Source organism: Lygodium microphyllum, chromosome 29 (genome assembly GCF_053477565.2).
Source record: "Lygodium microphyllum isolate KBCC chromosome 29, Lygodium_microphyllum_v1.1.10, whole genome shotgun sequence".
Lineage (NCBI taxonomy): Eukaryota > Viridiplantae > Streptophyta > Polypodiopsida > Schizaeales > Lygodiaceae > Lygodium > Lygodium microphyllum.
The window spans coordinates 10,711,853-11,000,210 of NC_141163.1; the positions used below are offsets into that span (position 1 = coordinate 10,711,853).

General features: G+C 42.8%; 1 protein-coding gene across 11 annotated transcripts; it reads left to right on the forward strand.

Annotated features, from left to right (window-relative positions):
• The first annotated feature begins 252,190 nt into the window (after window positions 1-252,190).
• LOC148010376 (pentatricopeptide repeat-containing protein At3g20730-like) lies at window positions 252,191-256,679 on the forward strand. 11 transcript variants are annotated; one of them, XM_087671816.1, is made up of 3 exons: window positions 252,191-254,053; window positions 254,156-254,232; window positions 254,334-254,499. In XM_087671816.1, exons 1-3 carry the CDS (start codon window positions 252,325-252,327, stop codon window positions 254,349-254,351), a joined length of 1,824 nt encoding a protein of 607 aa, XP_087527942.1. In that variant the 5' UTR covers window positions 252,191-252,324; the 3' UTR covers window positions 254,352-254,499. The 11 variants fall into 11 exon arrangements, 10 of the variants coding, with proteins under 10 accessions (XP_087527942.1, XP_087527937.1, XP_087527943.1 ...); XM_087671817.1 differs by having other exon boundaries at window positions 252,192-253,981; XM_087671815.1 differs by having other exon boundaries at window positions 252,195-253,977; window positions 254,334-256,678.
• Window positions 256,680-288,358: the final 31,679 nt, after the last annotated feature.

A 288,358-nucleotide genomic window follows, 5' to 3' on the forward strand; every position in this document is an offset into this window, starting at 1 on the left:
GTCATGTAATCTACCCCCATGATAATATACTCTTTTCCTGATGGAGTGCGTGGTAGAGGCCCTATGGCATCAATTCCCCACTTCTCAAAGGGTCCATAGACCTTGATTGGGGTTTGGGGTTCTGCTATGAGCCGTCGTGGTCTTGATTTCTGACATTCTTCACATGTTTGACATCAATATTTGACATCTCGGTGTAGACTGGGCCAAGTAAAGCTGGCTTGTAGAACCTTTCTACTTGTGATGTCGTGTGCAAAGTGGCCTCCACACACATCATCATGGCAAGCTTTTAAGATTTCTTCAATTTCCCATTTTGAAGGCACTTTCCTAAGAAAACCATCCTTACCAAGACAATACAAACTGTCATTTACCATGCGATATCTTGTAGCCTTCTGAGCTAGCCACTGTCTTTCTCCCTTAGTCAAGTGTTTGGGAGCTTCTCCTTGTTCTAAGAGATATAGAATATCTTCTAAGTCTTCCTTGCCTTGTCGAAGTGGGGGTTTGATAGCCACTGCTCCCACCATTGACTCATTCAGCTTTGATGATGCTAGATGGTCGGCATCTTTGTTCTGGTCTCTTGGCACATGATGCACTTGTGCCTCCCTAAAACTTCTCATAAGAGATTTGGCCTCTCTCATTTTACTAGAGAGGTTTGTATTTTTTCATGCCCATGTACCTTGCATCTACCTTACCAATAGCATGGAGTCTCCAAAAGTATTCAATCTCTTGATTGAATTACTAAGACACCAACAAAGACCATGAATTAAAGCTTGATATTCTGCCTCATTATTAGAGTGGACATCTTCCAAGATGATTCCTTCACAATAGATTTTCTCTCCTAAAGGAGAGAAAACAACAATGCCTGCGGCTGCCTTTTCCTTAGTTCTCTTGTATGCACCATCAAAGTAGAGGCTATAAGCATCTACAAGAGTTTTTATGGATGGGGGTGGTGGAAGGTTCTTTCTTTTCACCATGAGATTTTTCTCATAGCACCTATTTGTCAAAATATCAGCCAAGCATGCCCGAGTTGTTTTTTCAACCTGCACTGCATAGTCAAACTCTTGAAGTCGGACCACCCACTTTGGTATTTTGTCAGATATTTCCATATGTTGTAGTGCATAGGGAAACATATCCTCCACAGTGATGATCACAAACCTCTTTGGAAGTAAATATGGCCGAAATTTGGTTACTGCAAACATGAGGGCCAACACTAGTTGTTCCATGGAGGTGTAAGCCTTCTCTGAGGCTTTCATGAGGCGGCTGGCAAAATACACAGGCCTCATGAAGGATGTTTTTGGATCTTTTTGTAGGAGAGTAGCACCAATGGCCTCTTCTCCCACACTAGGGTTTACAAAGAATGTTTCTTCCCAACAAGGCTGGAGGATTATAGGAAGTGACCCCAACATTTTCTTTATCTCCTTAAAATGTCCTTCACTTTGTTCACTCCATACAAGTGTTTCTTGGCGTGTCAGTAGGGGATATATGGCCTGAGAGAGTAAGTGTATAAATCTACCCAAATATCTTAGCTTTTGTAAGAAGGAGACCAATTGTTTGATGGAGGTTGGGGAAGGTAGAGCTAGCAATGTTTCTACCTTATTTGGATCTACCTCAATTCCTTCAATTGACACTACATGCCCTAGTAGTGTAACCTTGCTTTCCCCAATGTGACATTTATCCTTATTTAGTTGTCCACCCAACCTAGCTAAGCGAGTAAATCCTTCATCAACCTTGCGTAGATGTATGTTCCTTGAGCTGTAAATACAAAAGTCATCTATGAAAACCCTTATGGACTTACCAAAGTAAGGTTGGAAAACCATATTCATGAATCGTTGAAAGGTTGCTGGGGCATTTGTGAGACCAAAGGGCATGACCCGAAAGGCAAAACAGCCCCATGGTGTGATGAAAGTGGTCTTCTTTTGATCCTCCTCTGCAATGTGAATTTGGAAGTAGCCAGAGTAGCCATCACACACCGTATACCGCTCATGTCCCGCTACTTCATTCAAGATTTCATACTGAAATGGGAGAGGGAAGTGGTCCCTCTTTGTTGCAGCATTTAGTGGCTTGTAATCTATGCATACTCGCCACTTACCATTTTTCTTTGGCCTCACTACTACTGGGGAAACCCATTCTGAATCTTCCACTAGGTATATGAATCCTACATTCAAGAGTCTCTTCACCTCCATCAACAGTGCATCCTGTTGCACAATTCCTAGTCTTCTCAGGTTTGCTTCCTTCTTTGAGTTGGATGTGATGCTTCACTGCAGCGACACCTATAATGTGAGTATAATCAGAAATAAACAATGATGCATGCTTCTTGAGAACATTCACATAACCCTCCCTTTCTTCATCCTCTATATCCTTGGATATCATCTTCTCTAGGCTAGCCTCCCACACATCTTCTCCTTGGATTCTTGGGTTGTCTTCTGATGAGGTAGGTTCCTTTAAGGTGACGCCCATAACTTCAAGAGTGCTATCACTCTCTCCACTTGAGCTCTCTTCCTCTTCTACCGATGAGGAACATCCACTTGAGCTCCACTCATCGACAGATGTTTCTAGTTCAAGGTTCTCTTGACGCCCACTCTTCAAGTTGTAAACCACCTTTTGATCGTGGCCTCAACTCCAGATCTCCTGTTGCCCAATCTTGCCTAGCTCCAATGCCCATAAGCCAAGGTCTCCCTAGGATGAGGGGATATCCTTCCCCCTTTACTGGCATCACATAAACATCCACTGCTGCAGTGATTCCAAAAACAGAAACTCTCAAAGCTTTCACTACACCCACACATGTGACCACATCATTGTTGGCCATCTTTGCCCTGAAGGTTGAGGATTCCATTACTTCTAAACCTAATTGATGCATAAGTTTTTCTATCATGACACAAACCTCTGCTCCACTATCGATGTATGTTTTTCGAATCCGTTGACCTTTAATTTGAGCCTCCACTATAGGCACTATATCTTTGAGTCCATATGCCTTGATTGCACTAACCATTTTACATTGCCTTGCCCTTGTTTTTACCATTTTTGACCATTGTCACCGTAGCTTTGGAGAGACATGAAGTAGTTGTGGCCAAGTAATTTTTGGCCCTTGAGAGCTCACATATGCTACTAGATCATAAGGTTGTGTCCGAGAACCCAAAGGGGAGTCAGAGATATCAATTTTAGACCTAGCTCGAGTCTTTCTCTTCTTCCCTTCATCTCTAGGTGCCCGTGATATACTTGCCTCATTGGTTACTTCCTTACTTGCCTCAGTTTGGACACGTATCCGCTTGATAGGCATGGTCTCTACTACATCCACCTTCATCTTACCTTTCTCTATTTCTTCTTGGAGCCTTCTATCCCTAACCACCTCCTCTATTTTTATGACATTAACATTTGGTTGAACAGCAGGGGTTTCAGCTTGAATATAGGGTGGCTGTAAAATTGCAGGTCGACTGCTCTTGCTCTTGAGTCCTAGCATGAGGAGGGCTTACTTGTTGTCGAGGACCTCTGGCAGGGTGATCATATCTTCTAGGGTGAGGACAATTGTACATGCAATGTCCATTTTCTCAACAGTTGTAACACAACATCTCCCTTGCTTGTCGCCGCATTTGTGGTCGATTCCCACCATTCCCTTCGATAGGTCTTCTTGCACCTTGCACAAGATTCACTCTCAAACCCTCTAGTTGATTAGTAAGATCGTTTATTTGTTGGATCATGTCTTCTTGACCTCTAACAAGGCCTGGTGCATTAGATACATTTGGGGGAACTTGAGAGGCCTCCATAGTTGTGATGTTGTTTTCCCAAACTTCTTGGCTAGCTTGGGCTTGGTACAAAATCTTTCGATTCTTTTTCCTAGTGATTCTCAAAGAATCTTCAAAAGTGTTTGAAAATTTCACCTTTACCTTCTCCCTGAGCAAGGGATACAAACGTGAAATAAATCGATCCTTTTGAAGGCAGTTTGGAGCTCTCTCTCCAGGGTTCAGTGAGTCTGACCACTGCCCCCAAAGCTTAAAAAACCCTTCCTCATAAGTTGCATAACCATAAGGATCACTTTGATGGAGGGCCAAAAGCCGTTGCCATAACTCTTCAGCTGAGTTAGTTTGTTGAAATCTCTGCAAGAAAGCTGCCTTCAATCCTTCCCATTCAGCTCTTTGGGCCGGATTTAGAGTTTGGAACCACATTCTAGCTTCTTCCTTGAGCACCAAAGGAAAAGCCCTCAACTTTAATGCTTCATCATCCCTCCCAGAGACAAGGAAGGCCATCTCAAGGTTGTCCAAAAAATCCACTGTATTTTCTCCATTGCGCCCAAAGAAGCTTGGAAATGCCATGTTGCCTTAGTAGAGTACAAAGATGAATACGTCTAGACTTAAGTTGTATTTTATGAGGGGAAGGATGAATGGGTTTACATATGCATTGATTTCAGCAAGACATCTAGGCCCCAGTATGCTTCTAATAATGCCTTGGAATCTAAGCTTTGTGCTGGCTACAATATGCACAGTTTGCATAGCAAGTGGACGGATAGATCCATACAACTCGTTGTGATTCATGAGAAACTATTATAATAGGATAAAGACATGTACAATGAAGGATGCATTGTAGTCTAGCATTGGGAAGATTATAGGTTCTGGTGATACAAGAATCTCCCTTAATCTTTCAGCCCCAAAGTACATGACAAGACGTTGTTGGAAGAAAATCTTCCTACTGATGCATACATTAACTTGGATGTTTTGTACAGAGTGGAAGGTGTAGAAATTCGGGCCATTATTATTATTCATGAGTAGAACTACTTAAGGGAGTAGAGGGAATGCACTTTCTTGAATTATGAAGGATTTTCCCTAGAGTGTTTCTTTCTGGAACCCACCAACTTTGCTATACAGAGAACTTGCTCACCAGTGATTGTTCTTGCCTTAGTGTGTCCATCCTCGGTGACATATATTTCATAAGGTGTGATGGCCACCTTTTCAACCACACCCAACCTTCAAGCTAACAACAGTTGAAGGTAGTCTTCATACTTTGCACTTCTACAAAACTCCACACCGTTCATGCATAGTTGTCCTCCTTTGATGTGGATTAGGCCAGAGAGAGAGAGGGATTTGATGATTTGGAGACGAGGACCTCTCGAAAGAGCCTTTACTTTGTTTGCAAAACACTCACCACAATTATGAGAATCTAGCAATTGATGGCAAAATGATTTTTTCCGTTGTGAGAGAATGGAATTTCTAAGGTGAACACCTTTTACCCGCATATGTGCCGTCATTCAATAGGCATACTTCCTTTCTTGGGCTTCCTTGGGAGACCATTGTGGGAGTTGTGGACTTCGACCAGCTTCAAAAAGAGTTGGTGAAGGCGTTGGAGAAGAGCCACTTGGAGTACTTGTTGTAGAGGATGCACCACCATGTGTTGTATCGTCCCGCATGGATGAGAATGTCCTTTGTGGAGGCACCAATTTATGACAAAGGAAATTCGGTATGGCAGCCTCTATACTATGCCAAACTCCCTTCTGCCACAAAATGAATGAGGTAAGGGCACCACCTAGTCATGGAAGAGCGGACTAAGACGCTATGCAAGAGGGAGAAGAGATTGTGAGGGAGAAGAGAGGAAAACTAAGGGTGGGAGAGAGAGAGAAAGTGTGTGAGAGAGAGAACTACGAAAAAAATAGATGAATCAATAAACTTAAGAGATGGAGAACCCTCGGAACATAACCAATATACACAATATGGACACCAATATCATGGGCTTATTACATTGTAGAGCATACATAAGCTATAGTAAGGGAAGGAACTGCATAAACTCATGAGGGAGAATGGGGAAGGCTCAATAGGGCTGAAGAAGGCCTCTTGGCTCTCTCTCTTCTTGCAAATTACAAAGGAGAAGGCCTCTTTATATAGGCCTTGAGGGTGTTTAGGGAGGAGGTTAGGAATTAATAGGAATTAACACCACCAAAGCTGCATTAAGTTGGTTCCATAGCTTGAGTCCAAGATCTCTCCTATAAAAAAATATAGAGAATCTTCATAAAATAAGATCATATCTAGCAATAATAGAGAGAGAGTAATGAGAATTCATACATTACTACTACAATTAAGGATGATTTGAGGGTGATTTAGGAGAGGAATTCTAATGGTTTATTAGCTTGAGAGAGAGGGGAAGAGAGGGGAAAGGGTTGGGAGTCTAATGAATGATGTTTTATGAAAGTGTTAAGTGTGGGGATGAAAGTATGGATGTGTATAAAATTGGGAGGTGGTCTCCACTGCAGTTGGAAAAAGTTGGCATCCACCATTTTGGCCATATCTCCCGACTCGTAGCTCCAAAAAATTATAAAAAAATACCAGCCAAAACTTCAGCTCACAGCTACAACTTTCATGTTGAAAAGTTATTTTGGATCGGAGTGGAAGTATTTTTAAAAAATCTTACAAAATCATGTGCCTGATCTTTCTTCCACTAATGCTTCCAAGAAGAGTCCCATTTGGTTGAATTGTCATAAGGCACCAAAGTCATGAGATTATGAGTCTCACATGCCCTTTGGATGGCTCCAAATCCATTTCATATCTTTTCTTTTCACATTATACATTTTCCCTTCACCTTCCTCCATTGATCTTTACTCTTCACCCCCCCCTTGGTAAACCGGTCCATGAAATATTTTCATCCAATGATTTCTTGGATTTCTCAAGAGGTTGTTCCCACCCTCTTTTTTATTTCAAAGCTCCAAATGTACAAAAAATCAACAAAGTGTTAGACAAATATTTTTTTGTGATTTTCTCGGATCACCACCTACCTACCACACACAAAAGATAAATGAATTCTATGGCTTGAAGTAGCTAGGATTATCCTTGGAAGCATATTATTCGAAGTTCGTTTCACTCCTAAAGCATGCATCTCCAATGGATATGACACAAGTGGTGTCAAAATTCTGTGTTGGGTTGAATCCACGCATAAACACTCGATTGGAACAATGCACCCAACGGACCTACAAGATGCACTCATTCGAGTTGCTCCAATAATACAGGAGGTGCAGACCAAACCAAAGAACAACATGATTTGGCCTTACAAAGATCAGAATAAGGGTATGTTTAAGGCTCAGACTAAGAGAGCACAAGGTCAAAATCAGGGCCAAAGAAAGAAAGCTAGGACCAATGCTGTCAACAACTTTATTCTAACACAAAGTAATGATCACAACCCACGTTGCTTCCATTGCAAGGAGCCCGGACACTTCAAGAGGGAGTGTCCCAAGCTTGGCAGAGGGCATCGCCAAGGGCAATTCCAAGGTCAAAATAGAGCCGCTCATGGCCAAGGAACTAGTGTTATGGCCAGAGGGAGAACTTCCAGTGTTTCCAACAGGGAGCTGGACAATGAAGAAGATCCATCCATAGATGTTGACATTGAGAGGGTAACGGTTCACACCACTCTTCACAAGAAGGGTCCAAATTGCCAATTCTTGGTGATCCAAACTCCATCAGAATATCAAGGTAAAAGCTTCAAAACCCTAACTGACTGTGGCAGTACACATTCCTTCATCTCATCAATTTGTGCAAAGAGATTAGGGATAGCCACAATAGATGCACCTACCTTACTTGTAGAATTAGCAAATGGTCGTGAAGTGACTTGTACTAGGCAAACTGCTAAGGTGAAATTCCTAATGGGTGGGAAGCCAACTTCTATGAGATTCAAGGTAATGAACCTAGGCGTCCACAAATGTTTACTCGGAATGGATTGGCTAATACCCAATGATTTTCACATCCACTGTGGGAAGGGCCAAGTCTCCTTCCGAAATTCTGAAGGGGAACTAGTTACGAATCAAGGTGAGGCTGATAAGCCAAAAATACAGTTGGCACAAGAAACACGGATAATAAAAGGTGCTCAAAAGGGTCTACATGTCTATCTGATTAAACTAAATAAGCTAGATCAGAATCAGGAATCTAGAGAAGAACCTTCATGGTTAAAGGAATACGCAGACATATTCCCTGAAGATTTGACGGAACTTCCTCCCCAAAGGGAAGGCGGCCACGAAATCAAACTTGTGCCAGGAGCTGCACAGTCGCAAAGAGGCCATATAAGATGTCCATTCCGGAAGCTATCAAACTGAAAGAGCAACTCAAGCAACTATTAGATCAAGGCTACATCCATCCTAGCAATTCACCATGGGGAGCTCCAGTGTTGTTCCAAAAGAAGAAAGATGGAATGCTTCGCTTATGCATTGACTACAGAGGGTTGAATCAAGAAACCATAAAAAATAAATACCCCATTCCAAGAATAGATGAACTACTTGACCGTCCTCAAGGGGCAAAGATCTTCTCAAAGATAGATCTCGATATTACTAGATAAGGATCAAAGAAGAAGATATTCCGAAGACTGCATTCAGTACAAGGTACGGACACTTCGAATTCCTAGTAATGTCATTCGGGCTGACGAATGCTCCTGCTACCTTCAACAGGTTAATGCGGGATATCTTTAGGCCCTATCTTGATGACTTCGTACTCGTCTTTTTTGACGATTCCCTAGTCTACTCAAAACAAGGAAAGTATCATGAACCCCAGCTTCGCATTGTTCTTGAAACAATGAGAGCACACAAGATTTATGCTAAGAAGAAGAAGTGTGCATTTTTCAAGCGACAGATTGAATATTTGGGATTCATTGTATCAGCAGAAGGAATTTCTGTAGATCCAGCTAAGGTCAGAGATGTTCTGGAATGGCCAACACAACTTCTGTCAAATAAATACGAAGTTTTCTTAGGTTGGCAGGGTGGTACAAAATTTTCATAAAATATTATGCTTTGATTGCAGCACCTCTAACAGATCTACTAAAGAGGCAAGTAGCAATTGTATGGTCACCTACTGAACAAACTAGCTTTGACAAACTAAAGCAAAGCTTAGTATCAACACCCATCCTGAAACTTCCTGATCTTAGTAAGGAGTTTGAAGTGGTAACTTATGCTAGCGCACTTGCTTTAGGATGTGTACTTATGCAAGAAGGTAATCCTGTAGCATATTCTTCAAGAAAATTGAAGAGCCATGAAAGGAATTATGCTACCCACGACCTGGAGCTATTGGCTGTCATCCATGCTCTCAAACTTTGGAGACATTACTTTCTAGGTAACAAATTTTCCTTAGTAACGGACCATAAGAGTCTTAAATGGATCTTCACCCAAAATGAGCTCAATATGAGGCAACGTCGATGGATTGAAGTGCTGGAAGAATATGATTTTGAATTCAAATATAGGCCTGGAAAAGAATAATGTAGTTGCCGATGCACTCAGTCCAAGGCATTTCTAAATTCTCTCATTTTACAAGATCCATCAACAACAAGGTCACTAGCCACAAAGGTATCAATGCACACTACAAGATATAGACCTTATAGCGACGTTTAAAGCGACGAAAATACAAACAACAAAATTTGCCCCCGTCGTCGCAAAAAGCGTCGTTATTGACGACGCCATGGAATCGTCGCTATTTGCGTCGCTATATGCGTCGCATATAGCGACGCAAATAGCGACGCATATAGCGACGGTTACAGAGAATTTGCGACGCTGATAGCGACGACAATAGCGACGCCTGCAGTAAATTTGCGACGCAAATAGCGACGGTAACAGAGGAAAAAAAATTTTTGTGGCAGGGCAGCAAGCTGCCCTGCCACATATAGCACTGTGTGCTGTATGAGAGCCATACAAAATAGTTTCTGCACTGCTGCATACAAAGCGTTTGCAAACAAAAAGAATCTATACTGAAATCATAAAACTGATAGATGAAATAAATACATGATATCGCATAAAATGCGATTGGTACAATCATAAAACAATATCACTAATACATAGAAAATGTCTACATAGATCGGGTGACTAAAAACTAAAGGTATGTGAGCGCTAAGGATCCGAGGGCGAGCTACAAATCGTCGTCCCCCGAAAGCTCGTCCCTCTGCAAAGGAGCATCAAACGGATTCTGCAGAAAAAGAAACAACATATCAATCCACCATACAATAATGCATTCAAATATCTCATGGTAACTACGGACATGAAAGATGAGAGACTTACTGGGCCGCCGCGTCTGTACAATCGGTCGATCAATGATCTGAGACCGTGCCTCTCTGCATATTGAGTCTCAAGGCCTTGCGGATCACGATTTGTAATGGAGTGCTGCAAAGAAAACAAAATGCTAACTGTTAGAAATATGATTGTCAGTACAAATAATATCTCAAAAAAACAAATAAGCAAAACAAAAGAGAAACTTACAAAGTCCTCCAAATATGTCCTGTGGCCGCTACTCCCAAGATGATGTACCGATCCGGCCTCGATTCGTGCCCTCGCCGCCTCCCGCTGCTGACTCCAACGTCCTGGCGAATTTGTAGCCTCCTCCCTCAATCGGCGCCAGTCCTCTGCATCTAACCACTCGGGCTTTGGAGCCCCACTCTTGATTGCCTTGCGTTCGTCGGATCGTCTATGTGACATGTATGCACGCATGCAATCCATCATCCAGCCCGTAGAGAATCTATCCACTGCGGCTGGCACCGGGAACTCCTCATGCAAGGATGCTACTATGTACTCCTTGCTCCCCTCCGGTATGTTCCTCCAATGATCCAGGACGTTGTGCCGAAAAACTTGTTGGCACAACTCCCTCATACGAGCTATCACCCTCCTCCCCTCATCATTCATGATGATAGCTCCTGACCTGCCATCCACTAGGTATCCATAATCCCTAGGAGTGTGCCTCGTATGGGCCCTCTCCCATCTCCGTCCACGCTCCTGGGCATATCCAGGAGACCCCTGAACATCCGGTGTACCGACGGGGGTACCCTCTCCCGGAGTGCCACTGAAAGGGGTGCCACCAGAGGGGGTGCCACCAAAAGGAGTGCCACCAGAGGGGGTGCCACCAAAAGGAGTGCCACCAAAGGGGGTGCCACCAAAAGGAGTGCCACCAAAAGGCGTGACATCTGCCGACGGCTGCGCAAAAGCCGGAGTAACTGGAGTGGACGTCCCCACAGGTGTGACAAATCTTGGAGGTGACCGAGCTCTAGCTGAACGACGAGACGGAGACACCGCGTTCGTGTCTCCACAGCAGCACCCCCCTGATCCTCCTGCAGTCGCAGTCCCTCCCTCTGGCCCAAGTCGCGAGCGTCGAGATCGTCTGCTCGAAGCTGAAGCATCTGATCGCACTGAAGCTGATCTAGCAGAGCGCCCTGACGAAGAACGAGACAGCTCCTGATCTGCTATCTCTCTGAATCTCGCGAGCTGATCTGGAGACATACGTGCCATCATCTCCTGAAACTCCTCATCGCTCATCCCTCGACTCATCCTGAAAATAAAGATACCTGCAGAGATAAAAAATAATGTTAGAATAATCAATTGAAACTATACAAAGCGCATTAATATAAATCATTTTTGAAAAATCCATCTTAAAATGCATATCTTATCTACCTTTATGGAAGATCTAAACAACGAATTGAGTAATACAATTCTCCAAGAATGAAGTATTCTATGGTCCCATGTTAATCTCCTGACATAACTCTGCATACACTGGAAGGTCGATAGACATGTCACCACAAAAGAACGAGTCTGCCTCGTTCTCAAAAAATTCTACGACTTCTGTATTTCCATCATTGTTAGCCGATGCGGGCTCCAAGCTTGCGGTGGCCTCCACCCCTTGTAATTTCGATTCCTCTATTTGCATATATTCTTCATCTATGCCTGGAACATCGCTTTGATCGTATACTCTCGCACCTCTAGGAGTTGAAGGTATAACATACCACCATCGAGGTTGTCGGGGATTTGGATAGAAGATTACCTGTTCACAAACACTTACAAACCGTCTTCAAACCATTGTGACATAAAGCATGTCGTATTACAATTAGCAAGCAAATGACTAGAAGATTACCTGTTCACAATGTGCCGGCAACACAAAGGTGTCGCGCAAATCCATCCATTTTTTTTCGGAATCTATTTCGAGAAATCCAGATGGACCTCGTCGAACCGTTGCGCCAGCTCCTCCAAGTACCACTTTGAACCACTGCACATCGAATATTATCATGGAGAAGCTACGGTAATCCACCGTAATAATACTTTGCAAATTCCCAAAATACTCCATCTCATCCACAACCGTGTTCGGATCCGTTGCTCGTCGCCGGCTCTCTTGCTCAAACCTTGCCATGACACCACAGTCCATTGTGGAGCGCATTTTGTCAATACGCTCCACCCGAAAATGCCGTCCGCGCGACCACGCTGCACTATATATTTTGTACTGCACATTGAAACACTCAAATTAGATGTAGCAAACAAATTCAGATACGACACATTCTAAACCCCTCATTACCTTTGGACTACATCCCCTCGAGAACTCCCACTCCTCCATTGAGACCTCTGCCCCTTCGCTGGATGCTGCGATCAAGGCTCCATGCAACCATCGTGTTGACATAAACCGCGGCATCTCCTCCATGCCTTCGGGATATCGAATCGGTCGGTGACGCGTACTGCGTCGGAATTCAGCTCGCGCTTCCTCTCGATCTTGCCTTGCAATCTGGTACTTGGCGAGCCACGTCTCCATGGAGGCATGGTGCAACATACAAAAGCGATTCACTTTCTCTTCCATTGAGGCATCCATTCTTTTTTCTACCCCATTTCCAACCACCACATCTCCAGTCAGTCTGTCATCGTCCTTGAGCGTCCATAGCATTTCATTGTCTGGTTCCACCGTTGGTAGCCATTGTGAGATATGCACTAATGCCTCTGACACCAACCAACCCTCCGACATGCTACCTTCCGGACGAGCTCGTTGTCGCACAAAGCCTTTCAGGGTTTTCATGAAGCGCTCCAGGAAGAACATCCATCGCGTATGGACAGGTCCGACAATCTCCACTTCGTCCACAAGATGCACAAGAAGGTGAACTTGTATCGTGAGCATGCTAGTGGGCAGGTATTTCTCAAAGAGACAGACCGTCTCAACTGCTCCCCGCCTTGCGGATTCAATAGAGGACGTCTTAATCTCTTTCTATGAGATCCATTGCACCAAAGTCGACAGCTTGTAAATGGCCCCGCGAATTTCTGGAGTTAGGCATCCCGCGATCGCGATCGGTAGGACAAACTGCCACAAATGAGAAAGCATTAAGAATAATGGTCACTTTTCAAATTTCAAAATGTCCACGCTTATTAAAATCCATTCTGTTCACAAACCTGACATATCTTATGCCAATCATGGGATTTTAGCCCAGACATTTGGTCATCTTTAGAAAATGCGGACCTGAGAGAACGCATCATACCGGTCGGAGTGCGGATAGACTTGATTACTTGCTTCACAATGCGCTCTTCTTTGGTAGACAAAACCCAGGGAGCGCGAGGAAGCTGCACTCCCCCTTCAGCACTCGACTGCGGCCAAAGCGCCTCCATCTTACCTACCTCCTTTAAATCCATTCGTGACCCTATAGTGTCTCTCTTTCCTGTGATGTGGTCCCATAGCAAGCTGCCCACATTTTTGAAAATATGCATGGGATCCAACAAGTGGTTGACCTGTAAGTGGGTCCAATATGGCAACTCGTAGAAAACTGAGAACCGTCGCATTCCATTTGGATGTGATTCCGGGTTTACCATTTTCAGCTCGTACCAGCTTGCAGCGTTCATACGTGCTGGAGGTCGTCCAAGAAAACCTTCCCTGAGTTCATGATCCTCCGGCAAGAAAGTGGCGTGTCCTTGATATACCATCTTCTTCATGGTTCGTGACCTTCGGGAGTCTAACTGTGGCCCACACAATGGACATGCATGATAACCTGAGGTAACGAGACCTGCAAGGCGATCCACGACCTAGTGAATACTTGATTGAATGAAATAAAATATAGATATTACCGGCGTGAACAAAGGTCTGCTCACCTGAGCACTCTCCCAATCCCGAAAAGTCATGCATCGTCCACATGAGAATGGCTCGAATGTTGGCTGACCGCCGACCATCGCGCCTGCTCATATCTTGCACCGTGACCCCCTCCTCCCACAAAATCTTAAGCTCATCGACTAATGGACGAAGATACACATCCATATTTTTTACTTTGTAGCGGCCCGGGACGAGCAAGCTAAGGATGAGATGTCCTTTCTTCGTAGAAAGCCATGGAGGAATGTTGTAGTTGACAAGCACTATAGGCCACACACTGTAAGAAGTCGAGCGCAGACCGAATGGGTTCACACCATCCATGGCGAGACCGAGCCGAAGATTCCTTGGCTCTCGCGCAAAGCCTGGGAAGGTAGAGTCAATGTGGCTCCATGCGCGCGAATCTGCTGATATTCGTTGCACTCCATCCGTAGACCTATTCTGCACATGCCACGTTGTCAAGCTTGCCATGGCAGACGTGCGAAACATGTGGTTTATGCGGGGGATGAGCGGAAAGTGTCTGAGGACTTTTTGAGGGATGGTCTGCCCTTGCAAGTCCTGTCGATACCTGTGAGCACCACACTTTGGACATGTCTCCATAGTCTCGTATTCATCTCGAAACAATATGCAGTCGTTGATACATGCATGGATGTTATTGTAGTCCATGCCAAGCTTCCGTAAAACATGTCGTGCATCATCACGAGACTCAGGCATGGTGTTTGCAGGTGGCAATATATGATATTTCAATAACCTGAAAACATCATAAAACACCTTGAAAAATCCATCCATATTTACAATAATACTGTTTAAAAAAAAAACAATGAAGTCTGTATGCAAGGTACCTGAATAACTCAGTCACACTCGTATCGCTCCAACCGTATTTCGCTTGCACACTTAAGAGTGCAAGCAATGTCTTCAACCGAGATACTCGGCACCCATCATATAATGGTATGGATGCTTCCTCTCTAAGCGGGTCAGATGTCTCAACATCCATGGGAATCAATGCATCGATCATTGCCTCCATCTCAGGCTCCAAGATTGTAGGCAAGTCGGGAAGGTTGTCTGTCTCCTCTGGCATTGACGATATAGATGGGCCTTGCGAGTGGTCTATTGGCTCCTGCCATCCATCCATCTCACGTCCACGAACTCTTCTAATTGGCCGCAAAGGGTGCACTCCCCCTTGGGTCGAGACATCACCCCCCTGGACACAAAATTTGCCAACAAGACCCAATCTTATTGTGTATGGTTTTCAATTAGCTTGAGAGTACAATGCATGAAAAATGCTAACTTGAAAATACCGTTTGCTGAAAATCTGCAATCGCCTGATCAATAATCTCAGGTTGAAACTCGCCAAATCGTCGTACGTGTTCTATAGACAATCGGCGTTTTCGTCTAATTGCCAACTTGCATTGAGAGCAAGGACATGGGACACGCTGATTAAGATACGACTCGCGGTCTTGAACAATAGGACCTTCTTCGTTTGCCATCTTATCTACATTACAGCAAACGAGGCTTAAATGGATAGCTTTTTGGAGATGTACGTCAACTTGCAAGTTGACCATAAACCTTGCATTGTATATAGTAGTCGAGAGATTTTCCGATGTTATATCTCGGCCTTGTATCATGCTCAACGATTTGTTTGTCCCGGTAGATAATTTTTTGTTATATCTCGGCTTTGAGTATAAGTAATCCATTTTAAAATTAATGCGCGCCATCTATGAAATTTTACAACTATAGTAATAAAATTTATTTCAATCAATTCTACTCATAGTCATAAGACCTGAGAGAAATTATCCTATACTCAATTTAAGGGATCTCCACTTCTATAACAATAATTTTGGGTTAATTTTGATGAAGTACATGGCCGTATGCAAAGCACATTGCATACCATTATCGATACGTATATTATCTTAAATTTCATTCCCTTCCCTCTCCCTCTCCCTCTCCCTCACCCTCTCCCTCTCTTTCTCTCACCCTCTCCCTCACCCTCTCGTTCTCTTTCTCTCCCTCTCTCATTTCCTCCCTCCTCCTCCCTCTCCCTCTTTCTCCCTCTTTCTCCCTCTCCCTCTCCCTCGCTCCCTCGCTCCCTCTCCCTCCCCCTCCCTCTTTCTCTCCCTCTCTCATTTCCTTCCCCTCCCCCTCCCTCTCCCTCTCCCTCTCCCTCTCTTTTTCTCCCTCTCCCTCTCTATCTCTCTTTCTCTCTCATTTCCTAAACAAGCAAAAAATAAAGTGATTTAAACATCCTCCAAGCAAAAGGGAGAGGGAGAGATACAATGCACTCTCCCTCTCTTTCTCTTTCTATCCCTCTCTCATTTCCTTCCCCTTCCTATCCCTCTCACTCTCTTTCTCTCTCATTTCCTCTCCTAAACAAGAAAAAAATAAAGTGATTCAAACATTAAACAAGCAAAAGGGAGAGGGAGGGAGAGAGAGAATGCACTCTCCCTCCTTCTCCCTCTCTTTTTCTTTCTCTCCCTCTCCTATTTCCTCCCCCTCCCTCTCCCTCTCCCTCTATTTCTCTTTCTCTTTCTTTCCCTTTCCCTCTCCCTCTCCCTCTCTTTCTCTCTTACTCTCTCGTTTCCTCTCCTAAACAAGCAAAGAAGAAAGTAATTTAAACATTAAACAAGCAAAAGGGAGAGAGAGAGAGAGAGAATGCACTCTCACTCTCTTTCTCTCCCTCTCCCTCTCTTTCTCTCCCTCTCTCTCCCTCTCCCTCTCCTTCTCTTTCTTTTCCTATCCTAAATAAACAAAAGAGAACGATTTAAACCTTCAACAAGTAAAAGAAAGAGAGAGGGAGACTCACCAATGAGATATGGCGAGCGTGGGCGGCTTCTCTTTGCAACGAGGGCTCCTCCTCTCCTTCGCGAACAACGACGGTGGCGGTGGCGGTGGCGGCGGCGGCGGCAACAAGTCTCTTCCTCCTCTTCTTTCACAAAGCCTTGGCTCTCTCCCTCGCTCTCGCTCTCAAAAGGCGAAGAAAACAAAATGAAAACGGCGCTCTGGTTTTGGCCGCGCTTTTTTTCCCTGCGGCGTCGCTATATGCGTCGCTATTTGCGTCGCAAATGCGACGCATATAGCGACGCCAATAGCGACGCCGATAAACGCCGTCGCTAATCGGCGTCGCTATTGCCCCAGTCCCTTGTAGTGGCAAAACAACCTAATTCTTGAGCTAGCAAAAGAAGGGGCATATCATGACCAGGTCTATCAAAATATGCTAAGGGAGATCCCCATCAAGGATCAAGACCCGAAGCTAAAGACAAAGTATCAAGAATTCTCCATCAGTAGTGGACTTGTCTACTTTAGGACAAGATTATGTATCCCTGCAAGCCAAACTCTCAAGCAGAAGATACTTTGGGAAGCCCATGACTCCCCTTTCTTAGGACATCCTGGTTATGCTAAGACCCTTAATGCGATCAGAGAGAGCTACTATTGGGAAAGGCTCAAGGGAGACGTACTCAAATATGTCACGGAATGTTTGTCTTGTCAACGCATTAAGGTACAACATGTTAAAATGCCTGGGAAATTGCAACCACTTGACATTCCCCAAATGAAATGGGAGTTCATTTGTATGGACTTTATTGTTGGCTTAACCCAAGTTCAGGGATGATATAACTCTATCATGGTTGTAGTAGATATGCTCACCAAGGTCGCACATCTCATCCTTGTCAAGACAAACTATAAAGCTTTAGACATCGCAAGATTATTCATCAAGGAAATATTCAAACTTCATGGCTTACCCAGAAGAATCATTAGCGATTGTGACTCTCTTTTCACATCACACTTCTTGAGGGCTATCTTTGAGGCTATTGGAACTCAACTCTGTTTCAGTACAGCTCACCATCCCGAAACTGATGGTCAAACAGAACGAGTCAATCAAGTCATTGAAGATATGCTTAGGGCATACTGCTGTCGCGAACCCAAAAAGTGGATTCAATACTTACCACTGGTTGAGTTTGCCTACAATGCTTCTTACCAACAGAGTATTCAGATGACCCCTTTCCAAGCATTGTATGGGCATGATTGTCGTACCCCTTTGAACTTCTTGGATCCAACTTTGAGGGTAGAAGCTTCAAGACAAATACTGGAAGACATGGATGATCAAATCAAATCAATAAGACAAGGCATTCAAGCTGCCAAGGATAGACAGAAGGCTTACAAGATAGATCCTTTGTCGAAGGTGATATGGTCTTCATCCGTGTACGCCCTAAAAAGAGTTCACTGTCCTTGGGAGAGTACAAGAAGCTAAGTCTGAGGTATTGTGGACCCTATAAGATCACCAAGTTCCTAGGGCCTAATTCTTACAAACTACAGCTACCCGCAACTCTAAAGATTCATAATGTATTCCACGTTAGCCTATTGAAAAAGTATCTACCTAATCCGAATCATGTACTTGATGATCAAAAAATTGTAATGCCTAGCCAAGGAGTCCTTGAGCTATGTCTTGATAGAATCCTAGATGTTAGGGAGAGGTATTTGAGATCAAGGACCTTGAGAGAATACCTCATCCAGTGGAAAGATTATCCAGAAGAGAATGCCACCTGGATGGACGAAAATACTCTCAACCAACAATATCCTTAGGTCTTCTCGAGATGAGGACATCTCGATTCCTCTAAGGGGGAGTGGATGTAATAGCCCCCCCTTAATTTTTTTTTAAAAAATTAAGATAAATTTTTTTACTCCCTCTCTCTCTCCCCGCCGACAACATGTCGGGGAGAGAGAGAGAGAGGGAGTGAAGAGAGTGAAAGGGGGCATGCAGCCCCCAGGTGGAGGGTGGCAGCCGTTAATGGTCGTCTTCCTCCCCTCGTAAAGACCTCCTCCCCCCTCTTTAAAAGGCCAGTCCCCCCTCCCTCGTGGCATGTATCATCATGCCCCCCTCTGTCTTCGACAGCAGCCCCCCCCTCGTTGTCAGGCAGCTCAGACGCCCCCCCCTCCCCCCCGGTGTTCATCGCAAGGAGGAGAAGAAGAAGAAGAAGAAGAAGAAGAAGAAGAAGAGGGAGAGAGAGAAGGAGAAGAAGAGAAGAAGAAGAAGAAGAGAGAGAGAGGAGAAGAAGAGAAGAAGAAAAAGAAGAAGAAGAGGGAGAGAGAGAAGTAGAAGAAGAGAAGAAGAACAAGAACAAGAGAGAGAGAAAGGAGAAGAAGAGAAGAAGAAGAAGAAGAAGAAGAAGAGAGAGAGAGGAGAAGAAGAACAACAACAATTTCTAAAAAATCCCTCCCCCTTCATTTTTTTTTTCCCACTCAAGGAGAGGTGGCAAGAATTTTGCATAGGAGAGTGCGGAGATTCTATCTCTCGTACACGCGTCTTCGAGTATGGCCTCGGAGCGTAGTTTCACAAAGATGGCCGGAAACCATGCAAGTGTGGATGGAGGTTCGAAACAAGGTGGCACCGCAACTGCGAACGATTCATTAGGCATCAATACCACTGGAATCAAGACATCACTCCAAACCCAGGTTACTCTATTGTTAAAAAATAGGTTATAATTATCATGGTGAAAATCATATTCACATGCATCACATTAATTGAGTGTTTGATAATTCCCTAGGTATGAACTTAGTTGTGATGTATGTAACAAGCAAGATAATTTCCATTGTAAGATGACATCATAATAGGTGAAATTGATTAGATAATTGCATCGTAAATTACCAAAAATGTCTTGCAAGAATTCCTGCATAAAGTGCATTGTTCCCTGCACAAGTTCTTACTTAAAATGCATTTCAGAGGACATTGAAAGAAACAAAAGTACATCTCCGTGTCGCAAGAAGGATTCTAAGGTACATGTAATAATCTGCAGAAAAGATTAAAGTGCAGCTAGACTCATACAATGATCACATAAAGTTAGATCATTCAAGAAGGTTATAGATCATGTAAATAATTACATAGAGGATAATGTTAAGATTAGAAAGTACCTTCGCATGTGTGGCACTAAATAACATATGGATTAGATCAAAATTGTAAGCATTGAAATGAAGGCATGGCAATACATTGCATGCATTAAAGTTGTTGGGAAAATTCAACGTTATTTGTAATTTACCAAATGGGACTGAGATCCATGAATCCCATGACAAAGTCCTTGGTGACTTCAAGAGGGATAGGTAAAAGCTTAGTGCTTGTGAGCATTATTAAGAAGGCTTAAGAAGATTATACTTAAGTCGGAGTAGGAACTGTTTTAAACAAAACCATCTTAACCAGCCATGGTCAAAGGGATAGACAATCTTGATCAATTAAGATCAAAGATAAAGGTACATAGGTACTTCAAGGGACCTAGGAGATAACCAGCAAATTGACCAACCAAGGACAACGGGGTTGTCCATGATCTATTTTATAAGGAGACCTAAGGTAAGGATAATTAGGGTTGGCAGGGTACAGCAACCTAGCTTCCCAAGCCCTTGGAATCTCGCCAAGTCGCGAACGATCCATGATCGAATGCTGGGAGCATTCGAGAAGAAGGAATCACACCTTAGCAGTTGGTCGTACAAACAACCTCTGAAATGATCGTGATTGTACACTTAGATACATTGTTTGAACTTCTTTGCTCAAGAAACTAATTCAAGACAAAACACTTAATACTTCACGTTAAAGGCCTGGAGGGAGTGGCAGGTTCAGTTACCTTCGACTGCCTGCTTGGCCCTATCTAAGGGGATTGTTAGCCATGCCGGGTATATAGACCGAACCCACCGCGAGAGGTCTCTCCGTGGGTGTTGCTTAGAGCAGGAGGACGCTTGGGGGCCAGGGGAGGCTCTGGCTGTAAATTCCTTGCCTCCGGATCCCGCACAAGAGGCGGCCGTGATTCGAGATGGGATCTTGAGGCCCGTGTACTAGTCTACGGGTAGAATCTTGGAGCAACAATCTTGTTGATTGCTGGGATAGCTTTCGGGGCATGATACTTGATGTATTCCAGGACTATGATAAAATAAAGATCATATATTTGAAAAAGGAACTTGCTTGACATTGTTTTTGTGTCAGTGCCTAAGTTATGTGAAGGAACCTGTGATTAAATTGATTAATTAAGGAAGCTGCTTTTGCATGTCAAACATAATGTGGTAGGTAATTAGATAACTAAGCAAACCGAGGAAAGTGCGGTGGATATGACTTGGGTCCGTCCTACGGAAGGGTGGTCCCAGTTAGCTGGGAACTTTTCTCAAAAGACGTGATAATGAGACTGTGAAGACTTAGCGTCAGTAGAGTTAGAATCCCGATTTATGTTGTTTTAGGGGAACGGAATGGGACTATGCCTTATGGGCAGGGAGGTTGAGCTTCGCATCCCTCTCGTTTTCCATTCTCCATGAACCAAGTGCAGCATAAATCCGCTTCGACTCTGTTGTTCCTATGCAAAGTGGTTCATCTAGAGTTTGACGCTAGCTACTTCCTAGAGACTTTTCTGTTAGGAAAGAAACCCTGACTTCAGGTCGGTCCTAAGTGGGAATGGCCGAATACTTTCGCTCGGGGCAGACTCGGGAAGACCTAGATTGCAAACCCTGTGCCATTCCTTGCGAGTGCCAGACGGCACTTTCTAGACTTTCTTCCCGATGGGCTGCTAAGACGTGTCCCACAAGTGGACGAGCAGACACGTTATAACCATTGACACATTCAAGCCTTCCAGGTTGCTTTGAGTCTTTATTGTTAATTGTTGCATTGCTTTAGAACCGGAGGTGCATTGGATGTTAATTATCAAGTCAATAAAGTGAATATCTATGCCATTCAATGTGTTTCTATGCGTCGCTTGGATGGCAACCACAAGCCTTCGATGGTCCTTACCCGGGTCCTTACTCGACTCGAACATCCGAGCCACTTAAGACCACTCGAACATTCGACTCAGACGAGACTGACCACTTGGACTCATACCAAATTTGGGTCTCGAAAGGCCAAATCTTTTGCCTTGGACAGCCACTTGGATGCTCAGACAGGCACCCCTCTTCCGAGTATGAGTAGTCTGACCACTCAAACAACCACTTCCCTTTAGGAGCCCACAACTTTGGGACTTGGACAAGTTGTCAAGAACCCTATTTTTAACTATTTAATGCCACTTTGAGACTTATTAGGGCCTACTATCCCAGCTGTTGTCCACCAAGCAGATTGGAATTCAAACTGATAGGTGAGACCATAGAGTTTTTTGCACTCAAAAGCCTTGATCTAGTAGTCTAAGAGTGACTGGAATAACTTACCACCATCAGCCGCTACCTTAGATAGAGACCTAAGTTTACCCGCTCATCGACGTCGGTTGAGTAGACCACTTGTAATAACTCGTGAAGGACCCAAAGCTAACTATTAGGAGTAATCAAAACCCACTCGAAATGTAACAATGGCATGAAACGGATTGGATGCAGTTGACTTCATCAAAAGTTACACTCTACATTGTAGACATTTAGGCACATGTGAAAGTTGAAAGACTGATTTTACACAACTCACATCGAGTTGCATTGCTAGTGTATAATTGTTGTACATTTGCAACTGTTGGATTAAAAAGGAACATAATAAGAGGGATTAAGCTAAAAAATAACCCACCAATAGGATTGCAACCTTGAGAATTAGACGAGTGACCCAAGACACTAGAAACAAAAACCTAGAAAAGACGAAACCATCAGACCCCGAGCACTAAGGCAAGGAAAGACAAGCCAAGATTAGGGCCTACTTGACCTCATAGAAGTCCCAGTGGGTCAGGAGACAACCATCATGGTAGGCACTAGCTTAAATGAGAACAACCTTGACCTTGACCTTAACCTTAACATGGCAGAGTACTTGGAAGACATCTGATGACTTGTCACACAGTACGACTAGCAGGCAAGGTTAGCGCATTGCGAGTTATAGCCAGGAGCAAAGAGCTAAGAGGTTGTGCCAGGAGAGAGAGTGAGAGCGGAGTTTTGAGCCCGGGATGTGCCTAAAATTTGCCCAAAAATCTGGAATTTAGGGGAAAATTTTTTAACATCAAAGGCGGCGGCTGCAGCAGGACGATTCTAAGCACAAGTGAAAGACGGCTTTTAAAAGGCACTCGAGCGACACTTGTGGATTTTTGATAATTTTCTCGACTGCCATGCGGGATGTCAAGAGCTACTAGCTAGTGCGGGATGCCAAGCCGGACGCGCAGCATTTTTCAGAGCGCTCGAAACAGAGCCCGGATGAGGAAGGGGCCACAAATTGGCCAAGATACGAAAGGGTGGACACAACTTGGACCAAAGGGGGGTGCCCTTTGGGAATTTAAAACACCCCCCCTCCCCCCCCCCCCCCCCCCCCCAAATTTTATGAAAAAAGTGTGGATGAAGAAGCATGAAGCATGGCGGTAGCAACATGCGCATTTTTCGCCATCATCCCCCCTATGTAAAGAAGCCATAGAATCGATGATACCTAGCAACTTCTCCCTCTTGGCTGATCATATTTGCACAAGGAGTGGCTATCCGGATGAAGAGATCAGAATCTAATCTTTCTCTCTCCTCCCTCTCTCTCTTCTCTATGGGATGTTCATGTGCAACATCTTGAAGGAGGAACCGAGAGGGAGAATGAAGGAAATGGTGATGGAGATTGATGGAGATGCTGAAGATTGATGTATAGCATTGGACTAAGAGCAATGGAGGATCCGTTTGCTGTTTATGTAGTCATTCAAGGCGACTCGGGTTACGTAAAAACATGATATGACCATTTTTATGAGGAAAATGAAGGATTTTTGATAGTTTATGATGATAACTATGTTCTTATTGGATGAAAATTTGTTTGTGTGCTGTTTGCATTATGAGTAATTGTTGTTTATAAGAAAATTCTGATTTTGCAATGATCTACATGCTCTATTTAATTCCCGTAAACCCGAAATGCGGTATTTAAGTGGTAAAATGGTAGTTTTTTCGTTTCGGGTGGGTAAAATATGTTCCCATGGGGAGAATATGGAAGATAAATTGAATGTTAGTATGCTGAAGTGATTGGAACAAGAAAAATAAAAAAATAGCACATTGTATTGCCCAATAAATTAAGAAAATGGAGAAAATAAGGGGAAAAATAGAAATACGTCTTGGAAAAATAAGGAAAAATATAATGATTGTTTGTGGATGTATGATAGTGGCGAAGAATAAGGTTTAGCCTCAGTTTGCCCTATCTCTTTGTCAAAGTTTGTGATTTACCGCTTTTTATACATCAAACCATGACAAAATGAACCTCTATACCTATGCAATGAAAGCAATACCTAAACGTAGGAGGTTGGGATGTTTGAATGGTGTGATTTGCGTGCTGATTGTTACTGATTTTCTGATGCACATCATGACATAGAGTTTGTGGTATGTTAATTAAGAGGATAGTAGCACGAGTGTTATCTCTGTGCTATCCTTAAATCGCCGTAGCGGGTTAGTGAGTAAGCATTGGAAAGCCTAATTGTGCACCACATATTTCTGATTTAAAATTATGTTTGAGCACTTTAGAATCATTCACTTTGCATGTGCATGCTAACCATGGTGTCAGAATAAAATGATTGGATGCATAGCACATGTTTTCAATGACAATGACCCACGTTTGAGTGTGAAAAGGCATCCTAAGCCGTAGGATAGACGTTCGGTTCTTGGGGATTATTTGGTAAGGAAACATGGTATCTCCTAGAGTACATTCCAAATGGAAGAGTGGAGTTTTTTCGTTTGTTTTATATGTTGAGCAGCGCATCAAGGGGCTAATCCCTGCGATGTAGGAGAGCTGCAGTGGGGCTGCGATGATTCCATCGAGAGGTTGCCTCCTATGTATGTGATTATCGTGGTATTTATTGCCAGTGTGTATGGGTTCTCCCTCTATGGATGTTAACCCCAACACGAAGAAAGCAAAAGGAAATAAAAAAGACGCAGGGCAAAGGCGGAAAAAAGGTAGCCCGACTGAAGAAAGAATACGAGAAAAGGCCAAAAGCACAAGGGCAACCTTAAAAGTCCAAGGCAAATGCAAAAGGGGAAAGGTGCATTTTAAAATAAAAAAGTGCACCCTGAAATCTTGTAAAAGAGCGCCGGGCTCTCACCCGTGCAATTTGTAAATGTACATGGGCGGTGGAAAGGAATCTAGGAAGATAAAAGGACAATGGGAAAAAGGGCCTAGGCTACAGCCGGCCATGTAAAAAAGAGGAAAAGGGAATGATCACCCAAAAGGGATTTAGGGTTTTGTATATAAAGTTGAAAAGTGAATGAGAAGCTCATTCTTGTGTGTGGCCAAAGCTTCTTCTTCTTCTTCTCTTGTTTCTTGCCTCCTTGCTTGTGCTTGAGAGAGGGATTGAGAGAGTGTGAGGGAGTGAGGGAGTGATTGTGTGAGAGTGAGGGATCTTGGAGAAGAAGCTCTCCATCTTCTCTCTTCATCTTCCCCTCCTCTCTTCTCTTCTCTTGTCTCGCGCGTGGCTATGGAGGATGAAGCTCATGGGAGAGGGATTGAGGTTGCTTGAGCTTGCCTCAAGGATCGTGGAGCTACCGGTGTCCAAGAAAGAGGAGGGTACTCAATCGAGCATCAAGGTAAGCTCACTACACCCGTAAGGTAGGCATTACGCATCGGCTATGTGAGAGGTAGCCATGGCCGCTCCATTCGAAACACTTGAGCAATAAGTGGTCCATAGGTCTCGGGGTAGAGCTTGTAGCTCCCCTTCATTTTGGTTCCATTGCAAGGACCGACGAAATCGAGCCTTGAGTGCCGCGCACATCAAATCGAGCATAGAAGTAAGATTTGCAGCCCGAACCGGTGCTCGAGATAGCTAGGAGATTTAGGAGGTTTTAATCCGTGAAACAAGTAAGTGTTTTGGTTTATTGGAAGCATTAGTGTAGGACTACCATTCTGCATCTCTGTTTTGCATTTTGGTTGCACTAGATTAAGGTTAGATTAGGTTAAGAAAAGAGAAAACAGAGGTTTTGGCTACTACTGGAAACAAAGAAACAGGGGACCAGATTCAAATTTCCCGGTAAAACAGGGAAAAGGGAACTGGCTTTAAGGTTTTGCAGTGCTAGGAAAGGACCTTAAGAGGCTTGGGAGGTCAGGACAAACCTCATTTCACTGGTTAGCTTTGTGTGTGTGAGAGAGAGAGAGAGCTTCTGGTTACCAGGAAGAGGGAGCGCTATTACGATTTTGGGTGCCATCGATTTGTGCTACTCCAGGTGAGTCTGGTGCTTCTTAGTAGTGCCCTAATCAGATCTGGAAAGTCTCTTGTGATTGTGTGTAGCAAGCGTCAAGTGGGATCGAAACGCGTCAGAATTGTGCCTGCCGCCAGACGCAATTGGACCAGGTCTCAGTGGTCTGATTCCCAGAATCGGACCACCCAAGTCCTGGAGTCAGACCATCTGACTGAGGGAGTCGGACCAGCCCTGTCCGATTCCCAGAATCGGATAGTCTGATCGGACGTGCCACGTGGCACTCGGACCGCCCATATAGTCGGACCATCCAACATTCGGATCGGACTAAACAATTTTAGGAATTGGACCCGACGTGTGTTGAGATGGCAAGCTCAACACATGTGGACATGGATGATGGACCGCCTGGTTAGATGGGTCCACACGTCTATACTTAGCACATCGGTGGTCATTATGCACCTCACATGGCCACTGACTCATTACTTATTATATTTAGGTTGTTACACCTATTTACAGCTGGCATAGTTATAGCGCTAGTCGACTAGTGTAGTCGGTTATGCATTGTTTGACTTAGTAGGCCACTTTCCTTTTATGTTGTATCTTATCTATACTTTGTGTACATTGAAAAGAGTGTGGAAGAAGAAGAAGAAATCAGCAAGAAAACGTTTTGGCCTCCATCTCTCTTCTTGTCTCTTGAGTGAGCTTCTCCTTGTGCATTCTGTGTGTGTTCGGCGCAGCATCTTGAGTAACCCCCTACACCACGCGATTCTTGACATGGTATCAGAGCCACGCCATTGAGAGAGACTGATTTCGAAGGTTGGAGCAAAGGAGAAGAAGCAAGGTTCGAGCAAGCAAGCCACGGGTAAGAAGCTCTCCCATCCTTCAACTCTTTCTCTTCGATAGTGCCTGTGGAGGCACTGGAAGCAGGGTAGAGCAAAAATCTCAGATTGCAGTGAGATTTGGTGTGCGCGAAGAGCGCTGTGTATTCTGCAGGGCTTAGCAGGTAAGCCCTTTAGGGCTTACCCGCAGTTATTCTGGGCATCTGAGGCCGTTTCAGGGCCCGTTTTAGAGCCGCAAGGTTGCAGACAGCAGTTTCAGGGTACGCTGTGACTTCGACTGTATTGACCGAACGTGGGTGCGCAGGTTACAGATTTCAGATCTGTAAGTTCAAAGGTGTTTAACAGTGAGTAAACACAAGGTCTATCTGCAAATTGGTTGCAGATTGCATGTATTGTTGAGCAGACAATGAAAAAGACTGTCTGGTATATTGCTGTGCACTACAGGTCAAGGGTTGCAGAAGATTTGCTTGCTGTTTGGTATTAATTTTGTGATAATGGCAGAGAATAGTGGAAGCCCCATCATTGAGAAGCTCGACAAGAACAACTACCCTTCATGGAAGTTCCGTGTCACAAACTTCCTTATTGGAAAAGGCCTCTATGAGTTTGTTTCAGGTGAAGAAAAGGAACCGGAGATGAGTGATCCTCCAACTGCAGAAGAGACAAAGACACGAAAAGAATGGAATGCAAAGGATAAAAAGGTCATGTATTGGTTGTCTGCAGTAATTGACAATAATATGCTGGGACACATTAGAAATGCAGAGAATTCATATGCAGCTTGGACCATACTTGAAAGTATGTTTACTGTAAATACAAAGGCACGAAAGATTCAACTCAAGCAAGAGTTGAATGCATTAAAGAAAGGGAAGATGTCTATCAATGAGTATGCACTGAAGGTAAGAAGCATTGCAGATGCATTGGCAGCGATTGATGCAATGCCCGATGATGATGATTTGGTGTCGTCTACCTTGGGTGGACTTAACAATGAAAAGGTTTGGAAGTCTTTTGTAACTTCTGTATATGTCAGAAAGCCATTTCCAGATTTCGATGAGTTGGTCTCCCTTATGATCATTGAAGAGATCAACATGCAGAGTGAGACATCTGAAAGAAGTAGTGAGTGAACAGGTCCAAGCTTTCTACTCCAGTTCAGGAAGGGGACGTGGCAGGTTCTCTTCAAGAGGCTGTGGTACAGGACGTGGTAGTGACAACCAGCAAAACAGATTGAATCAACAATTTGGCGATATGCAGGTTTCAGGAGGTCGTGGTAACTTTAGAGGCAGGGGGAGCTTTAGAGGAAGAGGTGGATGGCAGAACAGAGGTTCTAACAACTCTAGTATTGTGTGCCACTACTGTGGCAAAACAGGTCATATTGCAGGCCAATGTTATGCTAAGAGAGATGATATCCGCAGTGGTAAGTTGCAGCAAGGAAACTATGCATTGTCTTCACGACAGAATGAAGACAAAAATGAACGGTTGTTCGTTATGCAGCATATGCTGAATGCTGTTACAGGAAAAGGAACACATGAAGATGTTTGGTATGTTGATTCAGGTGCATCCAATCATATGACCAGCCATGCAGAATGGTTTGGAGAGATGCAAGATTTGCAGAATGCAGGTTATGTGCAGACGGGTGATGACTCATGCCACCCAATTTCACACATTGGAAAAGTTCCCTTGTCCTTGCATGATGGTAAGACAAAGAGTCTTTCAGATGTATTACATGTGCCATCTATTACAAAGAACTTGGTGTCAGTCGGTCAAATGGTAGAGCAAGGGCTGCAAGTCAGATTTAATGCAAAGGGCTGCTTTGTAGAAGACTTCAATGACAAGTGCAGGTTGGTAGCAAAGGGAAGTAGAGTTGGACGTATGTTCACTCTAGATGCTGGAATTCCTACTATGAATGCGGCTATGTATGCCAAAGAAAAAGGTGTTGTTGCAGACATTGAAATTTGGCACAAACGCATTGGACATGCAAATGTACAAAGGCTGAAATTAATGCAGTCCAAAGGGTTGGTTACAGGTTTGCCTAAATTTAAAGTTGCAGAATTTCAAAAGGTATGTGAAGCATGTCAGTTTGGTAAGCAGGCAAGACAACCCTTTTCACATGACAGAGATGTAAGCAGAAATATCCTTGATGTTGTACATACAGACATTTGGGGGCCTACACAAAATGTATCTCTTGGAGGTAGTTCATACTTCGTCACATTCATTGATGATTGTTCTAGAAAGCTGTAGGTATATTTTATGAAGGAAAAGAGTGAAGCATTTGAGCGCTTTAGAACTTTCAAGGCTGCAGTTGAAAGAGAAACAGGCTTGAAAGTAAAGTGCCTGAGGTCAGATGGAGGGGGAGAGTACCTCTCAAATGAGTTCAGTGATTTTCTGAGGTCTCATGGGATAAAGAGACAGTTCACATGCAGGTATACCCCACAGCAAAATGGGTTTGCAGAAAGGAAAAACAGGCATATTGCAGAAGTTGCACGTGCCTTGATGGCTGAAAAGAATATGCCTAAGTATTTTTGGTCTGAGGCTGTTCATACTGCTATTTATATTATGAACAGAACTCCCACAGCTGCAGTTCATGGTATGACCCCCGAAGAATGTTTTACAGGTAAGAAGCCTGATGTTTCACACTTGAAAGTATTTGGCTGCATTGCGTATGTTCATGTGCCAGATGAGTTGCGGAAGAAACTGGATCCAAAGGCTGAAAAGTGTGTCTTTATTGGATACTCTCTAGAGCAGAAAGGGTATCGCTGTTACAACCCTGTCACATGTAAGTTCAGAGTGAGCAGGGATGTCATCTTTGATGAAATGAGCAGTTGGTATGCATCTAATGGTGATGCATTGGATGTTGATGATGATCATGACACTCATGTGCAGGCTGAAAGGCAAGAATCACGGACTCTTAGTGGACCAGAGACATCATCTGGTAGTCCTTGGTCTGGGAGACTAAGGAGTACCTCTACATCTTCGAGTGCATCTAGTAGCACTACAGATAAAGACAAAGGAAAGAATAAAGTGTCAGAAGGCATTGATGCAGTTCTTGATGGAGACTCCAGTGGCTCAGAGAGCTTGGATGATGAGCTTGGCATTCCTTCAGTGAGGACTCCAGGTGTGCAGAGAGCACGTGTTAATGCAAAGACTCCACTGAGTGATCCAGTGGTACGCAGGTCTAGCAGGGTGAGATACCCTGTTAAAAGATTTGGTTTTGAGGGTTATGCAGCTCACCATTATGCTTATATGGTGAAACTAGTTGAGGATGTTGAGCCCACATGTTTTGAGGAGGCTGTTGGTCATGCTCATTGGGATGCAGCAATGGATGAGGAGATGGCTGCATTAGAGGCCAATAAGACTTGGGATCTAGTATCATTGCCGAAGGGAAAGAAAGCTATTGGATGTAAGTGGGTTTATAAGATTAAGCACAATGCAGATGGTTCTATTAGCAGGTACAAAGCTAGGCTGGTTGCAAAAGGCTATGCCCAAACATATGGCATAGATTATGATGAAACCTTCAGTCCAGTTGCTAGGATGGCAACTGTCAGATGTGTGATTGCTTTGGCAGCAGCCAAAGGTTGGAGGTTGCAGCAAATGGATGTAAAGAATGCCTTCTTGCATGGTGATTTGCAGGAAGAAGTGTATATGGATCAGCCAGCAGGTTATGAAGATTTAGAGCATCCCACGTATGTGTGCAGGTTGAAGAAGGCACTCTATGGGCTCAAGCAAGCACCTAGAGCATGGTCTGACAAGATTAGAGAGTATCTTGTCAATATTGGCTTTTATGTTTCTGATGCTGATCACTCACTTTATGTGAGAAAGGGAGATGCAGGTTTGGTCATCATAGTCATCTATGTGGATGACTTGATTATTACAGGTGATAGTGATAGTGGGATTGCTGAAGTCAAGGGCTGTTTGAAGATGAAGTTTGAGATGAAGGATTTAGGTGAACTAAGGTACTTCCTTGGCATTGAGGTGATCAGATGTGATGATTGTATATGGCTGTTCCAAAGACAGTATGGCTTGGATATGTTGTCCAAGTATGGTATGACTGCATGCAAACCACTTTCAGTCCCGTTGGAGCAGAATGTAAAGCTAAGTGCTGATGTTGGGGATGAGATAGAAGACCCTACTATGTTCAGGAGGATAGTGGGGAGTTTGATCTACATGACCATTACAAGGCCAGACTTGAGCTACGCTGTTGGTCTTATGAGTCAGTTTATGCAAGTACCTAGAAAGCCACATTTGGATACAGTCAGACGCATATTGAGATATGTGAAGTCCACATTACATTATGGACTTTTCTATGAGGCAGGTACAAATGTACAGGTGTTTGGATACACAGATGCAGATTGGGCTGGTAGTATGTCTGATAGAAGATCTACCAGCGGATACATGTTCTCTCTTGGTAGTGCAGCAGTTGCATGGAGCAGCAAAAAGCAATCTACAGTTGCTTTGTTGAGTACAGAGGCTGAGTATAGAGGTGCTGCTGTTGCAGCATGTGAGGTAGTATGGCTGCAAAAGCTATTGGCTGATTTGGATGTGCAGGTGGAAGGTCCAGTTGTCATTTATTGTGACAACATGAGCAGTATACAGTTGGCTAGGAACCCTGTGTTCCATTCCAGGACAAAACATATTGAGGTACACTACCACTTTGTGAGAGAGAAGGTACTAGCAGGTGAGATTGACTTGGTGTATGTCAGCACACAGGATCAGATAGCTGACATCTTCACGAAGGCATTGGGTACAGAGAAGCTTCAAAAGTTTCGAAGCTTACTTGGAGTTGCAGAGATGCAGTTGAGCTTGAGGGGGAGTGTTGAGATGGCAAGCTCAACACATGTGGACATGGATGATGGACCGCCTGGTTAGATGGGTCCACACGTCTATACTTAGCACTCGGTGGTCATTATGCACCTCACATGGCCACTGACTCATTACTTATTATATTTAGGTTGTTACACCTATTTACAGCTGGCATAGTTATAGCCCCAGTCGACTAGTGTAGTCGGTTATGCATTGTTTGACTTAGTAGGCCGCTTTCCTTGTATGTGTTCATCTCTCTTCTTGTCTCTTGAGTGAGCTTCTCCTTGTGCATTCTGTGTGTGTTCGGCGCAGCATCTTGAGCAACCCCCTCCACCACGCGATTCTTGACAACGTGTCCTACTGCAAGAATCGGACCCGACTTGTCCTACTGCAAGAATCGGACCCGACCTGTCCTACTGCAAGACTCGGACCACGCTGTCCGACTGCAAGAATCGGACCATCCGACTACTAGAGTCGGACCAGCCCTATCCGATTCTCAAAATCGAACAGTCTGATTCTGGAAATCGGACCATCCTACCAGAAGGAAAAATAAGGATCTTTAGTTAACCGTGCCACAGACTTGACCCCCAGGACACAACCTTGAACACCCCCACGACCCAGTTTGACCATTAGAACCTCAGAGACCTATCGAACTTAGAGCAGAATAGAAAATGCAGCACAGACCTTCAGAAAGACCATAGAATAGCTGGGAAGAGCTTAGAACTCAAATCAAGCTAAGAATGTGGAGAGAAACAGAGTGGAGTTCGCATTAAACGCTTTCTGCATCAGCACTTCAATCTTGTGTTCCACTAAGTTTGCACTGTAAGAAAAGAGAAAGCTTGTTTTCACACCAAGCACCACGAAAGCACTAAGCATAACGTGTGAATAAGGATTGCAGCTACTTTCAAATAACAAGGAACACATCAGGATATCTAATAACATTAAGGAACCCACTAGTAGGAGAAGACCCCAAGACTTAGACAGGTGCCTGAGTGCCCTACTAGTAGGACCTGGAGAAGACACAAAGACATGGAAAACAACAATATAGAGGATTGGACGCTGCTGGAGCTACTCAGATTTATTGACAGCCTCGTGGAGCTGGAAGTAGAAACAATGTCGAGATCAAGAGGCGAACGAGGAGAGCACCAATTAGACTTAGGAGAATTTTCAACCTTAGTCCAGGAGCTGGTTCACAACTACGATCTACTCACTAGGACCGTGATCCAAGGCAGACCTGTAGAGGAAGTGGTAGCAAACCTGGAAGAAGAGAGAAGAGCAATCAAGAGAGCGCTAGAAGGCATAATTGCATACAACCATGAGCAAAGGGCTAGAAGGCTACAGCAAGACGTAGATATATACGAGGCTAGATGAGTGCTAGACCTAGCTGGAGCGGCCAAATCTGGACCGAATGTAGAGAGGGAATGGGCAACAGAGGCTGATATGACATTGAGTGAACTGGTAGCAAAGCGACTCTTGGACAATACGTCCGTTGAACAGAGCACCACTGCCCTAGCCACTGCGCTACTATCGGGATTGGGAGTCACGCAAGGGGCTAAAGGGTAGGCTAGAATCCCCCATCGTAGCAAAACAACTAGCTAGATACGAACCTAGTAGTGACCTGTACAACTTCATGGAGTGTCAAGATTGTGGGAGAGAAGGAAGGAGTCTCACTTGTAGCTTTCTTGCTTGCACAATGGGGGAATACACACAAAGGTGGAGGCTGAAAACAGTTTTCCTTTTCTTAGTTGTGTAAGCCAAAAAGAACTCTAGTACATAGAAATAGAAGAACCCTATATATGGGTCTCAAACCAAACTCAACTAACTAAGGTGGCATACTAACTAAGCCACAAAGTAGAGTAGATAAGGATAGCTGTCATCTAGCTATTATTCATGGGCGGTGTACCAACCGCATATGCAACTGACAAGTCGGTGACATAAATGCACAACGGTCACCCTGGCATATCACGAGTGGAGCTCGATATCTCAACACTCCCCCTTGAGCTCAATCCCAATTCCTGCACACCAAGCAGGTCTCTAAACTTGCGCAGCTTCTCTGCACCCAATGCCTTCGTAAATATGTCAGCTACCTGATCCTCTGTGCTAACATAAACTAGATCAATAAGACCTAGTATAACCCTCTCCTGCACATAGTGATAATGCACCTCAATGTGCTTTGTTCTAGCATGATAGACTGGGTTATTTGCCAAGTGTATACTGCTCATGTTGTCACAATAAATGACAACTGGCCCATCTATAGGCTGATGCATATCATAAAGTAGCTTATGCAACCAAGCTACCTCACATACAGCCATTGCTGCACCCCTGTACTCAGCCTCTGTGCTCGACAAGGCAACTGTAGGCTGTTTCTTGCTACTCCAAGTGACTGCAACACTCCCAAAAGAGAACACATATCCACTTGTAGATCATCTATCAGAAATACTACCAGCCCAATCAGCATCAGTGTATCCATGTAACTGTATCTGAACCCCAGTCTCATAAAGTAGTCCATACTGCAATGTGGACTTCACATACCTGAGTATGTGTCTAGCCACATCCAAATGCGGTTTCCTTGGAGCCTGCATAAACTGACTTACCAATCCAATAGAAAATCTGGCCTGGTAATAGTCATATAAATCAAACTTTTTACTATGCATCTGTACATAGTAGGGTCTTCCAGAAGCTCACCTGCATCTGCGCTCAGCTTCACATTCTGCTCCAAAGGAACTGAAATAGGCTTACAGCCTGTCAACCCATATTTGGACAGCATGTCAAATCCATACTGCCTCTGCAAGAGCCGTATCCCACTTGGTGATCTAATCACCTCAATGCCCAAGAAATAACGCAGCTCTCCCAAATCCTTCATCTCAAACTTCTGCTTCAATAGCATTTTCACATGAAGGATATCTTCATCACTATCACCTGTCATAATCAAATCATCAATATAAATGACAAGTAGCATAATGCATTTATCTGTTTTTCTCACATAAAGTGAGAAATCTGCCTTGGAAATCTGAAAGCCAATAGTGACAAGATACTGTCCTATCTTGTCAGACCATGCTTTAGGTGCTTGCTTCAAGCCATACAAGGCTTTCTTCAACCTGCAAACAAACTCAGGATGAACAGCATGCACATAACCTAGTGGCTGCTCTATATAGACCTCTTCTTGCAAATCACCATGCAAGAAGGCATTCTTTACATCCATCTGATGTAAAGACCATCCCTTTGATGCAGCCATAGTAATGACTGCTCTTACGATTGCCATCCTTGCAACCGGACTGAATGTTTCTTCATAATCAATGCCATATGTTTATGCATACCCCTTGACTACTAATCTTGCCTTGTATCTGTTCACAGAACCATCTGCATTGTGCTTCACCTTATAAACCCACTTACAACCAATTGCATTCTTACCTTTAGGCAAAGGTACCAATTCCCATGTAGCATTTGCTTCCAAGGCATCCATTTCTTCATCCATGGCTTTCTCCCATTTTTCTTTTCCCATGGCTTGCTCAAAAGAAGTGGGTTTTGGTTCCTGTATCACTTTGACCATATATGCATAGTGAATACTGTAAATCCATCATATTTCAACCTATCCACAGGATACCTAGCTCTAGTAGACCTTCGCAAAGTAGGTTTACTCCCAGTTGCTCTCAAAACATCCCTGGTCTTCCTTACTCCAGGTGTAACAATAGAAGGAATACCCAACTCATCATCAATGCTCTATTCTGAGCCACTGGATTCACCATCCACATAAGAGTGACCTGCATTCACATCAAATATGGGCTGATCTACCTTCTCTTTTCCTTTTTGTGATACCTGCATACCACTATCTGCATTGCTTTGAGAAGATTCTCCTGATCTCAGTCTGCCTGTCCATGGCGAAGAATGTGAACCACTGCTAGAGGACACTCCAGGTCCACTAATATCTTATGACTGCTACTGTGAATTCTGTGCAACATTACCATTTTGTGCATCTACATTATCAATCACATTTACTGGTTTATACCAGCTACTCATCTCATAAAAAACAACATCTCTGCTGACTGTAAACTTACGAGTAGAAGGGTTATAGCATCTATACCCTTTCTGCTGCAAAGAGTAACCAATAAAAATGCACTTCTCAGCTTTTGGATCCAACTTGGATCTCAACTCATCTGGCACATGAACATAGGCAATGCAACCAAAAATTTTCAAATGAGAAATATCTGGTTTCCTACCAGTATACCTCTCCTCTGGAGTCATCCCATGTATTGCTGCAGTGGGAATCATGTTCATTATGTAGACTGCTGTAGCAACTGCCTCAGCCCAATAAAAATCTGGCATGTCTTTTTCATTGAGCATGGCACGAGATACCTCTCCAATATGCCTGTTTTTCCTTTCTGCAATTCCATTTTGTTGTGGGGTATGACTACATGAATATTGTTGCTTTATGCCATGCTCCTGCAGGAACCTTGCAAACTGAGTCAACATTCTTACTCTCTTGAACATGTCTAGGAAATGGTTTCCTTGCCTGTTTTCCAAATTGACAGGCTTCACATACCTTATGCATTTCTGAAACCTTGAATTTAGGCAATCCTGCAACAATATTTTGGGCCTGCATTGATTTAAGTCGCTGTACATTAACATGACCAATGCGTTTATGCCAGATATCAATATCTGCAACTACATCAGTCCCATGTGCAAACATTGCTGCACTCAATTCAGGCATGTCTGCATCTAACGTAAACATTCTGCCCTTCTTCTTTCCTTTTGCTATCAAGCGACCTTTATTTTTCATATCCTCAACAAAGCATCCATGAGGATTAAATCTGACCTACAAGCCCTGCTCAACCATTTGACCAACGGAAACCAGATTCTTGGTGATATTTGGGACATGAAATACATCGGACATGTATTTCTTTTTCCCATCCTGCATAGACAAAGGAATTTTTCCAATCTGCACAATAGGATGTGCAGTATCATCACCAGTTTCCACAAATCCTGGTTTTTCCATTTTCCTTGCATCCTCCATCCATTCTGCATGACCTATCATGTGGTTTGATGCACCTGAGTCAACATACCATACATCGTTGCTTTCTTCTGCACTTGTCACAGAATTGTTCATGTGCTGCACCATAAACAAATGCTCATTTCTGTCATCACCCTGTCTACTAGAAGATGCATAATTCCCTTGTTGCAATTTTCCATTCATGATGTCATTCTGATTTTTATAGCAGTCTTTAGCCATATGATCCATTTTACCACAGTAGTAGTATTCAACATTACTGTTTGCATTTTGGCCTCTTTGCCATCCACCACGACCTCTTTGGCTCCCCCTGCCTCTAGAGTTACCACGTCCTCCTCCATAGGATTGGTTTTCTTGAGTTTGTTGCATATTCTGATTTCTACCACGGCCTCCAGATCGGCCTCCTCTACCTCTGCCTCTACCTCTTCCAACATTTGAGTAGAAGATAGCTTCTTTTGAAGTTCCTTCTGAAGAAGATGCACCACCATTTCTCTGCTCCTCAGAAATTAGAAGAGAAATCAACTCCTCAAAATCAAGAAATCTTTCACGGACAGAAATGGATGTTTGGAACTGTGCATAATCCTTTCCTAGACCATTCAAGGTCATAGAAACTAAATCATCATCTTCCACTGGTGACCCAATGGAAGCAAGTGCATCTGCAATCTTCTTCACCTTCATGTGGTAGTCATTGAAGCTCATATTTTCTCTTTGCACATTGTGCAACTCTTGCTTGAGCTGCATTTTCCTGGCTTGCGTATTTGTGCTGTACATTTTTGACAAAGTATCCCATGCCTCCTTTGGCGTACTTGCATCTTGAATATGCATAATCATAGAGTCTGAAATGCTGATAGACAGCCAATACATAACTTTCCTGGCTCTCTCATGCCATGCTTTAAATGCCTGCATTTGCTGTTGATTGGGAACATCATGAAGAATTGGTTCTTCTTCATTTCCTGCAACGAATTCCCAATATCCTTTTCCCATAAGGAAATTCGTCATTCTGAACTTCCATGCTTGGAAGTTGTTCTTGTCAAGCTTTTCAGTGACAATCTGTGAAAGAGAATCAGACGCCATTACAGAACACTGCAAAAAATTCTGTCACTGCAAAGAACACAGCTTCAGCCTCACAAGGGAAAATCTGCAAAACTGACGAAGGTGGTATTTGACCACACAATCACTTCCTAGTGACGATTTTGCATCAACAGGCAACAAGGATGATTCTGTAACTCCCAATGTCTCTGTGCACAGGCATACGATGCAATTTCTACAGTAACTTTTCACCGACCTGTAGAACAGTGGTCACACAGCATAAAACTGGGCCTTTTCCTGAGTGCGTGCAGAAAACTTCCGCCTCCAAAACAGGCCTCGAAATGGCCTCAAATCAAAAAAACAGGGATACCATGGGCTAAAGCCCTTTCCCGCAGCATATACTGCCCTCTTGCCACACCGCGAAGGGCGTCTCAATCTGAGACAATGCACTCATGCACTTTCCAGCTGTGCTACCTGCAAAGACTTACTCCCAAACCAGAAAAATGAAAGCAACACTAGTCCTCTTACCAGAACACTGCGAACTTGGCTTGCTTTCTTGAGCTCCTTACCACGAACAAGGCTCTGATACCATGTCAAGATTGTGGGAGACAAGGAAGGAGTCTCACTTGTAGCTTTCTTGCTTGCACAATGGGGGAATACACACAAAGGTGGAGGCTGAAAACAGTTTTCCTCTTCTTAGTTGTGTAAGCCAAAAAGAACTCTAGTACATAGAAATAGAAGAACCCTATATATGGGTCTCAAACCAAACTCAACTAACGAAGGTGGCATACTAATTGAGCCATGAACTAGAGTAGATAAGGATAGCTGTCATCTAGCTATTATTCATAGGCGGTGTACCAACCGCATCTGCAACTGACAAGTCGGTGACATAAATGCACAATGATCACCCTGGCATATCACGAGTGGAGCTCGATATCTCAACATGGAGCAGTTTGAGCAAGTATGTGAGGTAAACGGTCTTACTGACCCTGCACAGCGAGCTCAAGCTTTCCGCCTGTGCTTAGGCGATAAGGGGAGGACTTGGTATTCTAGTCTAGATGACGTAGAACGTACGAACTTTTTTCGCCTTAAGGGCCTCTTCATCAAGAGGTTTTCGGAGGCAGGGTATTCGGATAACCTCATTGTTAGGTTGATGAATATCAGTCAAAGGGAGAAGGAAGATGTTAGGGATTACGTCACTCAGGTGTGTAGCCTCTACAAGAGAATCCCTGCCAATGAGCGACCTACCGAGAGGGTAGTGTCTACAGCATTCATGAACGGGATTCGGAGTGAGGAGCTCTACAAGGCTTTGGCCAATAACTCCACCTTGCAACGAGACGTGCTAGCTAGAGTTTTCGAGGAGACAATACACGTAGATGATCAACTCAGGGAACGCAGTATGAGGACTATCAACCGAGAGAGTGCAAGTCAGAGGGACCCTGAGAGATTGACTACTTCGGGGGAAAAAGCAACTGCTAGTGTGCAGGATAAGGGAAAGAGTGTAGACCACGACCAGGGGATGGCAGAAATGAGAATGGAGATTGCACGATTGCAAGAGCTGGTAAGGAAGCCTGTGAGATCGCATGTACAATGTATATACTGCGGCGGTAATCACCTCCCAGTTGAGTGCCAAGATCCTAGATCTTGGCCGTGCTCAAATTGCAGTAGATTCGGGCATGATCCAGTGCACTGCAGAATGTCGAGGAGATTCCCATACGCGCAGCAGTACAACCCTCCATACTTAGGTAATAGGCCACCCAATTCCTTTGGGAGGGGAGCCCAGTTAGCTCTCCCAGCACCGACTGACTCAAGACCTGCCGTACCTAGGCTGGAGATGAATCCAACTGGTATACCCAGACCACCAGGGCCTTTTGTAACCCACCCATCTAGCGATGCTCCTGTTCACTTTGTGGAGGAGCCTAATGAGGAAGAAGCATATGTCAACCCATACATATCCTATGACGAGGAGGGCAACCTATCCTGATGGACTATCGGCCACCCGGTGTCGGTGATGGCTTTAGGAAGAGGAAGAGGCAGAGGCTTTGGAGGGCCAAGCCAAGATCCAGTCACATGCTGGACTTGCGGCCACCCAGGCCACATTTCATCACACTGCCCAGAATGAGAACAAGCTAATAAGGACAAAGCGGATCTTCGATGCACAGAGTGTGGAATCACACATCTGTTTCCTAACTGTCCTAGGCGGAAGCCATCAACCAGCTCTGCCAACATGCCATCGGTGCCTTTGGGGATTTTTGGAGTGGAAATCTTTGACAGTGAGAATACACCCATCCCACTATATGTCATGATGCGAGCTCAAACAAAACAGGCAGGCATCTCTTTGCCAAGGCCAAGTAACCTTGACGCAACCTCAATAGGAAAGAAAAGCCGGAGGAGACGGAAAAAGAGAACCAATGCAAAGATGACTCTTAAAACCAAGGAAGCGACTACGTTAGTAATGGGAAAGAGGGTCACAGACGCAGAGGCGGAGACCTCAACTCCTAAGACAGCCGAGCTAGGGAGTGCCAAGGTAGGGGAATATCCCCATCCCAAGCGGCAGCTCGAGGCTATAGCTAAGGTCCAAGAGTGGGTCAAGGACGCCCAAAAGCACCTCAAGGATGCTGAACCCATATTAGAAGATCCTATTGACGATTTATCCAGTGTGAGCACACCAGTCTCACCTTCAAAACCACAAGCTGCGAGCATACCTGCACCACTGGGGGCAACTCAGCAGCAAGGCCAAGGGGAAACTTGCCAGGGTAGACAGAACGCATGGCCTAGAAATGCTAGCCTCAGGGGAAGACAAGAGCCCAATAGCCTCCTCACAACCTTGTTGTCTACTCCAGTAACTCTAAGCTTGGAAGACCTGCTTAGGCAGAATCATTCCTTATGGTAGGAGTTAAAAGACTTGATGGAGGGACACACAGGACTTGCACGTGCTGATCCACAAGATCTTGATGTGGTTACACATATCCCAAGTCTAACTCTACACTCAACTCCTAAGTCTTTGCACCTCAATGCTTTTTGGGAAGGCACTCAAATGCATGCAGTTTTACCCATCCTAGCCTTAGGAGATATGATGCGAAAAGGAATTGTAGACACAGGCGCAGGTGTTAGTGTACTAAGCCATGCAGTCTTAGAGGCATGGGGAAACCCTCCTGTAGAGACTGCCAGGTTTAACGTCATGTTAGCAAATGGAATGAAGGTAAGACCATTTGGGGTCTTAAAGAATTGGCCAATAATGATTGCCGATCTGCAGTTTTCCGTAAACTTCATTGTCATGAAGGGAGTGGATTACGACATACTATTAGGCCGACCTTGGATGAGGAATGCGTGCGTTATTGAGGACTAGGGCAATGGTTTGATTTTCCTAGGGAACAGAACTAGTGCAGTAAGGGTAGAGATGGACACTTGGAAGACGACCCCTGTTGACCTAGATGCCATCCCAGCTGTGCTGAAAGGCGATACTCAAACGACAAAACCCTATGGATCACTCACTAAATATATTCCTTGCCCTAAGGATGAGAGGGATTGGATGCATATTTTGGAAACCATTGACCTACCATTCTCGGATGAGGAAGAACCATATCGGTAGGCTGCTAAAGCCGCAAGCATGCCAATTGAGGAGACAATTGTGCCACTCTGCATGATGGCAGGAAGCTCACTCAACCCAGGCAAACCAGCCTCGTTCCGTATCCCCAACAACAAACTAGAGCTTCAGGAAATCGTAGAGTATCTGACCAATAAACTGGAAGGCAACTTGGCTGCTAACTTAAAACCTCTATGTGATCTATTAGCTAAGCCAGAATGGAAATGGACCAAGGTCCACGACCTGAATTTGTTATATAACTGGGCTTTAGTTACTGATGACAAGGAGACTAGAGAGGAAAGCTTAGGTGATGATGAGCAGTCAGAAGGATAGGACTCTGATGACAAGGAGTATGAGGACTGTCGCTCTACGGGAGAGGAAAGTGAAGAAGAGATAGATACAATAGAGTACGACACGTAAGGAAAAGCGATAGAACAAATCAGGGCAGACTCGAGGCCTAGGAGAGGAAGGACCAGTCAGAATGAAAAAGGAGTCATGCGAATGGAGTGTGACAGATCCTCGCTAGAACACATAGGAGTCGTGGATTATGAGCAAGCCGGAGTGGCACAACCATGGGTAATCCCAGTGCTCAAGACAGATGCACCTACTGAACTACGACCTCCTGGGAAAACACCTTCCTCAAGTGAGGGATGTGAGTTTATCTCAGAGTCGAAAGTGAGCACTGAGAGTGATCCCGAGATACCACAACCTTCTAAAGTCAAACGCACCAAGGGAGACTTGCCAGTCCACCTAAGGCGCAGGAGGCTAAAGGAGGAGGCCAGGAAGCAAGCAAAGGACTCAGAAGCAGAAGGGCAAAAGAAACTGCAGGATTTACCCAAATGGTTTACAAAATTTAAAAAGGGTGACAGAATGGTGATTCTGCTAGCTGCGAAAAGACAAGGCCAAACTAGTGAACCGATCGAGGGACCCGCCAAAGTCAAGGAAGTTAACTTGGCTGGGGAAGGTGAAAAGCCAAGGCCTGTATTCATTGCAGATGACTTGACGGAGGATGAGGAGACCAAACTTGTTGCACTCTTGCAAGAGTACATTGACGTATTTGCCTGGACATTGGATGAACTTAAGGGAGTCAACCCTAGGGTTGTGACTCATAATATCCCAATGGTCCATGATGCAGTGCCAACAAAACAACGACCTTACCCCATGAATCCCAAACACGCCCATGTAGTAAAAGAGAAGATTGATAAACTCATGAGGGTAGGATTCATATATGAGATCGAGCACACAGACTGGGTATCACCTATCGTGATTGTCATGAAGAAAAATGGAAAAATCCAAGTGTGCATGAACTACAAGAAAGTGAATTCTGCTACAAAGAGGGATAACTATCCTTTACCTTACACCGAGCACATGCTTGAGAGGGTAGCAGGTAAAGAAGCCTACAGTTTTTTGGACGGTTTATCGGGCTATAATCAAGTGCAAGTGCACCTCGACGACAAGCACAAGACTGCCTTTGCCACGGAATGGGATGTGTTCACCTACATTGTCATGCCTTTTGGGCTGATGAACGCACTTGCGACTTTTCAACGCCTAATGTGCACTACCTTTAAGGACATGCTTAGGTGCGAACTGGAAGTGTTTGTAGATGACTTATGCATACACTCTAGTTGGGCCGAACACTTAGAGAAATTGAGAGCTGTCTTTGAAAGATGTAGGTTGTACCACCTCTCGTTGAACCCCTTAAAGTACCAGTTCTGGGTGAAACACGGATGCATCTTAGGGCACGTAGTGTCAAGGAACGGCATTGCCACTGACTTTTCTAAAGTTAGAGTCATTGTTGACTTACCGCCACTCGATAACTACAAGGGAGTTCAGTGCTTCTTAAGACACACTGGATATTATCGATGCTTTGTACTAAATTATGCACTAATTGCTAGACCATTGTACAAGCTGTTGATAGTGTTTGAGTGGACTGAGGAATGCCAGCGTGCATATGAGGAGTTGAAAAAGGCTCTTACTACTACACCAATCTTACGAGCCCCAGACTGGAACATAATGTTTCATGTACACATAGACGCCTCTAAGTTTGCTATTGGAGCCGTGCTATGCCAACCTGGTGAACATAACTTAGATTACCCGGTGAGTTTTGCTAGCAGGAAGCTCACAGAGACCGAGATGAACTATTCCACAACAGAAAGGGAGGGGTTGGCCATGGTATTTGCGGTAAAGAAATTTAGGCATTACCTATTGGCCACTCCCTTTTTCTTCTTTGTTGACCATCAAGCCTTGCTATATCTTGTGAAAAAGCCTTGCGCTACGGGACACATAGCTAGATGGTTACTCCTTCTACTGGAGTTTGACTTCTCTATGGTTGTACACAAAGGAAAGCAGCATTACATGGCTGACCACATGTCCTGCATACCCACAAGAGAAGCCGCTAGACAAGGCATACCTAACGATTTACCGGATGCTCATCTCTTTAACCTGTCTAGTGAGAGAGAATTGTTTAAAGCTGATCTGACGCCGTATTGGGCCGATGACATAGTGCAAGTACTAGAGAGCGGACTACCTGAGAGACCCATTGAGAAGGCCAGGTTGAGAAGACTTATCCTGAAAATTCAGCCATACCAACTGATAGCCGTCCAACTCTACAGGTTGGAACAAGACGGTTTATTGCACAGATGCGTATGTGAGCACGAGATGCACGATGCATTGAAAGAAGCACATGGCAAAATCGCTGGAGAACACTTTAATGGGGACACAACAGCCCGAAAGGTGCTACAATCCCAACTATGGTGGCCCACCCTTTTCCGCGATGTAGCTAAATTCGTAAAGTACTGCGATGAGTGCCAAAGGACCAAAGTGCCTGTGCAGAAAGACAAGATGGAGTTGACCCCTGTCATAGCCTGACAATCCTTTGAAAAATGGGGTATCGATTTTATTGGACCTATCAGTCTTGCGGCACAATATTCCCAAGCTCGCTACATCATAGTGGCAACTGATTATCTAACAAAGTGGGCAAAGGCATGAGCCACGAGGAAGAATGATGCTAGAACCACTGCAAAGTTCTTGTGGGAGCAGGTCATTTCACGGTTTGGCTGTCCAATCGAACTTGTAAGCGACCAAGGCATGCACTTCATTAATGAGGTGATTTCCCACCTGCTCTCTACCTTCCTAATAATTCATCGGAATTCCTCTCCCTATTACCCTCAGGCTAATGGCCAAGCCAAATCCACGAATAAAATCTTAGTCAATGTGCTTACAAAGGTAGTGTCTACTTCAAGAAGTGACTGGGACAACAAGCTAATGGCAGCCTTGTGGGCCTATCGCATAGCTTATAAAACGGCTGTAGGACAAACACCTTTTAGGCTGACGTACGGAATTGAAGCCATTTTACCCTTAGAATTCTTCATCCCTAGTTTAAGGATAGCAGTCCAGGAGCGTTGGGAGGGAAGAGAGGCTTGGACCAATCGCTTAATGGAGTTAGAGCGCCAAACGGAGACCCGACTCCTCGCCACTCACTCTCTGATTTGTGAGAAGGCTCGACGAAAGATGTGGTTTAACAAGCATGTCAAACAGCGAGACTTTGAACAAGGGGACCTTGTTCTGCTATACTCTGTAAAAGGACATAAACAGAAGATGAAGTTTCGGGGGCTAGGGCCTTTCAGAGTATGCATGATTGGTAGAATAGGGAATGTTGAGTTAGAGACACTTGAAGGCGAAGGAATAGGTTTTTTTAATGGCAGCCGCATAAAGAAGTACTATCCTCCTTCCCATCCATTACATGAGCCACCCATGCTAGAACCCCCACTGAACGTCTGCATGGCTACTATAACCGACCTTACAGATCAGGACGAAGAAGCAGTGGCACCAGCGTATCTACAAAACACAGTCATAGCAGGAGCGACGTATTCTTTCGATGCCTTGATTGATGAAGGTGCCGACTACAACATCTTGATGCATGACCATTGGACACGCATTGGTCAACCGAAATTACAGCCCACTAATGCCAAACTCACCCTGTTTGGGGGTAATGCTTATTCACTCCTAGGGAAGTGCAAGGTAGTCGTTTCTATCGAGTCTGAAAGTTTACCAGCTTTCTTCCATGTGTTGCCTGACACTAAAGGAGCCCGTAATATGTCACTATTAGGTCGTACTTTCAAGAAGCAAACGAACTATAATGTGGATTACAACCTAAACCGCATTCACCTTGCTATAGGCAATGTGCGTATAGTGACGACTTTCAGCAAGGGCTGTCCTGACTCCACCATTACGAAGCCACTAGTAGAAACTCCTACGACCACGCTTTAGCCCAAGTCTAAACAAGAGAAAACTAAGGCCTCATGCCAGGCTCTCGACCCTAGGCCCAAACCCACCAAGAGTGCTCACAAGGCCAAGGAGTCCAAGCTTATATGGGTTCCAAAACGGCAAAGACCACATCCGGGTAGACCACCCAAACGTGATTCTAAACACCAAAATAATCAGCCCATCACGGCCCTAAGAGGCAATCTAGACACTATCGACATAGACACACAACCACGCCGCGATGGATCCCCAAAGATCTCTTGTGAGCACAAGGATACTACGAGGGCAACCCGTGGATTTGGGTGTCTAAAAATGGCAAGTTTAAAAGCTCATCTACAAGCAATCTCACCCTAGTGAGGGAGACTTGCACACATAATGCCCAGGGCATAGTCAGCAAACCATTGCCCGCTATGGCTAGTAAGCCCCAACTCATCTATTAGCCAAAGCAAACGCCATAAGCCTTAGACTTACCTAATCCAGAGAACTTAAATACCCCCATGACTGCTCACTCAGAACCCAGCACAACTCCCATGCCCCCAAAGCTTCCTACAGCACCTCAAAGTGCTTCGGAGTGCAAAACCACACCAATGATCGAGTCACCACTATCCAGTCCATTTGCACCATTCCCACCAGCAGGTCTTAAACCTTCCTACGTGGTACGACCTTTCCTTTCCTTGGCTAAAGACCTCGCCGCGACTTCTGGGGATGACTTAGTAACCTGCATCAAGATGTTGGACAAAAATTTCACTACATTTGCTAGAAGTTATGAGAGGCTAGACCTAGGTCTTCTTGAAAAAACACTTGCTTCGGATGTTCGTGCATTACCATGCACTTGGGAAGAATACGAACTTATGACCACTAAATTCCCCAAAATTGTTGCTGAACTAATAGTAAATGACGAAATCTCAAAGGAGCAAGCTACCCTGAGAAGACTAATCACTTCATATCGTAAGCCCCCTCGTTCTGTTCCTGAGCACGAGTTGCAAGAGGTCACGCAGATGGCAAGCTCACCTTCCACGTTCTTGCAACAGTGGTTTGTTCTGAGAATCCAATGGGAGAAAAAAGGTTGTCGGATAATGACCAATGCTGAGCAACGCAGGGCAGTTAAAACTATCGAATATGACCCTACTTATGTGGCACCTATCTCGTTTAGGGTTTTGGTCATCACCTGCAACCAACATATAGATGACCATGTGCTCTCTCACCCTTACATTGACCAATTCCTTACGGAAGAGGAATTACATGTTGCAAGCCACCTTAATATTGGAGATCTCTTTCACGATGTCTTGACCTACATCTCCCAAGTCTCCATCCAACCATCTGCTCTTGATTGTCATGCCCAACTTGAAGACAATCCAAGCTTCTATGATTGGTTATTAGCTAAGTAAGTCAATCCACAAAAAACAGCATTTGCCTCGTACTTCCTGTGCTAATCCTAGGAAGGATTCCTTGAAAGATCCAAGATGGGGGGGAGCAATGTGAGCAAGAGCAGAGAAAAATGAGAGTCAGAAAAATGAGAGTCATGCTATCTAGCAGAATGTTATGATTAATTGAGTTTCAATGGAAGATACTGCAAAGGGAAAACAATAGCAATTGCTGCTGTAAGCCTGTCTCTAAAATTCAAGCCTCTAAGCAAGTATACCAATTTTTGACACATACATTTTTCTCTCAAAATTGAGTTTTGTTAGAAATAAGCCGATTTTGAAGCATTAATGTTGGCATGGTGTGTTGACAGGTAACCACCATGGTAGGACAAGACAAAGGGGGCAAACTCCCATTTTCTAAAGAAGAGATGACCAAGTTCAGCATCAGCATCGAGACACGAGGATTCAGTCAATTCACCTTCAAGCACACGCTGAACCTGGATGAGGCCATCTTGGAGGAACCTGCAGTCAAAGAATTGGTGGACAGATGCCACCTCCACAAGTATGTGGAAAAGGTGGGGTAGGCCATGGATTACGGCATGTGTGCTAAATTTCTGAGGAACTTTGACAAGGGCAGGAACTGTGGCACTGTCACAGTGAGGACAGGGGAGCAGGAAAGAAGAGTTGAAGTGCCCCTCAATGTGGCAATCGTAGAGAAGGCCTTGGGGCTCGTACCCAAGAAAGAGAGGAGGCTGAGAAGGGATGTTTACGCCATGTTGGGGGTAAAGAAAGAAGGCACACAGTGGATGGAATCAGCTTGGCTGACATCTTGGATCCACCAGTGAAGGTGCAAGCGAAGATGATCCACACACTCTTCTCGGGCCAAAGGTACAATGCATTGATGAACAGGATCCGGATCCCGTTGTTAGAAAGCATCGCAGCAGGAGTCCCTGAGGAGGTAGACTGGAATGGGTTCGTGCAGAAAACCATTCAAATCTCAACTGCCCTTCTCACTCCAGCGGAAGCACCAGCAGGAGGAGAATCTCCTGCCTCAACAGCACGCTCCACAAGGAAGAAACCTACCTCAAAGGCGGCCACAATTAGATATGGTGGTGTTTTGACAGCCATCATAGATGAAGCAATGAAGGATGCTGGAGTCAGGGAAGAGCAAGCTGCACATCAAAGCCCACCTCACCACGAAGGAGAAGAATCAAGTGAAAGAACGATAAGTGACAAGGGAGAACAGGAGGTGCCGCCTACACAAGCAAGCAAACCAGAAGGACAAAAGAAAGGGGACAGGAGACAGAGGGAAAGGAAAGAGGAATTAAGCAAAGAAGAACGAGCTAAAATCAAGAGGGCTCAAAGAGAGTCTAGGAGGGCTGAGGAAGAAAGAAGGAGGAAAGAGGAGGAAGAGCTTGCAAGATAAGAGAAGAATCAAAGAAGGAAGAAGAGGACAGGAAAAGAAGGGCGGAAGAAGAAGTTGAAGAGTAGAGACTGAAGGAGCTGGCTGAGTTGGCAGAGGCTACACGAAGATCTGTGGAAGAGACCCACGGGGGTGGAGAGCTTGAACCTGTGAGCCCCCATCATAAAGCCGAAGCTAGTTCAAGTGTGGAAGCAGCTCCAGTGGCTGTAGGCAAGGGCAAGTCCCTACTACATCCACTTCCTTCCTCTTTTGTGCCTGCAATGACTGAAACCACGACTGCAACCACCACACAACCCACACCTCCCCTCGACATGGCACAGCTAATGAACATGGTGCAAATGCTAGTGAGCAAAGTGGCTGAGATCGTGCCAGAAACCTGATTGAAAAGGCCCGCTGTTGCAGATGTAGAGTCATGGCAAGACCCTAAAAGACAAAGGCTGGAGGCATCAACCACCACACCCCATACTCCCATGCCTGTTGACACTGACTATGACGCATATGTGGCTGAGCTACTGGTATAACTAGACAAGGTAAAGGAAGAGAAGAAAGTGACCTTGATGGAGCTAGAAAAAGAAAAAGAAATGTCAGCTGCTCTTAGGCTAGAAGTCTCAAGGCAGGGAGCCGACCGACGAAGAGAAATGAAGGCCCTGCAGGACTAGTTAGTAGCAAAAACAAAGGAAGCCCAGGACAACGAAAGCCACCTTAGACAAAGGCTAGAAGACGAAGAGCAAAACCTGGTGGCAGAGCAAAGGATTCTAAAGCTACTAGTGCAGCAATACAATGATCTACAGCAAAAGGTCACTCGAGTGGAAACACTAAGATAGGAGGTTCAGGAAGGCGAAGCCAGTACACCACAAGAACATACCATGGAGCTCCGTTTGTGGTAGGAGCTAGAAGAACAAAACAGATTAATAAGTGAAATCGAGTTTCTAAAGAGTGAAGGGCCGGAGTCTCAGCAGCAAAAGCAAAACGGCTACAAGATGAAGCGCAAAGATTACAAGATGCGTTGGAGACCTCCCAGGAAGATGTAGAGGCCCTCATGGCCATGGCTTTCAATCAAAAAAGGCTATTCCTTGCTGAGATCCAAAGCCAAGAGCAACTGGTGCAGAAAAAATCAGAAGTACTGGCCAAGGTGCACCAAAGGCTCAGCATTGTAGATCAAGCCAAAGGGATTGCTGAAGAGCAGCTGGCTTAGAAGTTAAGAGAAAGGAACCAGTTGTGGTTTTTAGCAAATGAGCAGCAATAGGTAGTGACCACCCTGGCAAATCAACTGGAGGAAGAGAGAAAAAGGATGGAAGAAAGAGCTATGGATTGGGAAAGGAATAATTTTGACAGGGTGAGAGACTTGACCGAATGCTTGGCAGTGGCAGAATGCGAAAGGGTGCTTGCAGAAGCCAGGGTTCAAGCTGCTGAAATAACTACTAAAACACAGCGGCAAGCCTTCCTCAACACGGTACTCCATGTCACACAAGCTGAGGGCGATGATCCAATGGAAAAGGTGAAAAGAAAGTTGGAGCTGACCACCCGAGCTCTAAGATATGGTCTTCAAGAGCGGGAGCTCCCAACGAGTACAGGGATCACTAAGGAGCAACAATTCCACTACTTACGCTGTACGGGCCATTCCACTGCTGAGCTCAAGGAGCTAGGTTTTGAGGAGCATGAACAGCCACCACCGCCAGTCATCCCATTTGTGGTTGAGCAACATGTCGAAGAGGGTTCGGATTTCAAGCAAGGTGATGAAGAAGAGCAACAAAGAATACCGAGTCCGTCTCAACCCGATCTCCCACAGGAAGAACCTGCAGATGCCCATCTGCCTGAGCGTATAGTTGCAGCAAGGAGAAGAAGATAAGAATTAGCTGAGGAGGCCCAACGCCGAGCACGCACAATTCCAAGACAACTTCCTGAAGAGCCCATGCCACTGAGAGGTGATGCACATCCTGTAGAGTGGCCCCAGGAGTTGGTCATTTGGCGTCAGCGAGAGTTCCATAAAAGGCCGTTTGAGCTCTCATTTGCTTTCCCACGCTCTTTGGACTGGGCCATGCCTCTAGGAGTCTTAGCCAAGATCAAGGATCCGGCTAATGAACTTGCAAACAAGTGGATTGAAGAGAGGAGCCTGATAATGACTAGGTGGCGATAAGAACCACAAGATTACTGGGAAGATAAGGTCAATATGGTTCCCAAAACCGTCCAAGGCTACGAGGCATAGCCGAAATGGCGGAGGAGGATTTGGGACACCAATTTTGATGCATGGATCGCCTTTTGCAGTTCACTCCCCGAAGAGCGCAATGATCCTATCTACATGCCCTTCCCGTAGGCATGGAGTGGACTATGATAGAGACTTGCATGGGGATTACGACTTCCCAAAAATATATAATGTAAATGCTAGGAGCCCTGAGGAATGCTTAGTGTTTAGGTTAGAAGATATACTTCCTTCTATTAATCGTTTCCTTGCAGACTTCTCTTCCTACCCAGATCTAGCGTTTTTGACCACTTGTAATTACCTCCGACTTATCAAATTCCTGCTACTCCAAAATCCCACAGTAGAGGAAGCCCATCTTCCCCCACTCTTCTTTGATATCAACCTCGGAATAGATAGTAGAGCTATGACTAGGTTAATGATGCGGGCTACTCTCCTTCCTTCCTTCTATCTAGAACTCTTAGAAAATATGAGTGACACCCGCTTCACAAGGTGTAATCACCCTTTCTTGTCAACCACTCCTCTGAGAGCTAAGGCCGATTTTAAAGAATACCTACAAAGTCGCGCATTCTTATCTCAATGCCTGCAATTGCCCCGTGATTAAATGGGTGTGATATGCCTTGACAATTGTACTCCCTCTCTCATTCTCAAAAAAAAAAAAAGCAAAGAGAGAAAAAGCCACAAGGAAACAAAGACAAGGTGACTGGAGAGAAAGACAAGAGCAAAAAATAGCAAAGCTGAAAGATGAATCTACTACTAAGCAAGTTAACAAGGAGAACACTTCACATGTGCTTGCAGTCTCCCTTCATTGTTATTGTGCACCACACTCACTGCATCTAGGGTTCTCCCTAGCCCCTTCCCCACTTCACACTTAGGGCACATCAAGGGCAGGACTTTCAGACCTGTCACCCTAAGTTTTGCACCGCACCTCCAAGGACACACAAACTGGGTCCTCAAGTGTGGGACATTACCAAGGGCTTGCCCAAGGTTGACCCATCTCCCAGTTCCACTGGCATGGGCACCATGCACTACACAGTGAGATAGACACACCCCCTAGGAAGTGCACAACTTTTCTTGCAGGTTATGTTTGAGTTTCAAGAACTGGCTGCTTGGCTGAAGAAGATCATCCACTACATCTTCCAATGACAAGGAATTTTTTCATGAGTCGGACATGACTCCATTACTACAACTTCAGGAGCTTTGCTGCTAAGGTTTAAATGGCTCAACAGATTTCATGTTGCTAGCCATCTGCCTGCTGATGGCTACCATGATTGAACCAAGTCAAGGTAGAACTGCCATTGGCATAGATCTTGGAACCTCATTGTCCAATGATCCATGCCCAATGCCTCAAGATCTATGGATCGCTTATTGATTCCACAAGCCTGAAGACCTTCAACTCAAAACTGAAGACTTTCAACTCAAAGACAAGGATCTTCAATCAAAGCAACGGATTTTCAAGGCAAATAGCGTTCGGGGGGTTTCTCCAGAATAAATCCCTCCAATACCACCCTCCTAAGGGATTTCTTATTGCTTCAAGCGTTTCTGATACTCAAAAGACGATCGGCTACATAAGGGGCACCACAATAGTATGAAAGATGCCAAGTATCTTCATGAAGCCTAAAGCACGCCGGAATCTTTCCTGGTCATCGTCCTTAAACCTCATCACCTATTCACCCAATCACATTGGAAGCAGTGTCATCCACCTACCTGTTCCACCTAGCAACCGACCTAACTAGCCACTACATCCTTGTCACCCACGTCTTCGGTGCACGCTACAGCCTGCTACCTACGACGGTGAGTGCCATGGGACTGGCACTCGTCTAGGAGGGGGTAATGTTAACCCCAACACGAAGAAAGCAAAATGAAATAAAAAAGACGCAGGGCAAAGGCGGAAAAAGGTAGCCCGGCTGAAGAAAGAATAGAAGAAAAGGCCAAAAGCGCAAGGGCAACCTTAAAAGTCCAAGGCAAATGCAAAAGGGGAAAGGCACATTTTAAAATAAAAAAGCGCACCCTGAAATCTTGTAAAAGAGCATCGGGCTCTTACCCTGTGCAATTTGTAAATGTAGACAGGCGGTGGAAAGAAATCTAGGAAGATAGAAGGACAATGGAAAAAAGGGCCTAGGCTATGACCGGCCATGTAAAAAAAAGGAAAAGGGGATGACCGCCCAAAAGGGATTTAGGGTTTTGTATATAAAGTTGCAAAGTGAATGAGAAGCTCATTCTTGTGTGTGGCCAAAGCTTCTTCTTCTTCTTCTCTTGTTTTTTGCCTCCTTGCTTGTGCTTGAGAGAGGGATTGAGAGAGTGTAAGGGAGTGAGGAAGTGATTGTGTGAGAGTGAGGGATCTTGGAGAAGAAGCTCTCCATCTTCTCTCTTCATCTTCCCCTCCTCTCTTCTCTTCTCTTGTCTCGCGCGTGTCTATGGAGGATGAAGCTCATGGGAGAGGGATTGAGGTTGCTTGAGCTTGCCTCAAGGATCGTGGAGCTACCGGTGTGCAAGAAAGAGGAGGGTACTCGATCGAGCATCAAGGTAAGCTCACTACACCCGTAAGGTAGGCATTGCGCATCGGCTATGTTAGAGGTAGCCATGGCCGCTCGGTTCGAAACACTTGAGCAATAAGTGGCCCGTAGGTCTCGGGGTAGAGCTTGTAGCTCCCCTTCAATGGAGTTTATAGAAAGGGAAACGTTGGACTACAAAACCATAAAACTACAAAGCTATAAATGCATAGATTAGGCTTTAGGACAGTTCATCCTTTAGCAGCAGATAGACGCTCCTGGTCCGCGAGGCCGTGAGGGTGTGTTTGTCTGTCATGAGCATGAGGTCTGGCTAGTGCCATAACCAGTGCCGGCCCATTTGAGGTCCCATCAATGGTGCGTCTACCGGGAGCTACCAACAAGTGGTGGTTCTCGAATCTAGGGTTTTTAGGGATAAAAAAAGTTGGTTTATGTCCTCTGACGACAAGGACTGTCAAGCCGAAATACAAAAAGCAGAACGTGTTGAGAGGGCTAGACGCCGGTTGGAGATTGTAAGTCGCTATTCTCCTCAAAGGAGTAGCCTGATACACATAAGAGGCAGTGGTCTTAGTAACCCAACTGCTGCACATAGTCCTTTAGGTACACGAGGAAGCGTAAGTTCTTCCTCTCTTCCACCAAGTCAACCCACTTCAAGTGGGGGTGTGATTCCATCAGTTCAAACTCCTATTGTCAATCCGATTGTCGTCATGGCACAACCTATTGCAATTCCTGCAGGGACACCGGATTTGCCAGCTTTAGGAGTTCCTTTGCCCATTTTTAATGTGTTAGCCGAAGAAGATGCGGAGTTTCACATTTATGAATTCCAAAGATTAATGTTTAATTACTGCATCCAAGATGAGGGACATCTTATGATGTTCTTTAACATGACATTAAAAGGAAGGGCTGCAGTATGGTATCATAGCATAGAGACTGGAACCATAACCTCAATCGACCAATTTTATGCAGCTTTCCAAGGAGAATATGCCCCTGAAAGAGGTGGCCAATATTGGTTGCGTGTTTTGAATGTAACACGCCAAGACCCCCATGAGAATGTGAAAGCCTATGCCAAGAAGCTTAAGGAAGTGTTTTGTAAGTTGCAAACTTACATTCCTATTCCGCCGGCTGCCCAATTGCAATACTTCTTGCATGGATTAGATTTCAATATTCAAGTGCAATTGAGCAGTGTGGCTTTGGCTGATAAAGACACCGCCATCGCGCGGGCAGAAGGAGTAGAGTCATGATTATAAACGGCCTACTCCTCTCGAATAAATCTTAATGAGGGTTTAGTACCTGGAGGCAATTTACCATTGATGAATGGAAGTCAAGGGATGCCTATGAATAACCCTACTAGGAGAGGAAGCATGGTTCAAAATGTACCTTTGCTGCCAGTCCTCCCAGTGTGACTATGCTTATGGCTAGTCAGTTGGCTCCACCAAATGTTGGAGGCCAAGTTTCTAACCCTAATGTGTCAAGAATCGCGTGGTGGAGAGGGTTGCTCAAGATGCTACGCCGAACACACACAGAAAACACAAGGAGAAGCTCACTCAAGAGACAAGAAGAGAGATGGAGGCCAAAACGTTTTCTTGCTGATTTCTTCTTCTTCTACCACACACTTTACAATGTACACAAAGTATAGATAAGATACAACATAAAAGGAAAGTGACCTACTAAGTCAAACAATGCATAACCGACCACACTAGTCGACTGGCGCTATAACTATGCCAGCTGTAAATAGGTGTAACGACCTGAATATAATAAGTAATGAGTCAGTGGCCATATGAGATGCATAATGACCACCGACGTGCTAAGTGTAGACGTGTGGACCCATCTAACCAGGTGGTCCATCATCAATGTCCGCATGTGTTGAGCTTGTCATCTCAACACTCCCCCTCAAGCTCAACTGCATCTCTGCAACTCCAAGTAAGCTTCGAAACTTTTGAAGCTTCTCTGTACCCAATGCCTTCGTGAAGATGTCAGCTATCTGATCCTGTGTGCTGACATACACCAAGTCAATCTCACCTGCTAGTACCTTCTCTCTCACAAAGTGGTAGTGTACCTCAATATGTTTTGTCCTGGCATGGAACACAGGGTTCCTAGCCAACTGTATACTGCTCATGTTGTCACAATAAATGACAACTGGACCTTCCACCTGGACATCCAAATCAGCCAATAGCTTTTGCAGCCATACTACCTCACATGCTGCAACAGCAGCACCTCTATACTCAGCCTCTGTACTCGACAAAGCAACTGTAGATTGCTTTTTGCTGCTCCATGCAACTGCTGCACTACCAAGAGAGAACATGTATCCGCTGGTAGATCTTCTATCAGGCATACTACCAGCCCAATCTGCATCTGTGTATCCAAATACATGTACATCTGTACTTGCCTCATAGAAAAGTCCATAATGTAATGTGGACTTCACATATCTCAATATGCGTCTGACTGCATCCAAATGTGGCTTTCTAGGTACTTGCATAAACTGACTCACAAGACCAACAACGTAGCTCAAGTCTGGCCTTGTAATGGTCATGTAGATCAAACTCCTCACTATCCTCCTGAACATAGTAGGGTCTTCTATCTCATCCCCAACATCAGCACTCAGCTTTACATTCTGCTCCAACGGGACTGAAAGTGGTTTGCATGCAGTCATACCATACTTGGATAACATATCCAAGCCATACTGTCTTTGGGACAGCCATATACCATCATCACATCTGATCACCTCAATGCCAAGGAAGTACCTTAGTTCACCTAAATCCTTCATCTCAAACTTCATCTTTAAACAACCCTTGACTTCAGCAATCCCACTATCACTATCACCTGTAATAATCAAGTCATCCACATAGATGACTATGATGACCAAACCTGCATCTCCCTTTCTCACATAAAGTGAGTGATCAGCATCAGAAACATAAAAGCCAATATTAACAAGATACTCTCTGATCTTGTCAGACCATGCTCTAGGTGCTTGCTTGAGCCCATAGAGTGCCTTCTTCAACCTGCATATATACGTGGGATGCTCTAAATCTTCATAACCTGCTGGCTGATCCATATACACTTCTTCCTGTAAATCACCATGCAAGAAGGCATTCTTTACATCCATTTGCTGCAACCTCCAACCTTTGGCTGCTGCCAAAGCAATCACACATCTGACAATTGTCATCCTAGCAACTGGACTGAAGGTTTCATCATAATCTATGCCATATGTCTGAGCATAGCCTTTTGCAACCAGCCTAGCTTTGTACCTGCTAATAGAACCATCTGCATTGTGCTTAATCTTATAAACCCACTTACATCCAATAGCTTTCTTTTCCTTCGGCAATGATACTAGATCCCAAGTCTTATTGGCCTCTAATGCAGCCATCTCCTCATCCATTGCTGCATCCCAATGAGCATGACCAACAGCCTCCTCAAAACATGTGGGCTCAACATCCTCAACTAGTTTCACCATATAAGCATAATGGTGAGCTGCATAACCTTCAAAACCAAATCTTTTAACAGGGTATCTCACCCTGCTAGACCTGCGTACCACTGGATCACTCAATGGAGTCTTTGCATTAACGCGTGCTCTCTGCACACCTGGAGTCCTCACTGAAGGAATGCCAAGCTCATCATCCAAGCTCTCTGAGCCACTGGAGTCTCCATCAAGAACTGCATCAATGCCTTCTGACACTTTATTCTTTCCTTTGTCTTTACTTGTAGTGCTACTAGATGCACTCGAAGATGTAGAGGTACTCCTTCGTCTCCCAGACCAAGGACTACCAGATGATGTCTCTGGTCCACTAAGAGTTTGTGATTCTTGCTTTTCAGCCTGCACATGAGTGTCATGATCATCATCATCATCCAATGCATCACCACTAGATGCATACCAACTGCTCATTTCATCAAAGATGACATCCCTGCTCACTCTGAACTTACATGTGACAGGGTTGTAACAACGATACCCTTTCTGCTCTAAAGAGTATCCAATAAAGACACACTTTTCAGCCTTTGGATCCAGTTTCTTCCGCAACTCATCTGGCACATGAACATACGCAATGCAGCCAAATACTTTCAAGTGTGAAACATCAGGCTTCTTACCTGTAAAACATTCTTCGGGGGTCATACCATGAACTGCAGCTGTGGGAGTTCTATTCATAATATAAACAGTAGTATGAACAGCCTCAGACCAAAAAATGCTTAGGGATATTCTTTTCAGCCATCAAGGCGCGTGCAACTTCTGCAATATGCCTGTTTTTTCTTTCTACAACCCCATTTTGCTGTGGGGTATACCTGCATGTGAACTGTCTCTTTATCCCATGAGACCTCAGAAAATCACTGAACTCATTTGAGAGGTACTCTCCCCCTCCATCTGACCTCAAGCACTTTACTTTCAAGCCTGTTTCTCTTTCAACTGCAGCCTTGAAAGTTCTAAAGTGCTCAAACGCTTCACTCTTTTCCTTCATAAAATATACCCACAGCTTTCTAGAACAATCATCAATGAATGTGACAAAGTATGAACTACCTCCAAGAGATACATTTTGTGTAGGCCCCCAAATGTCTGTATGCACAACATCAAGGATATTTCTGCTTACATCTCTGTCATGTGAAAAGGGTTGTCTTGCCTGCTTACCAAACTGACATGCTTCACATACCTTCTGAAATTCTGCAACTTTAAATGTAGGCAAACCTGTAACCAACCCTTTGGACTGCATTAATTTTAGCCTTTGTACATTTGCATGTCCAATGCGTTTGTGTCAAATTTCAATGTCTGCAACACACCTTTTCCTTTGGCATACATAGCAGCATTCATAGTAGGAATTCCAGCATCTAGAGTGAACATACGTCCAACTCTACTTCCCTTTGCTACCAATCTGCACTTGTCATTGAAGTCTTCTACAAAGCAACCCTTTGCATTAAATCTGACTTGCAGCCCTTGCTCTACCATTTGACCGACTGACACCAAGTTCTTTGTAATAGATGGCACATGTAATACATCTGAAAGACTCTTTGTCTTACCATCATGCAAGGACAAGGGAAATTTTCCAATGTGTGAAATTGGGTGGCATGAGTCATCACCCGTCTGCACATAACCTGCATTCTGCAAATCCTGCATCTCTCCAAACCATTCTGCATGGCTGGTCATATGATTGGATGCACCTGAATCAACATACCAAACATCTTCATGTGTTCCCTTTCCTGTAACAGCATTCAGCATATGCTGCATAACAAACAAACGTTCATTTTTGTCTTCATTCTGTCGTGAAGACGATGCATAGTTTCCTTGCTGCAACTTACCACTGCGGATATCATCTTTCTTAGCATAACATTGGGCTGCAATATGACCTATTTTGCCACAGTAGTGGCACACAATACCAGAGTTGTTAGAACCTCTGTTCTGCCATCCACCTCTTCCTCTAAAGCTCCCCCTGCCTCTAAAGTTACCACGACCTCCTGAAACCTGCATATCGCCAAATTGCTAATTCAATTTGTTTTGCTGGTTGTCACTACCATGTCCTGTACCACGGCCTCTTGAAGAGAACCTGCCATGTCCCCTTCCTGAACTGGAGTAGAAAGCCTGGACCTGTTCACCACTTCTTTGAGATGCCTCACTCTGCATGTTGATCTCTTCAATGATCATAAGGAAGACCAACTCATCGAAATCTGGAAATGGCTTTTTGACATATACAAAAATTACAAAAGACTTCCAAGCCTTTTCATTGTTAAGTCCACCCAAGGTAGACGACACCAAATCATCATCATCGGGCATTGCATCAATCGCTGCCAATGCATCTGCAATGCTTCTTACCTTCAATGCATACTCATTGATAGACATCTTCCCTTTCTTTAATGTATTCAACTCTTGCTTGAGTTGAATCTTTCGTGCCTTTGTATTTACAGAAAACATACTTTCAAGTATGGTCCAAGCTGCATATGAATTCTCTGCATTTCTAATGTGTCCCAGCATATTATTATCAATTACTGCAGACAACCAATACATGACCTTTTTATCTTTTGCATTCCATTCTTTCCGTGCCTTTGTCTCTTCTGCAGTTGGAGGATCACTCATCTCCGGCTCCTTTTCTTCACCTGAAACGAACTCGTAGAGGCCTTTTCCAATAAGGAAGTTCGTGACATGAAAGTTCCATGATGGGTAGTTGTTCTTGTCGAGCTTCTCAATGATGGGGCTTCCACTGTTCTCTGCCATTATCACAAAATTAATACCAACAGCAAGCAAATCTTCTGCAACCCTGGACCTGTAGTGCACAACAATACACCAGACAGCCTTTTTCACTATCTGCTCAATAATACATGCAATCTGCAACATGTTTGCAGATCAACCTTGTGTTTACTCACTAGTAAACACCTTTGAACTTACAGATCTGAAATCTGTAACCTGCGCACCCAGTTTCAGTCAATACAGTCGAAGTCACAGCGTACCCTGAAACTGCTGTCCGCAACCTTGTGCCTTCTTCAACTTCTCTATGAGGCAGGTACAGATGTACATGTGTTTGGATACACAGATGCAGATTGGGCTGGTAGTATGTCTGATAGAAGATCTACCAGCGGATACATGTTCTCTCTTGGTAGTGTAGTAGTTGCATGGAGCAGCAAAAAGCAATCTACAGTTGCTTTGTCGAGTACAGAGGCTGAGTATAGAGGTGCTGCTATTGCAGCATGTGAGGTAGTATGGCTGCAAAAGCTATTGGCTGATTTGGATGTGCAGGTGGAAGGTCCAGTTGTCATTTATTGTGACAACATGAGCAGTATACAGTTGGCTAGGAACCCTGTGTTCCATGCCAGGACAAAACATATTGAGGTACACTACCACTTTGTGAGAGAGAAGGTACTAGCAGGTGAGATTGACTTGGTGTATGTCAGCACACAGGATCAGATAGCTGACATCTTCACGAAGGCATTGGGTACAGAGAAGCTTCAAAAGTTTCGAAGCTTACTTGGAGTTGCAGAGATGCAGTTGAGCTTGAGGGGGAGTGTTGAGATGGCAAGCTCAACACATGTGGACATGGATGATGGACCGCCTGGTTAGATGGGTCCACACGTCTATACTTAGCACGTCGGTGGTCATTATGCACCTCACATGGCCACTGACTCATTACTTATTATATTTAGGTTGTTACACCTATTTACAGCTGGCATAGTTATAGCGCCAGTCGACTAGTGTAGTCGGTTATGCATTGTTTGACTTAGTAGGCCGCTTTCCTTTTATGTTGTATCTTATCTATACTTTGTGTACATTGTAAAGAGTGTGGAAGAAGAAGAAGAAACCAGCAAGAAAACGTTTTGGCCTCCATCTCTCTTCTTGTCTCTTGAGTGAGCTTCTCCTTGTGCATTCTGTGTGTGTTCGGCGCAGCATCTTGAGCAACCCCCTCCACCACGCGATTCTTGACATGGTATCAGAGCCGCGCCATTGAGAGAGGCTGATTTCGAAGGTTGAAGCAAAGGAGAAGAAGCAAGGTTCGAGCAAGCAAGCCACGGGTAAGAAGCTCTCCCATCCTTCGACTCTTTCTCTTCGATAGTGCCTGTGGAGGCACTGGAAGCAGGCCAGAGCAAAAATCTCAGATTGCAGTGAGATTCGGTGTGCGCGAAGAGCGCTGTGTATTCTACAGAAAAAGCCCTTTAGGGCTTATCCGCATTTATTTTGGGCATCTGAGGCCGTTTCGGGGCCTGTTTTAGAGCCGCAAGGTTGCGGACAGCAGTTTCAGGGTACGCTGTGACTTCGACTGTATTGACTGAAAGTGGGTGCGCAGGTTACAGATTTCAAATTTGTAAGTTCAAAGGTGTTTACCAGTGAGTAAACACAAGGTTTATCTGCAAACTGGTTGCAGATTGCATGTATTGTTGAGCAGACAGTGAAAAAGGCTGTCTGGTGTATTGCTGTGCACTACAGGTCAAGGGTTGCAGAAGATTTGCTTGCTGTTTGGTATTAGTTTTGTGATAATGGCAGAGAACAGTGGAAGCCCCATCATTGAGAAGCTCGACAAGAACAACTACCCATCATGGAAGTTTCGTCTCACGAACTTCCTTATTGGAAAAGGCCTCTACGAGTTTGTTTCAGGTGAAGAAAAGGAACCGGAGATGAGTGATCCTCCAACTGCAGAAGAGACAAAGGCACGGAAGGAATGGAATGCAAAGGATAAAAAGGTCATGTATTGGTTGTCTGCAGTAATTAACAATAATATGCTGGGACACATTAGAAATGCAGAGAATTCATATGCAGCTTGGACCATACTTGAAAGTATGTTTACTATAAATACAAAGGCACGAAAGATTCAACTCAAGCAAGAGTTGAATGCATTAAAGAAAGGGAAGATGTCTATCAATGAGTATGCACTGAAGGTAAGAAGCATTGCAGATGCATTGGCAGCGATTGATGCAATGCCCGATGATGATGATTTGGTGTCGTCTACCTTGGGTGGACTTAACAATGAAAAGGTTTGGAAGTCTTTTGTAACTTCTGTATATGTCAGAAAGCCATTTCCAGATTTCGATGAGTTGGTCTCCCTTATGATCACTGAAGAGATCAACATGCAGAGTGAGACATCTGAAAGAAGTAGTGAGTGAACATGTCCAAGCTTTCTACTCCAGTTCAGGAAGGGGACGTGGCAGGTTCTCTTCAAGAGGCTGTGGTACAGGACGTGGTAGTGACAACCAGCAAAACAGATTGAATCAACAATTTGGCGATATGCAGGTTTCAGGAGGTCGTGGTAACTTTAGAGGCAGGGGGAGCTTTAGAGGAAGAGGTGGATGGCAGAACAGAGGTTCTAACAACTCTGGTATTGTTTGCCACTACTATGGCAAAACAGGTCATATTGCAGCCCAATGTTATGCTAAGAGAGATGATATCCGCAGTGGTAAGTTGCAGCAAGGAAACTATGCATCGTCTTCACGACAGAATGAAGACAAAAATGAACGTTTGTTCGTTATGCAGCATATGTTGAATGCTGTTACAGGAAAGGGAACACATGAAGATGTTTGGTATGTTGATTCAGGTGCATCCAATCATATGACCAGCCATGCAGAATGGTTTGGAGAGATGCAGGATTTACAGAATGCAGGTTATATGCAGACGGGTGATGACTCATGCCACCCAATTTCACACATTGGAAAATTTCCCTTGTCCTTGCATGATGGTAAGACAAAGAGTCTTTCAGATGTATTACATGTGCCATCTATTACAAAGAACTTGGTGTCAGTCGGTCAAATGGTAGAGCAAGGGCTACAAGTTAGATTTAATGCAAAGGGCTGCTTTGTAGAAGACTTCAATGACAAGTGCAGGTTGGTAGCAAAGGGAAGTAGAGTTGGACGTATGTTCACTCTAGATGCTGGAATTCCTACTATGAATGCTGCTATGTATGCCAAAGGAAAAGGTGTTGTTGCAGACATTGAAATTTGGCACAAACGCATTGGACATGCAAATGTACAAAGGCTGAAATTAATGCAGTCCAAAGGGTTGGTTACAGGTTTGCCTACATTTAAAGTTGCAGAATTTCAGAAGGTATGTGAAGCATGTCAGTTTGGTAAGCAGGCAAGACAACCCTTTTCACATGACAGAGATGTAAGCAGAAATATCCTTGATGTTGTGCATACAGACATTTGGGGGCCTACACAAAATGTATCTCTTGGAGGTAGTTCATACTTTGTCACATTCATTGATGATTGTTCTAGAAAGCTGTGGGTATATTTTATGAAGGAAAAGAGTGAAGCGTTTGAGCACTTTAGAACTTTCAAGGCTGCAGTTGAAAGAGAAACAGGCTTGAAAGTAAAGTGTCTGAGGTCAGATGGAGGGGGAGAGTACCTCTCAAATGAGTTCAGTGATTTTCTGAGGTCTCATGGGATAAAGAGACAGTTCACATGCAGGTATACCCCACAGCAAAATGGGGTTGCAGAAAGGAAAAACATGCATATTGCAGAAGTTGCACGCGCCTTGATGGTTGAAAAGAATATGCCTAAGCATTTTTGGTCTGAGGCTGTTCATACTGCTGTTTATATTATGAACAGAACTCCCACAGCTGCAGTTCATGGTATGACCCCCGAAGAATGTTTTACAGGTAAGAAGCCTGATGTTTCACACTTGAAAGTATTTGGCTGCATTGCGTATGTTCATGTGCCAGATGAGTTGCGGAAGAAACTGGATCCAAAGGCTGAAAAGTGTGTCTTTATTGGATACTCTTTAGAGCAGAAAGGGTATCGCTGTTACAACCCTGTCACATGTAAGTTCAGAGTGAGCAGGGATGTCATCTTTGATGAAATGAGCAGTTGGTATGCATCTAGTGGTGATGCATTGGATGTTGATGATGATCATGACACTCATGTGCAGGCTGAAAGGCAAGAATCACGGACTCTTAGTGGACCAGAGACATCATCTGGTAGTCCTTGGTCTGGGAGACTAAGGAGTACCTCTACATCTTCGAGTGCATCTAGTAGCACTACAAGTAAAGACAAAGGAAAGAATAAAGTGTCAGAAGGCATTGATGCAGTTCTTGATGGAGACTCCAGTGGCTCAGAGAGCTTGGATGATGAGCTTGGCATTCCTTCAGTGAGGACTCCAGGTGTGCAGAGAGCACGTGTTAATGCAAAGACTCCATTGAGTGATCCAGTGGTACGCAGGTCTAGCAGGGTGAGATACCCTGTTAAAAGATTTGGTTTTGAGGGTTATGCAGCTCACCATTATGCTTATATGGTGAAACTAGTTGAGGATGTTGAGCCCACATGTTTTGAGGAGGCTGTTGGTCATGCTCATTGGGATGCAGCAATGGATGAGGAGATGGCTGCATTAGAGGCCAATAAGACTTGGGATCTAGTATCATTGCCGAAGGGAAAGAAAGCTATTGGATGTAAGTGGGTTTATAAGATTAAGCACAATGCAGATGGTTCTATTAGCAGGTACAAAGCTAGGCTGGTTGCAAAAGGCTATGCCCAAACATATGGCATAGATTATGATGAAACCTTCAGTCCAGTTGCTAGGATGGCAACTGTTAGATGTGTGATTGCTTTGGCAGCAGCCAAAGGTTGGAGGTTGCAGCAAATGAATGTAAAGAATGCCTTCTTGCATGGTGATTTGCAGGAAGAAGTGTATATGGATCAGCCAGCAGGTTATGAAGATTTAGAGCATCCCACGTATGTGTGCAGGTTGAAGAAGGCACTCTATGGGCTCAAGCAAGCACCTAGAGCATGGTCTGACAAGATTAGAGAGTATCTTGTCAATATTGGCTTTTATGTTTTTGATGCTGATCACTCACTTTATGTGAGAAAGGGAGATGCAGGTTTGGTCATCATAGTCATCTATGTGGATGACTTGATTATTACAGGTGATAGTGATAGTGGGATTGCTGAAGTCAAGGGCTGTTTGAAGATGAAGTTTGAGATGAAGGATTTAGGTGAACTAAGGTACTTCCTTGGCATTGAGGTGATCAGATGTGATGATGGTATATGGCTGTTCCAAAGACAGTATGGCTTGGATATGTTGTCCAAGTATGGTATGACTGCATGCAAACCACTTTCAGTCCCGTTGGAGCAGAATGTAAAGCTGAGTGCTGATGTTGGGGATGAGATAGAAGACCCTACTATGTTCAGGAGGATAGTGGGGAGTTTGATCTACATGACCATTACAAGGCCAGACTTGAGCTATGTTGTTGGTCTTGTGAGTCAGTTTATGCAAGTACCTAGAAAGCCACATTTGGATGCAGTCAGACGCATATTGAGATATGTGAAGCCCACATTACATTATGGACTTTTCTATGAGGCAGGTACAGATGTACATGTGTTTGGATACACAGATGCAGATTGGGCTGATAGTATGTCTGATCGAAGATCTACCAGCGGATACATGTTCTCTCTTGGTAGTGTAGCAGTTGCATGGAGCAGCAAAAAGCAATACAGTTGCTTTGTCGAGTACAGAGGCTGAGTATAGAGGTGCTGCTATTGCAGCATGTGAGGTAGTATGGCTGCAAAAGCTATTGGCTGATTTGGATGTGCAGGTGGAAGGTTCAGTTGTCATTTATTGTGACAACATGAGCAGTATACAGTTGGCTAGGAACCCTGTGTTCCATGCCAGGACAAAACATATTGAGGTACACTACCACTTTGTGAGAGAGAAGGTACTAGCAGGTGAGATTGACTTGGTGTATGTCAGCACACAGGATCAGATAGCTGACATCTTCACGAAGGCATTGGGTACAGAGAAGCTTCAAAAGTTTCGAAGCTTACTTGGAGTTGCAGAGATGCAGTTGAGCTTGAGGGGGAGTGTTGAGATGGCAAGCTCAACACATGTGGACATGGATGATGGACCGCCTGGTTAGATGGGTCCACACGTCTATACTTAGCACGTCGGTGGTCATTATGCACCTCACATGGCCACTGACTCATTACTTATTATATTTAGGTTGTTACACCTATTTACAGCTGGCATAGTTATAGCGCCAGTCGACTAGTGTAGTCGGTTATGCATTGTTTGACTTAGTAGGCCGCTTTCCTTTTATGTTGTATCTTATCTATACTTTGTGTACATTGTAAAGAGTGTGGAAGAAGAAGAAGAAACCAGCAAGAAAACGTTTTGGCCTCCATCTCTCTTCTTGTCTCTTGAGTGAGCTTCTCCTTGTGCATTCTGTGTGTGTTCGGCGCAGCATCTTGAGCAACCCCCTCCACCACGCGTTTCTTGACATGATCATGCTGAAAAGAATTGCCCTAGGGTTCCAGCATACGTGGATGGAATATTAGTAGAGCATGCTATCGTAGACACTGGGTCCTCCATCAATATCATGAGTTCAAAGTTGATGGAGAGGTTGGGCCTAGGCATCCAAAAAGATAGCTCCACCCTTCTTAGAATGGCTGATGATAGTCTAAGGCAACCGGAAGGTTGCATTACTAAAGTCCATGTTATAGTTGCAAGTGTAGAATGCTTCTTGGAATTTAGGGTGATAAGATTTGCAGGACGTCCTAGCTATCGAGTCTTACTAGGTAGGCCTTGGATCTTACAAACAAACTGTCAAGTCGATATGCCCGTAGGTCGAGTGGTTCTAGGTAGAGGTGCTAATCGAGTAATAGTCGATGCTTACCCTGAGTCTCCTCAGAGTGAGAGAGCTCCTTTATCCTCTACTGAATTAGAAACAAAAGATGATCCATCTAGTAGTGAGACATCATCCAGTGATGAATCTAAAGAGGGGTCCACTACAGAGGATATTTATCAGATAACTCTAAATGAACCGATAGAGCCGCAAGATAGGATAAGAGACGCAGATGTGATTGAGTTGAACCTTGGCACGCCGAATGATTTGTGGCCAATTAAATTAGGTTCCGTGCTTAGTTCAACAGAAAGGGAGGACTATGTGTCCTTGATTCAAGAATTCTGCGATATTTTTGCTTGGAGTTATGATGAGCTGAGAGGCATTCATCCCAGCCTGGCTGTTTAGGCTATTCCTATAAAAGAAAGCAGTCGTCCCGTGCGTCAGAAAGTAAGGCGTATGCCTTTTGAATTGAGGGAGGGCTATTTGAGGAGTTACAGAAGTTAAGGAAAGCTAGTTTAATCTTTCCTATACAGCACACAAAATGGTGTTCACCAGTTGTCATCAGGAAGAAGAAAAATAACCAGATCCGATTATGTGTAGATTTTAGAGAGCTGAATAAGCAGACGGTTAAGGATTACTACCCATTGCCATTTATTGACCAAATTTTGGATCAATTAGTGGGTTTTATCGATGACCTGGGGGCAACCACTATAAGGGAAAGGATGTTGATTATCTTAAGAAAGTGCTTTGAGTGCTATAGACAATTTTGTATCGCTCTTAACCCACGAAAGTGTGTCTTTGGAGTGCCGTATGGGCTATTGCTAGGCCATGTGGTCAGTTCAGTAGGGATAGCAACTGACCCTGAAAAGATCAAGGTTATAGTTGCTATGAGTCCACCACGCACTCCGAAAGAGGTACATAGCTTTTTGTCATCGATAGGGTACTATCGAAGGTTTATAAATGCCTTGGCAGAAAGGACGTTGCCATTAATGAATTTATTATCCTTCAGCTGTTCATTTGTATGGAGCGACCCTTGTAAGGTAGCTTTCAAGGATGTGAAATAGGAGCTAGTAAAAGCTCCAATTTTAGAAGCACCTAAAAGAGGCGAGGTATTTTACATATTTTCAGCAACCACCATGCATAGTATCAGCTGTTGTTTAGCCCAAATCTGGGAGGAAAAGTGGTATCATCCGATAGCTTTTGCTAGTCGAAAATTGGGCATTTCAGAAATTAACTACACCTACATGGAGAAGTTGTGTCTGGCGATGGTCCTTGCAACTAAAAAATTTAGGCACTACATCCTCTATGAAAATGTATTTTTTTATACGAAGGCAGGACTTAGATTGCTTATGAACAAGCTACAACCGCCTGATCATTTGGCAAAGTGGTTAATCACTTTGCAGGAGTTCAATTATGAGATTAAGAGTAAGCCACCGAGGTTGCAGGGGATTGTGGAATGCCTTGTGGATTTCGGGAAGCCGAAAGAGATTTTGGCTTAAGGAAGTGATATCGACGAAATTCTTAAAATTGATACACCTTCTATTCCATCTTGGTATGCTGCTGTCACGCATTATCTATCAACAAGAGAGATTGGAGCTGGTTTATCAAAATCAAAAAAGAGAAAAATCAAACAATAGGCTTTGAAGTTTTCCTTGATCGCAGGGACACTATATCGGCAGTGTGTTGATGATATCTATCGCCGATGTGTGATGCCTGACAAGGTTCGTTTTATCTTGGAAGAGTGCCATGACTCTGTGTGTGGAGGACACTTCGCTGGACGGTTGATAGCGCAGAAAGCCTTAAGAGCTGGATCACTACAAGGATTTAGGCCTATAGCAACGGCGGGTAGCGATGCGGGTGCCGGCGTCGCTATTTGCGTCGCTATTCGCGACTCTCCACAGGGAAAAAAAAACAAGCCGAAATCGAGCGCGGGTTTATTTCACGTTTCTACGTTTTGTGTTTTGAGAGCGAGAGCGAGAGAGAGAGCAACCATCATGAGAGAGGGAGAGGAAGAAGGCTTGCCGCGCCGCCGCCGCCGTTGTTCGCGAAGGAGAGGAGGAGCCTTCATCGCGAAGAGGAGCCGCCCCAATGTCACCATATCTCATCGGTGAGTCTCCCTCTCTCCTTCTTTTGCTTGTTTAGGGTTTAAATCACTTTCTCTTTTGCTTATTTAGGAGAGGAAATGAGAGAGAAAGAGAGGAAGAGGGAGAGGGAGGGAGAGAAAGAGAAAGAGAAAGAGAAAGAGAAAGAGAGGGAGAGGGAGAGGGAGAGGGAGGGAGAGTGCATTCTCTCTCTCCCTCTCCCTTTTGCTTTTGGAGAGTGTTAGGATATATTGTGAGAGGGAGAGGAAATGAGAGAGAAAGAGAGGGAGAGGGAGAGAGGGGGAGGAAATGAGAGAGGGAGAGAAAGAGAAAGAGATGTATACTCAAATGGATAGCTTTATGGAGATGTATGTCTAGTCAAATGGATAGCTTTTGTCTACTCAAGATGTAGTCCACCTGTGTGTGTATATATTGGAACGATAACATATCCATGATTATGGTAATGGTATGCACTTTGCTTTTTTTATGGGTACCATTACATCAACTCCTTAAGAGGGCTAAAAATTGGTCATACACTTTATAAAGTCTAATTAGGAGATTTAAGATGCACGATAATGGACTTATCGATAATGGTATGCAATGTGTTTTACCATGGGCCACGTACATTGGTGACTCTTTAAGATGGCTTAAAATTGGTCATATCCTTCATAATGTCCAAGTAGGGAATTTAATTGTGATATGCATAATTCCTTGTTTTTGTATTAACTTTATAGGCATAACAAATTAGTAATCATGCCAACTATTCAACGGAAGGACTGAAAGAAAATGATCCCCTAGCTAATGGTCATTATGGTACTTCATCAAAATGAACCCAAAAGTGTTGCCATAGAAGAAGAATCCCTTAAATTGAGCATAGGATATTTTCTTCAAAGGTTATGACTATGAGTATAATTGATTGGAACAAATTTTATAACTATGGTACACACACACACCCCCACACAAGCACAAACATTTTTACTATTTGATATTGTCTTTGACATGGTAACCTTGTATTACATTGTTGCATTTGATGTCTTCCAATCATTACAATAAAAGTTGATAAATTTCATAGATGGCATTAATTTTTATACATAGACCTAGGACAAAAAAAACACATTACTAAGATGCTTTTTGTTGAGATTGGTTTATTATTAGACTAAGAGATCCTCAATGATACTCATAAATTTTCTATACCATCAATGTTGATGTTGTGCTAGAAAGAATATATGAATATATGGGTAAGTGTACATAAGCATATAGAATTTACTTGACATCTTGATATCCCATAACTAGGGTGTACGCTGACACATATCGCTACTTCATGATATTACTTCACACACGGACACGCACACGCACACGCACACGCACACACACACGCACACACATGCACACGCACACGCACACACACATGCACACGCACACGCACATACACATGCATGATTAATGCATATTATGATATATATGTAACATTTGAGGGATGAGTATGAATGTTCCCTATTGTATTTCTCTTTAATTGATGATTATTTTCTTTAGTTTATTTTATGGTCTCAATAGACCATAATAGAAACATAGAAACACTAGTTTTGCCTAAAATATTCCTACTATTGCATATAACTTCTTGAATTGATTTACATACATATTGATCATTAATTCTTTAGGACTAATATGCAGACATAAGATATACATCATAATCATTTACAAAGCACTGCTCACCTAAAATTTATGAATCAAAATACTCTCACCACGATCGTTCTTGAACAAATAACTTATTATAGATAGGACTAATTTCTAGGAAACAAGAACAGAGTAGTAGAATCAAGCATCATCGACCCTATACGGGCACTGCCCTAAAGTTCTTTCATTCGTCATGACTAAAAAGATACTTATATTGATTTCATGCACCTACATGCTTACAAGTACTAAGATAGATGATGCAATTTGAGCCCTAACACATGGCACAACCTAGTGTATCACTGGGATAGTCAGGACTCAAAAGCCACTAGTATGCAATTAAGTAGTATATAGCATGAAAACTAAGTAGCATGAAGACTAACGCATAGAACATAGTTATACCTTGCTAAAGGCCTTGCATCCCTTAATAAACCACACTGAGCAAGCAACATTGAGTAGAGCCCCTCTAAGATACTCAAAGCCCTCTAGTAAAGTTGTATAAGTAATCTTAGGTGTCAACAAAATGAGACTAAGAAAGAACTATGATGAAACAAAGTGGAAAGTGATATTCATCAATGGCACCTAGGATTACTTATACAACTAGGATTTGTTGAAAAAGTTGTATTTTGTTGACTAGGATTACTTATACTCAAAGCCCTCTAGTGCAGTTGTATAAGTAATCCTAGTAGAGCCCCTCTAAGATACTCAAAGTACATAACCTAGAGACCGTAGCTAGGTATATAAGGTATAATGGCCATACAAGAAGACACCTCAATAATTGAATGATCACCACTAAATCCCAAAGAAGAATCGTGTTCCATCCCCTTCAACTCTATATTCACCTCGTGAAGAACTTCATTAATCATAGCATCCTTGTCACCAATCTTTTTGTTGCAATGATGAAGTAACATATTCATCACTTTTCCTTTTAGCATCTAAGGCATTATCCAATATTTTAGTCAAGTCCAAACATTTAGTCTCCAACTCATGAACCTTATGAACCAATGCCTTTTTTTTCTACAATAATGAATAATTATCTACTACTGGGACAAACAAATCCTTGAGCATGGTATATGGCCGAGATATAACATCAATAAATCTCTCAACTACTATGTCCCATGTATTTTTTACATCAATCAATAAAGCATTTCTTATATCTTGAAGTTTAGATTTCAACACCATGGATGCATCAATATCAACCTCAATTTTTTTCAAAATTTGCTTCTCAACCTCTTGCAGAGGTTAAAACCTCTCAAGTAAGAGCTTATGGTCAACTTGCAACTTGACATACATCTCCATAAAGCTATCCATTTGAGCCTTGTTTTTCCAAATTGTATTACAAGTCATTAAATTGTTTGTTGTAACGTAGACAAGATGGAAAACAAAGAAGGTCATGTTGTTCAAGATCGCGAGGCGTATCTTAATCAGCGTGTCCCATATTCTTGCTCTCAATGCAAGTTGTCAATTAGATGAAAACGTCGATTGTCTATAGAACACGTACGACGATTTGGCGAGTTTCAATCTAAGATCATTGATCAGGCGATTGCGGATTTTTAGCAAACGGTAATTTGAAGTTAATATCAATCATGCATTGTACTCGCAAGCTAATTGAATACCATATACAATAAGATTGGGTCTTGTTGGCAAATTTTCTATCCAGGGAGGTGATGTCTCGTCCCAAGGGGGAGTGCATCCTTTGCAGCCAATTAGAAGAGTTTGTGGGCATGCTATGGATGGAGTGCAGGAGCCAATCCACCACTCACAAGGCCAATCTATACCGTCAATGCTAGAGGAGACAGGCAAACTTCCAGACCTACCTACAATCTTGGAGCCTGAGATGGAGGCAATGATCGATGCATTGATTCCCATGGATGTCGAGACTTCTGATCTGCTTAGAGAGGAAGCATCCATACCATTATATGATGCGTGCCGAGTATCTCGGCTGAAGACACTGCTTGCACTCTTAAGTGTGCAAGCAAAATACAGGTGGAGCGATACGAGTGTGACTGAGTTGTTCAGGTATCTTGTACATACGCTTCATTGATTTTTTTTTTCGACACTATTATTACAAACATTTGTGCTTTTTCAAGGTGTTTTATGATTTTATTCAGGTTATTGAAATATCATATATTACCACCTGCAAATACCATGCCTGAGTCTCGTAATGATGCATTACATGTTTTACGGAAGCTTGGCATGGACTACAATAACATCCATGCATGTATCAATGATTGCTGTGTGTTTCAAGGAGAATATGAGACTATGGAGACATGTCCAAAGTGTGGTGCTCACAGGTATCGACAGGACTTGCAAGGGCAAACCATCCCTCAAAAAGTTCTCAGACACTTTCCGCTCATCCCCCGCATAAACCACATGTTTTGTACGTCCGGCATGGCAAGCTTGACAACGTGGCATGCGTAGAATAGGTCCACGGATGGAGTTCAACGAATATCAGCGGATTCGCGCGCATGGAGCCACATTGACTCTACCGTCCCAGGCTTTGTGCGAGAGCCAAGGAATCTTCGGCTTGGTCTCGCAATGGATGGCGTGAACCCATTTGGTCTGCATGCTCAACTTCTTACCTTGTGTGGCCTATAGTCCTTGTCAACTACAACATCCCTCCATGGCTCTCTACGAAGAAAGGACATCTCATCCTTAGCTTGCTCATCCTAGGCCACTACAAAGTAAGAAATATGGACGTGTATCTTCATCCATTAGTCGATGAGCTTAAGATTTTGTGGGAGGAGGGGGTCACTGTGCAAGATATGAGCAGGCATGATGGTTGGCGGTTAGCCAATATTCGAGCCATTCTCATGTTGGTTGGTGTCTGAGACGCTAGTGCATATTTCACAATGGCTACCAACGGTGGAACCAGACTGTGAAATGCTATGGTCCGCTGAAGGACAAAGATAGACTGACTGGAGATGTGGTGGTTGGAAATGGGGTAGAAAAAAGAATGGATGCCTCAATGGAAGAGAAGGTGAATCGCTTTTGTATGTTGCACCATGCCTCTATGGAGACGTGGCTCGCCAAGTACCAGATCACTAGGCAAGATTGAGAGGAAGCACGAGCTGAATTTCGACATAGTACATGTCATCGACCGATTCGATATCCCAAAGGCATGGAGGAGATGCCGCGGTTTATGTCAACGTGATGGTTACATGGAGCCTTGACCGCAGCATCTCGTGAAGGGATAGAGGTCTCGATGGAGGAGTGGGAATTCTCGAGGGGATGTAGTCCAAAGGTGATGAGGGGTTTAGAATCTGTTGTATCTAAATTTTATATGCGACATCTAATTTGAGCATTTCAATGTATAGTACAAAATATATAGTGCAACATGGTCGCACGGATGGTATTTTCGCGTGAAGCATATTGACAAAATGCGCTCCACAATGGACTGTGGTGTCATGGCAAGGTTCGAGTAAGAGAGCCGGCGACGAGCAATGGATCCAAACACGGTTGTGGATGAGATGGAGTATTTTGGAAACTTACAAAGTATTATTATGGTGGATTACCGTAGCTTCTCCATGATACTATTCGATGTGCAGTGGTTCAAAGTGGTACTTGGAGGAGCTGGAGCAACAGTTCGACGAGGTCCATCTAGATTTCTCGAAATAGATTTCAAAAAAAAATGGACGGATTCGCGCGACACCTTTGTGTTGCCGGCCCATTGTGAACAGGTGCATGGAGTCATTTGCTTGCTAATTGTATTATGACATGGTTTATGTCACAATGGTTTGAACTCTCTTGTACGTGTTTGTGAACAGGTAATCTTCTATCCAAACCCCCGACAGCCTCAATGGTGGTATGTTATACCTTCAACTCCCCAAAGTGCGAGAGTATATGATCAAAACGATGTTCCGAGCATAGATGAAGATAATATGCAAATAGAGGGGTCGATATTGCAAGGGGTGGAGGCCGTCGAAAGCTGAGCCAGCATCGGCTAACAATGATGGAAATACAGGAGTCCAAGAATTCTTTGAGAACGAGGCAAACTCATTCTTTTGTGGTGACATGTCTATCGACCTTCCAGTGTATGCGGAGTTGTGTCAGGAGATTAATATGGGACCATAGGATACTTCATACTTGGAGCATCCACTTACTCAATTTGTTGACCAATCGCTTATAAGGGTACATAAGATATGCATTTTAAGTGAGATTTTTTTTAAATGATTTATAATAATGTGCTTTGTATGATTTAAATTGATTATTCTAACATCATTTTTTGTCTGTGCAAGTGACATTTTTAGGATGGGTCGAGGGATGAGCGATGAGGAGTTACAGGACATCTTCGTACGCATGTCTCCAGACCAGATCGCCAGATTCAGAGAGATGGCAGACCAGGAGCTGTCTCGTTCTTCGTCAGGGAGCTCTGCTAGATTTGCTTCAGCACGATCAGATGGTTCGGCTTTGAGCAGACGATCTCGACGCTCACGACTTGGGCCAGAGGGAGGGAGTGCATCGGGATCAAGGGGATGCTGTAGAGATACAGAGGCAGTGAGCCCACGATCGACACGGGATACAGGTGTGACTCCTCGCTCTCATGGCTCAGGTGGATGCTGTGGAGACACGGATGTGGTGTCTCCGTCTCATTGTTCAGCTGGAGCTGCATCACCTCCAGGATTTATCACACATGTGGGGATTTCTACTCTAGTTACTCTGGCTTTTACGCAGGCGTCAACACAGGTGGCACCCCTTTGGGTGCCCCATCTTAGGCAGACTCCTAGGGGTTATGGATATCTGGTCGATAGTATGTCAGAAGCCATCATCATAAATGATGAGGGGAGGAGGGTGATGGCTCGCATGAGAGAGTTGTGCCAACAAGTTTTTCGGCACAACATCTTGGATCATTGGAAGAACATACCGGAGGGGAGCAAGGACTACGTAGTAGCATCCTTGCACGAGGAGTTTCAGGTGCCAGCCACAGTAGATAGATTCTCTACGGACTGGATGATGGATTGCATGCGTGCATACATGTCACATAGACGATCCGACCGCAAGGCAATCAAGAGTGGGGCTGCAAAGCCCGAGTGGTTAGATGCAGATGACTGGCGCTGAATGAGAGAGGAGGCTACAGATTCTCCAGGACGTTGGAGTCAGCAGCGCGAGGCGGCGAGAGCACGACTCGAGGCCGGAGTGGTCATCATCTTGGGAGTGGCGGCCACAGGACATATTTGGAGGACTTTGTAAGTTTTTCTTTTGTTTTACTTGTTTGTTTTTTTGAAATATTATTTGTACTAACAATCATGTTTCTAACAGTTAGCATTTTGTTTTCTTTGCAGCACTCCATTACAAATCGTGATCCGTCTGTCCTTGAGACTCGATATACAGAGAAGCACGGTCTCAATGCATTGATCGACCGATTGTATAGACGCGGTGGCCCTGTAAGTCACTCATCTTTCTTGTCCGTAGTTACCATGAGATATTTGAATGCATTATTGTATGGTGGACTGATGTGTTGTTTCTTTTTCTGCATAGTCTTCTCCTTTGCAGGGGATGAGCTTTCGGGGGATGAGGATGCGTAGCTCGCCCTTGGATCCCTGGAGCTCACACACCTTTATTTTTGAGTCGCTTGATCTATGTAGACATCTTCTATGTATTAGTGATATCCTGTCATGATTGTACCAATCACTTTTTATGCGATCATGTATTTATTTCATGTATCAATTTTATGATTTCAGTATACATTCTTTTTGTTTGCAAGCGCATTGTACACAGTAATGCAGAAACTATTTTGTATGACTCTCATAAAGCACACAATGCTATATGTGGTAGGGCAGCTTGTTGCCTTGCCACAAAATTTTTTTAATCCCTATTACCGTCGCTATTAGTGTCGCAAATTTTACTGCTCGCGTTGCTATTGGCGTCGCTATGTGTGTCGCAATCATTGCTACACTGATAGCGACGCTAATACCGATGCTGATAGCGACGGTTTACGACGCGCATAGCGACGCTGATAGCATCGGTATTGGCATCACTACCGACGCTGATAGCGACGGTTTGCGACGCACATAGCGATGCCAATAGCGATGCTGATAGCAACGCCAATATCGATGTTTCTATGGCGTCATTAATAACAATGCTTTTTGCGACGACGGGGGTAAATTTTGGTGTTTGTATTTTTGTCACTTTAAACGTCGGTATAAGGCCTATATCTTGTAGTGGATATTGGTGGCCGTCCATCTTTATCAAGAATCGCGTGGTGGGGAGACTTGCTCAAGATGATGCGCCGATCACACACAGAACGCACAAGGAGAAGCTCACTCAAGAGACAAGAAGAGAGATGGAGGCCAAAACGTTTTCTTGCTAGTTTCTTCTTCTTCTTCCACACACTTTTCAATGTACACAAATTATAGATAAGATACACATAAAAGGAAAGTGGCCTCCTAAGTCAAACAATGAATAATTGACTACACTAGTCGACTGGCGCTATAACTATGCCAGCTGTAAATAGGTGTAACAACCTGAATATAATAAGTAATGAGTGAGTGGCCATGTGTGAGTCATAATGACCACCGACCTGCTAAGTGTAGAGATGTGGACCCATCTAACCAGGCGGTCCATCATCAATGTCCACATGTGTTGAGCTTGTCATCTCAACACTCCCCCTCAAGCTCAACTGCATCTTTGCAACTCCAAGTAAGCTTCGAAACTTTTGAAGCTTCTCTGTACCCAATGCCTTTGTGAAGATGTCAGCTATCTGATCCTGTGTGCTGACATACACCAAGTCAATCTCACCTGCTAGTACCTTCTCTCTCACAAAGTGGTAGTGTACCTCAATATGTTTTGTCCTGGCATGGAACATAGGGTTCCTAGCCAAGTGTATACTCCTCATTTTGTCACAATAAATGACAACTGGACCTTCCACCTGCACATCCAAATCAGCCAATAACTTTTGTAGCCATACTACCTCACATGCTGCAAAAGAAGCACCTCTATACTTAGCCTCTGTACTCGACAAAGCAACTGTAGATTGCTTTTTGATGCTCCAAGCAACTGTTGCACTACCAAGAGAGAACATGTATCCGCTGGTAGATCTTCTATCAGACATACTACCAGCCCAATCTACATCTGTGTATCCAAGCACCTGTACATCTGTACTTGCCTCGTAGAAAAGTCCATAATGTAATGTGGACTTCACATATCTCAATATGCGTCTGACTGCATCCAAATGTGGCTTTCTAGGTACTTGCATAAACTGACTCACAAGACCAACAGCGTAGCTCAAGTCTGGCCTTGTAATGGTCATGTAGATCAAACTCCCCAATATCCTCCTGAACATAGTAGGGTCTTCTATCTCATCCCCAACATCAACACTCAACTTTACATTCTGCTCCAACGGAACTGAAAGTGGTTTGCATGATGTCATACCATACTTGGACAATATATCCAAGCCATACTGTTTTGGGACAGCCATATACCATCATCACATCTGATCACCTCAATGCCAAGGAAGTACCTTAGCTCACCTAAATCCTTCATCTCAAACTTCTTCTTCAAAAAGTCCTTGACTTCAGCAATCCCACTAGCACTATCACCTGTAATAATCAAGTCATCCACATAGATGACTATGATGACCAAACCTGCATCTCCCTTTCTCGCATAAAGTGAGTGATCAGCATCAGAAACATAAAAGCCAATATTGACAAGATACTCTCTAATCTTGTCAGACCATGCTCTAGGTGCTTGCTTGAGCCTATAGAGCGCCTTCTTCAACCTGCACACATACGTGGGATGCTCTAAATCTTCATTATTCAAATTCAAAGAGATAGATAGATGTCAGACAGAGTGAAGCAGCATGCTTCCTCTCTCACACTTCATTATTCATTCCATACTCTATAGTGAAAGTACAACCTAAGGTCATAAGACCATTCACACCAGAGGCACCGACTTATTTAATGTATCTAACTACTATGGCTAGACTAGCTGTGTCCAGCTCATGTCGGTCAACACACATAAATGAGCTTGATATTCTAACACTCCCCCTCAAGCTCAAGACAGCATATGTACTCCAAGCAGCTATCTAAAACCACAGAACTTATCTTTACCCAAGGACTTGGTAAAGATATCCGCTACCTGTTCATCAGTCTGCACATGCATAAGATCAACTCTTCCTGCAAGAACCATCTCTCTGATGAAATGGTAGTGTACCTCAATGTGTTTCGTCCTGGCATGATAGACTGGATTCATAGCCAGGAGTACACTACTCAGATTGTCACATAGTAACTTCACTGGAGCACCTACCTGTATGTCCAAATCAGCCATAAGCTTGAGCAACCATGAAATCTCACATGCTGCCAGTGCAGCACCCCTGTACTCTGCCTCAGTACTCGATAAAGCAACCGTAGGTTGCTTCTTGCTGCTCCAGCTAATCATGCCGCTACCAAATCCAAATGCATATCCACTCGTAGATCTACGATCATATGAGCAACCTGCCCAATCTGCATCCGTGTATCCGGTCAATATCAAGGGCTTATCTCTGACATAGAACAGCCCATACTCTACAGTGGACTTAACATATCTCATAATGCGTCTAACTGCATCCAAGTGTGGCTTTCTAGGCTTTTGCATAAACTGGCTTATGAGCCCTACAGCATAGCTTAAGTCAGGCCTGGTGATGGTCAAGTAAATCAAGCTGCCAACCATCTGCCTATACATAGTCACATCCTCTACTTCAGCCCCAGTGTTCATGTCTAGCTTGACATTCTGATCAAGAGGTGTATCCAGCGGTTTGCATTCAGCCATGCCATACTTCTTCAGCATCTCTATGGCATAGTGCTTCTGCATCAGCCATAACCCATTGTCAGCTGGAATTACCTCAATGCCTAAGAAATACTTTAGTTCTCCCAGGTCTTTCATGTCAAATTCAGATTTCAGCATCTTCATTGCATGCTGTATGCCCAAGTCATCATCACCAATGATTATCAAATCATCAATATATATGACCAACACTACTAAACCACTGTCATTCTTCTTTGTAAAAAGGCTATGATCAGCCCTACCAACAGCAAAACCCAATCTCTGCAGGTAGTTACTGATCCTAGCATGCCAAGCTCTCGGAGCCTGTTTCAGCCCGTATAATGCCTTTTTCAGCCTGCATACATAATGCTGAAAATCAGGGTGCACATACCCTTCCGGCTGAACCATATAGACATCCTCTGCTAGGTCACCATTAAGAAATGCATTCTTAACATCCATCTGCTGCAATTTCCAGCCTTTAGCAGCAGCCAAGGCAATCACAGTGCGTATAGTTGCCATCTTGGCAACAGGGCTGAATGTTTCCTCATAATCAAGTCCATACTGTTGGGCATACCCCTTTGCAACTAGCCTGGCTTTGTATCTCTCCACACTGCCATCTGACTTACATTTGATTTTGTAGACCCATTTGCAGCCAATGGTCTTTTTCCCTTCAGGCAGTGGTACTAAATCCCATGTTTTATTTGCAGCCAAGGCATTTATTTCTTCATCCATGGCTACACACCAATTCTCATCTTTCACTGCTTCAGCATATGTACTTGGTTCTTTGACCTCCATCACTTTTGTCATGTACGCATAGTGCTTTGCAGAGTAGCCACTGTATGTCAGCCTGTCAACAGGGTATCCGACCCTCTGCGAGCGTCTAAGCTGTGGTGCACTACTCGATTCACCTCTCTCATGAGGCAGAACGTACCTGTTCTGCCTTGTGCCAGGCGTATAGAAAGTCGGAATACCAAGTTCACTGTCTAAAGTATCACTAGACTCATAGCCCGAAGTCATTCTGCCAGGTGTCATCATACCAGATGCATCCTCAATAACTTTCTCTTTTCCTTTGCTGTCCAAGACATCATGTCTCCCCCTCACTGACATACCCGTGTCAGTGGACGGTGAGATCCTCAATCTTCCTGTCCATGGGGATACTGTCTGACTGATAGGTCCTGTCATAGCAGTGCTCTGCTACAAATCAACTGTAGAGACATGAGTGGAAGGCATATCAGATGGCACTGCAACTGGTGATACATACCAAGAACCCATCTCATCAAAGATAACATCCTTGCTTACCAAAGTCTCCCTGGTAGAGGGATCATAGCATTTGTATGCCTTCTTCTCCTGCGAATATCTAATGAAAACACACTTATGTGCTTTGGGATCCAACTTCTTCCTTTTCTCATCTGGAATATGCACATAAGCAAGACAGCCAAAGACTTTCATGTGACTTACATCTGGCTTATAGCCATACAACTTCTCAAAAGGTGTCATATCATGAATGGCTAGCAGCTTCCATCAGAATTCTATTCTTTCTTTCAGCTACTCCATTTTACTGCGGAGTATAGCGGCAGGTGAGCTTCCTACGAATGCCATTTTCAGCCAAGAAATCATCAAATTCATTTGATACATACTCCCCACCACTATCAGATCTCAAGCAAGAGATGTAGCATTCAAACTCCTTCTCAACCTGTGCTTTAAATTGCTGAAAAACAGCAAAGACCTCATCTTTTGTTTTCAATATGTAAAGCCAGGTATATCGACTGTAGTCGTCAATGAAGGATACATAATATCTAGAACCTCCCATAGATACATTATGAGCTGGCCCCCAAACATCAGAATGCACTAACTGCAATGGACGTGTACTCTGTCGTACATTCCTGATAAATGGCAATCGTGTCTGCTTACCAAACTGGCAAGCCTCGCATACATGACCAATATCTGAATATTGGAACTTCGATAACCCTGTAACCAGCTGTTTCTTTTGCATAATTTGCAGCCTTTGCAAATTTACATGCCCCACTCTCTTGTGCCATATTTCCAAATCCCTAACAGTGCCAGAACCATGGGCAAACATAGCTGAATTCAGCTCTGGCAAAGAAGCATCAAGAGTAAACATTCTGCCGTTCCTGTGACCACGAGCTATCAACTTGCAGCCATTGCCAAACTCTTCAATAAAGCAGCCATGCTTATTGAATCTAACTTGCAAGTTCTACTCCCCAACAGACAATAAGTTCTTCGTAATTGAAGGGACATGCAAGACATCATGCATATTTTTCTTCCTGCCATCATGAACCACCAGAGGCACTTTGCCTTTATGCTCAATGCTATGCTACGTATCATCACCTGTGCATACATAGCCATGCTTTTCAGCCACCATATCCGTGAACCAATCACCATGAGGGGTCATGTGATTCGACGCCTCCGAGTCAATGTACCACAATGCATCATCAGATGATTTTTCAGCAGCCTTATCTTTGACATACTGCATGGCAAACAGTCTATCACCAGAGTCATCTGCCTGACTGGACGTAGCATAATGTCCATGCTGCTTGCCCTTCTGATTTCCCTGCTTCTTCCAGCAATCCTTTGCAATATGCCCATACTTTCCGCAGTAGTGACAATCCTTATCTTTATTTGGATTGTCTGACTGACGCTGCTGCTGCCATGAGCCTCTGCCACGGGAGTTAGATCTCCCCCTGCCTCGAAAGTTTCCACCACCTCTTGCATTTGATGACTGCTGATTGCTATTACTATAGGATGCATTCTGTTGGCCTCCTCTGCCAGATCCATAGCCTCTACCACGGCTACCACGACCACGCTGATTTGAATAAAAAACTGCATCCTTATTCTTTGAGCTGCTTGACCCTATAGCTAAGCCAAGCTTCACCTCTTCATGAATCAATAATGCAACCAGCTCATTAAAATCAGGCATCTCAGCCCGCATAGATATTGAAGTGTCAAAAGACTTGTACTCCGGACCCAAGCCATTTAAGGTCACTGCAACCATATCCTCATCTTCTACCTGTGAGCCAACAGATGCCAGCTGATCTGCTATGGTCTTAACCTCTATGACATAATCTTGTATGGATCTATTCTTCCTCTCCATGTTATTGAATTTCTGCTTCAGTTGTATCTTCCTTGCACTTGTAGTTGTGCCATAGTATTTGACCAATATATTCCATGCATCTGCTGGGGATTTACAGTTCATGATCTGCATTACCATAGCATCTGAGATACATAATGACAGCCAATGTAAAACTCTACGAGCTCTTTCCGTCCAAGCTCGATGCGCTTGTCTTTGATCAGCTATAGGATTCCTATCTGGAACTTCAGGTTCAGCCTCAACACCTGTCACTAAGTCCCAGTATCCTTTTCCTATCAGAAAGTTCTCCATGTGGAACTTCCATATTGCATAATTGTTGCTATCCAGCTTTTCTCCCACAATCTGGGTTACATTATCAGTTCTATCAGCATTTGCCATGTTGTAGACCTTGCCTGACTACCTGCAAACCAAGATCTTCTTAACAATTCAACTTCAACCTGGAACTGTTTATGACAGTTTTCTACAATTAATTGCAGTAAAAAAACCAGGATATTTCAGCCCACTAACAGTCCAAAACAGCTCACACCAAGTGGCTTAACTCGTGAGTAAAGCAGTCAATGCAAAAACTATGTATTCACTTCGGTTTGAACTCCTGCAACCTCACTGCCAGGGTACATATATGCAGTCTGAAAACTGTAAACTGTAAATAATCAGCAGCACTTTCAAGTCCAAAACTGAGTGGTAATCATGTCACACATGTCCCAAAAACTCCCAGATAGCTGCTAGTACACTTGGTAGTCATGACATGAGCATAGAGTCACAGAACAGTGCATAACCAACACATACAAGTGTCAACAAATTCAGTTGCAGGTTACAATCAACCAAAGTTCAGCATATCAAGTTCCAATCAGCCCCAAATTGTCTCCCAATCATGTCATACATTTACTTCGTAATGACAAGGTCAATATATGAGCATTTGGGTATACATAGGTAACCTGTTTTCACTGACCAAAGCATAAAACCTCATGAACCATTTTTACTTGACCAAGACAATATGTCTGCATTTACTTCAACTCCAGACTTCAGTTTTCAATGATGCTCATTGAATGTTTCAAGCCTCCATACATCCAGCATGTATATGACAGCTCTCATAGGTGATAGAGCTCTAAAAATGACCTGTATTGCATCAGTAGTATCCAATGCTTGTCACTGACAATACATGACAGTTTTCAGCAGTGAAACAGTTCTCAGATCTGAATATTTTACTGAGAAAATTCAGCTCAAGTACTTCACATCAAGTACATATGACTTCTTGACTTGTGTTGTCTGCAATGCAATCTTCCCAGCCTATTAGGGAGCTTCAAGTGCTCTTCAGGATCAAAACAGTGATGTAAATCACTGTATTCAGCAGTGTACATTCAGTTTCAGACCTGTATACCTGCATAACAGTCCATGCCTCATCACCCAAGCTTCCATTGACATGTCAGACCTTCAAGGTCACACCCCAGGGTCAACATACACTTCATAGAGCATGTACAAGATGCTTAATGCCTCATTTTGAAGCTGGAGGATATGAATATGAACTTGGCGCAACAGCGCAGACTGGTAGAAGGGGCAGCACAGCTCACGATTTTTTTACCCATGGCAATGAAGCACTCCAGGGTGCTCAACACATCCCTCTCAAGGCTACAAACAAGCCTTTGATACTGCCATTGATCATTAAGCATACAACCATACACTGCATACCTTCCATTGTCCAATGGCTTCAGCCTGTTTGAAGAAGAATGACCTTTTCTCTGACTTCAGCTCCTGCAAGTCCAATGCCACACTCCCAGGCACCCAGTCTTTGCCGATTCATGGCTCTGATACCATGTTCAAATTCAAAGAGACAGATAGATGTCAGACAGAGTGAAGCAGCATGCTTCCTCTCTCACACTTCATTATTCATTCCACACTCTATAGTGAAAGTACAACCTAAGGTCATAAGACCATTCACACCAGAGGCACTGACTTATTTAATGTATCTAACTACTATGGCTAGACTAGCTGTGTCCAGCTCATGTCGGTCAACACACATAAATGAGCTTGATATTCTAACATTCATGACCTGCTGGCTAATCCATATACACTTCTTCCTGCAAATCACCATGCAAGAAGGCATTTTTCACATCCGTTTGCTGCAACCTCCAACCTTTGGCTACTGCCAAAGCAATCACACATTTGACAGTTACCATCCTAGCAACTGGACTGAAGGTTTCATCATAATCTATGCCATATGTCTGGGCATAGCCTTTTGCAACCAGCCTAGCTTTGTACCTACTAATAGAACCATCTGCATTGTGCTTAATCTTGTAAACCCACTCATGACAGGGTTGTAACAGCGATACCCTTTCTGCTCTAAAGAGTATCCAATAAAGATACACTTTTCAGTCTTTGGATCTAGTTTCTTCCGCAACTCATCTGGCACATGAACATACGCAATGCAGCCAAACACTTTCAAGTGTGAAACATCAGGCTTCTTATGTGTAAAACATTCTTCGGGGGTCATACCATGAACTGCAGCTGTGGGAGTTCTGTTCATAATATAAATAGCAGTATGAATAGCCTCTGACAAAAAATGCTTAGGCATATTCTTTTTAGCCATCAAGGCATGTGCAACTTCTACAATATGCCTGTTTTTCCTTTCTGCAATCCCATTTTGCTGTGGGGTATACTTGCATATGAACTGTCTCTTTATCCCATGAGACCCCAGAAAATCACTGAACTCATTTGAGAGGTACTCTCCCCCTCCATCTGACCTCAAGCACTTTACTTTCAAGCCTGTTTCTCTTTCAACTGCAGCCTTGAAATTTCTAAAGTGCTCAAACGCTTCACTCTTTTCCTTCATAAAATATACAATCATCAATGAATGTGACAAAGTATGAACTGCCTCCAAGAGATACATTTTGTGTAGGCCCCCAAATGTCTGTATGCACAACATCAAGGATATTTTTGCTTACATCTCTGTCATGTAAAAAGGGTTGTCTTGCCTACTTACCAAACTGACATGCTTCGCATACCTTATGAAATTCTGCAACTCTAAATGTAGGCAGACCTGTAACCAACCCTTTGGACTGCATTAATTTCAACCTTTGTACATTTGCATGTCCAATGCGTTTGTGCCAAATTTCAATATCTGCAACAACACCTTTCCTTTAGCATACATAACAACATTCATAGTAGGAATTCCAGCATCCAGAGTAAACATATGTCCAACTCTACTTCCCTTTGCTACCAACCTGCACTTGTCATTGAAGTCTTCTACAAAGCAGCCCTTTGCATTAAATCTAACTTGCATCCCTTGCTCTACCATCTGACCCACTGACACCAAGTTCTTTGTAATAGATGGCACATGTAATACATCTGAAAGACTCTTTGTCTTACCATCATGCAAGGACAAGGGAACTTTTCCAATGTGTGAAATTGGGTGGCATAATCATCATCCGTCTATGCATAACCTATATTTTGCAATTTTTGCATCTCTCCAAACCATTCTGCATGGCTGGTCATATGATTGGATGCACCTGAATCAACATACCAAACATCATCATGTGTTTCCTTTCCTATAACAGCATTCAACATATGCTGCATAACAAACAGACGTTCATTTTTGTCTTCATTCTGTCATGAAGACGATGCATAGTTTCCTTGCTGCAACTTACCACTGCGGATATCATTTTTCTTAGCATAACATTGGGCTGCAATATGACTGTTTTGCCACAGTAGTGACACACAATACCAGAATTGTTAGAGCCTCTGTTCTGCCATCCACCTCTTCCTCTAAACTTTCCCCTGCCTCTAAAGTTACCATGACCTCCTGAAACTTGCATATCACCAAATTGTTGATTCAATCTATTTTGCTGGTTGTCACTACCACGTCCTATACCACGGCCTCTTGAAGAGAACCTGCCACATCCCCTTCCTGAACTGGAGTAGAAAGCTTGGACATGTTCACCACTTCTTTCAGATGTCTCACTCTGCATGTTGATCTCTTCAATGATCATAAGGGATACCAACTCATCGAAATCTGGAAATGGCTTTCTGACATATACGGAAGTTACAAAAGACTTCCAAGCCTTTTCATTGTTAAGTCCACCCAAGGTAGACGACACCAAATCATCATCATCAGGCATTGCATCAATTGCTGCCAAGGCATCTGCAATGCTTCTTACCTTCAGTGCATACTCATTGATAGAAATCTTCCCTTTCTTCAATGTATTCAACTCTTGCTTGAGTTGAATCTTTTGTGCCTTTGTATTTACAAAAAACATACTTTCAAGCATGGTCTAAGCTGCATATGAATTTTCTGCATTTCTAATGTGTCCCAGCATATTATTTTCAATTACTGCAGACAACCAATACATGACCTTTTTATCTTTTGCATTCCATTCCTTTCGTGCCTTTATCTCTTCTGCAGTTGGAGGATCACTCACCTCCGGCTCCTTTTCTTCACTGAAACAAACTCGTAGAGGCCCTTTCCAATAAGAAAATTCGTGACACGGAACTTCCATGAAGGGTAGTTGTTCTTGTCGAGCTTCTCAATGATGAGGCTTTCACTGTTCTCTACCATTATCACAAAACTAATACCAAACAGCAAGCAAATCTTCTGCAACCCTCGACCTGTAGTGCACACCAATACACCAGCTAGCCTTTTTCACTGTCTGCTCAAAAATACATGCAATCTGCAACCTGTTTGCAAATAAACCTTGTGTTTACTCACTGGTAAACACCTTTGAACTTACAGATATGAAATCTGTAACCTGCGCACCCACTTTCGGTCAATACAGTCGAAGTCACAGTGTACCCTGAAACTGATGTCCGCAACCTTGCGGCTCTAAAACGGGGCTTGAAACGGCCTCAGACGCCCAAAATAACTGCGGGTTATCCCTAAAGGGCTGTTCTACAGAATACATAGTGCTCTTCGCACACACCAAATCTCACTGCAATCTGAGATCTTTGCTCTGCCCTGCTTCTAGTGCCTCCACAGGCACTATCCAAGAGAGAGTGGAAAAATGGGAGAGCTTCTTACCCGTGGCTTGCTTGCTCGAACCTTGCTTCTTCTCCTTCGCTTCAGCCTTCGAAATCAGCCTCTCTTAGTGGCGGGGCTCTGATACCATGTCAAGAATCACGTGGTGGGGGGACTTGCTCAAGATGCTGCGCCGATCACACACAGAATGCACAAGAAGAAGCTCACTCAAGAGACAAGAAGAGAGATGGAGGCCAAAACGTTTTCTTGCTAGTTTCTTCTTCTTCTTCCACACACTTTTCAATGTACACAAAGTATAGATAAGATATACATAAAAGGAAAGTGGCCTCCTAAGTCAAACAATGCATAACCGACTACACTAGTCGACTGGTGCTATAACTATGCCAGTTGTAAATAGTTGTAACAACCTGAATATAATAAGTAATAAGTCAGTGGCCATGTGTGAATCATAATGACCACCGACGTGCTAAGTGTAGACATGTGGACCCATCTAACCAGGCGGTCCATCATCAATGTCCACATGTGTTGAGCTTGTCATCTCAACAATCTTCCAAGATTCTTTTGAGTACGTTAAGAGATGTGATATCTGTCAAAGACATGACATCAGAGAGAATAGGAAACACTCACTTACGCCTATCATGGCTATCCTTCCATTTGAGAAGTGGGGCATTGACTTTGTGGGTCCTATCACCCTGTCGTCTACTACCCAGAAGAGGTACATTACAGTAGCAACTGATTATTTTACAAAATGGTCAGAAGCGCAGGCGACGAGGCAGGACAATGCAAAAGGGACTACAAGTTTTCTTTTAAAGCAGATTATCTACCGTTTCGATGTGTCGGACCGTGGAACCCACTTTTTGAATAAAGTGATCAAAAGCCTGACTGAAGCTTGGAAAATCAAGCATAATAAAATGACTCCCTATAATCCGTAAGCAAATGGGCAAGTTGAAAGTACTAATAAGCAACTTGTGGGTATCTTGTCTAAAATAGTCTCTGAGAAGAAGCGAGACTGGGACAGGAAGTTGTATGTGGCAGTATGGGCATACACTACAACATTCAAGCAAGCTACCGGCCATACTCCATTTAAATTAGTTTATGGGAAATACTATGTGTTACCCCTCGAAATCAAGTTGCCAACCATAGGTTTGCAATTAACTACTCTTTGGGAGACGAGGATGCACTCTTTGAACGTTTCACGACCATAGCCCACCTGGATGAAGTGAAATTGCAGAGCTTATTACACTAGGAGGTAGCTAAACGTCGGATGAAGCAGTTGCACAACCTTCAAGCAAAGAAGTATACTTTTAAAAAGGTCAATTAGTTATGTATTATGATGCATGTAGCGAGTTGTTTCCAGGAAAGCTAGAACCTAGATGGGATGGCCCCTACAAGATTGTTAGGATAGGGAAAAATAGGTCTACGGCTCTACTAGTTGATCTACAAGGAGTAGAATTTAAAAATAAGGTTAATCTTAATAAGATTAAACATTATTATTTCTAAGTATGCTAACACAGAAAAATGCATTGCAGGTCCATGCTGGGGCTGATTTGAGACCTACAAAAGAGCTTAAAGCTGGTTGATGGGGCGGTTAATTCCTTATTTGGAGCACCCATATCTGGAGCAGAGATACCATCAAGGAAAACTTATCTGGTAGAGCAAAGGATACAAAGTGGTTGAGCAAGAAGACGGAACCTTTGTGTGGAAAATCAAAGTCTTCTGCCATCACTGCTTACGAATATTGACGAGTATCCCTGTTGAGTTTAATGAAAAAGGTGGGATGGAGCCGCCAATTCATCCTCTAAACATGTTAACTTTTGATTATCATAATTACGAATAGAGGAGTTCGTGATGGCAGGCTGTGTTAACCCATTGTGGACATACACATTATATTTTGACGGAGTGTCCAAGGGCCCTAATAAAAAAGGGAGTGTTGGAGTAGTAATCCGAGATTCCCGACGTAGAGTTACGATGAAGTTAGCTGCTTATCTCAGGATAGGATTCACTAACAATATGGCGGAGTATAAAGCCTTGATTATGGGACTGCATATTTCCAAACAAGGTGGTATTCGGCGATTGTTAGTAAAAGGGAATTCCCAGTTGATCTTGAATTAGCTAGATGGGACATACACATTGTGAAATCCCATTCTTTGTATGTATCATCGAACTACCATGACCCTACTTGAGGAGTTTGAGAGCGTGTCTCTTCAGGTGATTCCACGCCACTGGAATCAGTTTGCGGATTCACTGGTAAATCTTGCTTATGAAGAAGACGTTTTCTTCAACTGTGGTTCTAGTTTGGATATTGCTATCAATAATGAAACAGGGCCCGATCGATTGTGGGGAATGTTATCAGAGCATGCAATATATGGTAGGTGATGGTTGACATGGGTGATGCAAAGAGTAGCTGAGAACCATCTACCGTTGTTATCTTGGACCCATAGGCTGATTAGACAACATGTTATGCGTACACCTCTTGCTATATATGCAGGAGGGATGGGTCATAATCTTATGCATTTAGCTTAGGGCTGTGAACCCTATTTTTCCTCCTTGGAAAGGAGCATATTATTGTATATCTGTACTATTTCAGGGAGGGATGTGTAGGTGCTATTTTGTTTTATCTCATTAGGCCAAGAGGGCCAGTTTTGCATGGTTTTAAATGTTTTATTTCATTAGGCCAAGAGGGCCAATTGTCTGTTTAGTACTGGTGCAGTTAATGGTTTCTTGTTTTAGTCCTATGCTAGACAGGTTCGAAGAAGAGCTTGGAAGGAGCCGATGTCACGCGGGAGACTTCTTGTGGCCCTATCCAGGTGATATCTCTCCTTTATGCGTACCATGTTTTTATGCTATATGTGTCTGTGTACTTGTAGGGGATTTTCTTTTCTTGGTTGGGGACCGCGGCGTCCAAGGCATGAAGTCCCAGGTTTAGGTTAGGTATGTCTGAGGGAGGACTGAGTAGTTTTTGCCTCCTGTAAAGCCATTTTCAAGCATCAAAGACCTATTTTAGAAGGCAGTCCTAGTGACCCTGTTCTGCTAGCCTGCTAGGCAACCGTTCTAGGAGTTCTTGTTAGTTATGAGGCAGTTAGAGAAGCCTGCCGAAGAAAAATGATGATGATAGCGAGAAACAAACCCTGATATCTCAAAGAAAATAAATATATACAAAGGTGTGTAAAAAGGGGTTTGAACCCCTATAAAAATAGAAAAGGAAAGAAAGAAAAATTTATAAGTAGTTGATCATCGCCTTGCGAAGGCGTGGTAGGTTCTTGGGCACGAGTCAAGACTCGGGGCCGATGCCTTATCTTCCTAGGGGTGGCGTCTTGCTGAAAAAGAAGAAAGTAAGGAAGGTTGGAGCGAAAATAAAAGTGAGCGTCAGAAAAGGATTAAGTGTCGCCTTGCGAGGGCTTGGTAGGTTCTTGGGTACCGAGACAGGACTTGAGGCTGATGCCCTGTTCTCCTTAGGTCACTATGCTCAGCTCCCTCCTTTTTACACACCCGAGTATGGAAAGAATAAAAACTTAAAAGAAAAAATGTGCTAAAAGGAAATACTTCTTGATCAGGCTATAGGAGTCCTCGCCTAGTAGGAGCTCCTAGTTGTGTTGTCCTTAGTTAGGTTGGTAGTTCAGACCACCACTTAGGGCAACCTTTTTTATAGTTGGTTTTAGTTTGGCTGTGTTGGATCAGTTGGCTAGTGACTAGCTTCGGCCCTTCTATCAAATTATGCTAGGCCTACTCCTTGTGGATTTCATGCCTTGGTTTTGTTAGGGGGTAGGGTGAGCATTGTGCTGTATTTTAATATGTATCTATTTTGTATCAGCTTGATGCTTCCTTTGGTTTTTTTCTACAGATCTGTTGTGGGATTTGACGGGCTAAGTCGCCCTATCCTGTGGTCGCCAATGAGAGCGGATTTTTGAGCCCGGGATGTGTCTAAAATTTTCTAAAAAATCTAGAATTTAGGGGAAAAATATTTAACATCAAAGGCGGCGACTGTAGTTAGGACGACTTTAAGCACCAAGTGAAAGACAGCTTTTAAAAGGCACCCGAGCGACACTTGTGGATTTTTGATAATTTTTCCGACTGCCGTGTGGGATGTCAGGAGCTGCCAGTCAGTGCAGGATGCCAAGCCGAATGCGCAAGATTTTTCAGAGCTCGAAATGGAGCCCGGACGAGGAAGGGGCCACAAATTGGCCAAGGTATGAAAGGGTGGACACAACTTGGACCAAAGGGGGGGTGCCCTTTGGGAATTTTACCCCCCCTCCCCCCCCCCCCCCCCAAATTTTATGAAAAAAGCATGGATGAAGAAGCGTGAAGCTTGGCGCCAGCAACATGCGCATTTTTCGCCATCATCCCCCCTAATCATGCATGGAGGCTGTAAAGAAGCCATAGAACCGATGATACCTGGCAACTTCTCCCTCTTGGCTGATCATATCGCCAATCTTTGCACGAGGAATGGCTGTCCAGATGAAGAGATCAGAATCTAGTCTTTCTCTCTCCTCCCTCTCTCTCTTCTCTATGGGTTGTTCATGTGCACCATCTTGAAGAGGAGGAACCGGGAGGGAGAATGAAGGAAATGGTGATGGAGACTGATGGAGATGCTGAAGATTGATGTAAAACATTGGATTGAGAGCAATGGAGGCTCCATATGCTAGTTATGCAATCATTCAAGGCGTCTTGGGTTACGTAAAAACACGGTATGACCATTTTTATGAGGAAAATGAAGGATTTTTTATAGTTTATGATGATAACTATGTTCTTATTGGATGAAAATTTATTTGTGTGCTATTTGCATTGTGACTAATTGTTGTTTATCAAAAAATTCTGATTTTGCAATGATCTACATGCTCTATTTAATTCTCGTAAACCCGAAATGCGGTTTTTAAGTGGTAAAATGGTAGTTTTTCCGTTTCGGGTGGGTAAAATATGTTCCCATGGGGGAAATATGGAAGAAAAATTGAATGTTAGTATGCTGAAGTGATTGGAACAAGAAAAACCAAAAAATATAATATTTTATTGCCAAATAAATCAAAAAAATGGGGAAAATAAGGGGAAAAATAGAAATATGTCTTGGAAAAATAAGGAAAAATATAATGATTGTTTGTGGATGTATGGTACTGGCAAAGCATGAGGTTTAGCCTCAGTTTTCCCTATCTCTTTGTCAAAGTTTGTGATTTACCGCTTTTTATACATCAAACCATGACAAAATGAACCTCTACACCTATGCAATGAAAGCAATACCTAAACGTAGGGGGTTGGGATGTTTGAATGGTGTGATTTGTGTGCTAATTGTTGCTAATTTTCTTATGCACATCATGACATAGAGTTTGTGGTATGTTAATTGAGAGGATAGTAGCATGAGTATTATCTCGGTGCTATCCTTACATCGTTTCAGCGGGTCAGTGAGTGCTTAAGCATTGGAAAGCCTGATTGTGCACCACATGTTTCTGATTTTAAATTATGTTTGATCACTTTAGAATCATTCACTTTGCATGTGCATGCTAACCATGGTGTCAGAATAAAACGATTGGATGCATAGAACCTATTTTCAATGACAATGACCCACATTTGAGTATGGAATGGCATCCTAAGCCATAGGATAGATGTTCGGTTCTTGGGGATAGATATCTCCTGGAGTACTTTCGAAATGGAAGAGTGGAGTTTGTTCGTTTGTTTTATATGTTGAGCAGCGCATCAAGGGGCTAATCCCTGCGATGTAGGAGAGCTGCAATGGGGCCGCGGTGATTCCACTGAGAGGTTTTCTCCTATGTATGTGATTATCGTGGTATTTATTGCCAGTGTGTATGGGTTCTCCCTCTATGGAGTTTATAGAAAGGGAACGTTGGACTACAAAACCATAAAACTACAAAGCTATAAACACATAGATTAGGCTTTAGGGCAGTTCGTCCTTTAGCAGTAGATAGATGCTCCTGGTCCGCAAGGCCGTGAGGGTGTGTTTGTCTATCATGAGCATGAGGTCCCGCTAGTGCCATAGCCAGTGCCAGCCCATTTGAGGTCCCATCAGAGAGCTCAATGAGGTTCACAAGATCCTAGTCATCCCATGTAGGAACAAAATGGGGGGCAATGTTGATAGGGAGAGAACCATAGAGACAATGTCGATTGGCAAGCGCTACTAGGACTTGGTTACAAGTGCGCAAGTTGGGCCCAAACTCCCTGACAAGAATGCAACTCCTGATCAGCTTAGGGCACATCGAGCATCAAATAAAAGAGCTCATAGGGTACTGCATTGGCTATCCCTATGTATTCCTAATGCTATGGTTACGCAAATAATGAATCGCTGTTCACCAAAGGATGCATGGGATATTTTGATGAGATATTATGGTACTACTACTAGTGCCAGAAAAATGCAGATGAAGTAGAAGTTTAACACAATGGACAGGAAAGATGGTCCATTTAGGACTATGTGACTGAGATAAAGACTATTGCGGATCAGCTAGCATCCACTAGGCTGAGATAGATGATGAGGATTTGGTAGCTATAACCCTAAATGGTCTAGGACCTGAATACAAGTCCTTTGATACGTTAATTTCAACCAGGGTTAAAATGCCTAACTTTAATGAACTTGTATCCTTGCTTATCCATGAAGAAGTGAAATTGAGTTCGGCTATGATCTTGAGTAGCTCTAAAAGCAAAGATGCAGTTGTTTACTCTAATTGGAGAGGACATGGTTATCTTGGCAAAGGTTCTAGCTGTGGTGGCAAGGGAACTCAATAGCATGCATATCAACATGGACAAGGTTAGCAGGGATTTGCTAGTAGAGGTGGTAGATACTCTCATGTGAGGGGGATATCTTAGTCTAGGGCAAAGGATTGTGGCATATTCAATCTACTCATGAAAATTCTAATAAGGATAAATTTTTCCATTACTGTGGCAAGCATGCCCACATTGCAAAAGAGTGTTGGAAGAAGCAAGCTAATCCGAAGGGTAGACAACATGGACATTATGTATCTTCTACTCATGTAGAGCCTAAGATTGGCAAAAGACTCTTTGCTATGACTCATGTAGAACCAAAATGTACAGGGAGCTCATGCTCAACCACCAAGACTCACGGACCGCTTATTGCTTCAAGTGTTTCAAGTGAGCTCTAATGGCTATCTCTCACCTAGTCGACGTGCCTTCAAACCTACAAGTGTAGTGAGATTACCTTAATGCCGAGATGAGTTGCCTCCTCCCTCGCACACACTGGTAGCTCCACGATCCTAGATGCTAGCTCAAGCATCCTCAAGCCTCCTCCCTCAAGCTCCATCTGCCATAGCCGCGCACGTGCGAGAGAAGAAAAGAGAAGAGAATAAGAGAAAAGGAGATGGTGAAGAGCTTCACTCTCTTGATCCCTCACTCTCACACACTCACTCCCTCACAATGTCACACTCCCTCTCTCAAGAGCACACACACAAGCAAGGTGAAGAGAAGAGAAGAAGAGAGGACTCTTGTTAGCCACAAACAAAAGAATGGGCTTCCATTCACTTTTTGAACTTTATATACAAGCCCTAAAATCCCATGGGCACCCATCCCTTTTTACATGACCGGTTGTTGTGGCAATGTCATTTTTCTTATTTCCTTATTCTTGCCTCATGCCTTAAGCCTACACCCATCTATTCTTTTACAAATGGCACAGGAGGGACCCTTGCGCTCTTTTGCAAGAGTTTTTAGAGTTTTTTGAGGTGCCTTCCATTTAGAATTGCGCTTTTTGCCTCAGCTTAGCTTTAGGGGCCGCCTCTGCACCTTTGCTCTTTTTTTGTCATTTTTTCGCTCTTTGCCTCATATTTCTGCTATCTCAAATTTTTAACATTACCCCCCTCCGAGATGGGTGCCAATCCCATGGCACTTCGAGCTCTTTGTTGTCGAAGGGTGGGCGATGGGCAAGTGGCTGGTGGGGTGATGATAGGGCCACATGTGGGCTCTGTTGATTGGGAAGCTTTGGTAATGATTTGGATGGAGAACCGAAGGTATGTTGGGTAGATGATGGAAGCCTCCGAAGTTGGTGGTTTGCAGCATCTTGTTGTGCCTGAAAGAAGAAAGTGCACTACCTAAGGGGAGTGTCTACCTCACCGTACAGTGCTCTGTGCTCGTGTTGTTGGAATGGGGAGTTGGGTCCAGGTGATGTCCCACACTTGAGGACCCCGTTCGTGCGAAGGGAGGTGTGGTGTGTGTTGCTGAGGATGACAGGTCAAGTGTTACCTCCCTAGGTATGTCCTGCCCTTGAGGTGCCCTAAGCATGAAGTGGGGAGTCAAAAAGGACTAGGGGGTTAGGAACGGAGCTAATCGACCGCAGCCACCAGACGTGCCTAACTTGAGGACCCCTAGGTGCAATGACTATGAGCTATGTGCCATGAATTGTGTTTGGACGTCTCGTGTGCTCCTTTCATTGTTATTTTCTTGCTGTTGTTGTGTTTGGCCTTCCCTTTTCTTTTCTTTGCTTTTTCTCTTTTTTTTTTAGGAGCAGTAGCTCATTGCTAATTGTCATCATCAGAATGTGGTGGGAAAGGAGATTTAATGGAGTGACTCAAAAATTTCTAGCTCTACATGTAACCCTTAAGGTTCAAGCGAACCTGGAGAGAGGTGGTGGAGAGGAATGGGTGGTTACAATGGGTCAATTGGTTGTCACTCATATCCTCAAGAATAGTGAGGCAGAAGGAGGGTAGAAGGCTGGGTCACATCATTAGGTGGATCATTGTGCAACTATCTATGGCATTAGGATCAAAAAATAGTGGGGGGAGACCACGTTCTGCCGGGGTGGGATTTTTAATAGCCTAAGGTAGTTGCATGTGATAATGAAGGGGGGATCGAGACAAGAGGAGAACTCAGCAATGAAGCGAGTCAGGGTAGCATCTAGGCTATCCACGGTGAAAGTGAGGGCTTGTGCTAAGGTGGTAGTGCGGGGGGGTTATATATGATAGGAAAGTCGTAGAGAACATGGATGTTTGTATCAAAATCTACACCTACCCTACGAGGATATGCCATGAAGGTGGGGTTGTTTCTCTTAGAGGGGAGGGTATTACAAAAAGTCATCCAGGAGAACACATTGTCGTCACAAATGCATCTCTGCCACCACAGTGGCTTGCACTCGTATCGGGGCACGGATTGAGGCACTTCAAAAACCTTTTTTTGCCAATACTCCGCATCCTCGAGTGCCCCATAAGGTGGGATTCTTCTCTCTTTATTCCATCCATTGTTGGCTTAGCCGGCTTCCAATGCCAATCACCTCTTCCACTACTTTAAGGAGAAGGACTATACGCAGGACATTGGGGAGAAGGAAGCGGAAGTTAAAAGGCTGTTTCTCTTTTTCTTGGCTCTCCTAGACTACGAGTTCAGCATGGAAGCTGGCCAATAGGTCACTTGGGCATGGTGGAAGAGGTGTGGATGGTTATGCCATAGGTTTGGCCCTCAATCGTTGTTAGGCTTCTTCCACCATTTTCTTTCTCTTTTCCCTCTCAAGGCAACTTTTCTTTCCGCAGATGTGTCAATTGACGATTACTGTTCTTCAAGGTGGGGTGAAGGGGGTTGTGGGATCACTTCTTGTTCAAATCTACCCATGTCAACTTGAAGTTCAGCTTCACCCCTTAGGCAATCTTCTTGCTGTACCTCCTCTACAAACCCAAGTGCATCAACCTCTTAGGGGGTTGGGCTGGCCATCAGCAGGTGCTTGCGTTGTTCCTCAAGGCTCACCCCAACTGCTACGGTTTGTGGTGGCATGTGTAGCCCTACTTGCAAGGCTTTGCGTGCCATGCTTAGCTTCTTGTTTACCACCTTAAGGGACTCCCATTTCTCCGTGTGAGTGGTGTCCAACCATTAGGGTATTTAGGAAAGCTCATTGTTGAGTACTGAAGCCCACTTGGGCTGCCTCTGCTCTGCTTTTTGCTAGGATTTTTTTCTTTTTCCACAAGAGCACGTGATGCGCCAAGGTCTTCACTCTTCGTTCATTTTTCCCTGTGTATTCTTCGGCTCTCTTTTTCATCTCTTCCATACTTTCTCCTTGTCTTTGTACTAGGGCCATGAGTCTCTGCTCCTGGTCTTCCAATTCCCTGCTCATTCTCTCCTACTCGTTTCTTCCAAGGCTTAACTTTTCGGTCATGGCTTCCCTCTCTGCGCTGTTGCTCCTCTTCTTGCTTCCTTTCTTCTTCTTTTGTAGCAAACTCTTCCATGCCTCATTTGATCTGATCTGTTTTTGTTGCCAATTCCTCATGTTGCATGATTAAAAGCTTATGTTCTCTCTACATTTTCACTAGCTCTTGAGTTTCATCTTCGAGCCATTGTCGCCAACTTTCCTCCTTGTCATCTTTGGCCTTTAGTTCCTGTTTTAACTCAACGATGTCCTTTTGTTGCGTAGCTATTTGCCTCATCTTTTCAAGCTGGAAGGTTGCCACCGACTTCTTTTTCACTCCCAACTCGAACACCGCCATCCTTTTTTCCTCCTTTGCCTTCTCTAGCTAAGAGATCAGTTCATCAACATACTCATCATAGTTTGCGGATGGCGTCATAGTAGCAGGGATTGGCATGGTCGAAGCCTCCACCTTTTGGCATTTCGAATCCTGCCTAGACTCGGCATCTGTGGCCAATCTTTTTTTCCCAATGGCCATAGTCTTCACACTCTTTCCTTGGGCCAGTTCCTTATTAATGAAGTATTGCATCCAGGCCATAAAGTTGTTTACATCGGCGTTGGTCGGGATGCTTGGAGTGAGAGTAGTTGATTTGCTAGTGGGTACCAAGAGGGGCAGAATGGGATGAATGGGAGCCTTGCCTTTGCCCTCAATGACCACAGGCAGTATGACTTTGGGTACCTGAGAGCTTTAGCCAAGTTTCTCATCCCTAGGCGGGCTTAAAGCCCCTAGGTCATCGAATCAGCTTTGCCATTCTATGGACCAGTGAGTTGCTTCGGCCATGTTTTCCTCCTCCTTTCTCCTCAACTCCGCCTCCTTTTCCACATCTCTTCTCTCTCTCTCTTCCTCTTTTTTCTTTTATTCTTCTACCAGCTTTTTAGCTTCTTCCTTCTCTTTCTTCTTCCTCTCTTCGATCTCTCTTAGGGATTCCCTTTTGGCTCTCTCTAGATCTTCTTTTTCCTTCTTCCTACCCTCATCCTGTTTCTTCTTCTGAGTTGTCTTTTTAGTGGGCTTCTTTGTTTTTTTTCTTCTGGATTGAGCCTCCTGATCCTCCTTCTCTGTCTCAGTTTCTGTCATGTCACTCAATGGCTCTTTCTCCTGTTGGATCGGTGGCCTATCTGGAGTCTCATCCGCTCTTTCTTCTCCTTGCTGCGCTTCTATTACAGCCTCCTGGATGATGGTTATCAGCACACTCCCATATCCGATGAAAGAGGCTTTCGAGGAAGGTCTCTTCCTCTCAGTACTTTTAGAGGCTAGGGATTCTCTGCTTGCCTGTCTGCTGCCCAGGGCTAGTGCTTTGACTGCTTGGTTTATAGTCTTCTGCATGTAGCCATTCCAATCTACCTCATCCAAGGTGTGGGTTGCCACATTCTCTAGCACATCCACACTGATTCGGTGCATGAGGGAGTTATAGCACTGGTTGGAGAAAAGTGAGTGTACCAATTTTTCCTGCATGTGGGCCTCAACATCGAGGATATCATGTATGCTGATGCCATTGTTTGTCAAAACATCCTCCCTTTTCATCTTTAGCATAGCATACACATTTCTCTTAGGTTTCTTCTACACTTTAGGTTCCAACCCTAGTGCCTTCTCCACCAAGGCCTAGTTCAATGGCACTTGCACCTATTTAGCATTCTCCCCTCTTCCCACAATCACCGTTCCGCATTCTTGATCGGGGTTGTACGTTTTCCAAAATTTCACACACATTGTGTGATCAGGTTCCTATGCAAACTTCTCCAGGTACTTCAAGAGGTTACACTGTTCCACCACTCTCCTTGCAGCCTCCTCCTTAGCTATCACCTTCTCGAGGTTGTGGATACTACGGAACATCAGCTAGTTATAAGCACGATTTTCTAAGCTGATGTCGTACTATGTCCTCTCCTCCTTTGTGAAAGGGATTCAGTGAGCAAGATCTTGCTGCGACATCTTTCATTTTCCCTTCATGAATCTTCATTCCCATTAGTGCTTCCAAAATAGTTATTTACTGAAAAGGAAGACTTCATGTTTGTTGAATGAAAACATTTAAGCTCCAACGTGAACCTTCCTTTCAGAGTTGTCACCCTTATTTCAAAATTTTTATGATATTTTTCCTCAATTGCGAGTTAATATGTTTCTTTTCTTTCTGCATTTAAGTGTAGATTGAGGTTTTCACAGTGGTGTGTTTTTTTATTATGTATTCATGTGTTTGCTTGATTTTGATTGGTTCTAATTTAACTCACCTTATTGATTTACTCTCACCCTCCCCTCCTGTATTTGAGAAGAATCCTTCCTAGGATTGAAGGCTAGCGGGCCAAGGGCATTCAGCGTGCGGGTCGAGTGTTTACTTTCGCATGAACCAAGCATAGAAGTCTGGATTGTACTCCAACTGAGCTTCATGGTCCACGTCAAAGGGTTGGCTACCTACATGTGTGATGTAAGTAAGGACATCTATTAGGAAGTCTCCAGAATCGATACAGCTAGCAATATGTAGCTCTTCCTTGGTCAGGAGGCAATCAAGGTAAGTGTCTCCTTTGATGTGATCTTCCATGGGTCAGCCACAAATAGTTGTTAACACCTATATGAAGTGGGAGCGACATAAGTTGGGTCATACTCTGATGTCTTGATTGCACATCGCTGCTCAGCATTGGTCATTATTTGGCATCCTTTAAGTTCCCATTGCAATTGAAGGGCATACTAGTTCCATAAGAATGAGGATTTGGTTTTCGCAAGCTATTTCAACTCCTTGATTTCTTGGTGAGTGATAGCAGAAGTAGCTTGCTTATCGTATGACGTAATGAGACACATTTTGATGGCTTGCTCTCTAGATATCTCAGTGCTTAGCAACTCTATAGCTGAGTGGGGTGCTTTGACGAATGTGAATTTGAATGTGTCCCAAGGAACAAGGCATTGTATGAACTTCGATTGCAAAGGGCTCTTGCAACAAGTATAAGTCCAAGTGGTCATAGCTCAGAGCCAGCGCCATGAATGTGGCATCTAAGCATCTAAGGCAATCAATCACGTCATCCCCTTTGTCCTCGGCTAGATTTGTGTCCAATATCAAGAATGATTTCTGCTCATAAGAGGGTCTAAGGATTGAGGGTGGTTGGGGTTTGACAGAACTAGAAAGTTTGGCAGTAGATGGTTGCTTGTTCAATTGTTCCTGAGATTGCAATTGGGTCCTTTGCATAATGGGCTAAGACTGAACTACTACTTGCAGATGATGCTTCCTGAGTCTTGGTAGAGTTATGTGGTGTTGGTTTGGGAGTAGCAGGCTAAGATTTGGGCCGATAGACTTGGTCAGTCATCGTGGGCATAATCAGTTGCGACTCCACAAGCTTGGTGTCTCGAGGCTTATGCAGCTCTAGGCCTTGACATGTGGTATGGCAGGTTATGGTTAAGTGCGAGGACGGCGTTTGATCAGTGCATTTGGCTATTTTAGCCTTAGGGATCCATATCCAAGCATTACCCTCATAATAGCCTTGCGCTTGCAATAGGGTCTTAGGCACCCATCGCGGCTTGAACGTACATCATTGTTTGTAGCTCTGTCTTGGCCTCTTAGGTTTTGAGGTTGTATTCTTAGCTTTGTGATGGCATGGCCGATTGTCCCTCGCTGGCAGGTTCTAATGGCATTGCTACCCATCTGAATTGTGGTTTGTGGCCATCGGCTTTGGCCTTAGCGGGTTGTTGGCGTAGAGGCTTGACAGGTTGTAACAAGTCACAACCCCCTTCCTTAGACTTGGCTACATGCATTTCTACCAATGGCTTTGTGGATCTCATAGGAGTCACGTAGCCCTTGCTGGAAGATGTTACTATATGAACATTGCCAATAGCTAGGTGGATGCACTGTGACTCATAATCTAAATTGTAGTGAAATTTCTTTTTAAAGGCTCGACTCTGTGCATGCATCTTTAGTGTTTGGCAACACATCAAAAATCATCGGTATGCTCTCAGACTCGATAGAAACTGCGGCCTTGCACTTCCCTAGGAGTACGTATGATCGGCCCCCATATGGGCTTAGTTTGGCAATAGTGGGCTATAATTGTGGTTTGCCAATGTGGGTCCAATGATTGTGGGTTAGGATGTTGAAGTCTACTCCCTCATCGATCAAGGCATTGAAAGTGCATGTCTACTCGGCAGTGACCGTGATGCGGAGGTAAGCAAGTTCTACGGCTTCCTCATCTTCATCATCAGTCTCCGTGATTGTGGCTACTCCTACCTTGACAGGGGGTTTGAACATTGGTGGTTCATGCAAAGGATGCGTGGGAGGGTAATACTTCTTGATGCAATTGTCATTGAAGAAGCCTATGGCCTCGCCTTCTAGAGTCTTGTGTTTGACATTACCAATTCGGCTTATGGCATGAACCTTAAAAGCCCTAGACCTTTGAACTTCATTTTCTGTTTATGCCCTTTAACGGAGTACAAGAGCACTAAGTCTCCCTGTTCAAAGTTGTGTTCAAATTTGTGCTACTTGGCATGCTTGTCAAACCAGCTTTTTCGTCATGCTTTCTCACATATGAGCTCATGGTTAGCTAGAAGTCGAGTTTCCTAGAGGCATTCAAGTTCAGCTAGACGTTCCATCCATGCCTCGTTCCCTTCCCATCATTTGTGAAAGGCGATCCTTAGGCTAGGAACAAAGAACTCTACAGGTAGAATTGCTTCAGTTCCGTAGGTCAACCTAAAAGGTGTCTGGCCTACAACTATTTTATAGGTTGTGCGGTAAGCCCTTAAGGCTTCCATCAACTTGTTGTCCCAGTCACTGCGTGAAGCAGAGAGTACCTTGGTCAGGGCATTTACTGGGATTTTATTTGTGGATTCTGCTTGGCCGTTTGCTTGAGGGTAGTATGGCAAGGATTTTTGATGGATAATTTACCAATTTTAACACCTTCTTAGGGGGCCGGAGTTGAGATTTTACCCTATGGGTAGGGGGATCGAGTTACACTCTCCCCTGTCTCTCACTCTCTTTGAACCAAGTGTGATGTTAACCTCACTCCTACCTTTGATTGATTACAAAGTGGTATTGTTGTTAGGGGTGACTTGTCCACGCTTTCCCTATGAAGTAGAACTGAGATTACCATGTTCAAGTAAGTCCAAGGTTTCCCATGGGGAGATGGGATGATGATGTGCATGGATACGAATTTCAGTCGACTACTAAGAGGACTCCTTCGGATTTTTTGGAGGAGGAACCTCACACTAAATGAGACATTGAAGGGTATTTTATTAATCCATTCCCTTCAAAAGCACTACTCAATCCATGTGTTCCCACATTGAATGGTGTGCCAAGCTTCAATAAGCTAAGTCTTGATTTTCATAGTTTCATACATCAAGACATTATGCTTGACCTTATGCTTAAGAATTGTCTACATATGAGCATGGAAAAGAGTCCATATTTTGATTTGATACCACTTTCCAATATAACAAAAGAGGATCTTCCTTATTATAACAAATTATAATGTATTAAAAAACTTGAGTCACTCTACAACATAACCAATGATCAAGCTATAGAACTTAAAGGTTCATGACCATGTTTGAGTCTATAAGAATTCCAATTTCAAAATGAAAATCATAGTAATGATCCAATAAATCATTAATATCAATCGACTTTTCACATATCAATCCTTCACAAAACATATATAGTCTAGATATAAAGATGTGTATTATTGGAGGATGCTTGAATATTAAGAGATTTAAAAAAAAAGGGGGGGAGGGGGGGAGAGAGAGGTTTTGGGTCGTGGACTTGCACACAGAAGTTTAATGCATCTACCTTTTCTTGCCTTATTCAAATTTCTTATTCAAGGCTCATCCAAATTTCTAACAATATGCTCATCCAAATTTATTACTCAAAGCTCAATATCTAGTTGAGACTATTAAGTTTATTTTAAAATTTGGTGACATGATGGATTTGAAACTTGAAAATATATGACAACTCCATTAAATTTGAATTCTCCTATTGATTTTTATCATCACCTCTCAATAGTTCATGGAGTTGCTATCTTGACCTACAGATGTGGCACCATAGGGAGACAAAAGCGTTATCACCTTCTCTGATAGCAACAGCACCACAATGTGGGCTATGTACATTACATTGTGGGAAGGAGAGTGTACTACCCAATTCACTATACTTTATTAGTAAAATGAACTAAAAATTGAGATATCACAAGAGAGCAAGAGAGTAAGAGACACAAGAGTGCATAACAAAAGAGTGGGTACAATCTTCATCCATGCATGAGTGGGCACCTTCCTCATGAATGTATTTAATTATTTGTATTACTTTTATTTTTGTACTAAAAAATCATGAAATTTAGCATTTGGTTTTTTTTTTTTGCTTGGTAGACTTGCTTTTGCTAATGATATTTATAGCCCATCTAATTTTTGCTAAGGCCTAAACCATAATTCTAACTTTACAAAATAGTTGTCATGCATAAGGCCATAAAGGTTACAATAATAGCAAAGTAATCCCGTGCAGCATGAGCACATGAAATAATCTACGTAATTATAGCACCCAAAATAATAACCCTGCATACCAAAGTGCTCCATTGATAAACACAAAAAATCATTGCATTTGCATTACTCTAGCTACTAATAACCTACTTACACCAGAAACACAAAGCACATTAATTTTCTACCTATCGACTTGGCATAATGTGGCTAGTGCTACACATGCATTATGCAATGAATTTCTATAATAATGAGAATCCACAAAATAAGTAAAAAACATCTTAGTCTATTGGCAATACATAGAAAACCAAAATATTGCATGGCTAAAAACCAATTTTCCTCCACTTTCTCTCTCTCTATGTAACTTTCTAGAATTGGGCATATGTATATATCTCTCTATATTCAAATAAAAGTGGGCAAGGGAACAATAGTATGTGTAGGGCTGGCTGATGGTAGCATACATCAGAGGCTACTGGAGCATGTGGGTTACTAGAATGGTCAACCTTGGGTAGGATTGCAAGATAGGGGGCAACATTGGACAAGAGTGGGGGCAGGCTACATCAATTGTAGCAAGCCTCCTAACCAAAAGGTAGTGTACTTTAGGGTCGATATACTTTGGCACTCATGTTCTCTCTCTCTCTCTCTCTCTCTCTCTCTCTCTCTCTCTCTCTCTCTCTCTCTCTCTCTCTCTCTCTCTCTCTCTCTCTCTCTCTCTCTCTGTGTGTTTTTTAACCTCAACACAAGAAAAAGTGGAAAAGCGCAAGTCGGGAGCTGAAAGAGGCGGCCTAGAATGAAATCAAACACAAAAGAAGAAGTAGGAAGGGAAACAACGGAAAGTGCAAGGGTGGCCTCAAAAGCTAAGTCAAAGGCAAAAGCACATTTATAAAATGCAAAGTGCCCCTAAAGCTTTTGTAAAAGAGTGTCACGCTCCCTCATGTGCAAATTGTAAGGGTAAACAGGTAGTATAAAGGAAGCTAAGAAGATAAGAGAATAATAGGGAAGAGGGCCGACCATGTAAAAAAGGGAATGACTACTTGAAAGGGATTAGGATTTTGTATATTAACTCAAAAAGTGAATGAGAAGCTCATTCTTTGGTGTGTGGCAAACGTGATCTCTTCTTCTCTCTTTCTTGCTTGCCTGTGTGTGCTCGAGAGAGGGAGTACGAAAGTGTGAGGGAGTGAGTGTGTGAGGGTGAGGGATCGAGGAGAAGAAGCTCTCCATTATCTCCTCTCTTCTTCTCTTCTCTTCTCTTCTCTTGTCTCAAGCGCGGCTATGGAGGATGGAGCTTGAAGGTGGAGGCTTGAGGTTGCTTGAGCTCGCATCTAGAATCGTAGATCTACCAAGTTGCTTGAGGGAGAAGGCTACTCGTTCAAGCATCAAGGTAAGATCATACATCCTTGTAGGATCAAAGGCACGTCGGCTAGGTGAGATATAGCCATTTGTGCTTGCTTGAAATGCTTGAAAGAATAAGCGGTTTGTGGGTCTTGGCGGTTGAGTGTGAGCTCCCATTACATTTTGGTTCCATTACCGGGACCAACGGATTCAAGCTTGAGCACTTGCGTGCCTCAAATCACGCGACAAAGTAAGGGTTTTATCCCTAAACTAGAGCTTGAGATAGGTAGGATATTTGGTCTTTTTAATCTTCAAAACAAGTATTTTAGTTTTTTATGAGTAGACAAGTAGGAGGATTCATTTCAATACTTGTGTTTTGATTTTTGTTGCATATGGAGTAGGATAGGATTAAGAAATTCAAGGAAAAAGCTTTAGGGTTTCTACTATAAAATAGACCAAAACAGGGCAAAATTTGGGAAAAAATGGGCTTGTAATCCATTGACAAGGCATGAGCATTGACGGGGTAGCACTTGGCCATTAGAACAAGGGCTTAAGACCCAATGAAGGGGATTGGAAGGCTCATTTTCAGTTATGCAGTACAAAGAGAGAGAGAGAGAGAGAGAGAGAGAGAGAGAGAGAGAGAGAGAGAGAGAGAGAGAGAGAGAGAGAGAGAGAGAGAGAGAGAGAGAGAGAGAGAGAGAGAGAGCTTAAGAGTGAGAGTGAGACTTCCAGCTTCTAGCGAATCAATCGGCATTCTCAGGAGTTTTTCGCTTAGATCAGGTGTGTAGAAACCTTCCTCAGTATCCACCCTTGGATTCTAGAGAACCTTGCTTGTGGGCATGGCCAAAATTGTTTCCATGAATTGATTTTTTGTTACTGTTGTTTACATGCCGACGAAATCGAATACGGTCCACCAATTCCCAGAATCGGACACTTGGGACGTCCAATCCCTGGAATTCAAAAACTCCTAGATTCGATGGCCACTTTGGGCCAAAGCCCTAGAATCAACCCTTGGACGCTCACATTTGTCCCATTTGGCCCAACTCAACTCGAACTTGCTCACTCGGCCATTTGGCCTAGTTGATTCGGCCCAACTACCATTCGACCCACTCGTCCTTGGAGCACTCAGACCATAGTATTCATCTCGTTCGAATCGGATGAATTGCCATTCGTCCTACCTTACCACATGGCATTCGAGCGGCTCTACGTTCGGCCCTTGGACACTCAGCCTCAAATTCAACCCTAATCTCATTCGGCCCTAGTCCACTTGAACACGTCGAATCTAACAATCGGACCCTGCAATTTGGACCAGCTGGGCTGAATCTAAATTTTGTTAGATTTGACATATGTAGACCGTGACTGACTTGGACCATAGTCGTATGAACCCCTGAGAGAAATACAAACAAATAAAACACCTTTCTAGTGCAAGAAATGAGAGAATCCTCGAGTCGCTGACCTAGAAGCAATGCCAGTCAGACCTACTAGTAGTCCACCTGCTAAGAGTGCCAAATTGAACCATAGACCCAAAGCTGGACCAAGCGAGAAGATGCAACATAGACCCTAGAGACCAGCAAGAGTGGCCAGCGAGCAACCAAGCTTAAATCCCTATTAGGCAAAGAACATATATAGGAGTACTAAAGCTGCATTTACCATTTTGCATTACGCCCCCACATTGTCTTTCAACACTTGAAGTGCATCTAAAGAAAAATTGAAAGCCTGATTTTGCACAATGTACAGAAAAGAGAACACACGCACACACAGAGTGACGGTTAATTGATGACTTCTTGTAAATAACAAGGAACTCACTCAGACTTAAGAAACTGAACGAGCCCACCAATAGGAGAAGACCCTGAAACTTAGATGGGTGACCGAGAACCCCAAGTGGTAGGATCAAGAGGAAGATGCGAAGCAGGAGCTGAAGAATTGGCCGTTGAAGATCACAAGTGTCTAGTTTTCTATGAACTTCATTGTCATGAAGGGAGTAGATTATGACATCCTCTTACACCAACCCTAGATGCGCAATGCACAAGTCATAGAAGGCTGGGGCAACGGTCTGATCTTCCTAGGCAATCAAACGAAAGCGGTAAGGGTAGAGATGGATACTTAGATGACTACACCAGTTGACTTAGATGCCATCTCAGCCATGTTGAAGGGTGATGTGCAAGTTAGAAAATCGTACAGGCAACTCACAAAGTATATCCCTTGTCCATAGGATGAATGAGATTGGATGCACGTGCTAGCCACGATCAATCTACCATTCTCGGATAATGAGGAGTGCGAGCAAGCCGCTAAGGCAATTGGTGAGCCTAGTGACACACCCTCAGTACCAATCTATATTATGGCAAGGAGCTCGCATAGACAATTATGGGAGCTTTCGCTCAACCGCCAAGACCCATGGACCGCTTATTCTTTCAAGCATTCCAAGCGAGCTCTAATGGCCATCTCTCACCTAGCCGACGCGCCGTCGATCCTACAAGTGTAGTGAGCTTACCTTGATGCTCGATCGAGTTCCCTCCTCTCTCTTGCACTCCGGTAGCTCCATGATTCTTGATGCTAGCTCAAGCATCATCAAGCATTCTCCATCTCCAAGCTCCATCCTCCATAGCCGCGCACGCAAGAGAAGAGAAGAGAAGAGAAGAGAAGAAAAGGGGAGGAGATGGTGAAGAGCTTCACCCTCTTGATCCCTCACTCCACACACACTCACTCCCTCACGCTCTCACACTCCCTCTCTCAAGAGCACACACAAGCAAGAAGGAGAGAAGAAGAGAGGAAGAAGAAGACTCTTTTTTCCCCACACCAAAGAATGAGCTTCTCATTCACTTTTCAACTTTATATACAAAGCCCTAAATCCTTTTTGGGCAGTCATCCCCTTTTCCCTCTTTTACATGGCCGGCCGTAGCCTAGGCCCTTTTTCCCATTTCCCACCATTATAATCTATCCTATTCCCAACCAATTGTCAAGATTGTGGGAGAGAAGGAGGAGTCTCACTTGTAGCTTTATTGCTTGCACAATGGGGGAATACACACAAGGGTGGAAGCTGAAAACAGTTTTCCTCTTCTTAGTTTGTGTAAGCCAAAAAGAACTCTCATAGAAAGAAATAGAAGAACCCTATATATGGGTCTCAAACCAAACTCAACTAACTAAGGTGGCATACTAACTGAGCCACGAACTAGAGTAGATAAGGATAGCTGTCATGTAGCTATTATTCATGGGCGGTGTACCAACCGCATCTGCGACACGTCGGTGACATAAATGCATAACGGTCACCCTGGCATATCACGAGTGGAGCTCGATATCTCAACACTCCCCTTCGAGCTCAATCCCAATTCCTGCACACCAAGTAGGTCTCTGAACTTGCGCAGCTTCTCTGCGCCCAATGCCTTCGTAAATATGTCAGCTACCTGATCCTCTGTGCTGACATAAACTAGATCAATAGGACCTAGTAAAACCCTCTCCCGCACATAGTGATAATGCATCTCAATGTGCTTTGTTCTAGCATGATAGACTGGGTTATTTGCCAAGTGTATACTGCTCATGTTGTCACAATAAATGACAACTGGCCCATCTGTAGGCTGATGCATATCATAAAGTAGCTTATGCAACCAAGCTACCTCACATGCAGCCATTGCTGCACCCTTGTACTCAGCCTCTGTGCTCGACAAGGCAACTGTAGGTTGTTTCTTGCTGCTCCAAGTGACTGCAGCACTCCCAAAAGAGAATATATATCCACTGGTAGATCGTCTATCAGAAATACTACCAGCCCAATCAGCATCAGTGTATCCATGCAACTGTATCTGAACCCCAGTCTCATAAAATAGTCCATACTGCAATGTGGACTTCACATACCTGAGTATGCGTCTAGTCGCATCCAAATGCGGTTTCCTTGGAGCCTGCATAAATTGACTTACCAATCCAACAACATAGCTCAAATCTGGCCTGGTAATAGTCATATAAATCAAGCTTCCTACTATGTGTCTGTACATAGTAGGGTCTTCCAGAAGCTCACCTGCATCTGCGCTCAGCTTCACATTCTGCTCCAAAGGAACTGAAATAGGCTTACAGCCTGTCATCCCATATTTGGACAGCATGTCCAATCCATACTGCCTCTGCAAGAGCTGTATCCCACTTGGTGATCTAATCACCTCAATGCCCAAGAAATAACGCAGCTCTCCCAAATCCTTCATCTCAAACTTCTGCTTCAATAGCATTTTTACATGAAGGATATCTTCATCACTGTCACCTGTCATAATCAAATCATCAACATAAATGACAAGTAGCATAATACCTTTCTCTGTTTTTCTCACATAAAGTGAGAAATCTGCCTTGGAAATTTGAAAGCCAATATAGTGACAAGATACTGTCCTATCTTGTCAGACCATGCTCTAGGTGCTTGCTTCAAGCCATACAAGGCTTTCTTCAACCTGCAAACAAACTCAGGATGAACAGCATGCACATAACCTGGTGGCTGCTCCATATAGACCTCTTCTTGCAAATCACCATGCAAGAAGGCATTCTTTACATCCATCTGATGTAAAGACCATCCCTTTGATGCAGCCATAGCAATGACTGCTCTTACGGTTGCCATCCTTGCAACCGGACTGAATGTTTCTTCATAGTCAATGCCATATGTTTGTGCATACCCCTTGACTACTAATCTTGCCTTGTATCTATTCACAGAACCATCTGCATTGTGCTTCACCTTATAAACCCACTTACAGCCAATTGCATTCTTACCTTTAGGCAAAGGTACCAATTCCCATGTAGCATTTGCTTCCAAGGCATCCATTTCTTCATCCATTGCTTTCTCCCATTTTTCTTTTCCCATGGCTTGCTCAAAAGAAGTGGGTTCTGGTTCCTGTATCACTTTGACCATATATGCATAGTGAATGGTTGTAAATCCATCATATTTTAGCCTATCCACAGGATACCTAGCTCTCGTAGACCTGCGCAAAGTAGGTTCACTCCCAGATGCTCTCAAAACATCCCTGGTCTTCCTTACTCCAGGTGTAACAATAGAAGGAATACCCAACTCATCATCAATGCTCTGTTCTGAGCCACTGGATTCACCATCCACATAAGAGTGACCTGCATTCACAACAAATATGGGCTGATCAACCTTCTCTTTTCCTTTTCGTGATACCTGCATACCACTATCTGCATTGCTTTGAGAAGATTCTCCTGATCTCAATCTGCATGTCCATGGCGAAGAATGTGAACCACTGCTAGAGGACGCTCCAGGTCCACTAATATTTTTTGACTGCTGCTGTGAATTCTGTGCAGCATTACCATTTTGTACAACTACATCATCAATCACATTTACTGGTTTATACCAGCTACTCATCTCATCAAAAACAACATCTCTGCTCACTGTAAACTTACGAGTAGAAGGGTTATAGCATCTATACCCTTTTTGCTGTAGAGAGTAACCAATAAAGATGCACTTCTCAGCTTTTGGATCCAACTTGGATCTCAACTCATCTGGCACATGTACATAGGCAATGCAACCAAAAATTTTCAAATGAGAAATATCTGGTTTCCTACCAGTATACCTCTCCTCTGGAGTCATCCCATGTATTGCTGCAGTGGGAGTCCTGTTCATTATGTAGACTGCTGTAGCAACTGCCTCAGCCCAATAAAAATCTGGCAAGTCTTTTTCATTGAGCATGGCGCGAGATACCTCTCCAATATGCCTGTTTTTCCTTTCTGCAATTCCATTTTGTTGTGGGGTCATCAATAAAAGTGACAAAATAATGACAGCCTCCAAGAGATGCAGCTTTAGTAGTCCACACATCAGAGTGGATTAATTCCAATGGCTTCTCACTCTCTTGAACATGTCTAGGAAATGGTTTCCTTGCCTGTTTTCCAAATTGGCAGGCTTCACATACCTTATGCATTTCTGCAACCTTGAATTTAGGCAATCCTACAACAATATTTTGGGCCTGCATTGATTTAAGTCGTTGTACATTAACATGACCAATGCGTTTATGCCAGATATCAATATCTGCAACTACACCTGTCCCATGTGCAAACATTACTGCACTCAATTCAGACATGTCTGCATCCAACGTAAACATTCTGCCCTGCTTCTTTCCTTTTGCTATCAAGCGACCTTTATTTGATAGCGACCTTTATTTTTCATATCCTCAACAAAGCATCCATGAGGATTAAATCTGACCTGCAAGCCCTGCTCAACCATTTGACCAACAGAAACCAGATTCTTAGTGATATTCGGGACATGAAATACATCGGACAAGTATTTCTTTTTCCCATCCTGCATAGACAAAGGAATTTTTCCAATCTGCACAATAGGATGTGCAGTGTCATCACCAGTCTCCACAAATCCTGGTTTTTCCATTTTTCTTGCATCCTCCATCCATTCTGCATGACCTGTCATGTGGTTTGATGCACCTGAGTCAACATACCATACATCGTTGCTTTCTTCTGCACTTGTCACAGAATTATTCATGTGTTGCACCATAAACAAATGCTCATTTCTGTCATCACCCTGTCTACTAGAAGATGCATCATTTCCTTGTTGCAGTTTTCCATTCATGATGTCATTCTGCTTTTTATAGCAGTCTTTAGCCATATGATCCATTTTACCACAGTAGTAGCATTCAACATTACTGTTTGCATTTTGGCCTCTTTGCCATCCACCACGACCTCTTTGGCTCCCCCTGCCTCTAGAGTTACCACGTCCTCCTCCATAGGACTCATTTTCTTGAGTTTGCTGCATATTCTGATTTCTACCACGGCCTCCAAATTGGCCTCCTCTACCTCTGCCTCTACCTCTTCCAACATTTGAGTAGAAGACAGTTTCTTTTGAAGTTTCTCCTGAAGAAGATGCACCACCATTTCTTTGCTCCTTAGAAATTAGAAGAGCAATCAACTCCTCAAAATCAGGAAATCTTTCACGGATGGAAATGGATGTTCGGAACTGTGCATAATCCTTTCCTAGACCATTCAAGGTCACAAAAACTAAATCATCATCTTCCACTGGCGACCCAATGGAAGCAAGTGCATCTACAATCTTCTTCACCTTCATGTGGTAGTCATTGATGCTTATATTTTCTCTTTGCACATTATGCAACTCTTGCTTGAGCTGTATTTTCCTGGCTTGCATATTTGTGCTATACATTTTTGACAAAGTATCCCATGCCTCCTTTGGCATACTTGCATCCTGAATATGCACAATCATAGAGTCTGAAATACTGATAGACAGCCAGTACATAACTTTCCTGGCTCTCTCATGCCATGCTTTGAATGCCTGCATTTGCTGTTGATTGGGAACATTAGGAAGAACTGGTTCTTCTTCATTTCCTGCAACGAATTCCCAATATCCTTTTCCCATAAGGAAATTCGTCATTCTAAACTTCCATGCTTGGAAGTTGTTCTTGTTAAGATTTTCAGTTACAATCTGTGAAAGAGAATCAGACGCCATTACAGAATACTGCAAAAAATTCTATCACTGCAGAGAACACAGCTTCAGCCTCAGAAGGGCAAATCTGCAAAACTGACGAAAGTGGTATTTAACCACACATTCACTTCCTAGTGACGATTTTGTATCAACAGGCAACAAGGATTATTTTGTAACTCCCAATGTCTCTGCGCACAGGCATACGATGCAATTTCTACAGTAACTTTTCACCGACCTGTAGAACAGTGGCTGCACAGCATAAAACTGGGCCTTTTCCTGAGTGCGTGCAGAAAACTTCCGCCTCCAAAACAGGCCCCGAAATGGCCTCAAATAAAAAAAACAGGGTCGCCATGGACTAAAGCCCTCACCCGCAGCATATACTGCCCTCTTGCTTCACCGCAAAGGGCGTCTCAACCTGAGACAATGCACTCTTGCAATTTTCGGCTGTGCTACCTGCAGAGATCTGCTCCCAAAACAGAAAATGAAAGCAACACTGCTCCTCTTACTAGAACACCGCGAGCTTGGCTTGCTTTCTTGAGCTCCTTACCACGAACAAGGCTCTGATACCATGTCAAGATTGTGGGAGAGAAGGAAGGAGTCTCACTTGTAGCTTTCTTGCTTGCACAATGGGGGAATATACACAAGGGTGGAGGCTGAAAATAGTTTTTCTCTTCTTAGTTTGTGTAAGCCAAAAAGAACTCTCTTACAAAGAAATAGAAGAACCCTATATATGGGTCTCAAACCAAACTCAACTAACTAAGGTGGCATACTAACTGAGCCATGAACTAGAGTAGATAAGGATAGCTGTCATGTAGCTATTATTCATGGGCGGTGTACCAACCGCATCTGCAACTGACACGTCGGTGACATAAATGCACAACGGTCACCCTGGCATATCACGAGTGGAGCTCGATATCTCAACACCAATGCGTACACTTTGCACAGGAGCAAGCTTGGCACTCTTTTACAAAGATCCAGGGGCACTCTCGCATTTTAATGGTGCGCCCTTTTTCTCTTTTGTTGTCTCGGGCCAACACCGAGGCTTTCTGAGGGTCGTGCCCGAACATTTAAATTTTTCAGGGATTGGTTACCGGTTAAGGAGCCTTTTTTTGCTTTTATCTTGCGTCTTTTTTTCTATTTCCCTTTTTTTCCATTTTTCGCTCCTCTGTGCTGCGGGACACACGTAACATTACCCCCCTCCTAGCCAAGTGCCAGTCCCATGGCACTGCGGTGGGACATAGTGGCTAGTTAGGTCGGCTGCTAGGCGGAACAGGGAGGTGGGTGATACTACTTCCAAGGTGGTTGGGTGGATGATAGGTGATGGAGTTTAAGGGCGATGACCAGGAAAGATTCCGGGGTGCTTTAGGCTCCATGAAGATACTCGACATCTTTCGCACTGTTATGGCGCCCCTTATGTAGCCGGTCATCTTTTGAGTATCCGAAACGCTTGAAGCAATAAGCAATCCCTTAGGAGGATGGTATTGGAGGGATACATTCTGGAGAAACCCCCCGAACGCTGTTTTCCTTGAAAATCCATGGCTTTGATTGAAGATCCTTGTCTTTGAGTTGAAGGTCTTTAGTTTTGAGTTGAAGGTCTTCAGGCTTGTGGAATCAATAAGCGATCTGTAGATCTTGAGGCGTTGGGCATGGATCATTGGACGATGAGGTTCCAAGATCTATGCCAATGGCAGTTCTACCTTGACTTGGTTCAATCATGGTAGCCATCACCAGGCAGATGGCTGGATGACGACACATGAAAAGAAGTTTTGATCATTAAAGGATGCCGTGGGTGATCCTCTTCCGCGGGTAGCCATTTCTTGAAACTCTAACATAACGTGCAAGAAAAGTTGTGCACTCCCTAAGGGGTGTGTCTGTCTCGCCGTGTAGTGTGTGGTGCCCATGGCAGTGGAACTAGGAGATGGGTCTAACCTTGGGCAAGCCCTTGGTAACATCCCAGACTTGAGGACCCAGTTCGTGCTTTGTTGGAGGTGCGGTGCAAGTCTTAGGGTGACAGGTCTGAAAGTCCTGCCCTTAATGTGCCCTAAGTGTGAAGTGGGGAGGGGGCTATGGAGAACCCTAGGTACAGTGATTGTGGTGCTTCTTTCTTCTTCTTCTTCTTCTTCTTCTTTTTTAAAACATAAAGAGGCATATACATGGAGACAAGCGATACAAGGGCATGACGGGAGTTTACTCCTCGTCATCTGAATGGCGGGTAGGGGATGGCGGAGAGCGGGGGGCCTTGTTAAGGAATCTTCGACTCAACAAGTAGCCCTTGAGGTTGAGGCGGGTTTTGAGAGTGGTGGTAGAAAGGAAGGGATGGTTGCACTGGGTGAATTTTTTGTCGCTCATATCTTCAAGCAGTGCAACACAGAAAGATGGCAAAAGAGAAGCGTGCATCGTGAGGCGAGTCATGGTGCTGCTATCTATGGCATTGGGGTCAAAATAGAGGGGTGGGAGGTGGCGTTCTTGAGGTGCGGGTTCTTGGTGGACTAGGATCCTAATTAGTCTAAGATAATTACAAGTGGTTATGAAGGCGGGGTCAGGACAAGAGGTGAACTTGCTAAGAAATCTATCTATAGATCTATACAAATCGGGGAGGGTGAAGAGAAGGGCGTCCCTATGGGAGGTGCTATTGGTGTTATAGATAATGGGAAAGTCAAACCTTCCGTGGATGGACGGATTAAAGTCGACCCCTACCCTTCAAGGATACGGCATGAAGGTAGTGTTGTTTCTCTCAAAAGGGAGGGTGTTGCAAAATGCCATCCACGCATCAAGGTTGACGTCAAAAATGTGTCTTCTCCAGGTGGGTTGGCAATTATAGCCTTCCACCGATCTAGGCACCTAGAGGACTTTATCCTGCCAAAATTCGTGGTCCTCGGCTCCCCAAGCTGTTGGGTAGGCCTCTCACTCCGCTAACCACTTTGCCTTGAGCCTTGCACCCATAGCGATGACGTCATTTACAAGTTGAATGGGCAATACTCTGTTCAAGGTAGCGGGAAACTCAAAGCTCAAGTCGAAGGGGTCGCGGTTATATTCCTGTTGTTCCCAGATAATCAATTCGGCATGGAATTCAGTAGGGGGATCTTGAGGGTGTGGTAGAAGAGGGGCAGGCTGTCTTGGAATGGGTCTAACATTCAGCTTTTTCCTTGCCTTCTCTACCATCTCTTTCCTGCGGTTAGCCTGGTCTGCTTTTCTCTTAGTAGACATATCAAGGGGCTGCGCTTCCGCTTGTTGTGGCTGAGGGGGTGGTGGGACGTATTCCTCCTCCTGAGGTCCCAGATCGAACTCTCGTTCACCCCCTTCTGCTTGCACGTCTTCTTGTGCCTTCGCCTCTGTGAAACCGAGTTCATCTATTTCCTGCGCCGTCACGCCTACCTGTGCAAGATATCTTCTTTGCTCCTCTAGGCTCTGCGGCGGGCCTCCTAGCTGCAACGGCACGTACAGGCCTGCTATTAAAGCTCTGCGTGCAATGGTTAGTTTCTTCTGTAGAAGCAGTTGATCATTGGCTTCGTTTCCTTCCGGTCTGGTGGAGTGGAGCAGTGTATTGAGGAAGGTATGCTACTGGGCTATCATGGAGAATTGGGCTACCTCTGCCTGATTCTCAGCCAGCACCCTGTCTCCTTCGGCTTTGGGTAGCCGGCATGCCAAGTCCCGTATTCTCCCCTCATTGTGATCAGCCCATTCTTTTGCTCTTTTTTCCATATCTTCCAGGCTCTCTCCCTGATGGAGGGTCATAGCCATGAGTTGTTGCTGCTGGGCCTCGAGCTCACGGTGTAGGCGGGACTGCTCCTGGCATTCATTGGCGATCTATGCATTGAGCTGGTCTAGCTTCACCTGCATCCTTTGCACCTGCTCTTCCCTTAACTGGTCCAGCTCTGCAGCCTCTTGTCTGATCTTATCAAGCTGGCTTTGTGCTTCTAGGTTGACTACAGATAGCTTATCATTCTTGCGCCGAAGGTGAGCATTGATCTCCCTCTCCCCGTTGAGACGCTCCATCAAGATTTTTCTCCTTCTTTTCCAAGCAGCGTCACGTTCCTTCAGGGCCTTTAATTCCTTTGCCTCCTTATTGCTAGCTTCCTCCCTGAGCGCAGCGATCTCCCTTTGGTATTCTGTTATCTGCTTTGTTCTCTCCAGCTAGAGAGCGGCTCGTGATTCTCATTCTGCTGCCAGCTCCTCCACGGCTGTCCTCCTTTCTTCCCTGGCCCTTTCTAACTGCGAGAGCAGCTCCTTAACATATTCGTCGTATTGGCCTACTGGAGGTAGGGGGTGGGGCATGGTGGTGGTGGTGACAACGTCTTCTATTTTCTGCCTCTTCAGCTCCGACCTTGGCTCCAGTTCAGCCGTGGCTACCCTTTTGACTCCTGATGCTGGGGTGGCCACGGCCGCTTCTCTTGCCAGCTCCCGTTCCACCAAGAATTATAGCCAAGTGACCACGTTGCTCTCATCGAATTTTGGGGTGGAACCTTGGGTGGCGGTGGTAGGGGAAGTCATCATGATAGGAGTGGCTGACAGGGAAGGTATGAAGAGGGGGAGAGTTGGCATCATCTGATCTTTTTCTTTTCCTTCTGCTGGGGGCAGGGGTGCGATTTCTGGCACACTGGTACTAGAACCAGGTGCCTCCGTTTGGTGCGGGCTCTCTGTGCCTTCCTCGTCTCTTTTGTGCTGCTCCTCTATGGAGCGACGGGTGGCCATCTCTATTTCTTCCTCTTCCTTCCTTCTCAGCTCCTCTTCGGTCTTCTTTTTTCTCTCCTCCTCATCCTTGACTGACTCCCTTTGAGCCCTCTCCAGATCTTTCTTTTCTTTCTTCTTTCACTCCTCTTTCCTTTTTCCATGCAGGGATTTAGTTCGTTGTTCTGTGTGCCTCTGTGGGGTGCTCTGGGATTCTCCCTCTTCGTCTGCGTCCATCTCCATTTCATCTGACGACCTTCACTGCTCTTCTGTGTGAGGTGGGGATTGTGATGGTGATTCGTCACCTCCCTTCTTGTCTCCTCCTTCTCTTCCTTGCCCTAGTGCTTCCTGGATGATGGCTGTAAGGACACCTCCAAACCTCCAAACCCTATGGTTGTGGCTTTGGAGGATGATGCCTTGCGGGTTGATCGGGACGATGGGGACTCCCCTCCAACGGCTATTCCTCCTGTTGCCAGGGCCTTAGCCGAAGCCTCTATTGTTTTCCTCACAAACCCATTAAGGTTCACCTCGTCCAGTGATTGTGCCGCAATGCTGTCAAGCAGAGGTACATTGATTCGGCTCATTATGCTATTGTACCTCTGGCTTGAGAACAAGGCGTGCACCATCTTTGCCTGCAGCTGGATTTCTGGGTTGGGGATGTCCGCCAGGCTAATTCCATCATTGGTATGGACCTTCACCTTGTCCATTCCCAACATGGCATAGATGTCTCTTTTCGGTTTTCTTTCTACCTTATTCGGGAGCCCTAATGCCCTTTCCACCAACTCGAGGGTCAGCTCGATCCACACCTGTCTGGTGGCTTCATTGTCGCGCACCGTGATGGTGCCTCTGTTCCTATTGAAGGTGCACAAGAAATCAGCGCACTGAGTGTAATCCACCCTCCGGCCCACTGCATCTAGGTACTTCTGTAGGTGGCACTGCTCTATGATTTGGCATACCGCCGGCTCGATGGCCATGTCTTCAAGGTTGAAGACGTAGCAGAACTTTAACTGGTTGAAGGCTCTCGTTTCCACTGTGAGGATGTACTTTACTTGTTCCTCCTCCGAGAAGGGGAGCTTGCCCGCTTTGTCCTGGCTTGCCATGATCGCCACCTGCAAGTTCAGCCATTTCCACTTTTAGTGCTTTTGACAACTAATTTGCTGGAAGAATAAAAGAATAGCAGATTTTATTGAATATAGTCTCCCAGACTTTTACCATTACATCTTACCCTTGCTTTTCAAATTTAACTGACGTTTCATACTTGGTTTACTTTTTAGATTCCATTTTGTTTATTTTTTACATTCCATCTTATTACCCCTTCCCCCTTTGGACAAGAAGAATCCATCCGAGGATTGGAGGTTGAGAGGTTAAGGGCTTTCAGCATAAAGGGCGTCGCTCTATTTGTGCAGGAGCCAGGCATAGAAATTGGGGTTATACTCTAGCTGAACTTCCCTGTCTAATTCGAATGGGCGGATACCGACATGCATGATGTATGTCAGAACATCAGTTAGGAGATTGCCAGAATCGACCCTACTTGCAATGTGGAGTTCTTCCTCTCTTAGGAGGCGGTCAAGGTAGGGGTGCCCTTTGATGTGCTCATCCATAGGTTGCCCACGGAGAGTGGTTAACACTCTATATGAGGTAGGCGTGATGTAAGTGGGATCATACTCGGCTGTTTTGATGGCTCGGCGTTGGGTTGGTCATTATGCGACATCCGTCAACCTCCCATTGCAACCTAAGAGCGTACCACTGCCTCAAGAAGGGTGATCCAGTGTCAGCAAGGTGGGATAACCTTGCGATCTCTTGGTCAGTGATAGCAGAAGTGGTCTGTGGATCGTATGACATAATGAGACGTTGCTTAATGGCTTGCTCTTGGAGACCTCGCTACCAAGCAACTCAGCAGAGCAGAGCGAGAGGCCTGTGCAAAGGAGAATTCAAAAGTCTCCCAAGAGCAAGGCATATTGCGCACTTTCGTTGCAAAGGGTTCCTCTAATAGACCCAAGTCCAAGCGATTATAGCTGAGGGCTAGTGACATGAAGGTGGCATCGAGCCGTTTGATGCAGTCCACCACACCCTCTCTTAGGAGGCGGTCAAGGTAGGGGCGGTTGAGGTTTGCTAGAACTAGAGGCTTTGACAGTACGTAGTTATGGTTGGGAGTTTCCTTGAGCCTGCAACTGGGATGTTTGTAAGGTGGGCGGGTTAGGGTCAGTCACAACGGCTACGCTGCCGCAGTCAACTTTGCGGCGGAGAGTTGGATTGACTTGGTCGGATGATGCCACCTGTGGCGGTGGCTGTTGCTTGGGCTGATAGGTTTGTGCGACTCCCTTGGGCCGAAGCGTAGACGAGTCGGATGGCTGGGCTCTGGAGAGCACTGCAGCCTATGGTCTTGAGGTGTTGGGGGACGTGGGCTGATCAAGCTTGAGGGTGGCGTAGGACTAGTGCCCTTGGCCGTAGGGGCCTTAGGGATCCACAGTGAGGCATTTCCCTCATAGTAGCCTTGCGCACGCTAGAGGGTTTTAGGGACCCATATTTGCTTAATCACGCAGTGCTTCCGGTGACTGCATCTTGGCCTCCTAGGTTTAGAGTTCTAGGTCTTATGCGGATAGGTGCGTTGACTCCTAGGAGGTTGTTGCGGCTGTTTAGGCACCCATTGAAAGCGAGGCTATTGGATCCTTGTTTTGGTTGTTGCGAGCTACGGTTTATGGAAGTTGGGGAGGACGCGCACTACCCCCTCCTTAATCTTGCCTACGGATGTTTCTATCGGTGGCCTTGGGGACGGTGATGGTGTTGCGTAGCCCTTGCTGAAAGCTGTGACAATGCACACGTTGCCGATTGCTAGGTGGATGCGCTGCGACTCATAATCAACATTGCAGTGAGTCTTCTTTTTGAAGGTTCACCCGAGCAGCAACTCCATGTCTGCGTCTATAGCACTGGGCAACACGTAAAACAGCATTGGAACAGTCTCAGACTTGATAGAAACAGCGACTCTGCACTTGCCGAGAAGTGCGTAAGATTGAGCCCCATATGGGCTTAATTTGGCAGTTGTGGGTTGAAGTAATGGTTTGCCAAGTTGGATCCAATGCTTGTGCGTTAAGACATTGAAGTCTGCTCCCTCATCAATCAAGGCATTGAAAGCACATGTTTGCTTGGAGTGACCGTGACATAGAGATAAGTGGGTTCTACAGCTTTCTCATCATCATCGTTGATTTCAGTGATTGTGGCTGCTCGTATTTTGACCGACAGTTCTAGCATTGGTGGCTCATGCAAAGGATGAGTGGGAGGGAAGTACTTCTTGACACGACTGCCATTGAAGAAGCCTATTCCTTCACCGTCTAGGGTCTCGAGCTCCACATTACCAGTTAGGCTGATTGCTCGAACCTTGAAGGGTCCGAGACCTCTGAATTTCATCTTTTGCTTATGTCCTTTAACTGAGTAGAGGAGCACTAAGTCACCCTGCTCAAATTCGTGCTGCTTGACATGCTTGTCAAACCAGCTCTTGCATCGGGCTTTCTCGTAGATAAGCGCGTGGGTGGCTAGAAGACGAGTCTCTGATAGGTGTTCCAGCTCGACCAAGCGTTGCGTCCATGCTTCCTTCCCTTCCCATCATTCTTGGAGTGCTATTCTCAGGCTGGGGATGAAGAATTCTAATGGTAGAATTACTTCAGTCCCATAGGTCAGCCTAAAGGGGGTTTGGCCGCCAACGGCCGTTTTATAAGCTGTGCGATAGGCCCACAAGGTTGCCATTAACTTGTTGTCCCAGTCGCTTCGTGAGGCTGAGACTACTTTAGTTAGGATGTTGATAAGAATTTTGTTAGTTGATTTTGCATGGCCATTAGCCTGAGGGTAGTATGGTGAGGATTTGCGATGGGTGATAAGAAAGGTGGATAGGAGATGTGCTATCACTTCGTTGATGAAGTGTGTGCCTTGGTCGCTAACCAGTTCGATGGGGCAACCGAAGCGCGAGATCACTTGCTCCCATAAGAACTTGGCAGTCGTCCTAGCGTCATTTTTTCATGTGGCTCTTGCCTCTGCCCATTTCATGAGGTAATCTGTGGCCACCACGATGTACTTGGCTTGTGAGTACTGTGCCACGGGGCTGATGGGTCCTATGAAGTCAATTCCCCATTTTTCGAAGGGCTGGTTGAGCAATAATTGGAGTTAACTCCATTTTATCCTTACAAATCGGGACTTTTGTCCGTTGGCACTCATCACAATGCTTGACGAATCGCTTGGCGTCGCGGAAAAGTGTGGGCCACCATAGTTGGGACTGCAGCACCTTCCGTGATGTCGTGTCTCCACTAAAGTGTCCTCCTGCAACGCCGTTGTGCACCTCTGAGAGCACATCATGCATCTCATGCTCACACACGCACCTACGCAGCAATCCGTCTTACCCCAGCCTATAGAGTTGGCCTGCAATCAGTTGGTAGGGCTGGATCTTCAGGATCAAGCGCCTAAGTCGTGCCTTTTCTATTGGTCGCTCAGGTAGTCCGTGCTCGAGTATTTGGACTATGTCGTCTGCCCAGTATGGCGTCAGATCAGCCTTAAATAGATCTCTCTCGCTAGACAGGTGGAATAAGTGGGTGTCAGGTAACTCGTCAATGATGCCTTGTCCAGCGGCTTCACCTGTGGGTATACGAGACATGTGATCAATCGTGTAATGTTGTTTTCCCTTTCATACCACCACGGAGAAATCGAACTCTAGGAGCAGGAGGAGCCATCGAGCTATGCGTCCTCTAGCATAAGGTTTGTTCACTAAATAGAGCAGGGCTTGATGGTCCACGAAGGGTGTGGCCAATAAATAATGTCGGAATTTCTTCACGGCAAACACTATGGCTAATCCCTCCCTTTCTATTGTCAAATAATTCATCTCCGTCTCAGTGAGTTGTCTGCTAGCAAAGCTCACTAGGTAATCTAAGTTATGCTCACTAGGTTGGCACAACATTGCCCCACGGCAAACTTAGAAGCATCAATGTGCACGTGGAAGGTAATGGTCCAATCTGGGGCTCATAGAATTGGTGTTGTTGTTAGAGTCTTTTTCAATTCTTCATATGCCCGTTGGCATGCCTCGGTCCACTCGAAGACAATCAACAGCTTGTACAATGGCCTGGCGATCAGCGCGTAGTTCAACACAAACCGTCGATAGTATCCTGTGTGACCTAAGAAGCATTGAACTCCCTTGTAATTAATTGGGGGTGGAAGGTCAACAATAACCCTGACCTTTGAGAAGTCAGTGGCAATGCCGTTCTTCGACACCACATGTCCTAAGATGCATCCGTGCTTCACCCAAAACTGACACTTCAAGGAGTTCAAGGAGAGACGATATAAGCGGCACCGTTCAAAGACTGCACGGAGTTTGTCTAAGTGTTCGATCCAGGTCGAATGGACACACAGATCGTCGACAAAGACCTCTAACTCCTTGCAAACCATGTCTTTAAAGATGGTTCACATGAGGCATTGGAAAGTGGCAGGGGCATTGGTCAACCCAAAGGGCATGACTATGTATACAAAGACGCCCCACTCAGTGGCAAAGGCGGTCTTGTGCCTGTCTGCAGGATGCACTTGCACCTGGTTGTACCCTGAGAAGCCATCCAGAAAACTGTAGGCTTCCTTGCCTACCACCCTCTCAAGCATGTGCTCAGTGTACGGCAAGGGATAGTTGTCTCTCTTCGTAGCAGCGTTCACCTTCTTGTAATTGATGCACACTCGAATTTTTCCATTCTTCTTCATCACAATGACTATGGGTGATACCCAGTCTGTGTGCTCAATTTTGTAAATGAATCCAGCTCTCATCAGCTTGTCAATTTCCTCTTTGAAAGCATGAGCATGTTTTGGATTCATGGGGTACGATCGCTGCTTGACCGGCGTTGCATCCGACGTCATGGATATGTTGTGAGTCACAACACTTGGATCTACCCCTCGCAACTCTTCTAAGGACTAGGCAAATACGTCTATGTACTCCCGCAAGAGAGCGACAAGACTCAACTCTTCTTTACTAGTCAAGTCATCGGCAATGAACACTGGTTGGGGTGTTTCCCTTCCTGGGCTAGGTCTACCTCCTTGACCTTGGCTGGTCCTTCGATTGGTTTGCCCGCCTACCCTTGACGTTTGGCACCTAACAGAACTACTACCCTATCCCCTTTTTCGAATTTCGTGAAGCGTTTAGGGAGGTCCTGTGGCTTCCGCTGTTCTTCTAATCATGTATCCCTAGGGTGCTTTGCCTTATCCTGCCTTAACTGTCTGCGCCTCAGGTGGACGAGTAAGTCCCCCTTGGTGCATCTGGTCATGGGCGGCCTAGGGATCTCTGGGTCACTATCCAAAGTAACTTTCGATTCAGAGTCAAACCCTTCATCTTCGCTAGAAGAGGTGGTCTCCCCTGGTGGCTGCAGTTCAAATGGTGATTCGGTTCTAAGTATTGATGTTGTTCCTGGTTGGGTTAGGCCTGCTTGCTCAAGGTCTATGGCTCCTATGCATTCCAACCAAGCACAATCACATTTCATGCGCATGACTCCTTGCTCCATTTTAAGGGCCTGCCTTTTCTGCGGCTTGGAGTCTGCTCGTATCTGCTGAATTTCTCGTCCTTCAGTGTCGTATTCTATGGTATCCACTTCACCCTCACTCTCATCACTGAAGGATTGGCAGTCTTCGTATTCATTGCAAGAATCTTTGTCATTCGACTGCTCGTCATCTCCTAGGGCTTGGTATGCCTCGTGTCGTTGGTCAGGAACTAGGGCCCAGTTATACATGAGGTTCAAGTTGGTGCACCTTGATCCATTGCCACTTGGAATCCTGTAAGAGATCCTGGTGTGGTTTGAAGTTGGCAGCTGGGTTGCCAGCTAGCTGGTTCGTTAGGTATTCTAGTACCCCCTGGAGTTCCCTTTTTTTGGAAGGTTCATGGAAGGTGACGGGCTTAGGCTTTCCATGGAGGCTTGCTGCCATCATGCAGACTAGTGTAGATGGTGCTTCTTTGGTCTTGCCAATCGTTTTGAGGGTTTGCTCATATGCCTCATGGTATGAGAATGGCAGGTTGATTGTGGCAAGAACATGCATCCAATCCCGCTCATCCTCTGGGCATGAGATATACTTGGTCAAGGACCCATAGGGCTTCTTGACCTGAGTGTTCCCCTTAAGCATAGCAGAGATGGCATCCAGGTCGACTGGTGTGGTCTTCCAAGTATCCATATCTATTCTTACGGCATCCATTCTATTGCCAAGGAAGATCAAGCCGTTACCCCAATCTTCGATGACTCTAGCATTGCGCATCTAGGGTCGGCCTAATAGGACATTGTAGTCCACTCCCTTCATGACTATAAAGTCGACAGAGAACTGGATACCTGCGATCTTTACTGGCCAATTCTTCAGTACCCCAAATGGCTTCACTCTCATACCGTTTGCTAGCGTGACATTAAACCTAGCAGCTTCGACATGCGGGTTTCCCCAAGTTTGAAGCACTGTGTAGCTCAGCACACTAACCCCGGCTCCCATGCCCAGAATTCCCTTCCTTATTGTCTCACCCAGGGCTAGGACTGGTAGGACCGCGTGCATCTCAGAGCCTTCCCAAAAGGTGTTGACGTGCAAGGATTTAGGCACAAAGTGCAGCATCAAACTGGGCAATTGTGTTCATGCATTGTGATCTCGAGGGTCTACCGTGACATGCTCTTGTGACCCTTCGACCCACTGCTTAAGGTCTTGCCATAGGGTAGGGTGTTGCTTAAGTAGATCTCCCAGTCTAAGTGTTATAGGGGTAGTCACTAGCGTGGTCAGGAGATCATTAGATACTTGTCCTTCCCTCGGCTCGGATTGTCCGGGCCAATGGCCGCGGCTGATCTACGGCTCTGTCGCGTCTAGGCTTGGTCTCAGCAGTAGTGCTTGTGGCACACTTACTTCAGCTGACTTAAGTTGAGGTAGTACTTGTGGCACAGTTGCTTCAGCCGACTTAGGTTGAGGCAGTGACATTGGCGTACTTACGCTGGAGAGATCATCGATCTCGTCCTCTATGATGGGCCAGCGTCTTTGAGATGCTGTTGAGCCTCCCTCACCCATTCCTTCACCTTTTCTATGGCCTCTAATTGTCACTTTGGATGCGTGTATTCCCCTATCTTAGCGCTTCCCTTTTCGACTGTCTTAGGGGCTGAAGTCTCTACCTCCGCGTCTGAGACTTTCTTCCTCGTAGGTAGAGTCATAGCACTCTCGATCTTTAGTGCGCTTTAGTGCGACCTTAGCTTCCGATCTCTTCTTTTTCCGCCTGCGGCTTTTCTTTCCTATTGAGGTTGCATCAAGATTGCTAGGTCCCAGTAGAGAGATGCCAGCCTGCTTCGTTTGGACTCGGGTCATAACTCGCAAGGGAATAGGTGTGGCCTCCCCATCGGGGTTTTCGACACCAAACAATCCCAATGGGACAGATGGCAAGTTGGCTGAGCTAGAGGACGGCTTTTGCTTTGGGTAGTCTACGAAAAGATGGGTGATTCTGCACTCTGCGCACCTTTGGTCAGCCTTATCCCTATTTTGCTGCTCTCTTTCAGGGCATCGTGATGAGATATGACCGAGGTGTCCACGAGTCCAACAAGTGACTGGATCATGTGGCTGCCCTCCTAGGCCTCTACCTCGTCCTCAACATGTCTCAACCACGAGTCGCACGTTGGTCGTCTCAACATGTCTTGTATCTTGGCTAATTCCATCTTGACCTCAGCCAAGCCTTGGTCTGTCTCGGTGGCCTTCCCCTTATCTTGGGATGATGGGATTGACCGCTCACTAGAGGCTGACATTCTCTCTGAGCTTCACGAGTTGGTCTCTTCTAGATTTGAGCTCCTAGAGCTCCGCTCTTTCAGCTGGTCATCGACTCTGATGGCTTCCTCAAAAACTCTAGCCACCACGTCCCGCTACAAGCTTGAGTTGCCTGCCAATGCCTTATATAACTCCTCGTCTCGAATTCCGCTGATGAATACAATTGAAACTGCTCTGTCAGTTGGTCGCTCACCTATAGGGATTCTCTTAAAGAGACTTCTCACATGGGTCACATAGTCGCGGATGTCCTCCTTCTCTTTCTGCTTGACATTCATCAAGCGTACTAGCAGGTTATCGGAGTATCTGGGCTCGGCGAACCTCTTGACGAAGAGATCCTTGAGATTATTGAAGTTGGCTCGTTCCACGGCATCCAGTCTTGTATACCACATCCTACCCTTGTCACCTAAGCAAAGCCCGAATGCTTGCGAACGTTGAGTTTGGTCGTTGAGGCTGTTGGCTTCGCAAACTTGCTCAAACTTCTCAACAAAGCTGTATGGATCCTCATGCGGTTGGTACTTATCGAGTTGCTTGGCAACAATCGGTATTTTGGCCTGGCTCTTTGAGCCCTAGTTTGCCCCTAATCCTGCAAGTAGAGACGTTGCTAGTGCGGTGGCACTTTGCTCTACTACGGTGTTATCGAGTAGCCGTTTCATGAGGAGCTCGCTCAATGTCAGGTCTCCTTCTAGCGCTCTCTCATGGTCTGTTCAGTTTCGGCCAGCCAAATTCAGCACTCGCTGCAACTCATGCAGCTCCATGCTTTGCCTTTGGCTCCTAGCCTGTTGATCCCTATTATAATCAGCTATGCCCTGCAATGCCTTGCGGGCTAGCCTTCTCTCCTCCTCTAGGTCTGCAATGATTGTGTCTGCTGTCCTGTCGCGGTGCTCGTACTGGGCGTGTGCGTCATAACTGCTCACCATCTGCTGTATAGCATCTGGGAATACACTCAAATCGAGCTCATCATTAGACCGATGGTCTGAGCTTTCTTCCGTCATGGTCGAATTCTTGCGCCCCGCTGCGCTGTCGATCAAGTTGAATAGTCTTGATAGATCCTCGTTGTTGGCACTCCTTGCTTGGTCCTACCCTGCGCTTCAATTGTTTGTCTATGTCTTGGGTCCTCTCCTATTGGTGGGTTCCTTGAGTGATTTATCTGAGTGAGTTCCTTTGATTATTGAATACAAACCTCAATTTATGGTCACTCGGTGAGTGTGTCGTTTCTCGTGCACTTGTGCCCAATCAGGCTCTCAGCTTTCTTAAGTGTACTTCAAGTGTGGAAATTCAATGTGAGTGCCGCAAGAAATTCCTCGGCGTCTTACTCACTCTCGCTCATTTCGAGCCTGATAGGCTTTGTTGCTCAAGTCCTGGCCGTTCTAGTAGGTTCTAGGGTCTGCGCTGCTTCTTACCGTTCACTAGGGGGATCGATCATAAGTCCTCCGATTGAATTTCCGTTCTCAACGCGTCAAGTCGCTAGGGAGTGCTCCAGCACTGTCTCCCTGTCCCTTGGTCTTGACTCCTATGTCGGGAACTGCCTACAAGGCGTTCGCCATGTTGTCCTGGAGCGGGTTGCGGTTCCAGTCACTCATGAGGGTCAATTTTTTATGTTTTTTCCTCTCTTTTTTTTTTGTTTTTCCGACTCTAGGAATCGGACGTCCGATTCTAGGCTGGTCCGATTCTAGGAATCGGATCAGGAGGGTTTTTGTAGTGGTCCAATTCTAGGAATCAGACCAGGTGGGTCCCGAGTTTGGGCCGTAGGAGTCTCAGAATCGGACGGGGGTTAGGAGTCCGATTTTCAAAAATCGGACAAGTGGTCCGATTGCTGACGTGTCCTAATTCATGAGTCCGATTTCCTTGATCAGACAATCAGACAAGTAGTCCGATCGGATAGGGTTGGTCCGAGTGTCCGAGTTCGAGTGTCCGAGTGTGCGAGTCCAAGTATCTGAGTCCGAGTGTCCGAATTGGACGGGTTGGTCCGATCGGACGGTTGTCCGAGCATCCGATTCTCAAAATCAGACGTCCGATTCTGAGAATCGGACACTGAGTCGGGTGTCCGATTCCGTCGGCCCGATGCACTTTCGAGCATGGATTCGTCCAAAACCTCAAGATATCGATGACTATAGACCACAAAATTCACCAGTAATGATGTTGGAGTGGTGGGGGAGAGATCTATATACCTAGGGATCGCCGAATGCAACGTCACGCCTTGCCTTGATTAATCGAACAGGTCGCCCAAGCTCTCTCTCTCTCTCTCTCTCTCTCTCTCTCTCTCTCTCTCTCTCTCTCTCTCTCTCTCTCTCTTTGCTGGTTGCAAATGAGGACTCCCTTGCCCTTCAAGAACTTATAACCCTGCTGGAAATTCCCCGGATGTTACCGATCACTCTCCTTGCGAGTCCTATACATTCAAATGCACATTTCCTCCATTTTTTCCCTGTTTTCCCCAATTTTCTCCATGTTTCATAGTAGCAAACCCTATGCCTCTCGGGTGTGATTTCCTACTGTTAACCTACTCTAAATGCAACACAAATCGAAAGCAAGAAGCTGAACTAATTTCTCCTTGTTTTCCAATCATCAAACAACCAGAATATCCCAAAATACTCACCTATTTTGAAGATAAAAAACACCCAACTTCCTACCTATCTCAAGCTCCGTTTCGGGGATGAATACCCTACTTCGATGCTCGACATGAGGCGCATGTTTTATGCTGTGCAACCACTGTTCTACAGGTCGGTGAAAAGTTACTGTAGAAATTGCATAGTTTACCTGTGCACAAAGACATTGGGAGTTACAAAATCATCCTTGTTGCATGTTGATGCAAAATCGTCACTAGGAAGTGACTATGTGGTCAAATACCACTTTCGTCAGTTCTGCAGATTTGCCCTTGTGAGGCTGAAGCTGTGTTCTTTGCAGTGACAGAATTTTTTGCAGTGTTCTATAATGGCGTCTGATTCTCTTTCACAGATTGTCACTGAAAAGCTTGACAAGAACAACTTCCAAGCATGGAAGTTCAGAATGACGAATTTCCTTATGGGAAAAGGATATTGGGAATTCGTTGCAGGAAATGAAGAAGAACCAATTCTTCCTAATGTTCCCAACCAACAGCAAATGCAGACACTTAAATCATGGCATGAGAGAGCCAGAAAAGTTATGTACTGGCTGTCTATTAGCATTTCAGACTCTATGATTGTGCATATTCAGATGCAAGTATGCCAAAGGAGGCATGGGATACTCTGTCAAAAATGTATAGCACAAATACTCAAGCTAGGAAAATGCAACTCAAGCAAGAGTTGCACAATGTGCAAAGAGAAAGTATGAGCATCAATGACTACCACATGAAGGTGAAGAAGATTGTAGATGCACTTGTTTCCATTGGGTCGCCAGTGGAAGATGATGATTTAGTTTCTGTGACCTTGAATGGTCTAGGAAAGGACTATGCACAGTTCCGAACATCGATTTCCATCCGTGAAAGATTTCCTGATTTTGAGGAGTTGATTGCTCTTCTAATTTCTGAGGAGTAGAGAAATGGTGGTGCATCTTCTTTAGGAGGAACTTCAAAAGAAGCTGTCTTCTACTCAAATGCTGGAAGAGGTAGAGGCAGAGGTAGAGGAGGCCGATCTGGAGGCCGTGGTAGAAATCAGAATATGCAGCAAACTCAAGAAAACGAGTCCTATGGAGGAGGACGTGGTAACTCTAGAGGCAGGGGGAGCCAAAGAGGTCGTGGTGGATGGCAAAGAGGCCAAAATGCAAACAGTAATGTTGAATGCTACTACTGTGGTAAAATGGGTCATATGGCTAAAGACTGCTATAAAAAGCAGAATGACATCATGAATGGAAAATTGCAACAAGGAAATTATGCATCTTCTAGTAGACAAGGTGATGATAGAAATGAGCATTTTTTTATGGTGCAGCACATGACCAATTCTGTGACAAGTGCAGAAGAAAGCAACGATGTGTGGTATGTTGACTCAGGTGCATCAAACCACATGACAGGTCATGCAGAATGGATGCAGGATGCAAGGAAAATGGAAAAACTAGGATTTGTGGAGACTGGTGATGATACTGCACATCCTATTGTGCAGATTGGAAAATTTCCTTTGTCTATGCAGGATGGGAAAAAGAAATACCTGTCGGATGTATTTCATGTCCCGAATATCACCAAGAACCTGGTTTCTGTTGGTCAAATGGTTGAGCAGGGCTTGCAGGTCAGATTTAATTCTCATGGATGCTTTGTTGAGGATATGAAAAATAAAGGTCGCTTGATAGCAAAAGGAAAGAAGAAGGGCAGAATGTTTACGTTGGATGCAGACATGCCTAAATTGAGTGCAGCAATATTTGCACATGGGACCGGTGTAGTTGCAGATATTCATATCTGGCATAAACGCATTGGTATGTTAATGTACATCGACTTAAATCAATGCAAGCCCAAAATATTGTTGCAGGATTGCCTAAATTCAAGGTTGCAGAAATGCATAAGGTATGTGAAGCCTGTCAATTTGGAAAACAGGCAAGGAAACCATTTCCTAAACATGTTCAAGAGAGTAAGAAGCCATTGGAATTAATCCACTCTGATGTGTGGACTACTAAAGCTGCATCTCTTGGAGGATGTCATTATTTTGTCACTTTTATTGATGACTATAGCAGAAAAGTTTGGGTGTATTTTATAAAAAAGAAAAGTGAAGTTTTTGGGCATTTCAAAACTCTTAAAGCTATGGTTGAAAAAGAAACAGGCTTGCAAATAAAATGCCTAAGGTCAGATAGAGGGGGAGAGTACCTCTCAAATGAGTTTGCAAGGTTCTTGCAGGAGCATGGCATAAAGCAGCAATATTCATGTAGTCATACCCCACAACAAAATGGAATTGCACAAAGAAAAAATAGGCATATTGGACAGGTATCTCATGCCATGCTCAATGAAAAAGACCTGCCAGATTTGTATTGGGCTGAGGTAGTTGCTACAGCAGTCTACATAATGAACATGACTCCCACTGTAGCAATACATGGCATGACTCCAGAGGAGAGGTATACTGGTAGGAAACCAGATATTTCTCATTTGAAAATTTTTGGTTGCATTGCCTATGTTCATGTGCCAGATGAGTTCAGATCTAAGTTGGATCCAAAAGCTGAGAAGTGCATCTTTATTGGTTACTCTTTGCAGCAGAAAGGGTATAGATGCTATAACCCTTCTACTCATAAGTTTACAGTGAGCAGAGATGTTGTTTTTTATGAGACGAGTAGCTGGTATAAACCAGTAAATGTGATTGATAATGTAGATGCACAAAATGGTAATGCTGCACAGAATTCACAGCAGCAGTCAAAAAATATTAGTGGACCTGGAGCGTCCTCTAGCAGTGGTTCACATTCTTCGCCATGGACATGCAGATTGAGATCAGGAGAATCTTCTCAAAGCAATGCAGATAGTGGTATGCAGGTATCACGAAAAGGAAAAGAGAAGGTTGATCAGCCCATATTTGTTGTGAATGCAGGTCACTCTTATGTGGATGGTGAATCCAGTGGCTCAGAACAAAGCATTGATGATGAGTTGGGTATTCCTTCTATTGTTACACCTGGAGTAAGGAAGACCAGGGATGTTTTGAGAGCATCTGGGAGTGAACCTACTTTGCGCAGGTCTACCAGAGCTAGGTATCTTGTGGATAGGCTGAAATATGATGGATTTACAACCATTCACTATGCCTATATGGTCAAAGTGATACAGGAACCAGAACCCACTTCATTTGAGCAAGCCATGGGAAAAGAAAAATGGGAGAAAGCCATGGATGAAGAAATGGATGCCTTGGAAGCAAGTGCTACATGGGAATTGGTACCTTTGCCTAAAGATAAGAATGCAATTGGTTGTAAGTGGGTTTATAAGGTGAAGCACAATGCAGATGAATCTGTGAACAGATACAAGGCAAGATTAGTAGTCAAGGGGTATGCACAAACATATGGCATTGATTATGAAGAAACATTCAGTCCGGTTGCAAGGATGGCAACCGTAAGAGTAGGCATTGCTATGGCTGCATCAAAGGAATGGTCTTTACATCAGATGGATGTAAAGAATGCCTTCTTGCATGGTGATTTGCAAGAAGAGGTATATATGGAGCAACCACCAGGTTATGTGCATGATGTTCATCCTGAGTTTGTTTGTAGGTTGAAGAAAGGCTTGTATGGCTTGAAGCAAGCACCTAGAGCATGGTCTGACAAGATAGTACTGTATCTTGTCACTATTGGCTTTCAGATTTCCAAGGCACATTTCTCACTTTATGTGAGAAAAACAAAGAAAGGTATTATGGTGCTTGTCATTTATGTTGATGATTTGATTATCACATGTGATAGTGATGAAGATATCCTTCATGTGAAAATGCTATTGAAGCAGAAGTTTGAGATGAAGGATTTGGGAGAGCTGCATTATTTCTTGGGCATTGAGGTGATTAGATCACCAAGTGGGATATGGCTCTTGCAGAGGCAGTATGGATTGGACATGCTGTCCAAATATGGGATGACAGGCTGTAAGCCTATTTCAATTCCTTTGGAGCAGAATGTGAAGCTGAGCGCAGATGCAGGTGAGCTTCTGGAAGACCCTACTATGTACAGACGCATAGTAGGAAGTTTGATTTATATGACTATTACCAGGCCAGATTTGAGCTATGCTATTGGATAGGTAAGTCAATTTATGCAGGCTCCAAGGAAACCTCATTTGGATGCGGCTAGACGCATACTCAGGTATGTGAAGTCCACATTGCAGTATGGACTACTATATGAGACTGGGGTTGAGATACAGTTGTATGGATACACTGATGCTGATTGGGCTGGTAATATTTCTGATAGACGATCTACCAGTGGATATGTGTTCTCTTTTGGGAGTGCTGCAGTCACTTGGAGCAGCAAGAAACAGCCTACAGTTGCCTTGTCGAGCACAGAGGCTGAGTACAGGGGCGCAGCAATGGCTGCATGTGAGGTAGCTTGGTTGCATAAGTTACTTTATGATATGCATCAGCCTCCTACAGATGGGCCAGTTGTCATTTATTGTGACAACATGAGCAGTATACACTTGGCAAATAACCCAGTCTATCATGCTAGAACAAAGCACATTGAGGTGCATTATCACTATGTGCGGGAGAGGGTTTTACTAGGTCTTATTGATCTAGTTTATGTCAGCACAGAGGATCAGGTAGCTGACATATTCACGAAGGCATTGGGCGCAGAGAAGCTGCGCAAGTTCAGAGACCTGCTTGGTGTGCAGGAATTGGGATTGAGCTCGAGGGGGAGTGTTGAGATATCGAGCTCCACTCGTGATATGCCAGGGTGACCGTTGTGCATTTATGTCACCGACTTGTTAGCTGCAGATGCGGTTGGTACACTGCCCATGAATAATAGCTAGATGACAGCTATCCTTATCTACTCTAGTTCATGGCTCAGTTAGTATGTGACCTTAGTTAGTTGAGTTTGGTTTGAGACCCATATATAGGGTTCTTCTATTTCTATGTACTAGAGTTCTTTTTGGCTTACGCAACTAAGAAGAGGAAAACTGTTTTCAGCCTCCACCTGTGTGTGTATTCCCCCATTGTGCAAGCAAGAAAGCTACAAGTGAGACTCCTTCCTTCTCTCCCACAATCTTGACACAAATGCCATTTAAGCTAACCTTTGTAATGGAAGCGATCTTGCTAGTCGAGTTCTTTGTTCCAAGCTTGCGGTTAGCTATTTAAGAGAGATGGGAATGCCAAGAGATGTGGACTGAACATTTAAACGAATTGGAAAGTCTATTCAAAACTCGGCTTATTTCCACACATGAGCTCATTTGCAAAAAGGCACGAAGGAAGGCATGGTTTGACAAGCATATCAAACAATGCAATTTTGAAAAGGGAAACTTCGTGTTGTTATATTCAATCAAGGGCCATAAGCAAAAAATTAAGTTCATGGATTAGGGCCATTCAGGGTCCATCAAATCAATAGAAATAGCAATGTGGAGCTCAAAACACTAGATGGATTGGCTTCTTCCATGGAAGTTGCATCAAGAAATACTACCCACATGCACACCCACTACACAAGCCCTCTATGCTGCTACCACCTATATCAACATATGAGTTGTGTCAATCATTGAAATTGACATGGAAGATGAGAAATATATTGCACTGCTTATCTACAACTACATGTTGCGACTACATGAGACCATGTGCTTGATGCATTAATTGATGAGGGAGCTGACAACAACATACTCACATATGAGGATTGGACTAATATCAACCAGTCACAGTTGATCTCGGCCAATGCTAGAATCAACCCATGTGGAGGAAAGCCATACTCCTTGCTAGGAAAGTACAGGATCATGATTACCATCGAGACTAAAATCCTTCTTGTTATCTTTTATATGCTTCCAAACATTGAGGCGTGGAACAAGAAACATTATTGGGACGGATCTTCAGGAAAAAAACTCAGTGCAATGTTGATTATGAGACCCAATGTATTCATCTACTTCCACTATTAGGATAATAATGGATTTTAGTAAGGGCACCTAGGCCTTAGCCAAACATGTACTACCATCGATATTTTCATCTATCACCAATTCTAGTGAGGGGGTAAATAGAAACTGCGTGAATTAAAACAAGCTAAGACAACTAAATGGCGGCCTATAAGTGAACTAATCATTGGTCAACGCATCCATACATAATTTAACACTAACACATGCTATGGAACTGATCTCTAGACCACCTAAGCCTTGTGCACACTCTTGGAGAAAACAACATAGAGGGTAGCACTATGGTCAAAGGACACATGTAAGGCCATGCTGGGTTCCCAAGACCTCGTTGCATGCCCAAGGATACTATGAGGATAACCAATGGCTATGGCACCAAAGCACCCCATCATGAACAAGACCACAACTTCCACTCCTCCATCTCGAAAAAAAAATTGTGTGCTTCCTTGTAGCAGCCAACAAGGCACCAAGACCCTACAACTAAAGCCAGAATGGAATGACTCTATGACACCGTAAGCAAGAGCCAAAAACTCCCCATTCCACCCACAATGCCATCTTCTCACAAGTAGAGGCCTAATTACTCAAAGGCTATAACCCTCCCACACACATCCATGCAAGCTACACCACCGGACTCTAGCTGGCAGACCCTAGAGACAACTATGCCTTCACCCCTAAAAAGTGTGCCAAACACTGCCATTCCCAATTCACCTACAACAACCACAACACCTTTAAATGTACCAACACTAGACAAAAAACAAGCAAATCCTCCAACAAGGTCAGGTAAAATTACATCATTGGTAAGTAACATGAAACCCATATCGCTTGTTGAGTTATTGCCCCCTCTTACCTCAGACCTTCAATTTTATATCTTGTTGTAGACATGGCTCTACTAATACTGGTGAGAGTATTATCGACAACATCTGTCATCTTTGCAATATCTTCACCCTATTTTCTCAGTGCTATGATTGCTTGGACCTAGACACTACAATGGCAATAAAAGGCTTGCCTTGCTCTTGGGAAGAATATAAATTCATCTTCACCAAGCACACCTCTATTATCCAAAAGCTCATTGCCACTTAAGCTAGTAAGAAATAGGTCATACATAGCTCGATTGATCACATATTTCAAATGTAGCCACATGGAATCCTCCAAGACAAAAATAGCAAACCTAGAGAAGCTAACCACATTAGAACATGAATTCCTTCAAAAGTGGTTCACCTTACGTGCATGGTGGGAATGACTTGGCTCTCAATAATGACAAACGCAGAGCAATGATGAGCCATCATGATCACTGAGTATGATCCCACTTACACTATGCCCACTTCTTTCTGTGTGCTAGCCATCACTTGCAACACTCCTTTGGAAGATCATGTGCTACTGCATCCATACTTAGATAGAGTCCTATGTGAGGAGGAACTACACATTGCCAGCCACTTGAACATAAGTGATTCCCTCACAGACATGCTCACTTATGTCACACATGTGGGCATTATACCAAGTGACATGGAGTACTATGTTGCCATGGATTACAATCCAATTTTCTATGATTGGCTTCTATAGAAAGGTTTGACAAAAGCTTCTTAATGTACATATTGTGTGTCTCTCCCCCGTTCACTTGTACAAACTGCATTTCCTTCTAATTTTTCTTTTTTGTTTGTTTCTTTTTGTTGGTCTCTCAATAATAAGCTACTATATTCAATGTTCCACCACCCTACCATCCTCGCCCCTACAAGCTAGGAAGCATTGCTAATTTTCATAGGAGGGAAGAAAGTTTTCAAATGCAAATGTAGTCATTTCCAATTCAATCATTTTATATCTCTATTTAAAATTCTTAAATTTTGACAAGAAAAAGATGTAAGGTTATGTATAACAGTTCAAATCTCTCTTAACCACAAATTTTTTCCATTTCTTATAAGCATACCAAAAATGGGCAGAGTCAATGAAAAGGTTGTTTGCAAGAGACATGGAAAGCCCCAAATTGCTTTTGTGGATGCAAAACATGCAAAGTACAATATGAATGCAGACATCTTCCAAAACGGAGACCTGAGATACAAGCAAGGAAAAAATCTTAGACATGTAGCGGACAATGAATAGAAGGCAAAGGAATTGGTGGAACTGTGCTCCTTAACAAAGTATGTGGAAAAATTTGGAGGCAGGGTCAACCACCCAAAATGCAGTGAGTTCCTTACAAATTATGATGGACAAAAGAAAATAGAGACCATCATGGTGCAGAGACTATTGCAAAAGGTGAAGATTCCACTTTCATCAAATTTGGTGCATAGGGCCCTAGGATTGCCACAACATCCTTTCAAACTACGTACAAAGAAAGATGTTGCAGTCTTGTTCAATTCCACAAATCAACAAATGGGCAACAATGGAATCAAGTTCGAGGCTATGCAAGACCCTAACTTGCAGCTACAATCCACGTTCATCCACATGCTATTCTCAGGTGCTCTAGCACAATGTTGCCATGAATAAGATCCACCTCACCATGTTTGAGGATTTGGTGTTAAGAGACTTGAAGGATGTGGGCTTGAATGCTTATACAAGAAGCACCATCCATGCAACAACTACACTACTCAGTGAGCCCATAGGATCTGAAGAAGTCATAATGGGAAGCCATAAATGCACCAGGGGAAAGGCCATTGGGAGAGCATCTATGGTTTCCTTTGGAGGAATACTAATGGCCATTATTGAAGAAGCACTGAATGATCCCAACATCCCTAGAGAAGTACTAACAGGTGCCCGATAGAATACGGCCATGTCTAAAGCATAGGATACCATAAGCAAGACAAGATCTAGTGAGCAAGAATGACAAGAGCAAAAAAAATAAGAGGAAGGATGCCATGCCACTCTCAGTAAGAAAAAGTAGAGAATGTAAACCCAAAGGGAAAGGAACACAGAGGAAGAGAGGAGAAAAAGAGCAAAAGAGGCCCAAGCGGAGTTGGAAGCCATTAAAAAATAGAAAGAAGAGAAATCCAAAACCAAAGAGGATCCACAAAATGATGATAAAGAGAAGAGCAAGGAAAAGGGCTCTAGAAAAGGGGGAAAGAATAAGGATGTCAATAAGACATTAGGTGAACAAGAGAAGACTCCATCAAAAGAACAAGACACACTAGAGACTGCCATGGAGAAGTCTAGAAAGGCTGAGGTACAACGGCAAGTCAAAGAAAAGAAAGATGAATAGAAATATCATCTGGCTATGTGAAACTTAATAGAAGAGATACGAAGAATAGAAGAGACACCAAGGGGAGCTCCACCCGATATCATCCAACCAACGAGCATTAGTTCAAGCAGGGCTGAAAGTACTGCAAGTGGAGAAGGGTACAAGTTAGTAGAAGGTAAAGGGGAAGGCATCTATCCATCCTTTGCCACCACCACCACAACCTACTCAAGTAATAGAGAGAACCTAGCTATCAACTATGCCAATGAGTGTTCTCTAATCAGAGAACAAAGGTGCAATCCTTTCAAGGAATCTCAATCTCCCATTCCACCATAATGGGTGATCCTAAGATGGCCATGCATGTTTCAAATAAGTCATGCTTTCTTTAATCATAAATCAAAAAAAAAAGCTCGATCTTTTTGAGCACTCACAACCTTCTATTCTTACACATAATGAGAGTATTAGCAACCACAAACAGAGAGGATATTGACTTTGTCCCAACAATGGAAACAAAAAACGTTGGACTTTCACACAATAGCTGGGACTCTTATTCTTTCAAGAGTTTCCTTTCTCAATGGTTTCAAGATATTGCTCACATAGCTAGCTTGTGCCCTAGCTTTGAATTGTCTTACTCCTTTGCTCTATTTCCTCAAATGCAAGAACACACAACTAACTCAAAGGCTGGAGTAAACTCACCAAGGATGGCTTTTTTGTTGTAGTCTATTTGGCGAAAGGAAGCTCAATCGCCTCACAATTTTGACATATAGCTTCTCAAGCCACTAATCTACATCCAATCTGCTCACCTATAATACCACTAAGAGAGTAGAAAATTAAAAGATCAAAAGAAGTCCCATAATCTCTTCCTCATTTTGTCACTCTCTTTCTCTGATGGATATAGCGGCCAACCTCAAGCTTCTATGTGGTTGTTGGAAGTACAGCATAGGAATCCTATGTAAGAAAGGGTACATGAGGGAAGGTGAGGTATAAATTGACTAGAGGACAACTAGAGAAACCCTAAGCCTAGCTTCCAATGGCTATATAAATAGCCCAAAGGTCACTCTCAATGTAGATGAGAGAGTGTACTCTAGTTGTACTTTGAGCAACTGAATACGCAAGATTTCTTTCTTGTACTTGAGCTCTCTTCTCCCCCTTATGCACACATTTCCATGTTCCCACTCTAATATTTCAACATGATATCAGAGCCACCTCTAATTCACAAAGCTTCCCACAATCACATCTTGACCTAAGTGCACAAGTAGCCTTTAGTCTTCATCTTAACCTCTCAACTTCCAAAGCCAAAACTCAACTAGTAGAGTGGAGGACTTGGTGATGAGGACAAAGGAGGCCATTTCAGTCTATGAGTTCTTTTGGAGACTTCTTCTTTGGCTTAGGCCACACCATCCTAGTGCTTCAGAGCCCAACATTGGGCAACTAGGAGCATCATTGCATGTATGCACGCATACAATCCATCATCCACCCAATGAAAAACCTATCCGGAAGTTGTAGGTAAGTACTAGAAACTCCTCGTGCAAGGACGCTACCACATAGTCCTTGCTCCCCTCTCCGATATATTCTTCCAATGGTCTAAAACATTGTGCCTAAATACTTGTGGGCACAACTCTCTCATGTAAGCCATCACCCTTCTCCCCTCATCATTCATGATCACAACATATGTTTTCTCATCTATGAGGTACCCATACCCTATTGGGGTATATCTAAGGTGTGGCCTTTCCCACATATGACCATGCTCCTAGGCATAACCAGGAGACCCCTGTACATCTCCTATACCTACGGGGGTGGTATCTCTTGAAGTAGCACCATATGGGTACCACCCTACAAACAACTGAGCCAAACTTGGAGTAGATGTCCCTATAGAAGTAACAAACCTTGGAGGTGACAAGTGTTCACTAGATTGATGACACGGGGACACTGCATCGGTACCTCCACAAGACCCACCTAAGCCACCCTCTCTAACTGGTATGAAAGCAAGGACCGCTCATGGGCTCACAACATCTACATCTTCGCAGCACCTCCCAAAACCACTCCCTCCCTCTCGGGCCAGTCTAGAGCATCAACTCCGCCTACTACTAGAGATCGGAGCATCAGAGTAGTGTGCTGAGATAGGCTATGCAAAATGGCCAGATGTTGACCATGACAACTCCTAGTCCGCCATATCTCTAAAGCAGGCCATCTAATCTGGAGACATACTCGTGAAGATCTCCTGCAGCTCCTCATTTGTCATCCCTCAACTCATCTTGCTCTCTGGGTATTGTCAAAGGTAACATGCACAATCAGAAAATGATGTTAGCATAATCAGAATAAGGATTTAGGTAAAGTACAGCAACATAACTTTTCAAAAAAAGAATGTTAATTAAAACACATGCATTAAAGTACCCTTAAAGGCAAATTATCAACAAATTGCACAAGCAGACACAAATACAATCAGGCCTACGACTCTATGTCAAGCTCTTGACATACCTTAGTGTACACTAGAAGGTCTATGCATAGGTCTCCATAGAAAGAGGAGTTCGCTTCATTCTCAAAAAAATCTTGGCATCTTGTCTCTTCATCTATATTACACATGCATGTCTCCTCTGCACACTCCAAGCCCTTTTCGCCCTCCATTCCCCATAACATCGGCCCTCTACCTGCATACTCTCCATGTTGGGGACATTTCTTTCATCATACACTCGCGTGCTTTGAGGTATTTGTGGCACAACATACCACCATTGAGGTTGCCAAGGATTTGGATAGAAGATTACTTGTTTAATATTACATATAAGTGTGTTGCAAAGAGTGAATCAACATTTATGGATGTTTTATATCGTGGAAAAATTAACATGAAAAATTAAGAAAAAATTACATGCACCTGTTCACAATGACCCGATAAGACAAACATGTCACGCAGATCATTTCATCTTTTCTCAAAATCTATCTCCAAAAATCTAGATGGACCTTGCCAAATGGTTGCCCCAGCTTCTTCCAATACCACTTTAAACCACTATACATCGAATATGATCATGGAGAAGCTATGGTAATCCACTAAGATAACACTTTGCAAGTTGCCAAAATAATCTATCTCGTATACTATAGTATTTGGATCCATGGCCTATCGTCAACTCTCTTACTTGAACTTTTCTATGACACCACCGTCCATTGTGGAGCGCATTTTGTGTTAAGATGGCAAGCTCAACACCTGCACACATTGATAATGGACCGCCTAGCTAGATGGGTCCGCATGTCTACACTTAGCATGTCGATGGTCATTATGATCCTCACATGGCCAATAACTTATCACTTATTATGTTTAGTTTGTTGCACCTATCTACAAGTGGCATAGTTATAGTGCCAGTCGATTAGTGTAGTCAATTATGTACTGTCTGACTTAGTAGGCCACTTTCCTTTATGTTCTATCTTATCTATACTTTGTGTGCATTGTATAGTATGTGGAAGAAGAAGAAAAAAAAACTAGCAAGAAAACGTTTTGGTCTCCATCTCTCTTCTTGTGTTCTTAAGTGAGCTTCCTCTTGTGTGTACAGTGTGTGTTTATCACAGCAGCTCAAGTAAGTCCCCCTACCACACAATTTTGGACATGGTATTAGAGCGGCGCCACTAAGAGAGGCTGATTTTGAAGGCTGAAGTGAAGGAGAAAAAACAAGGATTCGAGCAAGCAAGCAATAGTTAAGAAGCTCTTCCATTCTTCCACTTTCTATCCTAGATTGTGACTATGGAGGCACCGAGAAGTAGGGCAATAAAATGAAAATTTCAATTTATTATGAGATTTGGTGTGCAATCAAAGCACTGTATACTCTATAAATTGGCCCTTTAGGGCTTTTTTGCAGCCTTTTTGGGCATCTAAGGCCATTTCAAGCCCTATTTTAGAGCCACAAGGTTGTGGACAGTAGTCTCAAGGTATACTGTGATTTCAATTGTATCAACCAAACATGGGTGCACAAGTTGCAGATTTTGAATTTGTAATTTTTGAGGTGTTTGCTAGGAAGCAAACATAATTTTTTTCTACAAGTAGATTACAGATTACATGTACTATTTAGCAATTAGTGAAAAAGGTTGCTTGGTGTATTGTTGTGCACTTGTTGTGAAAGGTTGCAAAAGACTTGCTTGCTGTTTTGTATCATTTTTGTGATCATAGCAGAGAACAATGGAAATGCCATCATTGAGAAGCTAGACAAGAATAACTACCCTTCATGAAAGTTCCGTGTGACAAACTTCCCCTGCCTTTATGAGTTCATTTCAGGTGAAGAAAAGGATCCAAATGTGAGTATCCCTACAACTCCAAATGAATTAAAGGTATGGTAATAATGAAATGCAAAAGACAAAAAGGTGATGTATTGGCTATCTGCATTCGTTGATAATACTATACTTAGATATATCAAGAATGTAGTGTAATGTGCCCGCCCCTCAAATCGCAGGACACGTCTTAGCAGCCCATCGAGAGATCAATCTAGGAGACGCCGCCCGATACTCCCAAGGAATGACATGGGGTTTGCCAACTAGGGTCTCTCGAGTCTGCCCCGCAATGGAACTTATCCAGTTGTTCCCACTAGGATCAACCTGAAGTCCGGGTTCCTAGCAGTCGAGTCTTCCTAATAGCCTTCTAGCGTCAATTTACAGCCGCTCCACTTTGCATAGATACAACTAGACCCAAGCAGACTCATACCACACTTGGTTCAAAGAGAATGGGAAACGAGAGGGATGCGTCGCTCAACCTCTCTGCCCGTAGGGCATAGTTCCATTCCAATCCCCTAAAATGGTATGAATCAGGATTCTAACCAACATTGTCTAAGGTCATTGTCCGTCCTTTCCTAACATTCCTCATTAACATATCCTTTTGAGGAAAGCTCTCGGCTAACTGAGACCACCCTACCGTAGGATAAACCCATTGGTCACATCCTACCTGGACTTGATTCATGTGCGATGCGTTGGTCATTTCGCTCGTCCCTTCAGCATTACCGGTGGCTTGGATGTCTATGTTTCCCGCGACTTTCTTCTTGGGAGCCATTCACCTTGCAGAGATTGGGTAGTCCGGACCTTGTCAGGTTTTGGGTTGGGGTTTTGGGTTGACAGGTTTGGAAGAAGGACCGCTGAATGGGGTCTTTTTCCGGGAGAGGGGTTTGGGCGTGGCTCCTTGCAGTTACCCTCGACTCTTACCTCTTTCTTTCTCCCTTTTCTCCTTCTTCCTCTTTGCACTTAATCTCCTACTCACTCACTCTCTTTCCTTCTCTTCTTTCTCCACTTATTCTCCTACTTTCTCTCTCTCTCACTCCCTCTCTTCATCTCCTCTTACTAACTCCTCTCCTTCTTCTTCTTCTCCTACTCCTCTTCTCTCCCTCTTCTATCTCTTCCCTCTTCTTCCCCTTCTTCTCCTTCCCTCTTCTCTCTTTCCTCCCTCTTCACTACCCCTTCTTTTCTTCTCCTTCCCTTCTTCTCTCCCCTCTTCTCTCTCTCCCTTCTTCTTCCCTTCTCTTCCTTCTCTTCTCCTCCTCTTCTCCCTCTTCTCTCTCACCCTTCTTCTTCCCTTCTCTTCCTTCTCTTCTCCTCCTCTTCTCTCTCTTCTTTCTCTCCCTTCTTCTTCCCCTTCTCTCCTTCTCCTTCTCTCCCTCTTCTTCCCCTTCTCTCCTTCTCCTTCTCTCCCTCTTCTTCCCTTCTCTTCCTTCTTTTCTCCTCCTCTTCTCTCTCTTCTCTCTCACCCTTCTTCTTTCCTTCTCTTCTCTCTCCCTCTCCCTCTCTTCTCCTCCTCTTCTGTCTCTTCTTTCTCTCCCTTCTTCTTCCCCTTCTCTCCTTCTCCTTCTCTCCCTCTTCTTCCCCTTCTCTCCTTCTCCTTCTCTCCCTCTTCTTCCCTTCTCTTCCTTCTCTTCTCCTCCTCTTCTCTCTCTTCTCTCTCACCCTTCTTCTTTCCTTCTCTTCTCTCTCCCTCTCCCTCTCTTCTCTCTTCTATCCTTCACACTGGTCACGGTGAGGGGGGGTTTCATTGCAGTCGACGAAAAAAAGGGGGGGTGCTGATGTTACGGGGGGCAGAGCCTGCAATGGAGGGGGGAGATTTTTCTGCTGCGACGAGGAGGAGGGCGCAGCGTGATAGTTTGCAAGGAGGGGGGGGGAGCTTATCTTCCTTCTTGAGACGAGCCCCCATTGGGGCTTTATAGAGGTGGTGTGGGGGGGGAGAGGCAACGTCCTCCTGCCACCTGGGGGGCTGCATGCCCCCCTCTCCTTACTACTTCCACTCTCTCTCTCTCTCTCTCTCCCCGCCATGCAATCGGCAGGGGGAGAGAGAGGGGGTTTAAAAAAATTTGAAAATTTTTGAACTTTTTCTCCTAGGGGGGAGGGTTCCTATGGGGAGCATGGAGGTATTACATCCTCTCCCCCTTAGAGGAATCGAGATGTCCTCATCTCGAAAAGACCTAGGGGGGACAAGCACTACTGGGCCTTAGAGCCTGTGGGTTAGGGCCCATTATGCTTCCACTGCACTACTCCAATTACTCAAATAATAACTTGTCACAACTCATAGGGTTCAATAGGATTTATTCAAAGTACAAGACTTGTTACTTCAAGAGGATCTTCCTAGGATATCTAGTCATCCTCAAAGGTTACAACAGGCTCCAAGCCTTCATCATCATGTGGATCATAATATGAGCCAAAAGTGGAGTTTAGACGACTTTGTTTGAATGCACGTTCCTGATTCTCAGGGTCCAACTCAGGACCTCTTGCCTGGATGTGTCCTAGTCCATTGCAGTGGAAACATCGGCGGTTGGGACATCTTTTACAGATGTGACCTATCTCTCCGCACTTGTGGCACCTCTTGTCTTGATCTAGTGAGTCATCTCCATCATAGTTTCCTGATTTAAGCTCTTGGACAATTGGACTCGCTCGGAGTAATGCGTCTTGCAAGTCCGTTGGGCGCATCGATTCCAATCGAGTGTTTATGGGTGGATTCAACCCAGCATAGAACTTTGACACCTGTTGTGTCATATCCATTAGGGGTGTATACTTTAAGAGAGAAGAATTTTGAATAGTATGCATCAAGTCATAGACAAAGCTGATTCAATTCATAGAATTCGTTCATCTTCTGTGTGCAGTAGGTAGGTGGCAGATATCTCCCTCGCACAGCTTTTTTAAGCTTCTCCCAAGTAACTGACCCTTCCGAGATCCCTTGATCTCTACACCATTGTTTCCACCACAGTCTTGCTTCACCGATAAGCTTCAGTTTGGCGAGCATAGCTTGGTTATCGGGTGCAGTACCTACTGCCTCAAAATAATCCTCCATGGATTTGATCCAGGTCTCGGCATCAGTTTGGACGGTCCTTCCCTTACCATCGAATTCAGGTGGCTTGATTTGTTTGAGAATGAACTTCTTCTCTTGCATGTCAGCATTCATGGGTGCAGAAGGTGCCTCACAATCAAGCCATACCACTTAGGTTATTTAGGTTATGCCTATGATCTGAACATTAATCAATCATGCATCATTAAGAAGTTTTGCTCTGATACCAACTGTAATGTGCCCGCCCCTCAAATCCCGGGACACGTCTTAGTAGCCCATCGAGAGATCAATCTAGGAGATGCCGCCCGACACTCCCAAGGAATGACACGGGGTTTGCCAACTAGGGTCTCTCAAGTCTGCCTTGCAATGGAACTTATCCGGCCGTTCCCACTAGGATCGACCTGAAGTCTGGGTTCCTAGCAGTTGAGTCTTCCTAACAGCCTTCTAGCGTCAGTCTACAGTCACTCCACTTTGCGTAGATACAACTGGACCCAAGCAGACCCATACCGCACTTGGTTCAAAGAGAATGAGAAACGAGAGGGATGCATCGCTCGACCTCTCTGCTCATAGGGCATAGTCTCATTTCGGTCCCCTAAAACGGTATGAATCAGGATTCTAATCAACATTATCTAAGGTCACTGTCTGTCCTTTCCTAACATTCATTGTTAACATTTCCTTTTGAGGAAAGCTCTCGACTAACTGAGACCATCATTCTGTAGGATGTGACCAATCCTACGGAAGGGTAGTCATTACGGCTAATAGACAAAAATGAGAGTCTGTTTGTTATGTAGCATATGATGAATGTTGTTACAAGAAAAAGGGCACATGATGATGTATGGTATATTGATTCAAGTGCATCTAATCATATATCCAATCATGTTGAATGGTTTGGAGAGATGCAAGACTTGCAAAATCTAGGTTATGTGCAGATGGGTGATGATTCATGCCACCCAATTTTACACATTGGAAAGGTTTCCTTGTCCTTGCGTAATGGTCAGACAAAGAGTCTGTCAAATGGTGTATTACATGTACCATCAATCACAAAGATTTTAGTGCTATTGGCTAAATGGTAGAGCAAGGGTTGTAGGTTCAATTTAATGCAAAAGGTTGTTTTGTAGAAGACTTTAATGATAAGTACAGGTTGGTCACCAAATGAAGTAGAGTTGGCTACATGCTCACTTTAGATGTTGCAATACCTGCAATGAATGATGCTATATATGCTAAAGAAAAATGAGTGGTTGCAGACATTGAAATATGGCATAAATGTATTGGACCATGCAAATGTACAAAGGTTGAAATTAATGTAGTCCAAAGGATTGGTTACAGGGTTGCTCACTTTTAGAGTTGCAGAATTTCATAAAGTGTGTGAAGCATACCAGTCTAGTAAGCAAGTAAGACAACCCTTTTCGCATGACATATATGTGAGCAAAAATATACTTGATGTTGTGCACACTGATGTTTAGGGGCTTAAACTGAATGTGTCTCTTGGTGGTAGCAAATACTTTGTCACGTGTATTGATGATTGTTCAAGGAAGCTATGGATATACTTTATGAAGGAAAAGAGTGATGTATTTGAGTACTTCAAATCTTTCAAGGAAACTGTTGAAATAGAAACAAGCTTGAAAGTTAAGTATTTGAGATCAGATAGAGAGGGAGAGTACCTCTCTAATGAGTTTAGTGGCTTCTTGAGGTCTCATGGGATAAAGAGGTAATTTACTTGCAAGTATATTCCATAGCAAAATGGGGTTGTAGAAAGAAAAAATAGGCATATTGCAAAAGTTACATGGGCATTGATGGGCTGAAAAGAATATGCTCAAATATTTTTTATCTAAAGCTATTCATGCTACTGTCTATATTATGAATAGAACTCCCAATAGCTATAGCTCACGGGATGACCCTCGAAGAATGCTTTAGAGGCAAGAAGCCCAATGTGTCACACTTGAAAGTGGTTGGTTGTATTGCATATGTTCATGTGCCAAATGAGCTACAAAAGAAGCTTGACACAAAGGTTGAAAAATGTATTTTTATCGGATACTCTTTAGAGAAAAAAGGGTATTGTTGTTATAACCCTATCACAAGTGAGTTCAGAGTGAGCAGGGACGTTATTTTTTATGAGATGAGTAGTTTGGTATGCATCTACTTGTGATATATTAGATGATGATAATGATCATGATAGCTATGTATAGAAAGAAAAGTAAGAATCACGGAGCCTTAATGGACCAGAAACATCATCAGATACTACACCTACAATTAGCCCTTGGACTGGGAGACTAAGGAGTAGCCCCACATCTTTAGGTGGATCTACAAGTATTGCAAGTAAAGACAAAGGAAAGAAGAAAGTGTTGGATGATAATGATGCATCTATTAGTCATTTGGGATTTGATGGATATTTTAGTGGTTCAAAGAGTTTGGATGATGAGCTTGGTATTCCTTCAGTCAGGACACCAGGTGTATAAAGGGCACATAGTAATGTAAAGGCTCCATTGAGTGATCCAATGGTACGCAGGTCTAGTAGGGTCAGATACACTGTTAAAAGATTTGATTTTAAAGGTTATGCAACTCACCATTATGCTTATATGGTGAAGGTAGTCGAGGATGTTGGGTCCACTTGTTTTGAGGATGATGTTGGTCATGGTCATTGGGATGTAGCAATGGATGAGGAGATGGTTGCATTAGAAGTCAATAAGACTTGGGCTTTGGTACCCTTGCCTAAGGGCAAGAAAGCTATTGGCTGTAAGTGGGTTTACAAAGTCAAGCATAATACAAATGGTTCAGTTAGTTGGTATAAGGCTAGGCTGGTTGCAAAAGGCTATGCTCAAACATATGGCATAGATTATGAAGAGACATTCACTCCAATTGCTAGGATGGCAAGTGTTAGATATGTGATTGCCTTAGTAACAACCAAAGGTTGGAGTTTGCAACAAATGGATGTTAAGAATGCCTTCTTACATGGTGAATTGCATAAAGAGATATATATGGAGCAGCCAACAAGTTATGCAGATTTAGAGCATCCCACATATGTGTGTAGGTTAAAGAAGATGCTCTATGAGTTGAAGCAAGCAACTAGAGCATGGTATGACAAGATCAATGAGTATCTTGTCAATATTGGCTTTTATATTTTCAATGTTGATCACTCACTTTATGTGAGAAGGGGAGATGCAAGTTTGGTCATCATAATCATCTATGTGGATGACTTGTTTATTACAGGTGGTAGTGACAATGGGATTGCTGAACTGAAGGCCTTCTTGAAGAAGAAGTTTGAGATGAAGATTTGGGTAAGCTAAGATACTTTCTTGGTATTGAGGTGATTAGATGCGATGATGGTATATGTCTATCCCATAAGCAATATGGCTTGGATATGTTATCCAAGTATGGTATGATAGCATATAAACCTCTTTCAGTAACATTGGAGCAAAATGTAAAGCTGAGTGCTGATGTTAGGGATGAGATAGAAGACCCTACTATGCCAGGAGGATAGTAGGGAGTCTGATTTACATGACTATCACAAGGGCATACTTGAGCTATGTTGTTGGCCTTGTTAATCAATTTATGCAAATGCCTAGAAAGCCTCATTTGGATGCAGTTAGACGCATATTGAGGTATGTGAAGTCCACTTTACATTATTGACTTTTTTATGAGGTAGGTAAGGATGTATAGGTGTTTGGATACACATATGGAGATTGGGTTGGTATCATGTCACAAAAGATCTAATAGCGGATTTATGTTTTTAGCAATTACATGGAGCAGCAAAAAGTAACCCATAGTCACTTCATCAAATATAGAGGTTGAGTATAGAGGTGTTGGTATGGTAGCATGTGAGGTGTTATGTTTGCAAAAGTTATTGGGTGATTTGGATGTGCAAGAAAATGGTTCAGTTATCATTCACTGTGACAACATGAATAGCATACGGCTAGTTAAGAACCTTGTGCTCCATACTAGGACAAAACGCATTGAGGTACACTACAACTTTCATTTATGTTCTATCTTATCTATACTTTGTGTACATTGTATAGTGTGTGGAAGAAGAAGAAAAAAACCAGCAAGAAAACGTTTTAGCCTCCATCTCTCTTCTTGTGCTCTTGAGTGGGCTTCCTCTTGTGTATACTGTGTGAGTTTGGCATATCAGCTCAAGCAAGTCCCCCCACCATCCCGTAATTCTTGACATTTTATTGATGCACTCAACTCAAAAATGTTGCCCGCGTGACCATGCCGCGCTATAGTTTTTGTACCATACACCAAAATGGTTAGGTTAGCTGTTGTGTATAAAATCTAGATATGATAACAAAGAAATCATGTGGTCACCTTTGGACTACAACCCCTCAAGAATTCCCACTCCTCCCTAGAGACCTCTATCCCTTTGTGCGAAGTTGCGGTCAAAGCTTCATGCAACCACCTTGTAGGCATAAACTGCGTCATCTCCTCCATGCCCTTGAGATATTGAACCGGTCGACATGGCATATACTGCACGAAGTTGCAGTCAAAGCTTCATGCAACCACCTTGTGGGCATAAACTATGGCATCTCCTCCATGCCCTTGAGATATCAAACCAATCGATATGGCGTACACTGCACTGAAATTCTGATCGCTCCCTCTTGCTCTCTTCTAGCATGTTCGTACCTACCGAGCCACTTCTCCATGGATGCATGATTGGTTCACAGATCGGATGCCATAAGCATGCGTAGTGAGCATCAGAAGGTCCCCAAGAATAAAAGAACTCGACTTTTTGCACAAAACTCAAGGTAGAAAGCATGCGCGACATGAACAAGAGACCAATTGGGTGTAATCTCCCCCCATGCCTTTTGTGAGCGCTCCACAAAGCATGTATTTTATGTATTAATCATCTTCAAGCTCAAATAATAGCCCAAATTACAAAATAGTATGCTTTTAGCTTTTGAGTTTGCTTTAGTGCCAAATAGAAATAAAGCTAATGGGCGAGTGCCCAAGAAGTCAGGCATACCCAATACAATGTCCAAATACAAATATCATAATCGTGCGCCCATGCGCATACAAAAATAATAAATAAATATCCAACGCCTTGATAAATAAGCACGACAAAATATAGGCGCCATGCCTAAAGTATGCGCCCATCAAAATATTGACGATAACTTGAATACACACTATCCTCCAATGCTTTCCACCGCCACTGCTGCTATCTCTACACATCAACTGAAGCATTCACAATCGTTAGTACAATAATACAATTAAATCGACAAAAGTGAATACCTAGCAGTCTTCAGCTACATAAATAAATCAATTGGTTAGAAATCAATCCTAACCTTAATTTATCACAAGTGCGCACTCTAAACTCATAAACGTTTATTAATTTAATATGTATTTTGCAGAATCACCCACTATGGAATTACCCATGTACACACTAAATTAACAAAACACCCGAAAAGGATAGGCGTCCCCATCAACTTCTCGCACAAAGAATCCACTTTGTGTATGAGCCCCGATAATAAAAGTTTACAGAATCCATCGTAAAACCTCACAGAATCCACCGTGGCATGGAATCCACTGTGAAATATGCCTCCTAGCATCATACCCCCAGGGTGGGATAGCAATTGTCCTCAATTGCTATTAGCTCAATGTGGAGCTAACAGAGTGGGGAAAGCATTTAAGTCTCTAGTATGCATCCATTGGGCCTCTTCAACGGGATGGTTTTTAAACTTGACCAAATATCTAGAATATCTTTGGCCAATTCTAGTGGTCATGAAGTTAGTATCTATAATAGCTTCAAGTTCAAGGATTTCAATCTCTTCATCTAACAAAGGTGGGTTTTCATAGACAGGGTGTACAGGTAATTGGCCTCTAAAGGGTTGTAATAAACTAATATGAAAGGTGTTGTGAATTTTCCAATGTGGTGGTAGTTCTAACTTAAATGCATTGTCATTGATTTTGTGAATGATCTTAAATGGTCCATAGAATCTAGGTGCTAATTTCACAACTGGGTGTTTATCTACACTTTGTAATCTACGTTTTTCTATTCTTAACCAAACATAGTCATCAACTTTGAAAGTCATGGCCTGTCTTTTCTTATTGGCTTGCTTTGTATATAATTGCTGGGCTTTGGCAATCATGTCTTTAACTTCATCAAAAATAGTAGTGTGCATGTTAGCAATATCATCAGCACTCTTAATTTTATTTGATAAACATGCAACAGGTATAGACAATGTATAACCATAAATCACTTCAAACGGTGCTTTCTTTGTAGCTGTGTGTGGTGTATTGTTATATGCAAACTGAAGTAAATGTAGATGTGTATCCCATGTGTGTGGTTTAGAAATAGTGTAAGCACGTAAAAGATCTAAAAGACCATTTGTTTCAGGATGAAATATAAATGAAAAAATAATCTTTGTTCCTAAGTTAGCAAACAAGTAATCCAAAAATTATTACAGAATCTAGAATCAGGGTCAAAAATAATAACTTTTGGTAATCCATGATTAGTGAAAACAGTTTTCAAAAACAGTTGAGCTGCTTGAGATGCTATTAAAGTTTTCTTGCATGGAATGAAATATGCTTGTTTACTAAACCTGTCTACAACAGTCCAAATCATATCATGGTTAGCTTTAGTGTTAGGTAAACCAGTAATAAAATCCATAGAAATCTGTTCCCATGGTCATGATGGAATAGATAAAGGCATTAGTAAACCATACTGTTTACCATGATGTCTCTTAACTCTTTGACAAACTAAACATTCAGAAACAAAGTTAGATACATCAATGTCCATATGTGGCCAATAAAAATCTTCAGTCAATGTACGCAAAGTAGATATAATACCTCTATCACCTTGATATGGAGGACAATGAATCTCATTCAAAACAAAATATCTAAATGGAATTGTAACACATAATCTCTTTTCATAAAACATGAATCCATCATTGTAAGATAGTAAATCAATAGGAATCCAGTTATTTCCAAGTAATTTATTCCAATCGGCTTGAAAAGTAATATCCTGATGATAAGTATCTTTCATAAGGGTAAGAGAATCAAATGACATAACAGAAATATTATGAATGGTCGGTCTTCTACTCAAAGCGTCGGTTACTACATTCTCTTTTCCTGGTTGATATTGTATAAGGGGATGAAAACTTTGAATGAAAGCTGCCCATTTGATATGTCTGTCAGATATTTAGGGCTGGCTAAGGAGATATCTAATACTTTGTTGGTCAGTCTTAATCATAAATTCAGAACTCATTAAGTAATGTTTCCATTGTCGTAAAGCTTGTACAACAGCTAACAATTCCTTATCATATGTAGAATATTTAAGTTCAGATGGTTTCAATTTACAACTAGAGTAGGCTATGGGATGATTATCTTGCATAAGTACAGCTCCTATTCCAGATCTGCTAGCATCAGTAACTACTAAAAAGAATGGTCTATTGAAATCAGGTAGTTGTAATACAGGAGCATGGGTTAATGCATGTTTCAGTAAATCAAAAGTTTTTTTTTAAATTATCAAACCAATGATAAACAATACCTTTCTTTAAAAGTTTATTCAAAGGCAAAGCAAGTAATGAAAAATTTCACACAAACTTTCTGTAAAAACTAGCAAGACCTAGAAAAGAACGTAACTCATGCACATTTTTGGGTATGGGCCAATTCAATATTGCTTCTATCTTTTTAGGGTCAACCGTAATACCTTCTGATGACACAATATGACCTAGATATTCAATTTTTGTTTGAAAGAATTTACTCTTTTTGGGATTAGCATACAATTGATTATCTTTCAACAACTTGAAAACTAAAGACAGATGTTCATAATGCTCTTTCTCATTTTTACTGAATACCAAGATATCATCAAAGAATACTATAACACAATGCTGATATTTCAAGAATATGTGATTCATCATTCGACTAAATATAGCAGGTGCATTATGTTAGAATATCAAGCTCATTTTGTGTGTGTTGATGGACACAGCTAGTCTAGCCATAGTAGTTAGATACATTAAATAAGTCGGTGCCTTTGGTGTGAATGGTCTTATGACCTTAGGTTGTATTTTTCACTATGGAGTGTGGTATGAATAATAAGTGTGAGAGACGAAGCATGCTGCTTCACTCTGTCTGTCATCTATCTGCCTCTTTGAATTTGAACATGGTATTAGAGCCATGAATCGAAAAAGACTGGGTGCCTGGGAGTGTGGCATTGGACTTGCAGGAGCTGAAGTTAGAGAAAAGGCTATTCTTCTTCAAACAGACTGAAGCCATTGGACAATGGAAGGTATGAAGTGTATAGTGGTATGCTTAATGATCAATGGCAGTGTCAAAGGCTTGTTTGTAGCCTTGAGAGGGATGTATTGAGCACCTTAGAGTGCCTCATTGCCCTGGTTAATAGAATCGTGAGCTGTGCTACCCCTCCTACCAGTCTGCGCTGTTGCGCCTGGTTCATATTCATGTCCTACAGCTACTAAATGAGGCATCAAGCATCTTGTACATGCTCTATGCAGTGTATGTTGACCCTGGGGTGTGACCTTGAAGGTCTGATATGTCAATGGAAGCTTGGGTGATGAGAGGCATGGACTGTTATGTAGGTATACAGGTCTGAAACTGAGAGTACACTACTGAATACAGTGATTTACATCACTGTTTTGATCCTGAAGAGCACTTGAAGCTCCCTAATAGGCTGGGAAGATTGCATTGTAGAAAACACAAGTCAAGAAGTCATATGTACTTGATGTGAAGTACTTGAGCTAAATTTTCTCAGTAAAATATTCAGATCTGAGAACTGTTCACTGCTGAAAACTGTCATGTACTGTCAGTGACAAGCATTAGATACTACTGATGCAATACAGGTCATTTCTAGAGCTCTATCACCTATGAGAGCTGTCATATACATGCTGGATGTATGGAGGCTTGAAACATTCAATGAGCATCATTGAAAATTGAAGTCTGGAGCTGAAGTAAATGCAGACATATTGTCTTGGTCAAGTACAAATGGTTCATGAGGTTGTATGCTTTGGTCAGTGAAAACAGGTTGTCTATGTATACCTAGATACTCATGTATTGACCTTGTCATTACGAAGTAAATGTATGACATGATCGGGAGACAATTTGGGGCTGATTGGAACTTGATATGTTGAACTTTGGTTGATTGTAACCTGCAATTGAATTTGTTGACACTTGTATGTGCTGGTTATGCACTGTTCTGTGTCTCTATGCTTATGTCTGAAGTGGCATATGTACCAGCAGTCAACTAAGCAGTTTTGGAATATGCATTACGTGTATCCAGGTGGAGTTTGACTTTGGAAAGGCTGCTGTAATTGCAGTTTACAGGTTTGGACTGCATGTTTTTGGACCCTGGCAGTGGATCTACAGGAGTTAAATCTGAACCGAACATCAGGCATATGTATTGGCAGTTGTCTTTATGAGTTGGATCAACCGATTGGGACGTTGTTTGGGCTGATATTTGACTGAAATTTATTGGTTTTTTTCCTGCAATTAATTGCAGAAAACTGTCATAAACAATTTCGGGCTGAAGTTGAACTGTTAAGAAGATCTTGGTTTGCAGGTAGCTAGGCAAGGTCTGCAACATGGCAAATGCTGATAGAACTGATAATGTAACCCAGATTGTGGGAGAAAATCTTGATAGCAACAATTATGCAATATGGAAGTTCCGCATGGAGAACTTTCTGATAGGCAAAGGATGCTGGGACTTAGTGACAGGTGTTGAGGCTGAACCTGAAGTTCCAGATAGGAATCCTACAGCTGATCAAAGATGAGCGCATCGAGCTTGGATGGAAAGAGCTCGCAGAGTTTTACATTGGCTGTCATTATGTATCTCGGATGCTATGGTGATGCAGATCATGAACTGTAAATCCCCAGCAGATGCATGGAATATATTGGTCAAATACTATGGCACAACTACAAGTGCAAGGAAGATACAACTGAAGCAGAAATTCAATAACATGGACAGGAAGAATAGATCCATACAAGATTATGTCACAGAGGTTAAGACCATAGCAGATCAGCTGGCATCTGTTGGCTCACAGGTAGAAGATGAGGATATGGTTGCAGTGACCTTAAATGGCTTGGGTCCGGAGTACAAGTCTTTTGACACTTCAGTATCTGTGCGGGCTGAGATGCCTGATTTTAATGAGCTGGTTGCATTATTGATTCATGAAGAGGTAAAGCTTGGCTTAGCTACAGGGTCAAGCAGCTCAAAGAATAAGGATGCAGTTTTTTATTCGAATCAGCGTGGTCGTGGTAGCCATGGTAGAGGCTATGGATCTGGCAGAGGAGGCCAGTAGAATGAATCCTATAGTAATAGCAATCAACAGTCATCAAATGCAAGAGGTAGTGGCAACTTTCGAGGCAAGGGGAGATCGAACTCCCGTGGCAGAGGCTCATGGCAGCAGCAGCGTCAGTCAGACAATCCAAATAAGGACAAGGATTGTCACTACTGCGGAAAGTATGGGCATATTGCAAAGGATTGCTGGAAGAAGCAGGGAAATCAGAAGGGCAAGCAGCATGGACATTATGCTACGTCCAGTCAGGCAGATGACTCTGGTGATAGACTGTTTGCCATGTAATATGTCAAAGATAAGGCTGCTGAAAAATCATCTGACGATGCAGTGTGGTACATTGACTCGGGGGCGTCGAATCACATGACCCCTCATGGTGATTGGTTCACGGATATGGTGGCTGAAAAGCATGGCTATGTATGCACAGGTGATGACACGCAGCATAGCATTGAGCATAAAGGCAAAGTGCCTCTAGTTGTACATGATGGCAGGAAGAAGAATCTTCATGATGTTTTGCATGTCCCTTCGATTACGAAGAACCTATTGTCTGTGGGCCAAATGACAGAGCAGAACTTGCAGGTACGCTTCAATAAGCATGGCTATTTTATTGAAGAGTTTGGCAATGGATGCAAGTTGATCGCGAAAGGCCACAGAAATGGAAGAATGTTCACTCTTGATGCTACGCTGCCAGAGCTGAACTCCGCTATGTTTGCCCAGGGTTCTGGCACTATCAGGGACTTAGAGATTTGGCACAAGAGAGTGGAGCATGTCAATTTGCAGAGGCTGCAGACCATGCAGAAGAAGCAGCTGGTAACAGGGTTACCTAGATTCCAATATTCAGATATTGGTCATGTATGCGAGGCTTGCCAATTTGGTAAGCAGTCACGATTGCCGTTTGTCAGGCATGTAAGACAGAGTACACGACCACTGCAGTTAGTGCACTCTGATGTTTGGGGACCAGCTCATAATGCATCTATGGGGGGTTCCAGATACTATGTATCTTTCATTGATGACTACAGTCGATATACCTGGCTTTACATATTGAAAACAAAAGATGAGGTCTTTGCTGTTTTTCAGAAATTTAAGGCACAGGTTGAGAAGGAATTTGAGTGTTACATCTCTTGCTTGAGATCTGATAGCGGTGGGGAGTATGTCTCCAATGAATTTGCTGATTTTTTGGCTGAAAATGGCATTCGTAGGCAGCTACACTCCGCAGCAAAATGGAGTAGCTGAAAGGAAGACCAGGGTTCTGATGGAAGCTGCTAGGGCCATGATGAATGAGAAGCATATGCCGCTTTACTATTGGGCAGAGGCTGTTGTGACAGCCGCATATATTCTGAACAGGACTCCCACTGCAGGCATTCATGACATGACACCATTTGAGAGGCTCTATGGCTATAAGCCGGATGTAAGACACATGAAGGTCTTTGGCTGTCTTGCTTATGTGCACATTCCACATGAGAAAAGGAAAAAGCTGGATCCCAAAGCGCATAAGAGTGTGTTAATTGGATACTCGCAGGAGAAGAAGGCATACAAATGTTATGATCCCTCTACCAGGGAGACTTTGGTAAGCAGGGATGTCATCTTTGATGAGCTGGGCTCTTGGTATGTCTCACCAGTTGCAGTGCCATCCGATCTCCCTTCCACTCATATCTCTACAGTTGATATGCAGCAGAGCACTGCTATGACAGGACCTGTCAGTCAGACAGTATCCCCATGGACAGGGAGATTGAGGAGCTCACCGTCCACTGACACGGGTATGTCAGTGAGGGGGAGACATGATGTCTTGGACAGCAAAGGAAAAGAGAAAGTTATTGAGGATGGTAGGATGACACCTGGCAGAATGACTTCGGGCTATGAGTCTAGTGATACTTTAGACAACGAACTTGGTATTCAGACTGTCTATACGCCTGGCACGAGGCAGAACAGGTACATTCCGCCTCATGAGAGAGGTGAATCGAGTAGTGCACCAAAGCCTAGAAGATCGCAGAGGGTCAGATACCCTGTTGACAGGTTGACGTACTCTGGTTATTCTGCAAAGCATTATGCATACATGACAAAAGTGATGGAGATCAAAGAACCAGGTACTTATGTTGAAGCAGCAAAGGATGAAAATTGGTGCATGGCTATGGACGAAGAGATGAAAGTCTTGGCTGAAAATCAGACTTGGGATTTGGTACCACTGCCTGAAGGGAAAAAGCCTGTTGGCTGCAAATGGGTTTATAAAATCAAATGTAAGTCTGATGGCAGTGTGGAAAGGTACAAAGCAAGGCTGGTCGCTAAAGGATATGCTCAGCAGTATGGCTTGGATTATGATGAAACATTCAGCCCGGTTGCAAAAATGACAACCATACGAACTGTTATTGCCTTGGCTGCTGCAAAAGGCTGGAAATTGCAGCAGATGGATATTAAGAATGCATTCCTCAATGGTGATTTAGCAGAGGATGTATACATGGTTCAGCCGGAAGGGTATGAGCACCCTGATTTTTAGCATTATGTGTGCAGGCTGAAAAAGGCACTGTATGGGCTGAAGCAGGCTCCGAGAGCCTGGCATGCTAGGATCAGCAGTTACTTGCAGAGTCTTGGATTTGTTGTTGGCAGGGCTGATCACAGCCTGTTTACAAAGAAGACTGACAGTGGCTTGGTAGTGCTGGTCATATATGTTGATGATCTGATAATCACTGGAGATGATGACATGGGAATTCAGCATGCTATGAAGATGCTGAAATCTGAATTTGACATGAAAGATCTGGGAGATCTGAAGTATTTCTTGGGTATTGAGGTTGTACCAGCTGAAAATGGCTTATGGCTGATGCAGAAGCACTATGCCATGGAAATGCTTAAGAAGTATGGCATGGCTGAATGCAAACCACTGGATACACCTCTAGACCAGAATGTAAAGCTAGACATGAACACTGGGGCTGAAGTAGAAGATGTGACTATGTACACGCAGATGGTCGGCAGTCTGATTTACTTGACCATCACTAGGCCTGACTTGAGCTATGCAGTAGGGCTAATAAGCCAGTTTATGCAGAAGCCGAGAAAGCCGCACTTGGATGCAGTTAGACGCATCATGAGGTATGTTAAGTCCACTGTAGACTATGGGCTATTCTATGTCAGAGATAAGCCCTTGATACTGATTGGATACACAGATGCAGATTGGGCAGGATGCTCAACTGACAGACGATCTACGAGTGGCTATGCCTTTGGCTTTGGTAGTGGCATGATCAGTTGGAGCAGCAAGAAGTAGCCTACAGTTGCTTTATCTAGTACTGAGGCAGAGTACAGGGGGGCTGCATTGGCAGCATGTGAGATTGCTTGGCTGCTCAAGCTTATGGCTGACTTGGATATTCAGGTTGATGCTCCAGTGAAACTGTTATGTGATAATCTGAGTAGTGTACTCCTAGCCATGAATCCAGTTTACCATGCCAGGACAAAACACATAGAGGTACACTACCACTTTATTCGTGAGATGGTCCTTGCAGGAAAGGTTGATCTTATGCATGTGAGGACTGATGAGCAGGTAGCAGATATCTTTACCAAGTCTCTGGGTAAAGATAAGTTCTGTGGTTTTAGACAGCTACTTGGAGTACATATGCTGTCTTGAGCTTGAGGGGGAGTGTTAGAATATCAAGCTCATTTTGTGTGTGTTGACCGACATGAGCTAGACACAGCTAGTCTAGCCATAGTAGTTAGATACATTAAATAAGTCGGTGCCTTTGGTGTGAATGGTCTTATGACCTTAGGTTGTATTTTTCACTATGGAGTGTGGTATGAATAATAAGTGTGTGAGAGGAAGCATGCTGCTTCACTCTGTCTGTCATCTATCTGCCTCTTTGAATTTGAACACATTAGTCAATCCAAAAGGCATCACTAGAAATTCATAATGTCCAAATTGTGTTCTAAATGCAGTTTTGAATCGGATTTATCTAATCTCACTTGATGATAACCAGATTTAAGATCTATCTTACTAAATATGGTAGAACCTTGTAGTTTATCCATAAGATCATCTACCCTAGGAATTGGATATCTATTCTTAACAGTAATTTTATTCAGGGCGGCACGATAATCAATGCACATGCGATAAATATTATTTTTCTTCTTTACCAATAAAACAGGTGCACCAAATGGAGAACTACTAGGTCTAATTAATCCTCTGTTTAGCAATTCTTCTACTTGATTTTGAATTTCTTTCTGTTCAATCTAGTTATGCCTATATGGTGCTTTACATGGTGGTTGTGTACCAGGAATTAAATCTATTTTGTGATCTTCAGGACGTGAAGGAGGTAGTCCAGGTGGTAAATCTTCAGCAAAACAATCTTTAAATTGAGCAAGGAATTGTTTATGCCTAGGATGCATATGTTTTTCTTTAGCTTGAAGTTCATTGACCCAAATTAAATAAGATTTACTACTTTTTCATAATGCACGTTTACCTTTGGTATGAGTAAGCAGTGGAAAATTATTAGATGCGTGCATACCATGCAATGTAATTTGTTTTCCTTGAAAATGAATTTTAATTGAATGCATGGAATAATCTATGTCAGGATCATACTGATGACGCCAAGGCATACCTAGGATAATATCACTAAATTGCAAAGGTACAACTAGAAAATTCCTATGTTTAGTGTATTCACCAATTTTAATTTCTAAGTCATGCACCTCTTGTGTTCCATTATATATTGTGCCTAGAAATGCTGATTTAATGCGATAATGCATAGAAACAGTTTGTAATTTCAATTCTTTCACTAACTTTGCAGAAATAAAATCATGTGTACTACCATCATCGTGCAAAATAATCTTTTCTTTACCATGCACTAAACATTTCATTGTCAACAAAGAATGTGGAGTTGGCATACCTGGTAAAGTATCTGAAGCAGTAGCAAGGTCGTCCTCATCTTCCATAAAGTCAGGCATTTCCTCACGTTCTTCATCTTCCATTGCTCCAAGATTATTGATATGGACAAGTGGTTTCTTCGATTGGCAATTGGCTGCTAGATGTCCAAGTTGATGGCATTTGTAACAAACTATAGGTTTGGCTTTAGATACATTGTTTGCAATGGCAGGAAGTCTAGGAATATTAGGATTTGGCTGTGAGGATGGCTTAGGGTTTTGATTGGTATTTGATGGCAAAGCAGGTGGTTTTGTCCAAGACTTACGGAAAGATGATGGAAGAAAACGACTTTGATTGAATCTTCTAAAATTTGAATTGAATTGCTTGGAACCATAGTTACCATTTGCTTTAAATTGTTGTGGACGCTTGTCTCTTCCTCGAATCTTGTCTTCAATGTCATGAGCCAAAGAAATTGCATCTTCAAGGGTTGCAAGCTTGAACATATTGACTTCAACATAATAATGTCCAAGTAAGCCAGACATAAACTTGCGTTTGTGAGTCGCTTCAGGCACGTCTTCAAGCATGCAGAGTTGCAGTAGGGCATTCCAAAAATGTTCGGTGTATTGAGAAATAGGTTCACGATCTCTTTGCTGTAGAAGATCCCATTGCTTGGCTTTTTCATGGAATTGAGGAGGAAGGAAATTCTGCAAAAACTTCTTTTTGAAACTCTCCCAGGTAGTGGGACAATCAATGCTCTTGCGAACCACAGTCCACCAAAGAGATGCTCGATCGACTAAATGATTAGTGACACATTTAATTTTGTCTTTTTTAGCATATGTCTCTTCATGAAAGTAATCATCAAACTGACTGATAAATGCAAGGACAGTCTTTCCATCTCGAGTTCCATTGAAAGTACAGAATTTGAAATTTCTTTTACTTATCTTTGTTTCTTTGCGGATGGATTGAGCTTCGAGCGTCGCATCAATGGTACGTCGGATAAGACCTTCGGGTTGTGGTCCATCTTTGTCGATAGTAGATCGTTGTAAATTGGCCAATTGAACTTGCAAAGCTTGTCGGGCTCTTCGTTCTTCATCAAGCTGCATCATTAAATCCAATTTTTGTTCCATCGTAGGTTCGGGAAGATTGCCTTCAACCATTAAATCGTCCATATTTTGTTCCATCATCCTATAAAAATCCAAAAGACCTCACTCTCTCAAAATCCAATTAGCGGGATGAGCGTAGCTCAAAGTCGGGTATACAAGGCTTATAGATTTTTGTTTGGCTTATACGGTCTTCATCCTTTGCAGTTGCGGGATTTGTAGTCTTCTTAGAAACTGCATATGAACTTTTGCGTGTGCTGAAACTGGTTCAGCAAGTCTGCATATGTGAACAGAGTCTTCCAAGGAACAATTTTGTAGTTCTATGCTTCTGCGCAAAAACAGTCCTTATGGGAGTTGTTGAAGTTAGTCTGTTTTGACTTCTGAGAACTTGATTGACCTTTGTGACTTGCAGTAATCATAAGACTTGGAGAACTTTAGTGATTAAGCTTTGGTAAAGCTTGAGTGACTTAAGCTTGAGGAGTTAAGCTGACTGATTGACGAATTTTAGGGGGGAGTCCCGTTTTTTCCGCTGATTTTGTCGCCAACATGCCGCCCGTTAATTCGTCAATTTTTATGAAGCTTAAGCTTTATAATAAGCTTATCAAGCTTTTAAGATAAAGCTTTTAGACTTTGAAGATATGGAACTTATTTTTTGACTGTGGGAAAAATGACTTGGAGAGGGAGATGTAGGAGTGGTCCTCCGCCTCCTCAGGCCAGTCCTTCACGATCAAAGGCTGTAGACAGAGGTTCTTGACCGCCAGGAATCCACCCGTATCGACCGTGAAACTGACTGTAGAGCTCGATCGTTCCAAGAGCTCCACCTTCGCGCAAGATGGGTAGCGATTGGAAGCTCTCGATCTCAGCTTCGCTTTCATACGAGTAGTGCACAGATCGGATGCCGTAAGTGCGCGAAGTGAGCGTCAAAAGGTCCCCAAGAACAAAAGAACTCTACTTTTTGCATAAAACTCAAGATAGAAAGTATGCACGACATGAACAAGAGACCATTGGGTGCAATCTTCCCCCATGCCTTGTGTGAGCGCTCCACAAAACATGTATTTTATGTATTAATTATCTTCAAGCTCAAATAATAGCCCAAATTACAAAATAGCACGCTTTTAGCTTGTGAGTTGCTTTAGTGCCAAATAGAAATAAAGCTAATGGGCGAGCGCCCAAGAAGTCAGGCATACCCAATACAATGTCCAAATACAAATATCATAATCGTGCACCCATGTGCATACAAAAATAATAAATAAATATCCAACGCCTTGATAAATAAGCGCGACAAAATATAGGCGCCATGCCTAAAGTATGCGCCCATCAAAATATTGATGATAACTCGAATACACGCTATCCTCCAATGCTTTCCACCGCCACTGCTACTATCTCTACACATCAACTGAAGAATTCACAATCATTAGTACAATAATACAATTAAACTGACAAAAGTGAATGCCTAGCAATCTTCAGCTACATAAATAAATCAATTGGTTAGAAATCAATCCTAACCTTAATTTATCACGAGTGTGCACTCTAAACTCATAAACGTTTATTAATTTAATATGTATTTTACAGAATCACCCGCTATGGAATCACCCATGTACACACTAAATTAATGAAACGCCCGAAAAGGATAGGCGTCCCCATCAACTTCTCGCACAAAGAATCCACTTTGTGTATGAGCCCCGATAATAAAAGTTTACAGAATCTACCATAAAACCTCACGGAATCCACCGTGAAATATGCCTCCTAGCATCAATGATAGAATAAACAAAAATGATTCACTTTCTCCTGCATGGCATCATCCATCCTCTTTTCTACCCCATTTTCAACCACCACATCTCCGATCAGTCTATCATCATCCTTCAGTGTCCATATCATATTGTTGTCTGAATCCACCATGAGCAACCACTCCAAAATATGCACTAATGCCTCTGACACTAGCCAGCCTTCAGCCATGCTGTCTTTTGGCTAAGATCTTTGTTACACAAAGCCCTTCAGGATTTTCATGAATTGTTCCAAGTAGAACATCCATCATGTATGGACGGGTCTCTTAATCTTCACTTCATCCATGAGATGTATCATGAGGCGAGTTTGTATCATGAGCATGCTCATGGGCAAGTACTTCTCAAAGAGACAAACCATCTCCACTGCTCCCTGCCTTGCATATTTAATAGAGGATGACTTGATCTCCTTCTATGAGATCCATTGCACTAAATTTGAAAACTTATAAAACATTGAATGTATTTATGGAGTGAGACACCCCATAATCACGATCAATAGTATGAACTATCAGAAATTCAAAGCATTACAAACATTGAATTGATACAAAATAGTGAAATACTGAGATTACTTCCTATCAAGGTCAGGACACAAACCTAGCATATCTTGTGCCAATCATGGGATTTTGGTCCTATTATTTGGTCATCTTTAGAAAAATCAGACATGTGGGAATGCACCATATCCATTGGGATGCAGATAGACCTAATAATTTTCTTCACCATGTTGTCTTGTTTAGTGGACAGGACCCAAGCCGCATGAGGTAGCTGCAAGCGACCATCAAATCTCGCAAAGCGCCTCCATCTTGCCTGCCTCCTTCAAATCCATTCATGCCCCTATAGTGTCTCTCTTTCCTATGATACAGTCCCACAATTAAGCTATCCACATTTTTGAAAATGTGCATGGAATCCAACAAATAGTTGATCTGTAAGTGGGTCTAATATGGCAACTCGTAGAAAACTAAGAGCCATTGCATTTTGCTTGGATGTGACTCCTCGCAAACTATTTTCAACTCATACCAACTTTGGCCATTCATTCATCCTAAAGGTCTTCCAAGAAAACCTTCCCTTAATTCATGACCCTTTGGCAAGAAAGTGGCATGTCCCTAATATACCATCTTCTTCATGGTCCATGACCTTCAAGAGCCTGACTATGGCCCACATAATGGACATGAAGGATAACCTAAGGTAACCAAACTTGTCACAATATCCCTATCTAATCAACACAAACTTGAACGAGCCATGTTAGATGAGCAACGAGAATGGAAGTCCACTTACATGAGCACTCCCCAAATCCTAGAAAGTCATGCATGGTCCACACAAGAATGGCTCGCATATTAGCAGACCACCGACCATCATGCTTGCTCATGTCTTTTATAGTGACCCCCTCCTCCCACAAAATCTTAAGCTTATCAACTAATGGACGCAGGTAGATGTCCATGTTCTTGACTTTATAGTGCCCAGGAATGAGCAAGCTAAGGATCAAGTGTCCTTTCTTTGTCAAAATTCATGGCGGGATGTTGTAGTTTACAAGGACTACATGCCACACACTATAAGAAGTTGAGTGGAGACTGAATGGATTCACACCATTCATTGCAAGACTGAGCCAAAGATTCCTTGGCTCCCGTGCAAAGCTTGGAAAGGTGGATTCAATGTGGTTCCATGCACGTGAATCTGTTGATTTTCCTTTGTACTCCATCTATGGATCTATTTTGCACATGCCACGTTGTCAAGCTCACCATGCTTGACGTATGAAACATATGAAATATATGTGGTATAAGTGAAAAGTGTCTGAGAACCTTCTAAGGGACGATTTGCCCTTACAAGTCCTGTTGATACTCATGAGCATCACACTTTGGACATGTCTCCATAGTCTAGTAATCTCCTCGAAATAGCACACAATCATTGACACATGCATAGATACTATTGTAATCCATGCTAAGCTTTCGTAACACCAATTATGCATCATCGCGAGAATCAAGCATCATGTTTTTAGATGGCAATATGTGATATTTTAGCGATATTTTAAAAAAACCAAGCATCTTTGAAGAGTATAAAAATCGTTTTTACAATGGAGTCAAAGACAAAGGAGCATAGTACCTGAACAACCTAGTCACACTCGCATCTCTCCATCCGTACTTTACCTATACACTTAGGAGTGCAAGTAGCATCTTTAAGCGAGATATGCGACACCCATCTTACAATGGTATGGACATCTTCTCTCTTAGTGGATCCGATGACTCAGCAACCATAGGTCTGGAAGGTCCACCATCTCTTTTGGTATCGAGGGCATAGTTAGCGGTGTGCCCTCCAATGGGTTTATCGGCTCAAGCACTCCATCCATTGCATGCCCATAAACTCTTCTTACGGGCCATAATAGGTGCACTCCTTAGGATGAAATGCCACCTCTCCATAGACATTTCTAGGGCACATCTAATAGTGTTGTATGTTATATTCAATTACAGTGCAAATGTAAAGCATAATTGGTGCACACTTTTCTTACTATTAGATTTCCCGGTCAATAATCTCTGATTGAATCTTGCCAAAGCATCACATGTGGTCTATAGATAAGCAATGCTTTTGTTGAATTGCCAACGTGCATAGTATACAAGGATACGATACATTCTAATTGAGATATACCTCACGATCTTGGATGTCATGGCCTGATATCATCGTTGTCCATTTCATCTATGATATAACAAACAATATGCTTTCATTTCCCTCATTGTTTCTCTTCCCCCATCTTAGTCTGTAATTCTTTTTCTCACTCTCTATTCTTATATTTCCCTCCATCTCTCTATTTGTGTCCCCTTCCTCTCTATTTGTGTCCCCCTTCCTCTCTATTTCTTTCCCATCCATCTCTGAACAAAGAAAAGTAAATAGAGAAAATAAAAAATTTAAAAAATAAAGAAATAGGAAGCAAGGTCTCCTTCCCTCTCTTTATCTTGCTCTTTCCCTCCATGTCTTCCTTTCTCTCTCCCTATTCCTCTTCCCCCTCTCTATTTTTATCTCTCCTCTCTCTCTCTACTCCCTCTCTCCACCTCTCTATTTCTCTCTCTTTTTTTCTCTCTCCCTCTCTATTTGTATCTCTCCTCTGTCTCTATTTCTCTCCCCACCCCTCTTTCTCTCTCTCTTTCCTTTCTTTATTTGCCTTCCTTTATCTTTTCTCTCTTATTCTATCATTGTTTCCCTATTTCTCTCTCCCCCTCTATTATTATTTTTTCCTCCATCTCTCTATATCTCTCTTTATCCCTCCCTCTCTCTTATTTTCACTCTCCTTCCTCTCTTTACCTCACCCTCTCTATTTCTCCCTTTCGTCTCTCTCCCTTCCTTTTCTCTCCCCCTCTCTATTTTTTTCTCTCATCCCTCTCTATTTCTCTCTCTTTCCCTTTCTTTGTTTCCTCTCTCTTTGTTTCTCCCTCGCCCCCTCTCTCCCTCCCTTCATCTCTCATTTCTCTCTTCCCCTCTCTCTTTGTTCCCTTTCTCCCCTTTCTCTCTCTCTTTCTCTCTTCCTCTCCTTTCCTTCTTCTTCCTCCCTCTCTTTGAATGCATCTCTCCAAAAATAAAAACCAGGAAAGAAAATAAGAAAACACAAAAACAAAGCAAGAAGAGGCAATATACCTATCTCAAAGGCTTGAATATGAAACCCTTTGTGCCTCCCTTTTGCATCTTCCCTCCCTTCTCCTTCTTCTTCACATACAACGGTGACAATAGTGGTGGCAGCGATGATGAGCTCTCCCTCTCCCTCTCCATCCCTCTCAAAGCTTTGGACTCTCTTGCTCTCTCTTTCATTCTCTCTTGCAAATATTTTTGGCAAATGTCGTGCTCAAATTTTTGGTTTTTTTTTTCTCAAAGCAGCATTGCTATTTACATCACTAATAGCATTGCTATTTGCATCACTAATAGCATTGCTATTTTGCAATTAGTAACGCTATTAGTGGAGTTGCTATTTTTGCATTAGAACCAATCTTGCTATTGCCCCATTCCCTTGTAGTATCTTATGTAGTAAATCAAACTCAAACTACATAGCCCTCTCCCAAGAGTGATTATTACCCCTGTGTGTATAGCCTCCTCATGAGTAAGGTGATCACTATGATCTATCACCATGACATAATGCATAGAGAGCTCATAATGGTCAGGAGGATGTGAAGCTCTAGTAGAGTACCTCAAAATTAGTTGGGGGACTTGTACATCCTATCCTCTTTGTCCAGCATCATGATCATGTTCAATAGGTTGATCCTAAGCTACTACATCATCAATAGCAATTGAGTCTATCCAACTGGGGCTAGCTATATGATAATAGGAGGTTCCTCTTGAAATATCATCTTGTGCACCTCAATCACTGGTTTTGGCTACTTATACATTTTGTCCCCATGAAAGAAAACATCATAGCTATGGATAACCCTCCAAGCCTATGGAACCCAAAGGTGATAGCCCATCTCACATGCATCACCATATCCCAAAAAGATGCATTTGATGAAATTTAGATCTAGCTTGTTGCATTTACTCCCTCAATGAGTAAGGCACCCTCTACATCCTTGAGCTTAAACCCATATTTAAGAGCATTAGCACTTATGGTAGTATGGAAGGTATCCCAAGACTCAAAGAGAGTAATAAGCAAGGACATAGCTTTGACATTTTCCTCAAAAGTGATCCCTTGCAAAGTAAGTTGGCTAGAAATTGAATGAAACTCATTCAAGTGAGTGGACATAGCAATGCCTTCCTTCATACAAAGATCCATGTGTTTTTTAAGCCATAATAACTAAGAACCAAGGCTTTGCCTATCATAGAGACCATATATCTTCTCCCATAGCTCCCAAGCACCACCCTTTGTCTCAAGTACATTAAAATAAACCTAATTTGACTAAGACAAGATAATGGTGGACTATCATAACTCATCCAAATCAGCCCAAGCCTCTATATCAAACTCCTTGTGCTTTATGCCTTTGCATTTCAAGGGTTGGATTCACTTCTTTTGAATCAAAACCTACTATATCTAGGTCTTCCAATAATTGAAGTTGTTGCCATTCAACTTGTCTATGTTGAAAATGGCACATCTCCAAAAGAAGATGCCATGATAACTACAAAGAAAAGAGTGAATGGTCTATTGTAATAATAGTAAATCAACCCCAAAATCAGCCCAAAATTGGATCCAAAAGGCTGGGTATAATCCAACGTGTAGATGTCCACAAAATATACACTAGATTGCTCACAACAAGTGTCTATTCTAGCATGGTTGTCTATGAAATTGTAGTAAAATAGTGTATAACTATAGGAAAAATACAAAAAATACAAAGCTCCCATTGCTAGAGATATCCAAATAACAACCAAGATATACAATGCAACTAGCAATGTCAAGAGAAAGAGCATAAAACTATCAAGGTACCAAATGCTATCAAAGACCCAAAGATGTCAGCTACATAGATGCAATCCCAAAAAAAAGAGTAGCATGCACCTAATCCAATTGTGCATATGAGATCTCCAAGAGCAATAGAGATCTACCAATCTGCAAGTAACTCATTGCATATGAATAGTGAAGCTCAAGTACATAACCAAGAAATCATCTAAAGTTGACAAATCTATCAGATAGGAGAAAGTAGCAAGTGTACAAATCCAATCAACCCACGAGCTTTAATGTCTACAAGAATAGTTTATATGAAACCAATTGAGCATATGTACACATAAGCAAGCGACTCCCCCTATCTCAAATCAACCAAGATGTGCAATGAGAATGTTAGAGTACTCCCATTAGAACAAAATATGGAATAGCAAAGAGCAATGCAAGCTCAAGACATAAATGTCATAATATCTTGGAACCCAAGGGGTATCAAATGTACATTCGAGACCATAAAGATAACATAAGTGACTAAGCCCGTAGTTGGTAAAGCTCCAAAGCAAGTAGCCACTATAAATTTGTAGATATATGCGCTCAAGGTTAAAACTCAAAGCTCAACGAGAACATATCCAAGCATGTATATCAATGGAAAGCATCCATAAATCCATATAGTAATCCCGAGTGGCATGTAGGCATCAAATGCATCAAGTACATAAGCATTCACTATGTATGCTTACCACCCCTAGGGCATTACAGCAAGGAACCTTCCAAATGTTGAGCTAAACAAGCTCTAATTGATGTAAGAAGATTTCCTAAGCATCAATACATCATCCAGGCATAAAAACCTATCCCATAAGCATAAATAGAGCACTAAACAATCAAATACTTGCTATCCCAAATGGTGAACAATAGTTTTCCCTAAAAAATGGAGTAATGGTTGACTTCAATCTCTCTAAATGGTTCTCAAGATCGAGCCAAAAGTACACGAGAGTAAGTGCCAAGGTTTACCAATGCTTGAACAATGTTTAAAGCAATAACTAGGGACAAAAGAATTTGGAATAGATCAAGAATAGTGTTGCCCAAAATAGGCATAAACATAGTGTATAGTTTTATGGCATGTGCTAGCTACTTTGAAGCTCAATGACCACTCGTTGAAGCTCAAATCATCTAAGAAAATGTCCAAATCAAGGCTAGAAGATAGGGAAGTGATCAAGAAAGCAATGGAACTAATGCATACCTCAATGAGTGGCTACCATGAAAATTGAGAATGAAGCTCTCTTTGTAAGCTAAGTGAATGTTGAGAAAGCTTCTCAAATGCTCATTGTGATACCAGTTGAAACCTGGAAGGGTCGGGCAAGAATGAGAGTAGAAGAAAGAGCGTTGGGGGTAAAGGTGCCTCTGCATAGCTGCCCGTGTATTACTACACTGACAGTACCTACCACTACACACTGCAAGTGGTGAGTGCCCGTCGTAGTCACTTATTCTTTATTCTTTTAGTGACAATTTGAATAAAGGAAGGCCCGGCCACACATTGTGGTTGTTGGAGTTTCCACTTTGAGTTTCACTCTCTCTCTTGCTCTTGCTCTCCATCCACCATAGCTCTCACCGCCAAGCTTCTTCCTCCTGGGTTCCACTTCCCTTTCAACTAGTATCAAAGCAAAGGCATTGGAGCTTGTTCGACATTCTCTTCAGCCCGAATTTGAAGAGCTTCAACCCCAACTTCAATGGCAGGCATGGCACCTTCATTTGCAAGTATGTTTTGATCTCCCGCCTCCTCCTCGATCTTCCGACCTTCCATTGGCACCTTCTAGGGCTGCATCGGAGTCCCCCTCAACATTGTCAAGTGTTCCAGAGCACTGTTGAAGACCCCCCAACCCCCAGGAACAGCTAGCGCAAAATGCAAAGCATTTTTAAGGGGTTGTGTTGATCTCCTCCTGGCACTTCCCACTTCTTCCCCGGCTTCCGGGCACTCTTGGCAACCTTCCCGATCATTGTTGGACTCCCCGGCATTATTTCTTGGCTCTCGATGATCGATTCGAGTGCTTCCCCCCTTCAGCCACACAGTTCCAAGACTGTCAAAACAGGGCAGCACTTGACATTTACTGTTTGATGCTTCTTGGCATTGCCCATTTTTTGTCCTGATTGGGCTTCATTTAACAGTAAATATGCTGCTGTAATACAGTGGGGGCTAAAGCTCATTTACTTGGTGTATGCATTGGTTCTTGGATCTAGGGTGCTTACCGGATATTTAAATGATCATACCGATGTATTTGGAGATTGTCAAATGCTTCTTTTTGGTTCCAGAATGCTTTTGAGCTTGGATTAGTCTCCGCCTTGGTCGTCATTCACTAGCATTTGGCTTCAGTTGGCATGCTTTGGACCGATTTATGCCTATTGTCACTGCTTGACATTTAGGCTTCTTGCATTTATGCTTTGGTCAAATATGGATGCCACTCGATCTGCCCATGCTTGATAGTCACTTGGAGCTTTGTCTTCAGATGTATTTGAGCATTTTGGACCTACTGGGCATTACATTTGGTTGTCAATTACATGCTATTTGAATGCTTTTAGGCTTATGCTTTCATTAGGAAAAAAATGAACTCACAAATGGGCCCTTAAAAATAATATAGTTTAAGATGTGGGCCTTTTGGATTGTCCAATAGGAAGGCTAGATGTTGACATCCATGGAGGGTGAGTCTTCTCTCTCCAAATCTTGGGTTTTCTATTTAAAAATGTGTAGTAGGGGATTAAAAAAAGGGATAATGAATAGTACACAAAATTTGAGTTTCTCTCACCTCGTATTTCCCCCTTTTTTTGAAGAATTTTCAATTTTGGTTTTTTTCCCTCTCACGAAAGTAGTTTGACCGCTGTTGCACATTAGAACCTCGTGTTGTTATTGAATAAAATTCTTTCAAGGGTGCTTGTATTGCACCCATGATTTCCTCCTTCAACTTTCCCAAAGATTTTGCAATAATATCTGCTACTTTTGCTTCATCAAGAGGGGACTGAGGTTGAGGCATAGAGGGCATCCCTGTCTACATCATATAGGCTGGAATTGAAGTCTACGGATTTAAAGGTACACTTGATACATTGGAATTTGCAGTTGCCGATGGATTTAAGGGAACGGTCACATAAGACACATTCTTAGGTACCCCGCCTGAAGTGCTCGGATATTCCATCCGAGGTTCTTTGAATAAATCCCTCCGTCGTTGTTGACAAAGCTGCACTTCTTCCCACCATCTGGCATGTGTTTTAGCATCTGCTAGTGTGGCTGGTCGTTGTAAACTAACATGCTGATGAGCTTCAGGATTAAGCCCATCAATAAATTTACGCTTTTGCGTGGGATCGTTAGGAGCTGGATTCATTTTTCGTATAATTGTCTCCATACGCTCAATGTAATGTTCGACACTTTCAGCTGCCCCTTGGGATAAATAATCCAATTGCAGAGCCAATCTATCTTGAAAACCTTGTCGCCTAAATTTTTCAAGAAAAGCTCTTGATAAGGCAGCATAGGTTCCTTTATGTTGAGCATCCAGGTTCCCATACCACCTCGCTGCTTCATCTTTTAATGTTGCAGGGAAAATATGAAGCTTTTGGTCGTCGTCTATTATCTCGTTGGCGACACAGGTAACCTCAAATCTTTGCGAATGGGCATCGGGATCTTCGTTCCACAGTCCCTCAAATTGCGTAAAATCAGCTAATCTGACTGGGTTTCGAGCCATTGTTTCCTTAAATAGTGTTCCTAGTCCAAAATTTGAAATAGAGTCAGACCACACGGGTCCCTTGGATTCTCTGAATAAGGACCTTAGTCCAAAGTCATATACGGCTCTTGATTGCTCTCTTTGATGGGGAATATGAAACAAAGAACGTAATCCCAAATCTGTCACTCTATCTATCCACAAGGGTTCTTTTGGTGCATTAAATAAGTAATTTAACCCAAAAGTAGATTCTAAATTCGAACTAACTGTAGATTCATTACTCCCTATAGTGGCATTAGCTTCACTTTCCATGCTCACACTTTGTGTACTCTTTACCTCAGTGGCACTATCAGTGCTTGAAACCACTCGATCCCACTGGTATGAAGCTGCTTCACTTTCCTTTGATGGTGTCCTATCAAATGATATGTTAGGCTCTAAGGATTCTACGTTTGAATTAGACACAGCGTCTATCCCTAAGTTCAGTAATGCATTGACCCTCTCAAGCCTTTCTAATAACCAAGCCTCCTGTCGCGCCGCTCGTTCTCTAGCTCGCTGATCTCTAGCTTCGTTTTGCTGCCTCCGTCTCTCTTCTGAATTCATCCACGATTACTAAACTAGCTCTTACTGTCATACTCCAAAATTACGCATAGTTTATTTGAAGCTATAAAATTAGGTTTTCGCTTGTATGCGCGCTTAGAAGATTCAATATAGTAGGCAACTCTGGGTCTATTTCCCCATAAGGCAACTTTTCTTCTTGCTTGGGGATTAAGCCTAAGATTTCAGCAACCTCTCTAACGTCTTTTGTATCAAAAGTAATTTTTAAACCTCTAGACACACGTATCCAGGGCAGCACATCATCCCAGACCACTCTTCTAAAGTTTTGGTAAGAGCTGCGATAATACCAATCGAAGTGGTACGATACACTAATTGTATTTATCTCTACTGCGTCTATTAGCCTAAAATGTGTTGCTAGTAGAACTATGGTTTGTACACAATCGTTGTAACCCCAACTCCAAGAGGATAATTGCTTTACGTCCCCAGTTAATTTAGGGCCAAAATATTCACCTCCCTCTACTAACTCTGTATCTCTCGCCCAATATAGCACTCTTCTTTGGCACTCCTAGGGCAAATTAGGAAAATAGTCCCTTAGAAAAGAGACTGTGTATTCACTCATAAATAACACCTAGGATTTAAATACCCTAGGAAAATTGATCACCCGTTCGAGCGCACTTGGCTCCTGGCAAACGCACCAAAAAATGACTGGCTTTGACCAAGCCACTTTTAACCCGGATGTCAAGCCAACTCCTAGGAGTTGTTGCACTAAATAGGTGATATTGATAACTAATTTTTGTGATTTGTACTAGCCTTCCTCAATAGTTACGACACTCGTTTGTAGTAGTCCAACTAATTTAATATCGAAAACTCAAAAAATTTGCTTAATCTTGCTCTTCATCTCTATTTCTATACTGGACGCTTAAATACTAACCCTAGGATTTTAATCCCTTCGCGAATTAACTTCAAAGCATAAACCCTATAGTTCTTTCTCATTCCTTTTATTATCAAATCAACTAACATCCCTCAATCCCATAAACTCTAATTTTATTTTTAAAAAATTCTTTTTCTAATGTTGATATAACTTAATACCTCGTCAACACTTTTAATTTGCATAAAGTTAGACACATCATCTTTTATATTAATAATGTTCAAACAAACAGATAACATCAAATTAATTTTATTTTTCTCTAACCCTAAGAACTTTTCATAAAACAGCCAAAACTATATTCTTAGGTTTTCTATAGAAGATCCTAATTTTTGGTTGAATTAAAAACATGATTTTTATCAAAAAATAATGTAATATTCATCCAAAATGACTATTTTTTATTTTTAAGATATAGTAATCAGTTTCCAAAAATTCTAGAAAAAATTTAAAAAAACTTCCAAAAATACATAATTTATCAAAAAATATCACATCTCATAATTGTTTAATCAAATATTTCATAAAAATTTATCTATATCATTTTTAAGCCATTTAAAATATTTTTAAAAGTTTTTTATTTTTAAAATAAAATAAGACCTACATAAATTCTAAAAACTATCCAGAGTTGAAATTGAGATTCAAAGGTATTTTATAAAAATTCCAAACTTAATGAAATATTTATGTAAATTTATTTTTTTAATGTTAAACAAGTTAAGGTACTTACGTAAAGTACGAGATTCGTAATTGCATCTTTGGAAGCCGTGTCCTTTGTAGTCCAACAAAGGGGAGTCTATCCAATCGTTCCCAATGGTGAGCTCGTCATTTTCCCTCTCCCAAGAGATCAATTGGTCAATTGCATTGTTGCCATAGAAAAGCCACTTGTAACTCTTTTAAGACTTAATCTTGATTAAGTCCAAACATACGAGCTTAGCTTCCATGGTTTTATGTTGATGACTAAGAGAGAAGAGAAGAGAAAGGCTCCAAAATGGAGGTAGAAGGAGAAGGCATGGTAATGGCTATGGAATAGGCATGGGCTTCAATTCTCTCTTCTTGCTCTCTCCAACTTCAATTGTTTCTTCAAATCCTCTTGCTTGGATGGCTTGAATTGATGGCACTTCCTTCAGGATGATAGTGTCCCCTTCTTGATGATGGCGCCCTTCTCTCTCTTTAGTTTGCTCTCTCTTCCTCTTTATAGGATGGTACCCCCTCCTCTCTTTCTCATGACTCTTCAACTTCCACTAACTCCCCCAGTTCCTCTTCTCCAATTGGCTTTTGGACTTCCTCTCCCTTTCCTCTTCCTCTTCCAGTTAGTCTTTTCCCATTCTCCCTCTCTTCATCTCCCACTATGATGTGCCCCCTAGGATGAGGGCGCCCTCTCCTTGGTCATAACCTCTTCAAATCCACATGCAACATTTTTTCTTTTAGTTATGGTTTTTTTAAAAAACTCATTTCCTAACCTTTAGAACCCTAACACATAGAAGAACACCCCCCCTTCTCTTTCAACTAGCATCCTATCTTACATAATATTTTTTTTGTTAGGCTAAAATGTTAGCTACTTTTCCACTTTCATTATACGACTAACCTCTCTTGCATTTTTGCCTATGAGGTTGCCATTATCAAAATGTTTCCCCTCCTTGCTCATATTAACTCAAATACTCATGGTTCCACTAATAAAAAATAATCCCTTCTGATTAGATAAAACTATCGAATTCTATTTGGTATTTTCCTAAGTCCACCCTCTAGCACAAAAATCCTTTGAACTAGGATTTTCCACTTGTCGGACTACAGAGACACGTCCTCCAAAGATGAAATTACGATCGCATCTGCATTAAATTAATGTGAAAATTTGGTAACAATGTGTCAATTGTATAGAATATTGCTAAAAAGTTTTGCAATGCTAGGCATTGTTTCTAGGTGTTGTCAGGCTCAATGATCACGTGTTCAAAGTATTTACAACTTGCCAAGCAACCATAAAAAATTGCCATGATGTGATTGCTGCACATCAACTTCATATACAACAGCTCATAGGACAAGTGGTACAATTGAATGACACTATAATTCAACAAAACAATCAAATTATTTCAATGCAGGATACTATCCATGACATTGGTATCTCATATGTGGAGGCAAAGGCACAATTGGAAGACTTGAGAAAGATCAACAACAAGCTAACACAGGAGCGCAAACGAAAGAAGAAGCCAATCAATGAGTTAATTGTGAATAGTGGCTAGTGGAAGCGACATATCAAAGCATGTAAGGTAGCTTAGAAAGAGAACCTAGGTGAGGGTGAGGTTGGATCGTGTATTAGTAGATTGCTGAAGGCAAGTACATTGGAAAACACTTTGAGAAATCATAAGTTTAAGGCTGTGAAGGAAAAGGTGATTGAATACACATTAAAAGATGTGTCAAATGAGTTCTCAGCTGTGGATGCACAATCTATTTGTGACAGGGCCGGCATTAGCACAATGACTTACTCAAAGATATTCAAAGGTGTGAAGGCTGGGTTTGGTCGTGTGCTGAAGAGAAATATAATCGTGCCTCTTCCTCAACCTTCAAAGTTAATAGAGACCCGACGGTAACTTAATACAAAGGTTTTAGAGTTGATAGGAGATCCCATGCATGTTCAATGTGTGGAAACACTAAAGGTTGGGACCAAAAATGCATATGAGGTGAAGTTCACCGAACTCAATAATTACTATTTAGATTTGAACAAGGTGCAGTCGGCAATGGTAATGTACTACAATATGTCTGTTGAGGAATGTAATGGTAAATTTCAGTTTGTTATAAAATTAGATGAAAGTGAGGTCGTCAAAGGAGTAAAGCTTGAAAAAGTTAGTGTAACTCTGATGAATAGAGCTTTACAATTCGACAAGAACAACCCAGGGAACTTTAGTGTTCAATCTGAGCACCATGTGTGGTGGCTCGCTGCATTTGAAGTTCCTAAGGAAACATTTGAGGTGTTGCAGCTATTGTTTATGCACACAAGCATTCCAAGCATCATCGATCATCAGGAACATGGTGAGATGCTCTCGGTTGAAGGGTATGGTCAATACTTGGTTGAATGGCATCTTGCAGGAGACTTGAAAACTTTAAAATGCATGTGTGGAATCTCCAATGGTGCAAATACAAAGAATCCATGCCTATATTGCTTAACAGAGAGGGTGGAAGGAAAGGATGGAAATAAGAACTGGTGAAAGGTGACAAGTGTTGCACCGATGCACAATAGAGAAAATCTCACTTGGAAGCCCATCTTCAACATTCCCTTGGATCGTATGCACATTTGTTCATTGCATGCTTTTGTCAGAATCATGGAGAAACTTGTATATGAATACATTTCCTTTGCTTATAGGATGCAACTAGAAAAAGAAGCCATTGCAATGTGTAGGAATGTGGAGCAAGTGCTATCAGAAATTGGGCTACACAAGTATCAAGTGATGATTGAAAAAGATGAGAAGAGATCAGCAAAATTTGGTAACTTGCCAAAAGAGGCTTGCTTTGGAGGAGCAAAGGCTAGGAAGTTTCTCTCAGTACCCATCAATGAGGAAGGGAATGTCATGGTTCGTAGGCCATAGGACTACGATGGGTGAAAAAAGTTACATTTTGCAGTTCCAGATCGAAGTAATGGAGGAAAAACAAGATTGGCCAAAGCTAAGGTTTGGATAAGTCTTAACAAATTGGCTCCCTTACTTTGCAAGATAGTGTTTAACAATGAAGATAAGTAAGAATTTATCAATGCTGTGCATAGCTTCTACAAAAACATGGTGGAAGCATGGGGCAAAAGCTCTATCACACATTACATGGTGCGTACTAAGTTAATATTTTAAAATTGTATGAATTGTATAAACTATTGAGCATAGTTTTACTCATGTGTGATATGTGTCTTTGTAGCATATCCTTGAGGCACATGGGCCATACTTTGCAGAAAAGGGAAGCATCGAAATTTGGTCCACACAAGGGATGAAAAATTCACATTGGATAGCGCGTGGTGCATACCAAAGAAAAACTGATCATGGTGGAGGGGTGAATGGTAGCAATCCAATGATCCAATTGCTATCTTGGTGGTATAGGATTATAGTAGCGGATGAAGCTAAACTCTCGCAAAAGAGAGCATATGAAAGTGCTGATGAATCGGCTGCAGACATGATGGAATCACGTCGTGTCGGTAAAAGCGTGCATTATGAAGCCTCAAGTGCCAAAGAAAACCATGCCAAGTGGCTAGAAACAAGGCTTCGACAAGGCAACAAATGGGTTTGAAAAGATCTAAGATAGTAAGATGAACAATGTGAGTCAGTGTGAATGCAATTCATAGTTTAAGAGAGAAAGAGAGAGTGTGCATCTATGTGAATGAGTCTCACAGTTTAGGGTTATATAAAAGAGGGTTTCACTTTCTATATTATTCATTGAGTTCTCACATCTCTTATGTAGGAAAGATGGCTAGGTCTAAGCTAGTTGCAAATAAGCTTCTGCTCAGAGCCCCATATCGTGTTCATCCCCTTGGAGCATCTACTAGCTCAAATGCACCCCCTTCTCAACCTAATCCACCTTCCTCAAGTCGCCCTCACAAGGGTCCTCCTCGATATCCCCACAATAAATGCAAGTGGAAGCTAGGTACAGTGGCCTTGAGAGAAATTAGAAGGTATCAATGCTTTTTTAATCTCATCATTTCGAAGGCGAGCTTCTCAGACTTGTTCGCGAGATTGTGCAAGATCTCTACCACACAGAAAGCAGGAGGTGGTTTTTGGCACAAGGTCAGGATAGACCTGATTGCTTCACAAAAGAATGTATTCATGCTCTATAGTGTGCTAAAGAGGCCTTTTTAGTTAACTTGATGACTGATGCTCAACGTTGTGCAATACATGCGAAGCGCATCACTGTAACTCCCAAGGACTTCCAACTTGTAAGAAATCTACAAGCAGTGAAGGATGCATTTGTTCCAATGGAATGAACACAGTTTGCAATGTTATCTTTTTTGGCATAGTGTTATCCTTGTGCATTGGACATATGACTATGTCCCAGTGCAAAACTATTGTATGCATCCTTAAAATATGAATTAAAATTTTACACTTGTCCTTCGCTCTCAAATTTGATTGTGCATCTTCACTGTATTTTCAATTCTTACTTACAGTTTTTGTTAGCACTATCAATTTCAATAGGAATAACATGTAAAAATTTATAATTTCTTGTTGTAGGCTTTGCTTCTAATGCCTCTGTATAGACTATGTGGTGCGAAGTTTCTAAGGGCCAGTAATCGCGATGTTGATTTCTCAATTATCAATCCATCCATAATTTTGGTATGGGATGATTTTTAAAATACTAAATTGTATCGGATTGTGACAAAAATTCACACGCACACTCATTAGGTGGCCAAGAGCCCAAATTATTTAAAAAAAAGTACCTACAGACCCCTGGTCCGAAGTCTGGCGTTTGGAGCCACTTTCCTTTCAAAAACTGCATGTAGACCCTTGGTCTGAAGTCTGGCGTCTGAAACACCAGACTTTGGACTAGGGGTCTGGAGGCACTTTCTTTTCAAGAAAAAAATAACTTGGGCTCTTGGCCACCTAATGAGTGCACGTGTGAAGTTTCGTCGTATTCCGATACAAGGTTATGAATTTACGATCACACGATGGACAGTGCGTATGAAGCTGCATTAACCCGGTTTTGGGGTTTAAATGGGTTAAAAGTTCATTCTTCTTCTCATTTTCATATCTTGATTTCTTTGCTTCCTCCATTTTCACATCCCCAACCACTGTCTCTTCTCTGTCTTCCCCTCCTTGAGCTTGCATGGCACGCACCAAGCAAGCATATCGCCGTTTTGGCCCCGGGAAGACATCACGCCAAGGCCCGCCACCTAGAGCACAAGGTGGAGCCTCCTCTAGTGCAGCAACAGGTGCTCCCCATAGAGCACAAGGACCACCACGGAAGAAGAGGAGATGGAAACCGGGCACTGTTGCCCTTCAAGAGATAAGGAGAATCCAACGCGGATACGAGCTTCTCATCCCGAAAAGTTCTTTTCATAAAGTTGTTCGAGAAGTCATGTAAGACTTGGAGCTAAAAGGGATGGGAAGATTTTGGGTACGAGTACGGGATGGCCCACCAGCAGGAAGGTGGACTGCTGCACCCATGGAGGCCCTACAAACCGTTGCCAAGGGGTTTCTCATTGACTTGTTTGATGATACACAGCTTGCAGCCATCCATGCAAAGCATGTCACAATCATAGATAAAGACATGAACTTTATCATTCAGCTTCGACATGGCAAGGGGACTCCGCCATAGTTTACTAGATTAATGATGCAAGGTTTGTAACGAGTGTTATAGTGCCATAACATCTTGGAAGCCCAAAAAAATTTGTATACTCTACCACATTGAAATATTTATTTATATATACATAATATCTCATGCAATATGTATTGAATTCAAATAATTGAATAAAGTTGTTTTGTTTTGTTTCTTGAAACACATGACTCTTAATTTTTGTTTAATGTACAAACGCATCAAAAGTAGTAATACGTATGGATACAAGTTACGTTATTGCTTATGCACAATCGCAAGTACAATACTATGCATTGAATTATGTTACTATATGCAGATGCGTCATTCACGTACCACACATTATCGTCACACTTACACAATCGCAAGTGCAGTACTATGTGTTGAATTATATTAATGTATGCGAATGCGTCATTCACGTACTACACATTATCGTCACACTTATACGAACCACACATTTATTTAATAAATATTTATTTGTAGAGACGAAGTAAAGTATCTTATATTCATCAAGAAAAATACATGTGATGGTTGTTAGTGATGGTAGATACAAAAAGCCGATAGCCAACAAGAACTCTCAATTGTTCCTTGGCTTTTTCATCGGTGGAGAGGAGGGGCCAGCTTCCGATGAAAATATAAGTTCCTTCTTTGCTTCAAAAATGATGTGCTCCCCCTTTAGCTTTTTCTCCAGGAGAAGTGGATCTAACACTTTAGCGAGGTTGCCTAATGTCGCAAGCACACACATTGCTCCACCCCGCGTTTGGTCAAACAAGTAACGAAGCTTTGACCGCTTGATTAGCACCACTTTCTCCAAGCTAGATGTCACAGCTATCACTCAAAAAGGTCCAAACTTGGTCAAAGCTCAAATTTTCATGATTATTTCTTGCCCTCCTAGTGAGCACTTCTACCAAATCTGCAACAAGGTTACCGATATACTCCTTAAGAGCTAAATCCTTGTGTCAATCCGCATGTTGAGCTCCTCCTTGCCTTGATGCAAGCTCATCTATATACAATATGTCCTGAATGACAAAGTCAAATCAAACAATATATTTAGCGACTAATCTAGAGTTATCAAAAAGCGATGAAACTTGATGGTAAGGTGCGACAGGTCCCCGGAAGTCCATCAGTGAAATCTTGGCCAAAAATGATGCCAGCAGCTGCCCTGTCCGAAGTCTGGTGTCTGGGACCACTTTCTGGCCCCTTTCCGAAGTCTGGTGTTTGGGGCCACTTTTTGGGCCAGAAAGTTGTTGAGATAACAAGCTCAACACATGCGAACATTGATGATGGACCGCTTGGTTAGATGGGTCCACATGTCTACACTTAGCACGTCGGTGGTCATTATGACTCTCACATGACCACTGACTCATTACTTATTATATTCAGGTTGTTATACCTATTTACAGCTGGCATAGTTATAGTGCCAGTTGACTAGTGTAGTTGGTTATGCATTGTTTGACTTAGTAGGCCACTTTCCTTTATGTTGTATGTTATCTATACTTTGTGTACATTGTAAAGTGTGTGGAAGAAGAAGAAGAAACCAACAAGAAAACATTTTGGCCTCCATCTCTCTTCTTGTCTCTTGACTGAGCTTCTCCTTGTGCATTCTGTGTGTGTTCGACGTAGCATCTTAAGCAAGTCCCCCCACCACGCGATTCTTGACAAAAGTTTCCCTAGACACCAAACTTCGGACAGGGCAGCTGTAGGCATCATTTTTGGACCTTACCATCAAGTTTCATTACATAAAAATATATGGTAATTAGAAATCTCACCTTCTCCAGATCATCTTGTATCTTCATTTCCTCGTGTGTCAGGGAGGCACCTCTTTAGGCAGAGGGGTCTACAAACTCGTTGGTAGGAAGCTGGGGCCTTGGTCCGAACAAATCATGTTGTAGTGATGGGACCTAAAACGGGCCGGCACTGACTCATGCACTAGCCGGACCTCTATCATGCGCTCAACAACCCCACGGCCTCGCGGCCAGGAGCGTGGATGACACATACATCATCTTCCTAAACATCTTGCATTTGTATCACGTCTCTAGTCCAACTCTAACCCAATTAACACTCCTCAAAGGGAGTCCCAGCACATTGCCAAATAGCACGAAGTACAAACATAGGAGGTCCTCCCACGGCTGACTGCCGCTACCTCACTGCGACTCTCCTACACCTTGGGGATTGGCCCCTCGATGCGTCGCTAAACATATATAACACAACATCGCACACATTTCCACTCAAGGTACCAATTAATCGTATCCAGGAATGTACCATACCTCACTTTACCTTCCCCTTAGACCCAACGCCTAGCCTACAGCTTGGACAACCTTACTCACTCAACATTGGTCATGTCTCTAGAAAGCAATTGCCATGCATCCAGGAGATATTGTCTGATACCTTTAAGTTTCTTTATGATTTATGCAAATTGTGTATGTCCATGTGCTCAAACAAAGAAGAAAATCAGCATTGGTGCACATGTGGAAAACATTTCTTTCAATGATTTCAACTATCGCTCGTATGCGGCGTTGCATGAACCTAGCACCGAGAAACCCTCGTGCTACTAGGTCCTTAATTTTTAATTATCAACCAACCTAAATGGTATGCATAAAAACCAGCAAGCTTTTCATCATTTCCTTCAGCATTTAAACACTTTCATACACTCTACCCCCTCACCCGTTTAGGTTGTGCATGGTGCATAGATTTAGGGTTCATTTTTCACATTTTTATTGTATAAAAAGCCATAAAAACTCACTAGATCATAAAGATAGGGCTAAACTAAGGCTGAACCTCATACTTCAGACCCCCAATATATCCACAAACATGAATCTTATTTTTCCTTAATTTTCGGCACTCAAAATCTATTTTTTCTCCATTTTTTTCCATTTTCCCTATTTTTCTTGTATTTTTTGCAAATTTAAATAACTAAAAATACAAAGTGAGTTGTGGGCTGTGGCCCTTAGGTTCATTTGCAGCAAAAACACAAATTTAGTGGGTGTGTCTTATTATATTTTCCATTTATATATCAAAAACACCTAATTTCCTCATATTTCGTGTATTTTATGGGTTTTACACTATTAATTTCATCCAGAACACTTATGATTTTCTGATTTTCTGATCTCAAACAGTTGGAAGACATTGCAAACAACATTATAATGCATAATCATCCCATGGAAACAAATATTCATGAAGCAAATTGCATAAAAACACCATTTTCCTTTGTAAAAATGAAATTACCGTTCTTTGCGGGTTGCGGGTTTTTATTTGCCATATCTCGGGACTGATTTCCAGCCACCATTAATGCTCATGACAGTCCACAATCAGCAATCTTCATTTCTCTTGAACTGCGGAGCAATCCGGTCTTCATTGGATAAGCATCCATCATCCATTCTTCTTCTTCTTCTTCACCACATGAATCTGCCTTTAGGGGAGAGAGAGGGAGGAGAGAGAAAGACTGAAATCAGAATTCTTCATAGAGACCACCATTTGACGGGCGAGAGGCGGCGATATGATTGGCATCCAGGAGGGAAGCAAGGGCAATGATCAGTTATAGTGGTTGTATTGAGGCTGAAGATTGCCCCCTCCCATCCATGGCATGAAATTCGGCGCATTCTGCTCACGCCTTCTTCTCCTCTCTCCTCATGATTTTTCCTCTTCTATTTGCATGCCTTTTGGTTAAGGGGTTAAAATTCCCCCAAAGGGCACCCCCCCTTTGGTCCATGTTGTGGCCACCCTTTCAAATCTTGACCATTTCTTGGCCATTTCCCCGTCCGGACTCCGAATTGAGCTCTGAAAAATCTTGGGCGTCCGGCTTGGTATCCCGCATTGGTCAGTAACTCTTGTCAACCCGCACAATAGTCTGAAAAATTATAAAAAATCAACAAGTGTCGCTCGGGCGCCTTTAAAGCATTTTGACGCTTAAAATCGTCCTAGATCGAGCCGCCGCCTTTGACGTTGAATATTTTTCCCTTGATATTCATAATTTTTAGCTATTTTTAAGCACTTCTCGGTACCAAAATTCTGCTCTCATTGGTGACCACGGGATAGGGCGACTCAGCCCGTCGAATCCCACAGTAGATCTGCACAAAAACAACCAAAGGAAGCATCAAGCTGATACAAAACAAACATATAATAAACCTCAGCACAATGCTCACCCTACCCCCTGACAAAACCAAGGCATGACATCCACAAGGAGTAGGCCTAGCATCATCTGATAGAAGATCCGAAGTTAGTCACTAACCAACTGCTCCAACACGGCCAAACTAAAAAGAACTGTCAAAGAGGTTGCCCTACGTGGTGGTCTGAACTACCTACCTAACTAAGGACAACACAACTAGGAGCTCCTACTAGGCGAGGACTCCTATAGCCTGATCAAGAAGTATTTTCTTTCAGCACATTTCTTCTTTTAGGGTTTTTATTGTAGTGACATACTCGAGCATGTAAAAAGGAGGGAGTTGAGCGTAGTGATCCAAGGAGAACAGGGCATCGGCCTTAGGACTTGTCTCGGTACACCCAAGAACCTACCAAGCCCTCGCAAGGCAACACTTAATCATTTTCTGATGCTCACTTTTATTTTCACTCCAACCTTCCTTAATTTCTTCTTTTTCAGCAAGATGTCACCCCTAGGAAGACAAGGCATCGGCTCCGGGTCTGACTCGTCCCCATGAACCTACTAGGCCTTCGCAAGGCGATGATCAACTGCTTATAAATTTTCATTTCTTTCTTTTCTTATTTTGATAGGGGTTAGAACCCCTTTTTACACACCTGTATCTATATTTATTATCTTGTCAGATATTCAGGGTTTTTCCCCTTTATCATCTTTTAGTTTTCTTTTAGCAGGCTTCTCTACCTGCCTCACAACTAACAAGAACTCCTAGAATGGCTGCCTAGCAGGCTAGCAGAACAGGGTCACTAGGACTTCCGTCTAAAATAGGTCTTTCAATGCTTAACAATGTCTTTACAGGAGGCAACAACTACTCAGACCTCCCTCAAACATACTGAACCTAAACCTCGGACTTCATGCCTTGGACGTCGGTCCCCAATAAGAACGAAAAACCCACCTTAAAAAGTACGCAAACACATATAGCATAAAAACCACAATACTCATAAAGAGAAGATATCACCTGGATAGGGCCACGAGAAGCGTCGATGCCGCGACAAAGGCTCCCTCCAGCTCCACGGAATCTGTCAAGCACAGGACTCAACAAGAAACCATTAACTGCACCTCCACTAAACAGACAACTAGCCCTCTGGGCCTAATGAAATAAAACACTTCACTACAAAACTGAATCGGCCCTCTTGGCCTAACGAAATAAAACATTCAAAACTTCGCAATACGGGCCCTCTTGGCCTAACGAAATCAAACAGAATAACACCTACACATCCTTCCCTGAAATGGCACAGATGTACAATAATAGACTCCCTCCCAAGGAGGAAAAACAGGCTCGTAGCCCTAAACTAAATGCATAAGGTTATGACCCATCCCTCCTGTATAGATAGCAAGAGGCATACGCATAATATTATGTCTAATCAACCTATGGGTCCCAGATAATAACGGTAGATTGGTCTCGCGGCCACTCTTTGCATCACCCATATCAACCATCGTCTGCTATATATAGCGTGTTCTGATAACATTCCCCACAAGCGACTGGGTCCTGTTTCATCATTGATAACAATATCCAAACTAGGACCACAATTAAAGAAGAGGTCTTCTTCATAAGAAAGATTCGCTAATGAATCCACAAACTGATTCCAGTAACGTGGGATTAGCTGAAAAGACACTCTCTCAAACTCCTCTAGTAGGGTCATAGCAGTCCGATGATACATAGAAAGAATGGGATTCCGCACTGTGTATGCCCCATCTAGCTGATTCAGGATCAACTGGGAATCCCCTTTTACTAACAATCGACGAATACCACCTTGCTTGGCAATATACAGTCCCATAATCAAGGCTTTATACTCTGCCATATTGTTAGTGAATCCTACCCCGAGATAAGCAACTAACTTCATTGTAACTCTATGTCGGGGATCTCGGATTACTACTCCAACACTCCATTTTTTATTAGGGCCCCTGGACTCTCCGTCAAAATATAATGTATACGTCCACAATGGGTTTACACAGCCCGCCATCACGAACTCCTCTATTCATAATTATGGTAATCAAAGTTTAGCATATTGAGAGGATGAACTGATGGCTCCATCCCACCTTCTTCATTGAACTCAACAGGGATACTCGTCAACAATCGTAAACAGTGATGGCAAAAGACTTTGATCTCCCACACAAAGGTTCCATCTTCTTGCTCAACCACTTGATACCCTTTGCTCCACCAGATGAGTTTCCCCTGATGGTATCTCTACTCTCTAGATATGGATGCTCCAAATAGGGGATTAACCGACCCATCAACCGTCTTTTAAGCTCTTTTCTGTAGGTCTCAAATCATCCCCAGCATGGACCTGCAATGCATTTCCTTTGTATTAGCATACTTAGAAGTAATAAGGTTTAATTTATTAAGATTAACCTTATTCTTAAACTCTACTCCCTCTAGATCAGCTAATAGGGCTGTAGACCTATTCTTCCCTAACCTAACAATCTTGTAGGGTCCATCCCATTTAGGTTCCAACTTTCCTGGGAACAGCTCCCTACGAGCATCATAATATAAAACCAGTTATCCCTTCTTAAAGGTATACTTCTTCGCTTTTAGGTCATGCAACTGTTTCATGCGACATTTAGCCACCTCTTGATGTAATAGGCTTTGCAACTTAATTTCATCTAGGTGTGCTAAGGTCGTAAATCACTCTAATAGGGCGTCCTCATTACCCAAAGAATGGTTTATTGCAAATCTAATGGTCGGCAACTCAATTTCTAAGGGTAAAACGCACTCTTCACCATAAACTAGTTTGAACGGCGTGTGGCCAGTGGCTCGCTTGAACGTGGTATTATATGCCCATACTGCCACATACAGCTTCTTATCCCAGTCGCGTTTCTTTTCAGATACGACTTTCGATAGGATACCCACAAGCTGCTTGTTGGTACTTTCAACCTGCCCATTTGCCTGCAGATTATAAGGAGTCCTTTTATTGTGCTTGATTTGCCAAGCCTCAGTCAAGCTCTTGATAAACTTGTTCAGGAAATGGGTTCCACGGTCCGACACTAATTCTTTTGGTGGACCAAAACGGCATATTATCTGCTCTAAAAGGAAACTAGAAATTTCTTTAGCATCATCTTTCCTTGTGGCACGTGCTTCTAACCACTTTGTGAAGTAGTCAGTTGCTACAATAATATACCTCTTTTGCGTAGTCGACGACGGAGTAATAGGACCCACAAAATCTATTCCCCACTTCTCAAATGGAAGTATCGCCATAATAGGGGTGAGTGGTCTTTTCCTATTCTCTCGACTATCATGTCGTTGACAAATATCGCATCTCTTAATATACGCGAACGCATCCTGGAAAATGGCAGGCCACCAGTAACCTGCTCTTAAAGCCTTTTGTGCTGTAAGCCGTCAAGCAAAATGACCTCCGCAAGCGGAATCATGGCACTCTTCCAAAATGAATGGCACCTCGTCAGGCATCACACATCGGCGATAGATGTCATCAATCCCTTTGCTGATATAATGTACATGTGATCAAAGCAAACTTTAATGCCTAATGCTTAATTTTCCTTCTCTCAGCTTTAGATAGTTCGGATCCAGCCTCTCATGTCGATAAATAATGTGTTATTGCAACGTACCAGGAGGGAATAGACGCTGTATCTATCTTAAATAATGACTCCATGTTACTACCTTCAGCCCCCACAGATTCTTTCGGCTCCCCAAAGTCCACAAGACATTCCACAATACCCTGTAACCTTGGTGGCTTACTCCTGATCTCATAATCAAACTCCTGCAAAGTGATTAACCACTTCGCTAGACGATCAGGCGGCTGTAGCTTATTCTTCAATAATCGAAGCCCCTCCGCCTTCGTATAAAGCACAACTTTCTCATAGAGAATATAATGCCTGAATTTCTTGGTCCCAAAGACCATCGCAAGACACAACTTCTCCATGTAGGTATAATTGATCTCTGAAATGCCCAATTTCCGACTAGCAAAGGCTATCGGATGATACCACTTTTTCTCCCAGATTTGGGCTAAACAGCAGAGCTGATACTATGCATGGTGGCTACTGAAAATATATAAAATACCTCACCTCTTTTAGGTGCTTTTAAAATGGGAGCTTTTACTAGCTCTTGTTTCACATCCTCGAATGCTACCTTACAAGGGTCGCTCCATACAAACAAACAGCTAAAGGACAATAGATTTGTAAGCGGCAACGTTCTTTCTACCAAGGCATTTATGAATCTATGGTAATAACCAACCGAAGACAGAAAGCTATGAACTTCTTTCGGAGTGTGTGGTGGACCCATGGCAACTATGACTTTGACCTTCTCGGGATCTATCACAATTCCTATCGAACTGACCACATGGCCCAGCAAGAGCCCATAAGGTATGCCAAAAATGCACTTCCGTGGGTTAAGAGCGATACAAAATTGTCTGCAGCGCTCAAAGCACTTTCGCAAAATAAACAACTGCCTTTCTCTCACGGTGGCGGCCCCTAAGTCATCAATAAACACCTTCAACTCTTCAGGGGATATGTCACCGAATGTCTTATCTACTGTTCGTTACCACGAACCAAGCGCGTTGCATAAACCAAAGGCCATCACATGGTACGAAAAAGTACCAAAGACAGTAATAAAAGTTATTTTCAACTTGTCCTCTTCTGCAATTGCCATTTGGTTATATCCTGCAAAGCAATCCATAAACGAATATATCTCCCTACCTGCTAATTGATCCAAAATCTGGTCAATAAATGGCAATGGGAAGTAGTCCTTAACTGTCTGCTTATTCAGCTCTCTAAAATCCACACATAATCGGATTTAATTATTTTTCTTCTTCCTGATAACAACTGGTGAACACCATTCCGTGTGTTGCACAGGGAAGATCAAACCAGCTTTCCTTAGCTTTTGCAACTCTTCAAACAGCCCGTCCCTTAGTTCAAAAGGCATACGCCTTACTTTCTGACGCACAGGATGACTGCCCTCTTTTACAGGAATAGTATGAACAGCCCGGCTAGGAGGAATGCCTCTCAGCTCATCATAACTCCAGGCAAAAATATCACGGAATTCTTGAATTAGGGACACATAGTCCTCCCTTTCTGCTGAACTGAGCATAGAACTTAATTTAATTGGCCGCGAATCGTTTGGCGTGCCAAGGTCTAGCTCGATAACATCTGCATCTCTTATACGATCTTGGGCCTCTATCGGCTCGTTCAAAGTGATCTGATAGATGTCTTCCGTGGTGGATCCCTCTTTGGACTCATCACTCGATGATGTCTCACTCGCAGATAAATCCTCTAATGTCTCTAATTCTGTGGAAGATAGAGGAGCTCTCTCACTCTGCGGGGACTCAGGATAGGCATCGATCACCACGCGCTGAGCACCTCTGCCGAATATCAACCAACCGACGGGTATATCCACTTGGCAGTCCGCTTGCAAGATCCAAGGTCATCCAAGTAATACTTGGTAACTTGGACACCCTGCAAAACGAATCACCCTAAAGTCCAACAGGCATTCTACATTTGCGACAGTGACATGGACCTTAGTAATGCAGCCTTCTAGCTGTCTCAAACTATCATCCGCCATTCTGAGAATTGTGGAGGTATCTTTCTGGATCGCAAGACCCAACCTTTCCATCAATTCAGAACTCATAATGTTAACAGATGATCCCGTGTCGACAATGGCATAATCTACTAATATCCCATCGACATAGGCTGCAACCCTTGGGCAATGCTTCTCAGCATGCTCGAACCAGTCATCACCAACTCGCGCAATACCCAAAGGTTCCACGATATACCCGGTACGCAAGATCTTTCTAAATTCCTTGCGTACTCCTGGGGAAAGCAAAATAAGCTGTAAAAGGTTCACATCTGGCTTGACTTCGCAAAGAGAGCTCGCCAAATCGAATTCATGATAGCTCGGTAGAGTTCACTTTTCACGCCAAACCTTCCGCTCTTTAGGTCACTGAACCGGCTTTATTGCCTCTTTTTAAAATTTCACCTTCTTCCTCGGTGGTTCCTTATCCTTCTTAACATCGGCTTTACTCTCCACGGGCTTCAAAGGTCCCCCTTTCATGGCAGGATCCAGAACTTACGTTCCTTTGTCGCCCTGTTTAGGGTTCTCATCGACAGGCTTATCCTTGTCGGCCTCTCTACCCTTTTGACCTCTTGTAAGGACAACTCGCACATTAGAGGTTTCAGCGTCATTAACACACACAGCCTCAATCAAACTAACCCCACTACCACTAGGTAGCTCCTCCACTATAGTCTTTGGTCGTTGGAGTATTTGTTTAGGCCCGTCTTCTCGTTGGGAATCATTTCCTTGCGCACGATGATTAACAGGCCCTGGTTGCCGACTACCTCGCTAGAGGGAACTAATCTTGCTCTAGCAAGTGGTTGCTAAATGGCCGGATTTCCCACAGATGTCGCACTTGACATTTGGGCAATTTCGTGGATAATGCTTCCCACCACACCATTTGCAACTAAACCTTGAAAGTGCACCCTCATCTGGGTATCTACTTCCTATCAAATTTTGTTATTTTTAAGGAAGTTAACATCAGCGGCTATTTGTCGATGCTGCTCCGTAATCATGTCGGTATAATGCTTCATCATGTCCTTAACCTCGCCAAGAACATTGGAAGCGCTCGACTCATAGCCTTGATCATTACCCTGTCGTTCCATTGGCCTAACAATTCGATTAGGCACTAGTTGTTGAACCACATGCATGGTATTAGGATTAACTGCATGGCCTCCACCATTTGGAGCCATTTGACTGCCCGTAGGCATCGACATGCTAGGGGGAGCTGGTAATAAAGGCACATTCTGCATCATGTTCCCTCTCCCACTAGGATTAGCTATCGCTATCCCTTGGCTACTACTGCCATTGGCTGTCACCATATTATTTTCCAATGCTAGACCCATATTCAAATTGCCTCGAGAGGCATAGGCTGCTTGTAGTCGGGATTCCACTTATTGTGCTCGTGTAATGGCAGTATCTATATCCCCCAAAGGGACACTACTCAAATGCAACTAGATATTAAAGTCCAAACCATGTAGAAAATATTGCAATTGGGCAGCTGTGGGGATAGGAATAGAGGTGTCCAACTTACGGAAAACCTCTTTTAGTTTCTTTGCATAAGCACGAATATCCTCGTGTGGTTCTTGGCGGGTCACGTTGAGTACACGCAACCAATATTGCCCACCCCTTTCAGGGGCAAACTCCCTTCAAAAAGCTCCATAAAATGCATCAATATTCAATATGGTTCCAGCTTCTAAACCATGATACCATATGGCAGCTCTTCCTTTGAGAGTCATGTTGAAGAACATCATTAAATGTCCTTCTTCTTGGATGCGACAGTTAAACATCAGCTTTTGAAACTCCCTGATGTGGAGTTTCGCATCTTCCTCAACTAGCCCATTAAAAATGGGTAGCGGGTAACCTAGAGCCGGCAAATCCGTCGTTCCTGCAGGAATTGCGATGGGCTGCGCCATGACGAAAATTGGATTTGCACTAGGAATAGGGGATGGTGGGGTTACACCTCCCGCACTTGATGTAGACTGGCTTATGGAAGGAAGGGGAGCACGAGAGTTTCCACCTTCTCCTAACTTACTACTTGTGGCACCAAGACCACTAGATCCACTCCCTTGTAAGGGTTCAGCACCGCTACGCTTAGGGGAATATCTCCTAAAAATCTCAGCACGTCGCCTAGCTCTTTCGTCTCTCTCTTGCTTTTGGATTTTTGCTAGACGATGCTTATCGATGAATAACGGATCAATCTCAGTATCCTTTGGCATAAACGGCTAACTGGTCCCTAGACAACCAGGATTCAAGGACCGCCACTTCTAAGCGGCTCCCGACAAACGCACCACTGATGGGACCTAAAATGGGCCGGCACTAGCTCATGCACTAGTTGGACCTCTATCATGTGCTCAACAACCCCACAGCCTCGCGGCCAGGAGCGTGGATGACACATACATCATCTTCCTAAACATCTTGTGTTTGTATCACGTCACGTAGTCCAACTCTAACCCAATTAACACTCCTCATAGGGATTCCAAGCACATTGCCAAATAGCACGAAGTATAAACATAGGAGGTCCTCCCACGCGGCTGACTGCCGCTACCTCACTGCGACTCTCCTACACCTTGGGGATTGGCCCCTCGATGCGTCGCTAAACATATATAACACAACATCGCACACATTTCCACTCAAGGTACCAATTAATCATATCCAGGAATGTACCATACCTCACTTTACCTTCCCCTTAGACCCAACGCCTAGCCTACAGCTTGGACAACCTTACTCACTCAACGTTGGTCATGTCTCTAGAAAGCAATTGCCATGCATCCAGGAGGTATTGTCCGATACCTTTAAGTTTCTTTATGATTTATGCAAATTGTGAATGTCCATGTGCTCAAACAAAGAAGAAAATCAGCATTGGTGCACATGTGGAAAACATTTCTTTCAATGATTTCAACTATTGCTCGTATGCGGCGTTGCATGAACCTAGCACCGAGAAACCCTCGTGCTACTAGGTCCTTAATTTTTAATTATCAACCAACCTAAATGGTATGCATAAAAACCAGTAAGCTTTTCATCATTTCCTTCAGCATTTAAACACTTTCATACACTCTACCGCCTCACTCGTTTAGGTTGTGCATGGTGCATAGGTTTAGGGTTCATTTTTCACATTTTTATTGTATAAAAAGCCATAAAAACTCACTAAATCATAAAGGTAGGGCTGAACTGAGGCTGAACCTCATACTTCAGACCCCTCGTACATCCACAAATATGAATCTTATTTTTTCTTAATTTTCGACACTCAAAATTCATTTTTTCCTATTTTTCTTGTATTTTTTGCAATATTAAATAACTGAAAATACAAAGTGAGTTGTGGGCTGTGGCCCTTAGGTTCATTTGCAGCAAAAACACAAATCTAGTGGGTGTGTCTTATTATATTTTTCATTTATATATCAAAAACACCCAATTTTCCCATATTTCATGTATTTAACGGGTTTTATACTATTAATTTCATCCACAACACTTATTATTTTCTGAATTTCTGATCTCAAACAGTTGGAAGACATTGCAAACAACATTATAATGCATAATCATCCCATGGGAACGAATATTCATGAAGCAAATTGCATAAAAACACCATTTTTCTTTGTAAAAATGAAATTATCGTTCTTTGCGGGTTGCGGGTTTTTATTTGCCATATCTTGGGACTGATTTCCAGCCACCATTAATGCTCATGACAGTCCACAATCAGCAATCTTCATTCCTCTTGAACCATGGAGCAATTCGGTCTTCATTGGACAAGCATCCATCATCCATTCTTCTTCTTCTTCTTCACCACATGAATCTGCCTTTAGGGGAGAGAGAGGGAGGAGAGAGAAAGACTGAAATCAGAATTCTTCATAGAGACCACCATTTGACGGGCGAGAGGCGACGATATGATTGGCATCCAGGAGGGAAGCAAGGGCAATGATCAGTTATAATGGTTGTATTGAGGCTGAAGATTGCCCCCTCCCATCCATGGCGTGAAATTCGGCGCATTCTGCTCACGCCTTCTTCTCCTCTCTCCTCATGATTTTTCCTCTTCTATTTGCATGCCTTTTGGTTGGGGGGTTAAAATTCCCCCAAAGGGCACCCCCCCTTTGGTCCATGTTGTGGCCACCCTTTCAAATCTTGACCATTTCTTGGCCATTTCCCCGTCCGGACTCCGAATTGAGCTCTGAAAAATCCTGGGCATCCGGCTTGGCATCCCGCATTGGCCAGTAACTCTTGTCAACCCACATGATAGTCTAAAAAATTATGAAAAATCAACAAGTGTCGCTCGGCCGCCTTTAAAGCACTTTGACGCTTAAAATCGTCCTAGATCGAGCCGCTGCCTTCGACGTTGAATATTTTTCCCTTGATATTCATAATTTTTAGCTATTTTTAAGCATTTCTCGGCACCAAAATTCCACTCTCATGTAGTGCTTCAAATTCAGCATCGGGCACAAGGTAATCTTCTTCAACCAAGGCAATATGCTCTTGTGTTGCTATGATTGCACTCACAGTATCTAAGCTTGTGCCATCATATCTTCCAATCTCTGCCATTGTTGGATGCACATCCATGTAATCATAATCGATCAGGTCTTCCATTGAGTCCCTGACTAGGATAGAAAACAACTATTCTTCCTTCATTTCCAAGTATTGCAGTACGACTGATAGAAGCAAGTATTGTACACCATCTACTTCAATGGGTGTCAAGGAGGCAAGGTTGGGTTTGTCGACTTGTGGCTGTTCTGAAGAAGATGGCACCATGAGAGCCAACCCTTGCTCTGTCACCACTCAATGTTCCTCTTCAACATTTATGAGCTCTTCAATCGGTTCTTCTCCCTTGTATGTGATAGAAACAACCTGTGGATTTGTATCTTCATCGCTCTCCTCCTCTAGGGGTGTATCCAATGCAAGGAGGTAAATTGCCAATGCACAATCACACTCCATGAGATCCAAAGGTGATGTACCTGGTGCACTTCCCATGGGAACAGTGCATACTCTATATGAAGGATCCACATGGGCCAGACACCTATTCACCACTTTTTGGTGATTCTTCCCTACCTGAAATACCATGAGGTATCTAGAGGCATCCAAGTCATGTTGGATCCCTCGATGGAGTATGTGTATGTAGCAATGGTGCTCACAAAGTCTTCCAAAACCTGAAGGGGGGATCCAGCGATGAGAGCATGCTTTCAAGGTTGAAGTTCTTAGAGAAAACCTGGAACTGGAATATCTCGTCACCTTGGTTGGCAAAGATAGTCTCGTGGATCCACTTATCAAAGTGTGCACGAGCATCCATTGTAGTAGGTAGGAGGGATGTGGTCGATATAAAGAGACGAAGAGAGAAAGTGTGAAATGAAACAATGAAACAAGAACTAAACTAGTTCTACCTTAAAAACCTTAAGTTTTAAACCATTAAGGGTTGTTCGCATATGATATTTAGTTATGGCTTTATTTACATCTTTGTAAAGTTTACATGCATATGTAAATGTGTTGATGTGGAAAGTGTATAACAAGTGTATGATTTTGCATAAATACCATAATTTTTAAATATTGCAAGTTTGTAAGCGACAATATTCTATTGGCAAAAAAAATCCAAAAATTTATAGGTGTTGGATATTACAACTTGTGGTGTTGGGATTTTTAGGGAGACTCTACAATTTCTAAAATATGTGGAGCCACACACTTTCTGCTGGTAACAGTATCCTCAGCTCGGCTTCGAATTTTCCTACCATCTAGTTTAAAATAGAAGCTAACAGGTGGATTCTGCATTAACATTGTAATTTCCTAGCGCATTATACTCAAGGGCCAATCATCCTCCATTTGCAATACTTGGGGCTCGCGGCCCTCACAAATGACAGTAACATCCACAACAACACTTTCACGCATGTCTTGATCAAGGCACAACCATTTACCCTTGAGCATCCTCCATCTACGATACTTGAATACTAGGTATAAAGTTTGTCGTGTGACAAAGTACCTGTAATTGGAAAGGAAAGTTAGCCGATTCATCCCAAAGTAAGATAATAGTCAACTAAGAGAGAAAATTTTTACCTGAAAGCCATGTCCCTTGTTGTGACTTGACACTCCATTGTGTCAGGACTGAGAGTTATTTTTTATGTCCAAGTTTTGCCTAGAATCCTTGTTACATAATCCTTTGATGTATTTTTTATGACGTACATGCTTTTGGTACGTCTCAAACCCTTACATTCCTTGAACATGTGTGCAAAAATTGCAATCGGTATGAACCAACTTAGATGTACATCCTTTGAGCCGATGCTTGGCTTCATAGAATTCAATATGTCTGCTGAAATTTTTGTGCTACACATGTGCAAAATGTCTCTACTACACAATGGCCATTCTATGCTATTGAGATTCGATATGTGCATAGACTCAAGGGTTCCATATTCTCGACTCCCCTTGGGTAATATGTACTTGGAGTCATAGAAAAAAACAAGGTCCTCGATGAGTTGCTTAGCTATACGCCCCTCAAAGAGCAATCTACCAATTTCGAGGTGGTAACACTTAAAAGAACCAGTGAAACTCTCAACATTTTGCCACTCACAGCAATCCGAATTTATACTTCTGTAAATACAAGACAAGTTGTTACATAGGTATCATGAAATTTCTCATTCTCAATGAGTTGCAAATACTTTCTATTTGCAATGTTTCATTGAAAGGACACAGTGAGCACAATATGTATTTGTTTTTGCATGAATACATGTTGTAAAAATGCCTCTGTTACAAGGTGAGAATCAACATTCCTTTGTTTGAGAGCTAAAATTTTACCCTTCTAGTGCTTTGATACATCTGCAATTGCAGATGCTTTCACCTTGAAAGCTCCCTTCATACTTGGACGCATATGTACCCAAGACGAGCAATGATACGTATCAGTGATCCAATTCCCTTCTTCATCTTTTTTGTTACGTACTTCTATTGAGAGAATGCTTGTTCTTCTCTTAGGCATTATAACCTACACATTAGATGTAAAGAAGTATGTATTAACCCCTAAATAATAAGCATTTTAAGTCTGTCTAGTAATCACCAATATGCCATACAAATCAACATGGCATTAAGAGATGTATACACTTTTGTAAACAAACATAAACATCGATATCGAAATGCATGTGGATATATACATCAACACAAAGTATAGATTTAATTTCAAGACATCACTTTAATCATACCATTTACATGAAATATAATGAAAAGAATAGCACAATAATACTCAGAGAATTTCACCAAAATCAATTTTATTATAATGAAGAGGAGTCTGATTTGACTCAATACATTGTATGAAATGTGGGTATTATAGAGTAGTTGTTACAAGGATAGCAGCCACATGGCATGCAAATCTTAATAGGCACATTGGATTGACACTTGAGATATTCTAAGACTCAACACATTGTGTGTTATATGGATGATATGATACAAGAGTTTCATGGATCATTGCCTATTGGCATGGAGATCCAAATGGACACATGGGACCAATAAAGCAGAGGATTTTTGAACCATCGACTTCCAGTAGATCCATATCATCCAACAGAAAGAAATCACTCACCACATCAAAATAGTTGATGGAGAATTATATGCTTTACCTAAACCTTGTACAATACCTGCATGTACAAAAAAACACTTGCATGAATCCCTTTTAACAAAAATACTTGCATGAATCCCTTTTAGCAAAAAAATATCTAGATAACCGCATGAATAGAAGCAATACAAAACATGGCCAATTGACCTATAAGCTGATTTGTTGAAGATAAGATTGAATCATTGCTAATCAAAACCCATTGCAAATGATGGACATAAGAAAACATCAATCCCATCAAATATAAAAGTCATTAATTAAATGAATAAATTTTGGCACCATAAAATATGGTAGATTTACCTGTAAATTGAGCTACAAAATCTCTGCTCTACCTTGTGTTAAGTGCTGCAACAACAATTGATCCTTAAGTTAGAACTAGCATCAAACCCTATTGTAAAGATAGTAGAAAAGGGATAATGCAGAGAGGAAGAAAGAGAGAGTTTGTGTGAGTACGCGGGAGAGAGAAAGAAATGAGCACCTATCCAATCTTGCCCAAATTAATCTCTGCAAAAGACAATTTTGCAAGAGTTAGTATTTACATGAAGTTATAGTGAAAAAATAGTAGAAAAGAGGAAACACGGAGAGAGAAAGAGAGAGGGAGAGAGAGATAAGAACTTATGCAATTTCACCCAAAATGATCTCTGCAACAACAAAACAACAACAAGGGTTTGAACTAACATTGTGTTATATTGAAAAGATATCAGCAAAAAAAAAAACAAATAGAGAGAGAGATTAACACCTTTGCCTCTTGCTCCAAATAAACTCTGCAAGAAAACAACAATTAGAACCAACATCAAATTCTATTGAAAATACAACATAAAAGAGAAACAACACATAGAGAGAGGGGAGAAAGAAAGGAGAGAGAGACGAGCACCTCTGTCTCCTGCCCCAAACAACCTCTACAATAAAACAACAACAACAGTAAGAAACGACATCAAACCCTATTGAAAAAATAGCAAACAAGAGAAAATGCAAAGAGAGATGGGCACTTGTGTTTTGCCCAAAATCTGAAGCTGCGTGGAGAAGAAAGTGCAGAGGTCTTCGTTGTACCAAGCAAGGTGCACTCAGGATTGGTATAAAGGTTCAATTGTGATTGGTCCTCGAAGTGATAGGGTCAAGATTCAAGTTACCACAAAAGGGTTTTTGAGGGAGTCAGGAGATGAAATAGTTAGTGAGATGGATGAAAAGTCTAATAGTGAATTCTATGATTCAGAAGTAGAAAGGACCGATAAACGAAGGGCCTTATGCTTGGTTATTTAAAACACAACGACCAGCAAAAGTAGAAAAATTAGAGGTTAATATTGTGCATCAGCCTAGCAAAGTAGAACAAGTGGGTATTGGTGAATATCCTGTGGATGTAATCCATGAATTCAATGATTTGAATGATTCATTTTTCGATGCATGTCCTGGATTTGGTAAAAATGAGGAAGAAGGTGACCTTGGAGATGCATTTTTTGCATATAACAGATCGGAAATCTTTTCCCCTAATGACTTAGAAGAGGAGGGGGAGAATGAGGCAGGAACATCAGACTTAGATGAAGTTTCAGTAAGCTCCTCTATGGAGGAAGTCAATACTATTGAGAATGATCATGACGAACCTGAGGAGAGTTTAGTTACAACATTTCCTTATGAGTTAGATATTCTGCCTTTTGGGTTCGAACAACTTCCAGTTGTTGCTAAAAGATCTTACTATCGTCAGCTAGAAAAGAAAGAAAGAGAAAGAAGAAAAAGGAATGGTTGCAAACCTTTACAACAGCCGATATTACATGATGATAGAGATGACCCATCTCCAGCTTTAAATAGATTTGCGCAGACTTTTAATGAATGCCATGGTAATTATGATAGGATAATCAATGATTTAAATGAGACTTTGGAAATTGAACATGAGGCAGCAGTGACAGCTGTGAATGAAGCGATGAAGAAAATTGCGGAGTTACAAAAAGAAAAGTCAGAATTCCAATTTAGGGAGAGGCGGTATCTAGAAGAAATTTCACTTCTAGAGATGTATTTAGAAGAGCAAGAATCTAAATTAAAAAATGATGTACAATAAATGGAACGAATATCGCCTATTCCTAGGAAATGCTCAGTGGAATGTGGGCAAACAAATGAATTTTATACAAGAGGTAAACCTCTGGCTATTTCTGGAATTGGATTGCAAGAGAAAAACTCGACTACTACTCCTTGGCTATATTATTCCCTTAAGCGCTCTATGAGCAGTAGACAAAAGCCGTATCATTATTTAAAAAGAAGAAAAAAAAATTAACGTACCAAATAATCCTTTTAAAAAACTTTTGATTTGTTGTTAACTTCATATTTTAGGTTTTTGCGCACCTTAGCTTAGTTAGTCTTCACCTACTTAGGTAGTTAGTTACACGCACGGTTGGGATACTCCTTCAGTGCTAGGAACTTATTGCACGGGAGTTTGACTAGGTGGCCAGTTTCTAAAGGAGTTTCATTCTTTATTGAGCTAACCTATTAATGGTTTAGTGGTTAGTGGTTGCGTTATGTGCAGGTTTAATGATTTTTGCAAATTTGTGAACCACTACATGTTTATTCTCGCATTATTTTGGAGCCGCCACATCAACATTCATAACAGGTTGTTTCATATCTAATCTATCTATTTATATTCGTTTGAAATAAAGGACAGTAACAATCTCTATAACTTGATTGAAATAATTTAGAGATTTCACAACCTAAGTAATTACAGAAGGAACATAAAACATTTAAAACATAAATACATTGAAAGATACATAAACAATTTAGTCTATATGAGAGTCCACTCACATGGGATGGGACTTAGTACCAGGGAGTGCTTAAAAGGGGGTGATGTGTGTGCATGACATAGTGAATTCCATTGTATGGATGTCTAATTAGGAATCCAGTAGAGTTTTCCCTGGACTTTTTGTCGCTTTTTAGCGATGTGGGGTAACTGAATAACAAGGTTCTCTCCACGAAATTTTGACTAGGAGTAGAGTGGAAGAGAGATGCTAAGCTGGTGAGTATCTTTGCTTGTCATTTGCCTAGGCAAGGTGACTGATATTATGTGCTAGATTAGATTCCTCGCGCGACGCTGTTGAGCTAAAATGTTTTAAAAGTTCAATTTGGTGATGTATTCCTAGCCTTCTAGTCATTCCTATAAGTCACGAGATTCAAAACTAAAGTAATAATAATAAATTAAGTTCGGGAGAGTCGATCTATTTATTCTTCTAAAAAGACAAAGAATAAAAAGAAAAAGAAAGAAATGAAAAACAAAAAGAAAAACGCCCTGAGACTGCAGGGTTGAAAAAAAAAAACCAAAAGAAGATAACCATCGCCTTTGAGGTCCTGGTAGGCTGTAGGGATTTCCTTGACAGGTGCCCTATGTCCGATGCCTTGCATCTCTTTGGGGTGGGACCTTTTGGGAAGGAGAATAAATATATATACTCTTTTGACTTTTAAAAAAAATATATCCAAAAACAAAACAAAGAAAAGTTATTCTTAAAGAAAATCAGGAAAGTTTGGAGTGAGGGACCATTTACTGGTTGTTCTAGTAGAACATGGAGGGTTAGCAGTTAAACCATAGGAGTCCTATTTGGTATTGTAGTATTGGATTGCCTTGTTTGGGTTCTTTGATAGGCATGGACATTATCAGTGACGCTATTTCAGAAGCAATATTTCTAGTAGGATAGTAGTGTGGCAATTTATTGCCTAGAGGGATTATTGTTGTTTAGCGGCTCTAGACAGCTTCCTAGTTGGTATATTCTATGCAATGGATGACGCTCTATTATGCACTTTAGTGGGCAGAGTGAGTAAGGGGAATGTTAGTTTGCACTAGTTTTTACATAATTTCCTTGACATGTTTGTATTGTTTGCGTTTTACTATGACACCAATCAGTATTCTTCTACTTTGCAGTGTCTACTAGTTGTCCATGTGTGGTTTTGCAGATTTTTTAGCTGTGCTCGCAAGGACGCTTCGCAATTAAGTGCAGGAGAGTATATTTTTTCTTGAAGTTGCGTAGCAATGTTTGTGATGCTGAATGTTCGTGATGAAGATATGCTCGTGAGGACACTTCGCAATTAAGTGGGGGAGAAATGACAACACCTAGAAATAATGCCTAGCATTGCAAAACTTTTTAGCAATATTCTATACAATTGACACATTGTTACCAAATTTTCACATTAATTTAATGCAGATGCGATCGTAATTTCGTCTTTGGAGGACGTGTCTCTGTAGTCCGACAAGTGGAAAATCCTAGTTCAAAGGATTTTTGTGCTAGAGGGTGGACTTAGGAAAATACCAAATAGAATTCGATAGTTTTATCTAATCAGAAGGGATTATTTTTTATTAGTGGAACCATGAGTATTTGAGTTAATATGAGCAAGGAGGGGAAACATTTTGATAATGGCAACCTCATAGGCAAAAATGCAAGAGAGGTTAGTCGTATAATGAAAGTGGAAAAGTAGCTAACATTTTAGCCTAACAAAAAAAATATTATGTAAGAGAGGATGCTAGTTGAAAGAGAAGGGGGGTGTTCTTCTATGTGTTATGGTTCTAAAGGTTAGGAAATGAGTTTTTTAAAAAAACCATAACTAAAAGAAAAAATGTTGCATGTGGATTTGAAGAGGTTATGACCAAGGAGAGGGCGCCCTCATCCTAGGGGGCACATCATAGTGGGAGATGAAGAGAGGGAGAATGGGAAAAGACTAACTGGAAGAGGAAGAGGAAAGGGAGAGGAAGTCCAAAAGCCAATTGGAGAAGAGGAACGGGGGGAGTTAGTGGAAGTTGAAGAGTCATGAGAAAGAGAGGAGGGGGTACCATCCTATAAAGAGGGAGAGAGAGCAAACTAAAGAGAGAGAAGGGCGCCGTCATCAAGAAGGGGACACTATCATCCTGAAGGAAGTGCCATCAATTCAAGCCATCCAAGCAAGAGGATTTGAAGAAACAATTGAAGTTGGAGAGAGCAAGAAGAGAGAATTGAAGCTCATGCCTATTCCATAGCCATTACCATGTCTTCTCCTTCTACCTCCATTTTGAAGCCTTTCTCTTCTCTTCTCTCTTAGTCATCAACATAAAACCATGGAAGCTAAGCTCGTATGTTTGGACTTAATCAAGATTAAGTCTTAAAAGAGTTACAAGTGGCTTTTCCATGGCAACAATGCAATTGACCAATTGATCTCTTGGGAAAGGGAAAATGATGATCTCACCATTGGGAACGATTGGATAGACTCGCCTTTGCTGGACTACAAAGGACACGGCTTCCAAAGACGCAATTACGAATCTCGTACTTTACGTAAGTGCCTTAACTTGTTTAACAATTTTACATAAATATTTCTTTAAGTTTGGAATTTTTATAAAATACCTTTGAATCTCAATTTCAACTCTGGATAGTTTTTAGAATTTATGTAGGTCTTATTTTATTTTAAAAATCAAAAACTTTTAAAAATATTTTAAATGGCTTAAAAATGATATAGATAAATTTTTATGAAATATTTGGTTAAACAATTATGAGATGTGATATTTTTTTATAAATATGTATTTTTGGAAGTATTTTTAATTTTTTTCTAAAATTTTTAGAGACTGATCACTATATCTTAAAAATCAAAAATAGTCATTTTGGATGAATATTACATTATTTTTTTATAAAAATCATGTTTTTAATTCAACCAAAAATTAGGATCTTCTATAGAAAACCTAAGAATATAGCTTTGGCTGTTTTATGAAAAGTTCTTAGGGTTAGAGAAAAATAAAATTAATTTGATGTTATCTGTTTGTTTGAACATTATTAATATAAAAGTTGATGTGTCTAACTTTATGCAAATTAAAAGTGTTGACGAGGTATTAAGTTATATCAACATTAGAAAAAGATTTTTTTTAAATAAAATTAGAGTTTATGGGATTGAGGGATGTTAGTTGATTTGATAATAAAAGGAATGAGAAAGAACTATAGGGTTTATGCTTTGAAGTTAATTCGCGAAGGGATTAAAATCCTAGGGTTAGTATTTAAGCGTCCAGTATAGAAATAGAGATGAAGAGCAAGATTAAGCAAATTTTTTGAGTTTTCGATATTAAATTAGTTGGACTACTACAAACGAGTGTCGTAACTATTGAGGAAGGCTAGTACAAATCATAGAAATTAGTTATCAATATCACCTATTCAGTGCAACAACTCCTAGGAGTTGGCTTGACATCCGGGTTAAAAGTGGCTTGGTCTTTGGCCAGTCTTTTTTTGGTAACAACACCAATCATGGGGTCAGCCTTAAAGGTCACCCTACGTGGTATGAATTTAGACCCAAACCCAATCTCTTGCCTTGTTGTTTCTACTTCAACTAAATTTGCGGATGAGGTTGAGGGTTCATTAGAAACTTGTTCACCCCAATCATTATTTTTATTATCCTCTCGCTTAGGGCAATTCTCTTCATGATGCCCTTCACCGCTACACCTCCTACAAAGGGGAGTATGGTCCTGATTTTTCCGTGCATTTGGACAATAAGTAGCTATATGACCTTCCTGTTGGCATTGATAACAAATTACTGGTCCTCTAGGCCTTTGTTGTCCACTCTGGCCCATTGGGTTACGAAAGTTACCATTGTTTCTCCTAAAAGGAGAATTTCTTCCTCGATTTCCATCACTATTATAATTGTTTCGTGGCACTGGAGGTCTGCCTTGGGTAGGCAATCCACGGGGCCTGAAAGGTTGATTGGGTGGCCCGATCTCATAAGTAGTATTATTACGATCCATGTAATTGTAATTTGTTTGCATTGAACGATCTTGTTGTTGTTGTTGGCCGATCTTGTGCCAACAATTTGTTTCTAAATTACCTGTTTTTAGACAAAAAGTACAAAATGGAGGATGATCAAGCATTAATCGCGAAGGCGTCGGACATTCAGTAGCCACATGGCCATAACCATGACACTTACCACACCAGATATTTGATCTAGGTGGGTTTAAGGTCGAGCTGCTCGAAGGCTGTTACGCATTAGAACCTTGTGTTGTTATTGAATAAATTTCTTTCAAGGGTGCGTGTACTGCACCCATGATTTCCTCCTTCAACTTTCCCAAAGGTTTTGCGATAATATCTGCTACTTTTGCTTCATCAAGAGGGGACTGAGGTTGAGGCATAGAGGGCATCCCTGTCTGCATCATATAGGCTGGAATTGAAGTCTACGGATTTAAAGGTACACTTGATACATTGGAATTTGCAGATGCCGATGGATTTAAGGGAACGGTCACATAAGACACGTTCTTAGGTACCCCGCTTGAAGTGCTCGGATATTCCATACGAGGTTCTTTGAATAAATCCCTCCGTCGTTGTTGACAAAGCTGCACTTCTTCCCACCATCTGGCATGTGTTTTAGCATCTGCTAGTGTGGCTGGTCGTTGTAAACTAACATGCTGATGAGCTTCAGGATTAAGCCCATCAATAAATTTACGCTTTTGCGTGGGATCGTTAGGATCTGGATTCATTTTTCGTATAATTGTCTCCATACGCTCAATGTAATGTTCGACACTTTCAGCTGCCCCTTGGGATAAATAATCCAATTGCAGAGCCAATCTATCTTGAAAACCTTGTCGCCTAAATTTTTCCAGAAAAGCTCTTGATAAGGCAGCATAGGTTCCTTTATGTTGAGCATCCAAGTTCCCATACCACCTCGCTGCTTCATCTTTTAATGTTGCAGGGAAAATATGAAGCTTTTGGTCGTCGTCTATTATCTCGTTGGTGACACAGGTAACCTCAAATCTTTGCGAATGGGCATCGGGATCTTCGTTCCACAGTCCCCCAAATTGCGTAAAATCAGCTAATCTGACTGGGTTTCGAGCCATTGTTTCCTTAAATAGTGTTCCTAGTCCAAAATCTGAAATAGAGTCAGACCACACGGGTCCCTTGGATTCTCTGAATAAGGACCTTAGTCCAAAGTCATATACGGCTCTTGATTGCTCTCTTTGACGGGGAATACGAAACAAAGAACGTAATCCCAGATCTGTCACTCTATCTATCCACAAGGGTTCTTTTGGTGCATTAAATAAGTAATTTAACCCAAAAGTAGATTCTAAATTCGAACTAACTGTAGATTCATTACTCCCTATAGTGGCATTAGCTTCACTTTCCACGCTCACACTTTGTGTACTCTTTACCTCAATGGCACTATCAGTGCTTGAAACCACTCGATCCCACTGGTATGAAGCTGCTTCACTTTCCTTTGATGGTGTTCTATCAAATGATATGTTAGGCTCTAAGGATTCTATGTTTGAATTAGACACAGCGTCTATCCCTAAGTTCAGTAATGCATTGACCCTCTCAAGCCTTTCTAATAACCAAGCCTCCTGTCGCGCCGCTCGTTCTCTAGCTCACTGATCTCTAGCTTCGTTTTACTGCCTCTATCTCTCTTCTGAATTCATCCACGATTACTAAACTAGCTCTTACTGTCATACTCCAAAATTACGCACGGTTTATTTGAAGCTATAAAATTAGGTTTTCGCTTGTATGCGCGCTTAGAAGATTCAATATAGTCGGCAACTCTGGGTCTATTTCCCCATAAGGCAACTTTTCTTCTTGCTTGGGGATTAAGCCTAAGATTTCAGCAACCTCTCTAATGTCTTTTGTATCAAAAGTAATTTTTAAACCTCTAGACACACGTATCCAAGGCAGCACATCATCCCAGACCACTCTTTTAAAGGTTCGGTAAGAGCTGCGATAATACCAATCGAAGTGGTACGATACACTAATTGTATTTATCTCTACTGCGTCTATTAGCCTAAAATGTGTTGCTAGTAGAACTATGGTTTGTGCACAATCGTTGTAACCCCAACTCCAAGAGGATAATTGCTCTACGTCCACAGTTAATTTAGGGCCAAAATATTCACCTCCCTCTACTAACTCTGTATCTCTCGCCCAATATAGCACTCTTCTTTGGCACTCCTGGGGCAAATTAGGAAAATAGTCCCTTAGAAAAGAGACTGTGTATTCACTCATAAATAACACCTAGGATTTAAATACCCTAGGAAAATTGATCACCCGTTCGAGCGCACTTGGCACCCGGCAAATGCACCAAAAAATGACTGGCCAAAGACCAAGCCACTTTTAACCCAGATGTCAAGCCAACTCCTAGGCATTGCAAAACTTTTTAGCAATATTCTATACAATTGACACATTGTTACCAAATTTTCACATTAATTTAAATGCAGATGCGATCGTAATTTCGTCTTTGCAGGACGTGTCTCTATAGTCCGACAAGTGGAAAATCCTAGTTCAAAGGAGTTTTGTGCTAGAGGGTGGACTTAGGAAAATACCAAGTAGAATTCGATAGTTTTATCTAATGAGAAGGGATTATTTTTAATTAGTGGAACCATGAGTATTTGAGTTAATATGAGCAAGGAGGGGAAACATTTTGATAATGGCAACCTCATAGGCAAAAATGCAAGAGAGGTTAGTCGTATAATGAAAGTGAAAAAGTAGCTAACATTTTAGCCTAACAAAAAAAATATTATGTATAAGAGAATGCTAGTTGAAAGAGAAGGGGGGGTGTTCTTCTATGTGTTATGGTTCTAAAGGTTAGGAAATTAGTTTTTAGAAAAAAAATAACTAAAAGAAAAAATGTTGCATGTGGATTTGAAGAGGTTATGACCAAGGAGAGGGCGCCCTCATCCTAGGGGGCACATCATAGTGGGAGATGAAGAGAGAGAGAATGGGAAAAGACTAACTGGAAGAGGAAGAAGAAAGGGAGAGGAAGTCCAAAAGCCAATTGGAGAAGAGGAAGGGGGGGAGTTAGTGGAAGTTGAAGAGTCATGAGAAAGAGAGGAGGGGGTACCATCCTATAAAGAGGGAGAGAGAGCAAACTAAAGGGAGAGAAGGGCGCCATCATCAAGAAGGGGACACTATCATCCTGAAGGAAGTGCCATCAATTCAAGCCATCCAAGCAAGAGGATTTGAAGAATCAATTGAAGTTGGAGAGAGCAAGAAGAGAGAATTGAAGCCCATGCCTATTCCATCGCCATTACCATGTCTTCTCCTTCTACCTCCATTTTGGAGCCTTTCTCTTCTCTTCTCTCTTAGTCATCAACATAAAACCATGGAAGCTAAGCTCGTATGTTTGGACTTAATCAAGATTAAGTCTTAAAAGAGTTACAAGTGGCTTTTCCATGGCAACAATGCAATTGACCAATTGATCTCTTGGGAGAGGGAAAATGATGAGCTCACCATTGGGAACAATTGGATAGACTCGCCTTTGCTGGACTACAAAGGAGACGGCTTCCAAAGACGCAATTACGAATCTCGTACTTTATGTAAGTGCCTTAACTTGTTTAACATTAAAAAAAATAATTTTACATAAATATTTCTTTAGTTTGGAATTTTTATAAAATACCTTTGAATCTCAATTTTAACTCTAGATAGTTTTTAGAATTTATGTAGGTCTTATTTTTATTTTAAAAATCAAAAACTGTTAAAGATGCTTTAAAATGACTTAAAAATGACACAAATAAATTTTTATAAAATGGCTGATTGAATATAAGTTGTGATATTTTTCCTATAAATTTTATGACTTGAAATATTTACTAAATTTTTATCAAAATTTTTAAAGATGGTTAATATATATTTAAAAATTGAAAAATAGTTATTTTTAAAGCAAAATAGCAGTTTACATTTAAATAAAAAATATTCTCTATCAATAAAAATATGGATCTTTACATGAAAAGTTGAAAAGACAATTCCTGATTGCTGATGAATTTTTGTAAGCTTTAAGATGAAAAGAAACATCAGTTTAATTTTATTTTATTGAAAGAACATTTACATGAATATGGTGTTTTTATTTTAAGTAAATAAAACGATACATGGTGTACTATTCAATAACACAGGGATGGGTGAAAAATGAGAGATGCAATAGTATTTTATGATGTTTGCTGATGATAAGAAAATTATAACCTTAAATTTAATTTACAAATATCAGAGACGTAATAAAATAATTATTTGATGGCATGAGGGAAAGCCTTAGCATCCATATTTAAGATCTACATTTTGTTTATATTAAAAAGAAGTCATCTGATGATTGTGATTAAGAGTGGAGGGCCACTAGGACTAACTGATAAATTAAACGGAAATATGGGGATTTAAAATGAACTATGTATGTGTTTATCGCTAGAGTAGACAGAGAGAGTACCTGTTTTTATCCTGATTGATATTTAGTGAAGAGAAAGAAGGAAAGGACGTCATACTCGCAAAACAAATTAAGTATTTAAATACTAAAAAGCAACGACGAAATTGCAGTACGAAGTGGAGAAACGTTTATCAAGGAATTAAAGTTTATGGGTTTTTAGAACGTTAGATGCTTTGATTTGAATGTTTGCTGTTATTTAATAAATAAAATGAATTAATTCTAATCAGTTAGAGAAGAGAAATATAAAAGAAAATTTAAATTTTGGGTTATCAGAGCCGCCTAGTATAACCAAGTAACCCATTTTCACCCTCACACACATACTTCAGCAAATTTGTGATTCCTAAGAAAGTTGGAGGTCTATTGTTTAAGGGGTCAATTGGCTAGATTACCCCATCAACCCACAAATCCACATGTTTCAATCCCATTTGCCTATAACTCTGCAAAACCTGAGGATTGACACTGGTATGCTGGGTTCTTTTGAATAATGGGGCATATTCAATCTCTACCTCAATATGTAGCTCCTTCTTTCTTGTATTCATTTTACTATTAATAGAAACGGGAAGCCTACTTGGTTGCCACAAGAGGTAGAGTGGAGATGCACAAAGAGGCACACAAAGGTGTCAAGGGAAAGGAGGGTGTAAATAATTCGGTCTGTTGTTAATGAAGGTTGCATAAACACAGAGAAGAGGTCACAATAGGGCCATGAGAGAGTATGGATATGGGGGAAAATAGCTCTGAGGGTAGAGATGTCCAAGTCTTTTTGTATTTTAGATATTTCTATTTTTCCTCCAAAAACATCTCCAAAAAACACGAAATTTGACCAGTTGGTTTGTTTTTTTACCAAAAGCTAGGATATAAAAAATCCCCAAAATATCTTAAAAGGAACTTTCGAAATTTCATTTTCCTTGTTCTCGATTAAAAAATCAATTACCTCGTATCTACTAATCATTTTGCATTGAAAACGAAGCACCACACTCCCATAACTAACTCCTTTTTTAATATAAAATTTGGTTGAAAAAGACTTCTTGAATGAGGAGAGAGAAGGAATCTGAGTATATCTTTGTAGATAATATAAAAAAAGCAAAACGAGATTGCAAAAGTGGAGAGAGAGGAGGATTATTTTACTATTCTTCACTCCTCTTTTCCTTGTTTTAAGGAGGAGAGAGGGGGAGCTAAAAGGCCCAGTTATGAGTTCATTTTTTTCCTAATGACGGGTCTGAGATAGCTCAGGATTTATGCTCTGGATGTACCCTACTAGGATTTGGCATGTCTGATGCTATGTACTCGATGTATTTGAGTGTTGCTTGCTCTATTTGCATCTAACTTTACTTCCAGTGGGAGCCTCTTGGCATATTTGGATGTACACATAGTTTTACTTACACTTGAGCTTGAGCTTGTGGGACAGTTACATGCATTTCCACTCTTGAGAGCTTTATGCCTGCAGTTAGTCTGTAGTGGGCTGATTTGATATGCCTACTGGGGCAGGCACCTATCTCTGTCATAGGTTTGTCAGTTTTGTATGCATATTGGATGGTTATGCATTGAGCTTCTTGCTCTATCAGTTGTGCTTGTGCTTGATCTCTTCTCTTACCCCGAGACCCATTACATGCATGACTTCTAGACCTATGAGATGTCTCTTGCCTGACAGGTTATTGGTTTGATGGTTCTTGGTACCTTCTTGCCCCTTGACACTCACTGTTGGATGTATCTTGCTACCTGGTAGTTGCAGTGACATATGTATCAGTTATTGCTTCACTTTGGGACAATTTTACATACTGCTATAATTTATTCCAGCAAGCTGAAATCTGAAGATTTTGAGCATTTGTATGAGGACAATGCTTAACGTTTGATGTTATCTTGGTCATATTTGGTGGACAGGTGGTTCTCTTGGTAAAATCTACTCTTTCAGCCGGTTTTAGCAGTGGTTTTACTGCATTTTTTGCTAATTACAACAACCTGCAATTTTGCTTTTTTGCTTTGATTTGGGACATTATGGCTGGTCATCTAAAAGACACAGCTCTCTGTAACATTGCCAAGTTGGATGGTACCAACTATGGGTATTGGAAGTCCCAGATATGGCAGGTTTTGGTGCAAAAATTGCATATTAAACCCTTGCATTTCGAAGGTGTTAAACCCAAGGATATGGATGATGATGTTTGGATGGAAGTTGATGAGCTATGCAAGTCTACCATTATCTTGTCACTCTCAGAAGAGGTCCATCATAATGTTGTTAAAGATGAGAATCAGAGTGCATGGGATTTATGGGAGAAGATTCAGGAGCTTTATGCGCAATAGAGTCGTGCGTCACAGATGTATTGGCTGAAGCAAATAATGGACCTTTGCATGAAGGAGGGGACACCCCTATCATCTCATTTCTGTCAATTTCATGCTATCATGAAGAATCTGTTGTCACAAGGTATTGAGTTCAAAGACAACTTGCACCCGTTGTTTCTGCTTGGCACCTTGCCTGAATAATGGGATGTCTTCTGTGATTCCCGCTCTTCACATGCATTGACCGTTAGAGGTGGCAAACATGGTGGGCATGATAATGATCATAAGGGTAGGGACTCTTAGAAGTCCAGGTCCAAGTCAGGTGGTCATGGTAAGTCTGATCTTACCTATCATTATTGTGGGAAAGCAGGACATATTAGGCCTCAGTGCCATAAGATGCGCAATGATAAGCACAAGGAAAAGGGAAAAGAGAAAGTGCAAGAAAAGTCTTCTGAGCACAGTATTGTACTGCAAAGTCCAGTGTGAAGATAGAAGAGGTTAATGTCATGCAGGCCACTAATTCAGATGAAGATTACATACTTGCAACTTCCTCATGCGATGCCTTATAGGCTTCTGAGATACATTCTTTGTATGCACAGTGCTGGCTTTTGGATTCGGTTGTGTCATTTCATGTGACACCCTGTAGAGATTGGTTTCATACCTATCGTACAATCTCTGGTTCTGTGCATCTTTGTGATTATAGGTCTCTTGACATTGTGGGAATTGGAGATGTTAGGTTGCAATTTCCTTCTGGCAGTTCTTTTGTTTTGCATGATGTACGCCATGTATCTGCATTGACTCGCATCCTTATATCACCTGGACAGCTTGATGATGCAGGGTATTTTGTGTCTTTTGGAGACTCTGCATGGAAGATTACTCATGGCAAGCTTGTGCTTGCAAGAGGTGCCAAGTCTGGCAGCCTCTATCTCTTACTTGTATCTGGAGCTACATTGGATCATGTTTTGTCTGTGGGTTCTATTCCCCATGTATCCCTCTGGCATGCTCGTTTGGGACATATGTCCCTTAAAGGAATGAAAATGCTATGTGCTTTGCAGTATCTTCCACCTTTTGACTCTTCGCATTTTGATTCTTGTGATCATTGTTTGTATGGTAGGTAGACTAGAAATACACATAAAAAGTCTGGTAAGAAATGCATGGGTGAGCCCTTGGCTCTTGTGCAATCAAATATATGTGGGCCCATACCCTGTCAATCACTTAGTGGGGCAAAGTACTTTGTTACTTTCATAGATGATTACTCACGTAAGGTTTGGTCTTATCCCATAAAGAGGAAATCGAATGTCTTAGACACATTTCAGCGTTGGCTTGCATTAGCAGAGAACCAGTTTGGGAAAAGGCTAGAATGCCTAAGGTCAGATAATGGGGGTGAGTATGTATCACGTGCTTTTGAGCAGTTTTGTGATGAGTGGAGTGTTGAGCATCAATTGACCACCCCTTACACCCCACCCAAGAATGGTATGGTTGAACGCATGAATAGGACCATTCAGGAAAGGGTTCGTAGCATGCTTAGCCATGCTGGCTTACCGCAGCACTTTTGGGTTGAGGCAGTTACTACTACAGTGCATCTCATTAACAAGTCGCCTAGCAGTGGCATTGACTTTCAGGTTCCAGAGGAGATATGGGTAGGCAAGCTCCCCTCTTATGATCATTTGCTTGTTTTTGGATGTGAGGCATTCTGCCATGTGCCCAAGGACAAACACAATAAGTTGGATCCTAAAAGTGTCAAATGCATTTTTATTGGCTATGGAGATGCAGGAGAGATGGGTTATCGTCTATGGGATCTGCAGGCACACGAAAAGTGATCCGTAGCCATGATGACATCTTTCATGAGGAAAAAATGCATATGCAACCTGAGAAAGTGGTTGAGGTACGCATAGTTATCTTTCAGGACAAGCCACTTGCTCCCGTACATCCCACTCCACGGCCAGCTAGACAACGTGTAGCATCACCTGATGCTCATGGCCCAGATGTTAGACATGTTGATGTTAGACAGAATGTCGGTCAGGCAACAGAGCTTGGGTTGAGGTGTTCTACTAGAGATAGACGACCTCCTAACCAGTTTGTGCCCTCGATGGATTATGTACTGGTCACTCTTGGGAGAGGGCTATGAGTCTGAGCTTGACTCATTGCATAAGAATTAGACTTGGGATTTGGTTTCCTTGCCTCAGGGTAAGAAGGCTCTGCCATGCAAATGGGTGTACAAGTTGAAAAGTACCCCTGGACACCCCAAGCCGACATACAAGGCTTGATTGGTTGCTAAGGGTTTTAAGCAGGAGCATGGTGTTGACTTTGATGAAGTCTTTTTTCCTATGGTCAAGATGACCACCCTATGCTTTGTCTTGGCCTTGGTTGCACAGCTTGACCTGGACTTGTACCAGATGGATGTCAAGACAACTTTTTTACATGGGGACTTGCATGATGAGATTTACATGGAGCAGCCTAAGGGCTTTGCAGACCCTAGCAGAGAACACCTAGTGTGAAGCTAAAGAAGAGTCTATATGGCTTGAAGCAGGAACCTAGGGAATGGTACCATAAGTTTGATGCATTCATGTAGTCACATGGCTATAGCCACAGTACTATGGATCTGTGCTTGTACATGAAGAAAGCCCGTAACGGTTCTTTACTAATTTTGGTACTCTATGTGGATGACATGCTTTTAGCAGGGACAGCTCATGAGAAGCTAGATACTCTTAAGGCTAAGCTCAAGAAGAGCTTTGAGATGAAAGATCTGGGATAGGCCTCTCATATACTTGGTATGCGCATTACGCACGATAGATCTCAGGGACTACTCTATCTGTCACACAAAGGGAGTACATTCATAAAGTCCTTGAGTGCTTTCGTATGCAGGATGTTAAGCCTATTGGCTCTCCATTACCTTCTCATGTGAAGGTTTCATAAGTCAATTGTCCGCAGACTGATGAGCAGAGAGCCGAGATGACCAAGATTCCCTATGCATCATCCATGGGCAGTCTTATGCATGCCATGATAGCCACCCGTCCAGATATTGCTTTTGCAGTTGGGGTTGTGGCACATTATATTGCTACACCTGGCAAGAAACATTGGGATGCCGTGAAGGGTATCATGAGGTACCTGAAGGGCACAATAGATATGTGTCTTTGCTATGGCAGCCAAGATACAGGAGTCATGGGGTACACTGACTCTGATTATGCAAGACATGCAGATAGTAGGAAGTCCACTTCTGGCTATGTGTTCACTTATGCTGGAGGGGCTATCTCTTGGATGTCCAGGGCGCAGAAGTGTACAGCTCTTTCTACTACAGAGGCCGAGTATATTGCAACCACAGAGGCTTTCAAAGAGGCTATCTAGTTAGGCCGTTTGATTGCAGACCTTGGTATGACATATGCTATGCCTACACTGCATTCGGATTCTATGAGTACCATTCAATTGGCCAAGAATCCGATCTTCCATGCGAAGATGAAACATATTGAGGTGAGGTATCACTTCATTTGCGAGGTCATTGAGGACAGGTCTGGTGACCTTGTCAAGATTTCGACTAAGCAAAATCCTGCAGACTTGCTCAGAAGAGCCTCACTACAGAGCGCTTTGCCTTCCTCAAGAGATTGATGGGCATTGGATGAGATGACATCTTTTTTCCTCATCCTGTTGTACATGTGTACATATTGTGCTATCTTTTCTTTTCTTTTCTCTCTCACTAGGGCAGATTCGCCTTTAAGTGGGAGGTTGTTGGGGGTAAAGGCACCTCCGCCTAGCCACCCATATATTACTACACTGACGCCACTGCACACTGCAAGAGCTGGGCGCTGGTCACAGTTACTTATTCTTTATTCTTTTAGTGACAGTTTGAATAAAGGAAGGCCCAGCCACACATTATGGTTGTTGGAGTTTCACTCTCTCTCTTGCTCTTGCTCTCCATCTGCCCACAGCTCTCACCGCCAAGCTTCTTCCTCCTGGGTTCCACTTCCCTTTCATGTGGAAACTCCAACATTCATAATGTGTGACCTACCTTTTCTTATTCTATTGTCATTGAAAAATAAAAAATAAAGTGACAGTGATAGATAGCTATTACGTACAGAGTACAAGTGTACGGGTACTAAATACAAAGTAAGTGTGGGTGGCTAAGCACATGTGACCTTTATCCCCCAACACTTGGTGATGCCACCATACGAAAGGCTTAACATGGTGGGGACACCCAATGTAGCAGGGTCATCTATGTCCCCAATGTAGCAGGGCCATCTAACGCACTCGGTCCATCATTGACTCTACCAATATTGCAGCCACTAATATGGTCAATATCACCAATGCTTCAAGCACACAAAACCAAGTATTCCTCTTACGTATTTCACATTGCTCATCATGATAAACAAAAGAAAAATAAAACTAAGGAATGTTATAATGGTTCCTTTTAAAAGTGATACATTAACATAGCTTTCTTAATAGTTGAAAGGTCAAAAAAATCTTATATCTTTTGTATTCTAAAATAGCAAATTGATCTAGCTAAAAGAGAAAATATACACCCCTTTTTTTTAATCTCTAAATTTTGAATCTTGTATCATGAAAAGATGTTGATGTACCATTAGTCTCGATGAAAATTTATGTAACTTGTGAAAGAAAATATGCATGATATCATCAAGATGCACTTTGGATGTTTTCCATTTTATGTGCACAACACAATAAGTTAATTAGTGTGTATACAAGGAAGTCATTGAGATATAAGTAATCAAATTTGGTATACTTATTTGAAACTAAGCTATGTACATGTTACTAAAAAAAAAGTACTCTTGTAGAGTGTTTTAAAAGAGGGCTAAAATCAAAAGAATGAAGAAGGAATTATGGACTAGGCACCCATATGCATCATTAGATTGATTAAGTAACGTAAAACAAGAATCCTAAGTTTTGTTGCATTAGTATGTTGGAGTGGACCAAAATCCTAATTTCTTGTTCACATGACATGCTAATGCCTAGAAAACACATGAGAATCATAACTTAAATATATATTAAAGAAAGTCAATCACTAGATGTAGTGATAAGGGAAAAATTATTTTCATATGGAACAAGTCAATGAAGTGTGGTGTTTAGTAAGTACAATATTATGAGGTCATTAGGGCATGCATAATTTTTCTTATAATCTCCTATACATAAAAGTATGAAACAAGTGAGACTATCTTGAGTAGATATTAACTATTAAGAGAGTCATGATGAATATAGAGGAAATAATTTTGTAGGGAATGGTAAGGGTTGAATACCTAGGATTGTACTTTAACAAGTAGAGTGTATATTCATCATCAATGTTTTAAAGGTTAAAGAAATTAAAATCTTATCATTATCTAGTACTTTCAAGTAATTCCTTACAACTAGTTTTGGACCATAAAAAGAACCATTATGTAATGAACTCATCAATCGAGGGTCGTGATTGATAAACATAAGAAACTGAGAACTATACATGATTACTAGGTTTAAAATGTTGTGTAATGGGGAACTTAGTTATCTTGTTAAGATTAGACCTAGAGAAATTAGGATAGTGTACTTATAGAAATGATTACAACATGTAGTGGAGGCTTGAAGGACACAAATGCCTAGAAGATTAATAGTGTGTTTAAATAACATTATGATAAAACAAAAAGTTAAATATGCTATTTGGAAAGGACTAATTGGTACTTGTCATGAAACAAAACTTGATTGTGATTCATTATTGCAATTTGATTAAGGCAAATGTATCCCCAGATGACGGGTGATCTTGATCAACATTGCACTTCCCCAAGGGCAACGACTGGGGGTTCCTACACGCAAGCCATTTTTGACATGTCTATGGATGCTTAACATATGCCTCTAGGCATGGGGTTCTCATATGGAAGGTTCCCTCTTATGGTAGCACAGAAACCAAGGGGCTCTAGTCTAGCAATGATAATTTTGTAGTTGGTCCTATCATAAAGGATGAAATTTGCATGGTTTACGATGTGACAATGCATTAAGAGCCTGGAGTTAAAGGCTATGTGATGACCATGAAAAATGATAAACTTTTTGAACTTATGGCTCTTATGAGCGGACATGACTATGTAAATATTTATAACACAACTATTTGGAAAGTGAAGATTTTCTCATTTCTATATCTATACTAAGAAATATATAAAATGAACTTTGTGATAATGGGTAATTAAAGAAGTTATTCTTATATGCAAAATAGTGTACATAGTAGTGTGCTATGTTTAGAAAATTTGGAATGCCACATTTACAAATGGGAAGTAGCAAGCAATTTTTCTTGATGAAAATGTTCAATAGTAATGTGGACTCAATTATTCAAGTGCTTTCCAACTATTAAAAAAATAGGTGAGGGATGATTGATGACTTTCCTTGGATCCGATCACATAGAGCATGAACAAGTGTTGTTTTAGGGAAAATGAGATGAGATTTTTCCCTATGGATAGAGGGGTTGAATCTAGTCCCCCTGGTCTCTCACTCACCATGAAGCAAGTGTGGTGATTGGTCCACCCTCAATCCCAATTGAGTACAAAGTAATCATCATCATGACTAAGTGTTGAAATTCCATTAGCAACTATTAAGTTTGTAGGACCCTAGAATACAAATGGCAGTTAGAGAGCCTAGGCGACTACTAAACATCACCTTATGTATCTAGCAGCTAGTACATTACACATGGTATCTCAGCATATTCATAATTATTTTTGTTAAAAATTTTGAATCATAACACTATTTAAATTGATGATCCCTAGATTAGATCCAAGAAAAATCCTAAAATGTGATAGCACATGAGTGATTATTGAAGCATGGACAAAATCTAAGGGAAGGATTGAGGGTGATAACAGATCAAGTCCAAATAAATTGGTGATTTGTGAATATGGAAAGGAAATTAAACATATTGACAATAAACTTGTGCTAATAATTAAAACTAGGGACTCTCAAGTCATATATAGGAAGGTTAGGTAGAAAGGCTTCGACTAGTTTGACTTTTTATGTTTCTGAGAAGTCACAAAAATCGTATGGTGCACAAAGAAGGCAAGGAGACAATGACCCTAAACTAATGGATTTATCACTCTATTAACAAGTTTGTCCAACCAAATCGTGTGCTCATAGCTAAATGATCTTGTAAAAATAATTATGAGATTGAAGATCTTTATAATCCGCCAAAATAAAAAATTTAGCACTCAATAATCTTGAGTATTCTCCTACTCATTACACCTTAGCTCTACCTTAAATCCACAATTGAGGTTATGTACTACTTAAGAACTTACCAACTACTAGTGACAAGCTTGAAATCTTATAGAAACTCCTATAAAAATTTTGGCGTTATATGAAAAGCCTTATGTAAAAGTTTTTGTATGGCCTATGGCTTATCAATAATATAAATATATAACTATCTTTTTTATAAAGATCTTGTCAAGATGATAAGTGTAATCTCATTTGTGGACCTAATGTGTTGTCTAGGAACAAACTTAAGACAGTCTTATTGAATCCCAAAATGATATGGAAACACTTTAAGTGTACAATCTTGTTAGAATAATAATATGATTTTCTTTTCTAAAACCAATAACTTGGCAAATCGAGTTGAATAATTTGAAGATTTTCCAAGTATGGAAAAATCTAAGAATGGTATCAGTCTAATTAAAATATCTAAACATCTTTCAGGTCCCCTCAATTGGTGTACCTTTAACTCTTGTTGCTATTGACCTGATTGAAGAAAAGGACAAAAAATTCCTTCTCAAATAGGTCAAGTTGCCTAAATTTAATGGGGAAGGACTGAAGGTCAAAATTAATGTTGAAACCTGGATTGAGTAGGTGGAAGGCTATTTCTCTGCTACATGTACTAGTTTGGTAAATCAAGTAATGATTATACCCCTAAGGTTGATAGGTGAAGCACAACTATGGTGGGAAGTAGTGGTGTTGTGAAAAACCTTATCACCAAAGCCACAATGACTTGGAGCCAAATCAAGGCAATAGTCCAAGGCCAATATTTTTCATCTGCTTTGAGTCCTTCGGCCTAAGGTAGCTAGAGTTAACCCTAGAGAGTTACTATCCCCATTTTGTGACACTACAGAAGTACTCTCCTACATGTCCATGAACCAACAAGTTATATGCTTCTACCTGGGTTTAAATCTACCTCTTAATCGTCAATTGGAAGTGATGAGGCCCACTAATATGGAAGATGCATTGATGAAAGTGCAACCATTAGTGACCACCCTTCCCAAGTAATACAATAGGTTCAACAAATTTCCCTATCCCAAAAGGTCTCAAGGAAATTATCAATAAAGCAATAATACTTTGAGCCATGCAAAACTTGCCAACACTCCACAGTTTCACAATTACAATAACAACAACAATAGGAACAAGGTCATTGAACCACACTAATTTAAGTGCAATCATCCAAGTCATTTTCAAGCTCAGTGTCCCAATAGGGGAATAAACACCAATGCCAACCTTACTTGTCATCCTCCTAAGGGAAAATTTTCAATAATCAAGAACGCGAGTGTGGGGCAAGGTGTAAAGTTGGGCTAGGAGTTGGACTTGGAGCTAAACAAGAAGCAAGAAATGGAGCTAGAGCTTGTGCATATGCTCTTTTCATTGATGAAGTGGGTCATCCTCTAGAAGAGGAGGTTGAAAGAGGATTATTCATTGTTAACCCCAAATCGAGATGGCCCCAGGTCGAGATGGCAGAAAAAGGAAGAAAAAAGCAGAAAAAACATGGAAAAAGAGCAAAGACACGCAGGCAACCTCCAAAACCAAGCCAGGGCAAAAGCGCAATTTTAAATGAAGGGCGCCTCAAAAAACTCGAAAAATTCTTGTAAAAGAGCGCTAGGCTCCCTCCTATGCTTGAGCACTTGCGCGCCTCATATCGAGCATCGAAGTAAGGGATTCATCCCCGAAACGGAGCTTGAGATAGGTAGGAAGTTTGGGTGTTTTTGATCTTTAAAACAAGTAAGTATTTTGGTATATTTTGTTTGTTTGATGATTGGGAAACATGGAGAAATTAGTTCAGTTCTTTGCTTTCGATTCTTGTTGCATTTAGGGTAGGTGAGGATTAGGAAATCGCACCAGAGAAGGGTAGGGTTTATTGTTGCAAAGCAGGGCAAACCAGGGCAAAAATCGTGCAAAACTTGGCAAAAAGCTCGCTTGTGATGCCTAAGATCAGCAAGTGAGTGATTGGGGGCATCAACACGATACCCGGGAAGGGGCATAAGAGCCAAGAGGCCAAGGTACAGCTCATTTGTGACCATTTCAATGAGAGAGAGAGAGAGAGAGCTATTCCCTGATTCAATCCGATCGCACCATCGACGAGCCCACCGATCTATCCATGTATATGAATCCCTTCCCCTATCCCCCTAGATAGGATCTGGAGGTTTGTGCTTGATATGATTGAGTAAATCGCAAGAAACGATCAAAATCAAACTCTCACTGTTGACGTGCACCACGCTCAGCCCGTTCGAACGATCACTTCTGGGCCGAGTCCCAGAATCGGCCCTCGGCCTACTCGGCCCATCCAAGTCGACCATTCGGACCATCGACGAATTCGGCCCTCTGCCACGTGTTAAACTCGACCCTCGGCCCAATTGCCTCGGCCCGTCCAAGTGACCTTGTCCGAATGGACCACTCGGCCCGTCCGAGCCAATCTGTCCAAGTGACTTCGTCCGAGTCCGCGCCTCAGCCCGTCCAAGCCTACCCTGTCCAAGTCCCAAATTCAGCCCTCGGTCCATGCACTTTGGCCCGTCTGAGTGACCCACTCGGACCCTGCAATTCAGACTAGCTAGGCCGAGTGAAAATTTTTATCAAATTCTTAGAAATTTGACCTGATCCGTTAGCAGCGCAAACTGTCTAAAGTCCATCTGACGCTCAGAAGTCAATTCGGGCACTTGGAATAGACGAAATCATAGGGAGCAGCCACTTGGCAGCTTCAAGTAGGCAGCAACAGCGAGACCCAGAGACCTAGACGCAAAACGCTGAGTAGTTAAAACCTGATTGGCCAAGAACAAACGAGGCAACATACTAGAAGGGCCGTGAACCCTGTCAAGGCAGCCAAAAAATTGACCGACAAGCCTATCAGGCCCAAAACAAGCGAGAGTGCATAAGACGCTTCGAGGTTGTTTGTTGCACTCACCTTGAATTTCCGCACTTGAATGCACTAAAAGAAGTTGAAATCCTGGTTGAGCACAAGTACACTAAGGGCAACACACACACTGAGTGACCATAGATTGAGGATTGTATTCAATAACTGAAGGAACTCACTCAGATAAACCACTCAAGGAACCCACCAGTAGGAGAGGACCCAAGACGTAGACAAACCATCAACGCGCGAGGTAGGACCAAGCAGGTGGCATTAACGACGTGGATCTGACAAATCCACTCACCCTGATCAACAACTTGGCGGAACATGACAATGCGACTATGGCAAAAGAAGGCTCAGACCATAGGTCTAACGAGGAACTCGACTTGAACGTCTTCCCAGAGGCTACTCAACAACTAGTCAGTGACTATGATGCACTCGCCAGGTATGAGCACCGAGGCAGGACGGCAGACGCTATCATCACAGACCTAGAAGAAGAGAGGAAACTAGCCCACAAAGCTTTGCAAAGCATAGTCGAACACAATGGGACCAGTAGGCTAGGAGCCAAAGGCAAAGCACGGAGTTACATGAGGTGCAATGAGTGCTGAACCTAGCAAGAAGAAACAGAACTTATCACAAGAGATCCCTAGAAGGAGACTTGATGTTGAGCGAGCTTCTCATGAAGCGACTGTTAGATAACACGGCAGCATAGCAAAGTGCCGCAGCACTAGCGACATCTCTACTCGCAGGATTAGGAGCGAACCAAGGCTCAAAGAGCCAGTCTAGAATCCCCATCGTTGCCAAGCAACTCGACAAATACCAACCCCACGACGATCCATACAGCTTTGTAGAGTAGTTTGAACAAGTCTGCGAAGCCAACGGCCTCAACGTCCTGACTCGACGCTCTCAAGCGTTCGGGCTGTGCTTAGGTGACAAGGGGAGGACTTGGTATACAAGCCTAGAGGCTGCAGAATGAGCCAACTTTAGTGGCCTCAAGGATCTCTTCATTAAGAGATTTGCCGAGCCTGGATACTCTGACAATCTGCTAGTGCGCTTGATGAACGTCAAGCAGAAAGAGAAGGAGGATATTAGCGACTACGTAACCCACGTGAGGAGCCTCTTTAAGAGAATCCCTATGGGCAAGTGACCGACTGAAAGAGCAGATTTGACTGTATTCATCAGTGGAATCCGAGATGAGGAGTTATATAAGGCTTTGGCAAGTAATTTGATCTTGCAGCAAGACGCACTAGCTAGAGTGTTTGAGGAAGCCATCAGAGTCAATGATCAGCTAAAGGAGCGGAGCTCCAGGAGTGTGAACCTAGAAGAGACCAACTCGTGAAGCTCAGAGAGAGCGTCAGCCTCTAGTGAGCGATCGGTCCCATCATCCCAAGATAAGGGGAAGGCCACCGAGACGAACCAAGACTTGGCTGATGTAAAGATGGAGTTAGCCAGGTTGCAAGACATGTTGAGACGACCAATGCGCCCACATGTCCAATGCGTGTACTGTGGCGGAAACCACTTGCCAGCCGAGTGTCAAGACCTTAGGTCAAGACCTTGTGCTAACTGCGGTAGGTTCGGTCATGACATCGCGCATTATAGATTACCAAGAAGACTTCCGTATTCGAAACCCTACGGCCAGCCTTACCTAGCAACCAGGCTGCAGCCATTCTTCGGAAGGGGAGCCCCATTAGCCCTTCCTGTGCCTAACGACATTAAGCCAGCTATTCCTAGGATGGACATAAACCCTACTGGCATACCCAGACCACCTGGTCCTTACGTGACCCATCCACCAAGCGATGCTCCAGTCCACTATGTGGAAGAACCAAATGAGGAAGAAGCTTACATATGCCCTTACGTCTTGCATGACGATGAGGGCAACGCTGTCCTCATGGATTATCGCCCCGTGCTGGTGATGGCATTAGGAAAAGAATGAGGTAGAGGCCTAGAAGAGCAGATGTAGGATCCAATCACCTGTTGGACTTGTGGTCACCCTGGTCATGTCTCATCATGCTGCCCCAAAAGGGAGCAGCAAAACAGAGACAAGGCTGACCAAAGATGTGCTGAGTGTGGAATCACCCATCTCTTCGTCGATACCCCAAAGCGAAAGCCGTCTTCTAGCTCAGCCAACGTGCCATCTGTCCCATTGGGGTTGTTTGGAGTCGAGAACCTCGACGGGGAGGCAACACCTATTCTGTTATGGGTCATGACACGTGTCCAGATAAGGCAGGCTGGCATGTCACTGCCAGGACCTAGCAACCTTGACGCAGCTTCAATAGGGAAGAAAAGTCACAGGCGGAAGAAGAAGAGGTCGGAAGCTAAAATCGCACTAAAAACGGAGAGTGATACAACTCTACCTGCTGGAAAGAAGGTCTCTAACGCACAGGCAGAGACTTTAGCCCCTAAGACGGCCAAAAAGGAAAGCGTTAAGATAGGGGAATACCCGCATCTGAAGCAACAGTTAGAGGCCATAGAAAAAGTGAAGGAATGGGTGAAGGAGGCTCAAGAGCATCTAAAAGATGCTGAGCCCATCCCAGAGGACGAAATTGATGACCTCTCCAGCATAAGCACGCCAACCTCACCTCCTCAACCAAATTCGGGAGAAGCAACTGCACCACAAGCAATGCCACTATGGCCAAGCCTTGGTGCTACGAGGCCGCAGTTCAGTCACGGCCACTCATCAGGATGATCCAGGTTAGGAGAGAGACGAGGACCCAACGATCTCCTGACCACATTGGTAACTACCCCTGTAACACTTAGCCTGGGGGATCTACTTAGGCAGCACCCCACCTTATGGCAAGATCTTAAGCAGTGGGTTGAAGGGTCACGAGAGTAGGTCACGGTAGACCCTCATGACCATGATGCAGAGATGCAAATACCGAGTTTGATGCTACACTCTATGCCTAAATCTTTACACGTCAATGCCTTCTGGGAAGGTTCTGAGATGCATGTGGTCCTTACCGGTTTTGGCCCTAGACGATACAACGAGAAAGGGAATCGTGGACACGGGAACTGGGGTTAGTGTGCTTAGCCATGCGATGCTTCAGACTTGGGGAAACCCACCTGTCGAAACTGCTAGGTTTAATGTCACATTACCAAACGGTATGAGAGTCAAGCCATTTGGGGTGCTTAAGAATTGGCCAATGAAGATCACAGATGTCCAATTCTCTGTGGACTTTATAGTCATGAAGGGAGTGGACTACGATATCCTATTAGGCCGACCCTGGATGCGCAATGCTAGAGTCATCAAAGATTGGGGTAACGGCTTGATCTTCCTTGGCAATAGAACGGATGCCGTGAGAATAGAGATGGACACTTGGGAGACCTCACCAATTTACTTAGATGCCATCTCTACTATGCTTAGGGGTAACACCCGGGTTAAGAAGTCCTATGGGCCCTTGACCAAGTATATCCCATGCCCAGAGGACGAGCGGGATTGGATGCACGTTCTCGCTACAATCGACTTGCCGTTCTCTGATCAGGAGAGAGGCGTATGAGCAAGCCATCAAAACAATCTACAAGCCTAATGACAGACCCTCCGCACCAATCTATATGATGGCAGGAACCCTTCAGGGAAAACCTAAACCTGTCAACTTCCAAGTCCCAAACCAACAAAAGGAAACTCCAGGAGATACTGGAATACTTAACAAACAAGCTAGCTGGCAATCCAGCTGTAAACTTCAAACCACTCCAGGGTCTCTTGGATGAACCCAAGTGGCAATGGACCAGAGTGCATGACTTAAACCTCATGTATAACTAGGCCCTAGTTCCTGACCAGCGACAAGAGATATACCAAGCCCTAGGAGACGACGAGCAGTCTGATAGAGAGGTGTGGGAGCTTTCGCTCAACTGCCAAGACCCATGGACCACTTATTGTTTCAAGCATTCCAAGCGAGCTCTAATGGCTATCTCTCACCTAGCCGACGCGCCGTCGATCCTACGAGTGTAGTGAGCTTACCTTGATGCTTGATCGAGTACCCTCCTCTCTCTTGCACTCCGGTAGCTCCACGATTCTTGATGCTAGCTCAAGTATCCTCAAGCCTCCTCCATCTCCAAGCTCCATCCTCCATAGCCGCACGCGCAAGAGAAGAGAAGAGAAGAGAAGAGAAGAAGAGAGGAGGAGATGGTGAAGAGCTTCACCCTCTTGATCCCTCACTCCCACACACACACTCACTCCCTAACACTCTCACACTCCCTCTCTCAAGAGCACACACAAGCAAGGAGAGAAGAAGAGAGGAAGAAGAAGACTCTTTTTGCCACACACAAAAGAATGAGCTTCTCATTCACTTTTCAACTTTATATACAAAGCCCTAAATCCTTTTTGGGTGGTCATCCCCTTTTCCCTTTTTTACATGGCTGGCCGTAGCCTAGGCCCTTTTTCCCATTTCCCACCATTCTAATTTATCTTATTCCCAACTAATGCATACACTTTGCACAGGAGCGAGCCTGGCGCTCTTTTACAAGGATTCGGGAGCGCTTCCACATTTTAATGGTGCGCCTTGTACTCTTTTGTTGTCTCGGGGCAACACTGAGACTTTCTGAGGGTCGTGCCCAAACATTTAAAATTTTCAGGGTCTGGTTACCGATCAAGGTGCCTTTTTCTGCTTTTATCCTGCGCCTTTTTTTGCTTTTATTCTGTGCCTTTTTTGCTATTTTCTTTTTTCCATTTTCCGCTCCTCTGTGCTGCGGGAAACACGGTAACATTACCCCCCTCCTAGCCAAGTGCCAGTCCCATGGCACTGTGGTGGGAAGTAGTAGCTAGTTAGGTCTGCTGCTAGGCGGAACTGGTAGGTGAATGACACTACTTCCAAGGTGGGTGTGTGAAAGAGATGTGATGGAGTTTAATGACAATGACTAAGAGAGATTCCGGCATGCTTTAGGCTTCATGAAGATGCTCGGCATCTTTCACACAGTTGTGGTGTCCATTATGTAGCCGGTCGTCCTTTGAGCATCAGAAACGCTTGAAGCAATAAGCAATCCCTTAGGAGGATGGTATTGGAGGGATTTATCCTAGAGAAGTCCCCCCCCCCCGAACGCTGCCTTGACAATGATATGGTTTGTCTTCGCATTGAAAATCTGTGTCTTTGATTTGAAGATCTTTGTCTTTGAGTTGAAGGTCTTTAGTGCTTCGTTGAAGATCTTCAACCTTGCATTGAAATTCTTTAGGCTTGTGGAATCAATAAGCAATCCGTAGATCTTGAGGTGTTAGGCATGCATCTTTGGAAGATGAGGTTCCAAGATCTATGCCAATGGCAGGTCTATTACTGAGTACTCCTTTTGCTTGATTTGGTTCAATCATGGTAGCCATCAGCAGGCAGATGGTTGGCGGCATGAAGCACGTTGGTCCATCCACTCCAATGCAAAAAAGCTCCTGAAACAACAGCAATGGTGTCATATCCGGCATATGGAACCGATTTTGGTCATTCAAGGATACCGTGGGTGATCTTTTTCAGTTGAGGAGCCAGTTCTTGAAACTCGAACATAACCTGCAAGAAAAGTTGTGCACTCCCTAAGGGGTGTGTCTGCCTCTCCGTGTAGTGCATGGTAATGTTATCGTGTTTCCCACAACACAGAGGAGCGGAAAATGGAAAAAAGGAAATAGCAAAAAAGGCGCAGGATAAAAGCAGAAAAAGGCACCTTGACCGGTACCCAGACCCTAAAAAATTTAAATGTTCGGGCACGACCCTCAGAAAGTCTCAGTGTTGCCCCGAGACAACAAAAGAGTACAAGGCGCACCATTAAATGTGGAAGCTCTCCCGAAACCTTGTAAAAGAGCTCCAGGCTCGCTCCTATGCAAAGTGTACGCATTAGTTGGGAATAGGATAAATTAGAATGGTGGGAAATGGGAAAAAGGGCCTAGGCTATGACTGGCCATGTAAAAAAGGGAAAAGGGGATGACCACCCAAAAAGGATTTAGAGCTTTGTATATAAAGTTGAAAAGTGAATGAGAAGCTCATTCTTTTGGTGTGTGGCAAAAAAAATCTTCTTCTTCCTCTCTTCTTCTCTCCTTGCTTGTGTGTGCTCTTGAGAGAGGGAGTGTGAGAGTGTGAGGGAGTGAGTGTGTGTGTGGGAGTGAGGGATCAAGAGGGTGAAGCTCTTCACCATCTCCTCCTCTCTTCTTCTCTTCTCTTTCCGTCCTTGCCCTAGTGCTTCCTGGATTATGGCAGTAAGGACGCCTCCAAACCCTATGGTTGAGGCTTTGGAGGATGATGCCTTGCGTGTTGATCGGGACGATGGGGATTCTCCTCCAGCGGCTCTTCCTCCTGTTGCTAGGGTCTTAGCCGAAGCCTCTATGGTTCTCCTCACAAACCCATTCAGGTTTACCTCGTCCAGTGATTGTGTCGCAATGCTATCGAGCAAAGACGCGTTGATTCTGCTCATTATGCTGTTGTACCTCTGGCTCAATAACAAAGCGTGCACCATTTTTGCTTGCAACTAGATGTCTAGGTTTGGGATGTCTACCAAGCTAATTCCATCATTGGTATGGACCTTCACCTTTTCCATTCCCAACATGGCGTAGACGTCCCTCTTTGGCTTTCTTTCCACCTTATTTGGCAGCTCTAGTGCCCTTTCCACCAACTCCGGGGTCAGCTCGATTTGTATTTGCCGGGTGGCTTCATTCTCGTGCACCGTGATGGTGCCTCTGTTTTTGTTAAAGGTGCGCAAAAAGTCGGCGCACTGGGTGTAGTCCACCCTCTGGACCACTGCGTTCTAGGTATTTCTGCAGATGGAACTGGTCTATGATCTGGCACATTGCTGGCTCTTCGATGGCCACGTCTTCAAGGTTAAAGATGTGATGGAACTTCAATTGGTTAAAGGCTCTAGTCTCCACCGTGAGGCCGTACTTCACTTGCTCCTCCTCCGAGAAGGGGAGCTTGCCAGCCTTGTCCTGGTTTGCCATGATTGATGCCTGCAAATTCAGCCATTTCCACCATTAGTGCTTTTTTACAAGTAACTTACTGAAAGAAGAAAAGCGTAGTAGATTTTATTGATCTGAAATATTTTGAGTATAGCCTTAACTTTTATTTTCAGACTTTTACCATTACATTTTACCATTGCATTTCAAATTTTATTGTCATTTCATACTTGGTTCACTTTTTAAATTCTGCCTTACCCCCTCCCCCTTTGGAACGAGAAGAATCCGTCCCAAGATTGGAGGTTGAGAGGACAAGGGCATTCAGCATAAAGAGCGTGGGTCTATTTGCGCAGGAGCCAAGCATAGAAGTTGGGGTTGTAAGCTGAGCTTCACGGTCTAATTTGAATGGATGGATACCCACGTGCGTGATGTATGTCAGAGCATCGGTTAGGAGATCGCCACAATCGACCCGACTTGCAATGTAGAGCTCTTCCTCTGTTAAGAGGTAGTCAAGGTAGGGATTCCCTTTGATGTGCTCTTCCATGGGTCGGCCACGAAGAGTGGTTAATACTCGATAGGAGGTTGGCGCGATGTAGGTGGGGTCGTACTCTACTGTTTTGATTGCATGGCGTTGCTCAACATTGGTCATTATGCGGCACCCCTCAACTTCCCATTGCAGCCTAAGAGTGTACAAATGCTTCAAAAACGTGGAGTCTGTATCAGCAAGCTTGGATAACTCGGTGATTCGCTGATCGTAGGATGTGATGAGACGTTGTTTAATGGCTTGCTCTTTAGAGATCTCGCTGTTGAGCAACTCAGCAGCAGCAAAGCAAGAAGCTTTTGCAAAGGCGAATTCAAAAGTCTCCCAAGAGCAAGGCATATTGCGCACTTCCATTGCAAACGGTTCTTCTAATAGACCTAAGTCCAAGCAGTCATAACTGAGGTCTAGCAACATGAAGGTGGCATCGAGTAATTTAATGCATTCCACCACGTCATCCCCAATGTCCTCAGGAAGGTCAACGGCTAGCGCTAGAAAGGATTTTCATTCATAGGAGGACATGAGGTCGACGGGTGGTCGAGGTTTGCTAGAACTAGAGTCCTTGACAATACAGAGTTGCAGTTGGGAGTTTCCTTGAGCCTGCAGTTGGCCTGTTTGGAATATGGGTGGATTAGGGTCAGCCACAACAGATGGACTGCTGCATTCAGGTTTGCTTTGGGGAGTCGGATTGACTTGGTCGAATGATGCCTCCTGTGACGATGTGGCTGTTGCTTGGGCCGATAGGCCTGTGCGACTCTCTTGGGCCAAAGCGTAGATGAGTCGGATGGCTGGGGCTCTGGAGAGCACTGCGGCTTATGGTTTTGAGGTGTTATGGGATGTGGGCTGATCAAGCTTGAGGGTGGCGTATGGATAGTGCCTGTGGCCATGGGGGCCTTAGGGATCCACAGCCAGGTATTTCCCTCATAGTAGCCTCGTGCATGCAAGAGGGCTTTAGGGATGGGCTTGATCACGTGGCACTTCTTGTGATTGCATCTTGACCTCCTAGTTTTAGAGTTCTAGGTCTTATGAGGATAGGAGTGTCGACTCCTAGGCGGTGGTTGCAGCTATTTAGGCACCCATTGAAAGCGAGGCTGTTAGGCCTTAGCTTTGGCTGCTGGGGGTTGCAATTTATGGAAGTCGGGGAGTGGCAGCCGCGCACTACCCTCCTCCTTAGTCTTGCCTACGGATGTTTCTATCGGTGGCTTTGCGGACAGTGATGGTGTTGCGCAGCCCTTGCTGAAAGCTATGACAATGCGCACATTGCCTATTGCTAGGTGGATGCGCTGCGACTCATAATCAACATTGCAGTGAGTCTGCTTTTTGAAGATTCGTCCCAGCAGTGACTCCGTGCCTACGTCTGTAGCACTTGGCAATACGTAAAAAAGCATTGGAACAGTCTCAGACTCGATAGAAATGGTGACTCTGCACTTGCCGAGAAGTGCGTATGATTAGGCCCCGTATGGGTTTAATTTAACAGTTGTGGGTTGGAGTAGTGGTTTGCCAAGTTGGATCCAATGACGGTGGGTTAAGACATTAAAGTCTGCTTCCTCGTTGATCAAGGCGTTGAAAGCACATGTTTGCTTGGTAGTGATCGTGATACGGAGGTAAGCGGGTTCTACGACTTCCTCCTCCTCTTCGTTGATTTCAGTGATTGTAGCTACTCGTACTTTGACCGGCGGTTCTAACAATGGTGGCTCATGCAAAGGATGCGTGGGAGGGTAGTACTTCTTGACATGACTGCCATTGAAGAAACCTATTCCCTCACCGTCTAGTGTCTCAAGCTCGACATTGCCGGTTCGGCTGATCACATGAACCTTGAAGGGTCCGAGACCTCTGAATTTCATTTTTTGCTTATGCCCCTTAACTGAGTAAAGGAGCACTAAGTCACCCTGTTCAAACTCGCGCTGCTTGACATGCTTGTCAAACCAGCTCTTGCATTGGGCTTTCTCACAGATAAGCGCGTGGGTGGCTAGAAGACGAGTCTCTGATAGGCATTCCAGCTCGACCAAGCGTTGCATCCATGCCTCCTGCCCTTCCCACTGTTCTTGAAGTGCTATTCTTAGGCTAGGAACGAAGAATTCTAATGGTAGAATTGCCTCAATTCCATAGGTCAGCCTAAAGGGGGTTTGGTCGCTCGACATCCATTTTATAAGCTGTGCGGTAGGCCCACAGGGCTGCCATCAGCTTGTTGTCCCAGTCGTTGCATGAGGCTGAGACTACCTTAGTCAAAACATTGATAAGAATCTTATTAGTTGATTCTGCCTGGCCATTCGCCTGAGGGTAGTATGGTGAGGATTTGCGATGGATAATGAGAAAGGTGGATAGGAGATGCGCTATCACTTCGTTGATGAAGTGCGTGCCTTGGTCACTAACCAGTTCGATGGGGCAGTCGAAGCGCGAGATCACTTGCTCCCATAAGAACTTGGCAGTCATCCTAGCATCATTTTTTCGTGTGGCTCTTGCCTCTGCGCATTTTGTGAGGTAATCTGTGGCCACCACAATGTACTTGGCTTGTGTGCCACAGGACTGATGGGTCCTATGAAGTCAATTCCCCATTTTTCGAAGGGTTGGCGAGCAATAATTGGGGTCAGCTCCATTTGATCCTTACGAATTGGGACTTTTGTCCATTGGCACTCGTCACAATGCTTGACGAATCTCTTGGCATCGCGGAAAAGTGTGGGCCACCATAGTTGAGACTGCATCACCTTCCGTGTTGTCATGTCTCCACTAAAGTGTCCTCCCGCAATGCCGATGTGCGCCACTGAGAGCACATCGTACATCTCATGCTCACACACGCATCTACACAGCAATCTGTCTTGCCCCAACCTATAGAGTTGGCCTGCAATCAGCTGGTAGGGCAGGATTTTCAGGATCAAGCGCCTAAGTCGGGATTTTTCTATTGGTCGCTCAGGTAGTCCATGCTCGAGCACTTGGACTATGTCGTCCACCCAATATGGCGTTAGATCAGCCTTAAATAAATCTCTCTCCCTGGACAGGTGGAATAAGTGGGCGTCGGGTAACTCGTCAACGATGCCTTGTCCAGCTTTCGTACTACCACGAAGAAATCGAACTCTAGAAGCAGGAGGATCCATCGAGCTATGCGCCCTGTAGCACAAGGTTTGTTTACTAAATAGAGCAGGGCTTGATGGTCCACAAAAAAGATGAAGGGTGTGGCCAATAGATAATGCCGAAATTTCTTCACAATGAACACCATGGCTAATCCCTCTCTTTCTGTTGTCGAGTAGTTCATCTTTGTCTCAGTGAGTTGTCTGCTAGCAAAGCTCACTAGATAATCTAAGTTGTGCTCGCCAGGTTGGCACAACACTGCCCCCACGGCAAACTTAGAAGCATCGATGTGCACGTGGAAGGTAATGGTCCAATCTGGGGCTCGTAGAATTGGTGCTATTGTTAGAGCCTTTTTCAATTCTTCATACGCTCGTTGGCATGCCTCGGTCCATTCGAAGACAATCAGCAGCTTGTACAATGGTCTGGCGATCAGCGCATAGTTTAGTACAAACCCTTGATAGTATCCTGTATGGCCTAAGAAGCACTGAACTCCCTTGCAATTAATTGGGGGTGGAAGGTCAACAATAATCCTGACCTTCGAGAAGTCAATGGCGATGCCGTTCTTCGATACCATGTGTCCTAAGATGCATCCGTGCTTTACCCAAAACTGGCACTTCAAGGGGTTCAAGGAGAGACGATATAAGCGACTCCGTTCAAAGACTGTACGGAGTTTGTCTAAGTGTTTGATCCAGGTCGAATGGATATAGAGGTCGTCGACAAAGACCTCTAACTCCTTGCGAAGCATGTCCCTAAAGATGGTGCACATGAGACGTTGGAAAGTGGCAGGGACATTGGTCAACCCGAAGGGCATGACTATGTATGTAAAGACGCCCCACTCAGTGGCAAAGGCGGTCTCGTGCCTATCCGCAGGATGCACTTGCACTTGGTTGTACCCTGAGAAGCCGTCTGAGAAGCTGTCCAGAAAACTGTAGGCTTCCTTGCCTACCACCCTCTCAAGCATGTGCTCGGTGTACGGCAATGGATAGTTGTCTCTCTTCGTAGCAGTGTTCACCTTCTTGTAGTTGACGCACACTCGGATTTTTCCATTCTTCTTCATCACAATGACTATGGGTGACACCCAGTCTGTGTGCTCAATTTCGTAAATGAATCCAGCTTTCATCATCTTGTCAATTTCCTCTTTGACAGCATGAGCGTGTTTTGGATCTATCCCCTGTAGCTCCTCTAAGGACCAGGCAAACATGTCTATATACTCTCGCAAGAGAGCGACAAGACTCGTTTCTTCTTCACCAGTCAAGTTATCGGCAATGAACACTGGTCGGGGTGTTTCCCCTTCCTGGGCTAAGTCTACCTCCTTGACTTTGGCTGGTCCCTCGATTGGTTCGCTCGTCTGCCCATGACGTTTGGCACCTAACAGAACTACTACCCTATCCCCTTTTTGAATTTTGTGAAGCGTTTAGGGAGGTCCTGCGGCTTTCATTGTTCTTTTGTTCATGTATCCCTAGGTTGCTTTGCATTTTCCTACCTTAACCGTCTGTGCCTCAGGTGGACGGGTAGGTCCCCCTTGGTATGTTTGGTCATGGGCGGCCTAGGGATCTCTGGATCACTATCCAAATTAGCTTCCGATTTAGAGTCAAACCCTCCATCTTCGCTAGAAGAGGTGGTCTCCCTTGGTGGCCGCAGTTCAGATGGCGATTCGGTCCTAAGTATTAATGTCGTTCCTGGCTGTGGGCTAGGCATGCTTGCTCAAGGTCTATGGCTCCTATGCGTTCCAACCAAGTGCGATCACATTCCATGCGCATGACTCCTCGCTCTACTCTAAGGGTCTGCCTTTTCTGTGGCTTGGCGTCTGCTCGTATCTGCTCAATTTCTCGTCCTTCAGTGTCGTATTCTATGGTATCTACTTCACCCTCGCTCTCATCACTGAAGGATTGGCAGTCTTCGTATTCGTCGCTGGAATCTTTGTCATCCGACTGCTCTCGTCTCCCAGGGTTTGGTATGTCTCGTGCCGTTGGTCAGGAACTAGGGCCCAGTTATACATGAGGTTTAAATCGTGCACCCTGGTCCATTGCCACTTGGATTCCTCTAAGAGATCCTGGAGTGGTTTGAAATTTGCAGCTGGATTGCCAGCTAGCTGGTTCGTTAGATATTCCACTATCCCCTGGAGTTCCCTTTTGTTGGATGGTACGTGGAAGGTGACAGGCTTAGGCTTTCCATGGAGACTTCCTGCCATCATGCAGACTGGTGTAGAGAGTGCTTCGTTAGACTTGCCGATCGTTTTGATGGCTTGCTCATACGCCTCATGATCTGAGAATGGCAGGTCGATTGTAGCGAGAACGTGCATCCAATCCCGCTCATCCTCTGGGCATGGGATATACTTAGTCAAGGGCCCATAGGGCTTCTTGACCTGAGCGTTCCCCTTGAGAATAGCAGAGATGGCGTCTAGGTCGACTAGTGAGGTCTTCCAAGTGTCCATCTCTATTCTTACGGCATCCATTCTATTGCCAAGGAAGATCAAGCTGTTACCCCAATCTTCGATGACTCTAGCGTTGTGCATCCAGGGTCGGCCTAATAGGATATCGTAGTCCACTCCCTTCATGATTATAAAGTCAACAGAGAACTGGACACCTGCGATCTTCACTGGCCAATTCTTCAGTACCCCGAATGGCTTCACTCTCATACCGTTTGCTAACATGACATTAAATCTAGCAGTTTCGACAGGCGGGAAAAAAAGCACTGCGTGGCTAAGCACACTAACCCCAGCTCCCGTGTCTACGATTCCCTTTCTTGTTGTGTCACCTAGGGCTAGGAATGGTAAGACCGCATGCATCTCAGAGCCTTCCCAAAAGGCATTGACGTGCAAGGATTTAAGCACGGAGTGTAGCGTCAAACTTGGTAATTGTGGTTCTGCATCATGGTCTTGAGGGTCTGCTGTGACCTGCTCTTGTGACCCTTCGACCCACTACTTAAGATCTTGCCATAGGGTAGGATGCTGCTTAAGTAGATCTCCCAGGCTAAGTGTTACAGGGGTGGTCACTAGCGTGGTCAGGAGATCATTGGATACTCGTCCTTCCCCTAACCTAGATTGTTCGAGCCAATGGCCGCGGCTGATCTGCGACTCTGTCGCGTCAAGGCTTTGTCTTAGCACCACTGCTTGTGGTGCGGTTGCTTCTGCCGACTTAGGTCGAAGCGGTGATATTGGCGCGCTTATGCTGGAGAGATCATCGATCTTGTCCTCTATGATGAGCTCAGCGTCCTTGAGATGCTCTTGAGCCTCCTTCACCCATTCCTTCACCTTTTCTATGGCCTCTAACTGTCGCTTCGGATGCGAGTATTCCCCTACTTTAGCGCTTCCCTTTTCGGCCGTCTTAGGGGCTGAAGTCTCTGCCTCTGCGTCTGAAACCTTCTTTCCAGCAGCAGGCACAGTCGTAGCACTCTCGGTTTTTAGTGCAACTTTAGCTTCCGATCTCTTCTTCTTCTGCTTGCGGCTTTTCTTCCCTATCGAGACTGCGTCAAGGCTGCTAGGTCCTGGCAGAGAGATGCAGGCCTGCTTCATTTGGGCTTTGTTCATGACCCGCAATGGAATAGGTGTGGCCTCCCCATCGGGGTTTTCGACGCTAAACAGCCCCAATGGGATAGATGGCAAGTTGGCTGAGCTAGAGGATGGCTTTCGTTTTGGGAAATCTACGAAAAGATGGGTGATTCCGCACTCTACGCACCTTTGGTCAGCCTTATCCCTGTTTTGCTGCTCTCTTTCATGGCAGCGTGATGAGACATGGCCAAGGTGACTGCAAGTCCAACAGGTGACTAGATCCTGTGTCTACCCTCCTACGCCCCTACCTCGTCCCCTTCCTAATGCCATCACCGACACAGGTCGATAATCCATGAGGACCATGTTGCCCTCGTTGTCATGCGAGACGTAAGGGTATATGTAGATCTCTTCATCATTCGGCTCCTCCACGTAGTGTACTGGAGCGTCGCTCGGTGGGTGGGTCATGTAAGGACCAGGTGGTCTAGGAATGCCTGTAGGATTTATGTCCATTCTAGGGACGGCTGGTTTCATATCGTTAGGCACGGGAAGAGCCAATGGGGCTCCCCTTCCAAAGAATGGTTGCGGCCTGTTCGCTAGGTAAGGTTGGCCGTAGGGTTGCGAGTATGGAAGTCTTCTTGGTAATCTACAATGCGCGACATCATGGCCGAACCTACCGCAGTTAGCACAAGGTCTTGACCTAGGGTCTTGACACTCGGCCGGCAAGTGGTTTCCGCCACAGTACACGCATTGGACGTGCGGGCGTGTTGGTTGTCTCAACATGTCTTGTAACTTGGCTAATTCCATTTTGACCTCAGCCAAGCCTTGGTCTATCTCGGTGGCCTTCCCCTTATCTTGGGATGATGGGATTGACCGCTCACTAGAGGCTAACATTCTCTCTGAGCTTTGCGAGTTGGTCTCCTCTAGATTTGAGCTCCTGGAGCTCCGCTCTTTCAGCTGATCATCGACTCTAATGGCTTTCTCAAACACTCTAGCTACCATGTCCCGCTGCAAGCTTGAATTGCCTGCCAAAGCCTTATATAACTCCTCGTCTCGAATTCCACTGATGAATACAGTCAAAACTGCTCTTTCAGTCGGTCGTTCGCCCAGAGGGATTCTCTTAAAGAGACTCCTCACATGGGTCACGTAGTCACGGATGTCCTCCTTCTCTTTCTGCTTGATGTTCATCAAGCGTACTAGCAGGTTATTGGAGTATCCGGGCTCGGCAAATCTCTTGACGAAGAGATCCTTGAGGTCATTGAAGTTGGCTCGCTCTACCACATCTAGGCTCGTATACCACGTCCTACCCTTATCGCCTAGGCAAAGCCCGAATGCTTGCGAGCATTGAGTTTGGTCGTTGAGGCCGTTGGCTTCGCAAACTTGCTCAAACTGCTCAACAAAGCTGTATGGGTCGTCGTGAGGTTGGTACTTATCGAGTTGCTTGGCAACAATCGGTATCTTGGCCTAGCTCTTTGAGCCTTGGTTCGCCCCTAATCCTACGAGCAGTGACGTCGCTACTGCGGTGGCACTCTGCTCTACTACTGTATTATCGAGCAGCCGTTTCATGAGAAGCTCGCTCAACGTCAAGTCTCCCTCTAGTGCTCTCTCATGGTCCGTTCGGTTTCGGCCAGCCAAGTTCAGCACTTGCTGCACCTCATGCAGCTCCATGCTTTGCCTTTGGCTCCTAGCCTGCTAATCCCTATTATACTCGGCTATGACCTACAATGCCTTGCGGGCTAGCCTTCTCTCCTCCTCTAGATCTGCAATAATTGCGTCCGTCGTCCTGCCGCGGTGCTCGTACCGGGCGCGCGCGTCACAACTGCTCACCAGCCTGCTAAATAGCATCTGGGAATACGTTCAAATCGAGCTCCTCATGAGACTGATGGTCTGAGCTCTCTTCCATCATGGTCGAGTTTTCACACTCCACTACGCTGTTGATCAGGTTGAATAGACTTGATAGATCCTCGTCATTGGCACTCCTTACTTGGTCCTATTCTGCGCTTTGATGGGTTGTCTATGTCTTGGGTCCTCTCCTATTGGCGGGTTCCTTGAGTGGTGTATCTGAGTGAGTTCCTTGACTTATTGAATACAGTCCTAAATTTAAGATCACTCAATGTGTGTCATTTCTCATGCACTTGTACCCAATCAGGCTTTCAGCTTTCTTATGTGTACTTCAAGTGCGGAATTCAATGTGAGTGCGGCAATCGATCTCTATATTCTTACGCCCTCTTGTCTCGTCTCGGGCCTGATAAGCTTCATTGCTCAAGTCCTGGCCGTTCTAGCGGGTTCTAGGATCTGGGTTGCTTCTTGCTGTTCACTAGGGGGTCTCCGATTGGATTTTCGTTCTCAGAGCGTCAGGTCGCTGGGGAGTGCTCCAGCACTATCCCCCTGTCCCTTGGTCGTGACTCCTACGTCGGGAACTACCTACGAGGTGTTCGCTATGTTGTCCTGGAGAGGGTTGCACTTCCAGTTGGTCGTGGGGGTAAATTTTTTATGTTTTCTTTTTCTTTTCTGCCTAAGGGTGTGTCCGATTCTGAGAATCGGACGTCCGATTTACCAGTGGTCCGATTCTCCAGTGGTTCGATTCTCGGAATCGGACCAGGTGGGTCCGAGTTTGAGCCGTCTGATTCTCAAAATCGGACGGGGATTAAGTGTTTGAATTTTGAAAATCGGACAAGTGGTCCGATCAGACCAGGTGTGTGGTCCGATTGCTGACGTGTCCTAATTCGTGAGTCTGATTTCCTCGATTGGACGGGGTTGGTGTTCAAATTCATAGAGGCAAATAGATGTCAGACAGAGTGAAGCAACATGCTTCCTCTCACACACTTTATTATTCATTCCACACTCTATAGTGAAAGTACAACCTAAGGTCATAAGACCATTCACACCAGTAGTGGCACTGACTTATTTAATGTATCTAACTACTATGGCTAGACTAGCTGTGCCTAGCTCATGTTGGTCAACACACATAAATGAGCTTGATATTCTAACACTCCCCCTCAAGCTCAAGACAGCATCTGAACTCCAAGCAGCTGTCTAAAACCACAAAACTTATCTTTACCCAAGGACTTGGTAAAGATATCCGCTACCTGTTCATCAGTCTTCACATGCATAAGATCAACTCGTCCTGCAAGAACCATCTCTCTTATGAAATGGTAGTGTACCTCAATGTGTTTCGTCCTGGCATGATAGACTGGATTCATAGCCAAGAGTACACTACTCAGATTGTCACATAGTAACTTCACTAGAGCATCTACCTGTATGTCCAAATCAGCCATAAGCTTGAGCAGCCATGAAATCTCACATGCTACCAATGGAGCACCCCTATACTCTGCCTCAGTACTCGATAAAGCAAATGTAGGTTGCTTCTTGCTGCTCCAGCTAATCATGCCGCTACCAAATCCAAATGCATATCCACTCGTAGATCTACGATCATATGAGCAACCTGCCCAATCTGCATCCGTGGTTATCTCTGACATAGAACAGCCCATACTCTACAATGGACTTAACATATCTCATAATGCGTCTAAGTGCATCCAAGTGCGGCTTTCTAGGCTTCTGCATAAATTGGCTTATGAGCCCTACAGCATAGCTCAAGTCAGGCCTAGTGATGGTCAAGTAAATCAAGCTGCCAACCATTTGCCTGTACATAGTCACATCCTCTACTTCAGCCCCAGTGTTCATGTCTAGCTTGACATTCTGATCAAGAGGTGTATCCAGCGGTTTGCATTCAGCCATGCCATACTTCTTCAACATCTCTATGGCATAGTGCTTCTGCATCAGCCATAACCCATTGTCAGCTGGAATTACCTCAATGCCTAAGAAATACTTCAGTTCTCCCAGGTCTTTCATGTTAAATTCAGATTTCAGCATCTTCATTGCATGCTGTATGCCCAAGTCATCATCAGCAGTGATTATCAAATCATCAACATATATGACCAGCACTACTAAACCACTGTCCGTCTTCTTTGTAAATAGGCTATGATCAGCCCTACCAATAGCAAAACCCAATCTCTGCAAGTAGTTACTGATCCTAGCATGCCAAGCTCTCGGAGCCTGTTTCAGCCCATATAATGCCTTTTTCAGCCTACATACATAATGCTGAAAATCAGGGTGCACATACCCTTTCGGCTGAACCATATAGACATCCTCTGCTAGGTCACCGTTAAGAAATGCATTCTCAACATCCATCTGCTGCAATTTCCAGCCTTTAGCAGCATCCAAGGCAATCACAGTGCGTATAGTTGCCATCTTGGCAACAGGGCTGAATGTTTCCTCATAATCAAGTCCATACTGTTGGGCATACCCCTTTGCAACCAGCCTGGCTTTGTATCTCTCCACACTGCCATCTGACTTGCATTTGATTTTGTAGACCCATTTGCAGCCAATGGTCTTTTTCCCTTCAGGCAGTGGTACTAAATCCCATGTTTTATTTTTAGCCAAGGCATTCATTTCTTCATCCATGGCTACACACCAATTCTCATCTTTCACTGCTTCAGCATATGTACTTGGTTCTTTGACCTCCATCACTTTTGTCATGTACGCATAATGCTTTGCAGAGTAGCCACTATATGTCAACCTGTCAACAGGGTATCTGACCCTCTGCGAGCATCTAAGCTGTGGTGCACTGCTCGATTCACCTCTCTCATGAGGCGGAATGTACCTGTTCTGCCTTGTGCCAGGCGTATAGACAGTCGGAATACCAAGTTCGCTGTCTAAAGTATCACTAGACTCATAGCCCGAAGTCATTCTGCTAGGTGTCATCATACGAGATGCATCCTCAATAACTTTCTCTTTTCCTTTGCTGTCCAAGACATCATGTCTCCCCCTCACTGACATACCCGTGTCAGTGGATGGTGAGCTCCTCAATCTCCCTATCCATGGGGATACTGTCTAACTAATAGGTCCTGTCATAGCAGTGCTCTGCTGCAAATCAACTATAGAGACATGAGTGGAAGGCATATCAGATGGCATTGCAACTGGTGATACATACCAAGAACCCATCTCATCAAAGATAACATCCTTGCTTACCAAAGTCTCCCTGGTAGAGGGATCATAGCATTTGTATGCCTTCTTCTCCTGCGAATATCCAATGAAAACACACTTATGTGCTTTGGGATCCAACTTCTTCCTTTTCTCATCTGGAATATGCACATAAGCAAGACAGCCAAAGACTTTCATGTGACTTACATCTGGCTTATAGCCATACAACTTCTCAAACGGTGTCATCTCATGAATACCTGCAGTGGGAGTCCTGTTCAAAATATATACGGCTGTCATAACAGCCTCTGCCCAATAGTAAAGTGGCATATGCTTTTCATTTATCATAGCCCTAGCAGCTTCCATCAGAATTCTATTCTTCCTTTCAGCTACTCCGTTTTGCTGCGGAGTGTAGCGGCAGGTGAGCTGCCTCTACGAATGCCATTTTCAGCCAAGAAATCATCAAATTCATTTGATACATACTCCCCACCACTATCAGATCTCAAGCAAGAGATGTAGCATTCAAACTCCTTCTCAACCTGTGCTTTAAATTGCTGAAAAACAGCAAAGACCTCATCTTTTGTTTTCAATATGTAAAGCCAGGTATATCGACTCTAGTCGTCAATGAAGGATACATAATATCTAGAACCTCCCATAGATACATTATGAGCTGGCCCCCAAACATCAGAATGCACTAACTGCAATGGACGTGTACTCTGTCGTACATTCCTGATAAATGGCAATCGTGACTGCTTACCAAACTGGCAAGCCTCGCATACATGACCAATATCTGAATATTGGAACTTCGGTAACCCTATAACCAGCTGTTTCTTTTGCATAATTTGTAGCCTTTGCAAATTTACATGCCCCACTCTCTTGTGCCATATTTCCAAATCCCTAACAGTGCCAGAACCATGGGCAAACATAGTTGAATTCAGCTCTGGCAAAGAAGCATCAAGAGTAAACATTCTGCCATTCCTGTGACCACGAGCTATCAACTTGCAGCCATTTCCAAATTCTTCAATAAAGTAGCCATGCTTATTGAATCTAACCTGCAAGTTCTGCTCCGTCATCTGACCAACAGATAACAAGTTCTTCGTAATTGAAGGGACATGCAATACATCATGCAAATTTTTATTTCTGCCATTATGGACCACAAGAGGCACTTTGCCTTTATGCTCAATGCTATGCTGCGTGTCATCACCTGTGCATACATAGCCATGCTTTTCAGCCACCATATTCGTGAACCAATCACCATGAGGGGTCATGTGATTCGACGCCCCCGAGTCAATGTACCACACTGCATCATTAGATGATTTTTCAGCAACCTTATCTTTGACATACTGCATGGTAAACAGTCTATCACCAGAGTCAGTTCCTAGCCTGACAATAGCACTCCAAGAATGATAGGAAGGGAAGGAGGCATGGATGCAATGCCTGGTCGAACTTGAGCACCTCTCAGAGACTTGCCTTCTAGCCACCCATGCACTTTTATGTGAGACGGCCCGACGCAAAACTTGGTTTGACAAGCATGTCAAGCAGCGCAACTTGAACATGGCGACTTAGTGCTCCTCTACTCGGTTAAGGGGCACAAGCAGAAAATGAAATTTAGAGGTCTTGGACCTTTCAAGGTTCGTGCGATCAGCCGCACAGGCAATGTCGAGCTCGAGACCTTAGATGGTGAGGGCATAGGCTTCTTCAATGGCAGTCGTATCAAGAAGTACTACCCCCCCACCCATCCTTTGCACGAGCCCCCAATGCTAGAACCGCCTGTCAAGATACAAGTGGCCACAATCACGGAGGTTGATGATGAGGATGAGGAAGCCGTAAAGCCCGCATACCTCCATATTATGGTCACGGCAAAACAAACATGCGCTTTCAATGCCTTGATCGACGAGGGAGTAGACTTCAATGTTTTAACTCGCGATCATTGGACTCAACTTGGCAAACCACAACTTCAACCCACTAATGCGAAATTAAGCCCATATGGGGCCCATTCCTACGCACTTCTCAACAAGTGCAAAGCCGCCATTTCTATGGAGTCTGAGACTGTTCCAATGGTTTTTTACGTGTTACCGAATGCTAAACACGCAGGCACGAAGTTGTTGCTGGGGCGAACTTTCAAAAAGGAGACTCACTGCAATGTTGATTATGAGTCGCAGCACATCCACCTCGCAATAGGCAACGTTCGCATTGTCACAGCTTTCAGCAAGGGCTACGCGACCTCATCACTGTCCGCAACACCACTTGTAGAAATATCCGTAAACCAACTCCAAGGAGGGGGGTAATGCGCAACCGCCACTACCCAGATTTCATGAATCACAGGCCGCAACAGCAAGACCTAAAGCCCAACAACCTAGATCTCAATGGTGGCAGCCTAAGCAGTTGCAACCGCCGCCTAGGAATCGCCGCTCCTATCCTCATAAAACCAAAAACGCTAAATCTAAGAGGCCAGGACGCAGTCACAATAAGCGCTGTATGATCAAGCAAAGATGGATTCCTAAAACCCTCTTGCACGCGCAAGGCTACTACATAGGCAACACCTGGCTGTGGATCCCTAAGGCCTACACAGCCAAAGGCACTACTCATACACCGCCCTCAAGCTTGATCAACCCAAGTCCCATAAACCTCCAAACCATTCGCCGCAACACCCTCCAAAACCACAGCCATCCGACCCATCCACGCCTAAATCCAAGGAAGTCACGCAAGCCTATCGGCCCAAACAACAGACTCCGTCACATGAGTCATCACCCGACCAAGTCAACCTGACTCCTCAAATCCACCCTGAATGCAGCAGCCCGTCCGTCGTAGCTGCCCCTAATCTACCCATAATCCGAGCAGCTCAACCCCAGACTCAAACACACACAACCGCAACTCGTCGTTGCCACTAGCGCTAGTTCTAGCAAACCGCAACCACCCATCAGCCTTATGCCCTCCTATGAATGCAAATCCTTTTTAGCATTGGCCGCCGACCTCGCGGAGGACACCAGGGACGACATGGTGGAATGCATTAAACAACTAGACACCACCTTCATGTCGTTAGCACTAAGCTACGACCGCTTGGACTTAGGATTATTGGAGGAACCCTTTGCAACTGAAGTTCAAACCATGCCCTGCTCCTGGGAAACCTTTGAATTTGCATTCACAAACGCTTCTCTCTCTGCTGTTGAATTGCTCAACAGCGAGATATCCACGGAGCAAGCCATCAAGCAATGCCTCATCACGTCATACGATCAGCAAACCACTTCTGCGATCACTGAGCAAGAAATCACAGTGTTATCAAAGCTCGCTGATACCAACTCCCCATTCTTGAAGCGTTGGTACACTCTTAGGCTGCAATGGGAAGTCAAAGGGTGCCGCATAATGACCAACACTGAGCAGCGCCATGCTATCAAAATAGCGGAATACGACCCCACATATATCGCACCAACCTCGTATCGAGTGTTAACCACTCTTCGGGGCTGTCCCATTGAAGAACACATCAAAGGACACCCCTACCTCGACCGCTTGTTGACTGAGGAAGAGTTACACATTGCTAGCCGTGTCAACTCTGGTGACTTCCTAACAGATGTTCTCATATACATCACACAAGTGGGGATTAAACCCTCTAATCTGGACCGCGACGCTCACTTAGAGTACAACCCCCAATTCTATGATTAGCTCCTTCACAAGTAACTCCTACGCCACCATGCCAAACGCCCTTGCCTTTCTAACCCTTAATCCTAGGAAGGATTCTTCTCAAGCTGGAAGGGGAGGGGGAATGAGTGAGATGAATCAAATCAGGCCAACCAAATCAAAATTAGTGAAACACATAAATATATATTATGAAAAACATGCAAAAAGTTAAAGGCTGAAAAGGAAAATCTACGATGGTTCTTAATGAATTCATTCAAAAAGCATAGAGTTTCTCTTTTTCAGCAGTCAACAAATTACTATGTGGAAAGCACTAATGAAAATTTCAGTTTATGACAGGAACGAAAAATGTCGCAGCAAGATCGAGCCCACCGGCTTCCATTCATGGAAGAGGAGAGAATGCAGTACAGCATCACCCTGGAGAGCCACGCCTACAACCAATTAAAATTTCGAACTATTCATAATATAGAAGGATTAGTGGCCAAGGAAGAGGCGGCCAGGAGAGTCATTAAAAGCTGCAACTTCAAGAAGTACCTAGAAAGATTCGCATAAGAACTCAACCACACGAGCTGTGTGGAATTTCTCAGGTCTTATGACCCCGACAACGAATGCGGCACCATCACAGTGGGAAGGGGACAGAATGCCAAGCAAGTATTGGTTCGCCTAACCCCGGCCTTAGTGAAGAAGGCACTGGGAGTAGAACCAAAAGTGGAAAAGAAGTAGAAGAGAGATGTGTACGCCATGCTGGGGATGAGAAAGGAGGACGTGTTGACAAACGATGGCATCAGCATCCAAGACATCCCCAATGCAAAGACAGGTTGCAGGCAAAACTCATACATGCACTCTTTTCGAGCCAGTGCTACAACGCGTTGATGCACCGGATCAGTGTGCCGATACTGGAGAATGTGGCGGCCCATACCCTGCATGAAGTCGACTGGAACGGCTATGTGCACAAAACCATCGACCAGGCAGCTAGAGTGCTAGTCTTAGGAAGCATGCCCGCAGGAGGAGAATCCCCAACGTCTAAGGCTGCAGAAAGAAAGAAGGCCTCCTCCAAAGCCTCGTTCATTGCCTACTGGAGCATCTTAACGACGTTCATCCAAGAGGCCATGAAAGAGATGCAGGATGCAAAAGAGGGGGAGGGGGAAACGCCTGACAGGTCACCCCCTCATCAACACTAGGAGAGTTCCAGTGATAGGACTGAGACCGAGGAAGAAGGGGAAGAATAGAAAAGCAAAAAGCAGGTCAAGGAGACCAAGAAGAAGGCAGCGCAAAAGAAAAAGAAATAGGATGAAGGCCTCAGGAAGGAGAAGGAGGACTTGGAGAAAGCGAAAAGACAATCCCTCAGGGAGGCCGAGGAGAGAGAAAGGAAGAGGAAGCAGAAAGAAGAAGAAACAACAGAGCAAGTCATGCAGGCTAAAAAGGCATCAAAGCAAGAGGCTAAAAGGAGAAGAAGAGAAGAGCAGGAAGAGAAAGAGAAACTAGAGAAAGAATATAAAAAGGCCGAAAAGGAAAGGAAAAGAAGAGTTGCGGAGGAGAAAGAGGAGTTAAGAAGAAAGGAAGAGGAGGACTTGGCTGAGGCTACACGCGGGTCCATCAAGCAGCAATGCAAGGCAGATGATCTAGAAGCCTGGAACCAGCCGAGGGAAGAATGGCCTAGCTCCAGCAGGCAGACACCAGAACCCGCGTCGCCCGCAGTTCCGGAAGGAAAAGGCAAAGCACCCTTCCATCCTATCCCCACCCTCATGGCATCCCCCGCTGAACCCACTATGCTCACCCCTAGCATCCCCACCAGCTTGGAAGTTTCCAACTTGGTGGCCTGGATGCAATACTTCATCAGTAAAGAAATGGCCCAAGGGAAGAGCACCAAAACCATGACCACATGGCCAAAAAGGCTAGCCGCAGATGTAGAATCGAGGCAGGACCAAAAGCGTCCGCGTGTGGAGGCCTCAACCACCCCCACCCACGCAACAATGACGTCACCAGCCAGTTACGACGAATACGTCGCCGAGCTGCTCTCCAACTGGAGAGGGTGAAGGAGGAAAAAAGAATGGCGGTGGCTGAGTTGGTGACAGAGAAAGAGTCAGTGGGGCCTTCCAATTGGAGAAAACCCGCATCATCGCCATGTAACAACATCAAATATTTGAACTTAAGCAAGAATTGAAAGCAAAAGAGGACATTGAAGAAAGCTACAAACAACGGCTTGAGGACGAGAATCAAGAACTTGTGCAAATGCAGCGGGAATACAAGCTCCTCCTGATGCAATATAAGGAACTGGAGAAGAAAACCGCCACCATTGAGCAGATGATGGAGGAACTAAACGCCAAAGAAGAGGAGAGCAAGACAACATGAGCAAAGAACTCAGAGCCGAGGAGCAGAAGCTCGTAACCCTAGCACAAAAGTAGGGGGAGAGCATGGAAGGAATGAGCAAAAGGGCCGAGGAATGGGCCACGCAGAACAAGAAACGGGTGAAGGCACTGGCACGGCGCCTCGCCTTGGTGGAGAAGGAAAAAATCTTGGCAGAAAGCAAAGCGGACACCGCCCAGATAGCCTTCACTGCCCAGCAAACAGGCCTTCCTCAACACACTACTGGACACAACCCGGCTGGAGGGAAAGGAGTCGTTGGAGGTGGTGTAGAAGAAACTGAGCATCGCACGCAGAGCCCTGCATGTGGAGCTACAGATACCACCCCAACCTGCGGAGGTTAGGCTGGGCTCAGACGAACAACGAAAGTATGTGCTATTGACCGGCCTAACCCCCCAGGAGGCGGATGCACTCGGCTTTGAGGAAGGGGCGCAGCTAGACGACCGGCAACCCAGGGGGAGGACATTGACATTGAATTCATCATAAGAAGAACTGGCGAAGAAATAATCCCACAACCCCCCTCGCCGCAGGCACAGCAACAACTCGACCCGCCCCTGGATAGACAAATCCCGCTCAAGGAGAGATGGAGAAAATTGGTGGAAGAAGCCAGAAGGCAGTTGCAAGCCAAGCTAGTCGTGCGGCCATCCGCATCCCTTCCACCATGCCCCAATGACCTCCCAACGCAATTCCACGCTGAGCTGGTGATCTGGGAATGGCAAGAAATCGAAAAGGACCCTTTTTCGTTCAGTTTCCTTATGCCTAACAGCTTGAAAAGGGTCCTGCCGATTAAAGTAATGGACGAGGTGATTGCTGCTGGCAGCCAACTGGGCCAAAAATGGCTGGAAGATAGGGCAAAGACCCCTACTCTGTGGGGCACAGAGGAAGTAGAGTTTTGGCAAGACAAAGTGTTCGAGGTGCCACACACTGTAAGGGGTTACAACTGCCAACCTCTCTAGAGAAGGCAAATATGCGATATTAACATGCTCGCCTGGATGGCATTTTGCAACACCCGACCCTCCGAGTGGAACAACCCCACATTCATGGCGTCGTATCCTTGTAGGGTAGGTGTGGATTTTGTTGCCACCCTCCATAGGCGGCACATGACTTCCCCATCATCTACAATTCCAATGCCACTGACAGCCAATTTACTAGGTGTATTCACCCCTTCCTCTCCACCACCTCTCTCCACGTCGCATGAACATGAAAGCATACATGCAAAGCCACCAATTTTTGCGCAAATCCATCTGTCCTCCTTCCCCCCCTCATTCAGATGAAGAGGATTAGACCTGGCTGTCATTCGTTCCACTACCAAAAAAAAAAAAAAAACTGACGGGACAACATCACCTACTTGCAGAAGCACTTACCACCACATAAAGCACGATCACTACACCTAGGGGTTCTTAAGTTAGGCGTGCCCGGTGGCTTCGGTCGGCCAGCTCCACTCCCAACCCCCTAGCCCTTTTTGCTCCCCCACTTCACACTTAGGACACATCAAGGGCAGGACACACTTAGGGAGGTAACACTCACCTATGGTTAGACCTGTTACCCTAAGCCACTTGCACCGCACCCCCCTTGGCACAAACGGGGTCCTCAAGTGTGGGACATCGCCTAGGCTCGCCTGCAGTTAGACCCACCTCCCCATTCCACTAGCACGAGTACAATGCACTAACACGCTGAGATAAGCACTCCCCTTAGGAACAGCACTGCACCTTCTCCTTCCAAACATCAGAGAGTAATAAACTACCGACTTCGGAGGCCCCGTCAACCACGCAATGCCCGTTTGGCTCCTCCGACAAACAATGTCACAGCTCCTACAAGCACCTAAGTCTCCAAGTGGCCCTCACAATTGCACCACTTGGCCAATTTCCTGCCAACCTACAACAACACAGAAGTGCCATGGGACTGGCACCCGTCTAGGAGGGGGTAACGTTAACCCCAAATCGAGATGGCCCCAGGTCGAGATGGTGAAAAAAGGAAGAAAAAAGTAGAAAAAACATGGAAAAAGAGCAAAGACATGCAGGTGACCTCCAAAACCAAGCTAGGGAAAAAAGCACAATTTTAAATGAAGGGCGCCTCAAAAAACTTGGAAAACTCTTGTAAAAGAGCACCAAGATCCCTCCTGTGCCAATTGTAAAATACTAGACGGGTGTAGGCTAGAAGCATAAGACTAGAAGAGGGAAATAGAAAAAAGACCTTGCCACAAGGGCCGGTCATGTAAAAAAGGGATGGGTGCCCATGGGATTTTAGGGTTTGTATACATAAAGTTCAAAAAGTGAATGAGAGCTCATTCATTTGGTGTGTGGCAACAAAAGTCTTCTTCTTCTTCTCTCCTCCTCATCTTCTTGCTTGTGTGTGCTCTTGAGAGAGGGAGTGTGAGAGTGTGAGGGAGTGAGTGTGTGAGAGTGAGGGATCAAGAGGGTGAAGCTCTTCACCATCTCCTCTTCTCTTCTTCTCTTCTCTTCTCTTTTCTTGTGCGCACGGCTATGGAGGATGGAGCTTGGAGGTGGAGGAGGCTTGAGGATGCTTGAGCTCGCATCTAGGATCGTGGAGCTACCAGTGTGTGTAAGAGAGGAGGCAACTCGTATCGGCACCAAGGTAAGGTCACTACACTCATAGAATCGACGACACGTCGGCTAGGTGAGAGATAGCCATTAGAGCTCGCTTGGAACGCTTGAAACAATAAGCGGTCCGTGGGTCTTGGCAGTTGAGCGAAAGCTCCCACATTCATACAATTATTGGACAATCAAGGTATTGGGCAACAATTCTTTGTCATCCAAATTCTAGCAAAACATTAAGGTATTTCTTTCCAAATCCTCATTGATAGTGGTGCTACCCATTTATTTATTGGCCCTAAGTGTGAAAGAAAACTAAAGTTAAACCTAGAACCTCTAAGAAAGTCTTGACAGAACTAGCAAATGGAAAGAAAACCATGTCGATACAAGCAATCCATAATCTCCGATTTCAACTACGTGATGAAGCTACTATAGCAAATTTCCAAGTCATGCCTTTAGGAGTCTATAATGGCTTCTTAAGAATGGACTACTTGTTGCCCAATCAAGCAAACATACAATGTGGGGAAGGATGAGTCACATTCGAAAAACTTTTTGGAAAAATGGTCTAGTCATAGGGAAAAGAAAGCAAGTCTAGGGTACAATTAGCCAAATCTAGTTGAATCCTAGAGAGAATGAAAAAGGGACTTCTTATTTTTTAAATCAAGCTTAACAAAATAGAAGACAGTAGGGATAATGATGAGAGTTCATGGCTGAGTGAATATGCAAATATCTTTCTTAAAGAGTTAATAGAATTACCCCTTTGAGAGAGAGGTGGATCATGAGGTCCTTGAAGCAATTGAATTGAAGGAGAAATTTTAAAAAAATCTAAATCTTCATGCTAGCAACTCTCCTAGGGTGCTTTTGTTCTATTCTAGAAAAAGAAGGGCAAAAACCTTAAGCTATGTATCAATTACATGGGACTAAATCATGTAAATATTAAGAATAGGTATTGACGAATTGTTGGATAGGTTGCAAGGAGTACCGATATTCTCAAAGATTGGTTTGAGGTTTGGATATTATCAAATTTGAATAAAGGAAGAGGACCTCCCAAAGAAGCCTTCAATGCCAGGTATGGTCATTACAAATTCATTGTAATGTCCTTGGGATAGCCAATGGTCTTGCTACTTTCAATGTGTTGGTTCAAGATATCTTTAAATCATATCTTGATGAATTGTTCTCAAAATTTTTAATAGTCTTACCTACTCCAAGAAAGAGAAAGAATATCTAGGCCATCTATGGATTGTCCTAGAAATTCTTTGCAATAACAAGTTTTTTTCAAAGAAGAAAAAGTGTGCATTTTTCAAGAGAACAATTGAATATCTAGGATTCATTGTCTCAAAGGAAGGCATATCAATGGATCTTGCTAAGATCAAAGATGTCCAAGATTGGCACCATCTTAGAATGTTAGAGAAATCTAAGGATTTCTAGGTCTTATAGGATGGTACAAGATTTTTATCAAGGACTACTCCTTGATAGTAGCTCCCCTCACTCACTGAATCTCTCAAAAGGCAAGAAAAAATTACATGGAAATGTAGCATCAATGCTTACAAGCACTCATTTCACAGTATATGCCTACAAGTCGACTTTTGATGAACTTAATGATGTCCAACAATTGTGTCTAGACCTGATATGGAGCTTCCAGATCTGCAAATGAGTTCCAAATATAGTTACTTAGCGATTAGAATCAATGTTAGAGTTGAAATAATGATTAGTTTTAAGAAAACCATAAAGCTTGCAATGAAGTTGTCATGGCTACCAGGACCCACATCTAGGGTTTTGCTCTATGTGAGCAACAAAGAGAGAATTACGCCAAACCCTTTTAGGGTTAGAAGGCCCACTTGGGGAAATTTCAATACCCCATGGAAGCTTAGATGATTAGTGAAATATGAAATGATGGAGAGGGGTTATTGGCTCTTCATCAAAGGGACCAAAGCCATTGACCCATCCAACCCTATAGATGTGGAAGATGATGAAAGAGCTCAAGCCATAATAATGTTGCACCTAGATGAATCCTTAATCCACCACATTGATCAACTTGCAACTACAAAGGAGAAGCGGGATGAGCTCAAGAAATTGTATGGTGTAAGAGGAAAGAACTCCAAAAAGTTCCTCAAAATAGAGTTCTTCATCTTAGAATACAAGCAAGGAGAAGACTTGGGAAAGTTTATTTTCCACATGAAAGGACTAATGGCCCAATTAGCTTTAGCCCTTAGCTTCAGCCCAAGCTCCTGTTGCTGAAGAAGATGCTATTGCAATACTTTTAAAGGCTATAAGGAAAGTCTTTTTAACTCTTGTAACTACCCTAACAAATGTACCCAATCCTACACTTGAAGGTGTCATACAATCTTGTTTGGATGAGGAGAAAAGAAATCAAAAGAAAGGTAGCACTAGCTCAACATCTACCTCATCAACCCATGATCAAATCTTAGTCCATATTGTTTCTACTAAATGTTCCCTCTCTAATAAAAAGGGACATATTGTAAGAAATTGCTAGAAAAAATATCCCAACAAGATGAAGTGCAACAAATGTAAGCAAACAGGACATATCACCCGTAAATGTCCTAACTCCCTTGAAGTACCAAAAGAATTGGAGGCCAACTATGTCTCCAAAGCCCCTAATGTGACCACCTTTTTTAATATATGTTGTATCATCTTTCCATAAACATCTTTGTAGCCTTCTTTATACAAGCATCCCACTAATTCATTGAGGGGGGGAACCATTTGCATGCTATGTAATCCAATGCCACCTTGGTATTGAGAGGGGATGTTAGAAGTATAGCATGGGAACCTTGTGTAAGCAATGGTGCGTGAGGGAAGGTGAGGTGTAAATGGACTAGAGGACAAAGGGAAACCTTAACCCTAGGAAGGTAAGGTGTAAATGGACTAGAGGACAAGGGAAACCTTAACCCTAGCTTCCAATGGCTATATAAATAGCCCAAAGGTCACGCTCAATGTAGATGAGAGAGTGTACTCTAGTTTTACTTTGAGCAATAGCATAATCATGATTTTTTCCTTGTACTTGAGCTCTCTTCTCCCTGTGGTGCACACATTTCCATGTTGCCACTCTTTGATATTTCAACAGTGGTATCATAAAAGAGAAGAAAAAGAGAAGATTAATGAATAGAGGTGTCTCCCTCTTGGTCCCTCACACATAACTTTTCTCTCTTACTCTCTCAAGCTTTGCCTATAGTTAAGCAATAAAGCAATAGATGGAAGCAATAGCTCAGAAATTTGCACACAAAAAAATGAAATATTTGTTCATTTACATGTTATGTGCATCGACTTACATGGGTAGGTAGCCTCAACCCTTGAGCTCTCTCAAGTTTGATCATCAATGTGTTTATTAGCGAAAAATTTTAGCCCATAAATTTGTATGCCTTGTGGGTCTTTTGTGCATACATGAATAGAATTAAAACATACATGTCCATGACTCTGAGAGATATTACAATTTTCATAGGAGTAAGCCCACTTTCACTTTTTACAAAATTACATCATTGCAAGACATAATAAGATCTAGTTGACTATAAGAGACATCCTAGCTACTACATATTCCCATTGCCTTGGATTTTCCTAACATTTTGAAAAAATTACTAGCATGGGTTTCGACACCTCTTGAGAACTTCAAACTAGATTATTTTATCTAAGTTCACTTCTTTGAGCTAGCTAGCCTCTATTGACTCCTCATACAAACTCTTTGACTTTGAAATTTGGTCGCCTTCTCTATTTAGGGTTAATAACTATACTTTCATAGCTTCATCTCTATTAAACTATTATGCTCCATCCTCCTTCATTAGCTTTATGCTTACCAAGAACTTAGCAACTACAATAATGACTTTCATGCAACTGAGTGAGTTATACACATGATTGCAATGCTTGACCCAAGCTACCATTCGTGTTTTCTATAATCGCTTTATAAAGTCCCCCTCCTTCAAGAAAGAGATATTGACACAAAAGGGTGGAGGTCCACTATTTACATCATCTTTCCAACTAAATCAAAGCATTCAAAAGATAGGAGTACTGATTTGATTACTTGAAATTTAACAACAACCTAAGACCATAGCTCAAACTCACCAACTAACCCCTAGTATTCAAGTAGAGATAATCAAGAAACTTGAGCTTCAAGGCAAATAATATACCAATTTCCCTTGAAACCATTTATAGAACTATGTATTGAATCTCTTTTTTTGTAAGATGCCACCAACACCAAGAAGAAACCCCTCCTAGATAAGCCTAAATGGCATGAGGGCATTTTGGCGCCAAAGGTATTCTAAAATCACTTTAGAAATTTATTTTCCAAAGGAGGATGCCCCATAAGATACATCTTTAGACTGCAAAGAGCAAAGTTTGTGTACCTTTGTTGAATCCAAGGGGGAGAGAATAAAATGGATTTGATCAGCCTTGCAGTTGTTTCTCCAGCTTCGTCAAGTCTTCTCCTAATATCAAATCTCCTTTGTCATCCAACTCCATCTTGTCGCTAGTCTTATGCTACTTTTCCCCATTACCTATGTCAATCTCCCTGTCATTTGAAGGATGCTACTCCACACATGCATGCATGCAAGTGAAGGAGCCTTGGCATGGTTACTTTCCTGTGATAAATAATATAGAACACACACTTCACTTTGTTCGAACCAATTGTCTTCTCGAGTCCACCTTCCTTAGCTTCTCAGAGTTGGTTATTGGAATGAAGTATAAATTGGTAGTAGACTAAACATGTGAGAGTTGGTATTGGACAGGTTGGATCCACATCCATTCGAATGAGTACCTTTCCTCGAATAATAAGGAGTGGAATTGTTTACACATAACATACAAATGATAATAAAATATGTGTTGCATGTTTTCATGCATAAAGTTTGTAATGGCTTCTTCAGATGCCATATGTTGACGATGTGAGATCAACGGCTCAATTCCTCCATTTGCACGTTTCACATGGTTTCTTGAGGTGGGCAGCGAGGACAAGCTAGTCAAGATTTTTATTCGCGGGCGCCCTTGAGGTTTCTCTACGTTTGTATGGATGAATGTGAATCCTACGTAGCTGTCTCTTTTTCTCTTTCCTCTTGCACATTTGGGGATTGTGCCTACCATGTAGGAACCACATTTTTTTTTCCGTAATCAAGTGGCTACACTAATAGTAAGTAAGTCGCGTTTTTATTAACCCACTAATGTGATTTAATTAATTCTCCCTTTTTGTTAACACCTTAATCCGAAAGGACGTTGCGGAATGCAGGAGTTGAACCGAAGTCCTTTTGGTCACCACCCCTCTCTCTCTCTGTGGGATAAAACCACTCCTCTCTCCCTCTCTCTCTCCCCCCCCGAACATTGCTACTGCGACCCGATGCATTCTTGATCACTAGCAACCTACTGCGACCTCGTGCGCTCTTGATCACTAGCAGCCTAATATGTGGGTGTTTGTTGTATGACGGGCAACCGCGCCATCCGCCTCGCATATTCGCAACAGCAGGAGGCATTCATCAGTATTAAGCAAAAGCATCATCGGGCATGGGAGGATCTCTTCTCCAACCCATGCGATTGGTGGGATAATAGGCTCGACAAGAAGGGCCCCTCTCACCCCGACTTCAGGCACAAGCTCTCCCGACAGGTCCTCTGGCTTAACGATTGGCACAGGCCCCCATGGGTGGACTCTGAGCTGCCCGCCCTCACCTCCGCCAATGCCCGCAGGCGCTCGTTTCTTCAGAAGCTGCAGTCCCTCTGTGACCTCGGCCTTCTTGGCACGGCCCTGCACACCGTCGTTTCCTGCCCCGACCCGCAGATCACTCACCACATCAATGTGTACGTCTCCCTCCTCGTTGCCTGCGCCAGGGCCAACGCCTTTGCCCATGCCAGGCATGTCTGCTCACTCCTCCCGCGGCAGACTCTTTTGTCCTCGGGCTCTGCTAACGATCACTTGGTGGCAGCATTGGTCGATTGCGGCTTCCTTGATGATGCGCATGACATATTGCTTTCATTGCCTCACAGGTCCGTGCATTCGTGGACTATCATGATTCTGGGATACATCTCGTGGGGCCGTGCTCGAGATGCATTGAGAGTGTGTCAGTTTATGGAGAAGGATGGCATACAGCCAGATTGTTATGCGTGTGTCCATATTCTGAAGGCTTGTTCCCTCATCCCTGAACTCCATGAAGCTGAGAAACTACATGCAGATGCTCAAATGAAAGGGTTTACCTCTGATGTTTACCTGGGTAATACCCTTATAAGCACTTACAGTAAATGTGGATACATGTCGGCAGCAGAAAATGTTTTTAACAGCTTGTGTGGTCGCAATGAAGTGACATGGAGTGCAATGCTTTCAGCATATGTGGAGCAGGGTCAAGGAGAGATGGCACTGCAGCTCTACCGACAAATGCAAGAAGAAGGTGTTGATCTGAGTCAGCAGTCATTTGTCATGGCACTTCAAGCATGTACTATCCTTTCAGGACATGATGAAGCCATGATGGATGAGCGGCAATCAGCTCACATGGAGCCTGTAGTTATTGGGCGTACATTGCATGCTAATGCTCGTAAGAAATGTTTCACTGCAGATGTTTTTGTCAATAATGCTACTCTGACTATGTATGGAAAATGTGAAAGCGTATCAGAAGCTGAAAATGTGTTCGCTGAATTTATCAGCCGTGATTTTGTGTCGTGGAACGCAATGATCTCAGCATATCTGGAGCAACATCAAGGAGACAAGGCCTTACAATTGTACAAGCAAATGCAAGAGGAAGGTGTTAGTCCTGATATGCAAAGTCTTGCCATTGCCCTCCAGGCGTGTGCCACTATAGTTGGTAAGTACACCATGGTTGATAAAGCAGACTTGGATCAAGCGACTGCTTTGGAAATTGCCCGTGCATTACATGCTGATGCAGAAAGGATGCGTTTTGTATCAGATAGCATTGTCAGCAATACTGTTATCACCGTGTATGGCAGGTGTGGGAGCATTGGTGAAGCAGAAAGTGTCTTTGATGGATTGGCTGAGCCGAGTCTTATAGCATGGAGTGCATTGCTTTCAGCATATGTGGAGCATGGGCTTGGAGAGAAGGCTTTGCTATTGTACAAGCACATGAAAAAGGCAGGTTTGGCTCTAGATGACATGTCAATTTTCGCACTTCTCAAAGCCTGTAGGATGACAGGCAGTATTGACATGTGTAGGCAGCTCCATTTTGTTCTCACTTTTGCTGGGTATGATAACAACCCCATGTTGTGCAGTGCTCTCATTGGAGTTTATGCAAGTTGTTCTTTTATTGCAGATGCTCTGGAATTCTTTAATGGGCTGCCGCAGCGTGATGTCTTATCTTGGACCGCATGCATCACTGGCTATGCACAGGTAGGAAACATTGATGCTAGCCTGCAAATTTTGAAAGCTATGAGTCTAGCAGGTATTTCACCCAATGAAATCACTTTTCTGTGTCTGCTTTCTGCTTGCAGTTGTGCTGGCCTTGTTGACAAAGGTATGGAAATTTACAACACCATGAGCAAGGAGTATGGTATTACTCCAAAGTTAAAGCATTGGGTCACTATGGTTGACCTTCTTGGGCGTACAGGTGAGTTTGAGAAGATGGCGTTCATGTTGACCCAGTTGCCTCAGGGTAATCAGGCCCTTTGGATATCCATACTTTTTGCGTGTTGCAAGTACGGCAATGTAAATTTTGGAAAACAGGTTTTCGACCTTATTGTGGGCCCAAATGCCCAACAATCTACAGGTATGCTCGTTTCAGATCTATTTTACAATGCTGGGTTGCAGAACTGGGCTGATGCAGTGGATGAATTGCTCCAGAGCAGGAAGGATAAATATAAATATGCTTTGCAGGACATCTTTGAGGGGTGAATGCACAGCAGGCATTCAGAACGTCTGGTGCATGTTGTGTTGATCAGCTTATAGCCCATGTTATGTTGTTGCCTCATATTTACCATGACCATGATAATTGCTGCTGTCGTTTTCTGGCTGTTTTAGGTATATGACTTTACATTACATGATGACTGAAGAGTGGAGGCTAGCAAAGTGCAGTTTTGTTAACAAAAAAGGGAAGGATTTCACTTCGGATGGCTATTTGAGGCAGAACAATGGTAATTCTGTAAAAAGCAACATGACCAAACTAGTCGTACGACCATCTTGCTGTCAAGGAAAGAAGGTTTTTCAACGTCTTATGTCTGGTTAAATATGGCAATTGATGTGCACACATCTCGAAACATGGCAACTCTCTGATGTGACAAGTGTTGTCTGATGATTTTGGTTGACACTGCAGGTTCAAAAGTTCATCTCCACTTTACACATTCATTCACTTTTAGACTGGACCACTGACTTGTGTCTGCTAGAACTTTCTTGATCGTCCAAATCAGGCCTTTTAAACAGGTGCTAGCTAATATGCTTGCATCAGTCACAGTCTCCCATCAATATTATCAATTTGTTTCAAGGTTCACCATCCCCTGATTTGGCTAGGTAATCAGGGTACTAGCTACCTAATGAAATTACATTGTAAGAAATAAACATGTGATACACTTGGATTAAAGTCAGAGACAGATATGAGACCTTAGACCTGTGCCAAAGTGAAGGACAAGGTGTGTACAGTATCAACAGATGGTCAGGTGTTATGGACATATATACACTGAGCAAGACACATGTACTGATCAATGGACTGCATAGGCAGCAGGCAGCACAGGTAGGCTTCAAGAGCATGGGTAGACAAGTTGGCAGATTGCTACAGGCAACGTTGCTGGCAAACTAGCTGACATGTGGTATGTTGACATGGGACGCAATGCAAAGGCGAATAAAGGCAAAGGAACTAGATCAATGAGCATAGATACAATATCATCATGAAAGCTTAGACACAATGAACGCAAGATACACAGAACGGAATCTGCTAGTGTTTAACATGCCAAGATACAGTAGCCATCACTATAGCAACAATGGCAGCCTTGCATCCATGCCAAGAACAACAGTATGCACTTTCAATGTCGCCTTAATCAGTTGCCAAGTACAGGTGCAGCAGTGTGGTGCCTAGTATAAGTTTATATACGCAAAACTCAAACAACTCCCCCTCAAGGACCAAAAGTGGTTCAACTAAAACATATGAGGTGCGACCTCTGACATCCTCTATCATGTTGATGAGAAAATTGGAAACAAGATGCACCATTGACAGTCCAGTGTGCATCCAAAATGGATATGCATTGGCAAGTCACTCCATGAATTCAAAGATTGATTAAGCCATGTACCACCAATGTGCAGAAATAAGCAGTAACTAACGAAGGCACACTAGCCGGTGACAAGATCGCCAAATAATATATGTTGAGTTGGTGTATCCTATGGTTTCATCATGTGAAGCATGTGCGAGAACATAATTTACAAATTTACATGGAACTTGGAGACAACACATTGTCCAAGGCTTTTATCATAAGCCCTCTTTGTAACAGAGGTCTATAATAATAGCCTGATGTAGATAGTCCACCACCAAGTTCATAAGAAAACAATGTAAGAGATGTAAAATGCCTTTTCTCATTGTGAATACTGTCCCATCTAGCCATTGGTTTTTCTCACAAAGCTCACTCATTAGAAACACAAAGCTTCGTGTCTAGCCTAATACACATCCTTCAATCCTTACGTTGGGGGTGAATACTTGATAAAAAGATTTCTTCTCAGCTATATTCACTTTGTTATGAACTATGAGGACATGCTATGTATGCCTAACTAGACAAGCAAACCACCTATATCCTTCCCCATCTTTGTATTATTTCATCTAACTACATCTATAAGGCATTTTTTACAAATACCAATACATGGAATGAAACGTACTTCTCCTTTCTACTCTACTCTTGCATGATTGCTTCACAAGGTTGTATTTCACCTTTCATTTTTCTACATTGTTTGCCAACCATTGAGCTTTTGATTGTGCAATTGTCCCATCTTGTGTTGACTCCCAATCCTCTCCACATATGGACCAGGTGATTACTGGTGCCACCATCAAGCCCCTTGCCACCCTAGGCTAATTGTATGCATGAATTGGTTGCTCTTCTTCCATCATTGACATGATATATTGTCTTCTAGTAATGACATGATCGTGTATAAATCTCCCAGCTCTTAAAGATTCTCTCCTCTCTCTTGAAGATTCCTAAATGGAAAAAGAAGTACAAGCATAACAACATGGAATGGGAGGAACAAAAGCTAAGAATGGGAGTGTTGTTTCCAAATGGATAGGTGTGGAAACATGTTTCTAATGGTGGAGTGTTATTCCTACCATTCTCAATAGGCATCTCTTGTTAGACACATCCATCCCATTTTCCTTATAGGGAATGCGCAGCCAAGGTTGTAGTAAGCCAAACAAAGAAATTTGACATTTTTGGACTTCTTTTAATTGGAAGGTTTTGCCTTGCACTTCAATTGTACATTCGCTTTTCACTCTTCTTTGCTCATTGTGTGACATAGTCATTCACTTATACACACACCCACACACAGTGAGAGAGAGAGTGTGTGTGTGTGTATAGCAAGGGCATCTTGAAGTGGATTGTAATTGAAATATGTGATATGTATCTCTTTGTCCTACATGCCTCTAAGGCATCGAAAAGGACAATAGTACCCCAAACCTTAGTAATTGGATTCCTTTCATGCCAATGGCACCTCCAACTAGATCATATATGAGGTCTTTAGCCATGTCATTTTGTCTTATGGGCATCCTAGAGGGCATACCTCAAAGAGTGTATTTTTTTCTTAGAAGACTTGAAATTTGAAAGATGCCTCAAGGATGTACCCAAGAACTCATGTACACACCCATACACTCAAAAATTGCTTGGGCTACGATTCCATTGGCTTTCGAAATGTTTTTTGTATGCTTGCTAATTAACCATTTTAGAATAATTTATTTTAGTTTTTTTAAATAGCCTTGTTTCATACTTGTTCTTGAAACGAGGCCGCTCAATGCCCATTCTTGGTGGTTATACTCACAAGGCTTAGCTTCCAACAAGACTCCTATAATTGCACTATTTTTGCAAGGTATTGTTGCTCACAGTTCATTGTTGTTTGCCTCACCATCATCATCTAAATAAAAGAGAGCTAACATGTTTTTAATCTAACCTGAAGCTAAAAGTTAGGTTTTTGCCACCTCACTATTGAAGGCTAGGCATCATCCATAACTAAGAAGTCACAAAAGACCAAGCATAGGTTAACATATGACTTGTCTTTGATTTCTTAGAGAAGTCTCTGAATGTGTTGATATGGAAGTAAAGCTAACTATTGACGGAAGTTCATGATGAAAACACCTCTTTTGATTAGCCATAGGGACTCCACCATGAGAAACAAGGTATCATTGCACAATACAAACAAGCCACAAGAAACGGAAGGAGAATTTACAAAATTTTGGATTCTTTATGGAATGGACATAAGTGATGCTAATGGCATGGTAGATTGTAGATCGGCATTGAGTACAGTGCTTGACATTGCTAGAGGGAACATCAAGGAAGAGGAGAATGGAGAAGAGAGTGGGTTGCGGTGTCTCTTCAAGAAAAGACTAATGAGGAGGGTTCTTGAAGGGGGCATGTGATGATTTCGAACTAGCCACGGAATCAGTGCATTGCCACCATCGTCTTCCTCATTGAAGCACAAGACCTCCATCATGCTCAACACCGAGTATCCAATTTATCTCATCATGCTTTTCATCCATAAAAGCAGCTTTCACAGTGCATTTGGGCATGTGGCTTGTGATGATAGACGACATTTAAGGAGCGAATAATCAACATTACCACATAGCTTTTGTGCTCCATCTTTTTTTTTTGGGGATAAAACAGTAAGTTGTATTATGAAGAGGGTTTTATACAAAAAAGTAATGTAGCCATTGCTAGTAGAGACTCCCAAGGGGAGGAGCTTAGGCGGTTACAAAAGAAAACCAACTAATGGTTAGGTAGTTTAGCTAGAGGGCCTCTAGGAGCTTAGGGGCATTTGACTTGGCACATTGGTGGATAGGTGCCTGTCGTTGATTCCATACAATAATGGGTCGATTAGAGTGAGCCATGGGCAACTAGGGGCTCGAGATTGGGTATGGGTGGGTGTCCAGGATGGCTTTCTTCAAAGAAAGGAGGATCTCAGCAGCTTCCCGTTCTTTGGCTAGCAATGTCTCCTTCCTCTCCTTTTTCCCCATTGGACTGTTCCTTTGCAGTGCCCGCTTTGCTTCGTCCCTACAGATGACCATCTTCATGTCGACCACCTACCAATGAACCAAGGAGGTGAATAAGGGCTTTGGTTTGGAGTATTTATTATTAAACACACAATCATTCCTGGAGATCCAAATAGCCCATAAGTAAGCCACTCTTTTTATAGTCCAGATTACTGGGGGGAATACAATTTGCTTCACCAAGGAGAATTTCTTTCCATGAGAATGTTGAAGGGTGAAGGGGAAAGAGTAGCCTGTGAAGCTCTTGCAAGCATTCTTGGTTAGCTGGACATGAAATAAAAAGGTATGGGATGGACTCTACCTCATTACCACACAGGCATAGTCCATTCCCTTTACCTATACTTGCTACTTTTTCGTTAGTCCACACATCATGATGTAGAATAGTCCATAGAAGAATTGATTGTTTATGGGGAATGGAGACCGACCACACTTGTTCAAACCTATAATGGCATTGGGTTTCTGATCACTGTATGTTCCACCTTTTGTTGAGCTTACCAACTAAGTTGGTGCCAGAATATTGAAGGGGCGGAAGGGAGAGCAAACATAGTCTTCCTTTCTAGTGGATGTCTTCCACTTTAACCTACATGTTACTAAACATCCAACCACCATTAGCATTTACCCAAACATTAATTATGTTCATGACTGTTTCAAGATCTTGACTATTAAGTCGAAATTCCATTTTTATGTCAAGTGGTGTTTTCCACGTCTTATTTGTGAGATCCCATAGGTTGTGCCATACCTGAATGCCTTTCTTTTGAAGCTTACTAGCTACTTTGACTAATTCTTCCATGATTGGGGTCACTGTAAGGCTGAACCATATTGAGTCTTTAGGAACCCAAACATTGATTTTCTTCTTTTAAGTTCAAAGGAGAACTCAGTCTTGTATTGCAGCCAAGAAGCCCACATGGAGCAAAATAGTTGGGAGGGCTTTCTAATTTGGAAACATGTTGAGCTAAAGAGTATGTTGTAGATTGGAAGGTTATTGAATGTAGTCCCCTCGTAGCTAACCCCTCTCTGTAAGTTGTGTGTCAGAAGTATGGCCCAGTCTTCCTTCGGAAGAAGTTGGCTTCTGATTATCCATTTTGACGCTAGCTTAGATGCTAAAAGGTTTATGTCAGGAAGCCTGAGACCCCCACTCTTTTTTTCTAGAGTACATACCTTCCAAGCTATTTTCAGTAGCTTGTACTTGTGAAAATTCCTTCCCCATAAAAGTTCCTGCACAGGGCATCTAGTTGTTTAAGACATGAGTTACTTGGTTTCCAACACACCAAGAAGTAGATACATGTGGAATAGATAAAGTGCTGTAGGACAAACTTCCTCGTAGCCAACTCGCTTTGAAAGCCCTTCCATCTATCTAGCTTGATACTACGTTTATCCATTACCCACTGCCATCTTTGTTTTAGGGTGACCCCAAACCCCATCGGGATCCCTAGTAGTCTAAAGATTTTACCTTCTTGGATTACTTGGCATCCTTCATCCAGCAGCCACTGGGGTGGAGGAGCAAGACTGGTCCAAATGCCTGTCTTGGAATGATTAATTTTGGAGCCTGAGGCCAAGCAGAATTTGTGGAGGCACTGCTAGAAGGCGGTAATAGAGCGCTCTTCATTTTTAATGGTTGCATTGGTGTCATCGGCAAACAGGTTGAGGAGCATCTACCTGTTTGAGTTAGGAAGATGGATACCTTGAAGATTGCCTTGGTTTAGTTGGTTTTCAAGCAACCAGCCATGAGCATCGGTGGCTATTGCAAATAGTAAGGGCGCAAGAGGACAACCTTGTCTAATGGATCTTCTAAGGATGAAGGGGTTGGTAAGTGTACCATTGATAGAGATCCTTGTCGAGGCGTTACCAAAAAGAACACTAACGTACCTGATGAATCTCTGCTCAAGCCCCGTATCGTGAAGGGACTGGAGGATAAATTCCCACTCAATCCTGTCGTAAGCTTTGTCGAATTCTATCTTAAGGAAGACAATGTCTTGGTTAGTTCTTTAAGCATGATCCATACCCTCCCATAGCCCAATTATTGCATCTAGAATATATCGCCCTTTGATAAAGCCTTTCTACTCCCTCTGAATTCATTGGTCAAGGTAGGAGCTCAACCTACGAGCCAGTGTTTTGGCGAAGATTTTGTATGTTGTGGACAGGCATGTTATAGGTCTCCAATTAGCCAAGTCCTCCTTGGAGTCCTTCTTGTATATCAGTTTGACAACCCCTTCGTTGCTGCAGCTTGGGAGGGAACCTTTGGAAATGGATTCCTTCCAAACCCTTATGAGAGGGGAGAGTAGAAAGCATTTGAATTATTGATAGAACTTGTTGGGGAGGCCGTCAAGTCCTAGGATTTTCCCTTTTGCTAGAGAGTTAATAGTGTTGCTGAGTTCTACCTCCTTAATATCTACTTCAAGTAGTCTAGATGTGCCCATTGGAACTACTGGGTGTCAACACCTAGCTATTTTAGCCCGTGCAGCTGTGTTAGTCGGGTGAGATTGGGAGGGTTGGCTGAATATATTTTTAAAATAGGCGTAGGCGGTTTCGAGGTCATCCTCTGGCGAGGTAGATATGGACCCATCCTCCTTGAGCAGAGGGATATTGTCCCTCTCCTTCTTTAGTTTGAGTAATTTGAATTGTTCTTTAGTGGGTCGATCTACCTTACCCGCCCACCAGCCGCGAAAGTACACCTGGAGGGACACGACTTCAGCGAGCTCCTCTTGCCTAAGACGCCTTTTGGCTTCTGGTAGATTCTCTTGTGCTTCTACTTGACCTGAATCCACTGCCTTTTCTAGCATGATAACTTTTTGGTAAATCAGGTTTCTTTTCTATCTCCTCAGATTGATAACTTGAAGTTTGGCTTCCTTTAGGAATGTTTGGGTGTCTGTAACTGCTGACTCCCAGGCCTTAGTCGGGGCTAGCAGGAGAGAGAAATTTTTCTTCCAAATGGTTTCCAAGGACTTATAGACGAACTCCATTTGGAATAAGGACTGGTTTGCATGAAACCACTATGCTCGAACGGCATGGTTTGCCAAAGAGAGTGTGAATTTCACTGGTTTGTCGCCCGAAAGGGAGATGTTGTGCCAGATCTTGGTACTGGCATCGATGAAAGTGGCCATTAGACCGATTGTTATATAGTACCTATCAAGCTTGGCCTTCTTGAGAAGGGGACCCCATTAGTTGTTAGACCAAGTGAAACCTTTTTCTGAACTGGGTTCAATAAGGCTTTGGAACCCTTTTAGGTTTAGCCATGATTCTCTCTCCTTGCCCGAGATAATGGTGCCCTTGCTTTCAAAACGATCATCAAGAGTTTCTACAAAGTTGAAGTCACCTACAAGGATGATCGGGCAACCGATTAGTTTAAGAGAATCCCATATTCTTGGTTTATCCCTATTAGCTCCCCATGTGTATACAGAGATGATCACGATCTCTTCTAAAGCCTTAAGTTTTACCCCCACCCAGCAACCACCAGGATCTTGGAGAAAGTCATGTATGAATGGCTGCAGTTTGGGGCCCACTCCAATTACAACATCTCTTGCACCACCTTTGTGCATGGACGAGTGCCATGTGAAATATTTGTTTATGGTAAGGAGGTTGTGACCCAACCTTTCTCCGGAAGTTTTAACTTCTTGGAGGCAGATACAGTCCAGATTAATGGAATTATGTTGAAGCCAATTGTGGATAATAGCCACTCTGGACTTTTTTGTAAGTCCTTTGCAGTTATAGGAGATAAACTTCAGATTATTCAATTCTTACCAACTTTGTTTGGTTTTTTCCCTTTATCGTTACCTCGCGTATTGGCAGGGCTACCTGGTCCGGCTCCTACTTTAGAGTGCCTCTGTTTATTGCTACTATAGTTGGAAGTCTCCATTGGGATGGGACCCCCTGCCTACTCTTGAAGTGCTTCTAGATTTTCCTTGGATTGGGAAAGGGACACATGCAATCCTTCCCTTGCGTTGGAGGAAGGGAGACTCTCTTCCTCATCCTTGTTAAGATCCTCTACTTTTGGTCGAATGTCCTGAAGAGGGGGATTAGTGTCTGAGCCTTCCTCACGATCATAGTCAATAGCCTCCTTGAAAAATTGGCTCCCATCGATTAAATCATCATTGTCAGAATCTATTGATTGAGAGATTAGGGGGTTGGTTGTATTATTAGTGTTATCAGTGGCTCCTGAGTCTTCAAGGTTCATTAGCAAAGGGAAATACCTATTATGTGAGTTGGAGATGGAGGAGTTCTTAGCTTTGCCCTTTGGTTTGGGGCATTTTGGTCTCTTATTTTGCATCATTTGGAAGCTATCTAATGCCTCCTTATTGCCCCTGGAATCATGGACTATTTTAGGTTCTGGCTTTGAGTGCTTATTGACCTATTCTTTCGCCCACTCAGGGCAGTCCCTGATGAAGTGCCCTTGTTTGTGGAACTTGAAGCAAGAGTTGGGCAAGTTCTTATAGATGATTTCTTGCTTCCTAATAAGTGCCCCGTTGTGACTTTGAATGATCATGGAGCTACGCAATTTCCGACTAAGGTCCACTTCGACCAGAACTTGAGGTGCCATCCCAGGTTGATGTCCGAGGAGGGTCGCTGTCCTAAGATTTTGCCTATGGGGGAGGCTATCGACTCGAGAAAAGGATAGAGATGGTCAGGGAGATTGGGGAATTCAACCCACATGGGGACTTTGGTTGGTTTAGGCCCCAGTGGGTCGAAGGACTCATCCCACTTGAATAGGGACAGTGGGGAGTTCTTGAGCATCCATTGGCCAAAGGACATGACATGAACGACGAACATCTGTTGGGTTTCGAAAAGGAAGAGAATGTAGTTGTTTGGTAGATATCGAGCTTGCAGAGCTCTAATGCCAAGGGGCTGCCAATGGTCCCTCATCCATGCCCTAAGGATTTTGTAGGAGGTTGCGGGCCATGACAGAGACCATAGATCGCCTTGGTTTGGTATTCTTTAATCCAATGAGAGAAACTAAGATCTGGGATACAAATCGAGAATGTACCTTTTGGATCCGAGTGTTCTTTTGAGTCATTTGGGGAGTGTTTGGGGGGGCATCGGCCACCGGGGTAGTAGAAGGAGATTCGGATTGGCCCTCAGGCTGTTTGCTAGAGCTTCCCACAGTGCGACAGTCATCCACTTCCTCCAACGACTTAAAGACAGCTTTGGGGGCCTCATGCCTGAAACGGTGCAGATGATCTGAGACTTCTTGAGGAGTTCCTTCCCCTTTTGCGGCATGTTATAGAGATTGCAGACATGGTAGAGAGGGCTGTGAACTTAGCCCTCTTGTGTTTCTATATACCTTCGCCATGATACCAGCGAGCCTCGAGTCAGTTTGGGGAGTACTGCCATGGAAATCAGTAGAGAGATAGGGGGCAGCCACTGTCTTGGTCATGAATGATGAGTTGGACATCGCAAGCATGTCGATTGGGCTTGGGGGAGGGGGCGAAACTGCTTCAGGACGGGGGGGAGTGCGTCAATGATGCAGTGGGGCTCTCGCAAGTTGAGGAGGATAGGGGGGTAATCCTTGGAGGATGACAAGGCTCCACGTGTCCCTATGTAGCGGGAACGGAATCATTGGTGCCAAAACCGCCCTCAACGGTTGGTTTGGCGCCACAGGTAGACCGCCTTTTGCAGGTGGCGCTCCACCCCTTTTCTAATTTCTAGTTTTGACGCCTCTTTCCTTGTCCTCTCTCTCTCACCTTGGTCAATTCGTGCTCCATCATTCTTGCCTTCTACATCGGCCTTCCTATTGAAAAGTAGAGTTTAAGGCTTGAGAGAGCGTGTACAAAAGGGAGAGAGAGAGCTCAAGTACAAGAACAAGATCTTGTTTAATCAGTTGCTCAAACTACAACTAGTACACTCTCCTCTAATTGAGTGTGTACTTTAGGCTGTTTATATCGCCACTGGAGGAGTTAGGGTTAGGGTTTCCCCTGTCCTCCAGTCCTTTTACACCTAGCTACCCTTATCCTCCCTAGTGTAAGGAGAGTTCCTATGCTTATCTTTCAACACCCCCCCTCAATGCCAGGTGGCATTGGATAAAAACATAATAGGATGCATCCCCTTAATTCTCAATGAGACGCCTTTATAAATCACACTACAAGAAAAGGTTATATGTAGAGAGTGTTACAAGACTCAAAAAAGTCGGTCACCTATGGATTAGGAGACAAAGTTGACCACCAATTCCTTAGGTACTTTTGGAACACCAGGACACTTACTGGTGATATGCCCGGTCTTTTTACATTTATTGCACTTCATTTTGTCAGGATATTTCTTCCAGTAGTAGTTGCTCATAATATGCCCCTTTTTGTGATAGAAGGAGCACTTAGTAGAAGTTGTATGGACTAACATTTGCTCACGGGAAGTAAATGCTGAAGATCCTTTAGTATGGTTTCTCTTCTCTTCATCCAAGCATGATTGAATGGTACTTGCTAGAGTTGGGTTCGGGATATTAGTTAGGATAGTCACAAGGGTTGGAAAGGCCTTCTTTAGAGACTTTAGCAGGATGACAATGGCATCTTCATCATTGATAGGTGCTTGAACGGAAGCAAGCTATGCCATAAGCCCCTTCATATGTGAAATGAACTTGCTTAGATCTTCTCCATGTTTGTATTCCAAGCTAAAAAACTCAATCTTGAGAAATATATTGGAGTTCTTCCCTGTAGCACTGTAGAGCCGTTTGAGCTCATCCCACTTTTCTTTTGCAGTTGAGAGCTAGTCAATGTGATGAATTAAGGATTCATCTAAATGAAGCATGATGATGGCCTGAGCCCGTTCATCATATTTTACATCAAGGGGATTAGATGGGTCAATTACTTTGGTCCTTTTTATGAAGGGCCAATATCCTCTTTCCATCATTTTGTATTTGATTAAAACTTGCCAAGGATGGAAATCTTTTCCATTAAATTTCCGAATTTGAGGACAGAAATCAGCATATGTTGTGGCCATTGGGAAGGTCTTACCACTTGTTAGAACAAGGGCAGTGTCTAGTCTCTTACAACCTTGCCACTGAATGCAGAAGCAAATCAAACAATTGAAATCAAAGTTGTAATGAGGAGAAAGGCTGAAAATCATACATATGTAATATTTCAACATATGACTTTGGTGGTCCTTTCTTATGTGCAATCTTCTTCCGAGGTTTAATGGTCTTTTTAAGCTTCAATGATGTGAACCTAGACTGGACTTTGGGCTCCTCCTTGTGATATAGCTTAGTAGATGAACCTTGTGTTGGACAAGGATGGTCTATGATTTCAATGCTTGTTGCCGATGATTCCGAGGAGAGTACAATGACACTCATCCCTCTGATTTCATTGACCACTGTACTTGAAAAAAGTCACACAAGATATGCAATACAAGTTTAGGATAGGATGGTCTATGTGTTTATAATTGTACACATAGCCTTACAATATGAAGTAAAGCACTCAATTGCTTTCATTTTCTAATGAAAACATTCATATTCTGTAAGTACCACTAGCAATGATGATTAAACAATGTGCCTTAGTGCTTACAAGCACTCATCTGTAGCTCATGTTGCTAGAGATGGTAGATATCGGTTTTGGTGAGCTTGATGATGACCGTTCGAGTAGAAGAACCTATGAAATGAAGTTCCTAGATTAGTAACTGACTCTGGAAGAGTTAACTCAGTGATTAAAATCACTGTTAATGACCAAAAATTGAAAAAATTTGAAGATGGAAGAAGCTTGAAGCTTCCTGGCTATGGCTACCAAGAGACCCACAGCTAGGGTTTTGATCACAACAAGCTGTAGAAGGTGAATTAGGACAAACCCTCTTAGGTGAGGATGGTCCACTATAGGGGCTACAGTAGCCCTAAGGTAGCCGCCATGATTGCACCCCGTACCAGTCGTGCTTTAGCTCCAATCAGGTCACCTGCATAAACTGTGCTAGATCTACGTTTAATGCTATGTCGTCCGCCACGTCGCCTAATCCTAGCCTTTGATGTGCTAGGCTGAGTCACCTTGAGCTAAGGAGAAGATCTCTAGAAGAAATTAGAGGCTAAAATTGCTTCTATTTCCCACACCAGCTCCTCCAAGGTCAGGGGGTCTGGCTGGCTATGGTGGAGAGGAAGGTAACTGAGATGGCAAGAGTACTTCTTGTGCAATTAGATGGGTAAAGATGTTGAGGGAAGCTAAAGGATCAGAGATGGCTCTGATACCATGTTGAAAAGAAGAGATGAAGTCTTGAGAGAGTGTGCACAAGAGGGAGAGAGAGAGCTCAAGTACAAGAATAAGATCTTGTTTAGTCAGTTGCTCAAAGTACAACTAGTATACTCTCCTCTAATTGAGTGTGTACTTTAGGCTATTTCTATAGCCATTGGAGGAGTTAAGTTACAGTTTCCCCTGTCCTCCAGTCCTTTTACACCTAGCTACCCTTATCCTCTCTAGTGTAAGGAGAGTTCCTATGCTTATCTTTCAACACTTCCAAATCCATAATTGCGCCTCCTATCTCTCTCTCTACATCATGAATGTACTTTGTTTCTTCTTGTATGTGACATTTTGTGATTATTTTTTATAAAAAAAATTGGGTTAAAAAATAAGCATACACCCAAAATTGAAGAAAATCTTTTTAAGAAAAACTTCAACGTTTGAAAGCTTTTAGGCATTTCAAGTTTGTAAACTACAAAAGCTTTGAAAAGCTTAAAGAAAAGCTTTGAATGTTGGGAAGCCTTAAGCCTATATAAAGGGGGGAGAGTTAAGTAGTATGGGCCATTCTCTTCATTACAAAATTTGTCTCTTATTTGAGGAGAGAGGAAGGTCATACACAAGTGCGCGGAGATGCATATGTCAGTTCTTCGGTCATCGCATTTGCAAGATAAAAGGTTAGATTCAAATCTTTGTCATTCATTCTTTTTAGGATTAGTTTAAACAAATTTGTCCTTTGTCTTTTTAGTTTATTGAGGTTAGATTCAAATCTTAGTCATTCGTTCTTTTTAGGATTAGTTCAAACAATTTTGTCCTTCATCTTTTTAGTTTATTATAGTTAGTCAACATCATTAGTTAGTCTTCATCCATCCTTAGAATAGTTAGTTTTGTCAAGATCAATTTACTATAATAATAAATAATAGTTACTAACTGATCATGATAGTAACTATTTAGTTTTCGTTAGAGTACTTTTAAAAGTTCTAGTGTACTTAGTAAATTAGATATACTTTTGTAATATCAATAGTATTTGTAATAGTTAGTATGTAATTAATAGTTGTAGTATTAGTAGATAGACTTATGTGTTAATAGTTAAATAGTAGTGAAAAAAAAAAGAAAGAAAACGATCTTTTGAACGTATGGTGAAAAGGAAAGCGTAACGAACTTTCAAACGCACTGAAAAAAACAAAAACATAAAACTTCAACAAATTGGATATTTTGAATGGACAGGGAAATGGCACATTCTCTCATAATCATTTAATTACAAAGAGATTTGTGCCAACTCTTCGACATACTATATAGCGTGTTTTCTCATTTTATTTAGTTTTTTAAAAGTTTTAGAAGTGTTTTTAAATATATGGCAAAAACAAAAGTGTAACGAACTTTTTCACGTATTGAAAAAAAATGAAAATGTAAAACTTCAACAAATCAGATATTTTGAATGGACGGAGGAATGACACCTTCTTTCATAATTATTTAATTACGAAGAGATTTGTGCAAACTCTTCGGCATGCTATATAGCATGTGTTCTCGTTTTTTCATGTCCTTTGTTTTTTTAGTTTATTAAGGTTAGATTCAAATCTTCGTCATTCGTTCTTTATAGGATTAGTAAATAGTAGTGAAACATAAATGAAAGAAAACAATCTTTTGAATGTATGGCGAAAATGAAAGTATAACGAACTTTTGAACGTACTGAAAAAAACAAAAACATAAAATTTCAACAAACCGGATATATTTTGAATGGACGGGGGTATGACACCTTCTCCCATAATTATTCAATTACGAAGAGATTTGTGCCAACTCTCCGGGGAGACAACAGGTTGCCATTCCTCAAGATTAGAAGGATAAACATCTACAAATGAAAATAAAACTTTTCACAATAAATCTAATACTAAGTTTAATAAAAGAAAAGCTTTGAGAATGAAATACTTACAATTTGGTTTGTGCAATGGAAGACTTAAAGCTCTAGGTTCCAAATGCAATGATCTTTGCATAAATACATATTGTACTAAAATAACTTTTATGATTTTCTTGTTTGCTCTAAGTCTAAAATCTTTGATCCTATCCTTCCAAGCAAAAATGAAGGAGCTCTCACAACATCTTTATTCTTTTCTACGTTTTACTTTTGCATGGTAATTCAACTATCTTCTTAATAATGATAGGAATCCATCTTCCATCTATTTGGAATGAATTAAACACATGTGGATGTGATTTCAGAGCTCAGACACCTTATTGAAAGTTGAATTTCTATATTCATGGCAAATAGAGGGAAGAGAGAGAAATAAGCTACCACTAAGGAAGGAAAGAGACAAGAACAACAAAACAATGAAGGGAAAAAGGAACACTAAGATTTTTAGTCATTTGAATTTAGTTTCAATTATCATTATCATACAATCCTAAATATGTCATTAATGCAAAGTGGTCAAGACTCTGTGTCATTAATGTAAAGGATGCCATAATTATAATTATGAGATGGTGAAAAGAGATATCCATTAAAAATTCATAATATTATTATATCCATATCTATTTATAAAATTATTTTTTGATTTTTAAAAAATAGAACTTCCATTATAGAAGCTTTGCTCTCATTGATCAAGAGCACACACTCTCTCTAGATCCTAAAATGCATTCTTAAGATTTCAAAACTCCCCTAATGTACTAGCATTTATGTAGTTCACCCCTCCGAGGACTAGCTATAGTGGTGGGTTGACTCCATCTAGTGCTCTAGTTATCTCAAAGTCTAACCCTATATTTGCAATGATGGTGCAATAGTCACCTTCAATACCCATTCAAGCTGTCTAGATTTTGACAAGTACAATGGCTAATTTAATAACCAATACGCAAGGGTTTTACACCCTTTTTTTGTAAGGAAATTTTCCTAAAGGTGAAAGTTACGAGCCTTGTGTCCTTAATGAGTCAATAGTTCAATGAGAGTATCAAAGCATATGCTCAAAATCTAGATGAGACTTTTTGGTACTTGGATCCAACCATTCCACTACCTCCTATTGCTAGATTGCAATTCTTCTGCCCTAGATATCTATGAGCAATGGGTTGGCCCCTATCACAAACCAAGGATTTGTATAGGTAGCATCCCCTTTGCAAATTGTAAAACTTAGTATGGTAGTAGCTCTTGAGGTTGCTAGTTATGAGTCCTCTATATCCAATATCATAAAGGAAGTCAAGGACATGATGAAATATTATACTAATATGATTATAGAACAATATCGATAGATAGCAGCAATCTTAAAGTACCATCAAAATTTGATGGGCAATAAGAAGCCCGATGATGCATGTTCATCAAGATTTAGCTATAACTGGTATGATGATCAATACCTCCCGTGGAATTGTTCTCATGTGAAGTGTGACATATATAGAAAGTTAGCACATATGGCCAATACATACTAAAGTAGGATACGTTCACTCTAGCAAGGTAGTCAACAACTTGGGCCGGTGAATCATCGTGCAAATTATAAGAATACTCGAGGGAGGGACTAAGCAAATTCTACAAAGGGAAAAAGCTACCCTAGAGAAAATGCCTAGTGGGGTGTGATAGAGATGTTTTTGATGAGTTAGAATATGACTTTTAACAATGTTAGAGAGATTACTAGGGGTTAGAAAATGAAAAAGGATTAGAAGGATGGCCCTAGTACAAGCAAAGCTAACCCTAAGGCTAGTTTGATTGACAAGAAGGTCGCACATGCCAACATCCAAGTGAGTCATCTTAAACAGGGTGATGCTTTAGAGGAGCATGTGGCTAAAAGAAAATACAAGTCAAAAGCAAAGGAGGCTACTAATGACATTAGGAAACCAAAAGAGAGGATGGTGTAGAAAGAAAAGAAAGTAGTGGCAAACTTTTGAGAGTTTGATTTTGTGAATGCTTTATGCGAAGTCAAGTTGAATGTGAATTTTCTACATTTAATTCGGTTGTCGCCAAACATTCGTAAGGAGTTTAAGAAAATTCAATGTGCAATTGGTTACACCTTGCCAAGAGCCTTAAATGTTCATGATCTTGTAACCTTCAAACATTGATTTATGTTGAGGCTTTCGCATATGCTAGTTGGCTGTTTTTCTACACCTAATTTGTTGGTTGTAGGTGTGACTTCAATGATAGTCGCACAACTCTATATGGGAGTGGGTGAATCTCTCATTGTGGTACCTTTTGAGGCTTACTTTGGGACTAAGCCCGATGTTTCTTATTTTAGGGTCTTTGGGTGTGATGCCTATGTTCGAAGAGATCAGCTTGACCTCGAAGAGCTTGTCCGGGTTCTGTGCACCCGCCATACTTTCCTACCAGCGGAACTTGGAAATCCTGGCCCGGGTTCGGAATGACGTGTTTGTTTTTAATAATCTTGTGGAAAAATTAGATATATTGGTTATTTCATTCCACTAGTAAGACCGTTATTCTGCACTTCCCAAGCAGTGAGTAGGACCGCCCTCCAAATGGATTGAGTTTGGTGCTGGTGGGTTGCAATTTTGGTTGACCAATGAGGGTCCAATGATCATGCGTAAGGATGTTATAGTCAACTCCCTCGTCAATAAGTGTGTCAAAGACATGTGTCTTTTGGGTAGTCACTGACAAGCATAGGTAGGCAGGTGCCACCACTTCCTCATCTTCATCTTCAATTTCCGTGATGGCGGCCCCTCGGACCTTGAAAGGGTTGGGTTGTCTATGAGAGCTTCTTTCCATTATGTAGGTTGGTACTAGGGGCATGTCACTAGGCTCATCAATTTCCTTAGTGGCTTGCTCTTACTTCTCACCATCCAAGAATGGCAAATCAATTGTGGTGAGCACGTGCATCCAATCTCTCTATGAATAAACACTGCCATAGTATGCAAGATTATATCAATGGCATTTTGATTGGAAATGCAATGATAGACTCGGGCTCATATGTAAACATTATAAGTATAGATTTATTGAAGAGGCTAGGTTAACCTATTCAAAAGGATATCAAAACTATTCTAAAAATGGTTGATGATAGTCTAATACAATCAAGAGGAATGGCATCTCAAGTGCATGTGACAGTAGCTCACATTGAGCGCATTCTTAGCTTTCATGTTGTTTGATATATTGGGAGGCCAAGCTATTAGTTTTTATTGGATGGTCTTGGATCTTACACTCTAATTTTTTCTAGACATCCTATCTGCTCAATTAATTTTTGGACATGGGTTAAAAAGGAAAATTTTGGATGCTTATCATGAGCACCCATTGAATGGAAGGGCATTATATCCCACTATAGAATAGGAGGCACTTGAAGGAACCTCCACCATCTTTAATGAATTTGATGAGGATTCCACCATGAGGAAATCTATCAAGTGTGTTTGAATGAGTGGATAGGGGAAAAAGATTGGATTTGTGATGCTGATGTGGTAGAGCTTGACCTAGGGACTTCTAATGATCCTTGCCCAATTAAAATTAGCATTATATTATCTAATGATGAGTGCAAGGTTTATGTAAAAATTTTATTGGAGTTTAGGGATGTATTTGCATGAAGCTATGATGAATTAAAGGGGATTCCCCCTTTATTGATGTCCATTCTATCCTATTGAAAAAAGGCAGCAAGCCTATAAGGAAAAAGGTCGGACAAATGCCTTTTGAGTAGAGAGAACCTCTTTTTGAGGAGTTGATGCATCTAAGAAAGGCATGGCTGATCTTTCCATTGAACATACTAAATGGTGCTCACAAGTTGTGCTTAGAAAGAAGAAAACAATCAAATCCATTCATGTGTGGATTTCGAGCCAAACAAATAGACAATCAATGATTACTATAATTTCCCCTTTATTGATCAAATTCTAGATTAGTTGGCAAGGTGAGAGATATATTCTTTTATGGATCATTTTGCAGGCTATAATCAAATGGCCATAGCTAGAGGAGATAAACTTAAATCAACATTTATTACCATCTTTGGTACTTTTTGTTAGAATATCAAGCTCCTGTTACTCTTCAGTCAGTCTATCTTTATGTGTGTGACTGAGATTAGCTGGATATAGCTGTACATGTGTGTGACATTCAATAAGTTGGTATAGTTAGTGACTTAACCACAGTTAGTCTTGGTTAGTCATACCTATGTGTGTAAGTCTCATTCAGTTAGAATGATGGAAGAATCATGGAAGAACAACAACAATGAGTTGAGGCTCATCTTCTGCTCCACTCTGTCTCTCTCCCTCTCTTCCAACATGGTATCAGAGCCTGAACCCCCAAAGCTTGAAGGCTTAGCAGTGGCCATTTGACATCAAGACATCAGATCTGAAGAAAACGTCATCAAATGAGACTGTGACTGTAGCCCATTTTTTTTGGGTAGAAGCTATATCTTGCTACAGAAATGGTTTCTGGAGAAACAACCCGCAATTCTTGACCGTTTCGATGTGGTTTACAACTTTGCAGAAGAAACTTTTTTCAAATTCCTCATAGATTTTGAGATATTCAGCACATGCATGTGCAGACTGGTTGTTTATTGCAATAAACAGTATGTGATAGCATCATTGCTTGATTGAGAGCTTGACTGAGAGCTCATCTGGGAGCTTGAAGAACTTATTATAGATCTGAAATAACAATGGTCTGTTGTATACAGACAATCTACATCATGTATGCACCTCTGACATGAGCTTGGAGCTCTCAAACTTGTTCAGGAGTACCATTGAAGCATAGGTATATGCTGGGAAGTCATATGGACTTGATGTCATGCATTGGAGCTAGGATTTTATGTTCAGATCTGGAATTTTTTAATGGCTGGAAACTATCACTAAATGTAGGCAACAAGCATTGTCTCTTACTGAAGTATTACATGTCATTTTGGAGCTCTTGTCATTTGTATGACCTGACATATGTATGTTGAATGCTTGGAAGAGTGAAGAGAGCATTGGATGCAAGTGAGGATTGAAATCTGGAGATGAAACAAATGCCTTGACATCTACTTGGCTGGTCATTTAGAGTACTTGTAGAGTCTATGTATTGACTAAAATACCTACGGGTTATCATGCTTGTGGATGTTTCTGAGGTTGTAAAGGTCTGAAATGCCCTATTTCTTTGGTGCAAAAAATTATTGCAAGAAACTGTCCTGATCTGCAGGAAATTGTCCTAAATTGCAAAAAATTGTCATGAATTGTAGGAAACTATCATGATCTGTAGGAAACTATTCTGAATTGCAGGAAACTAGTCATGAACTGTAGGAAACTGTCCTGAATAGCAAAAAACTGGTCCTGAACTATAGGAAAAGGAGTTAGATACTTATAGGTTGTATACATCACTGAATACCTAAGCTGCAACTATGGAAAATACTCAAGGCACTGACAATATCACTCAAATTGTGGGAGAAAAGCTGGACAACAAAAATTTTGCTTTATGAAAGTTTCATATGAATCATTTTTTGGTTGGCAGAGGTTATTACTTATGTACAGGAGATGAGGCTGAACCTGAAATGCCTGAAAGGAATCTGACAAATGATCATAAAAGGGCTCATAAGCTATGGACTGAGAGAGCATGCAAGGTGTTACATTGGTTTTCCTTATGTATATCAGATGCTATGGTTATACAAATTACTGGATGCAATTCCTCAAAGGATGCATGGGACATACTCGTGAAGAATTATGGAAATGTAACACTTGCAAGAAAGATTCAGCTGAAGCAATAGCTCAATATGTCTAGGAATGGCAAAAGCATTCAGGCCTACACTACAGAGATCAAGAACATAGCGGATCAGCTTGCCACTATTGAATCTTCAGTGTTAGGATGATATGATTGTAGTGACATTGAATGGACTTGGCAAAGAGTATAAAGCATTCGATACGTCTATTCCTGTGAGAGTTGAATCCCGTGATTGGGATGAGCTGATTGCTTTGCTACTGCACGAGGAAGTTTAGCTTGGGGCTGAATACAGGTTCTAGTACGTCTCAAAGCAGAGACACTATTCTTTACTCTAGCGAGCGTGACAGAGGTGGTAGAGGGTGTGGCTCTTTTTGAGGTCGAGGAGACACTCGAAACACTTATGGACAGCAGCAACAGAATCCCTGGCATGGCACGAATACATAGGGCCATTGTGGATCTCGTAGTTTTTGAGGCAGGGGGAGATTCCCTAGAGGCAGACAAGGATCCTGGCAGGAACACTTATGGACATCAACAACAGAATGCATGGCATGGCACGAATACACAGGGCCATTGTGGATCTGGTAGTTTTTGAGGCAAGGGGAGATTCCCTAGAGGCAGAGAAGGATCCCGGCAGTCAAATGATCAGTCCAACAGGTACAAGGGCTTTCATTATTGAAGTAGATATGGGCATATAGCCAAAGATTGTCATAAGAAGTAGGCTGACATGAAAGGCAAGGGTAGACAGCATGGAAATTATGCTTCATCTAGCGGAGTTCCTGATGATTAGGGTGACAGGTTGTTTGCCATGCAACATGTGTCTAAGAATGCATCTAGGCAAAACAGAGATGAGAGATGGTACATTGATTCAAGGGCTTCAAATCATATGACACCCCATGGAGAATGGTTCGATGAGATGGTTGCAGGTTTGCATGGACATGTTGTACTGGGGATGACACCTAGCATACTATTCAATATAAAGGAGTTGTACCTTTGTTGATGCCTGGTGGAAATAAAAAGAGCATGCATGATGTACTACATGTATCTACAATAACCAAGAATCTTTTGTCACTTGGGCAGATGGCAGAACAGAATCTGCAAGTGAGATTTAATAGCGATGGATGCTTTGTTGAAGAATATGGTAATGGTTGTAAATTGATTGCTAGAGGTCGAAGAGATGGCAGAATGTTTACTCTTGATGTGTCAATTCTAGAATTGAAAGCAACCATGTTTGCACATGATGGTGGTGCTATACGGGATGTTGAGATATGGCATAAGCGGATTGGCCATGTGAATGTACAGAAGCTGAAATCCATGCATCAAAAGGAGATTGTGCTTGGACTGCCTAAGTTCAAGTATCATGACTTTGGACATGTATGTGATGCATGTCAATTTGGAAAGCAAGCACGATTTCCATTTATGAGACATGTACGGAATAGCTCACGACCCTTGCAGTTGGTACATTCAGATATATGGGGTCCGTCTCATTGGTTAGGATGCTTGCGCAGTCGTACTCCTACGTCCATTGACACAGATATGTCAATGAAGGGGAGATTGGATAAGGAAAAAGAAAAGATGCTTGAGGATGTGACAGGTCCACTCACATCAGGTTATGAGTCATCTAATAGTGACAATTTGGATAGTCAGTTGAGCATTCCGTCTATTATGACACCTGGAGCAAGAGAGAGTCGTTATGTACCGCCTCATGAGAGGCAAGCTCAGAGTGAGCTACAGTTACAGAGATCTGAGAGAGTCAGAAAACCAGTTGACATGTTTACATACAGTAGTTATTTAGCTTGCCATTATGCATTTATGGCTAGTGTGACAAGTTACAAAGAACCTACAAAGTTTGATGATGTAGTTAACATTGACATTTGAAAGAGACTTGCCTCATTATTATCAGACAAAAAGAGTTGCTACTACTGTATACATTATGAGTAGGATACCCATGGCTACTATTGTACATGGTATGACACTTGAGGAGAAGTGTACAGATAAAAAGTCAAACTTTTTCCATTTGAAAGTATTTGGATGTATTACTTATGTATATATTCCATATGAGTTACACAGTAAATTAAATCCCAAAGAAAAAAATTATGTATTTGTGCAATATTCTCTTGAGTAAAAGTGATGTAGATGCTATAATGCCTAGTGATGATGATTTGATTTCATCTACTTTGAGTGGCCTTAGTAACAAGAAGGCCTAGAAATTTTTTATTTTTTGTGTATGTACGGGAGCCATTTCCAAATTTTGATGAGTTGGTCTCTCTCAAGATCACTGAAGAGATCAACATATAGTGTGAATCATCTAAAATAAGTGGTGAATATATCCAAGCATTTTACTTGAGTTTAGAAAGACAATGTAACAAATCCTCTTCAAGAGGCCATTGCATGGGATGTGCTGGTGATAACCAATAAGATAGGCTAAATCAGTAGTTTGGTGAAATGTAGGTTTTAGGAGACCGTAGAAACTTTAGATGTAGGGGGGCTCTAGAGGAAGAGGTAAATGGTAGAATAGAGGTTCTAGCAAATCTTGTATTTTTTGTTATTATAGTGGCAAAATATGTCATATTTTAGCCCAATGTTATGCTAAGAAGAATGATATCCACAGTGATCAATTGCAACAAGGAAACTATGCATCATCTTCAAAGTAGAATGAAATAAAAAAGGAATGTTTGTTTGTTATGCAGCATATGATGAATGCTGTTATGGGAAAGGGAACACATAGTGATGTATGGTATGATGATTTAAGTCTATCTAATTATATGACTAGCCATGTTGAATGATTTAGAGAGATGTATGATTTAAAAAATCTATATTATATGCAAGCATGTGATGATTCATATCCCCCATTTTTTCACATTGGAAAAGTTTCCCATAAGCCTTTGTCCTTCCTTTCTTTGTAAAGATCCATAGGAATAGATTTAGGATTTGTATTAGCTAAGATGGACTTAGGCTTGCTGTCCCCCTGTTTGAAATCAACTCTTGGATTGTTTGTTGTCTTGAAATTACTTTGAGGCCTAGAAGCATTGAATGGAGGATAATTGCATGATGATCAGATAAAGAGTCTATCAGATGTATTATATGTGCCATCCATCACAAACAATTTAGAGTCTATTAGCTAAATAGTAGAGCAAGGGTTGTAGGTTTAATTTAATGAAAAAAGCTTTTTCGTGAAAGACTTTAATAATAAGTGTAGGTTGGTCACAAAAGGAAGTAGAGTTGGTCGCATGTTCACTTTAGATGCTGGAATGCCTACTATGTATGCTAAAGTCAAAGGAGCGATTGCAAACATTGAAATATGGCACATAAATATTGGATATACAAATGTGCAAAGGTTGAAATTAATGCAAATCCAAAGGGTTGGTTACAAGGTTTTCTTGTTTTAGAGTTCTAGAATTTCACAGTGCATGAGGCATGTCAGTTTGGTAAGCATGCAACAATACAACTCTTTTCACATGATAGAGATATGATTGAGAATATACTTGATATTGTGCAAATAGATATTTGGGGGCCTATACAAAACATATCACTTGATGCCAATAAATATTTTGTCACGTTTATTGATGATTGTTTAAGAAAGCTATGGGTGTATTTCATGATGGAAAAGAGTGATGTGTTTGAGCACTCAAAACTTTCAAGGCTATTGTTGAAACAGAAGCACGCATTTAAAAGTTCTTGAGGTCGAATCATGGAGAGGAAGAGTACCTCTCTAATGAATTTAGTGACTTCTTGAGGTCTCATGGGATAAAGAGACAGTATACTTGTAGGTATACGCCGTAGAAAAATAGGATTATTGAAAGGAAAAGTAGGCATATTATAGAAGTTGCATGGGCGCATTGATGGCTGAAAAAAAAGTGCTAAAATATTTTTTGTCTATAGCTATTCATAATGTTATCTATATTATGAATAGAACTCCCACAATTGCAGTTCATGGAATGACCCCCGAAGAATGCTTTACAAGTAAGAAGCTCGATGTGTCACACTTGAAAGTGTTTAGTTGTATTGTATATATTCATGTGCTAGATAAGTTGTGAAAGAAGCTTGATCCAAAGGCTAAAAAATATTTTTTCATTAGATACTCTTTAGAGAAAAAAGAGTATTGTTGTTATAAACCTTTTCTGTTAGCAAGTATATGGCTAGATTGATTGCAAAAGGTTACACATATTGTATAGTTTATGAAGAGATATTTAGTCCACTTGCTAGGATGGCAACTATTAGATGTGTAATTGCTTTGGTAGTAGCCAAAGGTTGGAGTTTGTAGTGAATGGATGTAAAGAATGCATTCTTGTGTGGTGAATTATAAGAAGAGGTGCATATGGAGCAACCAACAATTTATGAGGATTTAGAGCATCCCAAATATGTCTGCAGGTTAAAGAAGATGTCTTGTGGACTAAAGCAAGCACCTAGAGCATAGTTTGATAAGATCAAAGAGTATCTTGTCAATATTATCTTTTATGTTTTTGATGCTGATCGCTCACTTTATGTGAGAAAGGGAGATGCAGGTTTGGTCATCATAGTCATCTATGTGCATGACTTGATTACTATAGGTCACAATGACAATGGGATTGCTGAAGCCAAGGACTTTTTAAAGAAGAAGTTGTGACATGAAGGATTTGGGTGAGCTAAGGTAATTTCTTGATATTGAGGTGATCAAATGTGATGATGATATATGCTTATCCCAAAGGTAGTATGGTTTGGATGCGTTGTCCAAGTATGGTTTGATAGTGTGTAAGTAGTCTCTTTCAATGCCATTGGAGCAAAATGTGAAGTTGAGTGCTAATGTTGGGGATGAGATAGAAGACTCTACTATGTTTAGGAGGATAGTTGGGAGTTTGATTTATATGTCTATCATAAGGTATGTCAGTCAATTTATGTAGATGTATAGAAAGCCTTATTTGGATGCAGTTAGATGCATATTGAGGTATATGAAGTCCACTTTGCATTATGGACCTTTTAGGTAGGTAAAGGTAATACACAGATAAAAAATTGGGCTGGTAGCGTATCTGATAGAAGATCTACCAATGGATATGTATTTTTCCTTGGTGATGCAATAATTACGTGGATTAGAAAAAAGCAACCTATAGTTATTTTATTGAGTATAGAGGTGCTACTATGGCAGCATGTGAGGTAGTATAGCTACAAAATTTATTGGGTGATTTGAATGTGCAAGGAGATGGTCCAATTGTCATTCATTGTGACAACATGAGTATCATATAATTACCTAGGAACCTAGTGTTTCATGCTAGAACAAAACACACTAAGGTGCATTATCACTCTGTGAGAGAGTAGGTACTTGCAAGTGAGATTGACTTGGTATATATTAGCACACACGATCAGATAGCTAATACTTTCACAAAGATATTGGGTGCGGAGAAGCTTTGAAAATTTCAAAGCTTACTTGGAGTTGCAAAGATACAGTTGAGCTTGAGAGGGAGTGTTGAGATGGCAAGCTCAACATTTGCGGACATTGATGATGGACCGCCTATTTAGATGGATCTGCATAGCTATAGTTAGCATGTTGGTGGTCATTATGACTCTTACATGGCCATCAATAATTTATCACTTATTATATTTGGCTTGGTGTACCTATCTATAGTTGACATATTATAGCACCAAACAATTAGTATAGTCAGTTATACATTGTTTGACTTAGTAGACCACTTTTCTTTATGTTGGATCTTATCTATACTTTGTGTACATTGTATTCTATCTAAGAGAAGAAGAAGAAACCAGCAATAAAACGTTTTTGGCCTCCATCTCTTTTCTTGTGTTCTTGAGAAGAAGAAGAAACCAACAAGAAAACATTTTTGGCCTCCATCTCTTTCCTTGTGTTCTTGAATGAACTTTCTCTTATGTGGTCGATATGAAGGAGGTAGCTTCGATGTCTAATCACCTCAGTGAGCTTGACACTATTTTTAACTAACTAACATCTCAAAATATATATCTTTCATGATTTAGTAAATGCCATATTCTTGTTAATCACCTTGCTTGAGAGTTGGAATACTTTTCAAACTGTCATTAGTAACTTTATACATGTAGGTGGTATTATGAGTGCTAATGTTGAGAGTAGCTTGCTCATTGAAGTAGTGAATAGAAAAAACAATGTAAGATCAAAGAAGTCTAGCACAACTATAATGCGAGAAAGATCAAATGCCAAGGGGGGCTCTCATGAGAAAAGGTAAAATTCACATGGAAGAATGACAAAATGAGAAAAAGTGTTAAAGGGGCAAGGAAAGACCCTGGAGATGGGGTATAACACAAGGTTTGGGTGGGAAAGGGACCTCAATGGGGCATAGGTAAAACATGATATCTTTTAAAGATCAGATAGCAATGTGTTCATGAATATATGTAAATAAAATATGCAGGGGCATGTCCCCACACTTAAAACCTTCATGGACCAGTTTGTCTAATTAGCAGGGATCTAGCACTTGACCATGACCCGAACCTTTGTGTTCCCACACTTAAGACATATATATATATATATATACTTGGCATGTTCAGATGATCGATGCATTGGGGATCAGAGTCGTTTGCCGGAGGTACCACAACACACATCCAGCATGGCAAAAACCATGCAGTATCACTTAGGGAGATAACATTGTTGATGAAGTCCCGTTAAGTTATCGATGACAAATGATGCAACACTCAGATCAATAAGTGCTCATGTAAGAATGATAGATTATTCTCTCACCCCACAACTCACATCAATCAAAGAGAAAGTAAGGAGAACATCTATCTTGCACCTGGTTGAGAAATCAACAAGGGGAATTGTGGAGAGGGAGTATGCAAACATGCACAGTTGATGATGCATCAGTGAGTTCCAACCCATCTGGCATAGGTGCAAGAAGGTAGGCCAAGGAGCCTTACAGTGCAGTGCACAGATAGAGTGATGTATTTGGTGGTGGTTGTAGAAGCTTGTCCCATGTGTACATAGGGAAACAAAAACATACCGAGTGTTAGTGTTGGAACATCCCTCAATCCTCACCTCTGAAAGTTGATTGAAGGAAAAATCAGTCCTGCCCAACTCCCCCTTTGTCTCATGCTCCGTTGATAGATACAGGAGGGCAGTAATACTCACTTCTCGATCCCATTAGGATGAAAGCTCACATCACTCAAAGGGCTTGTTGATGAAGAGTGGATTTGTCTTGGATGATGTCAAATAGTATTTGCTTATGAAAAGGCATACCCAGGGAGGTAGCCAATAGATCAAGAACTTGAATTTCCTATAGAAGAGGTCGTACTACTATGGGGATTAGACACAACTTTCTAAGCACATGACACATTGCACCAAGGAAGACAGATTCTGAAATACATCTCGAGGATTTCAATTGAGGAGTCAGTTGTTCTGGACTGTGGGGTATTTTCGCCTTTTCCACAGCCACTAGCTTTGTGACCAAGGGTGTTTGCCACCTTTTCTTGGAGCAAGGCTTGTTATGACAGGGAATTTCTTTTTTTCCATAATCATTTTATTATATTTTTATTCATTTATTTATTTATTTTTGTTATTTATTTATTTTTTCTTTTCTTTTCTTTTTTCTATTCTCGAGGGTGTTTCCACCTTTTCTCAAAGAGCAAGTTGGCATAACAAAGATTGAAGTCCTTTTCTCTCATGATCTTTTTTTCCATTTCCTTTTTTCTTTTTTTCTTTAGGTAAATTGTAGACCACCAAGATCAAAACCAACCTCGCTACATCGGTTAGATTGAATAGGAGGGTAGCCGAATAGAGGTAAGAGGTGGAGGAAAGGGGCTAAAAGAATGAGGCCACGTTGTCAAAATGAGAATGATGGATATCAACAACAACATGAGAAGTAGTAAGGAGCAAGGCCGCAAAGGGAGAGGGTCTATTGACTATGATTGTCAGGATCCCCAAGGAGAGTAATACTTCTTCAGGTGGCAACCATTAATCAGGAAGGGATCATTAGAGGCATAAACCGCTTGCACTTGAACTGATCCGTTAGGATTTGTTGAGGAATATGCAATCACACTCCTATGATAGCCTCTTTATATGGAGCAGTAAGGTAAGGAACATACACTAACCTAGAAGAGTTGTCTTGGATCCCATAGGCATAGTGAGGAAAAGTAGTACCATCCTGCAACTATAAAAGACTATACTTGAAAATCATTTGAATGCAATGCTATTGTACTTTGTACCTTCAATCTATGTCTTTGACTACTCAAGATTGTGTTTATGATTCCAAACTAATACGTGTTGAAACCTAATCCACTTGAGTAATACTCTCAGTCATAATGCTTCTAGTCTATGAGTTCTAACCACCATAGCTAAACCAGTACTCAAGATCCATGGCTTTAACATGGTATCAAAGCCATGGTGAACTTGGTTTAGCTCAGCTCATTGTTCTTCCAGCTCTCCTCAACCTCAACTCAGCTAAGGTCCATAATAACTCTTCATTCTCGAACTCCATCTCCACTCTACCTCTTGATCTCCATAGCCAGCAATCACCCTACTTAGTTGGATCAGCTAGATCTCCTCATCGAGGCAATATCTCAACAAGTTGTCTTCTAGGGGAATCTTCTCCTACTCTAGGCGCTTCATCCTTTGCATCAAACCTTGGCATTGGTCATTTGCATGCCTGGCCTTGCATGTTTTCTCCCTCGTTGTCAAAACAGTTTCTACATCCTGTCATATAGCTGATACAGTGTGAATAGGTTGTGAGCCATCTGTGGCCATATGGCATTTGGAACTTTGTATCTAAGCTCTCTCCTCACCAAATATTAACCCCAATGGTGCACTCCTTGAGCTACTAGGACAAGAAAACCAATTGACCTTCAAAACCCTAAACATGGCTGCCATAGCCACTTGACCTAAAGCTCATAATTCACTTCATTTTCTTACTCCTCTCAACTAAAACAACTCATTGCCACTTTGATATATTGCCACACTTAGTGTTCAGTAAGATTGCCACATCAAATCGGCAGGGAGAGGAGGATTCAATATCAATCATCAAAGCTCAACATCAAGCTCAATAAGCGTAGTATCTTTTGATATTCATTTAGTGCTTCTTGGCACTATTGCTCTTATGTCTCTTGACAGAGTTGGGTTTAGATTTTATGATGATCTGCTTCCAAATACTTTCTACTACTCTTGCTATCTAAAATGGGCAAAGATTCACCCTCATGCCTCTTTAAAGGCATTGGCTTCCACACATGGCACACAAGGATCAAGCTAATCCTCATGAAAAAGGGCTTGTGGTCTATCACAAGTAGACAAGAGAAAAAGCCCTGACATGGTACTCTTGCAGCATTATGGAAAAAGAGTGATGAAAAAGCCCAAGAAATCATCAAGCTTGAGCTTGATGATAGTTATATCCACCATGTAGATGCATGTGATATATCCCATGCTACTTGGCAACAATTGGACACACTATTTGGTGCCCAATCTAAATCTTCAAAATATAGATTGTTGATTGAGTTTTTCGGGTTGGATATGAAGACTAATACATCCCTTGAAACTCATCTTAATTACACAAAAAGTCTGCTAACTCAACTTGCAGGGATTAACTTAAAAATGGAAGAAGACATATGCATTGGAGTCTTGCTCAAGAGTCTTTCTCTAGAATTTGGTAATTTTCCATCACACTAATTAACATGTCAGATCCCAAGCTGGTAGGCATCAAAGCGAAGCATCACTCCTTGAAGAAGAGAAAAAGCTCAAAAGGGGAAGAAAAATCAAGCACCACAAAGGAAGAACAAGTGTTCTATGTTAACAATAAGTACAAAAGGAATAAATACATTCTTTGTGGCTTTTGTAAAAGAATTGGGGACATAAAAAAAGTTTGTCATGCCAGGAAGAGATCACAAAAGGCCTACCTTGCAACTCTCAAAGAAGAAGAAGAAAACACTCAAGAATAGAAGGATAAGCCTCATCAGTCCTTCTATCCCCCACTATTTAGACCAACTTTTTAAAGCCTTGTATGTACTTGCATTAAATGCTCCAATCATAAGCATTATAATCCTCATGTAACATGTGCACTACAACCTCTACACAAGCAATGAGGCCTTGTGATAGCCTCTAGCTTTATATGGTTGGTTTTTCCATGTCTACACTTAGCAAGGTTCTACTCATGACAACCTCTATATACTTAGAGTTTTTATGGTTGTGATTGAGGAGAGGTGTTGAAAAATATGCAATCGCACTCTTGTGATAGCCTATTTGTATGGAGCAATAAGGCAAGGAATATGGAACAGACTAGAAGAGTTGTATTGGATCCCATAGGCATAGTGAGGAAAAGTGGTACCATCCTACAACTATAAAAGAGTGTACTTTGAATGCAATGATATTATACTTTGTACCATCTATGTCTATGACCATTTTATGTTGTACCTCTAGTCTATGTCTCTGACTACTCCAAGATTGTGCTTATGAGTCTGAGCTAATCTATCTTGGAACCTAATTCACTTGAGTAATACTCTCAGGCATCATGCTTCTAGTTTATGAGTTCCAACCACCATAGCTAAACCATTACTCAAGATCTGTGTTTTTAATAGGATTAAAAGTGAGTATCTTGTAGGGGCCCATTCAACTTTGTTGGAGCTTTCTTGGAAACTTGCCAAAGCGCAAATCATAGATGAGGATGAGGTAACCTTCCTTGAATTCTTTGTGCTTGTTGATGAAGCTATCATGATAAGCCTTTCGCTGAGCCTGTGCGGCTTCCATACATTGTAAAGCCATTATGTAAGTCTCATTCAAACATTCTAAGTGTAGGAGGAGGTTTTGCAGGGACTCATCATCTCCCAAGTGCTTTGTGATAGCCACTCGCAAAGAAAGTAGTTCTAACTTGACACGGAAGATGGCTTATGTACCCTACACCACTATATTAGCCTTATGGGACATTCTATATGCATAGAGGGCCTCTATAAGTTGATTGTCCTAGTCATGACAATGTGCAATAATCATACTTGTTGTCAGGTAAAGCTCTACTAGCTCTTCCATAATCTTATTCAAAAAGTGAGTGCCTTTGTCACTAACCAACTCTAAGGAACTGCCAAAGCGAGTGATAATATTCTCTTATAGGAACATGGCTACACTATTACCATCATCTCCTTTGAGAGCTTTGGCATTACACCACTTCATCACAAAATCCGTATATATCAAGATGTATCAGTTCTGCTTCCTTTTGACTAAAGGATTGATTGGACCCACAAAATTGATGCCCCACTTCTTGAACGGCTTCAAGGGAATTATGGGTTGTAGCATGGCACTGGATTTGGTAGGCCTTCTCATCCACCACTAACAAACATCACAATGTATACAGTAGTCATAGGCATCTTTATGCAGTGTAGGCCATCAATAATGTGCAAGAAGAGCCTTTCTAGCTATTGCTTCTCCCACAAAGTATCTGCAACACTATTACCATCATCTCCTTTGAGAGCTTTGGCATTACACCACTTCATCACAAAATCCGTATATATCAAGATGTATCAGTTCTGCTTCCTTTTGACTAAAGGATTGATTGGACCTACAAAATTGATGCCCCACTTCTTGAACGGCTTCAAGGGAATTATGGGTTGTAGCATGGCACTGGATTTGGTAGGCCTTCTCATCCACCACTAACAAACATCACAATGTATACAGTAGTCATAGGCATCTTTATGCAGTGTAGGCCATCAATAATGTGCAAGAAGAGCCTTTCTAGCTATTGCTTCTCCCACAAAGTATCTGCAACAGGGCTCATCATGATATGATTTTAGCACTATGCCAATCTTATCTCTTGCAACATATCTCTGCAGCACTTCATCTCTGTCTCTCTTGTACAAAGCGTCGCCTCTAGTAGAGTGTAGGGGGCTAATTCCACTAGAAGCTTATTATTCTCTCTGCTAGAGATGCTAGGGGGTACTGTTGTGTGGCCAAGAGTTGGCAATGTTTGCATACCATGGGGTTACCATTTTGACCAAAACAAGGAAGCATTAGGGAGGCCAAGATCATCTTGCTCCTCTTCTTCAGTCTGAGGGATCTGCAATAGATGACCAACCAAAACCTGGGAGTGACCAGGCTTGGTAACCACAAATTCAAACTCGTGGAACAAAAAGAGCCATCTCATCATTCGGCCTTTCACATTGGCCTTATTCATAAGGAAGGACAATGTCTCATGATCCACATAAAACTTGAAGTGCATCGACAATAGGTAGTGTCGAAACTTCTCTAAGGAAAACACCATCGCCAGGCACTCTAACTCTGTCATTGTATAGTTTTTTTCCTGATTGGTGACCTTACGACTTGCATAGTAGATAGGCTGATCTAGCTTGGAGGAGTCTTTTTGACATAAGATTGCACCTAATCCATCAACGAATGCATCAGTATGCACTTCATTCAATTGAGAGGTTGCAAGATGGGTGCTTCAATCAAATATTACTTTAGAGTATTGAAAGCTTGTTCACAATCATCTGTCCAATTAAACTTTGCATCTTTCCTCAAGAGCTCCTATAGAGGTGATGCCTTTGTTGCAAAGTGTGCAATGAACATATTGTAATATACCATATATCCGAGAAATCCCCTCAACTATTTGAGGTTGGTTTATGCTATTGGAGCTGTGATCTTCTCAATCTTAGCAGGGTCTATTGCTATCTCTTATGCAAAGACAATGTGACCTAATAGAACTCTTAAAGAGACTCTAAAGATGCATTTTTCAGGGTTGAGGGAGCTTCCATACTCCTGGCATCGATCAAAGCACTGCTTCAAGTGTCCCCAGTGCTCACAGATTAGGCTATAAACACAAAAGTGATCCAGGTACACTTTAAAGAAATCATGCATGTGATTTTGGAATGCGTCCATCATCACTCTTTAAAAGGTAGTAGGGGCATTATACATAGCCTAAATGGCATCACTCTGTAAGCATAGGCTCCCCATTTTGTTGTAAAGGTTGTCTTGGATTGGTCCTCTTCTTCTATTTAGACTTCGTTGTACCCGCTAAATCCATATAGTAGGGAATAGAGCTCATGTCCTGCCACTGTGTCCAATAGTTGATTTGTGAAAGGGATAGGGAAATGATCCTTCTTTGTCTTGGAGTTCAACTTGCAAAATTCCACACATATTCGTAGCTTTCCATTCTTCTTGGGTACTATCACGATGGGTGAAATCCATTCACTATTAGCCATTAGATAGATAAACTTAGCTTCTAAGAGCTTTGATAACTTTACTTTCACCAGGGCTGAGTAATTTGGATTATGTGCCTTTGTCTTTACCTTATAGGATTGGCATTGGGCTCTAGGTCTATGTGATGCTAACATGTCGTGGATTCAATGTTAGAATATCAAGCTCATTTATGTGTGTTGACCGACATGAGCTGGACACAGCTAGTCTAGCCATAGTAGCTAGGTACATTAAATAAGTCGGTGCCACTACTGGTGTGAATGGTCTTATGACCTTAGGTTGTACTTTCACTATAGAGTGTTGAATGAATAATGAAGTGTGTGAGAGGAAGCATGCTGCTTCACTCTGTCTGACATCTATCTGCCTCTATGAATTTAAACATGGTATCAGAGCCATGAATCGGCAAAGACTAGGTGCCTGGGAGTGTGGCATTGGACTTGCAGGAGCTGAAGTCAGAGGAAAGGTCATTCTTCTTC

What these genes read in the sequence shown, in the direction of transcription:
- LOC148010376 (XM_087671808.1), top strand. Translation starts at nt 252,325, where the DNA reads ATGACGGGCAACCGCGCCATCCGCCTCGCATATTCGCAACAGCAGGAG.